Source organism: Triturus cristatus, chromosome 4_1, assembly GCF_964204655.1.
Source record: "Triturus cristatus chromosome 4_1, aTriCri1.1, whole genome shotgun sequence".
In the NCBI taxonomy this organism is placed as follows: Eukaryota; Metazoa; Chordata; class Amphibia; order Caudata; family Salamandridae; genus Triturus; species Triturus cristatus.
This window is the reverse complement of record NC_140585.1, coordinates 295050720-295332229: the sequence shown is the minus strand read 5'-3', so window position 1 is coordinate 295332229 and position 281510 is coordinate 295050720. Positions and strand designations below refer to the sequence as shown.

At 45.0% G+C, this 281510-nt stretch overlaps 71 non-coding genes across 71 annotated transcripts; all 71 read right to left on the bottom strand.

Moving 5' to 3' along the window:
• Positions 1-1581: 1581 nt before the first annotated feature.
• Positions 1582-1881, bottom strand: LOC146854728 (signal recognition particle RNA). Its single transcript, XR_014981627.1, has one exon.
• A 3408-nt stretch (positions 1882-5289) lies between these two features.
• Positions 5290-5589, bottom strand: LOC146854727 (signal recognition particle RNA). Its single transcript, XR_014981590.1, has one exon.
• Positions 5590-8998: 3409 nt separating this feature from the next.
• On the bottom strand, positions 8999-9298 carry LOC146854726 (signal recognition particle RNA). The gene has a single exon (XR_014981584.1).
• A 3408-nt stretch (positions 9299-12706) lies between these two features.
• On the bottom strand, positions 12707-13007 carry LOC146854725 (signal recognition particle RNA). Its single transcript, XR_014981696.1, has one exon.
• A 3407-nt stretch (positions 13008-16414) lies between these two features.
• On the bottom strand, positions 16415-16715 carry LOC146854724 (signal recognition particle RNA). Its single transcript, XR_014981751.1, has one exon.
• A 3408-nt stretch (positions 16716-20123) lies between these two features.
• LOC146854723 (signal recognition particle RNA) lies at positions 20124-20423 on the bottom strand. The gene has a single exon (XR_014981551.1).
• A 3402-nt stretch (positions 20424-23825) lies between these two features.
• Positions 23826-24124, bottom strand: LOC146854722 (signal recognition particle RNA). Its single transcript, XR_014981770.1, has one exon.
• Positions 24125-27531: 3407 nt separating this feature from the next.
• On the bottom strand, positions 27532-27831 carry LOC146854721 (signal recognition particle RNA). The gene has a single exon (XR_014959249.1).
• Positions 27832-31240: 3409 nt separating this feature from the next.
• On the bottom strand, positions 31241-31540 carry LOC146854720 (signal recognition particle RNA). The gene has a single exon (XR_014959287.1).
• A 3406-nt stretch (positions 31541-34946) lies between these two features.
• LOC146854719 (signal recognition particle RNA) lies at positions 34947-35246 on the bottom strand. Its single transcript, XR_014959315.1, has one exon.
• A 3407-nt stretch (positions 35247-38653) lies between these two features.
• Positions 38654-38953, bottom strand: LOC146854718 (signal recognition particle RNA). The gene has a single exon (XR_014959091.1).
• A 3407-nt stretch (positions 38954-42360) lies between these two features.
• On the bottom strand, positions 42361-42660 carry LOC146854717 (signal recognition particle RNA). Its single transcript, XR_014959063.1, has one exon.
• A 3407-nt stretch (positions 42661-46067) lies between these two features.
• LOC146854716 (signal recognition particle RNA) lies at positions 46068-46367 on the bottom strand. The gene has a single exon (XR_014959242.1).
• A 3407-nt stretch (positions 46368-49774) lies between these two features.
• On the bottom strand, positions 49775-50074 carry LOC146854715 (signal recognition particle RNA). Its single transcript, XR_014981587.1, has one exon.
• Positions 50075-53481: 3407 nt separating this feature from the next.
• Positions 53482-53781, bottom strand: LOC146854714 (signal recognition particle RNA). The gene has a single exon (XR_014959049.1).
• Positions 53782-57188: 3407 nt separating this feature from the next.
• On the bottom strand, positions 57189-57488 carry LOC146854713 (signal recognition particle RNA). Its single transcript, XR_014981577.1, has one exon.
• Positions 57489-60895: 3407 nt separating this feature from the next.
• Positions 60896-61195, bottom strand: LOC146854712 (signal recognition particle RNA). Its single transcript, XR_014981576.1, has one exon.
• A 3407-nt stretch (positions 61196-64602) lies between these two features.
• On the bottom strand, positions 64603-64902 carry LOC146854711 (signal recognition particle RNA). The gene has a single exon (XR_014959241.1).
• A 3407-nt stretch (positions 64903-68309) lies between these two features.
• On the bottom strand, positions 68310-68609 carry LOC146854710 (signal recognition particle RNA). Its single transcript, XR_014981575.1, has one exon.
• A 3407-nt stretch (positions 68610-72016) lies between these two features.
• LOC146854709 (signal recognition particle RNA) lies at positions 72017-72316 on the bottom strand. The gene has a single exon (XR_014959240.1).
• Positions 72317-75728: 3412 nt separating this feature from the next.
• Positions 75729-76028, bottom strand: LOC146854708 (signal recognition particle RNA). The gene has a single exon (XR_014959239.1).
• Positions 76029-79440: 3412 nt separating this feature from the next.
• LOC146854707 (signal recognition particle RNA) lies at positions 79441-79740 on the bottom strand. The gene has a single exon (XR_014981645.1).
• A 12696-nt stretch (positions 79741-92436) lies between these two features.
• On the bottom strand, positions 92437-92736 carry LOC146854706 (signal recognition particle RNA). Its single transcript, XR_014959110.1, has one exon.
• A 9384-nt stretch (positions 92737-102120) lies between these two features.
• Positions 102121-102420, bottom strand: LOC146854705 (signal recognition particle RNA). The gene has a single exon (XR_014958892.1).
• A 6519-nt stretch (positions 102421-108939) lies between these two features.
• LOC146854704 (signal recognition particle RNA) lies at positions 108940-109239 on the bottom strand. Its single transcript, XR_014958889.1, has one exon.
• Positions 109240-112645: 3406 nt separating this feature from the next.
• On the bottom strand, positions 112646-112945 carry LOC146854703 (signal recognition particle RNA). Its single transcript, XR_014981767.1, has one exon.
• A 3406-nt stretch (positions 112946-116351) lies between these two features.
• Positions 116352-116651, bottom strand: LOC146854702 (signal recognition particle RNA). The gene has a single exon (XR_014959127.1).
• A 3408-nt stretch (positions 116652-120059) lies between these two features.
• LOC146854701 (signal recognition particle RNA) lies at positions 120060-120359 on the bottom strand. Its single transcript, XR_014959114.1, has one exon.
• Positions 120360-123765: 3406 nt separating this feature from the next.
• Positions 123766-124065, bottom strand: LOC146854700 (signal recognition particle RNA). The gene has a single exon (XR_014981756.1).
• Positions 124066-127471: 3406 nt separating this feature from the next.
• LOC146854699 (signal recognition particle RNA) lies at positions 127472-127771 on the bottom strand. The gene has a single exon (XR_014959126.1).
• A 3408-nt stretch (positions 127772-131179) lies between these two features.
• Positions 131180-131479, bottom strand: LOC146854698 (signal recognition particle RNA). The gene has a single exon (XR_014959047.1).
• A 3407-nt stretch (positions 131480-134886) lies between these two features.
• LOC146854697 (signal recognition particle RNA) lies at positions 134887-135186 on the bottom strand. The gene has a single exon (XR_014981601.1).
• A 3408-nt stretch (positions 135187-138594) lies between these two features.
• LOC146854696 (signal recognition particle RNA) lies at positions 138595-138894 on the bottom strand. Its single transcript, XR_014959188.1, has one exon.
• A 3407-nt stretch (positions 138895-142301) lies between these two features.
• On the bottom strand, positions 142302-142601 carry LOC146854695 (signal recognition particle RNA). Its single transcript, XR_014959305.1, has one exon.
• A 3408-nt stretch (positions 142602-146009) lies between these two features.
• On the bottom strand, positions 146010-146309 carry LOC146854694 (signal recognition particle RNA). Its single transcript, XR_014959113.1, has one exon.
• A 3408-nt stretch (positions 146310-149717) lies between these two features.
• Positions 149718-150017, bottom strand: LOC146854693 (signal recognition particle RNA). Its single transcript, XR_014959112.1, has one exon.
• A 3408-nt stretch (positions 150018-153425) lies between these two features.
• LOC146854692 (signal recognition particle RNA) lies at positions 153426-153725 on the bottom strand. Its single transcript, XR_014981755.1, has one exon.
• A 3400-nt stretch (positions 153726-157125) lies between these two features.
• On the bottom strand, positions 157126-157426 carry LOC146854691 (signal recognition particle RNA). Its single transcript, XR_014981614.1, has one exon.
• A 3406-nt stretch (positions 157427-160832) lies between these two features.
• Positions 160833-161132, bottom strand: LOC146854690 (signal recognition particle RNA). The gene has a single exon (XR_014959342.1).
• A 3406-nt stretch (positions 161133-164538) lies between these two features.
• LOC146854689 (signal recognition particle RNA) lies at positions 164539-164838 on the bottom strand. The gene has a single exon (XR_014959341.1).
• A 3408-nt stretch (positions 164839-168246) lies between these two features.
• Positions 168247-168546, bottom strand: LOC146854688 (signal recognition particle RNA). Its single transcript, XR_014981619.1, has one exon.
• Positions 168547-171952: 3406 nt separating this feature from the next.
• On the bottom strand, positions 171953-172252 carry LOC146854687 (signal recognition particle RNA). The gene has a single exon (XR_014959340.1).
• A 3407-nt stretch (positions 172253-175659) lies between these two features.
• Positions 175660-175959, bottom strand: LOC146854686 (signal recognition particle RNA). Its single transcript, XR_014981630.1, has one exon.
• A 3406-nt stretch (positions 175960-179365) lies between these two features.
• Positions 179366-179665, bottom strand: LOC146854685 (signal recognition particle RNA). The gene has a single exon (XR_014959196.1).
• A 3407-nt stretch (positions 179666-183072) lies between these two features.
• On the bottom strand, positions 183073-183372 carry LOC146854684 (signal recognition particle RNA). The gene has a single exon (XR_014981597.1).
• Positions 183373-186779: 3407 nt separating this feature from the next.
• Positions 186780-187079, bottom strand: LOC146854683 (signal recognition particle RNA). Its single transcript, XR_014959251.1, has one exon.
• Positions 187080-190486: 3407 nt separating this feature from the next.
• On the bottom strand, positions 190487-190787 carry LOC146854682 (signal recognition particle RNA). Its single transcript, XR_014981739.1, has one exon.
• A 3407-nt stretch (positions 190788-194194) lies between these two features.
• LOC146854681 (signal recognition particle RNA) lies at positions 194195-194494 on the bottom strand. Its single transcript, XR_014959232.1, has one exon.
• Positions 194495-197901: 3407 nt separating this feature from the next.
• LOC146854680 (signal recognition particle RNA) lies at positions 197902-198201 on the bottom strand. Its single transcript, XR_014959046.1, has one exon.
• Positions 198202-201608: 3407 nt separating this feature from the next.
• LOC146854679 (signal recognition particle RNA) lies at positions 201609-201909 on the bottom strand. Its single transcript, XR_014981695.1, has one exon.
• Positions 201910-205317: 3408 nt separating this feature from the next.
• LOC146854678 (signal recognition particle RNA) lies at positions 205318-205617 on the bottom strand. Its single transcript, XR_014959267.1, has one exon.
• Positions 205618-209024: 3407 nt separating this feature from the next.
• LOC146854677 (signal recognition particle RNA) lies at positions 209025-209325 on the bottom strand. The gene has a single exon (XR_014981691.1).
• Positions 209326-212732: 3407 nt separating this feature from the next.
• On the bottom strand, positions 212733-213032 carry LOC146854676 (signal recognition particle RNA). The gene has a single exon (XR_014959231.1).
• A 3407-nt stretch (positions 213033-216439) lies between these two features.
• Positions 216440-216739, bottom strand: LOC146854675 (signal recognition particle RNA). The gene has a single exon (XR_014959059.1).
• A 3407-nt stretch (positions 216740-220146) lies between these two features.
• LOC146854674 (signal recognition particle RNA) lies at positions 220147-220447 on the bottom strand. The gene has a single exon (XR_014981694.1).
• Positions 220448-223854: 3407 nt separating this feature from the next.
• Positions 223855-224154, bottom strand: LOC146854673 (signal recognition particle RNA). The gene has a single exon (XR_014981656.1).
• Positions 224155-227561: 3407 nt separating this feature from the next.
• On the bottom strand, positions 227562-227861 carry LOC146854672 (signal recognition particle RNA). Its single transcript, XR_014959090.1, has one exon.
• A 3408-nt stretch (positions 227862-231269) lies between these two features.
• On the bottom strand, positions 231270-231569 carry LOC146854671 (signal recognition particle RNA). The gene has a single exon (XR_014959266.1).
• A 3407-nt stretch (positions 231570-234976) lies between these two features.
• Positions 234977-235276, bottom strand: LOC146854670 (signal recognition particle RNA). Its single transcript, XR_014959089.1, has one exon.
• A 3408-nt stretch (positions 235277-238684) lies between these two features.
• On the bottom strand, positions 238685-238984 carry LOC146854669 (signal recognition particle RNA). The gene has a single exon (XR_014959265.1).
• Positions 238985-242391: 3407 nt separating this feature from the next.
• Positions 242392-242692, bottom strand: LOC146854668 (signal recognition particle RNA). The gene has a single exon (XR_014981706.1).
• Positions 242693-246097: 3405 nt separating this feature from the next.
• On the bottom strand, positions 246098-246397 carry LOC146854667 (signal recognition particle RNA). The gene has a single exon (XR_014959230.1).
• A 3408-nt stretch (positions 246398-249805) lies between these two features.
• On the bottom strand, positions 249806-250106 carry LOC146854666 (signal recognition particle RNA). Its single transcript, XR_014981648.1, has one exon.
• Positions 250107-253514: 3408 nt separating this feature from the next.
• On the bottom strand, positions 253515-253814 carry LOC146854665 (signal recognition particle RNA). Its single transcript, XR_014959229.1, has one exon.
• Positions 253815-257221: 3407 nt separating this feature from the next.
• Positions 257222-257521, bottom strand: LOC146854664 (signal recognition particle RNA). Its single transcript, XR_014959204.1, has one exon.
• A 3407-nt stretch (positions 257522-260928) lies between these two features.
• On the bottom strand, positions 260929-261229 carry LOC146854663 (signal recognition particle RNA). The gene has a single exon (XR_014981692.1).
• Positions 261230-264637: 3408 nt separating this feature from the next.
• LOC146854662 (signal recognition particle RNA) lies at positions 264638-264937 on the bottom strand. Its single transcript, XR_014959228.1, has one exon.
• Positions 264938-268343: 3406 nt separating this feature from the next.
• On the bottom strand, positions 268344-268643 carry LOC146854661 (signal recognition particle RNA). The gene has a single exon (XR_014959212.1).
• Positions 268644-272051: 3408 nt separating this feature from the next.
• On the bottom strand, positions 272052-272351 carry LOC146854660 (signal recognition particle RNA). The gene has a single exon (XR_014959215.1).
• Positions 272352-275759: 3408 nt separating this feature from the next.
• On the bottom strand, positions 275760-276059 carry LOC146854659 (signal recognition particle RNA). Its single transcript, XR_014959336.1, has one exon.
• A 3408-nt stretch (positions 276060-279467) lies between these two features.
• LOC146854658 (signal recognition particle RNA) lies at positions 279468-279767 on the bottom strand. The gene has a single exon (XR_014959088.1).
• Between the last annotated feature and the right edge of the window lie 1743 nt (positions 279768-281510).

Below are 281510 nucleotides of genomic sequence, written 5' to 3'. Positions count from 1 at the left end.
GGTTACTGGTAAGTACAGTTGTAAGTATTTTTCAGAGTCAGTGCTGGGCACCAAGATCCAGCACTGGGAGCTCACCTAATAGCAGGTGAGTATTTTCGTTTTCGTTACTCGGCTGATTTTTGGTGAATATTTTAAGTTTTGAAAAGTCCACACTTGGAAGAAATTTCAGGAAAAACCAGTCAATGTTACCCTATGGAGAAGATTGAGTTATCGGTTTAAAGGTAAGTACTCGACTGGCAGAGTTAAGGTTCTGGGCATAGACTCAGGCGTCTCCCAGGGTCAGGTAGGTACAGTTGGTTCACCCTCAGCGGCACAAGGGCGGCCGGGTGCAGAGAGAGTTAAGCCCAATGTTATCCTATGAGAGGTAGGGGGGCCTTGGTTGGTGGCTGCTGACTAGCAGGCCACGTGGCTGTGGGAGCTGGGCTCCTGGTCACTTATCCAGGGCAAGTGGGGAAGTAGATAGATGTAGAGGTTGCACTGCCAGGGCCACTCGGACGGCTGGGTGCAGGGTGCTTTTGAGCATTCGGGCGCTCAATTGATTTGAATGGGAAATCTCTGGTTTAGAAAAAGACTGCAAGCTCGGGGACGAAGATTCTTCAGGTGCCACCACCACTTCGAGAGGTAAGTTGGGTAGTTGGAGGATAGGTAGGTACCCCGGGATTGGGCACAGGGGGCCGCGGAGCGCCGGGTGCAGGGGTACCTTTTGGTGTCGGGAAATCTTACCCTCTGTTGATCGCGGTTGGGGGGGCACCTGGTTCTGAGGCTGCAGGCTTCTTCAGGAGTGTCGAGGGAGGTCCTTGGGTGCCGGACTCGGGGTCACAGTCGCCGTGGGGTCGTCCTTGTGGTCTTTGTTCACTCTGGCACAGGCCAGGCTTGGTGGGTGCAGAGTGTGAAGGGTTCGCGGTTCCGGGCTGCTGCCAGGGATTAGAAGTAGATTTGAGTAGAGCCTCTACTCATGGGAGTCCCAGGGGTTTAGAGTCAAAAGGTAGCCAGGTCCTCCAGGGTTTGTGAGGTTGCTGGCCACAAGAGATGCCGGGTTGGAGCAGGAGCAGGTTCGAGGGTCGACAGGCCAGAGGCTCCAACGTTTGGGAGTTGCACAGCCTTCAGTCTTTTCATGTTTCGCTCAAAGAGTGAAGGGCCCTGTAATTTCTCCTTCTCATTCACATATGAAAAGAATGAAGGCTAATCAAAAAATGAATTAGAGCTGGACGTAGAAATGCAGCAGAAGGGCCAGCAAGCGCATTTCTAAGTTGCTCTATGAAGGATGCTTTTGTACTTGACAGATCAGTTTAATCCTACAGGTGCTCTAAAAGGAAGAATGCATTTGAGTCATCCTTGCTGAAAATCACACAGCCATTTATTCTATGTTGCACTGAGTTTTCAGTCCTCTCCGCCTGCTAGCTTGTTGTTGCAATATGTCTCAATTCTGGAGAATTGTCTGCTATGCTGAAATGCGTGGCCCAGTTCAAATGTTCATCATATTTCCTGGAAAAATATCAAAAGGAAAACAAAGATTTGGTTTTGGGAAAATAATTTATTACACCTTGTAAAAATCAAAACTTTCACATTTGAGTCAAAAAAGAGAGGCTAGGTCTCACTATTTTGCTCAGGCTGTTTTACACGTACTGCTCACAGGTGCTGTTTTGCTACCAATGGGCATGGAAGCTTTGGCCTGCTCTGTTTCCAGCCTGGGTCGGTGCACCTCTCGTTACACAACCTGAAATTCTAGAGCTCCCTCTAGAACACCATATTGATGCCCAATGCAGCATGGACACCTGATCAACACAGCTGAGTGCAGCCCAGAACCCCTGAGCTCAAGCAATCCACAAGCCTCTGCCTCCCAAGTAACTAGGACAACAGGCACACACCACCTTGCCCGGCAAACACTGCAGCTGTCCTAATGATGAAATGCATTCCATAAGTAAGGATAATGATAAAGTAAGGTGGAATGAATTGATGGTTTACCAACCATGTTTCAAGAAAATCAATTTCACTATCCTTCAAAGAAAGGAAAAAAATGTCTTATCAAGAAGCAGTGTGAATATGGGAAGGGCCTTTAAAAAAGATGTGGAGTTTCCTAAAGTAAAAAAGAGGGTTGAACTGATTGAAGGGAGAGAGGAAGTAGGGTCGGAAAGATTGTGACGGGGAAGTGAATACAACATAAATACTAGTATTTAGAGAGTGAGAGACAGGTAGAGGGACAGAAGGGAAAGGAGAGTGAGAGTGAGAGAGAAGAGCCAGGTTAGGGCTGAGTTTCTCTTTATCTGCCAGTGACTCCCTGTAGAAGCTTGCCGGCACAATTTAGGCTGTCCTGTAGGCATCCCTTGTTATGCCGAGCCAGCCAATATTGAGAAAAATAGCATGGGTCACAATGATGGAACTCGTCTGCAACATCGGAAGTTTTAAAGTAGTATGGAGTGGGAGGGCTAGAAGAGTTACCATAAAGAATGAATACACGTCATTCTGTTCTCTAGCCTCAACAGCTGCAAGAGAGGAACTCCTGCTGGCCAAGAAGACCAATGTCAGTTCAGCTTGAACAGGTGAAAGCATGCCTGATTCTGCAAAGGTATGAGATTACACTTTTGCGTCAGAGGTGGTCACGGGCTATTGCACATTAGGAAACCGTTTATTGAGGTCCAGTTGGATTACTCTATCTTCTACCACCTCAAAATCAGCTGCTCATGCAGTGTTCTATACCGATGAGCTATTTTGGTCCTCCCTGCCCCTTCCAGCTAGTGGGTCCCCTGACTAGGGAAAGTGATTCGAACAGATTTGCATATCTTTTCATAGGAGACTTCTTGACTTATTTTATACTGTGCCAAATCAAGGTAGATTGAGTAATGATCTTGACAGACCTATATTGGAGAACTGCAGTGTGAGAAAGTGGCTCTGTATATACTGTTCCCAAATAGGTACAGGGTGTACAGAGTCCACAGTCCCCAGAGGTTTGGCAGAGGCTAAAGTTAGATATAACCTTACTCTCTAAAGTGGTAGCTTGGTCGAGCAGTAAGGCAGTACCAGAGGACAGTGTAAAGCATTTGTTGCACACACTCAGTCAGCAAATGGTCTCACACACTCAATAACTGAACTCTAGGCCAATGGTTTATCTACAAAAAAATATATGCTTGTTTTATTTTAGAACCAACAATAGGTATTAAAATATACTTTCTCAGAATGAGATGCTTTATATAAATACTTTTGCAATATGCAATTGAGTTTTGTAGAAAGTTACAAGTGGTTGCAATAGGCAACAACATTTTAAACACAATAATGCATTGAGCTCAATGGAAGTTTCAAGTTATTTGCAACAGATTACTTTTAGGATTACTTTTGGATTTCCAGGACTGGATCCTAGATTCAGTCCTGGGTCAGTACTTGGAATCAAGTGATAAAAGTCGACTTAATTACTGTGATGATTTTTAGACAATATTTTGCTATTTTAAAAGCTGACAGAAAATATTTCATAGAAAACAGTCTAAGATTCCCTATGGCAGAAAATTCAAGTTGCAGGTATAGTATGTTCTCGTTACTTTTGTAATCCAGTACTGGGTGCCTAGACTCAGTACTGGGACCTTTATCCAAAACAGGTAAGTAATTACGTTTTCAGAAATTATACGATTTTTAAAGAATATTTAAAGTTTGCAGAAATTGACACTTAGAAGAAATTTTACAGAAAAACAGTCAATGATTACCTACGGGAGAAAATTGGGTTACTGGTAAGTACAGTTGTAAGTATTTTTCAGAGTCAGTGCTGGGCACCAAGATCCAGCACTGGGAGCTCACCTAATAGCAGGTGAGTATTTTCGTTTTCGTTACTCGGCTGATTTTTGGTGAATATTTTAAGTTTTGAAAAGTCCACACTTGGAAGAAATTTCAGGAAAAACCAGTCAATGTTACCCTATGGAAAAGATTGAGTTATCGGTTTAAAGGTAAGTACTCGACTGGCAGAGTTAAGGTTCTGGGCATAGACTCAGGCGTCTCCCAGGGTCAGGTAGGTACAGTTGGTTCACCCTCAGCGGCACAAGGGCGGCTGGGTGCAGAGAGAGTTAGGCCCAATGTTATCCTATGAGAGGTAGAGGGGCCTTGGTTGGTGGCTGCTGACTAGCAGGCCACGTGGCTGTGGGAGCTGGGCTCCTGGTCACTTATCCAGGGCAAGTGGGGAAGTAGATAGATGTAGAGGTTGCACTGCCAGGGCCACTCTGACGGCTGGGTGCAGGGTGCTTTTGAGCATTCGGGCGCTCAATTGATTTGAATGGGAAATCTCTGGTTTAGAAAAAGACTGCAAGCTCGGGGACGAAGATTCTTCAGGTGCCACCACCACTTCGAGAGGTAAGTTGGGTAGTTGGAAGATAGGTAGGTACCCCGGGATTGGGCACAGGGGGCCACGGAGCGCCGGGTGCAGGGGTACCTTTTGGTGTCGGGAAATCTTACCCTCTGTTGATCGCGGTTGGGGGGGCACCTGGTTCTGAGGCTGCAGGCTTCTTCAGGAGTGTCGAGGGAGGTCCTTGGGTGCCGGACTCGGGGTCACAGTCGCCGTGGGGTCATCCTTGTGGTCTTTGTTCACTCTGGCACAGGCCAGGCTTGGTGGGTGCAGAGTGTGAAGGGTTCGCGGTTCCGGGCTGCTGCCAGGGATTAGAAGTAGATTTGAGTAGAGCCTCTACTCATGGGAGTCCCAGGGGTTTAGAGTCAAAAGGTAGCCAGGTCCTCCAGGGTTTGTGAGGTTGCTGGCCACAAGAGATGCCGGGTTGGAGCAGGAGCAGGTTCGAGGGTCGACAGGCCAGAGGCTCCAACGTTTGGGAGTTGCACAGCCCTCAGTCTTTTCATGTTTCGCTCAAAGAGTGAAGGGCCCTGTAATTTCTCCTTCTCATTCACATATGAAAAGAATGAGGGCTAATCAAAAAATGAATTAGAGCTGGACGTAGAAATGCAGCAGAAGGGCCAGCAAGCGCATTTCTAAGTTGCTCTATGAAGGATGCTTTTGTACTTGACAGATCAGTTTAATCCTACAGGTGCTCTAAAAGGAAGAATGCATTTGAGTCATCCTTGCTGAAAATCACACAGCCATTTATTCTAGGTTGCACTGAGTTTTCAGTCCTCTCCGCCTGCTAGCTTGTTGTTGCAATATGTCTCAATTCTGGAGAATTGTCTGCTATGCTGAAATGCGTGGCCCAGTTCAAATGTTCATCATATTTCCTGGAAAAATATCAAAAGGAAAACAAAGATTTGGTTTTGGGAAAATAATTTATTACACCTTGTAAAAATCAAAACTTTCACATTTGAGTCAAAAAAGAGAGGCTAGGTCTCACTATTTTGCTCAGGCTGTTTAACACGTACTGCTCACAGGTGCTGTCCTGCTACCAATGGGCATGGAAGCTTTGGCCTGCTCTGTTTCCAGCCTGGGTCGGTGCACCTCTCGTTACACAACCTGAAATTCTAGAGCTCCCTCTAGAACACCATATTGATGCCCAATGCAGCATGGACACCTGATCAACACAGCTGAGTGCAGCCCAGAACCCCTGGGCACAAGCAATCCACAAGCTTCTGCCTCCCAAGTAACTAGGACAACAGGCACACGCCACCTTGCCCGGCAAACACTGCAGCTGTCCTAATGATGAAATGCATTCCATAAGTAAGGATAATGATAAAGTAAGGTGGAATGAATTGATGGTTTACCAACCATGTTTCAAGAAAATCAATTTCACTATCCTTCAAAGAAAGGAAAAAAATGTCTTATCAAGAAGCAGTGTGAATATGGGAAGGGCCTTTAAAAAAGATGTGGAGTTTCCTAAAGTAAAAAAGAGGGTTGAACTGATTGAAGGGAGAGAGAAAGTAGGGTCGGAAAGATTGTGACGGGCAAGTGAATACAACATAAATACTAGTATTTAGAGAGTGAGAGACAGGTAGAGGGACAGAAGGGAAAGGAGAGTGAGAGTGAGAGAGAAGAGCCAGGTTAGGGCTGAGTTTCTCTTTATCTGCCAGTGACTCCCTGTAGAAGCTTGCCGGCACAATTTAGGCTGTCCTGTAGGCATCCCTTGTTATGCCGAGCCAGCCAATATTGAGAAAAATAGCATGGGTCACAATGATGGAACTCGTCTGCAACATCGGAAGTTTTAAAGTAGTATGGAGTGGGAGGGCTAGAAGAGTTACCATAAAGAATGAATACACGTCATTCTGTTCTCTAGCCTCAACAGCTGCAAGAGAGGAACTCCTGCTGGCCAAGAAGACCAATGTCAGTTCAGCTTGAACAGGTGAAAGCATGCCTGATTCTGCAAAGGTATGAGATTACACTTTTGCGTCAGAGGTGGTCAGGGGCTATTGCACATTAGGAAACCGTTTATTGAGGTCCAGTTGGATTACTCTATCTTCTACCACCTCAAAATCAGCTGCTCATGCAGTGTTCTATACCGATGAGCTATTTTGGTCCTCCCTGCCCCTTCCAGCTAGTGGGTCCCCTGACTAGGGAAAGTGATTCGAACAGATTTGCATATCTTTTCATAGGAGACTTCTTGACTTATTTTATACTGTGCCAAATCAAGGTAGATTGAGTAATGATCTTGACAGACCTATATTGGAGAACTGCAGTGTGAGAAAGTGGCTCTGTATATACTGTTCCCAAATAGGTACAGGGTGTACAGAGTCCACAGTCCCCAGAGGTTTGGCAGAGGCTAAAGTTAGATATAACCTTACTCTCTAAAGTGGTAGCTTGGTCGAGCAGTAAGGCAGTATCAGAGGACAGTGTAAAGCATTTGTTGCACACACTCAGTCAGCAAATGGTCTCACACACTCAATAACTGAACTCTAGGCCAATGGTTTATCTCCAAAAAAATATATGCTTGTTTTATTTTAGAACCAACAATAGGTATTAAAATATACTTTCTCAGAATGAGATGCTTTATATAAATACTTTTGCAATATGCAATTGAGTTTTGTAGAAAGTTACAAGTGATTGCAATAGGCAACAACATTTTAAACACAATAATGCATTGAGCTCAATGGAAGTTTCAAGTTATTTGCAACAGATTACTTTTAGGATTACTTTTGGATTTCCAGGACTGGATCCTAGATTCAGTCCTGGGTCAGTACTTGGAATCAAGTGATAAAAGTCGACTTAATTACTGTGATGATTTTTAGACAATATTTTGCTATTTTAAAAGCTGACACAAAATATTTCATAGAAAACAGTCTAAGATTCCCTATGGCAGAAAATTCAAGTTGCAGGTATAGTATGTTCTCGTTACTTTTGTAATCCAGTACTGGGTGCCTAGACTCAGTATTGGGACCTTTACCCAAAACAGGTAAGTAATTACGTTTTCAGAAATTATACGATTTTTAAAGAATATTTAAAGTTTGCAGAAAATTGACACTTAGAAGAAATTTCACAGAAAAACAGTCAATGATTTCCTACGGGAGAAAATTGGGTTACTGGTAAGTACAGTTGTAAGTATTTTTCAGAGTCAGTGCTGGGCACCAAGATCCAGCACTGGGAGCTCACCTAATAGCAGGTGAGTATTTTCGTTTTCGTTACTCGGCTGATTTTTGGTGAATATTTTAAGTTTTGAAAAGTCCACACTTGGAAGAAATTTCAGGAAAAACCAGTCAATGTTACCCTATGGAGAAGATTGAGTTATCGGTTTAAAGGTAAGTACTCGACTGGCAGAGTTAAGGTTCTGGGCATAGACTCAGGCGTCTCCCAGGGTCAGGTAGGTACAGTTGGTTCACCCTCAGCGGCACAAGGGCGGCCGGGTGCAGAGAGAGTTAAGCCCAATGTTATCCTATGAGAGGTAGGGGGGCCTTGGTTGGTGGCTGCTGACTAGCAGGCCACGTGGCTGTGGGAGCTGGGCTCCTGGTCACTTATCCAGGGCAAGTGGGGAAGTAGATAGATGTAGAGGTTGCACTGCCAGGGCCACTCGGACGGCTGGGTGCAGGGTGCTTTTGAGCATACGGGCGCTCAATTGATTTGAATGGGAAATCTCTGGTTTAGAAAAAGACTGCAAGCTCGGGGACGAAGATTCTTCAGGTGCCACCACCACTTCGAGAGGTAAGTTGGGTAGTTGGAGGATAGGTAGGTACCCCGGGATTGGGCACAGGGGGCCGCGGAGCGCCGGGTGCAGGGGTACCTTTTGGTGTCGGGAAATCTTACCCTCTGTTGATCGCGGTTGGGGGGGCACCTGGTTCTGAGGCTGCAGGCTTCTTCAGGAGTGTCGAGGGAGGTCCTTGGGTGCCGGACTCGGGGTCACAGTCGCCGTGGGGTCATCCTTGTGGTCTTTGTTCACTCTGGCACAGGCCAGGCTTGGTGGGTGCAGAGTGTGAAGGGTTCGCGGTTCCGGGCTGCTGCCAGGGATTAGAAGTAGATTTGAGTAGAGCCTCTACTCATGGGAGTCCCAGGGGTTTAGAGTCAAAAGGTAGCCAGGTCCTCCAGGGTTTGTGAGGTTGCTGGCCACAAGAGATGCCGGGTTGGAGCAGGAGCAGGTTCGAGGGTCGACAGGCCAGAGGCTCCAACGTTTGGGAGTTGCACAGCCCTCAGTCTTTTCATGTTTCGCTCAAAGAGTGAAGGGCCCTGTAATTTCTCCTTCTCATTCACATATGAAAAGAATGAGGGCTAATCAAAAAATGAATTAGAGCTGGACGTAGAAATGCAGCAGAAGGGCCAGCAAGCGCATTTCTAAGTTGCTCTATGAAGGATGCTTTTGTACTTGACAAATCAGTTTAATCCTACAGGTGCTCTAAAAGGAAGAATGCATTTGAGTCATCCTTGCTGAAAATCACACAGCCATTTATTCTAGGTTGCACTGAGTTTTCAGTCCTCTCCGCCTGCTAGCTTGTTGTTGCAATATGTCTCAATTCTGGAGAATTGTCTGCTATGCTGAATTGCGTGGCCCAGTTAAAATGTTCATCATATTTCCTGGAAAAATATCAAAAGGAAAACAAAGATTTGGTTTTGGGAAAATAATTTATTACACCTTGTAAAAATCAAAACTTTCACATTTGAGTCAAAAAAGAGAGGCTAGGTCTCACTATTTTGCTCAGGCTGTTTAACACGTACTGCTCACAGGTGCTGTCCTGCTACCAATGGGCATGGAAGCTTTGGCCTGCTCTGTTTCCAGCCTGGGTCGGTGCACCTCTCGTTACACAACCTGAAATTCTAGAGCTCCCTCTAGAACACCATATTGATGCCCAATGCAGCATGGACACCTGATCAACACAGCTGAGTGCAGCCCAGAACCCCTGGGCTCAAGCAATCCACAAGCCTCTGCCTCCCAAGTAACTAGGACATCAGGCACACGCCACCTTGCCCGGCAAACACTGCAGCTGTCCTAATGATGAAATGCATTCCATAAGTAAGGATAATGATAAAGTAAGGTGGAATGAATTGATGGTTTACCAACCATGTTTCAAGAAAATCAATTTCACTATCCTTCAAAGAAAGGAAAAAAATGTCTTATCAAGAAGCAGTGTGAATATGGGAAGGGCCTTTAAAAAAGATGTGGAGTTTCCTAAAGTAAAAAAGAGGGTTGAACTGATTGAAGGGAGAGAGGAAGTAGGGTCGGAAAGATTGTGACGGGGAAGTGAATACAACATAAATACTAGTATTTAGAGAGTGAGAGACAGGTAGAGGGACAGAAGGGAAAGGAGAGTGAGAGTGAGAGAGAAGAGCCAGGTTAGGGCTGAGTTTCTCTTTATCTGCCAGTGACTCCCTGTAGAAGCTTGCTGGCACAATTTAGGCTGTCCTGTAGGCATCCCTTGTTATGCCGAGCCAGCCAATATTGAGAAAAATAGCATGGGTCACAATGATGGAACTCGTCTGCAACTTCGGAAGTTTTAAAGTGGTATGGAGTGGGAGGGCTAGAAGAGTTACCATAAAGAATGAATACACGTCATTCTGTTCTCTAGCCTCAACAGCTGCAAGCGAGGAACTCCTGCTGGCCAAGAAGACCAATGTCAGTTCAGCTTGAACAGGTGAAAGCATGCCTGATTCTGCAAAGGTATGAGATTACACTTTTGCGTCAGAGGTGGTCAGGGGCTATTGCACATTAGGAAACCGTTTATTGAGGTCCAGTTGGATTACTCTATCTTCTACCACCTCAAAATCAGCTGCTCATGCAGTGTTCTATACCGATGAGCTATTTTGGTCCTCCCTGCCCCTTCCAGCTAGTGGGTCCCCTGACTAGGGAAAGTGATTCGAACAGATTTGCATATCTTTTCATAGGAGACTTCTTGACTTATTTTATACTGTGCCAAATCAAGGTAGATTGAGTAATGATCTTGACAGACCTATATTGGAGAACTGCAGTGTGAGAAAGTGGCTCTGTATATACTGTTCCCAAATAGGTACAGGGTGTACAGAGTCCACAGTCCCCAGAGGTTTGGCAGAGGCTAAAGTTAGATATAACCTTACTCTCTAAAGTGGTAGCTTGGTCGAGCAGTAAGGCAGTATCAGAGGACAGTGTAAAGCATTTGTTGCACACACTCAGTCAGCAAATGGTCTCACACACTCAATAACTGAACTCTAGGCCAATGGTTTATCTACAAAAAATATATGCTTGTTTTATTTTAGAACCAACAATAGGTATTAAAATATACTTTCTCAGAATGAGATGCTTTATATAAATACTTTTGCAATATGCAATTGACTTTTGTAGAAAGTTACAAGTGGTTGCAATAGGCAACAACATTTTAAACACAATAATGCATTGAGCTCAATGGAAGTTTCAAGTTATTTGCAACAGATTACTTTTAGGATTACTTTTGGATTTCCAGGACTGGATCCTAGATTCAGTCCTGGGTCAGTACTTGGCATCAAGTGATAAAAGTCGACTTAATTACTGTGATGATTTTTAGAGAATATTTTGCTATTTTAAAAGCTGACAGAAAATATTTCATAGAAAACAGTCTAAGATTCCCTATGGCAGAAAATTCAAGTTGCAGGTATAGTATGTTCTCGTTACTTTTGTAATCCAGTACTGGGTGCCTAGACTCAGTACTGGGACCTTTATCCAAAACAGGTAAGTAATTACGTTTTCAGAAATTATACGATTTTTAAAGAATATTTAAAGTTTGCAGAAATTGACACTTAGAAGAAATTTTACAGAAAAACAGTCAATGATTTCCTACGGGAGAAAATTGGGTTACTGGTAAGTACAGTTGTAAGTATTTTTCAGAGTCAGTGCTGGGCACCAAGATCCAGCACTGGGAGCTCACCTAATAGCAGGTGAGTATTTTCGTTTTCGTTACTCGGCTGATTTTTGGTGAATATTTTAAGTTTTGAAAAGTCCACACTTGGAAGAAATTTCAGGAAAAACCAGTCAATGTTACCCTATGGAGAAGATTGAGTTATCGGTTTAAAGGTAAGTACTCGACTGGCAGAGTTAAGGTTCTGGGCATAGACTCAGGCGTCTCCCAGGGTCAGGTAGGTACAGTTGGTTCACCCTCAGCGGCACAAGGGCGGCCGGGTGCAGAGAGAGTTAGGCCCAATGTTATCCTATGAGAGGTAGGGGGGCCTTGGTTGGTGGCTGCTGACTAGCAGGCCACGTAGCTGTGGGAGCTGGGCTCCTGGTCACTTATCCAGGGCAAGTGGGGAAGTAGATAGATGTAGAGGTTGCACTGCCAGGGCCACTCGGACGGCTGGGTGCAGGGTGCTTTTGAGCATTCGGGCGCTCAATTGATTTGAATGGGAAATCTCTGGTTTAGAAAAAGACTGCAAGCTCGGGGACGAAGATTCTTCAGGTGCCACCACCACTTCGAGAGGTAAGTTGGGTAGTTGGAGGATAGGTAGGTACCCCGGGATTGGGCACAGGGGGCCGCGGAGCGCCGGGTGCAGGGGTACCTTTTGGTGTCGGGAAATCTTACCCTCTGTTGATCGCGGTTGGGGGGGCACCTGGTTCTGAGGCTGCAGGCTTCTTCAGGAGTGTCGAGGGAGGTCCTTGGGTGCCGGACTCGGGGTCACAGTCGCCGTGGGGTCATCCTTGTGGTCTTTGTTCACTCTGGCACAGGCCAGGCTTGGTGGGTGCAGAGTGTGAAGGGTTCGCGGTTCCGGGCTGCTGCCAGGGATTAGAAGTAGATTTGAGTAGAGCCTCTACTCATGGGAGTCCCAGGGGTTTAGAGTCAAAAGGTAGCCAGGTCCTCCAGGGTTTGTGAGGTTGCTGGCCACAAGAGATGCCGGGTTGGAGCAGGAGCAGGTTCGAGGGTCGACAGGCCAGAGGCTCCAACGTTTGGGAGTTGCACAGCCCTCAGTCTTTTCATGTTTCGCTCAAAGAGTGAAGGGCCCTGTAATTTCTCCTTCTCATTCACATATGAAAAGAATGAGGGCTAATCAAAAAATGAATTAGAGCTGGACGTAGAAATGCAGCAGAAGGGCCAGCAAGCGCATTTCTAAGTTGCTCTATGAAGGATGCTTTTGTACTTGACAGATCAGTTTAATCCTACAGGTGCTCTAAAAGGAAGAATGCATTTGAGTCATCCTTGCTGAAAATCACACAGCCATTTATTCTAGGTTGCACTGAGTTTTCAGTCCTCTCCGCCTGCTAGCTTGTTGTTGCAATATGTCTCAATTCTGGAGAATTGTCTGCTATGCTGAAATGCGTGGCCCAGTTCAAATGTTCATCATATTTCCTGGAAAAATATCAAAAGGAAAACAAAGATTTGGTTTTGGGAAAATAATTTATTACACCTTGTAAAAATCAAAACTTTCACATTTGAGTCAAAAAAAGAGAGGCTAGGTCTCACTATTTTGCTCAGGCTGTTTTACACGTACTGCTCACAGGTGCTGTCCTGCTACCAATGGGCATGGAAGCATTTGGCCTGCTCTGTTTCCAGCCTGGGTCGGTGCACCTCTCGTTACACAACCTGAAATTCTAGAGCTCCCTCTAGAACACCATATTGATGCCCAATGCAGCATGGACACCTGATTAACACAGCTGAGTGCAGCCCAGAACCCCTGAGCTCAAGCAATCCACAAGCCTCTGCCTCCCAAGTAACTAGGACAATAGGCACACGCCACCTTGCCCGGCAAACACTGCAGCTGTCCTAATGATGAAATGCATTCCATAAGTAAGGATAATGATAAAGTAAGGTGGAATGAATTGATGGTTTACCAACCATGTTTCAAGAAAATCAATTTCACTATCCTTCAAAGAAAGGAAAAAAATGTCTTATCAAGAAGCAGTGTGAATATGGGAAGGGCCTTTAAAAAAGATGTGGAGTTTCCTAAAGTAAAAAAGAGGGTTGAACTGATTGAAGGGAGAGAGGAAGTAGGGTCGGAAAGATTGTGACGGGGAAGTGAATACAACATAAATACTAGTATTTAGAGAGTGAGAGACAGGTAGAGGGACAGAAGGGAAAGGAGAGTGAGAGTGAGAGAGAAGAGCCAGGTTAGGGCTGAGTTTCTCTTTATCTGCCAGTGACTCCCTGTAGAAGCTTGCCGGCACAATTTAGGCTGTCCTGTAGGCATCCCTTGTTATGCCGAGCCAGCCAATATTGAGAAAAATAGCATGGGTCACAATGATGGAACTCGTCTGCAACATCGGAAGTTTTAAAGTAGTATGGAGTGGGAGGGCTAGAAGAGTTACCATAAAGAATGAATACACGTCATTCTGTTCTCTAGCCTCAACAGCTGCAAGCGAGGAACTCCTGCTGGCCAAGAAGACCAATGTCAGTTCAGCTTGAACAGGTGAAAGCATGCCTGATTCTGCAAAGGTATGAGATTACACTTTTGCGTCAGAGGTGGTCAGGGGCTATTGCACATTAGGAAACCGTTTATTGAGGTCCAGTTGGATTACTCTATCTTCTACCACCTCAAAATCAGCTGCTCATGCAGTGTTCTATACCGATGAGCTATTTTGGTCCTCCCTGCCCCTTCCAGCTAGTGGGTCCCCTGACTAGGGAAAGTGATTCGAACAGATTTGCATATCTTTTCATAGGAGACTTCTTGACTTATTTTATACTGTGCCAAATCAAGGTAGATTGAGTAATGATCTTGACAGACCTATATTGGAGAACTGCAGTGTGAGAAAGTGGCTCTGTATATACTGTTCCCAAATAGGTACAGGGTGTACAGAGTCCACAGTCCCCAGAGGTTTGGCAGAGGCTAAAGTTAGATATAACCTTACTCTCTAAAGTGGTAGCTTGGTCGAGCAGTAAGGCAGTATCAGAGGACAGTGTAAAGCATTTGTTGCACACACTCAGTCAGCAAATGGTCTCACACACTCAATAACTGAACTCTAGGCCAATGGTTTATCTACAAAAAATATATGCTTGTTTTATTTTAGAACCAACAATAGGTATTAAAATATACTTTCTCAGAATGAGATGCTTTATATAAATACTTTTGCAATATGCAATTGACTTTTGTAGAAAGTTACAAGTGGTTGCAATAGGCAACAACATTTTAAACACAATAATGCATTGAGCTCAATGGAAGTTTCAAGTTATTTGCAACAGATTACTTTTAGGATTACTTTTGGATTTCCAGGACTGGATCCTAGATTCAGTCCTGGGTCAGTACTTGGCATCAAGTGATAAAAGTCGACTTAATTACTGTGATGATTTTTAGAGAATATTTTGCTATTTTAAAAGCTGACAGAAAATATTTCATAGAAAACAGTCTAAGATTCCCTATGGCAGAAAATTCAAGTTGCAGGTATAGTATGTTCTCGTTACTTTTGTAATCCAGTACTGGGTGCCTAGACTCAGTACTGGGACCTTTATCCAAAACAGGTAAGTAATTACGTTTTCAGAAATTATACGATTTTTAAAGAATATTTAAAGTTTGCAGAAATTGACACTTAGAAGAAATTTTACAGAAAAACAGTCAATGATTTCCTACGGGAGAAAATTGGGTTACTGGTAAGTACAGTTGTAAGTATTTTTCAGAGTCAGTGCTGGGCACCAAGATCCAGCACTGGGAGCTCACCTAATAGCAGGTGAGTATTTTCGTTTTCGTTACTCGGCTGATTTTTGGTGAATATTTTAAGTTTTGAAAAGTCCACACTTGGAAGAAATTTCAGGAAAAACCAGTCAATGTTACCCTATGGAGAAGATTGAGTTATCGGTTTAAAGGTAAGTACTCGACTGGCAGAGTTAAGGTTCTGGGCATAGACTCAGGCGTCTCCCAGGGTCAGGTAGGTACAGTTGGTTCACCCTCAGCGGCACAAGGGCGGCCGGGTGCAGAGAGAGTTAGGCCCAATGTTATCCTATGAGAGGTAGGGGGGCCTTGGTTGGTGGCTGCTGACTAGCAGGCCACGTAGCTGTGGGAGCTGGGCTCCTGGTCACTTATCCAGGGCAAGTGGGGAAGTAGATAGATGTAGAGGTTGCACTGCCAGGGCCACTCGGACGGCTGGGTGCAGGGTGCTTTTGAGCATTCGGGCGCTCAATTGATTTGAATGGGAAATCTCTGGTTTAGAAAAAGACTGCAAGCTCGGGGACGAAGATTCTTCAGGTGCCACCACCACTTCGAGAGGTAAGTTGGGTAGTTGGAGGATAGGTAGGTACCCCGGGATTGGGCACAGGGGGCCGCGGAGCGCCGGGTGCAGGGGTACCTTTTGGTGTCGGGAAATCTTACCCTCTGTTGATCGCGGTTGGGGGGGCACCTGGTTCTGAGGCTGCAGGCTTCTTCAGGAGTGTCGAGGGAGGTCCTTGGGTGCCGGACTCGGGGTCACAGTCGCCGTGGGGTCATCCTTGTGGTCTTTGTTCACTCTGGCACAGGCCAGGCTTGGTGGGTGCAGAGTGTGAAGGGTTCGCGGTTCCGGGCTGCTGCCAGGGATTAGAAGTAGATTTGAGTAGAGCCTCTACTCATGGGAGTCCCAGGGGTTTAGAGTCAAAAGGTAGCCAGGTCCTCCAGGGTTTGTGAGGTTGCTGGCCACAAGAGATGCCGGGTTGGAGCAGGAGCAGGTTCGAGGGTCGACAGGCCAGAGGCTCCAACGTTTGGGAGTTGCACAGCCCTCAGTCTTTTCATGTTTCGCTCAAAGAGTGAAGGGCCCTGTAATTTCTCCTTCTCATTCACATATGAAAAGAATGAGGGCTAATCAAAAAATGAATTAGAGCTGGACGTAGAAATGCAGCAGAAGGGCCAGCAAGCGCATTTCTAAGTTGCTCTATGAAGGATGCTTTTGTACTTGACAGATCAGTTTAATCCTACAGGTGCTCTAAAAGGAAGAATGCATTTGAGTCATCCTTGCTGAAAATCACACAGCCATTTATTCTAGGTTGCACTGAGTTTTCAGTCCTCTCCGCCTGCTAGCTTGTTGTTGCAATATGTCTCAATTCTGGAGAATTGTCTGCTATGCTGAAATGCGTGGCCCAGTTCAAATGTTCATCATATTTCCTGGAAAAATATCAAAAGGAAAACAAAGATTTGGTTTTGGGAAAATAATTTATTACACCTTGTAAAAATCAAAACTTTCACATTTGAGTCAAAAAAGAGAGGCTAGGTCTCACTATTTTGCTCAGGCTGTTTTACACGTACTGCTCACAGGTGCTGTCCTGCTACCAATGGGCATGGAAGCATTTGGCCTGCTCTGTTTCCAGCCTGGGTTGGTGCACCTCTCGTTACACAACCTGAAATTCTAGAGCTCCCTCTAGAACACCATATTGATGCCCAATGCAGCATGGACACCTGATTAACACAGCTGAGTGCAGGCCAGAACCCCTGAGCTCAAGCAATCCACAAGCCTCTGCCTCCCAAGTAACTAGGACAATAGGCACACGCCACCTTGCCCGGCAAACACTGCAGCTGTCCTAATGATGAAATGCATTCCATAAGTAAGGATAATGATAAAGTAAGGTGGAATGAATTGATGGTTTACCAACCATGTTTCAAGAAAATCAATTTCACTATCCTTCAAAGAAAGGAAAAAAATGTCTTATCAAGAAGCAGTGTGAATATGGGAAGGGCCTTTAAAAAAGATGTGGAGTTTCCTAAAGTAAAAAAGAGGGTTGAACTGATTGAAGGGAGAGAGGAAGTAGGGTCGGAAAGATTGTGACGGGGAAGTGAATACAACATAAATACTAGTATTTAGAGAGTGAGAGACAGGTAGAGGGACAGAAGGGAAAGGAGAGTGAGAGTGAGAGAGAAGAGCCAGGTTAGGGCTGAGTTTCTCTTTATCTGCCAGTGACTCCCTGTAGAAGCTTGCCGGCACAATTTAGGCTGTCCTGTAGGCATCCCTTGTTATGCCGAGCCAGCCAATATTGAGAAAAATAGCATGGGTCACAATGATGGAACTCGTCTGCAACATCGGAAGTTTTATAGTAGTATGGAGTGGGAGGGCTAGAAGAGTTACCATAAAGAATGAATACACGTCATTCTGTTCTCTAGCCTCAACAGCTGCAAGAGAGGAACTCCTGCTGGCCAAGAAGACCAATGTCAGTTCAGCTTGAACAGGTGAAAGCATGCCTGATTCTGCAAAGGTATGAGATTACACTTTTGCGTCAGAGGTGGTCAGGGGCTATTGCACATTAGGAAACCGTTTATTGAGGTCCAGTTGGATTACTCTATCTTCTACCACCTCAAAATCAGCTGCTCATGCAGTGTTCTATACCGATGAGCTATTTTGGTCCTCCCTGCCCCTTCCAGCTAGTGGGTCCCCTGACTAGGGAAAGTGATTCGAACAGATTTGCATATCTTTTCATAGGAGACTTCTTGACTTATTTTATACTGTGCCAAATCAAGGTAGATTGAGTAATGATCTTGACAGACCTATATTGGAGAACTGCAGTGTGAGAAAGTGGCTCTGTATATACTGTTCCCAAATAGGTACAGGGTGTACAGAGTCCACAGTCCCCAGAGGTTTGGCAGAGGCTAAAGTTAGATATAACCTTACTCTCTAAAGTGGTAGCTTGGTCGAGCAGTAAGGCAGTATCAGAGGACAGTGTAAAGCATTTGTTGCACACACTCAGTCAGCAAATGGTCTCACACACTCAATAACTGAACTCTAGGCCAATGGTTTATCTACAAAAAAATATATGCTTGTTTTATTTTAGAACCAACAATAGGTATTAAAATATACTTTCTCAGAATGAGATGCTTTATATAAATACTTTTGCAATATGCAATTGAGTTTTGTAGAAAGTTACAAGTGGTTGCAATAGGCAACAACATTTTAAACACAATAATGCATTGAGCTCAATGGAAGTTTCAAGTTATTTGCAACAGATTACTTTTAGGATTACTTTTGGATTTCCAGGACTGGATCCTAGATTCAGCCCTGGGTCAGTACTTGGAATCAAGTGATAAAAGTCGACTTAATTACTGTGATGATTTTTAGACAATATTTTGCTATTTTAAAAGTTGACAGAAAATATTTCATAGAAAACAGTCTAAGATTCCCTATGGCAGAAAATTCAAGTTGCAGGTATAGTATGTTCTCGTTACTTTTGTAATCCAGTACTGGGTGCCTAGACTCAGTACTGGGACCTTTATCCAAAACAGGTAAGTAATTACGTTTTCAGAAATTATACGATTTTTAAAGAATATTTAAAGTTTGCAGAAATTGACACTTAGAAGAAATTTCACAGAAAAACAGTCAATGATTTCCTACGGGAGAAAATTGGGTTACTGGTAAGTACAGTTGTAAGTATTTTTCAGAGTCAGTGCTGGGCACCAAGATCCAGCACTGGGAGCTCACCTAATAGCAGGTGAGTATTTTCGTTTTCATTACTCGGCTGATTTTTGGTGAATATTTTAAGTTTTGAAAAGTCCACACTTGGAAGAAATTTCAGGAAAAACCAGTCAATGTTACCCTAAGGAGATGATTGAGTTATCGGTTTAAAGGTAAGTACTCGACTGGCAGAGTTAAGGTTCTGGGCATAGACTCAGGTGTCTCCCAGGGTCAGGTAGGTACAGTTGGTTCACCCTCAGCGGCACAAGGGCGGCCGGGTGCAGAGAGAGTTAGGCCCAATGTTATCCTATGAGAGGTAGGGGGGCCTTGGTTGGTGGCTGCTGACTAGCAGGCCACGTGGCTGTGGGAGCTGGGCTCCTGGTCACTTATCCAGGGCAAGTGGGGAAGTAGATAGATGTAGAGGTTGCACTGCCAGGGCCACTCGGACGGCTGGGTGCAGGGTGCTTTTGAGCATTCGGGCGCTCAATTGATTTGAATGGGAAATCTCTGGTTTAGAAAAAGACTGCAAGCTCGGGGACGAAGATTCTTCAGGTGCCACCACCACTTCGAGAGGTAAGTTGGGTAGTTGGAGGATAGGTAGGTACCCCGGGATTGGGCACAGGGGGCCGCGGAGCGCCGGGTGCAGGGGTACCTTTTGGTGTCGGGAAATCTTACCCTCTGTTGATCACGGTTGGGGGGGCACCTGGTTCTGAGGCTGAGGGCTTCTTCAGGAGTGTCGAGGGAGGTCCTTGGGTGCCGGACTCGGGGTCACAGTCGCCGTGGGGTCGTCCTTATGGTCTTTGTTCACTCTGGCACAGGCCAGGCTTGGTGGGTGCAGAGTGTGAAGGGTTCGCGGTTCCGGGCTGCTGCCAGGGATTAGAAGTAGATTTGAGTAGAGCCTCTACTCATGGGAGTCCCAGGGGTTTAGAGTCAAAAGGTAGCCAGGTCCTCCAGGGTTTGTGAGGTTGCTGGCCACAAGAGATGCCGGGTTGGAGCAGGAGCAGGTTCGAGGGTCGACAGGCCAGAGGCTCCAACGTTTGGGAGTTGCACAGCCCTCAGTCTTTTCATGTTTCGCTCAAAGAGTGAAGGGCCCTGTAATTTCTCCTTCTCATTCACATATGAAAAGAATGAGGGCTAATCAAAAAATGAATTAGAGCTGGACGTAGAAATGCAGCAGAAGGGCCAGAAAGCGCATTTCTAAGTTGCTCTATGAAGGATGCTTTTGTACTTGACAGATCAGTTTAATCCTACAGGTGCTCTAAAAGGAAGAATGCATTTGAGTCATCCTTGCTGAAAATCACACAGCCATTTATTCTAGGTTGCACTGAGTTTTCAGTCCTCTCCGCCTGCTAGCTTGTTGTTGCAATATGTCTCAATTCTGGAGAATTGTCTGCTATGCTGAAATGCGTGGCCCAGTTCAAATGTTCATCATATTTCCTGGAAAAATATCAAAAGGAAAACAAAGATTTGGTTTTGGGAAAATAATTTATTACAGCTTGTAAAAATCAAAACTTTCACATTTGAGTCAAAAAAGAGAGGCTAGGTCTCACTATTTTGCTCAGGCTGTTTTACACGTACTGCTCACAGGTGCTGTCCTGCTACCAATGGGCATGGAAGCTTTGGCCTGCTCTGTTTCCAGCCTGGGTCGGTGCACCTCTCGTTACACAACCTGAAATTCTAGAGCTCCCTCTAGAACACCATATTGATGCCCAATGCAGCATGGACACCTGATCAACACAGCTGAGTGCAGCCCAGAACCCCTGAGCTCAAGCAATCCACAAGCCTCTGCCTCCCAAGTAACTAGGACAACATGCACACGCCACCTTGCCCGGCAAACACTGCAGCTGTCCTAATGATGAAATGCATTCCATTAGTAAGGATAATGATAAAGTAAGGTGGAATGAATTGATGGTTTACCAACCATGTTTCAAGAAAATCAATTTCACTATCCTTCAAAGAAAGGAAAAAAATGTCTTATCAAGAAGCAGTGTGAATATGGGAAGGGCCTTTAAAAAAGATGTGGAGTTTCCTAAAGTAAAAAAGAGGGTTGAACTGATTGAAGGGAGAGAGGAAGTAGGGTCGGAAAGATTGTGACGGGGAAGTGAATACAACATAAATACTAGTATTTAGAGAGTGAGAGACAGGTAGAGGGACAGAAGGGAAAGGAGAGTGAGAGAGAAGAGCCAGGTTAGGGCTGAGTTTCTTTTTATCTGCCAGTGACTCCCTGTAGAAGCTTGCCGGCACAATTTAGGCTGTCCTGTAGGCTTCCCTTGTTATGCCGAGCCAGCCAATATTGAGAAAAATAGCATGGGTCACAATGATGGAACTCGTCTGCAACATCGGAAGTTTTAAAGTAGTATGGAGTGGGAGGGCTAGAAGAGTTACCATAAAGAATGAATACACGTCATTCTGTTCTCTAGCCTCAACAGCTGCAAGAGAGGAACTCCTGCTGGCCAAGAAGACCAATGTCAGTTCAGCTTGAACAGGTGAAAGCATGCCTGATTCTGCAAAGGTATGAGATTACACTTTTGCGTCAGAGGTGGTCAGGGGCTATTGCACATTAGGAAACCGTTTATTGAGGTCCAGTTGGATTACTCTATCTTCTACCACCTCAAAATCAGCTGCTCATGCAGTGTTCTATACCAATGAGCTATTTTGGTCCTCCCTGCCCCTTCCAGCTAGTGGGTCCCCTGACTAGGGAAAGTGATTCGAACAGATTTGCATATCTTTTCATAGGAGACTTCTTGACTTATTTTATACTGTGCCAAATCAAGGTAGATTGAGTAATGATCTTGACAGACCTATATTGGAGAACTGCAGTGTGAGAAAGTGGCTCTGTATATACTGTTCCCAAATAGGTACAGGGTGTACAGAGTCCACAGTCCCCAGAGGTTTGGCAGAGGCTAAAGTTAGATATAACCTTACTCTCTAAAGTGGTAGCTTGGTCGAGCAGTAAGGCAGTATCAGAGGACAGTGTAAAGCATTTGTTGCACACACTCAGTCAGCAAATGGTCTCACACACTCAATAACTGAACTCTAGGCAAATGGTTTATCTCCAAAAAAATATATGCTTGTTTTATTTTAGAACCAACAATAGGTATTAAAATATACTTTCTCAGAATGAGATGCTTTATATAAATACTTTTGCAATATGCAATTGAGTTTTGTAGAAAGTTACAAGTGGTTGCAATAGGCAACAACATTTTAAACACAATAATGCATTGAGCTCAATGGAAGTTTCAAGTTATTTGCAACAGATTACTTTTAGGATTACTTTTGGATTTCCAGGACTGGATCCTAGATTCAGTCCTGGGTCAGTACTTGGAATCAAGTGATAAAAGTCGACTTAATTACTGTGATGATTTTTAGACAATATTTTGCTATTTTAAAAGCTGACAGAAAATATTTCATAGAAAACAGTCTAAGATTCCCTATGGCAGAAAATTCAAGTTGCAGGTATAGTATGTTCTCGTTACTTTTGTAATCCAGTACTGGGTGCCTAGACTCAGTACTGGGACCTTTACCCAAAACAGGTAAGTAATTACGTTTTCAGAAATTATACGATTTTTAAAGAATATTTAAAGTTTGCAGAAAATTGACACTTAGAAGAAATTTCACAGAAAAACAGTCAATGATTTCCTACGGGAGAAAATTGGGTTACTGGTAAGTACAGTTGTAAGTATTTTTCAGAGTCAGTGCTGGGCACCAAGATCCAGCACTGGGAGCTCACCTAATAGCAGGTGAGTATTTTCGTTTTCGTTACTCGGCTGATTTTTGGTGAATATTTTAAGTTTTGGAAAGTCCACACTTGGAAGAAATTTCAGGAAAAACCAGTCAATGTTACCCTATGGAGAAGATTGAGTTATCGGTTTAAAGGTAAGTACTCGACTGGCAGAGTTAAGGTTCTGGGCATAGACTCAGGCGTCTCCCAGGGTCAGGTAGGTACAGTTGGTTCACCCTCAGCGGCACAAGGGCGGCCGGGTGCAGAGAGAGTTAGGCCCAATGTTATCCTATGAGAGGTAGGGGGGCCTTGGTTGGTGGCTGCTGACTAGCAGGCCACGTGGCTGTGGGAGCTGGGCTCCTGGTCACTTATCCAGGGCAAGTGGGGAAGTAGATAGATGTAGAGGTTGCACTGCCAGGGCCACTCGGACGGCTGGGTGCAGGGTGCTTTTGAGCATTCGGGCGCTCAATTGATTTGAATGGGAAATCTCTGGTTTAGAAAAAGACTGCAAGCTCGGGGACGAAGATTCTTCAGGTGCCACCACCACTTCCAGAGGTAATTTGGGTAGTTGGAGGATAGGTAGGTACCCCGGGATTGGGCACAGGGGGCCGCGGAGTGCCGGGTGCAGGGGTACCTTTTGGTGTCGGGAAATCTTACCCTCTGTTGATCGCGGTTGGGGGGGCACCTGGTTCTGAGGCTGCAGGCTTCTTCAGGAGTGTCGAGGGAGGTCCTTGGGTGCCGGACTCGGGGTCACAGTCGCCGTGGGGTCATCCTTGTGGTCTTTGTTCACTCTGGCACAGGCCAGGCTTGGTGGGTGCAGAGTGTGAAGGGTTCGCGGTTCCGGGCTGGTGCCAGGGATTAGAAGTAGATTTGAGTAGAGCCTCTACTCATGGGAGTCCCAGGGGTTTAGAGTCAAAAGGTAGCCAGGTCCTCCAGGGTTTGTGAGGTGCTGGCCACAAGAGATGCCGGGTTGGAGCAGGAGCAGGTTCGAGGGTCGACAGGCCAGAGGCTCCAACGTTTGGGAGTTGCACAGCCCTCAGTCTTTTCATGTTTCGCTCAAAGAGTGAAGGGCCCTGTAATTTCTCCTTCTCATTCACATATGAAAAGAATGAGGGCTAATCAAAAAATGAATTAGAGCTGGACGTAGAAATGCAGCAGAAGGGCCAGCAAGCGCATTTCTAAGTTGCTCTATGAAGGATGCTTTTGTACTTGACAGATCAGTTTAATCCTACAGGTGCTCTAAAAGGAAGAATGCATTTGAGTCATCCTTGCTGAAAATCACACAGCCATTTATTCTAGGTTGCACTGAGTTTTCAGTCCTCTCCGCCTGCTAGCTTGTTGTTGCAATATGTCTCAATTCTGGAGAATTGTCTGCTATGCTGAAATGCGTGGCCCAGTTCAAATGTTCATCATATTTCCTGGAAAAATATCAAAAGGAAAACAAAGATTTGGTTTTGGGAAAATAATTTATTACACCTTGTAAAAATCAAAACTTTCACATTTGAGTCAAAAAAGAGAGGCTAGGTCTCACTATTTTCTCAGGCTGTTTAACACGTACTGCTCACAGGTGCTGTCCTGCTACCAATGGGCATGGAAGCTTTGGCCTGCTCTGTTTCCAGCCTGGGTCGGTGCACCTCTCGTTACACAACCTGAAATTCTAGAGCTCCCTCTAGAACACCATATTGATGCCCAATGCAGCATGGACACCTGATCAACACAGCTGAGTGCAGCCCAGAACCCCTGGGCTCAAGAAATCCACAAGCCTATGCCTCCCAAGTAACTAGGACAACAGGCACACGCCACCTTGCCCGGCAAACACTGCAGCTGTCCTAATGATGAAATGCATTCCATAAGTAAGGATAATGATAAAGTAAGGTGGAATGAATTGATGGTTTACCAACCATGTTTCAAGAAAATCAATTTCACTATCCTTCAAAGAAAGGAAAAAAATGTCTTATCAAGAAGCAGTGTGAATATGGGAAGGGCCTTTAAAAAAGATGTGGAGTTTCCTTAAGTAAAAAAGAGGGTTGAACTGATTGAAGGGAGAGAGGAAGTAGGGTCGGAAAGATTGTGACGGGGAAGTGAATACAACATAAATACTAGTATTTAGAGAGTGAGAGACAGGTAGAGGGACAGAAGGGAAAGGAGAGTGAGAGTGAGAGAGAAGAGCCAGGTTAGGGCTGAGTTTCTCTTTATCTGCCAGTGACTCCCTGTAGAAGCTTGCTGGCACAATTTAGGCTGTCCTGTAGGCATCCCTTGTTATGCCGAGCCAGCCAATATTGAGAAAAATAGCATGGGTCACAATGATGGAACTCGTCTGCAACTTCGGAAGTTTTAAAGTGGTATGGAGTGGGAGGGCTAGAAGAGTTACCATAAAGAATGAATACACGTCATTCTGTTCTCTAGCCTCAACAGCTGCAAGAGAGGAACTCCTGCTGGCCAAGAAGACCAATGTCAGTTCAGCTTGAACAGGTGAAAGCATGCCTGATTCTGCAAAGGTATGAGATTACACTTTTGCGTCAGAGGTGGTCAGGGGCTATTGCACATTAGGAAACCGTTTATTGAGGTCCAGTTGGATTACTCTATCTTCTACCACCTCAAAATCAGCTGCTCATGCAGTGTTCTATACCGATGAGCTATTTTGGTCCTCCCTGCCCCTTCCAGCTAGTGGGTCCCCTGACTAGGGAAAGTGATTCGAACAGATTTGCATATCTTTTCATAGGAGACTTCTTGACTTATTTTATACTGTGCCAAATCAAGGTAGATTGAGTAATGATCTTGACAGACCTATATTGGAGAACTGCAGTGTGAGAAAGTGGCTCTGTATATACTGTTCCCAAATAGGTACAGGGTGTACAGAGTCCACAGTCCCCAGAGGTTTGGCAGAGGCTAAAGTTAGATATAACCTTACTCTCTAAAGTGGTAGCTTGGTCGAGCAGTAAGGCAGTATCAGAGGACAGTGTAAAGCATTTGTTGCACACACTCAGTCAGCAAATGGTCTCACACACTCAATAACTGAACTCTAGGCCAATGGTTTATCTAAAAAAAATATATGCTTGTTTTATTTTAGAACCAACAATAGGTATTAAAATATACTTTCTCAGAATGAGATGCTTTATATAAATACTTTTGCAATATGCAATTGACTTTTGTAGAAAGTTACAAGTGGTTGCAATAGGCAACAACATTTTAAACACAATAATGCATTGAGCTCAATGGAAGTTTCAATTTATTTGCAACAGATTACTTTTAGGATTACTTTTGGATTTCCAGGACTGGATCCTAGATTCAGTCCTGGGTCAGTACTTGGAATCAAGTGATAAAAGTCGACTTAATTACTGTGATGATTTTTAGACAATATTTTGCTATTTTAAAAGCTGACAGAAAATATTTCATAGAAAACAGTCTAAGATTCCCTATGGCAGAAAATTCAAGTTGCAGGTATAGTATGTTCTCGTTACTTTTGTAATCCAGTACTGGGTGCCTAGACTCAGTACTGGGACCTTTATCCAAAACAGGTAAGTAATTACGTTTTCAGAAATTATACGATTTTTAAAGAATATTTAAAGTTTGCAGAAATTGACACTTAGAAGAAATTTTACAGAAAAACAGTCAATGATTTCCTATGGGAGAAAATTGGGTTACTGGTAAGTACAGTTGTAAGTATTTTTCAGAGTCAGTGCTGGGCACCAAGATCCAGCACTGGGAGCTCACCTAATAGCAGGTGAGTATTTTCGTTTTCGTTACTCGGCTGATTTTTGGTGAATATTTTAAGTTTTGAAAAGTCCACACTTGGAAGAAATTTCAGGAAAAACCAGTCAATGTTACCCTATGGAGAAGATTGAGTTATCGGTTTAAAGGTAAGTACTCGACTGGCAGAGTTAAGGTTCTGGGCATAGACTCAGGCGTCTCCCAGGGTCAGGTAGGTACAGTTGGTTCACCCTCAGCGGCACAAGGGCGGCCGGGTGCAGAGAGAGTTAGGCCCAATGTTATCCTATGAGAGGTAGGGGGGCCTTGGTTGGTGGCTGCTGACTAGCAGGCCACGTGGCTGTGGGAGCTGGGCTCCTGGTCACTTATCCAGGGCAAGTGGGGAAGTAGATAGATGTAGAGGTTGCACTGCCAGGGCCACTCGGACGGCTGGGTGCAGGGTGCTTTTGAGCATTCGGGCGCTCAATTGATTTGAATGGGAAATCTCTGGTTTAGAAAAAGACTGCAAGCTCGGGGACGAAGATTCTTCAGGTGCCACCACCACTTCGAGAGGTAAGTTGGGTAGTTGGAGGATAGGTAGGTACCCCGGGATTGGGCACAGGGGGCCGCGGAGCGCCGGGTGCAGGGGTACCTTTTGGTGTCGGGAAATCTTACCCTCTGTTGATCGCGGTTGGGGGGGCACCTGGTTCTGAGGCTGCAGGCTTCTTCAGGAGTGTCGAGGGAGGTCCTTGGGTGCCGGACTCGGGGTCACAGTCGCCGTGGGGTCATCCTTGTGGTCTTTGTTCACTCTGGCACAGGCCAGGCTTGGTGGGTGCAGAGTGTGAAGGGTTCGCGGTTCCGGGCTGCTGCCAGGGATTAGAAGTAGATTTGAGTAGAGCCTCTACTCATGGGAGTCCCAGGGGTTTAGAGTCAAAAGGTAGCCAGGTCCTCCAGGGTTTGTGAGGTTGCTGGCCACAAGAGATGCCGGGTTGGAGCAGGAGCAGGTTCGAGGGTCGACAGGCCAGAGGCTCCAACGTTTGGGAGTTGCACAGCCCTCAGTCTTTTCATGTTTCGCTCAAAGAGTGAAGGGCCCTGTAATTTCTCCTTCTCATTCACATATGAAAAGAATGAGGGCTAATCAAAAAATGAATTAGAGCTGGACGTAGAAATGCAGCAGAAGGGCCAGCAAGCGCATTTCTAAGTTGCTCTATGAAGGATGCTTTTGTACTTGACAGATCAGTTTAATCCTACAGGTGCTCTAAAAGGAAGAATGCATTTGAGTCATCCTTGCTGAAAATCACACAGCCATTTATTCTAGGTTGCACTGAGTTTTCAGTCCTCTCCGCCTGCTAGCTTGTTGTTGCAATATGTCTCAATTCTGGAGAATTGTCTGCTATGCTGAAATGCGTGGCCCAGTTCAAATGTTCATCATATTTCCTGGAAAAATATCAAAAGGAAAACAAAGATTTGGTTTTGGGAAAATAATTTATTACACCTTGTAAAAATCAAAACTTTCACATTTGAGTCAAAAAAGAGAGGCTAGGTCTCACTATTTTGCTCAGGCTGTTTTACACGCACTGCTCACAGGTGCTGTCCTGCTACCAATAGGCATGGAAGCTTTGGCCTGCTCTGTTTCCAGCCTGGGTCAGTGCACCTCTCGTTACACAACCTGAAATTCTAGAGCTCCCTCTAGAACACCATATTGATGCCCAATGGAGCATGGACACCTGATCAACACAGCTGAGTGCAGCCCAGAACCCCTGGGCTCAAGCAATCCACAAGCCTCTGCCTCCCAAGTAACTAGGACAACAGGCACACGCCACCTTGCCCGGCAAACACTGCAGCTGTCCTAATGATGAAATGCATTCCATAAGTAAGGATAATGATAAAGTAAGGTGGAATGAATTGATGGTTTACCAACCATGTTTCAAGAAAATCAATTTCACTATCCTTCAAAGAAAGGAAAAAAATGTCTTATCAAGAAGCAGTGTGAATATGGGAAGGGCCTTTAAAAAAGATGTGGAGTTTCCTAAAGTAAAAAAGAGGGTTGAACTGATTGAAGGGAGAGAGGAAGTAGGGTCGGAAAGATTGTGACGGGGAAGTGAATACAACATAAATACTAGTATTTAGAGAGTGAGAGACAGGTAGAGGGACAGAAGGGAAAGGAGAGTGAGAGTGAGAGAGAAGAGCCAGGTTAGGGCTGAGTTTCTCTTTATCTGCCAGTGACTCCCTGTAGAAGCTTGCTGGCACAATTTAGGCTGTCCTGTAGGCATCCCTTGTTATGCCGAGCCAGCCAATATTGAGAAAAATAGCATGGGTCACAATGATGGAACTCGTCTGCAACTTCGGAAGTTTTAAAGTGGTATGGAGTGGGAGGGCTAGAAGAGTTACCATAAAGAATGAATACACGTCATTCTGTTCTCTAGCCTCAACAGCTGCAAGAGAGGAACTCCTGCTGGCCAAGAAGACCAATGTCAGTTCAGCTTGAACAGGTGAAAGCATGCCTGATTCTGCAAAGGTATGAGATTACACTTTTGCGTCAGAGGTGGTCAGGGGCTATTGCACATTAGGAAACCGTTTATTGTGGTCCAGTTGGATTACTCTATCTTCTACCACCTCAAAATCAGCTGCTCATGCAGTGTTCTATACCGATGAGCTATTTTGGTCCTCCCTGCCCCTTCCAGCTAGTGGGTCCCCTGACTAGGGAAAGTGATTCGAACAGATTTGCATATCTTTTCATAGGAGACTTCTTGACTTATTTTATACTGTGCCAAATCAAGGTAGATTGAGTAATGATCTTGACAGACCTATATTGGAGAACTGCAGTGTGAGAAAGTGGCTCTGTATATACTGTTCCCAAATAGGTACAGGGTGTACAGAGTCCACAGTCCCCAGAGGTTTGGCAGAGGCTAAAGTTAGATATAACCTTACTCTCTAAAGTGGTAGCTTGGTCGAGCAGTAAGGCAGTATCAGAGGACAGTGTAAAGCATTTGTTGCACACACTCAGTCAGCAAATGGTCTCACACACTCAATAACTGAACTCTAGGCCAATGGTTTATCTACAAAAAAATATATGCTTGTTTTATTTTAGAACCAACAATAGGTATTAAAATATACTTTCTCAGAATGAGATGCTTTATATAAATACTTTTGCAATATGCAATTGAGTTTTGTAGAAAGTTACAAGTGGTTGCAATAGGCAACAACATTTTAAACACAATAATGCATTGAGCTCAATGGAAGTTTCAAGTTATTTGCAACAGATTACTTTTAGGATTACTTTTGGATTTCCAGGACTGGATCCTAGATTCAGTCCTGGGTCAGTACTTGGAATCAAGTGATAAAAGTCGACTTAATTACTGTGATGATTTTTAGACAATATTTTGCTATTTTAAAAGCTGACAGAAAATATTTCATAGAAAACAGTCTAAGATTCCCTATGGCAGAAAATTCAAGTTGCAGGTATAGTATGTTCTCGTTACTTTTGTAATCCAGTACTGGGTGCCTAGACTCAGTACTGGGACCTTTACCCAAAACAGGTAAGTAATTACGTTTTCAGAAATTATACGATTTTTAAAGAATATTTAAAGTTTGCAGAAAATTGACACTTAGAAGAAATTTCACAGAAAAACAGTCAATGATTTCCTACGGGAGAAAATTGGGTTACTGGTAAGTACAGTTGTAAGTATTTTTCAGAGTCAGTGCTGGGCACCAAGATCCAGCACTGGGAGCTCACCTAATAGCAGGTGAATATTTTCGTTTTCGTTACTCGGCTGATTTTTGGTGAATATTTTAAGTTTTGAAAAGTCCACACTTGGAAGAAATTTCAGGAAAAACCAGTCAATGTTACCCTATGGAGAAGATTGAGTTATCGGTTTAAAGGTAAGTACTCGACTGGCAGAGTTAAGGTTCTGGGCATAGACTCAGGCGTCTCCCAGGGTCAGGTAGGTACAGTTGGTTCACCCTCAGCGGCACAAGGGCGGCCAGGTGCAGAGAGAGTTAGGCCCAATGTTATCCTATGAGAGGTAGGGGGGCCTTGGTTGGTGGCTGCTGACTAGCAGGCCACGTGGCTGTGGGAGCTGGGCTCCTGGTCACTTATCCAGGGCAAGTGGGGAAGTAGATAGATGTAGAGGTTGCACTGCCAGGGCCACTCGGACGGCTGGGTGCAGGGTGCTTTTGAGCATTCGGGCGCTCAATTGATTTGAATGGGAAATCTCTGGTTTAGAAAAAGACTGCAAGCTCGGGGACGAAGATTCTTCAGGTGCCACCACCACTTCGAGAGGTAAGTTGGGTAGTTGGAGGATAGGTAGGTACCCCGGGATTGGGCACAGGGGGCCGCGGAGCGCCGGGTGCAGGGGTACCTTTTGGTGTCGGGAAATCTTACCCTCTGTTGATCGCGGTTGGGGGGGCACCTGGTTCTGAGGCTGCAGGCTTCTTCAGGAGTGTCGAGGGAGGTCCTTGGGTGCCGGACTCGGGGTCACAGTCGCCGTGGGGTCATCCTTGTGGTCTTTGTTCACTCTGGCACAGGCCAGGCTTGGTGGGTGCAGAGTGTGAAGGGTTCGCGGTTCCGGGCTGCTGCCAGGGATTAGAAGTAGATTTGAGTAGAGCCTCTACTCATGGGAGTCCCAGGGGTTTAGAGTCAAAAGGTAGCCAGGTCCTCCAGGGTTTGTGAGGTTGCTGGCCACAAGAGATGCCGGGTTGGAGCAGGAGCAGGTTCGAGGGTCGACAGGCCAGAGGCTCCAACGTTTGGGAGTTGCACAGCCCTCAGTCTTTTCATGTTTCGCTCAAAGAGTGAAGGGCCCTGTAATTTCTCCTTCTCATTCACATATGAAAAGAATGAGGGCTAATCAAAAAATGAATTAGAGCTGGACGTAGAAATGCAGCAGAAGGGCCAGCAAGCGCATTTCTAAGTTGCTCTATGAAGGATGCTTTTGTACTTGACAGATCAGTTTAATCCTACAGGTGCTCTAAAAGGAAGAATGCATTTGAGTCATCCTTGCTGAAAATCACACAGCCATTTATTCTAGGTTGCACTGAGTTTTCAGTCCTCTCCGCCTGCTAGCTTGTTGTTGCAATATGTCTCAATTCTGGAGAATTGTCTGCTATGCTGAAATGCGTGGCCCAGTTCAAATGTTCATCATATTTCCTGGAAAAATATCAAAAGGAAAACAAAGATTTGGTTTTGGGAAAATAATTTATTACACCTTGTAAAAATCAAAACTTTCACATTTGAGTCAAAAAAGAGAGGCTAGGTCTCACTATTTTGCTCAGGCTGTTTAACACGTACTGCTCACAGGTGCTGTCCTGCTACCAATGGGCATGGAAGCTTTGGCCTGCTCTGTTTCCAGCCTGGGTCGGTGCACCTCTCGTTACACAACCTGAAATTCTAGAGCTCCCTCTAGAACACCATATTGATGCCCAATGCAGCATGGACACCTGATCAACACAGCTGAGTGCAGCCCAGAACCCCTGGGCTCAAGCAATCCACAAGCCTCTGCCTCCCAAGTAACTAGGACAACAGGCACACGCCACCTTGCCCGGCAAACACTGCAGCTGTCCTAATGATGAAATGCATTCCATAAGTAAGGATAATGATAAAGTAAGGTGGAATGAATTGATGGTTTACCAACCATGTTTCAAGAAAACAATTTCACTATCCTTCAAAGAAAGGAAAAAAATGTCTTATCAAGAAGCAGTGTGAATATGGGAAGGGCCTTTAAAAAAGATGTGGAGTTTCCTAAAGTAAAAAAGAGGGTTGAACTGATTGAAGGGAGAGAGGAAGTAGGGTCGGAAAGATTGTGACGGGGAAGTGAATACAACATAAATACTAGTATTTAGAGAGTGAGAGACAGGTAGAGGGACAGAAGGGAAAGGAGAGTGAGAGTGAGAGAGAAGAGCCAGGTTAGGGCTGAGTTTCTCTTTATCTGCCAGTGACTCCCTGTAGAAGCTTGCTGGCACAATTTAGGCTGTCCTGTAGGCATCCCTTGTTATGCCGAGCCAGCCAATATTGAGAAAAATAGCATGGGTCACAATGATGGAACTCGTCTGCAACTTCGGAAGTTTTAAAGTGGTATGGAGTGGGAGGGCTAGAAGAGTTACCATAAAGAATGAATACACGTCATTCTGTTCTCTAGCCTCAACAGCTGCAAGAGAGGAACTCCTGCTGGCCAAGAAGACCAATGTCAGTTCAGCTTGAACAGGTGAAAGCATGCCTGATTCTGCAAAGGTATGAGATTACACTTTTGCGTCAGAGGTGGTCAGGGGCTATTGCACATTAGGAAACCGTTTATTGAGGTCCAGTTGGATTACTCTATCTTCTACCACCTCAAAATCAGCTGCTCATGCAGTGTTCTATACCGATGAGCTATTTTGGTCCTCCCTGCCCCTTCCAGCTAGTGGGTCCCCTGACTAGGGAAAGTGATTCGAACAGATTTGCATATCTTTTCATAGGAGACTTCTTGACTTATTTTATACTGTGCCAAATCAAGGTAGATTGAGTAATGATCTTGACAGACCTATATTGGAGAACTGCAGTGTGAGAAAATGGCTCTGTATATACTGTTCCCAAATAGGTACAGGGTGTACAGAGTCCACAGTCCCCAGAGGTTTGGCAGAGGCTAAAGTTAGATATAACCTTACTCTCTAAAGTGGTAGCTTGGTCGAGCAGTAAGGCAGTATCAGAGGACAGTGTAAAGCATTTGTTGCACACACTCAGTCAGCAAATGGTCTCACACACTCAATAACTGAACTCTAGGCCAATGGTTTATCTACAAAAAATATATGCTTGTTTTATTTTAGAACCAACAATAGGTATTAAAATATACTTTCTCAGAATATGATGCTTTATATAAATACTTTTGCAATATGCAATTGACTTTTGTAGAAAGTTACAAGTGGTTGTAATAGGCAACAAAATTTTAAACACAATAATGCATTGAGCTCAATGGAAGTTTCAAGTTATTTGCAACAGATTACTTTTAGGATTACTTTTGGATTTCCAGGACTGGATCCTAGATTCAGTCCTGGGTCAGTACTTGGAATCAAGTGATAAAAGTCGACTTAATTACTGTGATGATTTTTAGACAATATTTTGCTATTTTAAAAGTTGATAGAAAATATTTCATAGAAATAAGTCAATGATTCCCAATGGCAGAAAATTCAAGTTGCAGGTATAGTATGTTCTCGTTACTTTTGTAATCCAGTACTGGGTGCCTAGACTCAGTACTGGGACCTTTATCCAAAACAGGTAAGTAATTACGTTTTCAGAAATTATACGATTTTTAAAGAATATTTAAAGTTTGCAGAAATTGACACTTAGAAGAAATTTCACAGAAAAACAGTCAATGATTTCCTATGGGAGAAAATTGGGTTACTGGTAAGTACAGTTGTAAGTATTTTTCAGAGTCAGTGCTGGGCACCAAGATCCAGCACTGGGAGCTCACCTAATAGCAGGTGAGTATTTTCGTTTTCGTTACTCGGCTGATTTTTGGTGAATATTTTAAGTTTTGAAAAGTCCACACTTGGAAGAAATTTCAGGAAAAACCAGTCAATGTTACCCTATGGAGAAGATTGAGTTATCGGTTTAAAGGTAAGTACTCGACTGGCAGAGTTAAGGTTCTGGGCATAGACTCAGGCGTCTCCCAGGGTCAGGTAGGTACAGTTGGTTCACCCTCAGCGGCACAAGAGCGGCCGGGTGCAGAGAGAGTTAGGCCCAATGTTATCCTATGAGAGGTAGGGGGGCCTTGGTTGGTGGCTGCTGACTAGCAGGCCACGTGGCTGTGGGAGCTGGGCTCCTGGTCACTTATCCAGGGCAAGTGGGGAAGTAGATAGATGTAGAGGTTGCACTGCCAGGGCCACTCGGACGGCTGGGTGCAGGGTGCTTTTGAGCATTCGGGCGCTCAATTGATTTGAATGGGAAATCTCTGGTTTAGAAAAAGACTGCAAGCTCGGGGACGAAGATTCTTCAGGTGCCACCACCACTTCGAGAGGTAAGTTGGGTAGTTGGAGGATAGGTAGGTACCCCGGGATTGGGCACAGGGGGCCGCGGAGCGCCGGGTGCAGGGGTACCTTTTGGTGTCGGGAAATCTTACTCTCTGTTGATCGCGGTTGGGGGGGCACCTGGTTCTGAGGCTGCAGGCTTCTTCAGGAGTGTCGAAGGAGGTCCTTGGGTGCCGGACTCGGGGTCACAGTCGCCGTGGGGTCGTCCTTGTGGTCTTTGTTCACTCTGGCACAGGCCAGGCTTGGTGGGTGCAGAGTGTGAAGGGTTCGCGGTTCCGGGCTGCTGCCAGGGATTAGAAGTAGATTTGAGTAGAGCCTCTACTCATGGGAGTCCCAGGGGTTTAGAGTCAAAAGGTAGCCAGGTCCTCCAGGGTTTGTGAGGTTGCTGGCCACAAGAGATGCCGGGTTGGAGCAGGAGCAGGTTCGAGGGTCGACAGGCCAGAGGCTCCAACGTTTGGGAGTTGCACAGCCCTCAGTCTTTTCATGTTTCGCTCAAAGAGTGAAGGGCCCTGTAATTTCTCATTCTCATTCACATATGAAAAGAATGAGGGCTAATCAAAAAATGAATTAGAGCTGGACGTAGAAATGCAGCAGAAGGGCCAGCAAGCGCATTTCTAAGTTGCTCTATGAAGGATGCTTTTGTACTTGACAGATCAGTTTAATCCTACAGGTGCTCTAAAAGGAAGAATGCATTTGAGTCATCCTTGCTGAAAATCACACAGCCATTTATTCTAGGTTGCACTGAGTTTTCAGTCCTCTCCGCCTGCTAGCTTGTTGTTGCAATATGTCTCAATTCTGGAGAATTGTCTGCTATGCTGAAATGCGTGGCCCAGTTCAAGTGTTCATCATATTTCCTGGAAAAATATCAAAAGAAAAACAAAGATTTGGTTTTGGGAAAATAATTTATTACACCGTGTAAAAATCAAAACTTTCACATTTGAGTCAAAAAAGAGAGGCTAGGTCTCACTATTTTGCTCAGGCTGTTTAACACGTACTGCTCACAGGTGCTGTCCTGCTACCAATGGGCATGGAAGATTTGGCCTGCTCTGTTTCCAGCCTGGGTCGGTGCACCTCTCGTTACACAACCTGAAATTCTAGAGCTCCCTCTAGAACACCATATTGATGCCCAATGCAGCATGGACACCTGATCAACACAGCTGAGTGCAGCCCAGAAACCCTGAGCTCAAGCAATCCACAAGCCTCTGCCTCCCAAGTAACTAGGACAACAGGCACACGCCACCTTGCCCGGCAAACACTGCAGCTGTCCTAATGATGAAATGCATTCCATAAGTAAGGATAATGATAAAGTAAGGTGGAATGAATTGATGGTTTACCAACCATGTTTCAAGAAAATCAATTTCACTATCCTTCAAAGAAAGGAAAAAAATGTCTTATCAAGAAGCAGTGTGAATATGGGAAGGGCCTTTAAAAAAGATGTGGAGTTTCCTAAAGTAAAAAAGAGGGTTGAACTGATTGAAGGGAGAGAGGAAGTAGGGTCGGAAAGATTGTGACGGGGAAGTGAATACAACATAAATACTAGTATTTAGAGAGTGAGAGACAGGTAGAGGGACAGAAGGGAAAGGAGAGTGAGAGTGAGAGAGAAGAGCCAGGTTAGGGCTGAGTTTCTCTTTATCTGCCAGTGACTCCCTGTAGAAGCTTGCTGGCACAATTTAGGCTGTCCTGTAGGCATCCCTTGTTATGCTGAGCCAGCCAATATTGAGAAAAATAGCATGGGTGACAATGATGGAACTCGTCTGCAACTTCGGAAGTTTTAAAGTGGTATGGAGTGGGAGGGCTAGAAGAGTTACCATAAAGAATGAATACACGTCATTCTGTTCTCTAGCCTCAACAGCTGCAAGAGAGGAACTCCTGCTGGCCAAGAAGACCAATGTCAGTTCAGCTTGAACAGGTGAAAGCATGCCTGATTCTGCAAAGGTATGAGATTACACTTTTGCGTCAGAGGTGGTCAGGGGCTATTGCACATTAGGGAACCGTTTATTGAGGTCCAGTTGGATTACTCTATCTTCTACCACCTCAAAATCAGCTGCTCATGCAGTGTTCTATACCGATGAGCTATTTTGGTCCTCCCTGCCCCTTCCAGCTAGTGGGTCCCCTGACTAGGGAAAGTGATTCGAACAGATTTGCATATCTTTTCATAGGAGACTTCTTGACTTATTTTATACTGTGCCAAATCAAGGTAGATTGAGTAATGATCTTGACAGACCTATATTGGAGAACTGCAGTGTGAGAAAGTGGCTCTGTATATACTGTTCCCAAATAGGTACAGGGTGTACAGAGTCCACAGTCCCCAGAGGTTTGGCAGAGGCTAAAGTTAGATATAACCTTACTCTCTAAAGTGGTAGCTTGGTCGAGCAGTAAGGCAGTATCAGAGGACAGTGTAAAGCATTTGTTGCACACACTCAGTCAGCAAATGGTCTCACACACTCAATAACTGAACTCTAGGCCAATGGTTTATCTACAAAAAATATATGCTTGTTTTATTTTAGAACCAACAATAGGTATTAAAATATACTTTCTCAGAATGAGATGCTTTATATAAATACTTTTGCAATATGCAATTGACTTTTGTAGAAAGTTACAAGTGGTTGCAATAGGCAACAAAATTTTAAACACAATAATGCATTGAGCTCAATGGAAGTTTCAAGTTATTTGCAACAGATTACTTTTAGGATTACTTTTGGATTTCCAGGACTGGATCCTAGATTCAGTCCTGGGTCAGTACTTGGAATCAAGTGATAAAAGTCGACTTAATTACTGTGATGATTTTTAGACAATATTTTGCTATTTTAAAAGTTGACAGAAAATTTTTCATAGAAAACAGTCTAAGATTCCCTATGGCAGAAAATTCAAGTTGCAGGTATAGTATGTTCTCGTTACTTTTGTAATCCAGTACTGGGTGCCTAGACTCAGTACTGGGACCTTTATCCAAAACAGGTAAGTAATTACGTTTTCAGAAATTATACGATTTTTAAAGAATATTTAAAGTTTGCAGAAATTGACACTTAGAAGAAATTTCACAGAAAAACAGTCAATGATTTCCTATGGGAGAAAATTGGGTTACTGGTAAGTACAGTTGTAAGTATTTTTCAGAGTCAGTGCTGGGCACCAAGATCCAGCACTGGGAGCTCACCTAATAGCAGGTGAGTATTTTCGTTTTCGTTACTCGGCTGATTTTTGGTGAATATTTTAAGTTTTGAAAAGTCCACACTTGGAAGAAATTTCAGGAAAAACCAGTCAATGTTACCCTATGGAGAAGATTGAGTTATCGGTTTAAAGGTAAGTACTCGACTGGCAGAGTTAAGGTTCTGGGCATAGACTCAGGCGTCTCCCAGGGTCAGGTAGGTACAGTTGGTTCACCCTCAGCGGCACAAGGGCGGCCGGGTGCAGAGAGAGTTAGGCCCAATGTTATCCTAAGAGAGGTAGGGGGGCCTTGGTTGGTGGCTGCTGACTAGCAGGCCACGTGGCTGTGGGAGCTGGGCTCCTGGTCACTTATCCAGGGCAAGTGGGGAAGTAGATAGATGTAGAGGTTGCCTTGCCAGGGCCACTCGGACGGCTGGGTGCAGGGTGCTTTTGAGCATTCGGGCGCTCAATTGATTTGAATGGGAAATCTCTGGTTTAGAAAAAGACTGCAAGCTCGGGGACGAAGATTCTTCAGGTGCCACCACCACTTCGAGAGGTAAGTTGGGTAGTTGGAGGATAGGTAGGTAGCCCGGGATTGGGCACAGGGGGCCGCGGAGCGCCGGGTGCAGGGGTACCTTTTGGTGTCGGGAAATCTTACCCTCTGTTGATCGCGGTTGGGGGGGCACCTGGTTCTGAGGCTGCAGGCTTCTTCAGGAGTGTCGAGGGAGGTCCTTGGGTGCCGGACTCGGGGTCACAGTCGCCGTGGGGTCGTCCTTGTGGTCTTTGTTCACTCTGGCACAGGCCAGGCTTGGTGGGTGCAGAGTGTGAAGGGTTCGCGGTTCCGGACTGCTGCCAGGGATTAGAAGTAGATTTGAGTAGAGCCTCTACTCATGGGAGTCCCAGGGGTTTAGAGTCAAAAGGTAGCCAGGTCCTCCAGGGTTTGTGAGGTTGCTGGCCACAAGAGATGCCGGGTTGGAGCAGGAGCAGGTTCGAGGGTCGACAGGCCAGAGGCTCCAACGTTTGGGAGTTGCACAGCCCTCAGTCTTTTCATGTTTCGCTCAAAGAGTGAAGGGCCCTGTAATTTCTCCTTCTCATTCACATATGAAAAGAATGAGGGCTAATCAAAAAATGAATTAAAGCTGGACGTAGAAATGCAGCAGAAGGGCCAGTAAGCGCATTTCTAAGTTGCTCTATGAAGGATGCTTTTGTACTTGACAGATCAGTTTAATCCTACAGGTGCTCTAAAAGGAAGAATGCATTTGAGTCATCCTTGCTGAAAATCACACAGCCATTTATTCTAGGTTGCACTGAGTTTTCAGTCCTCTCCGCCTGCTAGCTTGTTGTTGCAATATGTCTCAATTCTGGAGAATTGTCTGCTATGCTGAAATGCGTGGCCCAGTTCAAATGTTCATCATATTTCCTGGAAAAATATCAAAAGGAAAACAAAGATTTGGTTTTGGGAAAATAATTTATTACACCTTGTAAAAATCAAAACTTTCACATTTGAGTCAAAAAAGAGAGGCTAGGTCTCACTATTTTGCTCAGGCTGTTTTACACGTACTGCTCACAGGTGCTGTCCTGCTACCAATGGGCATGGAAGCTTTGGCCTGCTCTGTTTCCAGCCTGGGTCGGTGCACCTCTCGTTACACAACCTGAAATTCTAGAGCTCCCTCTAGAACACCATATTGATGCCCAATGCAGCATGGACACCTGATCAACACAGCTGAGTGCAGCCCAGAACCCCTGAGCTCAAGCAATCCACAAGCCTCTGCCTCCCAAGTAACTAGGACAACAGGCACACGCCACCTTGCCCGGCAAACACTGCAGCTGTCCTAATGATGAAATGCATTCCATAAGTAAGGATAATGATAAAGTAAGGTGGAATGAATTGATGGTTTACCAACCATGTTTCAAGAAAATCAATTTCACTATCCTTCAAAGAAAGGAAAAAAATGTCTTATCAAGAAGCAGTGTGAATATGGGAAGGGCCTTTAAAAAAGATGTGGAGTTTCCTAAAGTAAAAAAGAGGGTTGAACTGATTGAAGGGAGAGAGGAAGTAGGGTCGGAAAGATTGTGACGGGGAAGTGAATACAACATAAATACTAGTATTTAGAGAGTGAGAGACAGGTAGAGGGACAGAAGGGAAAGGAGCGTGAGAGTGAGAGAGAAGAGCCAGGTTAGGGCTGAGTTTCTCTTTATCTGCCAGTGACTCCCTGTAGAAGCTTGCCGGCACAATTTAGGCTGTCCTGTAGGCATCCCTTGTTATGCCGAGCCAGCCAATATTGAGAAAAATAGCATGGGTCACAATGATGGAACTCGTCTGCAACTTCGGAAGTTTTAAAGTGGTATGGAGTGGGAGGGCTAGAAGAGTTACCATAAAGAATGAATACACGTCATTCTGTTCTCTAGCCTCAACAGCTGCAAGAGAGGAACTCCTGCTGGCCAAGAAGACCAATGTCAGTTCAGCTTGAACAGGTGAAAGCATGCCTGATTCTGCAAAGGTATGAGATTACACTTTTGCGTCAGAGGTGGTCAGGGGCTATTGCACATTGGGGAACCGTTTATTGAGGTCCAGTTGGATTACTCTATCTTCTACCACCTCAAAATCAGCTGCTCATGCAGTGTTCTATACCAATGAGCTATTTTGGTCCTCCCTGCCCCTTCCAGCTAGTGGGTCCCCTGACTAGGGAAAGTGATTCGAACAGATTTGCATATCTTTTCATAGGAGACTTCTTGACTTATTTTATACTGTGCCAAATCAAGGTAGATTGAGTAATGATCTTGACAGACCTATATTGGAGAACTGCAGTGTGAGAAAGTGGCTCTGTATATACTGTTCCCAAATAGGTACAGGGTGTACAGAGTCCACAGTCCCCAGAGGTTTGGCAGAGGCTAAAGTTAGATATAACCTTACTCTCTAAAGTGGTAGCTTGGTCGAGCAGTAAGGCAGTATCAGAGGACAGTGTAAAGCATTTGTTGCACACACTCAGTCAGCAAATGGTCTCACACACTCAATAACTGAACTCTAGGCCAATGGTTTATCTACAAAAAATATATGCTTGTTTTATTTTAGAACCAACAATAGGTATTAAAATATAATTTCTCAGAATGAGATGCTTTATATAAATACTTTTGCAATATGCAATTGACTTTTGTAGAAAGTTACAAGTGGTTGCAATAGGCAACAAAATTTTAAACACAATAATGCATTGAGCTCAATGGAAGTTTCAAGTTATTTGCAACAGATTACTTTTAGGATTACTTTTGGATTTCCAGGACTGGATCCTAGATTCAGTCCTGGGTCAGTACTTGGAATCAAGTGATAAAAGTCGACTTAATTACTGTGATGATTTTTAGACAATATTTTGCTATTTTAAAAGTTGACAGAAAATTTTTCATAGAAAACAGTCTAAGATTCCCTATGGCAGAAAATTCAAGTTGCAGGTATAGTATGTTCTCGTTACTTTTGTAATCCAGTACTGGGTGCCTAGACTCAGTACTGGGACCTTTATCCAAAACAGGTAAGTAATTACGTTTTCAGAAATTATACGATTTTTAAAGAATATTTAAAGTTTGCAGAAATTGACACTTAGAAGAAATTTCACAGAAAAACAGTCAATGATTTCCTATGGGAGAAAATTGGGTTACTGGTAAGTACAGTTGTAAGTATTTTTCAGAGTCAGTGCTGGGCACCAAGATCCAGCACTGGGAGCTCACCTAATAGCCGGTGAGTATTTTCGTTTTCGTTACTCGGCTGATTTTTGGTGAATATTTTAAGTTTTGAAAAGTCCACACTTGGAAGAAATTTCAGGAAAAACCAGTCAATGTTACCCTATGGAGAAGATTGAGTTATCGGTTTAAAGGTAAGTACTCGACTGGCAGAGTTAAGGTTCTGGGCATAGACTCAGGCGTCTCCCAGGGTCAGGTAGGTACAGTTGGTTCACCCTCAGCGGCACAAGGGCGGCCGGGTGCAGAGAGAGTTAGGCCCAATGTTATCCTATGAGAGCTAGGGGGGCCTTGGTTGGTGGCTGCTGACTAGCAGGCCACGTGGCTGTGGGAGCTGGGCTCCTGGTCACTTATCCAGGGCAAGTGGGGAAGTAGATAGATGTAGAGGTTGCACTGCCAGGGCCACTCGGACGGCTGGGTGCAGGGTGCTTTTGAGCATTCGGGCGCTCAAATGATTTGAATGGGAAATCTCTGGTTTAGAAAAAGACTGCAAGCTCGGGGACGAAGATTCTTCAGGTGCCACCACCACTTCGAGAGGTAAGTTGGGTAGTTGGAGGATAGGTAGGTACCCCGGGATTGGGCACAGGGGGCCGCGGAGCGCCGGGTGCAGGGGTACCTTTTGGTGTCGGGAAATCTTACCCTCTGTTGATCGCGGTTGGGGGGGCACCTGGTTCTGAGGCTGCAGGCTTCTTCAGGAGTGTCGAGGGAGGTCCTTGGGTGCCGGACTCGGGGTCACAGTCGCCGTGGGGTCGTCCTTGTGGTCTTTGTTCACTCTGGCACAGGCCAGGCTTGGTGGGTGCAGAGTGTGAAGGGTTCGCGGTTCCGGGCTGCTGCCAGGGATTAGAAGTAGATTTGAGTAGAGCCTCTACTCATGGGAGTCCCAGGGGTTTAGAGTCAAAAGGTAGCCAGGTCCTCCAGGGTTTGTGAGGTTGCTGGCCACAAGAGATGCCGGGTTGGAGCAGGAGCAGGTTCGAGGGTCGACAGGCCAGAGGCTCCAACGTTTGGGAGTTGCACAGCCCTCAGTCTTTTCATGTTTCGCTCAAAGAGTGAAGGGCCCTGTAATTTCTCCTTCTCATTCACATATGAAAAGAATGAGGGCTAATCAAAAAATGAATTAAAGCTGGACGTAGAAATGCAGCAGAAGGGCCAGCAAGCGCATTTCTAAGTTGCTCTATGAAGGATGCTTTTGTACTTGACAGATCAGTTTAATCCTACAGGTGCTCTAAAAGGAAGAATGCATTTGAGTCATCCTTGCTGAAAATCACACAGCCATTTATTCTAGGTTGCACTGAGTTTTCAGTCCTCTCCGCCTGCTAGCTTGTTGTTGCAATATGTCTCAATTCTGGAGAATTGTCTGCTATGCTGAAATGCGTGGCCCAGTTCAAATGTTCATCATATTTCCTGGAAAAATATCAAAAGGAAAACAAAGATTTGGTTTTGGGAAAATAATTTATTACACCTTGTAAAAATCAAAACTTTCACATTTGAGTCAAAAAAGAGAGGCTAGGTCTCACTATTTTGCTCAGGCTGTTTTACACGTACTGCTCACAGGTGCTGTCCTGCTACCAATGGGCATGGAAGCTTTGGCCTGCTCTGTTTCCAGCCTGGGTCGGTGCACCTCTCGTTACACAACCTGAAATTCTAGAGCTCCCTCTAGAACACCATATTGATGCCCAATGCAGCATGGACACCTGATCAACACAGCTGAGTGCAGCCCAGAACCCCTGAGCTCAAGCAATCCACAAGCCTCTGCCTCCCAAGTAACTAGGACCACAGGCACACGCCACCTTGCCCGGCAAACACTGCAGCTGTCCTAATGATGAAATGCATTCCATAAGTAAGGATAATGATAAAGTAAGGTGGAATGAATTGATGGTTTACCAACCATGTTTCAAGAAAATCAATTTCACTATCCTTCAAAGAAAGGAAAAAAATGTCTTATCAAGAAGCAGTGTGAATATGGGAAGGGCCTTTAAAAAAGATGTGGAGTTTCCTAAAGTAAAAAAGAGGGTTGAACTGATTGAAGGGAGAGAGGAAGTAGGGTCGGAAAGATTGTGACGGGGAAGTGAATACAACATAAATACTAGTATTTAGAGAGTGAGAGACAGGTAGAGGGACAGAAGGGAAAGGAGAGTGAGAGTGAGAGAGAAGAGCCAGGTTAGGGCTGAGTTTCTCTTTATCTGCCAGTGACTCCCTGTAGAAGCTTGCCGGCACAATTTAGGCTGTCCTGTAGGCATCCCTTGTTATGCCGAGCCAGCCAATATTGAGAAAAATAGCATGGGTCACAATGATGGAACTCGTCTGCAACATCGGAAGTTTTAAAGTGGTATGGAGTGGGAGGGCTAGAAGAGTTACCATAAAGAATAAATACGCATCATTCTGTTCTCTAGCCTCAACAGCTGCAAGAGAGGAACTCCTGCTGGCCAAGAAGACCAATGTCAGTTCAGCTTGAACAGGTGAAAGCATGCCTGATTCTGCAAAGGTATGAGATTACACTTTTGCGTCAGAGGTGGTCACGGGCTATTGCACATTAGGGAACCGTTTATTGAGGTCCAGTTGGATTACTCTATCTTCTACCACCTCAAAATCAGCTGCTCATGCAGTGTTCTATACCGATGAGCTATTTTGGTCCTCCCTGCCCCTTCCAGCTAGTGGGTCCCCTGACTAGGGAAAGTGATTCGAACAGATTTGCATATCTTTTCATAGGAGACTTCTTGACTTATTTTATACTGTGCCAAATCAAGGTAGATTGAGTAATGATCTTGACAGACCTGTATTGGAGAACTGCAGTGTGAGAAAGTGGCTCTGTATATACTGTTCCCAAATAGGTACAGGGTGTACAGAGTCCACAGTCCCCAGAGGTTTGGCAGAGGCTAAAGTTAGATATAACCTTACTCTCTAAAGTGGTAGCTTGGTCGAGCAGTAAGGCAGTATCAGAGGACAGTGTAAAGCATTTGTTGCACACACTCAGTCAGCAAATGGTCTCACACACTCAATAACTGAACTCTAGGCCAATGGTTTATCTACAAAAAATATATGCTTGTTTTATTTTAGAACCAACAATAGGTATTAAAATATAATTTCTCAGAATGAGATGCTTTATATAAATACTTTTGCAATATGCAATTGACTTTTGTAGAAAGTTACAAGTGGTTGCAATAGGCAACAAAATTTTAAACGCAATAATGCATTGAGCTCAATGGAAGTTTCAAGTTATTTGCAACAGATTACTTTTAGGATTACTTTTGGATTTCCAGGACTGGATCCTAGATTCAGTCCTGGGTCAGTACTTGGAATCAAGGTATAAAAGTCGACTTAATTACTGTGATGATTTTTAGACAATATTTTGCTATTTTAAAAGTTGACAGAAAATATTTCATAGAAAACAGTCTAAGATTCCCTATGGCAGAAAATTCAAGTTGCAGGTATAGTATGTTCTCGTTACTTTTGTAATCCAGTACTGGGTGCCTAGACTCAGTACTGGGACCTTTATCCAAAACAGGTAAGTAATTACGTTTTCAGAAATTATACGATTTTTAAAGAATATTTAAAGTTTGCAGAAATTGACACTTAGAAGAAATTTCACAGAAAAACAGTCAATGATTTCCTATGGGAGAAAATTGGGTTACTGGTAAGTACAGTTGTAAGTATTTTTCAGAGTCAGTGCTGGGCACCAAGATCCAGCACTGGGAGCTCACCTAATAGCAGGTGAGTATTTTCGTTTTCGTTACTCGGCTGATTTTTGGTGAATATTTTAAGTTTTGAAAAGTCCACACTTGGAAGAAATTTCAGGAAAAACCAGTCAATGTTACCCTATGGAGAAGATTGAGTTATCGGTTTAAAGGTAAGTACTCGACTGGCAGAGTTAAGGTTCTGGGCATAGACTCAGGCGTCTCCCAGGGTCAGGTAGGTACAGTTGGTTCACCCTCAGCGGCACAAGAGCGGCCGGGTGCAGAGAGAGTTAGGCCCAATGTTATCCTATGAGAGGTAGGGGGGCCTTGGTTGGTGGCTGCTGACTAGCAGGCCACGTGGCTGTGGGAGCTGGGCTCCTGGTCACTTATCCAGGGCAAGTGGGGAAGTAGATAGATGTAGAGGTTGCACTGCCAGGGCCACTCGGACGGCTGGGTGCAGGGTGCTTTTGAGCATTCGGGCGCTCAATTGATTTGAATGGGAAATCTCTGGTTTAGAAAAAGACTGCAAGCTCGGGGACGAAGATTCTTCAGGTGCCACCACCACTTCGAGAGGTAAGTTGGGTAGTTGGAGGATAGGTAGGTACCCCGGGATTGGGCACAGGGGGCCGCGGAGCGCCGGGTGCAGGGGTACCTTTTGGTGTCGGGAAATCTTACTCTCTGTTGATCGCGGTTGGGGGGGCACCTGGTTCTGAGGCTGCAGGCTTCTTCAGGAGTGTCGAAGGAGGTCCTTGGGTGCCGGACTCGGGGTCACAGTCGCCGTGGGGTCGTCCTTGTGGTCTTTGTTCACTCTGGCACAGGCCAGGCTTGGTGGGTGCAGAGTGTGAAGGGTTCGCGGTTCCGGGCTGCTGCCAGGGATTAGAAGTAGATTTGAGTAGAGCCTCTACTCATGGGAGTCCCAGGGGTTTAGAGTCAAAAGGTAGCCAGGTCCTCCAGGGTTTGTGAGGTTGCTGGCCACAAGAGATGCCGGGTTGGAGCAGGAGCAGGTTCGAGGGTCGACAGGCCAGAGGCTCCAACGTTTGGGAGTTGCACAGCCCTCAGTCTTTTCATGTTTCGCTCAAAGAGTGAAGGGCCCTGTAATTTCTCCTTCTCATTCACATATGAAAAGAATGAGGGCTAATCAAAAAATGAATTAAAGCTGGACGTAGAAATGCAGCAGAAGGGCCAGTAAGCGCATTTCTAAGTTGCTCTATGAAGGATGCTTTTGTACTTGACAGATCAGTTTAATCCTACAGGTGCTCTAAAAGGAAGAATGCATTTGAGTCATCCTTGCTGAAAATCACACAGCCATTTATTCTAGGTTGCACTGAGTTTTCAGTCCTCTCCGCCTGCTAGCTTGTTGTTGCAATATGTCTCAATTCTGGAGAATTGTCTGCTATGCTGAAATGCGTGGCCCAGTTCAAATGTTCATCATATTTCCTGGAAAAATATCAAAAGGAAAACAAAGATTTGGTTTTGGGAAAATAATTTATTACACCTTGTAAAAATCAAAACTTTCACATTTGAGTCAAAAAAGAGAGGCTAGGTCTCACTATTTTGCTCAGGCTGTTTTACACGTACTGCTCACAGGTGCTGTCCTGCTACCAATGGGCATGGAAGCTTTGGCCTGCTCTGTTTCCAGCCTGGGTCGGTGCACCTCTCGTTACACAACCTGAAATTCTAGAGCTCCCTCTAGAACACCTTATTGATGCCCAATGCAGCATGGACACCTGATCAACACAGCTGAGTGCAGCCCAGAACCCCTGAGCTCAAGCAATCCACAAGCCTCTGCCTCCCAAGTAACTAGGACAACAGGCACACGCCACCTTGCCCGGCAAACACTGCAGCTGTCCTAATGATGAAATGCATTCCATAAGTAAGGATAATGATAAAGTAAGGTGGAATGAATTGATGGTTTACCAACCATGTTTCAAGAAAATCAATTTCACTATCCTTCAAAGAAAGGAAAAAAATGTCTTATCAAGAAGCAGTGTGAATATGGGAAGGGCCTTTAAAAAAGATGTGGAGTTTCCTAAAGTAAAAAAGAGGGTTGAACTGATTGAAGGGAGAGAGGAAGTAGGGTCGGAAAGATTGTGACGGGGAAGTGAATACAACATAAATACTAGTATTTAGAGAGTGAGAGACAGGTAGAGGGACAGAAGGGAAAGGAGAGTGAGAGTGAGAGAGAAGAGCCAGGTTAGGGATGAGTTTCTCTTTATCTGCCAGTGACTCCCTGTAGAAGCTTGCCGGCACAATTTAGGCTGTCCTGTAGGCATCCCTTGTTATGCCGAGCCAGCCAATATTGAGAAAAATAGCATGGGTCACAATGATGGAACTCGTCTGCAACTTCGGAAGTTTTAAAGTGGTATGGAGTGGGAGGGCTAGAAGAGTTACCATAAAGAATGAATACACGTCATTCTGTTCTCTAGCCTCAACAGCTGCAAGAGAGGAACTCCTGCTGGCCAAGAAGACCAATGTCAGTTCAGCTTGAACAGGTGAAAGCATGCCTGATTCTGCAAAGGTATGAGATTACACTTTTGCGTCAGAGGTGGTCAGGGGCTATTGCACATTAGGGAACCGTTTATTGAGGTCCAGTTGGATTACTCTATCTTCTACCACCTCAAAATCAGCTGCTCATGCAGTGTTCTATACCGATGAGCTATTTTGGTCCTCCCTGCCCCTTCCAGCTAGTGGGTCCCCTGACTAGGGAAAGTGATTCGAACAGATTTGCATATCTTTTCATAGGAGACTTCTTGACTTATTTTATACTGTGCCAAATCAAGGTAGATTGAGTAATGATCTTGACAGACCTATATTGGAGAACTGCAGTGTGAGAAAGTGGCTCTGTATATACTGTTCCCAAATAGGTACAGGGTGTACAGAGTCCACAGTCCCCAGAGGTTTGGCAGAGGCTAAAGTTAGATATAACCTTACTCTCTAAAGTGGTAGCTTGGTCGAGCAGTAAGGCAGTATCAGAGGACAGTGTAAAGCATTTGTTGCACACACTCAGTCAGCAAATGGTCTCACACACTCAATAACTGAACTCTAGGCCAATGGTTTATCTACAAAAAATATATGCTTGTTTTATTTTAGAACCAACAATAGGTATTAAAATATAATTTCTCAGAATGAGATGCTTTATATAAATACTTTTGCAATATGCAATTGACTTTTGTAGAAAGTTACAAGTGGTTGCAATAGGCAACAAAATTTTAAACACAATAATGCATTGAGCTCAATGGAAGGTTCAAGTTATTTGCAACAGATTACTTTTAGGATTACTTTTGGATTTCCAGGACTGGATCCTAGATTCAGTCCTGGGTCAGTACTTGGAATCAAGTGATAAAAGTCGACTTAATTACTGTGATGATTTTTAGACAATATTTTGCTATTTTAAAAGTTGACAGAAAATTTTTCATAGAAAACAGTCTAAAATTCCCTATGGCAGAAAATTCAAGTTGCAGGTATAGTATGTTCTCGTTACTTTTGTAATCCAGTACTGGGTGCCTAGACTCAGTACTGGGACCTTTATCCAAAACAGGTAAGTAATTACGTTTTCAGAAATTATACGATTTTTAAAGAATATTTAAAGTTTGCAGAAATTGACACTTAGAAGAAATTTCACAGAAAAACAGTCAATGATTTCCTATGGGAGAAAATTGGGTTACTGGTAAGTACAGTTGTAAGTATTTTTCAGAGTCAGTGCTGGGCACCAAGATCCAGCACTGGGAGCTCACCTAATAGCCGGTGAGTATTTTCGTTTTCGTTACTCGGCTGATTTTTGGTGAATATTTTAAGTTTTGAAAAGTCCACACTTGGAAGAAATTTCAGGAAAAACCAGTCAATGTTACCCTATGGAGAAGATTGAGTTATCGGTTTAAAGGTAAGTACTCGACTGGCAGAGTTAAGGTTCTGGGCATAGACTCAGGCGTCTCCCAGGGTCAGGTAGGTACAGTTGGTTCACCCTCAGCGGCACAAGGGCGGCCGGGTGCAGAGAGAGTTAGGCCCAATGTTATCCTATGAGAGCTAGGGGGGCCTTGGTTGGTGGCTGCTGACTAGCAGGCCACGTGGCTGTGGGAGCTGGGCTCCTGGTCACTTATCCAGGGCAAGTGGGGAAGTAGATAGATGTAGAGGTTGCACTGCCAGGGCCACTCGGACGGCTGGGTGCAGGGTGCTTTTGAGCATTCGGGCGCTCAAATGATTTGATTGGGAAATCTCTGGTTTAGAAAAAGACTGCAAGCTCGGGGACGAAGATTCTTCAGGTGCCACCACCACTTCGAGAGGTAAGTTGGGTAGTTGGAGGATAGGTAGGTACCCCGGGATTGGGCACAGGGGGCCGCGGAGCGCCGGGTGCAGGGGTACCTTTTGGTGTCGGGAAATCTTACCCTCTGTTGATCGCGGTTGGGGGGGCACCTGGTTCTGAGGCTGCAGGCTTCTTCAGGAGTGTCGAGGGAGGTCCTTGGGTGCCGGACTCGGGGTCACAGTCGCCGTGGGGTCGTCCTTGTGGTCTTTGTTCACTCTGGCACAGGCCAGGCTTGGTGGGTGCAGAGTGTGAAGGGTTCGCGGTTCCGGGCTGCTGCCAGGGATTAGAAGTAGATTTGAGTAGAGCCTCTACTCATGGGAGTCCCAGGGGTTTAGAGTCAAAAGGTAGCCAGGTCCTCCAGGGTTTGTGAGGTTGCTGGCCACAAGAGATGCCGGGTTGGAGCAGGAGCAGGTTCGAGGGTCGACAGGCCAGAGGCTCCAACGTTTGGGAGTTGCACAGCCCTCAGTCTTTTCATGTTTCGCTCAAAGAGTGAAGGGCCCTGTAATTTCTCCTTCTCATTCACATATGAAAAGAATGAGGGCTAATCAAAAAATGAATTAAAGCTGGACGTAGAAATGCAGCAAAAGGGCCAGCAAGCGCATTTCTAAGTTGCTCTATGAAGGATGCTTTTGTACTTGACAGATCAGTTTAATCCTACAGGTGCTCTAAAAGGAAGAATGCATTTGAGTCATCCTTGCTGAAAATCACACAGCCATTTATTCTAGGTTGCACTGAGTTTTCAGTCCTCTCCGCCTGCTAGCTTGTTGTTGCAATATGTCTCAATTCTGGAGAATTGTCTGCTATGCTGAAATGCGTGGCCCAGTTCAAATGTTCATCATATTTCCTGGAAAAATATCAAAAGGAAAACAAAGATTTGGTTTTGGGAAAATAATTTATTACACCTTGTAAAAATCAAAACTTTCACATTTGAGTCAAAAAAGAGATGCTAGGTCTCACTATTTTGCTCAGGCTGTTTTACACGTACTGCTCACAGGTGCTGTCCTGCTACCAATGGGCATGGAAGCTTTGGCCTGCTCTGTTTCCAGCCTGGGTCGGTGCACCTCTCGTTACACAACCTGAAATTCTAGAGCTCCCTCTAGAACACCATATTGATGCCCAATGCAGCATGGACACCTGATCAACACAGCTGAGTGCAGCCCAGAACCCCTGAGCTCAAGCAGTCCACAAGCCTCTGCCTCCCAAGTAACTAGGACCACAGGCACACGCCACCTTGCCCGGCAAACACTGCAGCTGTCCTAATGATGAAATGCATTCCATAAGTAAGGATAATGATAAAGTAAGGTGGAATGAATTGATGGTTTACCAACCATGTTTCAAGAAAATCAATTTCACTATCCTTCAAAGAAAGGAAAAAAATGTCTTATCAAGAAGCAGTGTGAATATGGGAAGGGCCTTTAAAAAAGATGTGGAGTTTCCTAAAGTAAAAAAGAGGGTTGAACTGATTGAAGGGAGAGAGGAAGTAGGGTCGGAAAGATTGTGACGGGGAAGTGAATACAACATAAATACTAGTATTTAGAGAGTGAGAGACAGGTAGAGGGACAGAAGGGAAAGGAGAGTGAGAGTGAGAGAGAAGAGCCAGGTTAGGGCTGAGTTTCTCTTTATCTGCCAGTGACTCCCTGTAGAAGCTTGCCGGCACAATTTAGGCTGTCCTGTAGGCATCCCTTGTTATGCCGAGCCAGCCAATATTGAGAAAAATAGCATGGGTCACAATGATGGAACTCGTCTGCAACATCGGAAGTTTTAAAGTGGTATGGAGTGGGAGGGCTAGAAGAGTTACCATAAAGAATAAATACGCATCATTCTGTTCTCTAGCCTCAACAGCTGCAAGAGAGGAACTCCTGCTGGCCAAGAAGACCAATGTCAGTTCAGCTTGAACAGGTGAAAGCATGCCTGATTCTGCAAAGGTATGAGATTACACTTTTGCGTCAGAGGTGGTCACGGGCTATTGCACATTAGGAAACCGTTTATTGAGGTCCAGTTGGATTACTCTATCTTCTCCCACCTAAAAATCAGCTGCTCATGCAGTGTTCTATACCGATGAGCTATTTTGGTCCTCCCTGCCCCTTCCAGCTAGTGGGTCCCCTGACTAGGGAAAGTGATTCGAACAGATTTGCATATCTTTTCATAGGAGACTTCTTGACTTATTTTATACTGTGCCAAATCAAGGTAGATTGAGTAATGATCTTGACAGACCTATATTGGAGAATTGCAGTGTGAGAAAGTGGCTCTGTATATACTGTTCCCAAATAGATACAGGGTGTACAGAGTCCACAGTCCCCAGAGGTTTGGGAGAGGCTAAAGTTAGATATAACCTTACTCTCTAAAGTGGTAGCTTGGTCGAGCAGTAAGGCAGTATCAGAGGACAGTGTAAAGCATTTGTTGCACACACTCAGTCAGCAAATGGTCTCACACACTCAATAACTGAACTCTAGGCCAATGGTTTATCTACAAAAAATATATGCTTGTTTTATTTTAGAACCAACAATAGGTATTAAAATATACTTTCTCAGAATATGATGCTTTATATAAATACTTTTGCAATATGCAATTGACTTTTGTAGAAAGTTACAAGTGGTTGTAATAGGCAACAACATTTTAAACACAATAATGCATTGAGCTCAATGGAAGTTTCAAGTTATTTGCAACAGATTACTTTTAGGATTACTTTTGGATTTCCAGGACTGGATCCTAGATTCAGTCCTGGGTCAGTACTTGGAATCAAGTGATAAAAGTCGACTTAATTACTGTGATGATTTTTAGACAATATTTTGCTATTTTAAAAGTTGATAGAAAATATTTCATAGAAATAAGTCAATGATTCCCTATGGCAGAAAATTCAAGTTGCAGGTATAGTATGTTCTCGTTACTTTTGTAATCCAGTACTGGGTGCCTAGACTCAGTACTGGGACCTTTATCCAAAACAGGTAAGTAATTACGTTTTCAGAAATTATACGATTTTTAAAGAATATTTAAAGTTTGCAGAAATTGACACTTAGAAGAAATTTCACAGAAAAACAGTCAATGATTTCCTATGGGAGAAAATTGGGTTACTGGTAAGTACAGTTGTAAGTATTTTTCAGAGTCAGTGCTGGGCACCAAGATCCAGCACTGGGAGCTCACCTAATAGCCGGTGAGTATTTTCGTTTTCGTTACTCGGCTGATTTTTGGTGAATATTTTAAGTTTTGAAAAGTCCACACTTGGAAGAAATTTCAGGAAAAACCAGTCAATGTTACCCTATGGAGAAGATTGAGTTATCGGTTTAAAGGTAAGTACTCGACTGGCAGAGTTAAGGTTCTGGGCATAGACTCAGGCGTCTCCCAGGGTCAGGTAGGTACAGATGGTTCACCCTCAGCGGCACAAGGGCGGCCGGGTGCAGAGAGAGTTAGGCCCAATGTTATCCTATGAGAGCTAGGGGGGCCTTGGTTGGTGGCTGCTGACTAGCAGGCCACGTGGCTGTGGGAGCTGGGCTCCTGGTCACTTATCCAGGGCAAGTGGGGAAGTAGATAGATGTAGAGGTTGCACTGCCAGGGCCACTCGGACGGCTGGGTGCAGGGTGCTTTTGAGCATTCGGGCGCTCAAATGATTTGAATGGGAAATCTCTGGTTTAGAAAAAGACTGCAAGCTCGGGGACGAAGATTCTTCAGGTGCCACCACCACTTCGAGAGGTAAGTTGGGTAGTTGGAGGATAGGTAGGTACCCCGGGATTGGGCACAGGGGGCCGCGGAGCGCCGGGTGCAGGGGTACCTTTTGGTGTCGGGAAATCTTACCCTCTGTTGATCGCGGTTGGGGGGGCACCTGGTTCTGAGGCTGCAGGCTTCTTCAGGAGTGTCGAGGGAGGTCCTTGGGTGCCGGACTCGGGGTCACAGTCGCCGTGGGGTCGTCCTTGTGGTCTTTGTTCACTCTGGCACAGGCCAGGCTTGGTGGGTGCAGAGTGTGAAGGGTTCGCGGTTCCGGGCTGCTGCCAGGGATTAGAAGTAGATTTGAGTAGAGCCTCTACTCATGGGAGTCCCAGGGGTTTAGAGTCAAAAGGTAGCCAGGTCCTCCAGGGTTTGTGAGGTTGCTGGCCACAAGAGATGCCGGGTTGGAGCAGGAGCAGGTTCGAGGGTCGACAGGCCAGAGGCTCCAACGTTTGGGAGTTGCACAGCCCTCAGTCTTTTCATGTTTCGCTCAAAGAGTGAAGGGCCCTGTAATTTCTCCTTCTCATTCACATATGAAAAGAATGAGGGCTAATCAAAAAATGAATTAAAGCTGGACGTAGAAATGCAGCAGAAGGGCCAGCAAGCGCATTTCTAAGTTGCTCTATGAAGGATGCTTTTGTACTTGACAGATCAGTTTAATCCTACAGGTGCTCTAAAAGGAAGAATGCATTTGAGTCATCCTTGCTGAAAATCACACAGCCATTTATTCTAGGTTGCACTGAGTTTTCAGTCCTCTCCGCCTGCTAGCTTGTTGTTGCAATATGTCTCAATTCTGGAGAATTGTCTGCTATGCTGAAATGCGTGGCCCAGTTCAAATGTTCATCATATTTCCTGGAAAAATATCAAAAGGAAAACAAAGATTTGGTTTTGGGAAAATAATTTATTACCCCTTGTAAAAATCAAAACTTTCACATTTGAGTCAAAAAAGAGAGGCTAGGTCTCACTATTTTGCTCAGGCTGTTTTACACGTACTGCTCACAGGTGCTGTCCTGCTACCAATGGGCATGGAAGCTTTGGCCTGCTCTGTTTCCAGCCTGGGTCGGTGCACCTCTTGTTACACAACCTGAAATTCTAGAGCTCCCTCTAGAACACCATATTGATGCCCAATGCAGCATGGACACCTGATCAACACAGCTGAGTGCAGCCCAGAACCCCTGAGCTCAAGCAATCCACAAGCCTCTGCCTCCCAAGTAACTAGGACCACAGGCACACGCCACCTTGCCCGGCAAACACTGCAGCTGTCCTAATGATGAAATGCATTCCATAAGTAAGGATAATGATAAAGTAAGGTGGAATGAATTGATGGTTTACCAACCATGTTTCAAGAAAATCAATTTCACTATCCTTCAAAGAAAGGAAATAAATGTCTTATCAAGAAGCAGTGTGAATATGGGAAGGGCCTTTAAAAAAGATGTGGAGTTTCCTAAAGTAAAAAAGAGGGTTGAACTGATTGAAGGGAGAGAGGAAGTAGGGTCGGAAAGATTGTGACGGGGAAGTGAATACAACATAAATACTAGTATTTAGAGAGTGAGAGACAGGTAGAGGGTCAGAAGGGAAAGGAGAGTGAGAGTGAGAGAGAAGAGCCAGGTTAGGGCTGAGTTTCTCTTTATCTGCCAGTGACTCCCTGTAGAAGCTTGCCGGCACAATTTAGGCTGTCCTGTAGGCATCCCTTGTTATGCCGAGCCAGCCAATATTGAGAAAAATAGCATGGGTCACAATGATGGAACTCGTCTGCAACATCGGAAGTTTTAAAGTGGTATGGAGTGGGAGGGCTAGAAGAGTTACCATAAAGAATAAATACGCATCATTCTGTTCTCTAGCCTCAACAGCTGCAAGAGAGGAACTCCTGCTGGCCAAGAAGACCAATGTCAGTTCAGCTTGAACAGGTGAAAGCATGCCTGATTCTGCAAAGGTATGAGATTACACTTTTGCGTCAGAGGTGGTCACGGGCTATTGCACATTAGGAAACCGTTTATTGAGGTCCAGTTGGATTACTCTATCTTCTACCACCTCAAAATCAGCTGCTCATGCAGTGTTCTATACCGATGAGCTATTTTGGTCCTCCCTGCCCCTTCCAGCTAGTGGGTCCCCTGACTAGGGAAAGTGATTCGAACAGATTTGCATATCTTTTCATAGGAGACTTCTTGACTTATTTTATACTGTGCCAAATCAAGGTAGATTGAGTAATGATCTTGACAGACCTATATTGGAGAATTGCAGTGTGAGAAAGTGGCTCTGTATATACTGTTCCCAAATAGATACAGGGTGTACAGAGTCCACAGTCCCCAGAGGTTTGGGAGAGGCTAAAGTTAGATATAACCTTACTCTCTAAAGTGGTAGCTTGGTCGAGCAGTAAGGCAGTATCAGAGGACAGTGTAAAGCATTTGTTGCACACACTCAGTCAGCAAATGGTCTCACACACTCAATAACTGAACTCTAGGCCAATGGTTTATCTACAAAAAATATATGCTTGTTTTATTTTAGAACCAACAATAGGTATTAAAATATACTTTCTCAGAATATGATGCTTTATATAAATACTTTTGCAATATGCAATTGACTTTTGTAGAAAGTTACAAGTGGTTGTAATAGGCAACAACATTTTAAACACAATAATGCATTGAGCTCAATGGAAGTTTCAAGTTATTTGCAACAGATTACTTTTAGGATTACTTTTGGATTTCCAGGACTGGATCCTAGATTCAGTCCTGGGTCAGTACTTGGAATCAAGTGATAAAAGTCGACTTAATTACTGTGATGATTTTTAGACAATATTTTGCTATTTTAAAAGTTGATAGAAAATATTTCATAGAAATAAGTCAATGATTCCCTATGGCAGAAAATTCAAGTTGCAGGTATAGTATGTTCTCGTTACTTTTGTAATCCAGTACTGGGTGCCTAGACTCAGTACTGGGACCTTTATCCAAAACAGGTAAGTAATTACGTTTTCAGAAATTATACGATTTTTAAAGAATATTTAAAGTTTGCAGAAATTGACACTTAGAAGAAATTTCACAGAAAAACAGTCAATGATTTCCTATGGGAGAAAATTGGGTTACTGGTAAGTACAGTTGTAAGTATTTTTCAGAGTCAGTGCTGGGCACCAAGATCCAGCACTGGGAGCTCACCTAATAGCAGGTGAGTATTTTCGTTTTCGTTACTCGGCTGATTTTTGGTGAATATTTTAAGTTTTGAAAAGTCCACACTTGGAAGAAATTTCAGGAAAAACCAGTCAATGTTACCCTATGGAGAAGATTGAGTTATCGGTTTAAAGGTAAGTACTCGACTGGCAGAGTTAAGGTTCTGGGCATAGACTCAGGCGTCTCCCAGGGTCAGGTAGGTACAGTTGGTTCACCCTCAGCGGCACAAGGGCGGCCGGGTGCAGAGAGAGTTAGGCCCAATGTTATCCTATGAGAGGTAGGGGGGCCTTGGTTGGTGGCTGCTGACTAGCAGGCCACGTGGCTGTGGGAGCTGGGCTCCTGGTCACTTATCCAGGGCAAGTGGGGAAGTAGATAGATGTAGAGGTTGCACTGCCAGGACCACTCGGACGGCTGGGTGCAGGGTGCTTTTGAGCATTCGGGCGCTCAATTGATTTGAATGGGAAATCTCTGGTTTAGAAAAAGACTGCAAGCTCGGGGACGAAGATTCTTCAGGTGCCACCACCACTTCGAGAGGTAAGTTGGGTAGTTGGAGGATAGGTAGGTACCCCGGGATTGGGCACAGGGGGCCGCGGAGCGCCGGGTGCAGGGGTACCTTTTGGTGTCGGGAAATCTTACTCTCTGTTGATCGCGGTTGGGGGGGCACCTGGTTCTGAGGCTGCAGGCTTCTTCAGGAGTGTCGAAGGAGGTCCTTGGGTGCCGGACTCGGGGTCACAGTCGCCGTGGGGTCGTCCTTGTGGTCTTTGTTCACTCTGGCACAGGCCAGGCTTGGTGGGTGCAGAGTGTGAAGGGTTCGCGGTTCCGGGCTGCTGCCAGGGATTAGAAGTAGATTTGAGTAGAGCCTCTACTCATGGGAGTCCCAGGGGTTTAGAGTCAAAAGGTAGCCAGGTCCTCCAGGGTTTGTGAGGTTGCTGGCCACAAGAGATGCCGGGTTGGAGCAGGAGCAGGTTCGAGGGTCGACAGGCCAGAGGCTCCAACGTTTGGGAGTTGCACAGCCCTCAGTCTTTTCATGTTTCGCTCAAAGAGTGAAGGGCCCTGTAATTTCTCCTTCTCATTCACATATGAAAAGAATGAGGGCTAATCAAAAAATGAATTAGAGCTGGACGTAGAAATGCAGCAGAAGGGCCAGCAAGCGCATTTCTAAGTTGCTCTATGAAGGATGCTTTTGTACTTGACAGATCAGTTTAATCCTACAGGTGCTCTAAAAGGAAGAATGCATTTGAGTCATCCTTGCTGAAAATCACACAGCCATTTATTCTAGGTTGCACTGAGTTTTCAGTCCTCTCCGCCTGCTAGCTTGTTGTTGCAATATGTCTCAATTCTGGAGAATTGTCTGCTATGCTGAAATGCGTGGCCCAGTTCAAATGTTCATCATATTTCCTGGAAAAATATCAAAAGGAAAACAAAGATTTGGTTTTGGGAAAATAATTTATTACACCTTGTAAAAATCAAAACTTTCACATTTGAGTCAAAAAAGAGAGGCTAGGTCTCACTATTTTGCTCAGGCTGTTTTACACGTACTGCTCACAGGTGCTGTCCTGCTTCCAATGGGCATGGAAGCTTTGGCCTGCTCTGTTTCCAGCCTGGGTCGGTGCACCTCTCGTTACACAACCTGAAATTCTAGAGCTCCCTCTAGAACACCATATTGATGCCCAATGCAGCATGGACACCTGATCAACACAGCTGAGTGCAGCCCAGAACCCCTGAGCTCAAGCAATCCACAAGCCTCTGCCTTCCAAGTAACTAGGACCACAGGCACACGCCACCTTGCCCGGCAAACACTGCAGCTGTCCTAATGATGAAATGCATTCCATAAGTAAGGATAATGATAAAGTAAGGTGGAATGAATTGATGGTTTACCAACCATGTTTCAAGAAAATCAATTTCACTATCCTTCAAAGAAAGGAAATAAATGTCTTATCAAGAAGCAGTGTGAATATGGGAAGGGCCTTTAAAAAAGATGTGGAGTTTCCTAAAGTAAAAAAGAGGGTTGAACTGATTGAAGGGAGAGAGGAAGTAGGGTCGGAAAGATTGTGACGGGGAAGTGAATACAACATAAATACTAGTATTTAGAGAGTGAGAGACAGGTAGAGGGTCAGAAGGGAAAGGAGAGTGAGAGTGAGAGAGAAGAGCCAGGTTAGGGCTGAGTTTCTCTTTATCTGCCAGTGACTCCCTGTAGAAGCTTGCCGGCACAATTTAGGCTGTCCTGTAGGCATCCCTTGTTATGCCGAGCCAGCCAATATTGAGAAAAATAGCATGGGTCACAATGATGGAACTCGTCTGCAACATCGGAAGTTTTAAAGTGGTATGGAGTGGGAGGGCTAGAAGAGTTACCATAAAGAATAAATACGCATCATTCTGTTCTCTAGCCTCAACAGCTGCAAGAGAGGAACTCCTGCTGGCCAAGAAGACCAATGTCAGTTCAGCTTGAACAGGTGAAAGCATGCCTGATTCTGCAAAGGTATGAGATTACACTTTTGCGTCAGAGGTGGTCACGGGCTATTGCACATTAGGAAACCGTTTATTGAGGTCCAGTTGGATTACTCTATCTTCTACCACCTCAAAATCAGCTGCTCATGCAGTGTTCTATACCGATGAGCTATTTTGGTCCTCCCTGCCCCTTCCAGCTAGTGGGTCCCCTGACTAGGGAAAGTGATTCGAACAGATTTGCATATCTTTTCATAGGAGACTTCTTGACTTATTTTATACTGTGCCAAATCAAGGTAGATTGAGTAATGATCTTGACAGACCTATATTGGAGAATTGCAGTGTGAGAAAGTGGCTCTGTATATACTGTTCCCAAATAGATACAGGGTGTACAGAGTCCACAGTCCCCAGAGGTTTGGGAGAGGCTAAAGTTAGATATAACCTTACTCTCTAAAGTGGTAGCTTGGTCGAGCAGTAAGGCAGTATCAGAGGACAGTGTAAAGCATTTGTTGCACACACTCAGTCAGCAAATGGTCTCACACACTCAATAACTGAACTCTAGGCCAATGGTTTATCTACAAAAAATATATGCTTGTTTTATTTTAGAACCAACAATAGGTATTAAAATATACTTTCTCAGAATATGATGCTTTATATAAATACTTTTGCAATATGCAATTGACTTTTGTAGAAAGTTACAAGTGGTTGTAATAGGCAACAACATTTTAAACACAATAATGCATTGAGCTCAATGGAAGTTTCAAGTTATTTGCAACAGATTACTTTTAGGATTACTTTTGGATTTCCAGGACTGGATCCTAGATTCAGTCCTGGGTCAGTACTTGGAATCAAGTGATAAAAGTCGACTTAATTACTGTGATGATTTTTAGACAATATTTTGCTATTTTAAAAGTTGATAGAAAATATTTCATAGAAATAAGTCAATGATTCCCTATGGCAGAAAATTCAAGTTGCAGGTATAGTATGTTCTCGTTACTTTTGTAATCCAGTACTGGGTGCCTAGACTCAGTACTGGGACCTTTATCCAAAACAGGTAAGTAATTACGTTTTCAGAAATTATACGATTTTTAAAGAATATTTAAAGTTTGCAGAAATTGACACTTAGAAGAAATTTCACAGAAAAACAGTCAATGATTTCCTATGGGAGAAAATTGGGTTACTGGTAAGTACAGTTGTAAGTATTTTTCAGAGTCAGTGCTGGGCACCAAGATCCAGCACTGGGAGCTCACCTAATAGCAGGTGAGTATTTTCGTTTTCGTTACTCGGCTGATTTTTGGTGAATATTTTAAGTTTTGAAAAGTCCACACTTGGAAGAAATTTCAGGAAAAACCAGTCAATGTTACCCTATGGAGAAGATTGAGTTATCGGTTTAAAGGTAAGTACTCGACTGGCAGAGTTAAGGTTCTGGGCATAGACTCAGGCGTCTCCCAGGGTCAGGTAGGTACAGTTGGTTCACCCTCAGCGGCACAAGGGCGGCCGGGTGCAGAGAGAGTTAGGCCCAATGTTATCCTATGAGAGGTAGGGGGGCCTTGGTTGGTGGCTGCTGACTAGCAGGCCACGTGGCTGTGGGAGCTGGGCTCCTGGTCACTTATCCAGGGCAAGTGGGGAAGTAGATAGATGTAGAGGTTGCACTGCCAGGACCACTCGGACGGCTGGGTGCAGGGTGCTTTTGAGCATTCGGGCGCTCAATTGATTTGAATGGGAAATCTCTGGTTTAGAAAAAGACTGCAAGCTCGGGGACGAAGATTCTTCAGGTGCCACCACCACTTCGAGAGGTAAGTTGGGTAGTTGGAGGATAGGTAGGTACCCCGGGATTGGGCACAGGGGGCCGCGGAGCGCCGGGTGCAGGGGTACCTTTTGGTGTCGGGAAATCTTACTCTCTGTTGATCGCGGTTGGGGGGGCACCTGGTTCTGAGGCTGCAGGCTTCTTCAGGAGTGTCGAAGGAGGTCCTTGGGTGCCGGACTCGGGGTCACAGTCGCCGTGGGGTCGTCCTTGTGGTCTTTGTTCACTCTGGCACAGGCCAGGCTTGGTGGGTGCAGAGTGTGAAGGGTTCGCGGTTCCGGGCTGCTGCCAGGGATTAGAAGTAGATTTGAGTAGAGCCTCTACTCATGGGAGTCCCAGGGGTTTAGAGTCAAAAGGTAGCCAGGTCCTCCAGGGTTTGTGAGGTTGCTGGCCACAAGAGATGCCGGGTTGGAGCAGGAGCAGGTTCGAGGGTCGACAGGCCAGAGGCTCCAACGTTTGGGAGTTGCACAGCCCTCAGTCTTTTCATGTTTCGCTCAAAGAGTGAAGGGCCCTGTAATTTCTCCTTCTCATTCACATATGAAAAGAATGAGGGCTAATCAAAAAATGAATTAGAGCTGGTCGTAGAAATGCAGCAGAAGGGCCAGCAAGCGCATTTCTAAGTTGCTCTATGAAGGATGCTTTTGTACTTGACAGATCAGTTTAATCCTACAGGTGCTCTAAAAGGAAGAATGCATTTGAGTCATCCTTGCTGAAAATCACACAGCCATTTATTCTAGGTTGCACTGAGTTTTCAGTCCTCTCCGCCTGCTAGCTTGTTGTTGCAATATGTCTCAATTCTGGAGAATTGTCTGCTATGCTGAAATGCGTGGCCCAGTTCAAATGTTCATCATATTTCCTGGAAAAATATCAAAAGGAAAACAAAGATTTGGTTTTGGGAAAATAATTTATTACACCTTGTAAAAATCAAAACTTTCACATTTGAGTCAAAAAAGAGAGGCTAGGTCTCACTATTTTGCTCAGGCTGTTTTACACGTACTGCTCACAGGTGCTGTCCTGCTTCCAATGGGCATGGAAGCTTTGGCCTGCTCTGTTTCCAGCCTGGGTCGGTGCACCTCTCGTTACACAACCTGAAATTCTAGAGCTCCCTCTAGAACACCATATTGATGCCCAATGCAGCATGGACACCTGATCAACACAGCTGAGTGCAGCCCAGAACCCCTGAGCTCAAGCAATCCACAAGCCTCTGCCTTCCAAGTAACTAGGACCACAGGCACACGCCACCTTGCCCGGCAAACACTGCAGCTGTCCTAATGATGAAATGCATTCCATAAGTAAGGATAATGATAAAGTAAGGTGGAATGAATTGATGGTTTACCAACCATGTTTCAAGAAAATCAATTTCACTATCCTTCAAAGAAAGGAAAAAAATGTCTTATCAAGAAGCAGTGTGAATATGGGAAGGGCCTTTAAAAAAGATGTGGAGTTTCCTAAAGTAAAAAAGAGGGTTGAACTGATTGAAGGGAGAGAGGAAGTAGGGTCGGAAAGATTGTGACGGGGAAGTGAATACAACATAAATACTAGTATTTAGAGAGTGAGAGACAGGTAGAGGGACAGAAGGGAAAGGAGAGTGAGAGTGAGAGAGAAGAGCCAGGTTAGGGCTGAGTTTCTCTTTATCTGCCAGTGACTCCCTGTAGAAGCTTGCCGGCACAATTTAGGCTGTCCTGTAGGCATCCCTTGTTATGCCGAGCCAGCCAATATTGAGAAAAATAGCATGGGTCACAATGATGGAACTCGTCTGCAACATCGGAAGTTTTAAAGTGGTATGGAGTGGGAGGGCTAGAAGAGTTACCATAAAGAATAAATACGCATCATTCTGTTCTCTAGCCTCAACAGCTGCAAGAGAGGAACTCCTGCTGGCCAAGAAGACCAATGTCAGTTCAGCTTGAACAGGTGAAAGCATGCCTGATTCTGCAAAGGTATGAGATTACACTTTTGCGTCAGAGGTGGTCACGTGCTATTGCACATTAGGAAACCGTTTATTGAGGTCCAGTTGGATTACTCTATCTTCTACCACCTCAAAATCAGCTGCTCATGCAGTGTTCTATACCGATGAGCTATTTTGGTCCTCCCTGCCCCTTCCAGCTAGTGGGTCCCCTGACTAGGGAAAGTGATTCGAACAGATTTGCATATCTTTTCATAGGAGACTTCTTGACTTATTTTATACTGTGCCAAATCAAGGTAGATTGAGTAATGATCTTGACAGACCTATATTGGAGAATTGCAGTGTGAGAAAGTGGCTCTGTATATACTGTTCCCAAATAGATACAGGGTGTACAGAGTCCACAGTCCCCAGAGGTTTGGGAGAGGCTAAAGTTAGATATAACCTTACTCTCTAAAGTGGTAGCTTGGTCGAGCAGTAAGGCAGTATCAGAGGACAGTGTAAAGCATTTGTTGCACACACTCAGTCAGCAAATGGTCTCACACACTCAATAACTGAACTCTAGGCCAATGGTTTATCTACAAAAAATATATGCTTGTTTTATTTTAGAACCAACAATAGGTATTAAAATATAATTTCTCAGAATGAGATGCTTTATATAAATACTTTTGCAATATGCAATTGACTTTTGTAGAAAGTTACAAGTGGTTGCAATAGGCAACAAAATTTTAAACGCAATAATGCATTGAGCTCAATGGAAGTTTCAAGTTATTTGCAACAGATTACTTTTAGGATTACTTTTGGATTTCCAGGACTGGATCCTAGATTCAGTCCTGGGTCAGTACTTGGAATCAAGGTATAAAAGTCGACTTAATTACTGTGATGATTTTTAGACAATATTTTGCTATTTTAAAAGTTGACAGAAAATATTTCATAGAAAACAGTCTAAGATTCCCTATGGCAGAAAATTCAAGTTGCAGGTATAGTATGTTCTCGTTACTTTTGTAATCCAGTACTGGGTGCCTAGACTCAGTACTGGGACCTTTATCCAAAACAGGTAAGTAATTACGTTTTCAGAAATTATACGATTTTTAAAGAATATTTAAAGTTTGCAGAAATTGACACTTAGAAGAAATTTCACAGAAAAACAGTCAATGATTTCCTATGGGAGAAAATTGGGTTACTGGTAAGTACAGTTGTAAGTATTTTTCAGAGTCAGTGCTGGGCACCAAGATCCAGCACTGGGAGCTCACCTAATAGCAGGTGAGTATTTTCGTTTTCGTTACTCGGCTGATTTTTGGTGAATATTTTAAGTTTTGAAAAGTCCACACTTGGAAGAAATTTCAGGAAAAACCAGTCAATGTTACCCTATGGAGAAGATTGAGTTATCGGTTTAAAGGTAAGTACTCGACTGGCAGAGTTAAGGTTCTGGGCATAGACTCAGGCGTCTCCCAGGGTCAGGTAGGTACAGTTGGTTCACCCTCAGCGGCACAAGAGCGGCCGGGTGCAGAGAGAGTTAGGCCCAATGTTATCCTATGAGAGGTAGGGGGGCCTTGGTTGGTGGCTGCTGACTAGCAGGCCACGTGGCTGTGGGAGCTGGGCTCCTGGTCACTTATCCAGGGCAAGTGGGGAAGTAGATAGATGTAGAGGTTGCACTGCCAGGGCCACTCGGACGGCTGGGTGCAGGGTGCTTTTGAGCATTCGGGCGCTCAATTGATTTGAATGGGAAATCTCTGGTTTAGAAAAAGACTGCAAGCTCGGGGACGAAGATTCTTCAGGTGCCACCACCACTTCGAGAGGTAAGTTGGGTAGTTGGAGGATAGGTAGGTACCCCGGGATTGGGCACAGGGGGCCGCGGAGCGCCGGGTGCAGGGGTACCTTTTGGTGTCGGGAAATCTTACTCTCTGTTGATCGCGGTTGGGGGGGCACCTGGTTCTGAGGCTGCAGGCTTCTTCAGGAGTGTCGAAGGAGGTCCTTGGGTGCCGGACTCGGGGTCACAGTCGCCGTGGGGTCGTCCTTGTGGTCTTTGTTCACTCTGGCACAGGCCAGGCTTGGTGGGTGCAGAGTGTGAAGGGTTCGCGGTTCCGGGCTGCTGCCAGGGATTAGAAGTAGATTTGAGTAGAGCCTCTACTCATGGGAGTCCCAGGGGTTTAGAGTCAAAAGGTAGCCAGGTCCTCCAGGGTTTGTGAGGTTGCTGGCCACAAGAGATGCCGGGTTGGAGCAGGAGCAGGTTCGAGGGTCGACAGGCCAGAGGCTCCAACGTTTGGGAGTTGCACAGCCCTCAGTCTTTTCATGTTTCGCTCAAAGAGTGAAGGGCCCTGTAATTTCTCCTTCTCATTCACATATGAAAAGAATGAGGGCTAATCAAAAAATGAATTAAAGCTGGACGTAGAAATGCAGCAGAAGGGCCAGTAAGCGCATTTCTAAGTTGCTCTATGAAGGATGCTTTTGTACTTGACAGATCAGTTTAATCCTACAGGTGCTCTAAAAGGAAGAATGCATTTGAGTCATCCTTGCTGAAAATCACACAGCCATTTATTCTAGGTTGCACTGAGTTTTCAGTCCTCTCCGCCTGCTAGCTTGTTGTTGCAATATGTCTCAATTCTGGAGAATTGTCTGCTATGCTGAAATGCGTGGCCCAGTTCAAATGTTCATCATATTTCCTGGAAAAATATCAAAAGGAAAACAAAGATTTGGTTTTGGGAAAATAATTTATTACACCTTGTAAAAATCAAAACTTTCACATTTGAGTCAAAAAAGAGAGGCTAGGTCTCACTATTTTGCTCAGGCTGTTTTACACGTACTGCTCACAGGTGCTGTCCTGCTACCAATGGGCATGGAAGCTTTGGCCTGCTCTGTTTCCAGCCTGGGTCGGTGCACCTCTCGTTACACAACCTGAAATTCTAGAGCTCCCTCTAGAACACCTTATTGATGCCCAATGCAGCATGGACACCTGATCAACACAGCTGAGTGCAGCCCAGAACCCCTGAGCTCAAGCAATCCACAAGCCTCTGCCTCCCAAGTAACTAGGACAACAGGCACACGCCACCTTGCCCGGCAAACACTGCAGCTGTCCTAATGATGAAATGCATTCCATAAGTAAGGGTAATGATAAAGTAAGGTGGAATGAATTGATGGTTTACCAACCATGTTTCAAGAAAATCAATTTCACTATCCTTCAAAGAAAGGAAAAAAATGTCTTATCAAGAAGCAGTGTGAATATGGGAAGGGCCTTTAAAAAAGATGTGGAGTTTCCTAAAGTAAAAAAGAGGGTTGAACTGATTGAAGGGAGAGAGGAAGTAGGGTCGGAAAGATTGTGACGGGGAAGTGAATACAACATAAATACTAGTATTTAGAGAGTGAGAGACAGGTAGAGGGACAGAAGGGAAAGGAGAGTGAGAGTGAGAGAGAAGAGCCAGGTTAGGGATGAGTTTCTCTTTATCTGCCAGTGACTCCCTGTAGAAGCTTGCCGGCACAATTTAGGCTGTCCTGTAGGCATCCCTTGTTATGCCGAGCCAGCCAATATTGAGAAAAATAGCATGGGTCACAATGATGGAACTCGTCTGCAACTTCGGAAGTTTTAAAGTGGTATGGAGTGGGAGGGCTAGAAGAGTTACCATAAAGAATGAATACACGTCATTCTGTTCTCTAGCCTCAACAGCTGCAAGAGAGGAACTCCTGCTGGCCAAGAAGACCAATGTCAGTTCAGCTTGAACAGGTGAAAGCATGCCTGATTCTGCAAAGGTATGAGATTACACTTTTGCGTCAGAGGTGGTCAGGGGCTATTGCACATTAGGGAACCGTTTATTGAGGTCCAGTTGGATTACTCTATCTTCTACCACCTCAAAATCAGCTGCTCATGCAGTGTTCTATACCGATGAGCTATTTTGGTCCTCCCTGCCCCTTCCAGCTAGTGGGTCCCCTGACTAGGGAAAGTGATTCGAACAGATTTGCATATCTTTTCATGGGAGACTTCTTGACTTATTTTATACTGTGCCAAATCAAGGTAGATTGAGTAATGATCTTGACAGACCTATATTGGAGAACTGCAGTGTGAGAAAGTGGCTCTGTATATACTGTTCCCAAATAGGTACAGGGTGTACAGAGTCCACAGTCCCCAGAGGTTTGGCAGAGGCTAAAGTTAGATATAACCTTACTCTCTAAAGTGGTAGCTTGGTCGAGCAGTAAGGCAGTATCAGAGGACAGTGTAAAGCATTTGTTGCACACACTCAGTCAGCAAATGGTCTCACACACTCAATAACTGAACTCTAGGCCAATGGTTTATCTACAAAAAATATATGCTTGTTTTATTTTAGAACCAACAATAGGTATTAAAATATACTTTCTCAGAATATGATGCTTTATATAAATACTTTTGCAATATGCAATTGACTTTTGTAGAAAGTTACAAGTGGTTGTAATAGGCAACAACATTTTAAACACAATAATGCATTGAGCTCAATGGAAGTTTCAAGTTATTTGCAACAGATTACTTTTAGGATTACTTTTGGATTTCCAGGACTGGATCCTAGATTCAGTCCTGGGTCAGTACTTGGAATCAAGTGATAAAAGTCGACTTAATTACTGTGATGATTTTTAGACAATATTTTGCTATTTTAAAAGTTGATAGAAAATATTTCATAGAAATAAGTCAATGATTCCCTATGGCAGAAAATTCAAGTTGCAGGTATAGTATGTTCTCGTTACTTTTGTAATCCAGTACTGGGTGCCTAGACTCAGTACTGGGACCTTTATCCAAAACAGGTAAGTAATTACGTTTTCAGAAATTATACGATTTTTAAAGAATATTTAAAGTTTGCAGAAATTGACACTTAGAAGAAATTTCACAGAAAAACAGTCAATGATTTCCTATGGGAGAAAATTGGGTTACTGGTAAGTACAGTTGTAAGTATTTTTCAGAGTCAGTGCTGGGCACCAAGATCCAGCACTGGGAGCTCACCTAATAGCAGGTGAGTATTTTCGTTTTCGTTACTCGGCTGATTTTTGGTGAATATTTTAAGTTTTGAAAAGTCCACACTTGGAAGAAATTTCAGGAAAAACCAGTCAATGTTACCCTATGGAGAAGATTGAGTTATCGGTTTAAAGGTAAGTACTCGACTGGCAGAGTTAAGGTTCTGGGCATAGACTCAGGCGTCTCCCAGGGTCAGGTAGGTACAGTTGGTTCACCCTCAGCGGCACAAGGGCGGCCGGGTGCAGAGAGAGTTAGGCCCAATGTTATCCTATGAGAGGTAGGGGGGCCTTGGTTGGTGGCTGCTGACTAGCAGGCCACGTGGCTGTGGGAGCTGGGCTCCTGGTCACTTATCCAGGGCAAGTGGGGAAGTAGATAGATGTAGAGGTTGCACTGCCAGGACCACTCGGACGGCTGGGTGCAGGGTGCTTTTGAGCATTCGGGCGCTCAATTGATTTGAATGGGAAATCTCTGGTTTAGAAAAAGACTGCAAGCTCGGGGACGAAGATTCTTCAGGTGCCACCACCACTTCGAGAGGTAAGTTGGGTAGTTGGAGGATAGGTAGGTACCCCGGGATTGGGCACAGGGGGCCGCGGAGCGCCGGGTGCAGGGGTACCTTTTGGTGTCGGGAAATCTTACTCTCTGTTGATCGCGGTTGGGGGGGCACCTGGTTCTGAGGCTGCAGGCTTCTTCAGGAGTGTCGAAGGAGGTCCTTGGGTGCCGGACTCGGGGTCACAGTCGCCGTGGGGTCGTCCTTGTGGTCTTTGTTCACTCTGGCACAGGCCAGGCTTGGTGGGTGCAGAGTGTGAAGGGTTCGCGGTTCCGGGCTGCTGCCAGGGATTAGAAGTAGATTTGAGTAGAGCCTCTACTCATGGGAGTCCCAGGGGTTTAGAGTCAAAAGGTAGCCAGGTCCTCCAGGGTTTGTGAGGTTGCTGGCCACAAGAGATGCCGGGTTGGAGCAGGAGCAGGTTCGAGGGTCGACAGGCCAGAGGCTCCAACGTTTGGGAGTTGCACAGCCCTCAGTCTTTTCATGTTTCGCTCAAAGAGTGAAGGGCCCTGTAATTTCTCCTTCTCATTCACATATGAAAAGAATGAGGGCTAATCAAAAAATGAATTAGAGCTGGACGTAGAAATGCAGCAGAAGGGCCAGCAAGCGCATTTCTAAGTTGCTCTATGAAGGATGCTTTTGTACTTGACAGATCAGTTTAATCCTACAGGTGCTCTAAAAGGAAGAATGCATTTGAGTCATCCTTGCTGAAAATCACACAGCCATTTATTCTAGGTTGCACTGAGTTTTCAGTCCTCTCCGCCTGCTAGCTTGTTGTTGCAATATGTCTCAATTCTGGAGAATTGTCTGCTATGCTGAAATGCGTGGCCCAGTTCAAATGTTCATCATATTTCCTGGAAAAATATCAAAAGGAAAACAAAGATTTGGTTTTGGGAAAATAATTTATTACACCTTGTAAAAATCAAAACTTTCACATTTGAGTCAAAAAAGAGAGGCTAGGTCTCACTATTTTGCTCAGGCTGTTTTACACGTACTGCTCACAGGTGCTGTCCTGCTTCCAATGGGCATGGAAGCTTTGGCCTGCTCTGTTTCCAGCCTGGGTCGGTGCACCTCTCGTTACACAACCTGAAATTCTAGAGCTCCCTCTAGAACACCATATTGATGCCCAATGCAGCATGGACACCTGATCAACACAGCTGAGTGCAGCCCAGAACCCCTGAGCTCAAGCAATCCACAAGCCTCTGCCTTCCAAGTAACTAGGACCACAGGCACACGCCACCTTGCCCGGCAAACACTGCAGCTGTCCTAATGATGAAATGCATTCCATAAGTAAGGATAATGATAAAGTAAGGTGGAATGAATTGATGGTTTACCAACCATGTTTCAAGAAAATCAATTTCACTATCCTTCAAAGAAAGGAAAAAAATGTCTTATCAAGAAGCAGTGTGAATATGGGAAGGGCCTTTAAAAAAGATGTGGAGTTTCCTAAAGTAAAAAAGAGGGTTGAACTGATTGAAGGGAGAGAGGAAGTAGGGTCGGAAAGATTGTGACGGGGAAGTGAATACAACATAAATACTAGTATTTAGAGAGTGAGAGACAGGTAGAGGGACAGAAGGGAAAGGAGAGTGAGAGTGAGAGAGAAGAGCCAGGTTAGGGCTGAGTTTCTCTTTATCTGCCAGTGACTCCCTGTAGAAGCTTGCCGGCACAATTTAGGCTGTCCTGTAGGCATCCCTTGTTATGCCGAGCCAGCCAATATTGAGAAAAATAGCATGGGTCACAATGATGGAACTCGTCTGCAACATCGGAAGTTTTAAAGTGGTATGGAGTGGGAGGGCTAGAAGAGTTACCATAAAGAATAAATACGCATCATTCTGTTCTCTAGCCTCAACAGCTGCAAGAGAGGAACTCCTGCTGGCCAAGAAGACCAATGTCAGTTCAGCTTGAACAGGTGAAAGCATGCCTGATTCTGCAAAGGTATGAGATTACACTTTTGCGTCAGAGGTGGTCACGTGCTATTGCACATTAGGAAACCGTTTATTGAGGTCCAGTTGGATTACTCTATCTTCTACCACCTCAAAATCAGCTGCTCATGCAGTGTTCTATACCGATGAGCTATTTTGGTCCTCCCTGCCCCTTCCAGCTAGTGGGTCCCCTGACTAGGGAAAGTGATTCGAACAGATTTGCATATCTTTTCATAGGAGACTTCTTGACTTATTTTATACTGTGCCAAATCAAGGTAGATTGAGTAATGATCTTGACAGACCTATATTGGAGAATTGCAGTGTGAGAAAGTGGCTCTGTATATACTGTTCCCAAATAGATACAGGGTGTACAGAGTCCACAGTCCCCAGAGGTTTGGGAGAGGCTAAAGTTAGATATAACCTTACTCTCTAAAGTGGTAGCTTGGTCGAGCAGTAAGGCAGTATCAGAGGACAGTGTAAAGCATTTGTTGCACACACTCAGTCAGCAAATGGTCTCACACACTCAATAACTGAACTCTAGGCCAATGGTTTATCTACAAAAAATATATGCTTGTTTTATTTTAGAACCAACAATAGGTATTAAAATATAATTTCTCAGAATGAGATGCTTTATATAAATACTTTTGCAATATGCAATTGACTTTTGTAGAAAGTTACAAGTGGTTGCAATAGGCAACAAAATTTTAAACACAATAATGCATTGAGCTCAATGGAAGTTTCAAGTTATTTGCAACAGATTACTTTTAGGATTACTTTTGGATTTCCAGGACTGGATCCTAGATTCAGTCCTGGGTCAGTACTTGGAATCAAGTGATAAAAGTCGACTTAATTACTGTGATGATTTTTAGACAATATTTTGCTATTTTAAAAGTTGACAGAAAATTTTTCATAGAAAACAGTCTAAGATTCCCTATGGCAGAAAATTCAAGTTGCAGGTATAGTATGTTCTCGTTACTTTTGTAATCCAGTACTGGGTGCCTAGACTCAGTACTGGGACCTTTATCCAAAACAGGTAAGTAATTACGTTTTCAGAAATTATACGATTTTTAAAGAATATTTAAAGTTTGCAGAAATTGACACTTAGAAGAAATTTCACAGAAAAACAGTCAATGATTTCCTATGGGAGAAAATTGGGTTACTGGTAAGTACAGTTGTAAGTATTTTTCAGAGTCAGTGCTGGGCACCAAGATCCAGCACTGGGAGCTCACCTAATAGCCGGTGAGTATTTTCGTTTTCGTTACTCGGCTGATTTTTGGTGAATATTTTAAGTTTTGAAAAGTCCACACTTGGAAGAAATTTCAGGAAAAACCAGTCAATGTTACCCTATGGAGAAGATTGAGTTATCGGTTTAAAGGTAAGTACTCGACTGGCAGAGTTAAGGTTCTGGGCATAGACTCAGGCGTCTCCCAGGGTCAGGTAGGTACAGTTGGTTCACCCCCAGCGGCACAAGGGCGGCCGGGTGCAGAGAGAGTTAGGCCCAATGTTATCCTATGAGAGGTAGGGGGGCCTTGGTTGGTGGCTGCTGACTAGCAGGCCACGTGGCTGTGGGAGCTGGGCTCCTGGTCACTTATCCAGGGCAAGTGGGGAAGTAGATAGATGTAGAGGTTGCACTGCCAGGGCCACTCGGACGGCTGGGTGCAGGGTGCTTTTGAGCATTCGGGCGCTCAATTGATTTGAATGGGAAATCTCTGGTTTAGAAAAAGACTGCAAGCTCGGGGACGAAGATTCTTCAGGTGCCACCACCACTTCGAGAGGTAAGTTGGGTAGTTGGAGGATAGGTAGGTACCCCGGGATTGGGCACAGGGGGCCGCGGAGCGCCGGGTGCAGGGGTACCTTTTGGTGTCGGGAAATCTTACCCTCTGTTGATCGCGGTTGGGGGGGCACCTGGTTCTGAGGCTGCAGGCTTCTTCAGGAGTGTCGAGGGAGGTCCTTGGGTGCCGGACTCGGGGTCACAGTCGCCGTGGGGTCGTCCTTGTGGTCTTTGTTCACTCTGGCACAGGCCAGGCTTGGTGGGTGCAGAGTGTGAAGGGTTCGCGGTTCCGGGCTGCTGCCAGGGATTAGAAGTAGATTTGAGTAGAGCCTCTACTCATGGGAGTCCCAGGGGTTTAGAGTCAAAAGGTAGCCAGGTCCTCCAGGGTTTGTGAGGTTGCTGGCCACAAGAGATGCCGGGTTGGAGCAGGAGCAGGTTCGAGGGTCGACAGGCCAGAGGCTCCAACGTTTGGGAGTTGCACAGCCCTCAGTCTTTTCATGTTTCGCTCAAAGAGTGAAGGGCCCTGTAATTTCTCCTTCTCATTCACATATGAAAAGAATGAGGGCTAATCAAAAAATGAATTAAAGCTGGACGTAGAAATGCAGCAGAAGGGCCAGCAAGCGCATTTCTAAGTTGCTCTATGAAGGATGCTTTTGTACTTGACAGATCAGTTTAATCCTACAGGTGCTCTAAAAGGAAGAATGCATTTGAGTCATCCTTGCTGAAAATCACACAACCATTTATTCTAGGTTGCACTGAGTTTTCAGTCCTCTCCGCCTGCTAGCTTGTTGTTGCAATATGTCTCAATTCTGGAGAATTGTCTGCTATGCTGAAATGCGTGGCCCAGTTCAAATGTTCATCATATTTCCTGGAAAAATATCAAAAGGAAAACAAAGATTTGGTTTTGGGAAAATAATTTATTACACCTTGTAAAAATCAAAACTTTCACATTTGAGTCAAAAAAGAGAGGCTAGGTCTCACTATTTTGCTCAGGCTGTTTTACACGTACTGCTCACAGGTGCTGTCCTGCTACCAATGGGCATGGAAGCTTTGGCCTGCTCTGTTTCCAGCCTGGGTCGGTGCACCTCTCGTTACACAACCTGAAATTCTAGAGCTCCCTCTAGAACACCATATTGATGCCCAATGCAGCATGGACACCTGATCAACACAGCTGAGTGCAGCCCAGAACCCCTGAGCTCAAGCAATCCACAAGCCTCTGCCTTCCAAGTAACTAGGACCACAGGCACACGCCACCTTGCCCGGCAAACACTGCAGCTGTCCTAATGATGAAATGCATTCCATAAGTAAGGATAATGATAAAGTAAGGTGGAATGAATTGATGGTTTACCAACCATGTTTCAAGAAAATCAATTTCACTATCCTTCAAAGAAAGGAAAAAAATGTCTTATCAAGAAGCAGTGTGAATATGGGAAGGGCCTTTAAAAAAGATGTGGAGTTTCCTAAAGTAAAAAAGAGGGTTGAACTGATTGAAGGGAGAGAGGAAGTAGGGTCGGAAAGATTGTGACGGGGAAGTGAATACAACATAAATACTAGTATTTAGAGAGTGAGAGACAGGTAGAGGGACAGAAGGGAAAGGAGAGTGAGAGTGAGAGAGAAGAGCCAGGTTAGGGCTGAGTTTCTCTTTATCTGCCAGTGACTCCCTGTAGAAGCTTGCCGGCACAATTTAGGCTGTCCTGTAGGCATCCCTTGTTATGCCGAGCCAGCCAATATTGAGAAAAATAGCATGGGTCACAATGATGGAACTCGTCTGCAACATCGGAAGTTTTAAAGTGGTATGGAGTGGGAGGGCTAGAAGAGTTACCATAAAGAATAAATACGCATCATTCTGTTCTCTAGCCTCAACAGCTGCAAGAGAGGAACTCCTGCTGGCCAAGAAGACCAATGTCAGTTCAGCTTGAACAGGTGAAAGCATGCCTGATTCTGCAAAGGTATGAGATTACACTTTTGCGTCAGAGGTGGTCACGTGCTATTGCACATTAGGAAACCGTTTATTGAGGTCCAGTTGGATTACTCTATCTTCTACCACCTCAAAATCAGCTGCTCATGCAGTGTTCTATACCGATGAGCTATTTTGGTCCTCCCTGCCCCTTCCAGCTAGTGGGTCCCCTGACTAGGGAAAGTGATTCGAACAGATTTGCATATCTTTTCATAGGAGACTTCTTGACTTATTTTATACTGTGCCAAATCAAGGTAGATTGAGTAATGATCTTGACAGACCTATATTGGAGAACTGCAGTGTGAGAAAGTGGCTCTGTATATACTGTTCCCAAATAGGTACAGGGTGTACAGAGTCCACAGTCCCCAGAGGTTTGGCAGAGGCTAAAGTTAGATATAACCTTACTCTCTAAAGTGGTAGCTTGGTCGAGCAGTAAGGCAGTATCAGAGGACAGTGTAAAGCATTTGTTGCACACACTCAGTCAGCAAATGGTCTCACACACTCAATAACTGAACTCTAGGCCAATGGTTTATCTACAAAAAATATATGCTTGTTTTATTTTAGAACCAACAATAGGTATTAAAATATACTTTCTCAGAATGAGATGCTTTATATAAATACTTTTGCAATATGCAATTGACTTTTGTAGAAAGTTACAAGTGGTTGCAATAGGCAACACAATTTTAAACACAATAATGCATTGAGCTCAATGGAAGTTTCAAGTTATTTGCAACAGATTACTTTTAGGATTACTTTTGGATTTCCAGGACTGGATCCTAGATTCAGTCCTGGGTCAGTACTTGGAATCAAGTGATAAAAGTCGACTTAATTACTGTGATGATTTTTAGACAATATTTTGCTATTTTAAAAGTTGACAGAAAATTTTTCATAGAAAACAGTCTAAGATTCCCTATGGCAGAAAATTCAAGTTGCAGGTATAGTATGTTCTCGTTACTTTTGTAATCCAGTACTGGGTGCCTAGACTCAGTACTGGGACCTTTATCCAAAACAGGTAAGTAATTACGTTTTCAGAAATTATACGATTTTTAAAGAATATTTAAAGTTTGCAGAAATTGACACTTTGAAGAAATTTCACAGAAAAACAGTCAATGATTTCCTACGGGAGAAAATTGGGTTACTGGTAAGTACAGTTGTAAGTATTTTTCCGAGTCAGTGCTGGGCACCAAGATCCAGCACTGGGAGCTCACCTAATAGCAGGTGAGTATTTTCGTTTTCGTTACTCGGCTGATTTTTGGTGAATATTTTAAGTTTTGAAAAGTCCACACTTGGAAGAAATTTCAGGAAAAACCAGTCAATGTTACCCTATGGAGAAGATTGAGTTATCGGTTTAAAGGTAAGTACTCGACTGGCAGAGTTAAGGTTCTGGGCATAGACTCAGGCGTCTCCCAGGGTCAGGTAGGTACAGTTGGTTCACCCTCAGCGGCACAAGGGCGGCCGCTGAGGCTGCAGAGAGAGTTAGGCCCAATGTTATCCTATGAGAGGTAGGGGGGCCTTGGTTGGTGGCTGCTGACTAGCAGGCCACGTGGCTGTGGGAGCTGGGCTCCTGGTCACTTATCCAGGGCAAGTGGGGAAGTAGATAGATGTAGAGGTTGCACTGCCAGGGCCACTCGGACGGCTGGGTGCAGGGTGCTTTTGAGCATTCGGGCGCTCAATTGATTTGAATGGGAAATCTCTGGTTTAGAAAAAGACTGCAAGCTCGGGGACGAAGATTCTTCAGGTGCCACCACCACTTCGAGAGGTAAGTTGGGTAGTTGGAGGATAGGTAGGTACCCCGGGATTGGGCACAGGGGGCCGCGGAGCGCCGGGTGCAGGGGTACCTTTTGGTGTCGGGAAATCTTACCCTCTGTTGATCGCGGTTGGGGGGGCACCTGGTTCTGAGGCTGCAGGCTTCTTCAGGAGTGTCGAGGGAGGTCCTTGGGTGCCGGACTCGGGGTCACAGTCGCCGTGGGGTCGTCCTTGTGGTCTTTGTTCACTCTGGCACAGGCCAGGCTTGGTGGGTGCAGAGTGTGAAGGGTTCGCGGTTCCGGGCTGCTGCCAGGGATTAGAAGTAGATTTGAGTAGAGCCTCTACTCATGGGAGTCCCAGGGGTTTAGAGTCAAAAGGTAGCCAGGTCCTCCAGGGTTTGTGAGGTTGCTGGCCACAAGAGATGCCGGGTTGGAGCAGGAGCAGGTTCGAGGGTCGACAGGCCAGAGGCTCCAACGTTTGGGAGTTGCACAGCCCTCAGTCTTTTCATGTTTCGCTCAAAGAGTGAAGGGCCCTGTAATTTCTCCTTCTCATTCACATATGAAAAGAATGAGGGCTAATCAAAAAATGAATTAGAGCTGGACGTAGAAATGCAGCAGAAGGGCCAGCAAGCGCATTTCTAAGTTGCTCTATGAAGGATGCTTTTGTACTTGACAGATCAGTTTAATCCTACAGGTGCTCTAAAAGGAAGAATGCATTTGAGTCATCCTTGCTGAAAATCACACAGCCATTTATTCTAGGTTGCACTGAGTTTTCAGTCCTCTCCGCCTGCTAGCTTGTTGTTGCAACATGTCTCAATTCTGGAGAATTGTCTGCTATGCTGAAATGCGTGGCCCAGTTCAAATGTTCATCATATTTCCTGGAAAAATATCAAAAGGAAAACAAAGATTTGGTTTTGGGAAAATAATTTATTACACCTTGTAAAAATCAAAACTTTCACATTTGAGTCAAAAAAGAGAGGCTAGGTCTCACTATTTTGCTCAGGCTGTTTTACACGTACTGCTCACAGGTGCTGTCCTGCTACCAATGGGCATGGAAGCTTTGGCCTGCTCTGTTTCCAGCCTGGGTCGGTGCACCTCTCGTTACACAACCTGAAATTCTAGAGCTCCCTCTAGAACACCATATTGATGCCCAATGGAGCATGGACACCTGATCAACACAGCTGAGTGCAGCCCAGAACCCCTGAGCTCAAGCAATCCACAAGCCTCTGCCTCCCAAGTAACTAGGACAACAGGCACACGCCACCTTGCCCGGCAAACACTGCAGCTGTCCTAATGATGAAATGCATTCCATAAGTAAGGATAATGATAAAGTAAGGTGGAATGAATTGATGGTTTACCAACCATGTTTCAAGAAAATCAATTTCACTATCCTTCAAAGAAAGGAAAAAAATGTCTTATCAAGAAGCAGTGTGAATATGGGAAGGGCCTTTAAAAAAGATGTGGAGTTTCCTAAAGTAAAAAAGAGGGTTGAACTGATTGAAGGGAGAGAGGAAGTAGGGTCGGAAAGATTGTGACGGGGAAGTGAATACAACATAAATACTAGTATTTAGAGAGTGAGAGACAGGTAGAGGGACAGAAGGGAAAGGAGAGTGAGAGTGAGAGAGAAGAGCCAGGTTAGGGCTGAGTTTCTCTTTATCTGCCAGTGACTCCCTGTAGAAGCTTGCTGGCACAATTTAGGCTGTCGTGTAGGCATCCCTTGTTATGCCGAGCCAGCCAATATTGAGAAAAATAGCATGGGTCACAATGATGGAACTCGTCTGCAACTTCGGAAGTTTTAAAGTGGTATGGAGTGGGAGGGCTAGAAGAGTTACCATAAAGAATGAATACACGTCATTCTGTTCTCTAGCCTCAACAGCTGCAAGAGAGGAACTCCTGCTGGCCAAGAAGACCAATGTCAGTTCAGCTTGAACAGGTGAAAGCATGCCTGATTCTGCAAAGGTATGAGATTACACTTTTGCGTCAGAGGTGGTCAGGGGCTATTGCACATTAGGGAACCGTTTATTGAGGTCCAGTTGGATTACTCTATCTTCTACCACCTCAAAATCAGCTGCTCATGCAGTGTTCTATACCGATGAGCTATTTTGGTCCTCCCTGCCCCTTCCAGCTAGTGGGTCCCCTGACTAGGGAAAGTGATTCGAACAGATTTGCATATCTTTTCATAGGAGACTTCTTGACTTATTTTATACTGTGCCAAATCAAGGTAGATTGAGTAATGATCTTGACAGACCTATATTGGAGAACTGCAGTGTGAGAAAGTGGCTCTGTATATACTGTTCCCAAATAGGTACAGGGTGTACAGAGTCCACAGTCCCCAGAGGTTTGGCAGAGGCTAAAGTTAGATATAACCTTACTCTCTAAAGTGGTAGCTTGGTCGAGCAGTAAGGCAGTATCAGAGGACAGTGTAAAGCATTTGTTGCACACACTCAGTCAGCAAATGGTCTCACACACTCAATAACTGAACTCTAGGCCAATGGTTTATCTACAAAAAATATATGCTTGTTTTATTTTAGAACCAACAATAGGTATTAAAATATACTTTCTCAGAATGAGATGCTTTATATAAATACTTTTGCAATATGCAATTGACTTTTGTAGAAAGTTACAAGTGGTTGCAATAGGCAACACAATTTTAAACACAATAATGCATTGAGCTCAATGGAAGTTTCAAGTTATTTGCAACAGATTACTTTTAGGATTACTTTTGGATTTCCAGGACTGGATCCTAGATTCAGTCCTGGGTCAGTACTTGGAATCAAGTGATAAAAGTCGACTTAATTACTGTGATGATTTTTAGACAATATTTTGCTATTTTAAAAGTTGACAGAAAATTTTTCATAGAAAACAGTCTAAGATTCCCTATGGCAGAAAATTCAAGTTGCAGGTATAGAATGTTCTCGTTACTTTTGTAATCCAGTACTGGGTGCCTAGACTCAGTACTGGGACCTTTATCCAAAACAGGTAAGTAATTACGTTTTCAGAAATTATACGATTTTTAAAGAATATTTAAAGTTTGCAGAAATTGACACTTTGAAGAAATTTCACAGAAAAACAGTCAATGATTTCCTACGGGAGAAAATTGGGTTACTGGTAAGTACAGTTGTAAGTATTTTTCCGAGTCAGTGCTGGGCACCAAGATCCAGCACTGGGAGCTCACCTAATAGCAGGTGAGTATTTTCGTTTTCGTTACTCGGCTGATTTTTGGTGAATATTTTAAGTTTTGAAAAGTCCACACTTGGAAGAAATTTCAGGAAAAACCAGTCAATGTTACCCTATGGAGAAGATTGAGTTATCGGTTTAAAGGTAAGTACTCGACTGGCAGAGTTAAGGTTCTGGGCATAGACTCAGGCGTCTCCCAGGGTCAGGTAGGTACAGTTGGTTCACCCTCAGCGGCACAAGGGCGGCCGCTGAGGCTGCAGAGAGAGTTAGGCCCAATGTTATCCTATGAGAGGTAGGGGGGCCTTGGTTGGTGGCTGCTGACTAGCAGGCCACGTGGCTGTGGGAGCTGGGCTCCTGGTCACTTATCCAGGGCAAGTGGGGAAGTAGATAGATGTAGAGGTTGCACTGCCAGGGCCACTCGGACGGCTGGGTGCAGGGTGCTTTTGAGCATTCGGGCGCTCAATTGATTTGAATGGGAAATCTCTGGTTTAGAAAAAGACTGCAAGCTCAGGGACGAAGATTCTTCAGGTGCCACCACCACTTCGAGAGGTAAGTTGGGTAGTTGGAGGATAGGTAGGTACCCCGGGATTGGGCACAGGGGGCCGCGGAGCGCCGGGTGCAGGGGTACCTTTTGGTGTCGGGAAATCTTACCCTCTGTTGATCGCGGTTGGGGGGGCACCTGGTTCTGAGGCTGCAGGCTTCTTCAGGAGTGTCGAGGGAGGCCCTTGGGTGCCGGACTCGGGGTCACAGTCGCCGTGGGGTCGTCCTTGTGGTCTTTGTTCACTCTGGCACAGGCCAGGCTTGGTGGGTGCAGAGTGTGAAGGGTTCGCGGTTCCGGGCTGCTGCCAGGGATTAGAAGTAGACTTGAGTAGAGCCTCTACTCATGGGAGTCCCAGGGGTTTAGAGTCAAAAGGTAGCCAGGTCCTCCAGGGTTTGTGAGGTTGCTGGCCACAAGAGATGCCGGGTTGGAGCAGGAGCAGGTTCGAGGGTCGACAGGCCAGAGGCTCCAACGTTTGGGAGTTGCACAGCCCTCAGTCTTTTCATGTTTCGCTCAAAGAGTGAAGGGCCCTGTAATTTCTCCTTCTTATTCACATATGAAAAGAATGAGGGTTAATCAAAAAATGAATTAGAGCTGGACGTAGAAATGCAGCAGAAGGGCCAGCAAGCGCATTTCTAAGTTGCTCTATGAAGGATGCTTTTGTACTTGACAGATCAGTTTAATCCTACAGGTGCTCTAAAAGGAAGAATGCATTTGAGTCATCCTTGCTGAAAATCACACAGCCATTTATTCTAGGTTGCACTGAGTTTTCAGTCCTCTCCGCCTGCTAGCTTGTTGTTGCAATATGTCTCAATTCTGGAGAATTGTCTGCTATGCTGAAATGCGTGGCCCAGTTCAAATGTTCATCATATTTCCTGGAAAAATATCAAAAGGAAAACAAAGATTTGGTTTTGGGAAAATAATTTATTACACCTTGTAAAAATCAAAACTTTCACATTTGAGTCAAAAAAGAGAGGCTAGGTCTCACTATTTTGCTCAGGCTGTTTTACATGTACTGCTCACAGGTGCTGTCCTGCTAATAATGGGCATGGAAGCTTTGGCCTGCTCTGTTTCCAGCCTGGGTCGGTGCACCTCTCGTTACACAACCTGAAATTCTAGAGCTCCCTCTAGAACACCATATTGATGCCCAATGCAGCATGGACACCTGATCAACACAGCTGAGTGCAGCCCAGAACCCCTGAGCTCAAGCAATCCACAAGCCTCTGCCTCCCAAGTAACTAGGACAACAGGCACACGCCACCTTGCCCGGCAAACACTGCAGCTGTCCTAATGATGAAATGCATTCCATAAGTAAGGATAATGATAAAGTAAGGTGGAATGAATTGATGGTTTACCAACCATGTTTCAAGAAAATCAATTTCACTATCCTTCAAAGAAAGGAAAAAAATGTCTTATCAAGAAGCAGTGTGAATATGGGAAGGGCCTTTAAAAAAGATGTGGAGTTTCCTAAAGTAAAAAAGAGGGTTGAACTGATTGAAGGGAGAGAGGAAGTAGGGTCGGAAAGATTGTGACGGGGAAGTGAATACAACATAAATACTAGTATTTAGAGAGTGAGAGACAGGTAGAGGGACAGAAGGGAAAGGAGAGTGAGAGTGAGAGAGAAGAGCCAGGTTAGGGCTGAGTTTCTCTTTATCTGCCAGTGACTCCCTGTAGAAGCTTGCTGGCACAATTTAGGCTGTCCTGTAGGCATCCCTTGTTATGCCGAGCCAGCCAATATTGAGAAAAATAGCATGGGTCACAATGATGGAACTCGTCTGCAACTTCGGAAGTTTTAAAGTGGTATGGAGTGGGAGGGCTAGAAGAGTTACCATAAAGAATGAATACACGTCATTCTGTTCTCTAGCCTCAACAGCTGCAAGAGAGGAACTCCTGCTGGCCAAGAAGACCAATGTCAGTTCAGCTTGAACAGGTGAAAGCATGCCTGATTCTGCAAAGGTATGAGATTACACTTTTGCGTCAGAGGTGGTCAGGGGCTATTGCACATTAGGGAACCGTTTATTGAGGTCCAGTTGGATTACTCTATCTTCTACCACCTCAAAATCAGCTGCTCATGCAGTGTTCTATACCGATGAGCTATTTTGGTCCTCCCTGCCCCTTCCAGCTAGTGGGTCCCCTGACTAGGGAAAGTGATTCGAACAGATTTGCATATCTTTTCATAGGAGACTTCTTGACTTATTTTATACTGTGCCAAATCAAGGTAGATTGAGTAATGATCTTGACAGACCTATATTGGAGAACTGCAGTGTGAGAAAGTGGCTCTGTATATACTGTTCCCAAATAGGTACAGGGTGTACAGAGTCCACAGTCCCCAGAGGTTTGGCAGAGGCTAAAGTTAGATATAACCTTACTCTCTAAAGTGGTAGCTTGGTCGAGCAGTAAGGCAGTATCAGAGGACAGTGTAAAGCATTTGTTGCACACACTCAGTCAGCAAATGGTCTCACACACTCAATAACTGAACTCTAGGCCAATGGTTTATCTACAAAAAATATATGCTTGTTTTATTTTAGAACCAACAATAGGTATTAAAATATACTTTCTCAGAATGAGATGCTTTATATAAATACTTTTGCAATATGCAATCGACTTTTGTAGAAAGTTACAAGTGGTTGCAATAGGCAACAAAATTTTAAACACAATAATGCATTGAGCTCAATGGAAGTTTCAAGTTATTTGCAACAGATTACTTTTAGGATTACTTTTGGATTTCCAGGACTGGATCCTAGATTCAGTCCTGGGTCAGTACTTGGAATCAAGTGATAAAAGTCGACTTAATTACTGTGATGATTTTTAGACAATATTTTGCTATTTTAAAAGTTGACAGAAAATTTTTCATAGAAAACAGTCTAAGATTCCCTATGGCAGAAAATTCAAGTTGCAGGTATAGTATGTTCTCGTTACTTTTGTAATCCAGTACTGGGTGCCTAGACTCAGTACTGGGACCTTTATCCAAAACAGGTAAGTAATTACGTTTTCAGAAATTATACGATTTTTAAAGAATATTTAAAGTTTGCAGAAATTGACACTTAGAAGTAATTTCACAGAAAAACAGTCAATGATTTCCTATGGGAGAAAATTGGGTTACTGGTAAGTACAGTTGTAAGTATTTTTCAGAGTCAGTGCTGGGCACCAAGATCCAGCACTGGGAGCTCACCTAATAGCCGGTGAGTATTTTCGTTTTCGTTACTCGGCTGATTTTTGGTGAATATTTTAAGTTTTGAAAAGTCCACACTTGGAAGAAATTTCAGGAAAAACCAGTCAATGTTACCCTATGGAGAAAATTGAGTTATCGGTTTAAAGGTAAGTACTCAACTGGCAGAGTTAAGGTTCTGGGCATAGACTCAGGCGTCTCCCAGGGTCAGGTAGGTACAGTTGGTTCACCCTCAGCGGCACAAGGGCGGCCGGGTGCAGAGAGAGTTAGGCCCAATGTTATCCTAGGAGAGGTAGGGGGGCCTTGGTTGGTGGCTGCTGACTAGCAGGCCACGTGGCTGTGGGAGCTGGGCTCCTGGTCACTTATCCAGGGCAAGTGGGGAAGTAGATAGATGTAGAGGTTGCACTGCCAGGGCCACTCGGACGGCTGGGTGCAGGGTGCTTTTGAGCATTCGGGCGCTTAATTGATTTGAATGGGAAATCTCTGGTTTAGAAAAAGACTGCAAGCTCGGGGACGAAGATTCTTCAGGTGCCACCACCACTTCAAGAGGTAAGTTGGGTAGTTGGAGGATAGGTAGGTACCCCGGGATTGGGCACAGGGGGCCGCGGGGCACCGGGTGCAGGGGTACCTTTTGGTGTCGGGAAATCTTACCCTCTGTTGATCGCGGTTGGGGGGGCACCTGGTTCTGAGGCTGCAGGCTTCTTCAGGAGTGTCGAGGGAGGTCCTTGGGTGCCGGACTCGGGGTCACAGTCGCCGTGGGGTCGTCCTTGTGGTCTTTGTTCACTCTGGCACAGGCCAGGCTTGGTGGGTGCAGAGTGTGAAGGGTTTGCGGTTCCGGGCTGCTGCCAGGGATTAGAAGTAGATTTGAGTAGAGCCTCTACCCATGGGAGTCCCAGGGGTTTAGAGTCAAAAGGTAGCCAGGTCCTCCAGGGTTTGTGAGGTTGCTGGCCACAAGAGATGCCGGGTTGGAGCAGGAGCAGGTTCGAGGGTCGACAGGCCGGTAGGGCTGGGGCCAAAGCAGTTGGTGTCTTCCTCTTCTTAGCAGCTGCAGGGCAGGTCTTCTTTCTTCTAGCTCTTCTTCGGATTTCGGAATCTGGAATCTGGGAAAGGAAGGTTCAGGGTGCCCCTAAATACTAGATTTAGGGGCGTTACAGGTAGGTGAAGGGCAGGGACCAATGGGTCCCTGTCCTGGGGTGGGTACATGCCGTCCACAGCATTGTCCCTGGCTGTCCCTGCTGAGCTTTACCTTGTGCCTGCCAGAGAGGCGTAGAGACTACTACACCTGGCGCCCCCTCTCTCCCGCCGCCGCGCTCCTTCTTGTGTGGCCGCTGTGTGGAGTAACGGGGGAAGAACTACATTACCCAGACTCCCCGGACCCCAACATCCCGGAAACTGCGCCAGGAGGCGCTTTAAAATCTGAACCATTCTCGGTGGAGCGGGTGTGCCGTCCACAGCATTGTCCCTGGCTGTCCCTGCTGAGCTTTACCTTGTGCCTGCCAGAGAGGCGTAGAGACTACTACACCTGGCGCCCCCTCTCTCCCGCCGCCGCGCTCCTTCTTGTGTGGCCGCTGTGTGGAGTAACGGGGGAAGAACTACATTACCCAGACTCCCCGGACCCCAACATCCCAGAAGCTGCGCCAGGAGGCGCTTTAAAATCTGAACCATTCTCGGTGGAGCGGGTGTGCCGTCCACAGCATTGTCCCTGGCTGTCCCTGCTCAGCTTTACCTTGTGCCTGCCAGAGAGGCGTAGAGACTACTACACCTGGCGCCCCCTCTCTCCCGCCGCCGCGCTCCTTGTTGTGTGGCCGCTGTGTGGAGTAACGGGGGAAGAACTACATTACCCAGACTCCCCGGACCCCAACATCCCGGAAGCTGCGCCAGGAGGCGCTTTAAAATCTGAACCATTCTCGGTGGAGCGGGTGTGCCGTCCACAGCATTGTCCCTGGCTGTCCCTGCTGAGCTTTACCTTGTGCCTGCCAGAGAGGCGTAGAGACTACTACACCTGGCGCCCCCTCTCTCCCGCCGCCGCGCTCCTTCTTGTGTGGCCGCTGTGTGGAGTAACGGGGGAAGAACTACATTACCCAGACTCCCCGGACCCCAACATCCCGGAAGCTGCGCCAGGAGGCGCTTTAAAATCTGAACCATTCTCGGTGGAGCGGGTGTGCCGTCCACAGCATTGTCCCTGGCTGTCCCTGCTGAGCTTTACCTTGTGCCTGCCAGAGAGGCGTAGAGACTACTACACCTGGCGCCCCCTCTCTCCCGCCGCCGCGCTCCTTCTTGTGTGGCCGCTGTGTGGAGTAACGGGGGAAGAACTACATTACCCAGACTCCCCGGACCCCAACATCCCGGAAGCTGCGCCAGGAGGCTCTTTAAAATCTGAATCATTCCCCGCGTCGCGGGCTCGCGCGCGGGCTAAGCCCGGGCAAAGGGCGGGCCGTCTACGGCCGTCCAAGGCCGAACAAGGCAGGGCTGGGCCATCCCTCTTTCGTTGGCTACCCAAACTTAACAACTCGTTTAAGAACCAGGTGACTGTCTTTTGTTCAATTCCATGCCTGGGCACAAGATACCTGCCCTTTGTAGCCGTTGACTGTTTTCCGTTTCTTCTGCAAGTTAACTCTGGGTCTAATTGTTCATTAGTGTTTTTACATTTGTGAAATAGAACATATAGTAACTCACTATGGCTACACAATCCACAAAAACAAGGTCTTCCCTGTTAGGTGGCTCAGTGAGGGGGACTCTAGACCATTTTATTACTAGGGCGGCATCCGTGTTAGAAAAAGAGATTGCCATCACGGAACACCGTCTCTCATTAGACCCTGTGTTCCAGAAGCGTTCTTCTTTGGGTCAAATTCAACAGGTTTCTTCTCCGCCAATCAGGATTTCGGATCCTGAACGACCTGCCGACTGTGGTCTTCCCGCGCAATTGTGTGATACACTGAATGTAATATCTATTTCGAATGAAACTGGGTTATTTTCTTCTAATTTGCGACCCTTAACGGGTACTTCTCCTGTGGACTCTTCCCCCACTCATATCGCCTCGACTTCTAAAGGGAATCCCGTTAAAAGAAGGCTCTCTAGTTCAAAGCCTGTGGCAAAAAAAACATATACTGCCCCAACAAAAAAAGGAGAAAAGTTCGCCACTTGGATGTGCCTAAAGCCATGCCCCAACCTATATTATCTCCCCCACGAACTAAGCAAGCAACTCCACCGCCACAGCTTCCCATGTTTCCTTTTTCTAATTCAATGTCAGATGTCGAGCGCATGGTGAGAGCTCTACTTTTACCTCTAGTAGAGAGAGTTAAGAACATTGAGACACAATTAACATCTTTGGAAGCATCTCATGCCTCCCTTATCTCACTAAATACTGATTTGAACTCCTACCTGCGTAAAAAATCTACTGAGGTTATTACACAGAGAGAATCAACCCACCGCCAAGAGGGATTTGAGAGAAGACCAAATTATTAACCCTGTAGCTCCCCCGGGTAACAATAGAAACAGGCAGCCCCCCCCAGATTATAAACTGGATAAAAGTTCCCATATTGACCTGCCCCCTGAAGCGGCTCCATATGTAGTGACCTTAATGGGGGTTCCTGTTCTCGCCCAGGGTAAAACTGAGAGCCACCAACAACTTAAAAACAAAGTAGTGTACTGGTTGACCCAAAATAGACCACTCCCTCCTGAAATTAACGGTGAAATATTACATGTTAGGAGACTGAATTGGTTGGGTCCTAGACCTAAGGACAAACAGGGCGATGTCATTATAGTCAATTTTCAAGATCGTAGGGTGTCACCATACATAGCGGACTGGTATACCCCGGGTAGGAGTCTGGGAATTACAACGGCCGATCTCAGCTACTTCTACCCCCGCTCCCTCTTGTCAAATCTTTCACTCTCATATCCACAACCGAGGGTTCCAACTGAGACATCTTATTCTACCATTCCAACATCAAATAGATATGCTATCCTATCAGGACTGGACGAACAGGATTGACTCCCCAACCATGAAATCATGACTGATAATTCCCCTATCATGACTGATACTTCTAACTTACATCCTGTAGAATTAAATTCTTTCGATACAGAAAACACAGGAGTTATACATATTGATCGACCAGATTACTCACCTGAATCTTCTTCTACTGATGTTTACCCTGGTTACGAGTCATATGATGCTTATAATGTGTCCTTAGTTTCCTGGAACGTAGCAGGATTGGCCGATAAAATAAGTGATCCTGCCTGGTTGGCATATGTTAAAAAATACACCATCATTTGCCTTCAAGAGACATGGATGGAAGACAACAGCGCATGTATTGAAGGATATCAAAGCTTTATCAGCCCAGCAGTTCCCTCAGTTAGAGGTAGGGCAAAGGGGGGGCTGGCTATTTTTGTTAATTTGGCTCTTTCCTGTGTTATACGTAACCAATATCACGCAAACAGAAATGTCCAAATACTTGATTTAAAGAGAGGCAAACGTGATTTGACCTTGATCAACTTTTATAATGCTACATCCAGTGAAGGGGATTGTAATATAATGTCTTTGAAAGATACGCTGGCAGAAGGCGCAGGTGTGATGTCACGCAATTTATTAATAGTTGGAGATTTTAATGTGCACCCCTGCGGTAACCCTCGAGATACCCCTATGGGGTCTCTAGGATGTAACAACGCGAACGGCTTTCATTTCAACCACACTAGATGTGGAACCCTCTTAAATGATTTGTTAAATGAAAATAATTTGTATGTAGCTATGTCTTTGGTACCGGAGGACAAGGTATATGACGTGCCAACTTTTAAAGGCTGTGCTCACGGGTCTTTTATAGACCATATGATATTGTCCGCTGACCTTACCACCCAGGCCTTTAGTTTCACTATTCAATCGAATATTTTTAGTGATCATAACCCCATAACTATTATATTGGGTGGTGGAATTTTTGAACTGCGTGGGCTCCGTGAAGATCGGGGAACCTTAAAATGTATTAATGGAAAACGTCGATTGAAGTGGAATTTAGATAACCATGATAACTTTTATAATGAAATTAATAAGTTATGTGGCCAGGAACTTGCGGCTTGTGTATCAACATCTATTTCTCATGAACAAACCTTAGCCTCATTTGAGGTCGTGGTGTCTATTGTAGGTTCCATGCTGCTAGTTCCAGTGAAGGGACAAACCAGAAATTACCCTAAATGGTTTGACCACACCTGCTCCAAGGCAAGCTAAGACCTAAGAAAAGCATTGAAAATCATACCTAGGGACCCAGGCCTAATTAAAAATCTACGTGCGACTTATAAAAAAGCACTTGCCGGTCGTAAAAAGGAAATCAAGGCCATTACCTGGGATTCTTTGCTTGACCCCTCAACTCTGGGCAACAGCAGTAAATTCTGGGAAATTATTAATAAACCCCTATTTTACAACCCCAGTGATTCAGATCTAGGAACTAATATCCCAGAGGAGGACTGGGTTAATCACTTTAGTGTAATCTTTAAGAGTAATAAGCAACAAGCAGAATATGATTTTTTAACTATAAGGGCGAATCCTCTGTGCTTTCTGGATAACGAGGTAGAAAAGGCCATTCAAGGGCTAACTGGAAATAAGGCACCTGGACCGGATGGTTTACCTCCGGATCTTTTTAAATCTTGTACTTCACTTTGGGCCCCCGTACTAACTAAAGTAATAAATGCTGCCACGGTTTCGGGTTGCCCGAAGACATGGGGGCACTCGACAATTGTCCCCGTGTTTAAAAAGGGTGATCGCAGCAACCCATCATGCTACAGACCAATCTCATTGATAAATTCAGTAGCAAAGGTAGTGGGGGGTGTAATCCTGACTAGATTAACAACATGGGCCCAAGAGAATAAAATTCTGTCTCCAATACAATATGGATTCAGACCTGGTCACTCAACTGTGACCCAATGCCTGAATCTATACTTGATTACAGGTAAATATACTTTGGCCCGGAAGGGAACTATTCATCTGGCTTTTATGGACCTATCGTCCGCTTTTGATTGCGTGGATAGGGGTAAACTATGGGATATCATGTTAAAGATGGGTGTCGAGCAAAACCTAATCCATCTATTGGCTGATTTGCATTCTGACACAAGAGCGAACGTTAGCTACACCCAAGATTTGAAAGTGACTGGGGACATAAGAATTAATCGGGGTGTTAGACAAGGGTGTATCTTGGCCCCATTCCTCTTTAACCTGTATATCAACGAGTTAGAGGACTACTTGTTGAGATCAGGTACGGATTATCCTCATGTAGGTCTAAGAGGAGTTCCGGTTCTGCTTTATGCAGATGACGCCGTCCTGATTTCAAGGACAGCGAACGGTCTCCAGACACTTTTAAATTCATTTTATCTTTTTATGGAGTCTCGAGGCCTCAGTATCAATAACTCTAAGTCGTTTGTCATGAAAATTGGCCATGGTTCGCGAAAACCAAATTCCTTTACTATAAATGGGGAAAAAATTCCAACATCTAAAACTTTCTCATATCTTGGAATTCTTCTCGATGACCAATTATCTTGGGGCCCAGCAGTCCATAAAAAAAAGGACAAAATGACTCGGGCCAACGCAGCCATATTAGGATTTGCGAGAAAAATGGGCAACAGCCCGGTGGCGGCCTTGCTTAAATTATACCAAGCAAAGAGCATTGCAGTTGCCTGTTATGGTAGTGAACTCTGGGGCTATAGCCAGACGCGAGACCTAGAGGTCACAGAAAATAATTTTTTAAAGAAGATCTTAAGGCTGCCTAGGGGCACCGGCAACTTCTCGGTTCACGAGGAGTTAGGTTTGCCCTTTCTAAGCGATAGACTAGCCGCAAATCCCATACTTTGTTGGATGAATTCTTGGTTGAATAATGACATACCCCTTACCAACGATATATTAAGAGAAGCCTTAACCTGGGATGGTAGATTCAAGGTCCCATGGCTGAAATATATAAAAGATTGTCTTACTGAACTTGGACGGCCAGCCCTGTTTTTAACCCCATCCACTATAACAAAAGCTGATGTCACATTTGTAAAAAAAGCATTTCTTACAACCAGGTACCTTGCCCGGGAGGAGGCCGAGTTTATGAAATGTAGTGTCAGGAAACACGCTCTACTTAAAACATGCTTACATTTGGAACCATATCTCTCATGGCCTATATCTGGCTACGATCGATTTTTGTTGACCAGGTTCCGATTTCACCTGTTCCACCTCCTACTGGCTGTACCAAGAGGGTCCCATCGTGGACAAGTGCTACCTGCTTGCGGCTGCGACGGAAAGTCTCCGCAAGATCTGGAGAACTTTTTATTCTTTTGTCCTTATTATTCAGTACCTCGATGGCTATATCTAAAGCCTTGTTTAAAGAAACTAAATTTCACACAGATTAAACCAGCACTTTATTTCCTTCAACTTTTGAACTGTGATTGTACTTTATATGTAAGCAGTTTTTTAAAACTAGCTATTACTTTCAGGAAAAGTATGGAGGGATAATTATGCTGTTTTTATTGTCCTATTCCCTAATGATTTTTAACTTTGAACAAATTATTTATATTCTTAACCTAATTAGCCTGCTAGATGCCTTTACTCATTTTGTTTACATAGTTCGCCCATCATACATAAGTATTGGACAGCTTTTTTAAACAATTTATCTGTGTAATGTTTATCCATGTATTGTGCTTTTATGATTGTTAAATCTTACAATCGAATAAAGTTATTTGAAAAAAAAAAAAAAAGGTAAGTAATTACCTTTTCAGAAATTATACGATTTTTAAAGAATATTTAAAGTTTGCAGAAATTGACACTTAGAAGTAATTTCACAGAAAAACAGTCAATGATGTCCTACGGGAGAAAATTGGGTTACTGGTAAGTACAGTTGTAAGTATTTTTCAGAGTCAGTGCTGGGCACCAAGATCCAGCACTGGGAGCTCACCTAATAGCCGGTGAGTATTTTCGTTTTCGTTACTCGGCTGATTTTTGGTGAATATTTTAAGTTTTGAAAAGTCCACACTTGGAAGAAATTTCAGGAAAAACCAGTCAATGTTACCCTATGGAGAAAATTGAGTTATCGGTTTAAAGGTAAGTACTCGACTGGCAGAGTTAAGGTTCTGGGCATAGACTCAGGCGTCTCCCAGGGTCAGGTAGGTACAGTTGGTTCACCCTCAGCGGCACAAGGGCGGCCGGGTGCAGAGAGAGTTAGGCCCAATGTTATCCTAGGAGAGGTAGGGGGGCCTTGGTTGGTGGCTGCTGACTAGCAGACCACGTGGCTGTGGGAGCTGGGCTCCTGGTCACTTATCCAGGGCAAGTGGGGAAGTAGATAGATGTAGAGGTTGCACTGCCAGGGCCACTCGGACGGCTGGGTGCAGGGTGCTTTTGAGTATTCGGGCGCTCAATTGATTTGAATGGGAAATCTCTGGTTTAGAAAAAGACTGCAAGGTCGGGGACGAAGATTCTTCAGCTGCCACCACCACTTCAAGAGGTAAGTTGGGTAGTTGGAGGATAGGTAGGTACCCCGGGATTGGGCACAGGGGGCCGCGGGGCGCCGGGTGCAGGGGTACCTTTTGGTGTCGGGAAATCTTACCCTCTGTTGATCGCAGTTGGGGGGGCACCTGGTTCTGAGGCTGCAGGCTTCTTCAGGAGTGTCGAGGGAGGTCCTTGGGTGCCGGACTCGGGGTCACAGTCGCCGTGGGGTCATCCTTGTGGTCTTTGTTCACTCTGGCACAGGCCAGGCTTGGTGGGTGCAGAGTGTGAAGGGTTCGCGGTTCCGGGCTGCTGCCAGGGATTAGAAGTAGATTTGACTAGAGACTCTACTCATGGGAGTCCCAGGGGTTTAGAGTCAAAAGGTAGCCAGGTCCTCCAGGGTTTGTGAGGTTGCTGGCCACAAGAGATGCCGGGTTGGAGCAGGAGCAGGTTCGAGGGTCGACAGGCCGGTAGGGCTGGGGCCAAAGCAGTTGGTGTCTTCCTCTTCTTAGCAGCTGCAGGGCAGGTCTTCTTTCTTCTAGCTCTTCTTCGGATTTCGAAATCTGGAATCTGGGGAAGGAAGGTTCAGGGTGCCCCTAAATACTAGATTTAGGGGCGTTACAGGTAGGTGAAGGGCAGGGACCAATGGGTCCCTGTCCTGGGGTGGGTACACCCCCTATCCTGCCTCTCTCCTGTGGGAGGAGGGCAGTAGCCTAGTCCTTATTGGGCAGGGCTTTCCATCTTCAAGATGGCGAGAGCCCGGAGATGTGCTTCACCTTGCCTCCCCCACCTGAGGGGTGGGGTTGGCAGGCTGGCACATCCCCTGTCCTTATTTGGGGTTTCCGGCCAAGCTTCCCGCCAGAGTGGGGGGTTGCAGTGGCCTGGGGAAGCTCACAGAGGCGGCATGCCTTTGAAGCTTCCCCCTGCCCATCCTGGGGGAGGAGATTTAGCACCTCGCCCAGGATGTGCATTGTTGCAGGCCCAGGAGAGCAGGGGCTCTCCTACCCAGGGGTCCAGCAACATGTCTGCAGTGTGGCAGCCTGGGCAGTCTCAGAACAGACATGGGTTGTAGGCTAGGTTTTAGGGGGCATATCTAAGATGCCCTCTGGGGTGCTTGGTACATTAAATCCCACACTGGCATCAGTGTGGGTTTAATATGCTGAGAAGTTTGATACCAAACTTCTCAGTCTTCAGTGTTGCCATTATGGTGCTGGGAAGTTCGTGTTTGACGAGCTCTCAGCACCATGTACTCTTAAATGGCAGCACTGCACTTACAGTGCCCAGGAATGTACCTGGGTACTGTAGGGGCACAGGGCTCCTGCTCCTGTGCCCACACCATTGGTATAGGGCACCCAGCTAGAGGGGTGGCTGATGTATGCCATGGCAGTGTAGGTGGTGGGCATGGCACACAGGGATGTGTGCCATGTCGACTCTTTGTTTTGTCTTGTATCCAGACACCCAGCCTGCAAGGGCAGTGTGTGTGTGTAAGGGTACAGGGCCTCTAAGGGTGGCACAATGAGTGCTGCAGCCCTTAGAGGCCTTCCCTAGTCAGAAGGCCCTGGGTACCCAGGGTACCATTTACCAGGGGCTGACATGTGGCCAGGGTTTGCCAATTTGTGTTTTGTGTTTTTAGGGAAGGAACATACGCCCTGGGCACCTGATTGGCAGGAGTCCAGGGCACACTCAGTCAAAGTACATTCAGCAATTCAGCAAAAAGTGGGGGCATACCATGCAAGAAAGATGGCACTTTCTCACATGCAGCGCCTGTCAACCTTCTCCTTATGCTGGGATTTTTAAACAACATCAACATTTAAAAGTATTAAACCGGTAAGAGTTAGCTGGAGTAAGGCCAGAGGCTCCAACGTTTGGGAGTTGCACAACCCTCAGTCTTTTCATGTTTCGCGCAAAGAGTGAAGGGCCCTGTCATTTCTCCTTCTCATTCACATATGAAAAGAATGAGGGCTAATCAAAACATGAATTAGAGCTGGACGCAGAAATGCAGCAGAAGGGCCAGCAAGCGCATTTCTAAGTTGCTCTATGAAGGATGCTTTTGTACTTGACAGATCAGTTTAATCCTACAGGTGCTCTAAAAGGAAGAATGCATTTGAGTCATCCTTGCTGAAAATCACACAGCCATTTATTCTAGGCTGCACTGAGTTTTCAGTCCTCTCCGCCTGCTAGCTTGTTGTTGCAATATGTCTCAATTCTGGAGAATTGTCTGCTATGCTGAAATGCGTGGCCCAGTTCAAATGTTCATCATATTTCCTGGAAAAATATCAAAAGGAAAACAAAGATTTGGTTTTGGGAAAATAATTTATTACACCTTGTAAAAATCAAAACTTTCACATTTGAGTCAAAAAAGAGAGGCTAGGTCTCACTATTTTGCTCAGGCTGTTTTACACGTACTGCTCACAGGTGCTGTCCTGCTACCAATGGGCATGGAAGCTTTGGCCTGCTCTGTTTCCAGCCTGGGTCGGTGCACCTCTCGTTACACAACCTGAAATTCTAGAGCTCCCTCTAGAACACCATATTGATGCCCAATGCAGCATGGACACCTGATCAACACAGCTGAGTGCAGCCCAGAAACCCTGAGCTCAAGCAATCCACAAGCCTCTGCCTCCCAAGTAACTAGGACAACAGGCACACGCCACCTTGCCCGGCAAACACTGCAGCTGTCCTAATGATGAAATGCATTCCATAAGTAAGGATAATGATAAAGTAAGGTGGAATGAATTGATGGTTTACAAACCATGTTTCAAGAAAATCAATTTCACTATCCTTCAAAGAAAGGAAAAAAATGTCTTATCAAGAAGCATTGTGAATATGGGAAGGGCCTTTAAAAAAGATGTGGAGTTTCCTAAAGTAAAAAAGAGGGTTGAACTGATTGAAGGGAGAGAGGAAGTAGGGTCGGAAAGATTGTGACGGGGAAGTGAATACAACATAAATACTAGTATTTAGAGAGTGAGAGACAGGTAGAGGGACAGAAGGGAAAGGAGAGTGAGAGTGAGAGAGAAGAGCCAGGTTAGGGCTGAGTTTCTCTTTATCTGCCAGTGACTCCCTGTAGAAGCTTGCCGGCACAATTTAGGCTGTCCTGTAGGCATCCCTTGTTATGCCGAGCCAGCCAATATTGAGAAAAATAGCATGGGTCACAATGATGGAACTCGTCTGCAACATCGGAAGTTTTAAAGTGGTATGGAGTGGGAGGGCTAGAAGACTTACCATAAAGAATGAATACACATCATTCTGTTCTCTAGCCTCAACAGCTGCAAGAGAGGAACTCCTGCTCGCCAAGAAGACCAATGTCAGTTCAGCTTGAACAGGTGAAAGCATGCCTGATTCTGGAAAGGTATGAGATTACACTTTTGCATCAGAGGTGGTCAGGGGCTATTGCACATTAGGAAACCGTTTATTGAGGTCCAGTTGGATTACTCTATCTTCTACCACCTCAAAATCAGCTGCTCATGCAGTGTTCTATACCGATGAGCTATTTTGGTCCTCCCTGCCCCTTCCAGCTAGTGGGTCCCCTGACTAGGGAAAGTGATTCGAACAGATTTGCATATCTTTTCATAGGAGACTTCTTGACTTATTTTATACTGTGCCAAATCAAGGTAGATTGAGTAATGATCTTGACAGACCTATATTGGAGAACTGCAGTGTGAGAAAGTGGCTCTGTATATACTGTTCCCAAATAGATACAGGGTGTACAGAGTCCACAGTCCCCAGAGGTTTGGCAGAGGCTAAAGTTAGATATAACCTTACTCTCTAAAGTGGTAGCTTGGTCGAGCAGTAAGGCAGTATCAGAGGACAGTGTAAAGCATGTGTTGCACACACTCAGTCAGCAAATGGTCTCACACACTCAATAACTGAACTCTAGGCCAATGGTTTATCTACAAAAAATATATGCTTGTTTTATTTTAGAACCAACAATAGGTATTAAAATATACTTTCTCAGAATGAGATGCTTTATATAAATACTTTTGCAATATGCAATTGACTTTTGTAGAAAGTTACAAGTGGTTGCAATAGGCAACAACATTTTAAACTCAATAATGCATTGAGCTCAATGGAAGTTTCAAGTTATTTGCAACAGATTACTTTTAGGATTACTTTTGGATTTCCAGGACTGGATCCTAGATTCAGTCCTGGGTCAGTACTTGGAATCAAGTGATAAAAGTCAACTTAATTACTGTGATGATTTTTAGACAATATTTTGCTATTTTAAAAGTTGACAGAAAATATTTCATAGAAAACAGTCAAAGATTCCCTATGGGAGGAGGAGCCTAGCGCGCAACCAAGATGGCCGCGTAGGTGCGAGGCTCCCGAGGACCTCCGCAACCTCCTACGTTTATCCTGTCTTCATCCTGCATCGGTTGAGGGGACTGTGTCGGTGAGCCTGAGCCGAGGTGGTGCCCGTTTCCCGTTTTCGAATTGGACCTCGGGTGCCGGAGTGAGCACCGATTGAAGTTTGCGGCCTACTTCTCTCCTGACCCCGGACTTGCGCTGGGGGGCGACCCAGTGGCAAAGTGAACAACAACGGCGGGCTGGGCCTGGCGGGTCGCGTACCCCGCACTTTCACTTTCACTTTCGCACCCCCTTGCCGTCTCTGCAAGTGAGATCACGGAACTCTTTGTGTCGGGGTGACCTCGCTGGGAGACCCTGCCTGTCTGCCTGCTGTGGCCTCCCGGAGCTTGTGGCCTTGATTGCTGGCTTTTTACGGCGTGGCTTTTGCGGGGGTGAGAACCGCGACGATGGCCACGAAACAAGATGGCGATCGGTCGAAGGCCAAGTCAGCCCGGCGTGGCGCCGTCCATCAGGCCAACATCATGGACCGCTACACCCTCCAGAAGGGATCTCCCGGCGGACCGCATAAGTCCTCCGAATGCCCCCCGGATGTCCCGGATTTGCCTACGGATCTAACTCTGCAAGACGTCATGGGCGCCATTGCTGAGATGAAGGCCTCTGTGGGCCAGCGGTTCGACACCTTGGCGCAGAAGATCGACGCGGTACTCGTTGATGGCAGCCTGGTGAGGGCTGATCTCTCCAAAACCAACGACCGGGTCGACTCTTTGGCCCACACCGCGTCGGGCCTCACGATTGAGGTAGCGGCCCTCCAAACGGAGGTGAACCGACTTCGTCAGGCGAGTGCGCTCACGGATCGGCACCTGGAGGACTCCGAGAGTCGGGCCCGGAGGAATAACATCCGCATCATTGGAGTGCCTGAGGGACGGGAGGAGGCGGCGGCGGATCTCTTTGTGGAGGACCTGATCACTACCCATCTCCAGCCTCGGGGACTGAGTAAATTCTTTGCCGTGGAGAGGGCTCATAGAGTTCCCGGGGGACGGCCGAAGGTCGGAGCCCCTCCGCGGCCTCTCATTGCCCGTATTTTCAATTTTCGGGACAGAGACGTGATCCTGCAAGCCTCTAGACTGCAAGGGCCAATCAAACTGGATAACATGGAGGTGAACTTTTATCCGGACTTCACCCAAGCGGTCCAGAAGCAGAGACTGAGTTTCCCTTGGCGTCAAGCGGCGGCTTCGTGACATGAACCTAAAATACGCCATGCTCTTCCCGGCCAAGCTGCGTATAGAGGTGGATGGTCGCACGCACTTTTTTGATCGTCCTGAAGCGGCCGGGGACTGGCTTGACACTCTGTCTGGGGGTCGTGATCGGGATGGCGGGGGGGGGCGGCGGGAGGAGACTGAGGTGTTGACACTGGGCCTCACTCTGGACAGATATGGTGCCACTTTCGGCCAAGCTTAGGGTCTTTCGTTCTGCTGTATTCAGTTTTTTTTCTTTTTTCTCTCTCCCTCCCTTGGAGGTAGCGCGGGGTCTAGAAGGGGTACTCTTTCCTCCTCCAGGGGGTTTAGTTAGTTTCACTATCATGGGGCGACAGGCACACTGCAAGTTGGGGGGGCTGTCTGGGCTCATGCAGGGGTGCAGGGAGGGAGGAGTTTTGTTAGGGCGGTTGGGATGGGGTGGGGTGTTGTTTGTTTACTTCACAAGGCAAAAACCATCGTTGTGCTATTTCTAAAGTGCTCTCTGGGGGACGAATGATTGCTTTTGTTTATGATGGGGGGTAGGGGACTGAGTCTTTTGTCCTGGAATGTTAATGGACTGGGGGACAGGATAAAACGAGGTGTGGTCCTGCAGTTCCTGAAACGAATTTCGCCCGACATAGTTTTCCTGCAGGAGACACACCTCATCGGCAACTCCTTTTGTGCGATGAATCGACGGGGCTACCGCCTTGTGGCCCACTCGGGCTTTACGTCTGGTTCAAGGGGTGTGGGCATCATGGTCAAGAACTCGCTCCCGTTGGAAATCGATGAGGTGCTCCACGATGACAGGGGACGTTATACGGTTTTGGTGGGTAGACTGGAGGGCAGAGTGGTTGTTTTTGTGTCTGTCTATGTCCCGCCAGGGTTGCAGACGACCACCTTTGCGGATCTGGGGCGCCTCCTCCTTGGCCTTCCGGAGGGGATTCTAGTGGTTGGGGGGGATTTTAACGCTGTGGTTTCCGGTACTGAGGATCGTCACCCCCCTAGGGATCTCCCCCGTGCCCAGGCGTGGTTGTCTGGCCTCTTGGACACTTTGGGGCTGGTGGATTGTTGGCGTTTGAAACATCCCATGCAGCAACAGTACACCTTTCATTCTGGGGCCCATGGTAGTCTCTCAAGGCTAGATTACGTTCTGGTGCCGGCGGCGCTTGCGGGGAGGATAGGGGAGGTGCGCCATTTGGCGCGGGGTATTTCAGACCACTCCCCGCTCTTGTTGCACTTTGATGTTCTCCCGAGGGGAGAGGGTAGGGTGGTCCCGATTAATTCCTGGTACCTGCGTGACCCCACCATTCGCTCAGAATTGGTTAAATCCCTTAAGCGATACTTTGACGATAATGTGGGGTCTGTGTCATCGGCGCTTTCTCTGTGGGAGGAGTTCAAGACAGTACTCTGGGGGGAGGCCCTGTCCCTTATTTCCCATTCCCGGAGGCGCGAGCGGGAGGAGGTGACCCGTGTTGAAACTGAGATAACCGAGTTGGAGGGTGATTTAGAATGTGGGGTGACGGATGATAAATTACATGTTCTCCAACTCAAGCAAGCGGCCTATAAGGCCCTCGTCACGGAGGCGGCCAGGGGCCTCAGTAGAGAGCAACAGGGGAGACTGTATGATGTGGGTGATAAGGCTGGTAAATTGATTGCGTGGCTGGACAAAAAGGAGAGAGCGAGTCGAGTTGTCCCAACGATTGAGAAACAGGATGGTGTGTGTGTCACTGAGCCGGAAGAAATTGTGGACTGCTTTGCAGAATATTTTCGTGGGGTGTATTCCCCGGTGTCTTCCCGCTCGGAAGAAGATTCCCATGCCCTGCTCAGGGACATCGCGCTGCCTTCCCTCTCGGAGGAGGACAGAGTGTCGTTGGATGCCGCCCCTACATCTGAGGAAATTGCCCTCGCCATACGTTCGGTCGCTTCCGGCAAGGCCATGGGTCCCAATGGTCTCCCCATTGAGTTGTACAAGCTGCGACCGGATATGCTGGCGCCGCATCTCCGTGCTATGTTTCTCGAGGCTCACTCGGCGGGTTCCCTCCCGCCTGACCAGCGTCTGGCCACTATCGTGGTTATTCCTAAGGAGGGGAGACCACGGGACAGGGTCACATCCTATCGGCCAATTTCGCTGTTGAATGCGAAGCCCAAAATCCTCGCCAAGGTGTTGGCTAATCGGCTGGTTGGCGTGGTGTGCGACTTGATTCACCAGGATCAGTCCGGCTTTATCCCTCATCGCAATACTGCGCTTAACCTGCGGCGTCTGCATGGGGTGCTTGCACGTGTCCCGTTCATACGGGAGCCGGCCATTTTGGCGTCCTTGGACGCCACTATGGCGTTTGATACACTTGAGTGGCCATATATTTGGGCGACACTCGCTAAGTTTGGGTTTGGCCCAGGATTCATCGGTTGGCTAAAATTGCTATATTCTGGGCCGCTGGCGCAGGTGGTTGTGAACGGTAGAGTGTCGGCTCCGTTCGAGCTGGGCAGGGGCACGCGGCAGGGCTGCCCGTTATCGCCGCTCCTTTTTGCGCTTGCTTTGGAGCCCCTGGCGGAGTGGCTGCGGTGGCATCCTTCTATCCGTGGTCTCCGCTGGACCCCTGAGTATGAGGACCGCGTATCTCTATACGCTGACGACATTCTTTTGTACCTGGCTTCCCCACGTAAATCACTGATAGTACTGGTTGGTGTATTGCACTCATTTGGCCTCAACTCCGGCCTTGTCATCAACTGGGCTAAATCGTGTGTATATGTTCTCTCTGGGGAGGATCCGATCCTTCCGCGGGGTTGTCCTATCCAGATCGCCCCGCGGGGCTTTAGGTACCTGGGTGTCTTCATTACTCTGGATGCGGAGGCCCGCTATAGTCAGAATTTGCTTCCCCCCCTCCATCGCCTGAAGGAGGACGTCGCGCGTTGGAGGCGTTTGCCGCTCTTGCCGCTCGGCCGGGCGGCATTGTTTAAGATGATGTCGCTGCCGCGTTTCCTGTATGCTTTACAGAACACAATGGACGTCGTCCCGGCGCGATACTTTCATGAGGTGGAGAGTCTGCAGCGCCGACTGTTTTGGGAGGGTAGACCGCGTATTGCCCTTGCGAAGCTGACGCTCCCCTGGTACGATGGGGGGGTTGCCCTCCCGGATATCAAGCGATATTATTGGGCCTCCCAGCTGGCTGCGATCAATCACGGCCTGTACGGGCCCGCTCTAAACCCTGCCTTCGAAATGGATAAAATGTTACTGCCGGGTGGTGATTATAATCGGGCGCTTTACTCCACCTCGCTCGACGCGCGTTTGACTGGCCCCACGCGGGTCATGGTATGAGTGTGGCATGCGGCTAACGCGGCAATGGGGTGGAAGGATCGCTTGACCCGGGCGACGCCACTATACGCAGCTGAGCGGCTGGGCTCCCTGTGGACCTCGAAGGGTTTTGAGAAGTGGGACATGATAGGCATTAGCCGTGTGGGCGATCTCTGGACGAGGGGGGGATTCAAGACGTTCGATGTGCTCCAGACAGAATTCCAGCTGCAGGATAGGGAGTATTTTCGATATCTGCAGATTCGTCACGCGTTGTGCTCCGTCTTTCCGGACGTCGCCTCCATCCCGGAGTACTCCCCTCTGGAAGATAGAGTGCTGGATGGGCACGTCCCGGATGGCACGATTTCGTTAATTTATAAAAAACTTATTAATGACCGTTCGGGACTGCTGACTGGCCTTCGGGAGGCATGGGTTGCTGATGGATTGGAGCTGGATGACGAGGACTGGGTGTCTGCGGTGGCCTCCCCGAAAGAGGTGGCCATACCGGCCCGCCTTCGCTTCGTCCAGCTCAAGATACTCCATAGGGTCTATGTTACGGGGCCGAGGCTGATGCGTATGGGCTATGCTGTGGATGGGTTGTGTAAGCGTGGGTGTTGTTCTTTGGGGACCTTTCTCCATATTTTGTGGGAATGCCCGGAGGTGGCGCGATTCTGGCGTGGTGTGCATGAGGTTTTGCGTGCGGTCACGCGTGTGCCGCTGCTGCCCGAGGGGAGGAGATGTCTTTTGAATGTGTGGGAGCCAACCGATTATTCGGTGCCGCAGACGTGGTGGGTGACTCTGGGATACATGGTGGCCAAACGTGACATTGCTCAACTGTGGGGTTCCCAGAGGTCGCCGACTGTCTCGGCGTGGAAGGATAACATGGATTGGTGCATGTTTCGGGAAAAGGTGGTGTATGTTGCGAGAGGTAAACCTGGTACGTGGGTGAAAGTGTGGGGCCCCTGGAACGCCTACCGTGGGGGAATCTGTATCCCGCCGGTGTTGCCCGACCCGTCACCGGCCCCGTCTCCCTAGCCAGTTTGTCCTCCCGGTTCTGGGCAATGAGTCTCATTAGTCCCCGTCCTGGTCTTTTCCCCCCCTCGATACTCCTATGGATTGGTGGGGTCCCCCTCTTAGGGGAGCACATGCTGCTGTCTTCGATTGTGGGTTGCCTTGTGGATTTGTTTTGTGTTGTTATTTATATTAAAAAGAAACCGTTCTGTGGGGTCCGGATGGTGTGGCTGCCAACGCTTCTTCCAACTCCTGTGAATTTCCCTCTGCCGCAGCATGCGTGCTATTGTTTGTATCACATGCTCCTCCTGTTTGCTAGCGGCCGGCCTGAAGGTTGTAGGCCCATCTTTGTATATTTTTTGGATTCTGTAATAAACGGTTTCAAAAAAAAAAAAAAAAGCTTCCCTATGGCTGAAAATTCAAGTTGCAGGTATAGTATGTTCTTGTTACTTTTGTAATCCAGTACTGGGTGCCTAGACTCAGTACTGGGATCTTTATCCAAAACAGGTAAGTAATTACGTTTTCAGAAATTATACGATTTTTAAAGAATATTTAAAGTTTGCAGAAATTGACACTTAGAAGAAATTTCACAGAAAAACAGTCAATGATTTCCTATGGGAGAAAATTGGGTTACTGGTAAGTACAGTTGTAAGTATTTTTCAGAGTCAGTGCTGGGCACCAAGATCCAGCACTGGGAGCTCACCTAATAGCCGGTGAGTATTTTCGTTTTCGTTACTCGGCTGATTTTTGGTGAATATTTTAAGTTTTGAAAAGTCCACACTTGGAAGAAATTTCAGGAAAAACCAGTCAATGTTACCCTATGGAGAAGATTGAGTTATCGGTTTAAAGGTAAGTACTCGACTGGCAGAGTTAAGGTTCTGGGCATAGACTCAGGCATCTCCCAGGGTCAGGTAGGTACAGTTGGTTCACCCTCAGCGGCACAAGGGCGGCCGGGTGCAGAGAGAGTTAGGCCCAATGTTATCCTATGAGAGGTAGGGGGGCCTTGGTTGGTGGCTGCTGACTAGCAGGCCACGTGGCTGTGGGAGCTGGGCTCCTGGTCACTTATCCAGGGCAAGTGGGAAGTAGATAGATGTAGAGGTTGCACTGCCAGGGCCACTCGGACGGCTGGGTGCAGGGTGCTTTTGAGCATTCGGGCGCTCAATTGATTTGAATGGGAAATCTCTGGTTTAGAAAAAGACTGCAAGCTCGGGGACGAAGATCCTTCAGGTGCCACCACCACTTCGAGAGGTAAGTTGGGTAGTTGGAGGATAGGTAGGTACCCCGGGATTGGGCACAGGGGGCCGCGGAGCGCCGGGTGCAGGGGTACCTTTTGGTGTCAGGAAATCTTACCCTCTGTTGATCGCGGTTGGGGGGGCACCTGGTTCTGAGGCTGCAGGCTTCTTCAGGAGTGTCGAGGGAGGTCCTTGGGTGCCGGACTCGGGGTCACAGTCGCCGTGGGGTCGTCCTTGTGGTCTTTGTTCACTCTGGCACAGGCCAGGCTTGGTGGGTGCAGAGTGTGAAGGGTTCGTGGTTCCGGGCTGCTGCCAGGGATTAGAAGTAGATTTGAGTAGAGCCTCTACTCATGGGAGTCCCAGGGGTTTAGAGTCAAAAGGTAGCCAGGTCCTCCAGGGTTTGTGAGGTTGCTGGCCACAAGAGATGCCGGGTTGGAGCAGGAGCAGGTTCGAGGGTCGACAGGCCAGAGGCTCCAACGTTTGGGAGTTGCACAGCCCTTAGTCTTTTCATGTTTCGCTCAAAGAGTGAAGGGCCCTGTAATTTCTCCTTCTCATTCACATATGAAAAGAATGAGGGCTAATAAAAAAATGAATTAGAGCTGGACGTAGAAATGCAGCAGAAGGGCCAGCAAGCGCATTTCTAAGTTGCTCTATGAAGGATGCTTTTGTACTTGACAGATCAGTTTAATCCTACAGGTGCTCTAAAAGGAAGAATGCATTTGAGTCATCCTTGCTGAAAATCACACAGCCATTTATTCTAGGTTGCACTGAGTTTTCAGTCCTCTCCGCCTGCTAGCTTGTTGTTGCAATATGTTTCAATTCTGGAGAATTGTCTGCTATGCTGAAATGCGTGGCCCAGTTCAAATGTTCATCATATTTCCTGGAAAAATATCAAAAGGAAAACAAAGATTTGGTTTTGGGAAAATAATTTATTACACCTTGTAAAAATCAAAACTTTCACATTTGAGTCAACAAAGAGAGGCTAGGTCTCACTATTTTGCTCAGGCTGTTTTACATGTACTGCTCACAGGTGCTGTCCTGCTACCAATGGGCATGGAAGCTTTGGCCTGCTCTGTTTCCAGCCTGGGTCGGTGCACCTCTCGTTACACAACCTGAAATTCTAGAGCTCCCTCTAGAACACCATATTGATGCCCAATGCAGCATGGACACCTGATCAACACAGCTGAGTACAGCCCAGAACCCCTGAGCTCAAGCAATCCACAAGCTTCTTCCTCCCAAGTAACTAGGGCAACAGGCACACGCCACCTTGTCCGGCAAACACTGCAGCTGTCCTAATAATGAAATGCATTCTATAAGTAAGGATAATGATAAAGTAAGGTGGAATGAATTGATGGTTTACAAACCATGTTTCAAGAAAATCAATTTCACTATCCTTCAAAGAAAGGAAAAAAATGTCTTATCAAGAAGCAGTGTGAATATGGGAAGGGCCTTTAAAAAAGATGTGGAGTTTCCTAAAGTAAAAAAGAGGGTTGAACTGATTGAAGGGAGAGAGGAAGTAGGGTCGGAAAGATTGTGACGGGGAAGTGAATACAACATAAATACTAGTATTTAGAGAGTGAGAGACAGGTAGAGGGACAGAAGGGAAAGGAGAGTGAGAGTGAGAGAGAAGAGCCAGGTTAGGGCTGAGTTTCTCTTTATCTGCCAGTGACTCCCTGTAGAAGCTTGCCGGCACAATTTAGGCTGTCCTGTAGGCATCCCTTGTTATGCCGAGCCAGCCAATATTGAGAAAAATAGCATGGGTCACAATGATGGAACTCGTCTGCAACATCGGAAGTTTTAAAGTAGTATGGAGTGGGAGGGCTAGAAGAGTTACCATAAAGAATGAATACACGTCATTCTGTTCTCTAGCCTCAACAGCTGCAAGAGAGGAACTCCTGCTGGCCAAGAAGACCAATGTCAGTTCAGCTTGAACAGGTGAAAGCATGCCTGATTCTGCAAAGGTATGAGATTACACTTTTGCGTCAGAGGTGGTCAGGGGCTATTGCACATTAGGAAACCGTTTATTGAGGTCCAGTTGGATTACTCTATCTTCTACCACCTCAAAATCAGCTGCTCATGCAGTGTTCTATACCGATGAGCTATTTTGGTCCTCCCTGCCCCTTCCAGCTAGTGGGTCCCCTGACTAGGGAAAGTGATTCGAACAGATTTGCATATCTTTTCATAGGAGACTTCTTGACCTATTTTATACTGTGCCAAATCAAGGTAGATTGAGTAATGATCTTGACAGACCTATATTGGAGAACTGCAGTGTGAGAAAGTGGCTCTGTATATACTGTTCCCAAATAGGTACAGGGTGTACAGAGTCCACAGTCCCCAGAGGTTTGGCAGAGGCTAAAGTTAGATATAACCTTACTCTCTAAAGTGGTAGCTTGGTCGAGCAGTAAGGCAGTATCAGAGGACAGTGTAAAGCATTTGTTGCACACACTCAGTCAGCAAATGGTCTCACACACTCAATAACTGAACTCTAGGCCAATGGTTTATCTACAAAAAATATATGCTTGTTTTATTTTAGAACCAACACTAGGTATTAAAATATACTTTCTCAGAATGAGATGCTTTATATAAATACTTTTGCAATATGCAATTGACTTTTGTAGAAAGTTACAAGTGGTTGCAATAGGCAACAACATTTTAAACACAATAATGCATTGAGCTCAATGGAAGTTTCAAGTTATTTGCAACAGATTACTTTTAGGATTACTTTTGGATTTCCAGGACTGGATCCTAGATTCAGTCCTGGGTCAGTACTTGGAATCAAGTGATAAAAGTCGACTTAATTACTGTGATGATTTTTAGACAATATTTTGCTATTTTAAAAGTTGACAGAAAATATTTCATAGAAAACAGTCTAAGATTCCCTATGGCAGAAAATTCAAGTTGCAGGTATAGTATGTTCTCGTTACTTTTGTAATCCAGTACTGGGAGCGTAGACTCAGTACTGGGACCTTTATCCAAAACAGGTAAGTAATTACGTTTTCAGAAATTATACGATTTTTAAAGAATATTTAAAGTTTGCAGAAATTGACACTTAGAAGAAATTTCACAGAAAAACAGTCAATGATTTCCAATGGGAGAAAATTGGGTTACTGGTAAGTACAGTGGTAAGTATTTTTCAGAGTCAGTGCTGGGCACCAAGATCCAGCACTGGGAGCTCACCTAATAGCAGGTGAGTATTTTCGTTTTCGTTACTCGGCTGATTTTTGGTGAATATTTTAAGTTTTGAAAAGTCCACACTTGGAAGAAATTTCAGGAAAAAACAGTCAATGTTACCCTATGGAGAAGATTGAGTTATCGGTTTAAAGGTAAGTACTCGACTGGCAGAGTTAAGGTTCTGGGCATAGACTCAGGCGTCTCCCAGGGTCAGGTAGGTACAGTTGGTTCACCCTCAGCGGCACAAGGGCGCCGGGTGCAGAGAGAGTTAGGCCCAATGTTATCCTATGAGAGGTAGGGGGGCCTTGGTTGGTGGCTGCTGACTATGAAATGAATGAATGAAATGAAAAAGAATTTCTAAAGCGCATGGCTGCCCTTGAGCGTCCCAGCGCTACGTGTACACACAGACAGACCTCCTCTGAGCCGCATCCAGAGATGTTAGTCATTCTGGGGGAAAAGGAACGTTTTAAGGGATTTTCGGAATCTGGTCAAGCTAGGTTCTTTCCTCATTGATGTTGGGAGGGAGTTCCATAGCTGACCCGCGTTTATTGAAAAGCGGCGTCCTCCGGTCCTTGTTCTTTTTGCTCTCGGGATAGCTACCAGGTTTTCCTCGCCAGAGCGGAGCGTTCGTACTGATTTGTAAGGGCGGATCAGATCTCTGAGGATCGGAGGGCCTGTGCCTTGGAGGACTCTGAACACTGTACAGAGCGCTTTGAATTTCACTCTCGCTCTTATGGGCAGCCAATGGAGCGCTTTCAAGGCCGGTTTTGCTGACGTTCTTCTAGGTGTGTTCGTCAGCAGTCTTGCAGCTGCATTCTGTGCCCTCTGGAGCACGTTCAAGGTGTATTCCGGTGCAGCCAGGAAAAGGGCGTTGTTATAATCCAGTCTTGACAGAATAAGGCCCTGTACCAGCAATTTCCTAGAGTCTAATGGGAGTAAGGGCATAACTTTCCGTATTGAGCGGAGCAGCCCATAGCAACACCCTGCAGTTATTTTCGCCTGAGTGTGCATCGACAGCTCCGGTTCAAGCCAGACGCCGAGACTTTTTATGGATCCCTTCGGGGTCGGAGGATCTCCTAAACAAGTCGGCCACATACATTTGGGGAGGGAGGTGCAGAGATTTCCCAGCAACATCACCTCGGTTTTGGAGGCATTAAGCTTGAGTCTTGAGTCGGCCATCCATGCCATGATGTTGGTAAGGCAGGCGGCAAACTTCTCACCATGGCTTTCTGCGAGCGAGAGCGAAACAATCAATTGGGTGTCATCCGCGTACGTTGCGAGTTTCACTCCAAAGGGTGCGACCTCCCCCTCCAGTGGGGCCATGTAGACGTTAAAAAGCGTAGGGCTCAGTGAAGAGCCCTGCGGGACACCACACTGAAGGGGGGTGGGCACTGATCTATAGTTGCCCTCGCACACTTGATATGTTCGATCACTCAAGAATGACATTAGCCAGGTGAGCGCCAGGCCTCTTACTCCCAGCTCCTCCAACCGGTGGATCAAGATCTTATGATCCACCGTATCAAATGCCGCGCTCAGATCCAGGAGGACCAGGGCTGCTGATCCTCCTGAATCTAAGATGCACCTGCCCTCTTCTACCATGGTGATCAGCGCCGAGTCAGTGCCTTGACCGGGCCGAAAGCCAGTCTGGGTGTGCCGTAACAACTCGTTAGATTCCAAAAAGGACGAGAGTTGCCGGTTAACCCATTTCTCAGCAATCTTTCCCATCCCTGGCAGTAAGGAGATTGGCCGAAAGTTGGACAAATCGGTGGGATCAAGCCCCGCTTTTTTTAGCAGGGCTTTTACTATAGCCTGCTTCCAACTGGGGGGGACCTTGGCGGCGGCAAAGGAAGCATTGAGTAGATCTACTGCCGGTCCCGCTATGACATCCATAAACTGCTTTAGGATGTACATAGGCATGGGATCCGTCGGAGAGCCACTTTTTTGCGCGGCCAACTCTTTACAGAAAGCTTCCCTGGTGATCGGGGCAAACTTGTCCAGCACGGCTCTATCAGTGGCCAGACGGCTCTCCCCCAAGGGCAGGCTCTGACGGGACACGGGGAGGCCGGCTATGATGTTTTGAATTTTCTGGTCAAAGTACTGGGCCAGAAGGTTACAGCGGTCCGTATTCCCCTCTGAGGGTTCTGGAGATACTGGAACTTTGAGCAGCTCTTTGAGAATTTTATAGGTTTCCCTTGAAGAATTGGTTGATGATTTTATCCTATTTTCAAGGTAGGCCGCTTTGGTGGCATTGCGCGCCACTTTATAAGTTCTCATGGCTGCCCTGTACTCTTCTTTGGAGTTTCCTGCCCAGTTTTTCCGCCAGTCACGTTCTTTCTTTTTACAAATTTTTCTCAGAAGACCCAGCTCTGGGGTGAACCATAAGGATTTGGGGCCCCCCGTCTTCCTGTTGGCTATTTTCAGGGGAAGTACCGCGTCTAAAGCTGTGCTGAGCCATTCGCAGAAAGCCTCATCTGCCTCTATAGGATCCCTATTAAGCACCGGGATGGTATGTGTCAGCTTGCGTGTAAGATCTCCGACCGGGAGTTTCGACCATGCCCTTACTGGTACTTGTGCTGTGGCTGCCGGGAGAGATGGGGGAGTTGTAACAAAACCCAGTTGAAAGGGGATCAGGAAGTGGTCCGTCCAAGGGAGAGGCAAGGACGGTGACATGGAAAGACGGGGAAGATTAGAAAACACCGTATCCAATAAATGGCCCTTGACGTGGGTGGGCTCCTGATTATGGAGGGTGATGTTCCCCAGCCCAAGTTCAGATCTAAGGTCGTTTGCAGCTTTATCCTCCGCTGAATCGAAATGTAGGTTTAAATCTCCAAGCAGGAGAAAGTTGGGTGCCGACGCTATTAGCAATGGGGCCTCTTCAAGCAGAGAGTTCGCGAACTGCTTGATGTTGCCCGGAGGCCGGTAAATCAGCAACCCCGACAGTGAGTCGTTGGGGGACAATTGAATCTTAAAGCTACAACTTTCCGCATCCAGGATAGACCCTTCAGCGGCCCTACATGTCAAAATATCTCTATATATAATGGCCAGCCCGCCCCCTCTGCCTCGCGGTCTGTGCAAGCAAAAGATACAAAATCCGGGGGGAAGAGCGTTCGCCATGTCAAAATCCGAACTGTCAGATGTCCACGTTTCCGACAAAAATAGCACATCAAGCTTGTGATCCAAAATCAGATGGTGGATGTGTAAGGAGTGCCTAGGTAAAGATCTACAGTTCAGGAGGGCTAGTCGAAGTGGTTCCCTAGTAGGGGGAGCATTCTGGGCCTCTTTACTTTCCGTAGTACATAGAGCACAGGCTTTGAAGAGCACATCCAACCTCAATCCCCTCGGACAGAGGCAGGAGGCTTTGGGGCAGAGAGACATAAGTTGTTCTTGCGAGTATGTGAGAGGCCCTCGCTTTGTTTTGTTTCCCACAGCCACGTGACTAGCAGGCCACGTGGCTGTGGGAGCTGGGCTCCTGGTCACTTATCCAGGGCAAGTGGGGAAGTAGATAGATGTAGAGGTTGCACTGCCAGGGCCACTCGGACGGCTGGGTGCAGGGTGCTTTTGAGCATTCGGGCGCTCAATTGATTTGAATGGGAAATCTCTGGTTTAGAAAAAGACTGCAAGCTCGGGGACGAAGATTCTTCAGGTGCCACCACCACTTCGAGAGGTAAGTTGGGTAGTTGGAGGATAGGTAGGTACCCCGGGATTGGGCACAGGGGGCCGCGGAGCGCCGGGTGCAGGGGTACCTTTTGGTGTCGGGAAATCTTACCCTCTGTTGATCGCGGTTGGGGGGGCACCTGGTTCTGAGGCTGCAGGCTTCTTCAGGAGTGTCGAGGGAGGTCCTTGGGTGCCGGACTCGGGGTCACAGTCGCCATGGGGTCGTCCTTGTGGTCTTTGTTCACTCTGGCACAGGCCAGGCTTGGTGGGTGCAGAGTGTGAAGGGTTCGCGGTTCCGGGCTGCTGCCAGGGATTAGAAGTAGATTTGAGTAGAGCCTCTACTCATGGGAGTCCCAGGGGTTTAGAGTCAAAAGGTAGCCAGGTCCTCCAGGGTTTGTGAGGTTGCTGGCCACAAGAGATGCCGGGTTGGAGCAGGAGCAGGTTCGAGGGTCGACAGGCCAGAGGCTCCAACGTTTGGGAGTTGCACAGCCCTTAGTCTTTTCATGTTTCGCTCAAAGAGTGAAGGGCCCTGTAATTTCTCCTTCTCATTCACATATGAAAAGAATGAGGGCTAATCAAAAAATGAATTAGAGCTGGACGTAGAAATGCAGCAGAAGGGCCAGCAAGCGCATTTCTAAGTTGCTCTATGAAGGATGCTTTTGTACTTGACAGATCAGTTTAATCCTACAGGTGCTCTAAAAGGAAGAATGCATTTGAGTCATCCTTGCTGAAAATCACACAGCCATTTATTCTAGGTTGCACTGAGTTTTCAGTCCTCTCCGCCTGCTAGCTTGTTGTTGCAATATGTTTCAATTCTGGAGAATTGTCTGCTATGCTGAAATGCGTGGTCCAGTTCAAATGTTCATCATATTTCCTGGAAAAATATCAAAAGGAAAACAAAGATTTGGTTTTGGGAAAATAATTTATTACACCTTGTAAAAATCAAAACTTTCACATTTGAGTCAAAAAAGAGAGGCTAGGTCTCACTATTTTGCTCAGGCTGTTTTACATGTACTGCTCACAGGTGCTGTCCTGCTACCAATGGGCATGGAAGCTTTGGCCTGCTCTGTTTCCAGCCTGGGTCGGTGCACCTCTCGTTACACAACCTGAAATTCTAGGGCTCCCTCTAGAACACCATATTGATGCCCAATGCAGCATGGACACCTGATCAACACAGCTGAGTACAGCCCAGAACCCCTGAGCTCAAGCAATCCACAAGCCTCTTCCTCCCAAGTAACTAGGGCAACAGGCACACGCCACCTTGTCCGGCAAACACTGCAGCTGTCCTAATAATGAAATGCATTCTATAAGTAAGGATAATGATAAAGTAAGGTGGAATGAATTGATGGTTTACAAACCATGTTTCAAGAAAATCAATTTCACTATCCTTCAAAGAAAGGAAAAAAATGTCTTATCAAGAAGCAGTGTGAATATGGGAAGGGCCTTTAAAAAAGATGTGGAGTTTCCTAAAGTAAAAAAGAGGGTTGAACTGATTGAAGGGAGAGAGGAAGTAGGGTCGGAAAGATTGTGACGGGGAAGTGAATACAACATAAATACTAGTATTTAGAGAGTGAGAGACAGGTAGAGGGACAGAAGGGAAAGGAGAGTGAGAGTGAGAGAGAAGAGCCAGGTTAGGGCTGAGTTTCTCTTTATCTGCCAGTGACTCCCTGTAGAAGCTTGCCGGCACAATTTAGGCTGTCCTGTAGGCATCCCTTGTTATGCCGAGCCAGCCAATATTGAGAAAAATAGCATGGGTCACAATGATGGAACTCGTCTGCAACATCGGAAGTTTTAAAGTAGTATGGAGTGGGAGGGCTAGAAGAGTTACCATAAAGAATGAATACACGTCATTCTGTTCTCTAGCCTCAACAGCTGCAAGAGAGGAACTCCTGCTGGCCAAGAAGACCAATGTCAGTTCAGCTTGAACAGGTGAAAGCATGCCTGATTCTGCAAAGGTATGAGATTACACTTTTGCGTCAGAGGTGGTCAGGGGCTATTGCACATTAGGAAACCGTTTATTGAGGTCCAGTTGGATTACTCTATCTTCTACCACCTCAAAATCAGCTGCTCATGCAGTGTTCTATACCGATGAGCTATTTTGGTCCTCCCTGCCCCTTCCAGCTAGTGGGTCCCCTGACTAGGGAAAGTGATTCGAACAGATTTGCATATCTTTTCATAGGAGACTTCTTGACCTATTTTATACTGTGCCAAATCAAGGTAGATTGAGTAATGATCTTGACAGACCTATATTGGAGAACTGCAGTGTGAGAAAGTGGCTCTGTATATACTGTTCCCAAATAGGTACAGGGTGTACAGAGTCCACAGTCCCCAGAGGTTTGGCAGAGGCTAAAGTTAGATATAACCTTACTCTCTAAAGTGGTAGCTTGGTCGAGCAGTAAGGCAGTATCAGAGGACAGTGTAAAGCATTTGTTGCACACACTCAGTCAGCAAATGGTCTCACACACTCAATAACTGAACTCTAGGCCAATGGTTTATCTACAAAAAATATATGCTTGTTTTATTTTAGAACCAACACTAGGTATTAAAATATACTTTCTCAGAATGAGATGCTTTATATAAATACTTTTGCAATATGCAATTGACTTTTGTAGAAAGTTACAAGTGGTTGCAATAGGCAACAACATTTTAAACACAATAATGCATTGAGCTCAATGGAAGTTTCAAGTTATTTGCAACAGATTACTTTTAGGATTACTTTTGGATTTCCAGGACTGGATCCTAGATTCAGTCCTGGGTCAGTACTTGGAATCAAGTGATAAAAGTCGACTTAATTACTGTGATGATTTTTAGACAATATTTTGCTATTTTAAAAGTTGACAGAAAATATTTCATAGAAAACAGTCTAAGATTCCCTATGGCAGAAAATTCAAGTTGCAGGTATAGTATGTTCTCGTTACTTTTGTAATCCAGTACTGGGTGCCTAGACTCAGTACTGGGACCTTTATCCAAAACAGGTAAGTAATTACGTTTTCAGAAATTATACGATTTTTAAAGAATATTTAAAGTTTGCAGAAATTGACACTTAGAAGAAATTTCACAGAAAAACAGTCAATGATTTCCTATGGGAGAAAATTGGGTTACTGGTAAGTACAGTGGTAAGTATTTTTCAGAGTCAGTGCTGGGCACCAAGATCCAGCACTGGGAGCTCACCTAATAGCAGGTGAGTATTTTCGTTTTCGTTACTCGGCTGATTTTTGGTGAATATTTTAAGTTTTGAAAAGTCCACACTTGGAAGAAATTTAAGGAAAAAACAGTCAATGTTACCCTATGGAGAAGATTGAGTTATCGGTTTAAAGGTAAGTACTCGACTGGCAGAGTTAAGGTTCTGGGCATAGACTCAGGCGTCTCCCAGGGTCAGGTAGGTACAGTTGGTTCACCCTCAGCGGCACAAGGGCGCCGGGTGCAGAGAGAGTTAGGCCCAATGTTATCCTATGAGAGGTAGGGGGGCCTTGGTTGGTGGCTGCTGACTAGCAGGCCACGTGGCTGTGGGAGCTGGGCTCCTGGTCACTTATCCAGGGCAAGTGGGGAAGTAGATAGATGTAGAGGTTGCACTGCCAGGGCCACTCGGACGGCTGGGTGCAGGGTGCTTTTGAGCATTCGGGCGCTCAATTGATTTGAATGGGAAATCTCTGGTTTAGAAAAAGACTGCAAGCTCGGGGACGAAGATTCTTCAGGTGCCACCACCACTTCGAGAGGTAAGTTGGGTAGTTGGAGGATAGGTAGGTACCCCGGGATTGGGCACAGGGGGCCGCGGAGCGCCGGGTGCAGGGGTACCTTTTGGTGTCGGGAAATCTTACCCTCTGTTGATCGCGGTTGGGGGGGCACCTGGTTCTGAGGCTGCAGGCTTCTTCAGGAGTGTCGAGGGAGGTCCTTGGGTGCCGGACTCGGGGTCACAGTCGCCATGGGGTCGTCCTTGTGGTCTTTGTTCACTCTGGCACAGGCCAGGCTTGGTGGGTGCAGAGTGTGAAGGGTTCGCGGTTCCGGGCTGCTGCCAGGGATTAGAAGTAGATTTGAGTAGAGCCTCTACTCATGGGAGTCCCAGGGGTTTAGAGTCAAAAGGTAGCCAGGTCCTCCAGGGTTTGTGAGGTTGCTGGCCACAAGAGATGCCGGGTTGGAGCAGGAGCAGGTTCGAGGGTCGACAGGCCAGAGGCTCCAACGTTTGAGAGTTGCACAGCCCTTAGTCTTTTCATGTTTCGCTCAAAGAGTGAAGGGCCCTGTAATTTCTCCTTCTCATTCACATATGAAAAGAATGAGGGCTAATCAAAAAATGAATTAGAGCTGGACGTAGAAATGCAGCAGAAGGGCCAGCAAGCGCATTTCTAAGTTGCTCTATGAAGGATGCTTTTGTACTTGACAGATCAGTTTAATCCTACAGGTGCTCTAAAAGGAAGAATGCATTTGAGTCATCCTTGCTGAAAATCACACAGCCATTTATTCTAGGTTGCACTGAGTTTTCAGTCCTCTCCGCCTGCTAGCTTGTTGTTGCAATATGTTTCAATTCTGGAGAATTGTCTGCTATGCTGAAATGCGTGGCCCAGTTCAAATGTTCATCATATTTCCTGGAAAAATATCAAAAGGAAAACAAAGATTTGGTTTTGGGAAAATAATTTATTACACCTTGTAAAAATCAAAACTTTCACATTTGAGTCAAAAAAGAGAGGCTAGGTCTCACTATTTTGCTCAGGCTGTTTTACATGTACTGCTCACAGGTGCTGTCCTGCTACCAATGGGCATGGAAGCTTTGGCCTGCTCTGTTTCCAGCCTGGGTCGGTGCACCTCTCGTTACACAACCTGAAATTCTAGAGCTCCCTCTAGAACACCATATTGATGCCCAATGCAGCATGGACACCTGATCAACACAGCTGAGTACAGCCCAGAACCCCTGAGCTCAAGCAATCCACAAGCCTCTTCCTCCCAAGTAACTAGGGCAACAGGCACACGCCACCTTGTCCGGCAAACACTGCAGCTGTCCTAATAATGAAATGCATTCTATAAGTAAGGATAATGATAAAGTAAGGTGGAATGAATTGATGGTTTACAAACCATGTTTCAAGAAAATCAATTTCACTATCCTTCAAAGAAAGGAAAAAAATGTCTTATCAAGAAGCAGTGTGAATATGGGAAGGGCCTTTAAAAAAGATGAGGAGTTTCCTAAAGTAAAAAAGAGGGTTGAACTGATTGAAGGGAGAGAGGAAGTAGGGTCGGAAAGATTGTGACGGGGAAGTGAATACAACATAAATACTAGTATTTAGAGAGTGAGAGACAGGTAGAGGGACAGAAGGGAAAGGAGAGTGAGAGTGAGAGAGAAGAGCCAGGTTAGGGCTGAGTTTCTCTTTATCTGCCAGTGACTCCCTGTAGAAGCTTGCCGGCACAATTTAGGCTGTCCTGTAGGCATCCCTTGTTATGCCGAGCCAGCCAATATTGAGAAAAATAGCATGGGTCACAATGATGGAACTCGTCTGCAACATCGGAAGTTTTAAAGTAGTATGGAGTGGGAGGGCTAGAAGAGTTACCATAAAGAATGAATACACGTCATTCTGTTCTCTAGCCTCAACAGCTGCAAGAGAGGAACTCCTGCTGGCCAAGAAGACCAATGTCAGTTCAGCTTGAACAGGTGAAAGCATGCCTGATTCTGCAAAGGTATGAGATTACACTTTTGCGTCAGAGGTGGTCAGGGGCTATTGCACATTAGGAAACCGTTTATTGAGGTCCAGTTGGATTACTCTATCTTCTACCACCTCAAAATCAGCTGCTCATGCAGTGTTCTATACCGATGAGCTATTTTGGTCCTCCCTGCCCCTTCCAGCTAGTGGGTCCCCTGACTAGGGAAAGTGATTCGAACAGATTTGCATATCTTTTCATAGGAGACTTCTTGACTTATTTTATACTGTGCCAAATCAAGGTAGATTGAGTAATGATCTTGACAGACCTATATTGGAGAACTGCAGTGTGAGAAAGTGGCTCTGTATATACTGTTCCCAAATAGGTACAGGGTGTACAGAGTCCACAGTCCCCAGAGGTTTGGCAGAGGCTAAAGTTAGATATAACCTTACTCTCTAAAGTGGTAGCTTGGTCGAGCAGTAAGGCAGTATCAGAGGACAGTGTAAAGCATTTGTTGCACACACTCAGTCAGCAAATGGTCTCACACACTCAATAACTGAACTCTAGGCCAAAGGTTTATCTACAAAAAATATATGCTTGTTTTATTTTAGAACCAACAATAGGTATTAAAATATACTTTCTCAGAATGAGATGCTTTATATAAATACTTTTGCAATATGCAATTGACTTTTGTAGAAAGTTACAAGTGGTTGCAATAGGCAACAACATTTTAAACACAATAATGCATTGAGCTCAATGGAAGTTTCAAGTTATTTGCAACAGATTACTTTTAGGATTACTTTTGGATTTCCAGGACTGGATCCTAGATTCAGTCCTGGGTCAGTACTTGGAATCAAGTGATAAAAGTCGACTTAATTACTGTGATGATTTTTAGACAATATTTTGCTATTTTAAAAGTTGACAGAAAATATTTCATAGAAAACAGTCTAAGATTCCCTATGGCAGAAAATTCAAGTTGCAGGTATAGTATGTTCTCGTTACTTTTGTAATCCAGTACTGGGTGCCTAGACTCAGTACTGGGACCTTTATCCAAAACAGGTAAGTAATTACGTTTTCAGAAATTATACGATTTTTAAAGAATATTTAAAGTTTGCAGAAATTGACACTTAGAAGAAATTTCACAGAAAAACAGTCAATGATTTCCTATGGGAGAAAATTGGGTTACTGGTAAGTACAGTGGTAAGTATTTTTCAGAGTCAGTGCTGGGCACCAAGATCCAGCACTGGGAGCTCACCTAATAGCAGGTGAGTATTTTCGTTTTCGTTACTCGGCTGATTTTTGGTGAATATTTTATGTTTTGAAAAGTCCACACTTGGAAGAAATTTCAGGAAAAAACAGTCAATGTTACCCTATGGAGAAGATTGAGTTATCGGTTTAAAGGTAAGTACTCGACTGGCAGAGTTAAGGTTCTGGGCATAGACTCAGGCGTCTCCCAGGGTCAGGTAGGTACAGTTGGTTCACCCTCAGCGGCACAAGGGCGCCGGGTGCAGAGAGAGTTAGGCCCAATGTTATCCTATGAGAGGTAGGGGGGCCTTGGTTGGTGGCTGCTGACTAGCAGGCCACGTGGCTGTGGGAGCTGGGCTCCTGGTCACTTATCCAGGGCAAGTGGGGAAGTAGATAGATGTAGAGGTTGCACTGCCAGGGCCACTCGGACGGCTGGGTGCAGGGTGCTTTTGAGCATTCGGGCGCTCAATTGATTTGAATGGGAAATCTCTGGTTTAGAAAAAGACTGCAAGCTCGGGGACGAAGATTCTTCAGGTGCCACCACCACTTCGAGAGGTAAGTTGGGTAGTTGGAGGATAGGTAGGTACCCCGGGATTGGGCACAGGGGGCCGCGGAGCGCCGGGTGCAGGGGTACCTTTTGGTGTCGGGAAATCTTACCCTCTGTTGATCGCGGTTGGGGGGGCACCTGGTTCTGAGGCTGCAGGCTTCTTCAGGAGTGTCGAGGGAGGTCCTTGGGTGCCGGACTCGGGGTCACAGTCGCCATGGGGTCGTCCTTGTGGTCTTTGTTCACTCTGGCACAGGCCAGGCTTGGTGGGTGCAGAGTGTGAAGGGTTCGCGGTTCCGGGCTGCTGCCAGGGATTAGAAGTAGATTTGAGTAGAGCCTCTACTCATGGGAGTCCCAGGGGTTTAGAGTCAAAAGGTAGCCAGGTCCTCCAGGGTTTGTGAGGTTGCTGGCCACAAGAGATGCCGGGTTGGAGCAGGAGCAGGTTCGAGGGTCGACAGGCCAGAGGCTCCAACGTTTGGGAGTTGCACAGCCCTCAGTCTTTTCATGTTTCGCTCAAAGAGTGAAGGGCCCTGTAATTTCTCCTTCTCATTCACATATGAAAAGAATGAGGGCTAATCAAAAAATGAATTAGAGCTGGACGTAGAAATGCAGCAGATGGGCCAGCAAGCGCATTTCTAAGTTGCACTATGAAGGATGCTTTTGTACTTGACAGATCAGTTTAATCCTACAGGTGCTCTAAAAGGAAGAATGCATTTGAGTCATCCTTGCTGAAAATCACACAGCCATTTATTCTAGGTTGCACTGAGTTTTCAGTCCTCTCCGCCTGCTAGCTTGTTGTTGCAATATGTCTCAATTCTGGAGAATTGTCTGCTATGCTGAAATGCGTGGCCCAGTTCAAATGTTCATCATATTTCCTGGAAAAATATCAAAAGGAAAACAAAGATTTGGTTTTGGGAAAATAATTTATTACACCTTGTAAAAATCAAAACTTTCACATTTGAGTCAAAAAAGAGAGGCTAGGTCTCACTATTTTGCTCAGGCTGTTTTACACGTACTGCTCACAGGTGCTGTCCTGCTACCAATGGGCATGGAAGCTTTGGCCTGCTCTGTTTCCAGCCTGGGTCGGTGCACCTCTCGTTACACAACCTGAAATTCTAGAGCTCCCTCTAGAACACCATATTGATGCCCAATGCAGCATGGACACCTGATCAACACAGCTGAGTGCAGCCCAGAAACCCTGAGCTCAAGCAATCCACAAGCCTCTGCCTCCTAAGTAACTAGGACAACAGGCACACGCCACCTTGCCCGGCAAACACTGCAGCTGTCCTAATGATGAAATGCATTCCATAAGTAAGGATAATGATAAAGTAAGGTGGAATGAATTGATGGTTTACCAACCATGTTTCAAGAAAATCAATTTCACTATCCTTCAAAGAAAGGAAAAAAATGTCTTATCAAGAAGCAGTGTGAATATGGGAAGGGCCTTTAAAAAAGATGTGGAGTTTCCTAAAGTAAAAAAGAGGGTTGAACTGATTGAAGGGAGAGAGGAAGTAGGGTCGGAAAGATTGTGACGGGGAAGTGAATACAACATAAATACTAGTATTTAGAGAGTGAGAGACAGGTAGAGGGACAGAAGGGAAAGGAGAATGAGAGTGAGAGAGAAGAGCCAGGTTAGGGCTGAGTTTCTCTTTATCTGGCAGTGACTCCCTGTAGAAGCTTGCCGGCACAATTTAGGCTGTCCTGTAGGCTTCCCTTGTTATGCCGAGCCAGCCAATATTGAGAAAAATAGCATGGGTCACAATGATGGAACTCGTCTGCAACATCGGAAGTTTTAAAGTAGTATGGAGTGGGAGGGCTAGAAGAGTTACCATAAAGAATGAATACACGTCATTCTGTTCTCTAGCCTCAACAGCTGCAAGAGAGGAACTCCTGCTGGCCAAGAAGACCAATGTCAGTTCAGCTTGAACAGGTGAAAGCATGCCTGATTCTGCAAAGGTATGAGATTACACTTTTGCGTCAGAGGTGGTCAGGGGCTATTGCACATTAGGAAACCGTTTATATAGGTCCAGTTGGATTACTCTATCTTCTACCACCTCAAAATCAGCTGCTCATGCAGTGTTCTATACCGATGAGCTATTTTGGTCCTCCCTGCCCCTTCCAGCTAGTGGGTCCCCTGACTAGGGAAAGTGATTCGAACAGATTTGCATATCTTTTCATAGGAGACTTCTTGACCTATTTTATACTGTGCCAAATCAAGGTAGATTGAGTAATGATCTTGACAGACCTATATTGGAGAACTGCAGTGTGAGAAAGTGGCTCTGTATATACTGTTCCCAAATAGCTACAGGGTGTACAGAGTCCACAGTCCCCAGAGGTTTGGCAGAGGCTAAAGTTAGATATAACCTTACTCTCTAAAGTGGTAGCTTGGTCGAGCAGTAAGGCAGTATCAGAGGACAGTGTAAAGCATTTGTTGCACACACTCAGTCAGCAAATGGTCTCACACACTCAATACCTGAACTCTAGGCCAATGGTTTATCTACAAAAAATATATGCTTGTTTTATTTTAGAACCAACAATAGGTATTAAAATATACTTTCTCAGAATGAGATGCTTTATATAAATACTTTTGCAATATGCAATTGACTTTTGTAGAAAGTTACAAGTGGTTGCAATAGGCAACAACATTTTAAACACAATAATGCATTGAGCTCAATGGAAGTTTCAAGTTATTTGCAACAGATTACTTTTAGGATTACTTTTGGATTTCCAGGACTGGATCCTAGATTCAGTCCTGGGTCAGTACTTGGAATCAAGTGATAAAAGTCGACTTAATTACTGTGATGATTTTTAGACAATATTTTGCTATTTTAAAAGTTGACAGAAAATATTTCATAGAAAACAGTCTAAGATTCCCTATGGCAGAAAATTCAAGTTGCAGGTATAGTATGTTCTCGTTACTTTTGTAATCCAGTACTGGGTGCCTAGACTCAGTACTGGGACCTTTATCCAAAACAGGTAAGTAATTACGTTTTCAGAAATTATACGAATTTTTAAAGAATATTTAAAGTTTGCAGAAATTGACACTTAGAAGAAATTTCACAGAAAAACAGTCAATGATTTCCAACGGGAGAAAATTGGGTTACTGGTAAGTACAGTTGTAAGTATTTTTCAGAGTCAGTGCTGGGCACCAAGATCCAGCACTGGGAGCTCACCTAATAGCAGGTGAGTATTTTCGTTTTCGTTACTCGGCTGATTTTTGGTGAATATTTTAAGTTTTGAAAAGTGCACACTTGGAAGAAATTTCAGGAAAACCCAGTCAATGTTACCCTATGGAGAAGATTGAGTTATCGGTTTAAAGGTAAGTACTCGACTGGCAGAGTTAAGTTTCTGGGCATAGACTCAGGCGTCTCCCAGGGTCAGGTAGGTACAGTTGGTTCACCCTCAGCGGCACAAGGGCGGCCGGGTGCAGAGAGAGTTAGGCCCAATGTTATCCTATGAGAGGTAGGGGGGCCGTGGTTGGTGGCTGCTGACTAGCAGGCCACGTGGCTGTGGGAGCTGGGCTCCTGGTCACTTATCCAGGGCAAGTGGGGAAGTAGATAGATGTAGAGGTTGCACTGCCAGGGCCACTCGGACGGCTGGGTGCAGGGTGCTTTTGAGCATTCGGGCGCTCAATTGATTTGAATGGGAAATCTCTGGTTTAGAAAAAGACTGCAAGCTCGGGGACGAAGATTCTTCAGGTGCCACCACCACTTCGAGAGGTAAGTTGGGTAGTTGGAGGATAGGTAGGTACCCCGGGATTGGGCACAGGGGGCCGCGGAGCGCCGGGTGCAGGGGTACCTTTTGGTGTCGGGAAATCTTACCCTCTGTTGATCGCGGTTGGGGGGGCACCTGGTTCTGAGGCTGCAGGCTTCTTCAGGAGTGTCGAGGGAGGTCCTTGGGTGCCGGACTCGGGGTCACAGTCGCCGTGGGGTCGTCCTTGTGGTCTTTGTTCACTCTGGCACAGGCCAGGCTTGGTGGGTGCAGAGTGTGAAGGGTTCGCGGTTCCGGGCTGCTGCCAGGGATTAGAAGTAGATTTGAGTAGAGCCTCTACTCATGGGAGTCCCAGGGGTTTAGAGTCAAAAGGTAGCCAGGTCCTCCAGGGTTTGTGAGGTTGCTGGCCACAAGAGATGCCGGGTTGGAGCAGGAGCAGGTTCGAGGGTCGACAGGCCAGAGGCTCCAACGTTTGGGAGTTGCACAGCCCTCAGTCTTTTCATGTTTCGCTCAAAGAGTGAAGGGCCCTGTAATTTCTCCTTCTCATTCACATATGAAAAGAATGAGGGCTAATCAAAAAATGAATTAGAGCTGGACGTAGAAATGCAGCAGATGGGCCAGCAAGCGCATTTCTAAGTTGCACTATGAAGGATGCTTTTGTACATGACAGATCAGTTTAATCCTACAGGTGCTCTAAAAGGAAGAATGCATTTGAGTCATCCTTGCTGAAAATCACACAGCCATTTATTCTAGGTTGCACTGAGTTTTCAGTCCTCTCCGCCTGCTAGCTTGTTGTTGCAATATGTCTCAATTCTGGAGAATTGTCTGCTATGCTGAAATGCGTGGCCCAGTTCAAATGTTCATCATATTTCCTGGAAAAATATCAAAAGGAAAACAAAGATTTGGTTTTCGGAAAATAATTTATTACACCTTGTAAAAATCAAAACTTTCACATTTGAGTCAAAAAAGAGAGGCTAGGTCTCACTATTTTGCTCAGGCTGTTTTACACGTACTGCTCACAGGTGCTGTCCTGCTACCAATGGGCATGGAAGCTTTGGCCTGCTCTGTTTCCAGCCTGGGTCGGTGCACCTCTCGTTACACAACCTGAAATTCTAGAGCTCCCTCTAGAACACCATATTGATGCCCAATGCAGCATGGACACCTGATCAACACAGCTGAGTGCAGCCCAGAACCCCTGAGCTCAAGCAATCCACAAGCCTCTGCCTCCCCAGTAACTAGGACAACAGGCACACGCCACCTTGCCCGGCAAACACTGCAGCTGTCCTAATGATGAAATGCATTCCATAAGTAAGGATAATGATAAAGTAAGGTGGAATGAATTGATGGTTTACCAACCATGTTTCAAGAAAATCAATTTCACTATCCTTCAAAGAAAGGAAAAAAATGTCTTATCAAGAAGCAGTGTGAATATGGGAAGGGCCTTTAAAAAAGATGTGGAGTTTCCTAAAGTAAAAAAGAGGGTTGAACTGATTGAAGGGAGAGAGGAAGTAGGGTCGGAAAGATTGTGACGGGGAAGTGAATACAACATAAATACTAGTATTTAGAGAGTGAGAGACAGGTAGAGGGACAGAAGGGAAAGGAGAGTGAGAGTGAGAGAGAAGAGCCAGGTTAGGGCTGAGTTTCTCTTTATCTGCCAGTGACTCCCTGTAGAAGCTTGCCGGCACAATTTAGGCTGTCCTGTAGGCATCCCTTGTTATGCCGAGCCAGCCAATATTGAGAAAAATAGCATGGGTCACAATGATGGAACTCGTCTGCAACATCGGAAGTTTTAAAGTAGTATGGAGTGGGAGGGCTAGAAGAGTTACCATAAAGAATGAATACACGTCATTCTGTTCTCTAGCCTCAACAGCTGCAAGAGAGGAACTCCTGCTGGCCAAGAAGACCAATGTCAGTTCAGCTTGAACAGGTGAAAGCATGCCTGATTCTGCAAAGGTATGAGATTACACTTTTGCGTCAGAGGTGGTCAGGGGCTATTGCACATTAGGAAACCGTTTATTGAGGTCCAGTTGGATTACTCTATCTTCTACCACCTCAAAATCAGCTGCTCATGCAGTGTTCTATACCGATGAGCTATTTTGGTCCTCCCTGCCCCTTCCAGCTAGTGGGTCCCCTGACTAGGGAAAGTGATTCGAACAGATTTGCATATCTTTTCATGGGAGACTTCTTCACTTATTTTATACTGTGCCAAATCAAGGTAGATTGAGTAATGATCTTGACAGACCTATATTGGAGAACTGCAGTGTGAGAAAGTGGCTCTGTATATACTGTTCCCAAATAGGTACAGGGTGTACAGAGTCCACAGTCCCCAGAGGTTTGGCAGAGGCTAAAGTTAGATATAACCTTACTCTCTAAAGTGGTAGCTTGGTCGAGCAGTAAGGCAGTATCAGAGGACAGTGTAAAGCATTTGTTGCACACACTCAGTCAGCAAATGGTCTCACACACTCAATAACTGAACTCTAGGCCTATGGTTTATCTACAAAAAATATATGCTTGTTTTATTTTAGAACCAACAATAGGTATTAAAATATACTTTCTCAGAATGAGATGCTTTATATAAATACTTTTGCAATATGCAATTGACTTTTGTAGAAAGTTACAAGTGGTTGCAATAGGCAACAACATTTTAAACACAATAATGCATTGAGCTCAATGGAAGTTTCAAGTTATTTGCAACAGGTTACTTTTAGGATTACTTTTGGATTTCCAGGACTGGATCCTAGATTCAGTCCTGGGTCAGTACTTGGAATCAAGTGATAAAAGTCGACTTAATTACTGTGATGATTTTTAGACAATATTTTGCTATTTTAAAAGTTGACAGAAAATATTTCATAGAAAACAGTCTAAGATTCCCTATGGCAGAAAATTCAAGTTGCAGGTATAGTATGTTCTCGTTACTTTTGTAATCCAGTACTGGGTGCCTAGACTCAGTACTGGGACCTTTATCCAAAACAGGTAAGTAATTACGTTTTCAGAAATTATACGATTTTTAAAGAATATTTAAAGTTTGCAGAAATTGACACTTAGAAGAAATTTCACAGAAAAACAGTCAATGATTTCCTATGGGAGAAAATTGGGTTACTGGTAAGTACAGTGGTAAGTATTTTTCAGAGTCAGTGCTGGGCACCAAGATCCAGCACTGGGAGCTCACCTAATAGCAGGTGAGTATTTTCGTTTTCGTTACTCGGCTGATTTTTGGTGAATATTTTAAGTTTTGAAAAGTCCACACTTGGAAGAAATTTAAGGAAAAAACAGTCAATGTTACCCTATGGAGAAGATTGAGTTATCGGTTTAAAGGTAAGTACTCGACTGGCAGAGTTAAGGTTCTGGGCATAGACTCAGGCGTCTCCCAGGGTCAGGTAGGTACAGTTGGTTCACCCTCAGCGGCACAAGGGCGCCGGGTGCAGAGAGAGTTAGGCCCAATGTTATCCTATGAGAGGTAGGGGGGCCTTGGTTGGTGGCTGCTGACTAGCAGGCCACGTGGCTGTGGGAGCTGGGCTCCTGGTCACTTATCCAGGGCAAGTGGGGAAGTAGATAGATGTAGAGGTTGCACTGCCAGGGCCACTCGGACGGCTGGGTGCAGGGTGCTTTTGAGCATTCGGGCGCTCAATTGATTTGAATGGGAAATCTCTGGTTTAGAAAAAGACTGCAAGCTCGGGGACGAAGATTCTTCAGGTGCCACCACCACTTCGAGAGGTAAGTTGGGTAGTTGGAGGATAGGTAGGTACCCCGGGATTGGGCACAGGGGGCCGCGGAGCGCCGGGTGCAGGGGTACCTTTTGGTGTCGGGAAATCTTACCCTCTGTTGATCGCGGTTGGGGGGGCACCTGGTTCTGAGGCTGCAGGCTTCTTCAGGAGTGTCGAGGGAGGTCCTTGGGTGCCGGACTCGGGGTCACAGTCGCCATGGGGTCGTCCTTGTGGTCTTTGTTCACTCTGGCACAGGCCAGGCTTGGTGGGTGCAGAGTGTGAAGGGTTCGCTGTTCCGGGCTGCTGCCAGGGATTAGAAGTAGATTTGAGTAGAGCCTCTACTCATGGGAGTCCCAGGGGTTTAGAGTCAAAAGGTAGCCAGGTCCTCCAGGGTTTGTGAGGTTGCTGGCCACAAGAGATGCCGGGTTGGAGCAGGAGCAGGTTCGAGGGTCGACAGGCCAGAGGCTCCAACGTTTGGGAGTTGCACAGCCCTTAGTCTTTTCATGTTTCGCTCAAAGAGTGAAGGGCCCTGTAATTTCTCCTTCTCATTCACATATGAAAAGAATGAGGGCTAATCAAAAAATGAATTAGAGCTGGACGTAGAAATGCAGCAGAAGGGCCAGCAAGCGCATTTCTAAGTTGCTCTATGAAGGATGCTTTTGTACTTGACAGATCAGTTTAATCCTACAGGTGCTCTAAAAGGAAGAATGCATTTGAGTCATCCTTGCTGAAAATCACACAGCCATTTATTCTAGGTTGCACTGAGTTTTCAGTCCTCTCCGCCTGCTAGCTTGTTGTTGCAATATGTTTCAATTCTGGAGAATTGTCTGCTATGCTGAAATGCGTGGCCCAGTTCAAATGTTCATCATATTTCCTGGAAAAATATCAAAAGGAAAACAAAGATTTGGTTTTGGGAAAATAATTTATTACACCTTGTAAAAATCAAAACTTTCACATTTGAGTCAAAAAAGAGAGGCTAGGTCTCACTATTTTGCTCAGGCTGTTTTACATGTGCTGCTCACAGGTGCTGTCCTGCTACCAATGGGCATGGAAGCTTTGGCCTGCTCTGTTTCCAGCCTGGGTCGGTGCACCTCTCGTTACACAACCTGAAATTCTAGAGCTCCCTCTAGAACACCATATTGATGCCCAATGCAGCATGGACACCTGATCAACACAGCTGAGTACAGCCCAGAACCCCTGAGCTCAAGCAATCCACAAGCCTCTTCCTCCCAAGTAACTAGGGCAACAGGCACACGCCACCTTGTCCGGCAAAAACTGCAGCTGTCCTAATAATGAAATGCATTCTATAAGTAAGGATAATGATAAAGTAAGGTGGAATGAATTGATGGTTTACAAACCATGTTTCAAGAAAATCAATTTCACTATCCTTCAAAGAAAGGAAAAAAATGTCTTATCAAGAAGCAGTGTGAATATGGGAAGGGCCTTTAAAAAAGATGTGGAGTTTCCTAAAGTAAAAAAGAGGGTTGAACTGATTGAAGGGAGAGAGGAAGTAGGGTCGGAAAGATTGTGACGGGGAAGTGAATACAACATAAATACTAGTATTTAGAGAGTGAGAGACAGGTAGAGGGACAGAAGGGAAAGGAGAGTGAGAGTGAGAGAGAAGAGCCAGGTTAGGGCTGAGTTTCTCTTTATCTGCCAGTGACTCCCTGTAGAAGCTTGCCGGCACAATTTAGGCTGTCCTGTAGGCATCCCTTGTTATGCCGAGCCAGCCAATATTGAGAAAAATAGCATGGGTCACAATGATGGAACTCGTCTGCAACATCGGAAGTTTTAAAGTAGTATGGAGTGGGAGGGCTAGAAGAGTTACCATAAAGAATGAATACACGTCATTCTGTTCTCTAGCCTCAACAGCTGCAAGAGAGGAACTCCTGCTGGCCAAGAAGACCAATGTCAGTTCAGCTTGAACAGGTGAAAGCATGCCTGATTCTGCAAAGGTATGAGATTACACTTTTGCGTCAGAGGTGGTCAGGGGCTATTGCACATTAGGAAACCGTTTATTGAGGTCCAGTTGGATTACTCTATCTTCTACCACCTCAAAATCAGCTGCTCATGCAGTGTTCTATACCGATGAGCTATTTTGGTCCTCCCTGCCCCTTCCAGCTAGTGGGTCCCCTGACTAGGGAAAGTGATTCGAACAGATTTGCATATCTTTTCATAGGAGACTTCTTGACCTATTTTATACTGTGCCAAATCAAGGTAGATTGAGTAATGATCTTGACAGACCTATATTGGAGAACTGCAGTGTGAGAAAGTGGCTCTGTATATACTGTTCCCAAATAGGTACAGGGTGTACAGAGTCCACAGTCCCCAGAGGTTTGGCAGAGGCTAAAGTTAGATATAACCTTACTCTCTAAAGTGGTAGCTTGGTCGAGCAGTAAGGCAGTATCAGAGGACAGTGTAAAGCATTTGTTGCACACACTCAGTCAGCAAATGGTCTCACACACTCAATAACTGAACTCTAGGCCAATGGTTTATCTACAAAAAATATATGCTTGTTTTATTTTAGAACCAACACTAGGTATTAAAATATACTTTCTCAGAATGAGATGCTTTATATAAATACTTTTGCAATATGCAATTGACTTTTGTAGAAAGTTACAAGTGGTTGCAATAGGCAACAACATTTTAAACACAATAATGCATTGAGCTCAATGGAAGTTTCAAGTTATTTGCAACAGATTACTTTTAGGATTACTTTTGGATTTCCAGGACTGGATCCTAGATTCAGTCCTGGGTCAGTACTTGGAATCAAGTGATAAAAGTCGACTTAATTACTGTGATGATTTTTAGACAATATTTTGCTATTTTAAAAGTTGACAGAAAATATTTCATAGAAAACAGTCTAAGATTCCCTATGGCAGAAAATTCAAGTTGCAGGTATAGTATGTTCTCGTTACTTTTGTAATCCAGTACTGGGTGCCTAGACTCAGTACTGGGACCTTTATCCAAAACAGGTAAGTAATTACGTTTTCAGAAATTATACGATTTTTAAAGAATATTTAAAGTTTGCAGAAATTGACACTTAGAAGAAATTTCACAGAAAAACAGTCAATGATTTCCTATGGGAGAAAATTGGGTTACTGGTAAGTACAGTGGTAAGTATTTTTCAGAGTCAGTGCTGGGCACCAAGATCCAGCACTGGGAGCTCACCTAATAGCAGGTGAGTATTTTCGTTTTCGTTACTCGGCTGATTTTTGGTGAATATTTTATGTTTTGAAAAGTCCACACTTGGAAGAAATTTAAGGAAAAAACAGTCAATGTTACCCTATGGAGAAGATTGAGTTATCGGTTTAAAGGTAAGTACTCGACTGGCAGAGTTAAGGTTCTGGGCATAGACTCAGGCGTCTCCCAGGGTCAGGTAGGTACAGTTGGTTCACCCTCAGCGGCACAAGGGCGCCGGGTGCAGAGAGAGTTAGGCCCAATGTTATCCTATGAGAGGTAGGGGGGCCTTGGTTGGTGGCTGCTGACTAGCAGGCCACGTGGCTGTGGGAGCTGGGCTCCTGGTCACTTATCCAGGGCAAGTGGGGAAGTAGATAGATGTAGAGGTTGCACTGCCAGGGCCACTCGGACGGCTGGGTGCAGGGTGCTTTTGAGCATTCGGGCGCTCAATTGATTTGAATGGGAAATCTCTGGTTTAGAAAAAGACTGCAAGCTCGGGGACGAAGATTCTTCAGGTGCCACCACCACTTCGAGAGGTAAGTTGGGTAGTTGGAGGATAGGTAGGTACCCCGGGATTGGGCACAGGGGGCCGCGGAGCGCCGGGTGCAGGGGTACCTTTTGGTGTCGGGAAATCTTACCCTCTGTTGATCGCGGTTGGGGGGGCACCTGGCTCTGAGGCTGCAGGCTTCTTCAGGAGTGTCGAGGGAGGTCCTTGGGTGCCGGACTCGGGGTCACAGTCGCCATGGGGTCGTCCTTGTGGTCTTTGTTCACTCTGGCACAGGCCAGGCTTGGTGGGTGCAGAGTGTGAAGGGTTCGCGGTTCCGGGCTGCTGCCAGGGATTAGAAGTAGATTTGAGTAGAGCCTCTACTCATGGGAGTCCCAGGGGTTTAGAGTCAAAAGGTAGCCAGGTCCTCCAGGGTTTGTGAGGTTGCTGGCCACAAGAGATGCCGGGTTGGAGCAGGAGCAGGTTCGAGGGTCGACAGGCCAGAGGCTCCAACGTTTGGGAGTTGCACAGCCCTCAGTCTTTTCATGTTTCGCTCAAAGAGTGAAGGGCCCTGTAATTTCTCCTTCTCATTCACATATGAAAAGAATGAGGGCTAATCAAAAAATGAATTAGAGCTGGACGTAGAAATGCAGCAGATGGGCCAGCAAGCGCATTTCTAAGTTGCACTATGAAGGATGCTTTTGTACTTGACAGATCAGTTTAATCCTACAGGTGCTCTAAAAGGAAGAATGCATTTGAGTCATCCTTGCTGAAAATCACACAGCCATTTATTCTAGGTTGCACTGAGTTTTCAGTCCTCTCCGCCTGCTAGCTTGTTGTTGCAATATGTCTCAATTCTGGAGAATTGTCTGCTATGCTGAAATGCGTGGCCCAGTTCAAATGTTCATCATATTTCCTGGAAAAATATCAAAAGGAAAACAAAGATTTGGTTTTGGGAAAATAATTTATTACACCTTGTAAAAATCAAAACTTTCACATTTGAGTCAAAAAAGAGAGGCTAGGTCTCACTATTTTGCTCAGGCTGTTTTACACGTACTGCTCACAGGTGCTGTCCTGCTACCAATGGGCATGGAAGCTTTGGCCTGCTCTGTTTCCAGCCTGGGTCGGTGCACCTCTCGTTACACAACCTGAAATTCTAGAGCTCCCTCTAGAACACCATATTGATGCCCAATGCAGCATGGACACCTGATCAACACAGCTGAGTGCAGCCCAGAAACCCTGAGCTCAAGCAATCCACAAGCCTCTGCCTCCTAAGTAACTAGGACAACAGGCACACGCCACCTTGCCCGGCAAACACTGCAGCTGTCCTAATGATGAAATGCATTCCATAAGTAAGGATAATGATAAAGTAAGGTGGAATGAATTGATGGTTTACCAACCATGTTTCAAGAAAATCAATTTCACTATCCTTCAAAGAAAGGAAAAAAATGTCTTATCAAGAAGCAGTGTGAATATGGGAAGGGCCTTTAAAAAAGATGTGGAGTTTCCTAAAGTAAAAAAGAGGGTTGAACTGATTGAAGGGAGAGAGGAAGTAGGGTCGGAAAGATTGTGACGGGGAAGTGAATACAACATAAATACTAGTATTTAGAGAGTGAGAGACAGGTAGAGGGACAGAAGGGAAAGGAGAATGAGAGTGAGAGAGAAGAGCCAGGTTAGGGCTGAGTTTCTCTTTATCTGGCAGTGACTCCCTGTAGAAGCTTGCCGGCACAATTTAGGCTGTCCTGTAGGCTTCCCTTGTTATGCCGAGCCAGCCAATATTGAGAAAAATAGCATGGGTCACAATGATGGAACTCGTCTGCAACATCGGAAGTTTTAAAGTAGTATGGAGTGGGAGGGCTAGAAGAGTTACCATAAAGAATGAATACACGTCATTCTGTTCTCTAGCCTCAACAGCTGCAAGAGAGGAACTCCTGCTGGCCAAGAAGACCAATGTCAGTTCAGCTTGAACAGGTGAAAGCATGCCTGATTCTGCAAAGGTATGAGATTACACTTTTGCGTCAGAGGTGGTCAGGGGCTATTGCACATTAGGAAACCGTTTATATAGGTCCAGTTGGATTACTCTATCTTCTACCACCTCAAAATCAGCTGCTCATGCAGTGTTCTATACCGATGAGCTATTTTGGTCCTCCCTGCCCCTTCCAGCTAGTGGGTCCCCTGACTAGGGAAAGTGATTCGAACAGATTTGCATATCTTTTCATAGGAGACTTCTTGACCTATTTTATACTGTGCCAAATCAAGGTAGATTGAGTAATGATCTTGACAGACCTATATTGGAGAACTGCAGTGTGAGAAAGTGGCTCTGTATATACTGTTCCCAAATAGCTACAGGGTGTACAGAGTCCACAGTCCCCAGAGGTTTGGCAGAGGCTAAAGTTAGATATAACCTTACTCTCTAAAGTGGTAGCTTGGTCGAGCAGTAAGGCAGTATCAGAGGACAGTGTAAAGCATTTGTTGCACACACTCAGTCAGCAAATGGTCTCACACACTCAATACCTGAACTCTAGGCCAATGGTTTATCTACAAAAAATATATGCTTGTTTTATTTTAGAACCAACAATAGGTATTAAAATATACTTTCTCAGAATGAGATGCTTTATATAAATACTTTTGCAATATGCAATTGACTTTTGTAGAAAGTTACAAGTGGTTGCAATAGGCAACAACATTTTAAACACAATAATGCATTGAGCTCAATGGAAGTTTCAAGTTATTTGCAACAGATTACTTTTAGGATTACTTTTGGATTTCCAGGACTGGATCCTAGATTCAGTCCTGGGTCAGTACTTGGAATCAAGTGATAAAAGTCGACTTAATTACTGTGATGATTTTTAGACAATATTTTGCTATTTTAAAAGTTGACAGAAAATATTTCATAGAAAACAGTCTAAGATTCCCTATGGCAGAAAATTCAAGTTGCAGGTATAGTATGTTCTCGTTACTTTTGTAATCCAGTACTGGGTGCCTAGACTCAGTACTGGGACCTTTATCCAAAACAGGTAAGTAATTACGTTTTCAGAAATTATACGAATTTTTAAAGAATATTTAAAGTTTGCAGAAATTGACACTTAGAAGAAATTTCACAGAAAAACAGTCAATGATTTCCTACGGGAGAAAATTGGGTTACTGGTAAGTACAGTTGTAAGTATTTTTCAGAGTCAGTGCTGGGCACCAAGATCCAGCACTGGGAGCTCACCTAATAGCAGGTGAGTATTTTCGTTTTCGTTACTCGGCTGATTTTTGGTGAATATTTTAAGTTTTGAAAAGTGCACACTTGGAAGAAATTTCAGGAAAACCCAGTCAATGTTACCCTATGGAGAAGATTGAGTTATCGGTTTAAAGGTAAGTACTCGACTGGCAGAGTTAAGGTTCTGGGCATAGACTCAGGCGTCTCCCAGGGTCAGGTAGGTACAGTTGGTTCACCCTCAGCGGCACAAGGGCGGCCGGGTGCAGAGAGAGTTAGGCCCAATGTTATCCTATGAGAGGTAGGGGGGCCGTGGTTGGTGGCTGCTGACTAGCAGGCCACGTGGCTGTGGGAGCTGGGCTCCTGGTCACTTATCCAGGGCAAGTGGGGAAGTAGATAGATGTAGAGGTTGCACTGCCAGGGCCACTCGGACGGCTGGGTGCAGGGTGCTTTTGAGCATTCGGGCGCTCAATTGATTTGAATGGGAAATCTCTGGTTTAGAAAAAGACTGCAAGCTCGGGGACGAAGATTCTTCAGGTGCCACCACCACTTCGAGAGGTAAGTTGGGTAGTTGGAGGATAGGTAGGTACCCCGGGATTGGGCACAGGGGGCCGCGGAGCGCCGGGTGCAGGGGTACCTTTTGGTGTCGGGAAATCTTACCCTCTGTTGATCGCGGTTGGGGGGGCACCTGGTTCTGAGGCTGCAGGCTTCTTCAGGAGTGTCGAGGGAGGTCCTTGGGTGCCGGACTCGGGGTCACAGTCGCCGTGGGGTCGTCCTTGTGGTCTTTGTTCACTCTGGCACAGGCCAGGCTTGGTGGGTGCAGAGTGTGAAGGGTTCGCGGTTCCGGGCTGCTGCCAGGGATTAGAAGTAGATTTGAGTAGAGCCTCTACTCATGGGAGTCCCAGGGGTTTAGAGTCAAAAGGTAGCCAGGTCCTCCAGGGTTTGTGAGGTTGCTGGCCACAAGAGATGCCGGGTTGGAGCAGGAGCAGGTTCGAGGGTCGACAGGCCAGAGGCTCCAACGTTTGGGAGTTGCACAGCCCTCAGCCTTTTCATGTTTCGCTCAAAGAGTGAAGGGCCCTGTAATTTCTCCTTCTCATTCACATATGAAAAGAATGAGGGCTAATCAAAAAATGAATTAGAGCTGGACGTAGAAATGCAGCAGATGGGCCAGCAAGCGCATTTCTAAGTTGCACTATGAAGGATGCTTTTGTACTTGACAGATCAGTTTAATCCTACAGGTGCTCTAAAAGGAAGAATGCATTTGAGTCATCCTTGCTGAAAATCACACAGCCATTTATTCTAGGTTGCACTGAGTTTTCAGTCCTCTCCGCCTGCTAGCTTGTTGTTGCAATATGTCTCAATTCTGGAGAATTGTCTGCTATGCTGAAATGCGTGGCCCAGTTCAAATGTTCATCATATTTCCTGGAAAAATATCAAAAGGAAAACAAAGATTTGGTTTTCGGAAAATAATTTATTACACCTTGTAAAAATCAAAACTTTCACATTTGAGTCAAAAAAGAGAGGCTAGGTCTCACTATTTTGCTCAGGCTGTTTTACACGTACTGCTCACAGGTGCTGTCCTGCTACCAATGGGCATGGAAGCTTTGGCCTGCTCTGTTTCCAGCCTGGGTCGGTGCACCTCTCGTTACACAACCTGATATTCTAGAGCTCCCTCTAGAACACCATATTGATGCCCAATGCAGCATGGACACCTGATCAACACAGCTGAGTGCAGCCCAGAACCCCTGAGCTCAAGCAATCCACAAGCCTCTGCCTCCCCAGTAACTAGGACAACAGGCACACGCCACCTTGCCCGGCAAACACTGCAGCTGTCCTAATGATGAAATGCATTCCATAAGTAAGGATAATGATAAAGTAAGGTGGAATGAATTGATGGTTTACCAACCATGTTTCAAGAAAATCAATTTCACTATCCTTCAAAGAAAGGAAAAAAATGTCTTATCAAGAAGCAGTGTGAATATGGGAAGGGCCTTTAAAAAAGATGTGGAGTTTCCTAAAGTAAAAAAGAGGGTTGAACTGATTGAAGGGAGAGAGGAAGTAGGGTCGGAAAGATTGTGACGGGGAAGTGAATACAACATAAATACTAGTATTTAGAGAGTGAGAGACAGGTAGAGGGACAGAAGGGAAAGGAGAGTGAGAGTGAGAGAGAAGAGCCAGGTTAGGGCTGAGTTTCTCTTTATCTGCCAGTGACTCCCTGTAGAAGCTTGCCGGCACAATTTAGGCTGTCCTGTAGGCATCCCTTGTTATGCCGAGCCAGCCAATATTGAGAAAAATAGCATGGGTCACAATGATGGAACTCGTCTGCAACATCGGAAGTTTTAAAGTAGTATGGAGTGGGAGGGCTAGAAGAGTTACCATAAAGAATGAATACACGTCATTCTGTTCTCTAGCCTCAACAGCTGCAAGAGAGGAACTCCTGCTGGCCAAGAAGACCAATGTCAGTTCAGCTTGAACAGGTGAAAGCATGCCTGATTCTGCAAAGGTATGAGATTACACTTTTGCGTCAGAGGTGGTCAGGGGCTATTGCACATTAGGAAACCGTTTATTGAGGTCCAGTTGGATTACTCTATCTTCTACCACCTCAAAATCAGCTGCTCATGCAGTGTTCTATACCGATGAGCTATTTTGGTCCTCCCTGCCCCTTCCAGCTAGTGGGTCCCCTGACTAGGGAAAGTGATTCGAACAGATTTGCATATCTTTTCATGGGAGACTTCTTCACTTATTTTATACTGTGCCAAATCAAGGTAGATTGAGTAATGATCTTGACAGACCTATATTGGAGAACTGCAGTGTGAGAAAGTGGCTCTGTATATACTGTTCCCAAATAGGTACAGGGTGTACAGAGTCCACAGTCCCCAGAGGTTTGGCAGAGGCTAAAGTTAGATATAACCTTACTCTCTAAAGTGGTAGCTTGGTCGAGCAGTAAGGCAGTATCAGAGGACAGTGTAAAGCATTTGTTGCACACACTCAGTCAGCAAATGGTCTCACACACTCAATAACTGAACTCTAGGCCTATGGTTTATCTACAAAAAATATATGCTTGTTTTATTTTAGAACCAACAATAGGTATTAAAATATACTTTCTCAGAATGAGATGCTTTATATAAATACTTTTGCAATATGCAATTGACTTTTGTAGAAAGTTACAAGTGGTTGCAATAGGCAACAACATTTTAAACACAATAATGCATTGAGCTCAATGGAAGTTTCAAGTTATTTGCAACAGATTACTTTTAGGATTACTTTTGGATTTCCAGGACTGGATCCTAGATTCAGTCCTGGGTCAGTACTTGGAATCAAGTGATAAAAGTCGACTTAATTACTGTGATGATTTTTAGACAATATTTTGCTATTTTAAAAGTTGACAGAAAATATTTAATAGAAAACAGTCTAAGATTCCCTATGGCAGAAAATTCAAGTTGCAGGTATAGTATGTTCTCGTTACTTTTGTAATCCAGTACTGGGTGCCTAGACTCAGTACTGGGACCTTTATCCAAAACAGGTAAGTAATTACGTTTTCAGAAATTATACGATTTTTAAAGAATATTTAAAGTTTGCAGAAATTGACACTTAGAAGAAATTTCACAGAAAAACAGTCAATGATTTCCTATGGGAGAAAATTGGGTTACTGGTAAGTACAGTTGTAAGTATTTTTCAGAGTCAGTGCTGGGCACCAAGATCCAGCACTGGGAGCTCACCTAATAGCAGGTGAGTATTTTCTTTTTCGTTACTCGGCTGATTTTTGGTGAATATTTTAAGTTTTGAAAAGTCCACACTTGGAAGAAATTTCAGGAAAAACCAGTCAATGTTACCCTATGGAGAAGATTGAGTTATCGGTTTAAAGGTAAGTACTCGACTGGCAGAGTTAAGGTTCTGGGCATAGACTCAGGCGTCTCCCAGGGTCAGGTAGGTACAGTTGGTTCACCCTCAGCGGCACAAGGGCGGCCGGGTGCAGAGAGAGTTAGGCCCAATGTTATCCTATGAGAGGTAGGGGGGCCTTGGTTGGTGGCTGCTGACTAGCAGGCCACGTGGTTGTGGGAGCTGGGCTCCTGGTCACTTATCCAGGGCAAGTGGGGAAGTAGATAGATGTAGAGGTTGCACTGCCAGGGCCACTCGGACGGCTGGGTGCAGGGTGCTTTTGAGCATTCGGGCGCTCAATTGATTTGAATGGGAAATCTCTGGTTTAGAAAAAGACTGCAAGCTCGGGGACGAAGATTCTTCAGGTGCCACCACCACTTCGAGAGGTAAGTTGGGTAGTTGGAGGATAGGTAGGTACCCCGGGATTGGGCACAGGGGGCCGCGGAGCGCCGGGTGCAGGGGTACCTTTTGGTGTCGGGAAATCTTACCCTCTGTTGATCGCGGTTGGGGGGGCACCTGGTTCTGAGGCTGCAGGCTTCTTCAGGAGTGTCGAGGGAGGTCCTTGGGTGCCGGACTCGGGGTCACAGTCGCCGTGGGGTCGTCCTTGTGGTCTTTGTTCACTCTGGCACAGGCCAGGCTTGGTGGGTGCAGAGTGTGAAGGGTTCGCGGTTCCGGGCTGCTGCCAGGGATTAGAAGTAGATTTGAGTAGAGCCTCTACTCATGGGAGTCCCAGGGGTTTAGAGTCAAAAGGTAGCCAGGTCCTCCAGGGTTTGTGAGGTTGCTAGCCACAAGAGATGCCGGGTTGGAGCAGGAGCAGGTTCGAGGGTCGACAGGCCAGAGGCTCCAACGTTTGGGAGTTGCACAGCCCTCAGTCTTTTCATGTTTCACTCAAAGAGTGAAGGGCCCTGTAATTTCTCCTTCTCATTCACATATGAAAAGAATGAGGGCTAATCAAAAAATGAATTAGAGCTGGACGTAGAAATGCAGCAGAAGGGCCAGCAAGCGCATTTCTAAGTTGCTCTATGAAGGATGCTTTTGTACTTGACAGATCAGTTTAATCCTACAGGTGCTCTAAAAGGAAGAATGCATTTGAGTCATCCTTGCTGAAAATCACACAGCCATTTATTCTAGGTTGCACTGAGTTTTCAGTCCTCTCCGCCTGCTAGCTTGTTGTTGCAATATGTCTCAATTCTGGAGAATTGTCTGCTATGCTGAAATGCGTGGCCCAGTTCAAATGTTCATCATATTTCCTGGAAAAATATCAAAAGGAAAACAAAGATTTGGTTTTGGGAAAATAATTTATTACACCTTGTAAAAATCAAAACTTTCACATTTGAGTCAAAAAAGAGAGGCTAGGTCTCACTATTTTGCTCAGGCTGTTTTACACGTACTGCTCACAGGTGCTGTCCTGCTACCAATGGGCATGGTAGCTTTGGCCTGCTCTGTTTCCAGCCTGGGTCGGTGCACCTCTCGTTACACAACCTGAAATTCTAGAGCTCCCTCTAGAACACCATATTGATGCCCAATGCAGCATGGACACCTGATCAACACAGCTGAGTGCAGCCCAGAACCCCTGAGCTCAAGCAATCCACAAGCCTCTGTCTCCCAAGTAACTAGGACAACAGGCACACGCCACCTTGCCCGGCAAACACTGCAGCTTTCCTAATGATGAAATGCATTCCATAAGTAAGGATAATGATAAAGTAAGGTGGAATGAATTGATGGTTTACCAACCATGTTTCAAGAAAGTCAATTTCACTATCCTTCAAAGAAAGGAAAAAAATGTCTTATCAAGAAGCAGTGTGAATATGGGAAGGGCCTTTAAAAAAGATGTGGAGTTTCCTAAAGTAAAAAAGAGGGTTGAACTGATTGAAGGGAGAGAGGAAGTAGGGTCGGAAAGATTGTGACGGGGAAGTGAATACAACATAAATACTAGTATTTAGAGAGTGAGAGACAGGTAGAGGGACAGAAGGGAAAGGAGAGTGAGAGTGAGAGAGAAGAGCCAGGTTAGGGCTGAGTTTCTCTTTATCTGCCAGTGACTCCCTGTAGAAGCTTGCTGGCACAATTTAGGCTGTCCTGTAGGCATCCCTTGTTATGCCGAGCCAGCCAATATTGAGAAAAATAGCATGGGTCACAATGATGGAACTCGTCTGCAACATCGGAAGTTTTAAAGTAGTATGGAGTGGGAGGGCTAGAAGAGTTACCATAAAGAATGAATACACGTCATTCTGTTCTCTAGCCTCAACAGCTGCAAGAGAGGAACTCCTGCTGGCCAAGAAGACCAATGTCAGTTCAGCTTGAACAGGTGAAAGCATGCCTGATTCTGCAAAGGTATGAGATTACACTTTTGCGTCAGAGGTGGTCAGGGGCTATTGCACATTAGGAAACCGTTTATATCGGTCCAGTTGGATTACTCTATCTTCTACCACCTCAAAATCAGCTGCTCATGCAGTGTTCTATACCGATGAGCTATTTTGGTCCTCCCTGCCCCTTCCAGCTAGTGGGTCCCCTGACTAGGGAAAGTGATTCGAACAGATTTGCATATCTTTTCATAGGAGACTTCTTGACCTATTTTATACTGTGCCAAATCAAGGTAGATTGAGTAATGATCTTGACAGACTTATATTGGAGAACTGCAGTGTGAGAAAGTGGCTCTGTATATACTGTTCCCAAATAGGTACAGGGTGTACAGAGTCCACAGTCCCCAGAGGTTTGGCAGAGGCTAAAGTTAGATATAACCTTACTCTCTAAAGTGGTAGCTTGGTCGAGCAGTAAGGCAGTATCAGAGGACAGTGTAAAGTATTTGTTGCACACACTCAGTCAGCAAATGGTCTCACACACTCAATACCTGAACTCTAGGCCAATGGTTTATCTACAAAAAATATATGCTTGTTTTATTTTAGAACCAACAATAGGTATTAAAATATACTTTCTCAGAATGAGATGCTTTATATAAATACTTTTGCAATATGCAATTGACTTTTGTAGAAAGTTACAAGTGGTTGCAATAGGCAACAACATTTTAAACACAATAATGCATTGAGCTCAATGGAAGTTTCAAGTTATTTGCAACAGATTACTTTTAGGATTACTTTTGGATTTCCAGGACTGGATCCTAGATTCAGTCCTGGGTCAGTACTTGGAATCAAGTGATAAAAGTCGACTTAATTACTGTGATGATTTTTAGACAATATTTTGCTATTTTAAAAGTTGACAGAAAATATTTCATAGAAAACAGTCTAAGATTCCCTATGGCAGAAAATTCAAGTTGCAGGTATAGTATGTTCTCGTTACTTTTGTAATCCAGTACTGGGTGCCTAGACTCAGTACTGGGACCTTTATCCAAAACAGGTAAGTAATTACGTTTTCAGAAATTATACGAATTTTTAAAGAATATTTAAAGTTTGCAGAAATTGACACTTAGAAGAAATTTCACAGAAAAACAGTCAATGATTTCCTACGGGAGAAAATTGGGTTACTGGTAAGTACAGTTGTAAGTATTTTTCAGAGTCAGTGCTGGGCACCAAGATCCAGCACTGGGAGCTCACCTAATAGCAGGTGAGTATTTTCGTTTTCGTTACTCGGCTGATTTTTGGTGAATATTTTAAGTTTTGAAAAGTGCACACTTGGAAGAAATTTCAGGAAAACCCAGTCAATGTTACCCTATGGAGAAGATTGAGTTATCGGTTTAAAGGTAAGTACTCGACTGGCAGAGTTAAGGTTCTGGGCATAGACTCAGGCGTCTCCCAGGGTCAGGTAGGTACAGTTGGTTCACCCTCAGCGGCACAAGGGCGGCCGGGTGCAGAGAGAGTTAGGCCCAATGTTATCCTATGAGAGGTAGGGGGGCCGTGGTTGGTGGCTGCTGACTAGCAGGCCACGTGGCTGTGGGAGCTGGGCTCCTGGTCACTTATCCAGGGCAAGTGGGGAAGTAGATAGATGTAGAGGTTGCACTGCCAGGGCCACTCGGACGGCTGGGTGCAGGGTGCTTTTGAGCATTCGGGCGCTCAATTGATTTGAATGGGAAATCTCTGGTTTAGAAAAAGACTGCAAGCTCGGGGACGAAGATTCTTCAGGTGCCACCACCACTTCGAGAGGTAAGTTGGGTAGTTGGAGGATAGGTAGGTACCCCGGGATTGGGCACAGGGGGCCGCGGAGCGCCGGGTGCAGGGGTACCTTTTGGTGTCGGGAAATCTTACCCTCTGTTGATCGCGGTTGGGGGGGCACCTGGTTCTGAGGCTGCAGGCTTCTTCAGGAGTGTCGAGGGAGGTCCTTGGGTGCCGGACTCGGGGTCACAGTCGCCGTGGGGTCGTCCTTGTGGTCTTTGTTCACTCTGGCACAGGCCAGGCTTGGTGGGTGCAGAGTGTGAAGGGTTCGCGGTTCCGGGCTGCTGCCAGGGATTAGAAGTAGATTTGAGTAGAGCCTCTACTCATGGGAGTCCCAGGGGTTTAGAGTCAAAAGGTAGCCAGGTCCTCCAGGGTTTGTGAGGTTGCTGGCCACAAGAGATGCCGGGTTGGAGCAGGAGCAGGTTCGAGGGTCGACAGGCCAGAGGCTCCAACGTTTGGGAGTTGCACAGCCCTCAGTCTTTTCATGTTTCGCTCAAAGAGTGAAGGGCCCTGTAATTTCTCCTTCTCATTCACATATGAAAAGAATGAGGGCTAATCAAAAAATGAATTAGAGCTGGACGTAGAAATGCAGCAGATGGGCCAGCAAGCGCATTTCTAAGTTGCACTATGAAGGATGCTTTTGTACTTGACAGATCAGTTTAATCCTACAGGTGCTCTAAAAGGAAGAATGCATTTGAGTCATCCTTGCTGAAAATCACACAGCCATTTATTCTAGGTTGCACTGAGTTTTCAGTCCTCTCCGCCTGCTAGCTTGTTGTTGCAATATGTCTCAATTCTGGAGAATTGTCTGCTATGCTGAAATGCGTGGCCCAGTTCAAATGTTCATCATATTTCCTGGAAAAATATCAAAAGGAAAACAAAGATTTGGTTTTCGGAAAATAATTTATTACACCTTGTAAAAATCAAAACTTTCACATTTGAGTCAAAAAAGAGAGGCTAGGTCTCACTATTTTGCTCAGGCTGTTTTACACGTACTGCTAACAGGTGCTGTCCTGCTACCAATGGGCATGGAAGCTTTGGCCTGCTCTGTTTCCAGCCTGGGTCGGTGCACCTCTCGTTACACAACCTGAAATTCTAGAGCTCCCTCTAGAACACCATATTGATGCCCAATGCAGCATGGACACCTGATCAACACAGCTGAGTGCAGCCCAGAACCCCTGAGCTCAAGCAATCCACAAGCCTCTGCCTCCCCAGTAACTAGGACAACAGGCACACGCCACCTTGCCCGGCAAACACTGCAGCTGTCCTAATGATGAAATGCATTCCATAAGTAAGGATAATGATAAAGTAAGGTGGAATGAATTGATGGTTTACCAACCATGTTTCAAGAAAATCAATTTCACTATCCTTCAAAGAAAGGAAAAAAATGTCTTATCAAGAAGCAGTGTGAATATGGGAAGGGCCTTTAAAAAAGATGTGGAGTTTCCTAAAGTAAAAAAGAGGGTTGAACTGATTGAAGGGAGAGAGGAAGTAGGGTCGGAAAGATTGTGACGGGGAAGTGAATACAACATAAATACTAGTATTTAGAGAGTGAGAGACAGGTAGAGGGACAGAAGGGAAAGGAGAGTGAGAGTGAGAGAGAAGAGCCAGGTTAGGGCTGAGTTTCTCTTTATCTGCCAGTGACTCCCTGTAGAAGCTTGCCGGCACAATTTAGGCTGTCCTGTAGGCATCCCTTGTTATGCCGAGCCAGCCAATATTGAGAAAAATAGCATGGGTCACAATGATGGAACTCGTCTGCAACATCGGAAGTTTTAAAGTAGTATGGAGTGGGAGGGCTAGAAGAGTTACCATAAAGAATGAATACACGTCATTCTGTTCTCTAGCCTCAACAGCTGCAAGAGAGGAACTCCTGCTGGCCAAGAAGACCAATGTCAGTTCAGCTTGAACAGGTGAAAGCATGCCTGATTCTGCAAAGGTATGAGATTACACTTTTGCGTCAGAGGTGGTCAGGGGCTATTGCACATTAGGAAACCGTTTATTGAGGTCCAGTTGGATTACTCTATCTTCTACCACCTCAAAATCAGCTGCTCATGCAGTGTTCTATACCGATGAGCTATTTTGGTCCTCCCTGCCCCTTCCAGCTAGTGGGTCCCCTGACTAGGGAAAGTGATTCGAACAGATTTGCATATCTTTTCATGGGAGACTTCTTCACTTATTTTATACTGTGCCAAATCAAGGTAGATTGAGTAATGATCTTGACAGACCTATATTGGAGAACTGCAGTGTGAGAAAGTGGCTCTGTATATACTGTTCCCAAATAGGTACAGGGTGTACAGAGTCCACAGTCCCCAGAGGTTTGGCAGAGGCTAAAGTTAGATATAACCTTACTCTCTAAAGTGGTAGCTTGGTCGAGCAGTAAGGCAGTATCAGAGGACAGTGTAAAGCATTTGTTGCACACACTCAGTCAGCAAATGGTCTCACACACTCAATAACTGAACTCTAGGCCTATGGTTTATCTACAAAAAATATATGCTTGTTTTATTTTAGAACCAACAATAGGTATTAAAATATACTTTCTCAGAATGAGATGCTTTATATAAATACTTTTGCAATATGCAATTGACTTTTGTAGAAAGTTACAAGTGGTTGCAATAGGCAACAACATTTTAAACACAATAATGCATTGAGCTCAATGGAAGTTTCAAGTTATTTGCAACAGATTACTTTTAGGATTACTTTTGGATTTCCAGGACTGGATCCTAGATTCAGTCCTGGGTCAGTACTTGGAATCAAGTGATAAAAGTCGACTTAATTACTGTGATGATTTTTAGACAATATTTTGCTATTTTAAAAGTTGACAGAAAATATTTAATAGAAAACAGTCTAAGATTCCCTATGGCAGAAAATTCAAGTTGCAGGTATAGTATGTTCTCGTTACTTTTGTAATCCAGTACTGGGTGCCTAGACTCAGTACTGGGACCTTTATCCAAAACAGGTAAGTAATTACGTTTTCAGAAATTATACGATTTTTAAAGAATATTTAAAGTTTGCAGAAATTGACACTTAGAAGAAATTTCACAGAAAAACAGTCAATGATTTCCTATGGGAGAAAATTGGGTTACTGGTAAGTACAGTTGTAAGTATTTTTCAGAGTCAGTGCTGGGCACCAAGATCCAGCACTGGGAGCTCACCTAATAGCAGGTGAGTATTTTCTTTTTCGTTACTCGGCTGATTTTTGGTGAATATTTTAAGTTTTGAAAAGTCCACACTTGGAAGAAATTTCAGGAAAAACCAGTCAATGTTACCCTATGGAGAAGATTGAGTTATCGGTTTAAAGGTAAGTACTCGACTGGCAGAGTTAAGGTTCTGGGCATAGACTCAGGCGTCTCCCAGGGTCAGGTAGGTACAGTTGGTTCACCCTCAGCGGCACAAGGGCGGCCGGGTGCAGAGAGAGTTAGGCCCAATGTTATCCTATGAGAGGTAGGGGGGCCTTGGTTGGTGGCTGCTGACTAGCAGGCCACGTGGTTGTGGGAGCTGGGCTCCTGGTCACTTATCCAGGGCAAGTGGGGAAGTAGATAGATGTAGAGGTTTCACTGCCAGGGCCACTCGGACGGCTGGGTGCAGGGTGCTTTTGAGCATTCGGGCGCTCAATTGATTTGAATGGGAAATCTCTGGTTTAGAAAAAGACTGCAAGCTCGGGGACGAAGATTCTTCAGGTGCCACCACCACTTCGAGAGGTAAGTTGGGTAGTTGGAGGATAGGTAGGTACCCCGGGATTGGGCACAGGGGGCCGCGGAGCGCCGGGTGCAGGGGTACCTTTTGGTGTCGGGAAATCTTACCCTCTGTTGATCGCGGTTGGGGGGGCACCTGGTTCTGAGGCTGCAGGCTTCTTCAGGAGTGTCGAGGGAGGTCCTTGGGTGCCGGACTCGGGGTCACAGTCGCCGTGGGGTCGTCCTTGTGGTCTTTGTTCACTCTGGCACAGGCCAGGCTTGGTGGGTGCAGAGTGTGAAGGGTTCGCGGTTCCGGGCTGCTGCCAGGGATTAGAAGTAGATTTGAGTAGAGCCTCTACTCATGGGAGTCCCAGGGGTTTAGAGTCAAAAGGTAGCCAGGTCCTCCAGGGTTTGTGAGGTTGCTAGCCACAAGAGATGCCGGGTTGGAGCAGGAGCAGGTTCGAGGGTCGACAGGCCAGAGGCTCCAACGTTTGGGAGTTGCACAGCCCTCAGTCTTTTCATGTTTCACTCAAAGAGTGAAGGGCCCTGTAATTTCTCCTTCTCATTCACATATGAAAAGAATGAGGGCTAATCAAAAAATGAATTAGAGCTGGACGTAGAAATGCAGCAGAAGGGCCAGCAAGCGCATTTCTAAGTTGCTCTATGAAGGATGCTTTTGTACTTGACAGATCAGTTTAATCCTACAGGTGCTCTAAAAGGAAGAATGCATTTGAGTCATCCTTGCTGAAAATCACACAGCCATTTATTCTAGGTTGCACTGAGTTTTCAGTCCTCTCCGCCTGCTAGCTTGTTGTTGCAATATGTCTCAATTCTGGAGAATTGTCTGCTATGCTGAAATGCGTGGCCCAGTTCAAATGTTCATCATATTTCCTGGAAAAATATCAAAAGGAAAACAAAGATTTGGTTTTGGGAAAATAATTTATTACACCTTGTAAAAATCAAAACTTTCACATTTGAGTCAAAAAAGAGAGGCTAGGTCTCACTATTTTGCTCAGGCTGTTTTACACGTACTGCTCACAGGTGCTGTCCTGCTACCAATGGGCATGGAAGCTTTGGCCTGCTCTGTTTCCAGCCTGGGTCGGTGCACCTCTCGTTACACAACCTGAAATTCTAGAGCTCCCTCTAGAACACCATATTGATGCCCAATGCAGCATGGACACCTGATCAACACAGCTGAGTGCAGCCCAGAACCCCTGAGCTCAAGCAATCCACAAGCCTCTGTCTCCCAAGTAACTAGGACAACAGGCACACGCCACCTTGCCCGGCAAACACTGCAGCTTTCCTAATGATGAAATGCATTCCATAAGTAAGGATAATGATAAAGTAAGGTGGAATGAATTGATGGTTTACCAACCATGTTTCAAGAAAGTCAATTTCACTATCCTTCAAAGAAAGGAAAAAAATGTCTTATCAAGAAGCAGTGTGAATATGGGAAGGGCCTTTAAAAAAGATGTGGAGTTTCCTAAAGTAAAAAAGAGGGTTGAACTGATTGAAGGGAGAGAGGAAGTAGGGTCGGAAAGATTGTGACGGGGAAGTGAATACAACATAAATACTAGTATTTAGAGAGTGAGAGACAGGTAGAGGGACAGAAGGGAAAGGAGAGTGAGAGTGAGAGAGAAGAGCCAGGTTAGGGCTGAGTTTCTCTTTATCTGCCAGTGACTCCCTGTAGAAGCTTGCTGGCACAATTTAGGCTGTCCTGTAGGCATCCCTTGTTATGCCGAGCCAGCCAATATTGAGAAAAATAGCATGGGTCACAATGATGGAACTCGTCTGCAACATCGGAAGTTTTAAAGTAGTATGGAGTGGGAGGGCTAGAAGAGTTACCATAAAGAATGAATACACGTCATTCTGTTCTCTAGCCTCAACAGCTGCAAGAGAGGAACTCCTGCTGGCCAAGAAGACCAATGTCAGTTCAGCTTGAACAGGTGAAAGCATGCCTGATTCTGCAAAGGTATGAGATTACACTTTTGCGTCAGAGGTGGTCAGGGGCTATTGCACATTAGGAAACCGTTTATATCGGTCCAGTTGGATTACTCTATCTTCTACCACCTCAAAATCAGCTGCTCATGCAGTGTTCTATACCGATGAGCTATTTTGGTCCTCCCTGCCCCTTCCAGCTAGTGGGTCCCCTGACTAGGGAAAGTGATTCGAACAGATTTGCATATCTTTTCATAGGAGACTTCTTGACCTATTTTATACTGTGCCAAATCAAGGTAGATTGAGTAATGATCTTGACAGACTTATATTGGAGAACTGCAGTGTGAGAAAGTGGCTCTGTATATACTGTTCCCAAATAGGTACAGGGTGTACAGAGTCCACAGTCCCCAGAGGTTTGGCAGAGGCTAAAGTTAGATATAACCTTACTCTCTAAAGTGGTAGCTTGGTCGAGCAGTAAGGCAGTATCAGAGGACAGTGTAAAGTATTTGTTGCACACACTCAGTCAGCAAATGGTCTCACACACTCAATACCTGAACTCTAGGCCAATGGTTTATCTACAAAAAATATATGCTTGTTTTATTTTAGAACCAACAATAGGTATTAAAATATACTTTCTCAGAATGAGATGCTTTATATAAATACTTTTGCAATATGCAATTGACTTTTGTAGAAAGTTACAAGTGGTTGCAATAGGCAACAACATTTTAAACACAATAATGCATTGAGCTCAATGGAAGTTTCAAGTTATTTGCAACAGATTACTTTTAGGATTACTTTTGGATTTCCAGGACTGGATCCTAGATTCAGTCCTGGGTCAGTACTTGGAATCAAGTGATAAAAGTCGACTTAATTACTGTGATGATTTTTAGACAATATTTTGCTATTTTAAAAGTTGACAGAAAATATTTCATAGAAAACAGTCTAAGATTCCCTATGGCAGAAAATTCAAGTTGCAGGTATAGTATGTTCTCGTTACTTTTGTAATCCAGTACTGGGTGCCTAGACTCAGTACTGGGACCTTTATCCAAAACAGGTAAGTAATTACGTTTTCAGAAATTATACGAATTTTTAAAGAATATTTAAAGTTTGCAGAAATTGACACTTAGAAGAAATTTCACAGAAAAACAGTCAATGATTTCCTACGGGAGAAAATTGGGTTACTGGTAAGTACAGTTGTAAGTATTTTTCAGAGTCAGTGCTGGGCACCAAGATCCAGCACTGGGAGCTCACCTAATAGCAGGTGAGTATTTTCGTTTTCGTTACTCGGCTGATTTTTGGTGAATATTTTAAGTTTTGAAAAGTGCACACTTGGAAGAAATTTCAGGAAAACCCAGTCAATGTTACCCTATGGAGAAGATTGAGTTATCGGTTTAAAGGTAAGTACTCGACTGGCAGAGTTAAGGTTCTGGGCATAGACTCAGGCGTCTCCCAGGGTCAGGTAGGTACAGTTGGTTCACCCTCAGCGGCACAAGGGCGGCCGGGTGCAGAGAGAGTTAGGCCCAATGTTATCCTATGAGAGGTAGGGGGGCCGTGGTTGGTGGCTGCTGACTAGCAGGCCACGTGGCTGTGGGAGCTGGGCTCCTGGTCACTTATCCAGGGCAAGTGGGGAAGTAGATAGATGTAGAGGTTGCACTGCCAGGGCCACTCGGACGGCTGGGTGCAGGGTGCTTTTGAGCATTCGGGCGCTCAATTGATTTGAATGGGAAATCTCTGGTTTAGAAAAAGACTGCAAGCTCGGGGACGAAGATTCTTCAGGTGCCACCACCACTTCGAGAGGTAAGTTGGGTAGTTGGAGGATAGGTAGGTACCCCGGGATTGGGCACAGGGGGCCGCGGAGCGCCGGGTGCAGGGGTACCTTTTGGTGTCGGGAAATCTTACCCTCTGTTGATCGCGGTTGGGGGGGCACCTGGTTCTGAGGCTGCAGGCTTCTTCAGGAGTGTCGAGGGAGGTCCTTGGGTGCCGGAGTCGGGGTCACAGTCGCCGTGGGGTCGTCCTTGTGGTCTTTGTTCACTCTGGCACAGGCCAGGCTTGGTGGGTGCAGAGTGTGAAGGGTTCGCGGTTCCGGGCTGCTGCCAGGGATTAGAAGTAGATTTGAGTAGAGCCTCTACTCATGGGAGTCCCAGGGGTTTAGAGTCAAAAGGTAGCCAGGTCCTCCAGGGTTTGTGAGGTTGCTGGCCACAAGAGATGCCGGGTTGGAGCAGGAGCAGGTTCGAGGGTCGACAGGCCAGAGGCTCCAACGTTTGGGAGTTGCACAGCCCTCAGTCTTTTCATGTTTCGCTCAAAGAGTGAAGGGCCCTGTAATTTCTCCTTCTCATTCACATATGAAAAGAATGAGGGCTAATCAAAAAATGAATTAGAGCTGGACGTAGAAATGCAGCAGATGGGCCAGCAAGCGCATTTCTAAGTTGCACTATGAAGGATGCTTTTGTACTTGACAGATCAGTTTAATCCTACAGGTGCTCTAAAAGGAAGAATGCATTTGAGTCATCCTTGCTGAAAATCACACAGCCATTTATTCTAGGTTGCACTGAGTTTTCAGTCCTCTCCGCCTGCTAGCTTGTTGTTGCAATATGTCTCAATTCTGGAGAATTGTCTGCTATGCTGAAATGCGTGGCCCAGTTCAAATGTTCATCATATTTCCTGGAAAAATATCAAAAGGAAAACAAAGATTTGGTTTTGGGAAAATAATTTATTACACCTTGTAAAAATCAAAACTTTCACATTTGAGTCAAAAAAGAGAGGCTAGGTCTCACTATTTTGCTCAGGCTGTTTTACACGTACTGCTCACAGGTGCTGTCCTGCTACCAATGGGCATGGAAGCTTTGGCCTGCTCTGTTTCCAGCCTGGGTCGGTGCACCTCTCGTTACACAACCTGAAATTCTAGAGCTCCCTCTAGAACACCATATTGATGCCCAATGCAGCATGGACACCTGATCAACACAGCTGAGTGCAGCCCAGAACCCCTGAGCTCAAGCAATCCACAAGCCTCTGCCTCCCCAGTAACTAGGACAACAGGCACACGCCACCTTGCCCGGCAAACACTGCAGCTGTCCTAATGATGAAATGCATTCCATAAGTAAGGATAATGATAAAGTAAGGTGGAATGAATTGATGGTTTACCAACCATGTTTCAAGAAAATCAATTTCACTATCCTTCAAAGAAAGGAAAAAAATGTCTTATCAAGAAGCAGTGTGAATATGGGAAGGGCTTTTAAAAAAGATGTGGAGTTTCCTAAAGTAAAAAAGAGGGTTGAACTAATTGAAGGGAGAGAGGAAGTAGGGTCGGAAAGATTGTGACGGGGAAGTGAATACAACATAAATACTAGTATTTAGAGAGTGAGAGACAGGTAGAGGGACAGAAGGGAAAGGAGAGTGAGAGTGAGAGAGAAGAGCCAGGTTAGGGCTGAGTTTCTCTTTATCTGCCAGTGACTCCCTGTAGAAGCTTGCCGGCACAATTTAGGCTGTCCTGTAGGCATCCCTTGTTATGCCGAGCCAGCCAATATTGAGAAAAATAGCATGGGTCACAATGATGGAACTCGTCTGCAACATCGGAAGTTTTAAAGTAGTATGGAGTGGGAGGGCTAGAAGAGTTACCATAAAGAATGAATACACGTCATTCTGTTCTCTAGCCTCAACAGCTGCAAGAGAGGAACTCCTGCTGGCCAAGAAGACCAATGTCAGTTCAGCTTGAACAGGTGAAAGCATGCCTGATTCTGCAAAGGTATGAGATTACACTTTTGCGTCAGAGGTGGTCAGGGGCTATTGCACATTAGGAAACCGTTTATATCGGTCCAGTTGGATTACTCTATCTTCTACCACCTCAAAATCAGCTGCTCATGCAGTGTTCTATACCGATGAGCTATTTTGGTCCTCCCTGCCCCTTCCAGCTAGTGGGTCCCCTGACTAGGGAAAGTGATTCGAACAGATTTGCATATCTTTTCATAGGAGACTTCTTGACCTATTTTATACTGTGCCAAATCAAGGTAGATTGAGTAATGATCTTGACAGACTTATATTGGAGAACTGCAGTGTGAGAAAGTGGCTCTGTATATACTGTTCCCAAATAGGTACAGGGTGTACAGAGTCCACAGTCCCCAGAGGTTTGGCAGAGGCTAAAGTTAGATATAACCTTACTCTCTAAAGTGGTAGCTTGGTCGAGCAGTAAGGCAGTATCAGAGGACAGTGTAAAGTATTTGTTGCACACACTCAGTCAGCAAATGGTCTCACACACTCAATACCTGAACTCTAGGCCAATGGTTTATCTACAAAAAATATATGCTTGTTTTATTTTAGAACCAACAATAGGTATTAAAATATACTTTCTCAGAATGAGATGCTTTATATAAATACTTTTGCAATATGCAATTGACTTTTGTAGAAAGTTACAAGTGGTTGCAATAGGCAACAACATTTTAAACACAATAATGCATTGAGCTCAATGGAAGTTTCAAGTTATTTGCAACAGATTACTTTTAGGATTACTTTTGGATTTCCAGGACTGGATCCTAGATTCAGTCCTGGGTCAGTACTTGGAATCAAGTGATAAAAGTCGACTTAATTACTGTGATGATTTTTAGACAATATTTTGCTATTTTAAAAGTTGACAGAAAATATTTCATAGAAAACAGTCTAAGATTCCCTATGGCAGAAAATTCAAGTTGCAGGTATAGTATGTTCTCGTTACTTTTGTAATCCAGTACTGGGTGCCTAGACTCAGTACTGGGACCTTTATCCAAAACAGGTAAGTAATTACGTTTTCAGAAATTATACGAATTTTTAAAGAATATTTAAAGTTTGCAGAAATTGACACTTAGAAGAAATTTCACAGAAAAACAGTCAATGATTTCCTACGGGAGAAAATTGGGTTACTGGTAAGTACAGTTGTAAGTATTTTTCAGAGTCAGTGCTGGGCACCAAGATCCAGCACTGGGAGCTCACCTAATAGCAGGTGAGTATTTTCGTTTTCGTTACTCGGCTGATTTTTGGTGAATATTTTAAGTTTTGAAAAGTGCACACTTGGAAGAAATTTCAGGAAAACCCAGTCAATGTTACCCTATGGAGAAGATTGAGTTATCGGTTTAAAGGTAAGTACTCGACTGGCAGAGTTAAGGTTCTGGGCATAGACTCAGGCGTCTCCCAGGGTCAGGTAGGTACAGTTGGTTCACCCTCAGCGGCACAAGGGCGGCCGGGTGCAGAGAGAGTTAGGCCCAATGTTATCCTATGAGAGGTAGGGGGGCCTTGGTTGGTGGCTGCTGACTAGCAGGCCACGTGGTTGTGGGAGCTGGGCTCCTGGTCACTTATCCAGGGCAAGTGGGGAAGTAGATAGATGTAGAGGTTGCACTGCCAGGGCCACTCGGACGGCTGGGTGCAGGGTGCTTTTGAGCATTCGGGCGCTCAATTGATTTGAATGGGAAATCTCTGGTTTAGAAAAAGACTGCAAGCTCCGGGACGAAGATTCTTCAGGTGCCACCACCACTTCGAGAGGTAAGTTGGGTAGTTGGAGGATAGGTAGGTACCCCGGGATTGGGCACAGGGGGCCGCGGAGCGCCGGGTGCAGGGGTACCTTTTGGTGTCGGGAAATCTTACCCTCTGTTGATCGCGGTTGGGGGGGCACCTGGTTCTGAGGCTGCAGGCTTCTTCAGGAGTGTCGAGGGAGGTCCTTGGGTGCCGGACTCGGGGTCACAGTCGCCGTGGGGTCGTCCTTGTGGTCTTTGTTCACTCTGGCACAGGCCAGGCTTGGTGGGTGCAGAGTGTGAAGGGTTCGCGGTTCCGGGCTGCTGCCAGGGATTAGAAGTAGATTTGAGTAGAGCCTCTACTCATGGGAGTCCCAGGGGTTTAGAGTCAAAAGGTAGCCAGGTCCTCCAGGGTTTGTGAGGTTGCTGGCCACAAGAGATGCCGGGTTGGAGCAGGAGCAGGTTCGAGGATCGACAGGCCAGAGGCTCCAACGTTTGGGAGTTGCACAGCCCTCAGTCTTTTCATGTTTCGCTCAAAGAGTGAAGGGCCCTGTAATTTCTCCTTCTCATTCACATATGAAAAGAATGAGGGCTAATCAAAAAATGAATTAGAGCTGGACGTAGAAATGCAGCAGAAGGGCCAGCAAGCGCATTTCTAAGTTGCTCTATGAAGGATGCTTTTGTACTTGACAGATCAGTTTAATCCTACAGGTGCTCTAAAAGGAAGAATGCATTTGAGTCATCCTTGCTGAAAATCACACAGCCATTTATTCTAGGTTGCACTGAGTTTTCAGTCCTCTCCGCCTGCTAGCTTGTTGTTGCAATATGTCTCAATTCTGGAGAATTGTCTGCTATGCTGAAATGCGTGGCCCAGTTCAAATGTTCATCATATTTCCTGGAAAAATATCAAAAGGAAAACAAAGATTTGGTTTTGGGAAAATAATTTATTACACCTTGTAAAAATCAAAACTTTCACATTTGAGTCAAAAAAGAGAGGCTAGGTCTCACTATTTTGCTCAGGCTGTTTTACACGTACTGCTCACAGGTGCTGTCCTGCTACCAATGGGCATGGAAGCTTTGGCCTGCTCTGTTTCCAGCCTGGGTCGGTGCACCTCTCGTTACACAACCTGAAATTCTAGAGCTCCCTCTAGAACACCATATTGATGCCCAATGCAGCATGGACACCTGATCAACACAGCTGAGTGCAGCCCAGAACCCCTGAGCTCAAGCAATCCACAAGCCTCTGCCTCCCCAGTAACTAGGACAACAGGCACACGCCACCTTGCCCGGCAAACACTGCAGCTGTCCTAATGATGAAATGCATTCCATAAGTAAGGATAATGATAAAGTAAGGTGGAATGAATTGATGGTTTACCAACCATGTTTCAAGAAAATCAATTTCACTATCCTTCAAAGAAAGGAAAAAAATGTCTTATCAAGAAGCAGTGTGAATATGGGAAGGGCTTTTAAAAAAGATGTGGAGTTTCCTAAAGTAAAAAAGAGGGTTGAACTAATTGAAGGGAGAGAGGAAGTAGGGTCGGAAAGATTGTGACGGGGAAGTGAATACAACATAAATACTAGTATTTAGAGAGTGAGAGACAGGTAGAGGGACAGAAGGGAAAGGAGAGTGAGAGTGAGAGAGAAGAGCCAGGTTAGGGCTGAGTTTCTCTTTATCTGCCAGTGACTCCCTGTAGAAGCTTGCCGGCACAATTTAGGCTGTCCTGTAGGCATCCCTTGTTATGCCGAGCCAGCCAATATTGAGAAAAATAGCATGGGTCACAATGATGGAACTCGTCTGCAACATCGGAAGTTTTAAAGTAGTATGGAGTGGGAGGGCTAGAAGAGTTACCATAAAGAATGAATACACGTCATTCTGTTCTCTAGCCTCAACAGCTGCAAGAGAGGAACTCCTGCTGGCCAAGAAGACCAATGTCAGTTCAGCTTGAACAGGTGAAAGCATGCCTGATTCTGCAAAGGTATGAGATTACACTTTTGCGTCAGAGGTGGTCAGGGGCTATTGCACATTAGGAAACCGTTTATATCGGTCCAGTTGGATTACTCTATCTTCTACCACCTCAAAATCAGCTGCTCATGCAGTGTTCTATACCGATGAGCTATTTTGGTCCTCCCTGCCCCTTCCAGCTAGTGGGTCCCCTGACTAGGGAAAGTGATTCGAACAGATTTGCATATCTTTTCATAGGAGACTTCTTGACCTATTTTATACTGTGCCAAATCAAGGTAGATTGAGTAATGATCTTGACAGACTTATATTGGAGAACTGCAGTGTGAGAAAGTGGCTCTGTATATACTGTTCCCAAATAGGTACAGGGTGTACAGAGTCCACAGTCCCCAGAGGTTTGGCAGAGGCTAAAGTTAGATATAACCTTACTCTCTAAAGTGGTAGCTTGGTCGAGCAGTAAGGCAGTATCAGAGGACAGTGTAAAGTATTTGTTGCACACACTCAGTCAGCAAATGGTCTCACACACTCAATACCTGAACTCTAGGCCAATGGTTTATCTACAAAAAATATATGCTTGTTTTATTTTAGAACCAACAATAGGTATTAAAATATACTTTCTCAGAATGAGATGCTTTATATAAATACTTTTGCAATATGCAATTGACTTTTGTAGAAAGTTACAAGTGGTTGCAATAGGCAACAACATTTTAAACACAATAATGCATTGAGCTCAATGGAAGTTTCAAGTTATTTGCAACAGATTACTTTTAGGATTACTTTTGGATTTCCAGGACTGGATCCTAGATTCAGTCCTGGGTCAGTACTTGGAATCAAGTGATAAAAGTCGACTTAATTACTGTGATGATTTTTAGACAATATTTTGCTATTTTAAAAGTTGACAGAAAATATTTCATAGAAAACAGTCTAAGATTCCCTATGGCAGAAAATTCAAGTTGCAGGTATAGTATGTTCTCGTTACTTTTGTAATCCAGTACTGGGTGCCTAGACTCAGTACTGGGACCTTTATCCAAAACAGGTAAGTAATTACGTTTTCAGAAATTATACGAATTTTTAAAGAATATTTAAAGTTTGCAGAAATTGACACTTAGAAGAAATTTCACAGAAAAACAGTCAATGATTTCCTACGGGAGAAAATTGGGTTACTGGTAAGTACAGTTGTAAGTATTTTTCAGAGTCAGTGCTGGGCACCAAGATCCAGCACTGGGAGCTCACCTAATAGCAGGTGAGTATTTTCGTTTTCGTTACTCGGCTGATTTTTGGTGAATATTTTAAGTTTTGAAAAGTGCACACTTGGAAGAAATTTCAGGAAAACCCAGTCAATGTTACCCTATGGAGAAGATTGAGTTATCGGTTTAAAGGTAAGTACTCGACTGGCAGAGTTAAGGTTCTGGGCATAGACTCAGGCGTCTCCCAGGGTCAGGTAGGTACAGTTGGTTCACCCTCAGCGGCACAAGGGCGGCCGGGTGCAGAGAGAGTTAGGCCCAATGTTATCCTATGAGAGGTAGGGGGGCCTTGGTTGGTGGCTGCTGACTAGCAGGCCACGTGGTTGTGGGAGCTGGGCTCCTGGTCACTTATCCAGGGCAAGTGGGGAAGTAGATAGATGTAGAGGTTGCACTGCCAGGGCCACTCGGACGGCTGGGTGCAGGGTGCTTTTGAGCATTCGGGCGCTCAATTGATTTGAATGGGAAATCTCTGGTTTAGAAAAAGACTGCAAGCTCCGGGACGAAGATTCTTCAGGTGCCACCACCACTTCGAGAGGTAAGTTGGGTAGTTGGAGGATAGGTAGGTACCCCGGGATTGGGCACAGGGGGCCGCGGAGCGCCGGGTGCAGGGGTACCTTTTGGTGTCGGGAAATCTTACCCTCTGTTGATCGCGGTTGGGGGGGCACCTGGTTCTGAGGCTGCAGGCTTCTTCAGGAGTGTCGAGGGAGGTCCTTGGGTGCCGGACTCGGGGTCACAGTCGCCGTGGGGTCGTCCTTGTGGTCTTTGTTCACTCTGGCACAGGCCAGGCTTGGTGGGTGCAGAGTGTGAAGGGTTCGCGGTTCCGGGCTGCTGCCAGGGATTAGAAGTAGATTTGAGTAGAGCCTCTACTCATGGGAGTCCCAGGGGTTTAGAGTCAAAAGGTAGCCAGGTCCTCCAGGGTTTGTGAGGTTGCTGGCCACAAGAGATGCCGGGTTGGAGCAGGAGCAGGTTCGAGGATCGACAGGCCAGAGGCTCCAACGTTTGGGAGTTGCACAGCCCTCAGTCTTTTCATGTTTCGCTCAAAGAGTGAAGGGCCCTGTAATTTCTCCTTCTCATTCACATATGAAAAGAATGAGGGCTAATCAAAAAATGAATTAGAGCTGGACGTAGAAATGCAGCAGAAGGGCCAGCAAGCGCATTTCTAAGTTGCTCTATGAAGGATGCTTTTGTACTTGACAGATCAGTTTAATCCTACAGGTGCTCTGAAAGGAAGAATGCATTTGAGTCATCCTTGCTGAAAATCACACAGCCATTTATTCTAGGTTGCACTGAGTTTTCAGTCCTCTCCGCCTGCTAGCTTGTTGTTGCAATATGTCTCAATTCTGGAGAATTGTCTGCTATGCTGAAATGCGTGGCCCAGTTCAAATGTTCATCATATTTCCTGGAAAAATATCAAAAGGAAAACAAAGATTTGGTTTTGGGAAAATAATTTATTACACCTTGTAAAAATCAAAACTTTCACATTTGAGTCAAAAAAGAGTGGCTAGGTCTCACTATTTTGCTCAGGCTGTTTTACACGTACTGCTCACAGGTGCTGTCCTGCTACCAATGGGCATGGAAGCTTTGGCCTGCTCTGTTTCTAGCCTGGGTCGGTGCACCTCTCGTTACACAACCTAAAATTCTAGAGCTCCCTCTAGAACACCATATTGATGCCCAATGCAGCATGGACACCTGATCAACACAGCTGAGTGCAGCCCAGAACCCCTGAGCTCAAGCAATCCACAAGCCTCTGTCTCCCATGTAACTAGGACAACAGGCACACGCCACCTTGCCCGGCAAACACTGCAGCTGTCCTAATGATGAAATGCATTCCATAAGTAAGGATAATGATAAAGTAAGGTGGAATGAATTGATGGTTTACCAACCATGTTTCAAGAAAGTCAATTTCACTATCCTTCAAAGAAAGGAAAAAAATGTCTTATCAAGAAGCAGTGTGAATATGGGAAGGGCCTTTAAAAAAGATGTGGAGTTTCCTAAAGTAAAAAAGAGGGTTGAACTGATTGAAGGGAGAGAGGAAGTAGGGTCGGAAAGATTGTGACGGGGAAGTGAATACAACATAAATACTAGTATTTAGAGAGTGAGAGACAGGTAGAGGGACAGAAGGGAAAGGAGAGTGAGAGTGAGAGAGAAGAGCCAGGTTAGGGCTGAGTTTCTCTTTATCTGCCAGTGACTCCCTGTAGAAGCTTGCTGGCACAATTTAGGCTGTCCTGTAGGCATCCCTTGTTATGCCGAGCCAGCCAATATTGAGAAAAATAGCATGGGTCACAGTGATGGAACTCGTCTGCAACTTCGGAAGTTTTAAAGTGGTATGGAGTGGGAGGGCTAGAAGAGTTACCATAAAGAATGAATACACGTCATTCTGTTCTCTAGCCTCAACAGCTGCAAGAGAGGAACTCCTGCTGGCCAAGAAGACCAATGTCAGTTCAGCTTGAACAGGTGAAAGCATGCCTGATTCTGCAAAGGTATGAGATTACACTTTTGCGTCAGAGGTGGTCAGGGGCTATTGCACATTAGGAAACCGTTTATTGAGGTCCAGCTGGATTACTCTATCTTCTACCACCTCAAAATCAGCTGCTCATGCAGTGTTCTATACCGATGAGCTATTTTGGTCCTCCCTGCCCCTTCCAGCTAGTGGGTCCCCTGACTAGGGAAAGTGATTCGAACAGATTTGCATATCTTTTCATAGGAGACTTCTTGACTTATTTTATACTGTGCCAAATCAAGGTAGATTGAGTAATGATCTTGACAGACCTATATTGGAGAACTGCAGTGTGAGAAAGTGGCTCTGTATATACTGTTCCCAAATAGGTACAGGGTGTACAGAGTCCACAGTCCCCAGAGGTTTGGCAGAGGCTAAAGTTAGATATAACCTTACTCTCTAAAGTGGTAGCTTGGTCGAGCAGTAAGGCAGTATCAGAGGACAGTGTAAAGCATTTGTTGCACACACTCAGTCAGCAAATGGTCTCACACACTCAATAACTGAACTCTAGGCCAATGGTTTATCTACAAAAAATATATGCTTGTTTTATTTTAGAACCAACAATAGGTATTAAAATATACTTTCTCAGAATGAGATGCTTTATATAAATACTTTTGCAATATGCAATTGACTTTTGTAGAAAGTTACAAGTGGTTGCAATAGGCAACAACATTTTAAACACAATAATGCATTGAGCTCAATGGAAGTTTCAAGTTATTTGCAACAGATTACTTTTAGGATTACTTTTGGATTTCCAGGACTGGATCCTAGATTCAGTCCTGGGTCAGTACTTGGAATCAAGTGATAAAAGTCGACTTAATTACTGTGATGATTTTTAGACAATATTTTGCTATTTTAAAAGTTGACAGAAAATATTTCATAGAAAACAGACTAAGATTCCCTATGGCAGAAAATTCAAGTTGCAGGTATAGTATGTTCTCGTTACTTTTGTAATCCAGTACTGGGTGCCTAGACTCAGTACTGGGACCTTTATCCAAAACAGGTAAGTAATTACGTTTTCAGAAATTATACGATTTTTAAAGAATATTTAAAGTTTGCAGAAAATTGACACTTAGAAGAAATTTCACAGAAAAACAGTCAATGATTTCCTATGGGAGAAAATTGGGTTACTGGTAAGTACAGTTGTAAGTATTTTTCAGAGTCAGTGCTGGGCACCAAGATCCAGCACTGGGAGCTCACCTAATAGCAGGTGAGTATTTTCGTTTTCGTTACTCGGCTGATTTTTGGTGAATATTTTAAGTTTTGAAAAGTCCACACTTGGAAGAAATTTCAGGAAAAACCAGTCAATGTTACCCTATGGAGAAGATTGAGTTATCGGTTTAAAGGTAAGTACTCGACTGGCAGAGTTAAGGTTCTGGGCATAGACTCAGGCGTCTCCCAGGGTCAGGTAGGTACACTTGGTTCACCCTCAGCGGCACAAGGGCGGCCGGGTGCAGAGAGAGTTAGGCCCAATGTTATCCTATGAGAGGTAGGGGGGCCTTGGTTGGTAGCTGCTGACTAGCAGGCCACGTGGCTGTGGGAGCTGGGCTCCTGGTCACTTATCCAGGGCAAGTAGATAGATGTAGAGGTTGCACTGCCAGGGCCACTCGGACGGCTGGGTGCAGGGTGCTTTTGAGCATTCGGGCGCTCAATTGATTTGAATGGGAAATCTCTGGTTTAGAAAAAGACTGCAAGCTCGGGGACGAAGATTCTTCAGGTGCCACCACCACTTCGAGAGGTAAGTTGGGTAGTTGGAGGATAGGTAGGTACCCCGGGATTGGGCACAGGGGGCCGCGGAGCGCCGGGTGCAGGGGTACCTTTTGGTGTCGGGAAATCTTACCCTCTGTTGATCGCGGTTGGGGGGGCACCTGGTTCTGAGGCTGCAGGCTTCTTCAGGAGTGTCGAGGGAGGTCCTTGGGTGCCGGACTCGGGGTCACAGTCGCCATGGGGTCGTCCTTGTGGTCTTTGTTCACTCTGGCACAGGCCAGGCTTGGTGGGTGCAGAGTGTGAAGGGTTCGCGGTTCCGGTCTGCTGCCAGGGATTAGAAGTAGATTTGAGTAGAGTCTCTACTCATGGGAGTCCCAGGGGTTTAGAGCAAAAAGGTAGCCAGGTCCTCCAGGGTTTGTGAGGTTGCTGGCCACAAGAGATGCCGGGTTGGAGCAGGAGCAGGTTCGAGGGTCGACAGGCCCGAGGCTCCAACGTTTGGGAGTTGCACAGCCCTCAGTATTTTCATGTTTCGCTCAAAGAGTGAAGGGCCCTGTAATTTCTCCTTCTCATTCACATATGAAAAGAATGAGGGCTAATCAAAAAATGAATTAGAGCTGGACGTAGAAATGCAGCAGAAGGGCCAGCAAGCGCATTTCTAAGTTGCTCTATGAAGGATGCTTTTGTACTTGACAGATCAGTTTAATCCTACAGGTGCTCTAAAAGGAAGAATGCATTTGAGTCATCCTTGCTGAAAATCACACAGCCATTTATTCTAGGTTGCACTGAGTTTTCAGTCCTCTCCGCCTGCTAGCTTGTTGTTGCAATATGTCTCAATTCTGGAGAATTGTCTGCTATGCTGAAATGCGTGGCCCAGTTCAAATGTTCATCATATTTCCTGGAAAAATATCAAAAGGAAAACAAAGATTTGGTTTTGGGAAAATAATTTATTACACCTTGTAAAAATCAAAACTTTCACATTTGAGTCAAAAAAGAGAGGCTAGGTCTCACTATTTTGCTCAGGCTGTTTCACACGTACTGCTCACAGGTGCTGTCCTGCTACCAATGGGCATGGAAGCATTTGGCCTGCTCTGTTTCCAGCCTGGGTCGGTGCACCTCTTGTTACACAACCTGAAATTCTAGAGCTCCCTCTAGAACACCATATTGATGCCCAATGCAGCATGGACACCTGATCAACACAGCTGAGTGCAGCCCAGAACCCCTGAGCTCAAGCAATCCACAAGCCTCTGCCTCCCAAGTAACTAGGACAACAGGCACACGCCACCTTGCCCAGCAAACACTGCAGCTGTCCTAATGATGAAATGCATTCCATAAGTAAGGATAATGATAAAGTAAGGTGGAATGAATTGATGGTTTACCAACCATGTTTCAAGAAAATCAATTTCACTATCCTTCAAAGAAAGGAAAAAAATGTCTTATCAAGAAGCAGTGTGAATATGGGAAGGGCCTTTAAAAAAGATGTGGAGTTTCCTAAAGTAAAAAAGAGGGTTGAACTGATTGAAGGGAGAGAGGAAGTAGGGTCGGAAAGATTGTGACGGGGAAGTGAATACAACATAAATACTAGTATTTAGAGAGTGAGAGACAGGTAGAGGGACAGAAGGGAAAGGAGAGTGAGAGTGAGAGAGAAGAGCCAGGTTAGGGCTGAGTTTCTCTTTATCTGCCAGTGACTCCCTGTAGAAGCTTGCCGGCACAATTTAGGGTGTCCTGTAGGCATCCCTTGTTATGCCGAGCCAGCCAATATTGAGAAAAATAGCATGGGTCACAATGATGGAACTCGTCTGCAACATCGGAAGTTTTAAAGTAGTATGGAGTGGGAGGGCTAGAAGAGTTACCATAAAGAATGAATACACGTCATTCTGTTCTCTAGCCTCAACAGCTGCAAGAGAGGAACTCCTGCTGGCCAAGAAGACCAATGTCAGTTCAGCTTGAACAGGTGAAAGCATGCCTGATTCTGCAAAGGTATGAGATTACACTTTTGCGTCAGAGGTGGTCAGGGGCTATTGCACATTAGGAAACCGTTTATTGAGCTCCAGTTGGATTACTCTATCTTCTACCACCTCAAAATCAGCTGCTCATGCAGTGTTCTATACCGATGAGCTATTTTGGTCCTCCCTGCCCCTTCCAGCTAGTGGGTCCCCTGACTAGGGAAAGTGATTCGAACAGATTTGCATATCTTTTCATAGGAGACTTCTTGACTTATTTTATACTGTGCCAAATCAAGGTAGATTGAGTAATGATCTTGACAGACCTATATTGGAGAACTGCAGTGTGAGAAAGTGGCTCTGTATATACTGTTCCCAAATAGGTACAGGGTGTACAGAGTCCACAGTCCCTAGAGGTTTGGCAGAGGCTAAAGTTAGATATACCTTACTCTCTAAAGTGGTAGCTTGGTCGAGCAGTAAGGCAGTATCAGAGGACAGTGTAAAGCATTTGTTGCACACACTCAGTCAGCAAATGGTCTCACACACTCAATAACTGAACTCTAGGCCTATGGTTTATCTACAAAAAATATATGCTTGTTTTATTTTAGAACCAACAATAGGTATTAAAATATACTTTCTCAGAATGAGATGCTTTATATAAATACTTTTGCAATATGCAATTGACTTTTGTAGAAAGTTACAAGTGGTTGCAATAGGCAACAACATTTTAAACACAATAATGCATTGAGCTCAATGGAAGTTTCAAGTTATTTGCAACAGATTACTTTTAGGATTACTTTTGGATTTCCAGGACTGGATCCTAGATTCAGTCCTGGGTCAGTACTTGGAATCAAGTGATAAAAGTCGACTTAATTACTGTGATGATTTTTAGACAATATTTTGCTATTTTAAAAGTTGACAGAAAATATTTAATAGAAAACAGTCTAAGATTCCCTATGGCAGAAAATTCAAGTTGCAGGTATAGTATGTTCTCGTTACTTTTGTAATCCAGTACTGGGTGCCTAGACTCAATACTGGGACCTTTATCCAAAACAGGTAAGTAATTACGTTTTCAGAAATTATACGATTTTTAAAGAATATTTAAAGTTTGCAGAAATTGACACTTAGAAGAAATTTCACAGAAAAACAGTCAATGATTTCCTATGGGAGAAAATTGGGTTACTGGTAAGTACAGTTGTAAGTATTTTTCAGAGTCAGTGCTGGGCACCAAGATCCAGCACTGGGAGCTCACCTAATAGCAGGTGAGTATTTTCGTTTTCGTTACTCGGCTGATTTTTGGTGAATATTTTAAGTTTTGAAAAGTCCACACTTGGAAGAAATTTCAGGAAAAACCAGTCAATGTTACCCTATGGAGAAGATTGAGTTATCGGTTTAAAGGTAAGTACTCGACTGGCAGAGTTAAGGTTCTGGGCATAGACTCAGGCGTCTCCCAGGGTCAGGTAGGTACAGTTGGTTCACCCTCAGCGGCACAAGGGCGGCCGGGTGCAGAGAGAGTTAGCCCCAATGTTATCCTATGCGAGGTAGGGGGGCCTTGGTTGGTGGCTGCTGACTAGCAGGCCACGTGGTTGTGGGAGCTGGGCTCCTGGTCACTTATCCAGGGCAAGTGGGGAAGTAGATAGATGTAGAGGTTGCACTGCCAGGGCCACTCGGACGGCTGGGTGCAGGGTGCTTTTGAGCATTCGGGCGCTCAATTGATTTGAATGGGAAATCTCTGGTTTAGAAAAAGACTGCAAGCTCGGGGACGAAGATACTTCAGGTGCCACCACCACTTCGAGAGGTAAGTTGGGTAGTTGGAGGATAGGTAGGTACCCCGGGATTGGGCACAGGGGGCCGCGGAGCGCCGGGTGCAGGGGTACCTTTTGGTGTCGGGAAATCTTACCCTCTGTTGATCGCGGTTGGGGGGGCACCTGGTTCTGAGGCTGCAGGCTTCTTCAGGAGTGTCGAGGGAGGTCCTTGGGTGCCAGACTCGGGGTCACAGTCGCCGTGGGGTCGTCCTTGTGGTCTTTGTTCACTCTGGCACAGGCCAGGCTTGGTGGGTGCAGAGTGTGAAGGGTTCGCGGTTCCGGGCTGCTGCCAGGGATTAGAAGTAGATTTGAGTAGAGCCTCTACTCATGGGAGTCCCAGGGGTTTAGAGTCAAAAGGTAGCCAGGTCCTCCAGGGTTTGTGAGGTTGCTGGCCACAAGAGATGCCGGGTTGGAGCAGGAGCAGGTTCGAGGGTCGACAGGCCAGAGGCTCCAACGTTTGGGAGTTGCACAGCCCTCAGTCTTTTCATGTTTCGCTCAAAGAGTGAAGGGCCCTGTAATTTCTCCTTCTCATTCACATATGAAAAGAATGAGGGCTAATCAAAAAATGAATTAGAGCTGGACGTAGAAATGCAGCAGAAGGGCCAGCAAGCGCATTTCTAAGTTGCTCTATGAAGGATGCTTTTGTACTTGACAGATCAGTTTAATCCTACAGGTGCTCTAAAAGGAAGAATGCATTTGAGTCATCCTTGCTGAAAATCACACAGCCATTTATTCTAGGTTGCACTGAGTTTTCAGTCCTCTCCGCCTGCTAGCTTGTTGTTGCAATATGTCTCAATTCTGGAGAATTGTCTGCTATGCTGAAATGCGTGGCCCAGTTCAAATGTTCATCATATTTCCTGGAAAAATATCAAAAGGAAAACAAAGATTTGGTTTTGGGAAAATAATTTATTACACCTTGTAAAAATCAAAACTTTCACATTTGAGTCAAAAAAGACAGGCTAGGTCTCACTATTTTGCTCAGGCTGTTTTACACGTTCTGCTCACAGGTGCTGTCCTGCTACCAATGGGCATGGAAGCTTTGGCCTGCTCTGTTTCCAGCCTGGGTCAGTGCACCTCTCGTTACACAACCTGAAATTCTAGAGCTCCCTCTAGAACACCATATTGATGCCCAATGCAGCATGGACACCTGATCAACACAGCTGAGTGCAGCCCAGAACCCCTGAGCTCAAGCAATCCACAAGCCTCTGCCTCCCAAGTAACTAGGACAACAGGCACACGCCACCTTGCCCGGCAAACACTGCAGCTGTCCTAATGATGAAATGCATTCCATAAGTAAGGATAATGATAAAGTAAGGTGGAATGAATTGATGGTTTACCAACCATGTTTCAAGAAAATCAATTTCACTATCCTTCAAAGAAAGGAAAAAAATGTCTTATCAAGAAGCAGTGTGAATATGGGAAGGGCCTTTAAAAAAGATGTGGAGTTTCCTAAAGTAAAAAAGAGGGTTGAACTGATTGAAGGGAGAGAGGAAGTAGGGTCGGAAAGATTGTGACGGGGAAGTGAATACAACATAAATACTAGTATTTAGAGAGTGAGAGACAGGTAGAGGGACAGAAGGGAAAGGAGAGTGAGAGTGAGAGAGAAGAGCCAGGTTAGGGCTGAGTTTCTCTTTATCTGCCAGTGACTCCCTGTAGAAGCTTGCCGGCACAATTTAGGGTGTCCTGTAGGCATCCCTTGTTATGCCGAGCCAGCCAATATTGAGAAAAATAGCATGGGTCACAATGATGGAACTCGTCTGCAACATCGGAAGTTTTAAAGTAGTATGGAGTGGGAGGGCTAGAAGAGTTACCATAAAGAATGAATACACGTCATTCTGTTCTCTAGCCTCAACAGCTGCAAGAGAGGAACTCCTGCTGGCCAAGAAGACCAATGTCAGTTCAGCTTGAACAGGTGAAAGCATGCCTGATTCTGCAAAGGTATGAGATTACACTTTTGCGTCAGAGGTGGTCAGGGGCTATTGCACATTAGGAAACCGTTTATTGAGCTCCAGTTGGATTACTCTATCTTCTACCACCTCAAAATCAGCTGCTCATGCAGTGTTCTATACCGATGAGCTATTTTGGTCCTCCCTGCCCCTTCCAGCTAGTGGGTCCCCTGACTAGGGAAAGTGATTCGAACAGATTTGCATATCTTTTCATAGGAGACTTCTTGACTTATTTTATACTGTGCCAAATCAAGGTAGATTGAGTAATGATCTTGACAGACCTATATTGGAGAACTGCAGTGTGAGAAAGTGGCTCTGTATATACTGTTCCCAAATAGGTACAGGGTGTACAGAGTCCACAGTCCCTAGAGGTTTGGCAGAGGCTAAAGTTAGATATACCTTACTCTCTAAAGTGGTAGCTTGGTCGAGCAGTAAGGCAGTATCAGAGGACAGTGTAAAGCATTTGTTGCACACACTCAGTCAGCAAATGGTCTCACACACTCAATAACTGAACTCTAGGCCTATGGTTTATCTACAAAAAATATATGCTTGTTTTATTTTAGAACCAACAATAGGTATTAAAATATACTTTCTCAGAATGAGATGCTTTATATAAATACTTTTGCAATATGCAATTGACTTTTGTAGAAAGTTACAAGTGGTTGCAATAGGCAACAACATTTTAAACACAATAATGCATTGAGCTCAATGGAAGTTTCAAGTTATTTGCAACAGATTACTTTTAGGATTACTTTTGGATTTCCAGGACTGGATCCTAGATTCAGTCCTGGGTCAGTACTTGGAATCAAGTGATAAAAGTCGACTTAATTACTGTGATGATTTTTAGACAATATTTTGCTATTTTAAAAGTTGACAGAAAATATTTAATAGAAAACAGTCTAAGATTCCCTATGGCAGAAAATTCAAGTTGCAGGTATAGTATGTTCTCGTTACTTTTGTAATCCAGTACTGGGTGCCTAGACTCAATACTGGGACCTTTATCCAAAACAGGTAAGTAATTACGTTTTCAGAAATTATACGATTTTTAAAGAATATTTAAAGTTTGCAGAAATTGACACTTAGAAGAAATTTCACAGAAAAACAGTCAATGATTTCCTATGGGAGAAAATTGGGTTACTGGTAAGTACAGTTGTAAGTATTTTTCAGAGTCAGTGCTGGGCACCAAGATCCAGCACTGGGAGCTCACCTAATAGCAGGTGAGTATTTTCGTTTTCGTTACTCGGCTGATTTTTGGTGAATATTTTAAGTTTTGAAAAGTCCACACTTGGAAGAAATTTCAGGAAAAACCAGTCAATGTTACCCTATGGAGAAGATTGAGTTATCGGTTTAAAGGTAAGTACTCGACTGGCAGAGTTAAGGTTCTGGGCATAGACTCAGGCGTCTCCCAGGGTCAGGTAGGTACAGTTGGTTCACCCTCAGCGGCACAAGGGCGGCCGGGTGCAGAGAGAGTTAGCCCCAATGTTATCCTATGCGAGGTAGGGGGGCCTTGGTTGGTGGCTGCTGACTAGCAGGCCACGTGGTTGTGGGAGCTGGGCTCCTGGTCACTTATCCAGGGCAAGTGGGGAAGTAGATAGATGTAGAGGTTGCACTGCCAGGGCCACTCGGACGGCTGGGTGCAGGGTGCTTTTGAGCATTCGGGCGCTCAATTGATTTGAATGGGAAATCTCTGGTTTAGAAAAAGACTGCAAGCTCGGGGACGAAGATACTTCAGGTGCCACCACCACTTCGAGAGGTAAGTTGGGTAGTTGGAGGATAGGTAGGTACCCCGGGATTGGGCACAGGGGGCCGCGGAGCGCCGGGTGCAGGGGTACCTTTTGGTGTCGGGAAATCTTACCCTCTGTTGATCGCGGTTGGGGGGGCACCTGGTTCTGAGGCTGCAGGCTTCTTCAGGAGTGTCGAGGGAGGTCCTTGGGTGCCAGACTCGGGGTCACAGTCGCCGTGGGGTCGTCCTTGTGGTCTTTGTTCACTCTGGCACAGGCCAGGCTTGGTGGGTGCAGAGTGTGAAGGGTTCGCGGTTCCGGGCTGCTGCCAGGGATTAGAAGTAGATTTGAGTAGAGCCTCTACTCATGGGAGTCCCAGGGGTTTAGAGTCAAAAGGTAGCCAGGTCCTCCAGGGTTTGTGAGGTTGCTGGCCACAAGAGATGCCGGGTTGGAGCAGGAGCAGGTTCGAGGGTCGACAGGCCAGAGGCTCCAACGTTTGGGAGTTGCACAGCCCTCAGTCTTTTCATGTTTCGCTCAAAGAGTGAAGGGCCCTGTAATTTCTCCTTCTCATTCACATATGAAAAGAATGAGGGCTAATCAAAAAATGAATTAGAGCTGGACGTAGAAATGCAGCAGAAGGGCCAGCAAGCGCATTTCTAAGTTGCTCTATGAAGGATGCTTTTGTACTTGACAGATCAGTTTAATCCTACAGGTGCTCTAAAAGGAAGAATGCATTTGAGTCATCCTTGCTGAAAATCACACAGCCATTTATTCTAGGTTGCACTGAGTTTTCAGTCCTCTCCGCCTGCTAGCTTGTTGTTGCAATATGTCTCAATTCTGGAGAATTGTCTGCTATGCTGAAATGCGTGGCCCAGTTCAAATGTTCATCATATTTCCTGGAAAAATATCAAAAGGAAAACAAAGATTTGGTTTTGGGAAAATAATTTATTACACCTTGTAAAAATCAAAACTTTCACATTTGAGTCAAAAAAGACAGGCTAGGTCTCACTATTTTGCTCAGGCTGTTTTACACGTTCTGCTCACAGGTGCTGTCCTGCTACCAATGGGCATGGAAGCTTTGGCCTGCTCTGTTTCCAGCCTGGGTCAGTGCACCTCTCGTTACACAACCTGAAATTCTAGAGCTCCCTCTAGAACACCATATTGATGCCCAATGCAGCATGGACACCTGATCAACACAGCTGAGTGCAGCCCAGAACCCCTGAGCTCAAGCAATCCACAAGCCTCTGCCTCCCAAGTAACTAGGACAACAGGCACACGCCACCTTGCCCGGCAAACACTGCAGCTGTCCTAATGATGAAATGCATTCCATAAGTAAGGATAATGATAAAGTAAGGTGGAATGAATTGATGGTTTACCAACCATGTTTCAAGAAAATCAATTTCACTATCCTTCAAAGAAAGGAAAAAAATGTCTTATCAAGAAGCAGTGTGAATATGGGAAGGGCCTTTAAAAAAGATGTGGAGTTTCCTAAAGTAAAAAAGAGGGTTGAACTGATTGAAGGGAGAGAGGAAGTAGGGTCGGAAAGATTGTGACGGGGAAGTGAATACAACATAAATACTAGTATTTAGAGAGTGAGAGACAGGTAGAGGGACAGAAGGGAAAGGAGAGTGAGAGTGAGAGAGAAGAGCCAGGTTAGGGCTGAGTTTCTCTTTATCTGCCAGTGACTCCCTGTAGAAGCTTGCCGGCACAATTTAGGCTGTCCTGTAGGCATCCCTTGTTATGCCGAGCCAGCCAATATTGAGAAAAATAGCATGGGTCACAATGATGGAACTCGTCTGCAACATCGGAAGTTTTAAAGTAGTATGGAGTGGGAGGGCTAGAAGAGTTACCATAAAGAATGAATACACGTCATTCTGTTCTCTAGCCTCAACAGCTGCAAGAGAGGAACTCCTGCTGGCCAAGAAGACCAATGTCAGTTCAGCTTGAACAGGTGAAAGCATGCCTGATTCTGCAAAGGTATGAGATTACACTTTTGCGTCAGAGGTGGTCAGGGGCTATTGCACATTAGGAAACCGTTTATTGAGGTCCAGTTGGATTACTCTATCTTCTACCACCTCAAAATCAGCTGCTCATGCAGTGTTCTATACCGATGAGCTATTTTGGTCCTCCCTGCCCCTTCCAGCTAGTGGGTCCCCTGACTAGGGAAAGTGATTCGAACAGATTTGCATATCTTTTCATAGGAGACTTCTTGACTTATTTTATACTGTGCCAAATCAAGGTAGATTGAGTAATGATCTTGACAGACCTATATTGGAGAACTGCAGTGTGAGAAAGTGGCTCTGTATATACTGTTCCCAAATAGGTACAGGGTGTACAGAGTCCACAGTCCCCAGAGGTTTGGCAGAGGCTAAAGTTAGATATAACCTTACTCTCTAAAGTGGTAGCTTGGTCGAGCAGTAAGGCAGTATCAGAGGACAGTGTAAAGCATTTGTTGCACACACTCAGTCAGCAAATGGTCTCACACACTCAATAACTGAACTCTAGGCCAATGGTTTATCTACAAAAAATATATGCTTGTTTTATTTTAGAACCAACAATAGGTATTAAAATATACTTTCTCAGAATGAGATGCTTTATATAAATACTTTTGCAATATGCAATTGACTTTTGTAGAAAGTTACAAGTGGTTGCAATAGGCAACAACATTTTAAACACAATAATGCATTGAGCTCAATGGAAGTTTCAAGTTATTTGCAACAGATTACTTTTAGGATTACTTTTGGATTTCCAGGACTGGATCCTAGATTCAGTCCTGGGTCAGTACTTGGAATCAAGTGATAAAAGTCGACTTAATTACTGTGATGATTTTTAGACAATATTTTGCTATTTTAAAAGTTGACAGAAAATATTTCATAGAAAACAGTCTAAGATTCCCTATGGCAGAAAATTCAAGTTGCAGGTATAGTATGTTCTCGTTACTTTTGTAATCCAGTACTGGGTGCCTAGACTCAGTACTGGGACCTTTATCCAAAACAGGTAAGTAATTACGTTTTCAGAAATTATACGATTTTTAAAGAATATTTAAAGTTTGCAGAAATTGACACTTAGAAGAAATTTCACAGAAAAACAGTCAATGATTTCCTATGGGAGAAAATTGGGTTACTGGTAAGTACAGTTGTAAGTATTTTTCAGAGTCAGTGCTGGGCACCAAGATCCAGCACTGGGAGCTCACCTAATAGCAGGTGAGTATTTTCGTTTTCGTTACTCGGCTGATTTTTGGTGAATATTTTAAGTTTTGAAAAGTCCACACTTGGAAGAAATTTCAGGAAAAACCAGTCAATGTTACCCTATGGAGAAGATTGAGTTATCGGTTTAAAGGTAAGTATTCGACTGGCAGAGTTAAGGTTCTGGGCATAGACTCAGGCGTCTCCCAGGGTCAGGTAGGTACAGTTGGTTCACCCTCAGCGGCACAAGGGCGGCCGGGTGCAGAGAGAGTTAGGCCCAATGTTATCCTATGAGAGGTAGGGGGGTCTTGGTTGGTGGCTGCTGACTAGCAGGCCACGTGGCTGTGGGAGCTGGGCTCCTGGTCACTTATCCAGGGCAAGTGGGGAAGTAGATAGATGTAGAGGTTGCACTGCCAGGGCCACTCGGACGGCTGGGTGCAGGGTGCTTTTGAGCATTCGGGCGCTCAATTGATTTGAATGTGAAATCTCTGGTTTAGAAAAAGACTGCAAGCTCGGGGACGAAGATTCTTCAGGTGCCACCACCACTTCGAGAGGTAAGTTGGGTAGTTGGAGGATAGGTAGGTACCCAGGGATTGGGCACAGGGGGCCGCGGAGCGCCGGGTGCAGGGGTACCTTTTGGTGTTGGGAAATCTTACCCTCTGTTGATCGCGGTTGGGGGGGGCACCTGGTTCTGAGGCTGCAGGCTTCTTCAGGAGTGTCGAGGGAGGTCTTTGGGTGCCGGACTCGGGGTCACAGTCGCCGTGGGGTCGTCCTTGTGGTCTTTGTTCACTCTGGCACAGGCCAGGCTTGGTGGGTGCAGAGTGTGAAGGGTTCACGGTTCCGGGCTGCTGCCAGGGATTAGAAGTAGATTTGAGTAGAGCCTCTACTCATGGGAGTCCCAGGGGTTTAGAGTCAAAAGGTAGCCAGGTCCTCCAGGGTTTGTGAGGTTGCTGGCCACAAGAGATGCCGGGTTGGAGCAGGAGCAGGTTCGAGGGTCGACAGGCCAGAGGCTCCAACGTTTGGGAGTTGCACAGCCCTCAGTCTTTTCATGTTTCGCTCAAAGAGTGAAGGGCCCTGTAATTTCTCCTTCTCATTCACATATGAAAAGAATGAGGGCTAATCAAAAAATGAATTAGAGCTGGACGTAGAAATGCAGCAGAAGGGCCAGCAAGCGCATTTCTAAGTTGCTCTATGAAGGATGCTTTTGTACTTGACAGATCAGTTTAATCCTACAGGTGCTCTAAAAGGAAGAATGCATTTGAGTCATCCTTGCTGAAAATCACACAGCCATTTATTCTAGGTTGCACTGAGTTTTCAGTCCTCTCCGCCTGCTAGCTTGTTGTTGCAATATGTCTCAATTCTGGAGAATTGTCTGCTATGCTGAAATGCGTGGCCCAGTTCAAATGTTCATCATATTTCCTGGAAAAATATCAAAAGGAAAACAAAGATTTGGTTTTGGGAAAATAATTTATTACACCTTGTAAAAATCAAAACTTTCACATTTGAGTCAAAATAGACAGGCTAGGTCTCACTATTTTGCTCAGGCTGTTTTACACGTACTGCTCACAGGTGCTGTCCTGCTACCAATGGGCATGGAAGCTTTGGCCTGCTCTGTTTCCAGCCTGGGTTGGTGCACCTCTCGTTACACAACCTGAAATTCTAGAGCTCCCTCTAGAACACCATATTGATGCCCAATGCAGCATGGACACCTGATCAACACAGCTGAGTGCAGCCCAGAACCCCTGAGCTCAAGCAATCCACAAGCCTCTGCCTCCCAAGTAACTAGGACAACAGGCACACGCCACCTTGCCCGGCAAACACTGCAGCTGTCCTAATGATGAAATGCATTCCATAAGTAAGGATAATGATAAAGTAAGGTGGAATGAATTGATGGTTTACCAACCATGTTTCAAGAAAATCAATTTCACTATCCTTCAAAGAAAGGAAAAAAATGTCTTATCAAGAAGCAGTGTGAATATGGGAAGGGCCTTTAAAAAAGATGTGGAGTTTCCTAAAGTAAAAAAGAGGGTTGAACTGATTGAAGGGAGAGAGGAAGTAGGGTCGGAAAGATTGTGACGGGGAAGTGAATACAACATAAATACTAGTATTTAGAGAGTGAGAGACAGGTAGAGGGACAGAAGGGAAAGGAGAGTGAGAGTGAGAGAGAAGAGCCAGGTTAGGGCTGAGTTTCTCTTTATCTGCCAGTGACTCCCTGTAGAAGCTTGCCGGCACAATTTAGGGTGTCCTGTAGGCATCCCTTGTTATGCCGAGCCAGCCAATATTGAGAAAAATAGCATGGGTCACAATGATGGAACTCGTCTGCAACATCGGAAGTTTTAAAGTAGTATGGAGTGGGAGGGCTAGAAGAGTTACCATAAAGAATGAATACACGTCATTCTGTTCTCTAGCCTCAACAGCTGCAAGAGAGGAACTCCTGCTGGCCAAGAAGACCAATGTCAGTTCAGCTTGAACAGGTGAAAGCATGCCTGATTCTGCAAAGGTATGAGATTACACTTTTGCGTCAGAGGTGGTCAGGGGCTATTGCACGTCAGGAAACCGTTTATTGAGGTCCAGTTGGATTACTCTATCTTCTACCACCTCAAAATCAGCTGCTCATGCAGTGTTCTATACCGATGAGCTATTTTGGTCCTCCCTGCCCCTTCCAGCTAGTGGGTCCCCTGACTAGGGAAAGTGATTCGAACAGATTTGCATATCTTTTCATAGGAGACTTCTTTACTTATTTTATACTGTGCCAAATCAAGGTAGATTGAGTAATGATCTTGACAGACCTATATTGGAGAACTGCAGTGTGAGAAAGTGGCTCTGTATATACTGTTCCCAAATAAGTACAGGGTGTACAGAGTCCACAGTCCCCAGAGGTTTGGCAGAGGCTAAAGTTAGATATAACCTTACTCTCTAAAGTGGTAGCTTGGTCGAGCAGTAAGGCAGTATCAGCGGACAGTGTAAAGCATTTGTTGCACACACTCAGTCAGCAAATGGTCTCACACACTCAATAACTGAACTCTAAGCCAATGGTTTATCTACAAAAAATATATGCTTGTTTTATTTTAGAACCAACAATAGGTATTAAAATATACTTTCTCAGAATGAGATGCTTTATATAAATAATTTTGCAATATGCAATTGACTTTTGTAGAAAGTTACAAGTGGTTGCAATAGGCAACAACATTTTAAACACAATAATGCATTGAGCTCAATGGAAGTTTCAAGTTATTTGCAACAGATTACTTTTAGGATTACTTTTGGATTTCCAGGACTGGATCCTAGATTCAGTCCTGGGTCAGTACTTGGAATCAAGTGATAAAAGTCGACTTAATTACTGTGATGATTTTTAGACAATATTTAGCTATTTTAAAAGTTGACAGAAAATATTTCATAGAAAACAGTCTAAGATTCCCTATGGCAGAAAATTCAAGTTGCAGGTATAGTATGTTCTCGTTACTTTTGTAATCCAGTACTGGGTGCCTAGACTCAGTACTGGGACCTTTATCCAAAACAGGTAAGTAATTACGTTTTCAGAAATTATACGATTTTTAAAGAATATTTAAAGTTTGCAGAAATTGACACTTAGAAGAAATTTCACAGAAAAACAGTCAATGATTTCCTATGGGAGAAAATTGGGTTACTGGTAAGTACAGTTGTAAGTATTTTTCAGAGTCAGTGCTGGGCACCAAGATCCAGCACTGGGAGCTCACCTAATAGCAGGTGAGTATTTTCGTTTTCGTTACTCGGCTGGTTTTTGGTGAATATTTTAAGTTTTGAAAAGTCCACACTTGGAAGAAATTTCAGGAAAACCAGTCAATGTTACCCTATGGAGAAGATTGAGTTATCGGTTTAAAGGTAAGTACTCGACTGGCAGAGTTAAGGTTCTGGGCATAGACTCAGGCGTCTCCCAGGGTCAGGTAGGTACAGTTGGTTCACCCTCAGCGGCACAAGGGCGGCCGGGTGCAGAGAGAGTTAGCCCCAATGTTATCCTATGCGAGGTAGGGGGGCCTTGGTTGGTGGCTGCTGACTAGCAGGCCACGTGGTTGTGGGAGCTGGGCTCCTGGTCACTTATCCAGGGCAAGTGGGGAAGTAGATAGATGTAGAGGTTGCACTGCCAGGGCCACTCGGACGGCTGGGTGCAGGGTGCTTTTGAGCATTCGGGCGCTCAATTGATTTGAATGGGAAATCTCTGGTTTAGAAAAAGACTGCAAGCTCGGGGACGAAGATACTTCAGGTGCCACCACCACTTCGAGAGGTAAGTTGGGTAGTTGGAGGATAGGTAGGTACCCCGGGATTGGGCACAGGGGGCCGCGGAGCGCCGGGTGCAGGGGTACCTTTTGGTGTCGGGAAATCTTACCCTCTGTTGATCGCGGTTGGGGGGGCACCTGGTTCTGAGGCTGCAGGCTTCTTCAGGAGTGTCGAGGGAGGTCCTTGGGTGCCAGACTCGGGGTCACAGTCGCCGTGGGGTCGTCCTTGTGGTCTTTGTTCACTCTGGCACAGGCCAGGCTTGGTGGGTGCAGAGTGTGAAGGGTTCGCGGTTCCGGGCTGCTGCCAGGGATTAGAAGTAGATTTGAGTAGAGCCTCTATTCATGGGAGTCCCAGGGGTTTAGAGTCAAAAGGTAGCCAGGTCCTCCAGGGTTTGTGAGGTTGCTGGCCACAAGAGATGCCGGGTTGGAGCAGGAGCAGGTTCGAGGGTCGACAGGCCAGAGGCTCCAACGTTTGGGAGTTGCACAGCCCTCAGTCTTTTCATGTTTCGCTCAAAGAGTGAAGGGCCCTGTAATTTCTCCTTCTCATTCACATATGAAAAGAATGAGGGCTAATCAAAAAATGAATTAGAGCTGGACGTAGAAATGCAGCAGAAGGGCCAGCAAGCGCATTTCTAAGTTGCTCTATGAAGGATGCTTTTGTACTTGACAGATCAGTTTAATCCTACAGGTGCTCTAAAAGGAAGAATGCATTTGAGTCATCCTTGCTGAAAATCACACAGCCATTTATTCTAGGTTGCACTGAGTTTTCAGTCCTCTCCGCCTGCTAGCTTGTTGTTGCAATATGTCTCAATTCTGGAGAATTGTCTGCTATGCTGAAATGCGTGGCCCAGTTCAAATGTTCATCATATTTCCTGGAAAAATATCAAAAGGAAAACAAAGATTTGGTTTTGGGAAAATAATTTATTACACCTTGTAAAAATCAAAACTTTCACATTTGAGTCAAAAAAGACAGGCTAGGTCTCACTATTTTGCTCAGGCTGTTTTACACGTTCTGCTCACAGGTGCTGTCCTGCTACCAATGGGCATGGAAGCTTTGGCCTGCTCTGTTTCCAGCCTGGGTCAGTGCACCTCTCGTTACACAACCTGAAATTCTAGAGCTCCCTCTAGAACACCATATTGATGCCCAATGCAGCATGGACACCTGATCAACACAGCTGAGTGCAGCCCAGAACCCCTGAGCTCAAGCAATCCACAAGCCTCTGCCTCCCAAGTAACTAGGACAACAGGCACACGCCACCTTGCCCGGCAAACACTGCAGCTGTCCTAATGATGAAATGCATTCCATAAGTAAGGATAATGATAAAGTAAGGTGGAATGAATTGATGGTTTACCAACCATGTTTCAAGAAAATCAATTTCACTATCCTTCAAAGAAAGGAAAAAAATGTCTTATCAAGAAGCAGTGTGAATATGGGAAGGGCCTTTAAAAAAGATGTGGAGTTTCCTAAAGTAAAAAAGAGGGTTGAACTGATTGAAGGGAGAGAGGAAGTAGGGTCGGAAAGATTGTGACGGGGAAGTGAATACAACATAAATACTAGTATTTAGAGAGTGAGAGACAGGTAGAGGGACAGAAGGGAAAGGAGAGTGAGAGTGAGAGAGAAGAGCCAGGTTAGGGCTGAGTTTCTCTTTATCTGCCAGTGACTCCCTGTAGAAGCTTGCCGGCACAATTTAGGCTGTCCTGTAGGCATCCCTTGTTATGCCGAGCCAGCCAATATTGAGAAAAATAGCATGGGTCACAATGATGGAACTCGTCTGCAACATCGGAAGTTTTAAAGTAGTATGGAGTGGGAGGGCTAGAAGAGTTACCATAAAGAATGAATACACGTCATTCTGTTCTCTAGCCTCAACAGCTGCAAGAGAGGAACTCCTGCTGGCCAAGAAGACCAATGTCAGTTCAGCTTGAACAGGTGAAAGCATGCCTGATTCTGCAAAGGTATGAGATTACACTTTTGCGTCAGAGGTGGTCAGGGGCTATTGCACATTAGGAAACCGTTTATTGAGGTCCAGTTGGATTACTCTATCTTCTACCACCTCAAAATCAGCTGCTCATGCAGTGTTCTATACCGATGAGCTATTTTGGTCCTCCCTGCCCCTTCCAGCTAGTGGGTCCCCTGACTAGGGAAAGTGATTCGAACAGATTTGCATATCTTTTCATAGGAGACTTCTTGACTTATTTTATACTGTGCCAAATCAAGGTAGATTGAGTAATGATCTTGACAGACCTATATTGGAGAACTGCAGTGTGAGAAAGTGGCTCTGTATATACTGTTCCCAAATAGGTACAGGGTGTACAGAGTCCACAGTCCCCAGAGGTTTGGCAGAGGCTAAAGTTAGATATAACCTTACTCTCTAAAGTGGTAGCTTGGTCGAGCAGTAAGGCAGTATCAGAGGACAGTGTAAAGCATTTGTTGCACACACTCAGTCAGCAAATGGTCTCACACACTCAATAACTGAACTCTAGGCCAAAGGTTTATCTACAAAAAATATATGCTTGTTTTATTTTAGAACCAACAATAGGTATTAAAATATACTTTCTCAGAATGAGATGCTTTATATAAATACTTTTGCAATATGCAATTGACTTTTGTAGAAAGTTACAAGTGGTTGCAATAGGCAACAACATTTTAAACACAATAATGCATTGAGCTCAATGGAAGTTTCAAGTTATTTGCAACAGATTACTTTTAGGATTACTTTTGGATTTCCAGGACTGGATCCTAGATTCAGTCCTGGGTCAGTACTTGGAATCAAGTGATAAAAGTCGACTTAATTACTGTGATGATTTTTAGACAATATTTTGCTATTTTAAAAGTTGACAGAAAATATTTCATAGAAAACAGTCTAAGATTCCCTATGGCAGAAAATTCAAGTTGCAGGTATAGTATGTTCTCGTTACTTTTGTAATCCAGTACTGGGTGCCTAGACTCAGTACTGGGACCTTTATCCAAAACAGGTAAGTAATTACGTTTTCAGAAATTATACGATTTTTAAAGAATATTTAAAGTTTGCAGAAATTGACACTTAGAAGAAATTTCACAGAAAAACAGTCAATGATTTCCTATGGGAGAAAATTGGGTTACTGGTAAGTACAGTTGTAAGTATTTTTCAGAGTCAGTGCTGGGCACCAAGATCCAGCACTGGGAGCTCACCTAATAGCAGGTGAGTATTTTCGTTTTCGTTACTCGGCTGATTTTTGGTGAATATTTTAAGTTTTGAAAAGTCCACACTTGGAAGAAATTTCAGGAAAAACCAGTCAATGTTACCCTATGGAGAAGATTGAGTTATCGGTTTAAAGGTAAGTATTCGACTGGCAGAGTTAAGGTTCTGGGCATAGACTCAGGCGTCTCCCAGGGTCAGGTAGGTACAGTTGGTTCACCCTCAGCGGCACAAGGGCGGCCGGGTGCAGAGAGAGTTAGGCCCAATGTTATCCTATGAGAGGTAGGGGGGTCTTGGTTGGTGGCTGCTGACTAGCAGGCCACGTGGCTGTGGGAGCTGGGCTCCTGGTCACTTATCCAGGGCAAGTGGGGAAGTAGATAGATGTAGAGGTTGCACTGCCAGGGCCACTCGGACGGCTGGGTGCAGGGTGCTTTTGAGCATTCGGGCGCTCAATTGATTTGAATGTGAAATCTCTGGTTTAGAAAAAGACTGCAAGCTCGGGGACGAAGATTCTTCAGGTGCCACCACCACTTCGAGAGGTAAGTTGGGTAGTTGGAGGATAGGTAGGTACCCAGGGATTGGGCACAGGGGGCCGCGGAGCGCCGGGTGCAGGGGTACCTTTTGGTGTTGGGAAATCTTACCCTCTGTTGATCGCGGTTGGGGGGGCACCTGGTTCTGAGGCTGCAGGCTTCTTCAGGAGTGTCGAGGGAGGTCCTTGGGTGCCAGACTCGGGGTCACAGTCGCCGTGGGGTCGTCCTTGTGGTCTTTGTTCACTCTGGCACAGGCCAGGCTTGGTGGGTGCAGAGTGTGAAGGGTTCACGGTTCCGGGCTGCTGCCAGGGATTAGAAGTAGATTTGAGTAGAGCCTCTACTCATGGGAGTCCCAGGGGTTTAGAGTCAAAAGGTAGCCAGGTCCTCCAGGGTTTGTGAGGTTGCTGGCCACAAGAGATGCCGGGTTGGAGCAGGAGCAGGTTCGAGGGTCGACAGGCCAGAGGCTCCAACGTTTGGGAGTTGCACAGCCCTCAGTCTTTTCATGTTTCGCTCAAAGAGTGAAGGGCCCTGTAATTTCTCCTTCTCATTCACATATGAAAAGAATGAGGGCTAATCAAAAAATGAATTAGAGCTGGACGTAGAAATGCAGCAGAAGGGCCAGCAAGCGCATTTCTAAGTTGCTCTATGAAGGATGCTTTTGTACTTGACAGATCAGTTTAATCCTACAGGTGCTCTAAAAGGAAGAATGCATTTGAGTCATCCTTGCTGAAAATCACACAGCCATTTATTCTAGGTTGCACTGAGTTTTCAGTCCTCTCCGCCTGCTAGCTTGTTGTTGCAATATGTCTCAATTCTGGAGAATTGTCTGCTATGCTGAAATGCGTGGCCCAGTTCAAATGTTCATCATATTTCCTGGAAAAATATCAAAAGGAAAACAAAGATTTGGTTTTGGGAAAATAATTTATTACACCTTGTAAAAATCAAAACTTTCACATTTGAGTCAAAATAGACAGGCTAGGTCTCACTATTTTGCTCAGGCTGTTTTACACGTACTGCTCACAGGTGCTGTCCTGCTACCAATGGGCATGGAAGCTTTGGCCTGCTCTGTTTCCAGCCTGGGTTGGTGCACCTCTCGTTACACAACCTGAAATTCTAGAGCTCCCTCTAGAACACCATATTGATGCCCAATGCAGCATGGACACCTGATCAACACAGCTGAGTGCAGCCCAGAACCCCTGAGCTCAAGCAATCCACAAGCCTCTGCCTCCCAAGTACCTAGGACAACAGGCACACGCCACCTTGCCCGGCAAACACTGCAGCTGTCCTAATGATGAAATGCATTCCATAAGTAAGGATAATGATAAAGTAAGGTGGAATGAATTGATGGTTTACCAACCATGTTTCAAGAAAATCAATTTCACTATCCTTCAAAGAAAGGAAAGAAATGTCTTATCAAGAAGCAGTGTGAATATGGGAAGGGCCTTTAAAAAAGATGTGGAGTTTCCTAAAGTAAAAAAGAGGGTTGAACTGATTGAAGGGAGAGAGGAAGTAGGGTCGGAAAGATTGTGACGGGGAAGTGAATACAACATAAATACTAGTATTTAGAGAGTGAGAGAGAGGTAGAGGGACAGAAGGGAAAGGAGAGTGAGAGTGAGAGAGAAGAGCCAGGTTAGGGCTGAGTTTCTCTTTATCTGCCAGTGACTCCCTGTAGAAGCTTGCCGGCACAATTTAGGCTGTCCTGTAGGCATCCCTTGTTATGCCGAGCCAGCCAATATTGAGAAAAATAGCATGGGTCACAATGATGGAACTCGTCTGCAACATCAGAAGTTTTAAAGTAGTATGGAGTGGGAGGGCTAGAAGAGTTACCATAAAGAATGAATACACGTCATTCTGTTCTCTAGCCTCAACAGCTGCAAGAGAGGAACTCCTGCTGGCCAAGAAGACCAATGTCAGTTCAGCTTGAACAAGTGAAAGCATGCCTGATTCTGCAAAGGTATGAGATTACACTTTTGCGTCAGAGGTGGTCAGGGGCTATTGCACATTAGGAAACCGTTTATTGAGGTCCAGTTGGATTACTCTATCTTCTTCCACCTCAAAATCAGCTGCTCATGCAGTGTTCTATACCGATGAGCTATTTTGGTCCTCCCTGCCCCTTCCAGCTAGTGGGTCCCCTGACTAGGGAAAGTGATTCGAACAGATTTGCATATCTTTTCATAGGAGACTTCTTTACTTATTTTATACTGTGCCAAATCAAGGTAGATTGAGTAATGATCTTGACAGACCTATATTGGAGAACTGCAGTGTGAGAAAGTGGCTCTGTATATACTGTTCCCAAATAAGTACAGGGTGTACAGAGTCCACAGTCCCCAGAGGTTTGGCAGAGGCTAAAGTTAGATATAACCTTACTCTCTAAAGTGGTAGCTTGGTCGAGCAGTAAGGCAGTATCAGAGGACAGTGTAAAGCATTTGTTGCACACACTCAGTCAGCAAATGGTCTCACACACTCAATAACTGAACTCTAAGCCAATGGTTTATCTACAAAAAATATATGCTTGTTTTATTTTAGAACCAACAATAGGTATTAAAATATACTTTCTCAGAATGAGATGCTTTATATAAATAATTTTGCAATATGCAATTGACTTTTGTAGAAAGTTACAAGTGGTTGCAATAGGCAACAACATTTTAAACACAATAATGCATTGAGCTCAATGGAAGTTTCAAGTTATTTGCAACAGATTACTTTTAGGATTACTTTTGGATTTCCAGGACTGGATCCTAGATTCAGTCCTGGGTCAGTACTTGGAATCAAGTGATAAAAGTCGACTTAATTACTGTGATGATTTTTAGACAATATTTAGCTATTTTAAAAGTTGACAGAAAATATTTCATAGAAAACAGTCTAAGATTCCCTATGGCAGAAAATTCAAGTTGCAGGTATAGTATGTTCTCGTTACTTTTGTAATCCAGTACTGGGTGCCTAGACTCAGTACTGGGACCTTTATCCAAAACAGGTAAGTAATTACGTTTTCAGAAATTATACGATTTTTAAAGAATATTTAAAGTTTGCAGAAATTGACACTTAGAAGAAATTTCACAGAAAAACAGTCAATGATTTCCTATGGGAGAAAATTGGGTTACTGGTAAGTACAGTTGTAAGTATTTTTCAGAGTCAGTGCTGGGCACCAAGATCCAGCACTGGGAGCTCACCTAATAGCAGGTGAGTATTTTCGTTTTCGTTACTCGGCTGGTTTTTGGTGAATATTTTAAGTTTTGAAAAGTCCACACTTGGAAGAAATTTCAGGAAAACCAGTCAATGTTACCCTATGGAGAAGATTGAGTTATCGGTTTAAAGGTAAGTACTCGACTGGCAGAGTTAAGGTTCTGGGCATAGACTCAGGCGTCTCCCAGGGTCACGTAGGTACAGTTGGTTCACCCTCAGCGGCACAAGGGCGGCCGGGTGCAGAGAGAGTTAGGCCCAATGTTATCCTATGAGAGGTAGGGGGGTCTTGGTTGGTGGCTGCTGACTAGCAGGCCACGTGGCTGTGGGAGCTGGGCTCCTGGTCACTTATCCAGGGCAAGTGGGGAAGTAGATAGATGTAGAGGTTGCACTGCCAGGGCCACTCGGACGGCTGGGTGCAGGGTGCTTTTGAGCATTCGGGCGCTCAATTGATTTGAATGTGAAATCTCTGGTTTAGAAAAAGACTGCAAGCTCGGGGACGAAGATTCTTCAGGTGCCACCACCACTTCGAGAGGTAAGTTGGGTAGTTGGAGGATAGGTAGGTACCCCGGGATTGGGCACAGGGGGCCGCGGAGCGCCGGGTGCAGGGGTACCTTTTGGTGTCGGGAAATCTTACCCTCTGTTGATCGCGGTTGGGGGGGCACCTGGTTCTGAGGCTGCAGGCTTCTTCAGGAGTGTCGAGGGAGGTCCTTGGGTGCCGGACTCGGGGTCACAGTCGCCGTGGGGTCGTCCTTGTGGTCTTTTTTCACTCTGGCACAGGCCAGGCTTGGTGGGTGCAGAGTGTGAAGGGTTCACGGTTCCGGGCTGCTGCCAGGGATTAGAAGTAGATTTGAGTAGAGCCTCTACTCATGGGAGTCCCAGGGGTTTAGAGTCAAAAGGTAGCCAGGTCCTCCAGGGTTTGTGAGGTTGCTGGCCACAAGAGATGCCGGGTTGGAGCAGGAGCAGGTTCGAGGGTCGACAGGCCAGAGGCTCCAACGTTTGGGAGTTGCACAGCCCTCAGTCTTTTCATATTTCGCTCAAAGAGTGAAGGGCCCTGTAATTTCTCCTTCTCATTCACATATGAAAAGAATGAGGGCTAATCAAAAAATGAATTAGAGCTGGACGTAGAAATGCAGCAGAAGGGCCAGCAAGCGCATTTCTAAGTTGCTCTATGAAGGATGCTTTTGTACTTGACAGATCAGTTTAATCCTACAGGTGCTCTAAAAGGAAGAATGCATTTGAGTCATCCTTGCTGAAAATCACACAGCCATTTATTCTAGGTTGCACTGAGTTTTCAGTCCTCTCCGCCTGCTAGCTTGTTGTTGCAATATGTCTCAATTCTGGAGAATTGTCTGCTATGCTGAAATGCGTGGCCCAGTTCAAATGTTCATCATATTTCCTGGAAAAATATCAAAAGGAAAACAAAGATTTGGTTTTGGGAAAATAATTTATTACACCTTGTAAAAATCAAAACTTTCACATTTGAGTCAAAAAAGAGAGGCTAGGTCTCACTATTTTGCTCAGGCTGTTTTATACGTACTGCTCACAGGTGCTGTCCTGCTACCAATGGGCATGGAAGCTTTGACCTGCTCTGTTTCCAGCCTGGGTCGGTGCACCTCTCGTTACACAACCTGAAATTCTAGAGCTCCCTCTAGAACACCATATTGATGCCCAATGCAGCATGGACACCTGATTAACACAGCTGAGTGCAGCCCAGAACCCCTGAGCTCAAGCAATCCACAAGCCTCTGCCTCCCAAGTACCTAGGACAACAGGCACACGCCACCTTGCCCGGCAAACACTGCAGCTGTCCTAATGATGAAATGCATTCCATAAGTAAGGATAATGATAAAGTAAGGTGGAATGAATTGATGGTTTACCAACCATGTTTCAAGAAAATCAATTTCACTATCCTTCAAAGAAAGGAAAGAAATGTCTTATCAAGAAGCAGTGTGAATATGGGAAGGGCCTTTAAAAAAGATGTGGAGTTTCCTAAAGTAAAAAAGAGGGTTGAACTGATTGAAGGGAGAGAGGAAGTAGGGTCGGAAAGATTGTGACGGGGAAGTGAATACAACATAAATACTAGTATTTAGAGAGTGAGAGAGAGGTAGAGGGACAGAAGGGAAAGGAGAGTGAGAGTGAGAGAGAAGAGCCAGGTTAGGGCTGAGTTTCTCTTTATCTGCCAGTGACTCCCTGTAGAAGCTTGCCGGCACAATTTAGGCTGTCCTGTAGGCATCCCTTGTTATGCCGAGCCAGCCAATATTGAGAAAAATAGCATGGGTCACAATGATGGAACTCGTCTGCAACATCAGAAGTTTTAAAGTAGTATGGAGTGGGAGGGCTAGAAGAGTTACCATAAAGAATGAATACACGTCATTCTGTTCTCTAGCCTCAACAGCTGCAAGAGAGGAACTCCTGCTGGCCAAGAAGACCAATGTCAGTTCAGCTTGAACAAGTGAAAGCATGCCTGATTCTGCAAAGGTATGAGATTACACTTTTGCGTCAGAGGTGGTCAGGGGCTATTGCACATTAGGAAACCGTTTATTGAGGTCCAGATGGATTACTCTATCTTCTACCACCTCAAAATCAGCTGCTCATGCAGTGTTCTATACCGATGAGCTATTTTGGTCCTCCCTGCCCCTTCCAGCTAGTGGGTCCCCTGACTAGGGAAAGTGATTCGAACAGATTTGCATATCTTTTCATAGGAGACTTCTTGACTTATTTTATACTGTGCCAAATCAAGGTAGATTGAGTAATGATCTTGACAGACCTATATTGGAGAACTGCAGTGTGAGAAAGTGGCTCTGTATATACTGTTCCCAAATAGGTACAGGGTGTACAGAGTCCACAGTCCCCAGAGGTTTGGCAGAGGCTAAAGTTAGATATAACCTTACTCTCTAAAGTGGTAGCTTGGTCGAGCAGTAAGGCAGTATCAGAGGACAGTGTAAAGCATTTGTTGCACACACTCAGTCGGCAAATGGTCTCACACACTCAATAACTGAACTCTAGGCCTATGGTTTATCTACAAAAAATATATGCTTGTTTTATTTTAGAACCAACAATAGGTATTAAAATATACTTTCTCAGAATGAGATGCTTTATATAAATACTTTTGCAATATGCAATTGACTTTTGTAGAAAGTTACAAGTGGTTGCAATAGGCAACAACATTTTAAACACAATAATGCATTGAGCTCAATGGAAGTTTCAAGTTATTTGCAACAGATTACTTTTAGGATTACTATTGGATTTCCAGGACTGGATCCTAGATTAAGTCCTGGGTCAGTACTTGGAATCAAGTGATAAAAGTCGACTTAATTACTGTGATGATTTTTAGACAATATTTTGCTATTTTAAAAGTTGACAGAAAATATTTAATAGAAAACAGTCTAAGATTCCCTATGGCAGAAAATTCAAGTTGCAGGTATAGTATGTTCTCGTTACTTTTGTAATCCAGTACTGGGTGCCTAGACTCAGTACTGGGACCTTTATCCAAAACAGGTAAGTAATTACGTTTTCAGAAATTATACGATTTTTAAAGAATATTTAAAGTTTGCAGAAATTGACACTTAGAAGAAATTTCACAGAAAAACAGTCAATGATTTCCTATGGGAGAAAATTGGGTTACTGGTAAGTACAGTTGTAAGTATTTTTCAGAGTCAGTGCTGGGCACCAAGATCCAGCACTGGGAGCTCACCTAATAGCAGGTGAGTATTTTCGTTTTCGTTACTCGGCTGATTTTTGGTGAATATTTTAAGTTTTGAAAAGTCCACACTTGGAAGAAATTTCAGGAAAAACCAGTCAATGTTACCCTATGGAGAAGATTGAGTTATCGGTTTAAAGGTAAGTACTCGACTGGCAGAGTTAAGGTTCTGGGCATAGACTCAGGCATCTCCCAGGGTCAGGTAGGTACAGTTGGTTCACCCTCAGCGGCACAAGGGCGGCCGGGTGCAGAGAGAGTTAGGCCCAATGTTATCCTATGAGAGGTAGGGGGGCCTTGGTTGGTGGCTGCTGACTAGCAGGCCACGTGGCTGTGGGAGCTGGGCTCCTGGTCACTTTTCCAGGGCAAGTGGGGAAGTAGATAGATGTAGAGGTTGCACTGCCAGGGCCACTCGGACGGCTGGGTGCAGGATGCTTTTGAGCATTCGGGCGCTCAATTGATTTGAATGGGAAATCTCTGGTTTAGAAAAAGACTGCAAGCTCGGGGACGAAGATTCTTCAGGTGCCACCACCACTTCGAGAGGTAAGTTGGGTAGTTGGAGGATAGGTAGGTACCCCGGGATTGGGCACAGGGGGCCGCGGAGCGCCGGGTGCAGGGGTACCTTTTGGTGTCGGGAAATCTTACCCTCTGTTGATCGCGGTTGAGGGGGCACCTGGTTCTGAGGCTGCAGGCTTCTTCAGGAGTGTCGAGGGAGGTCCTTGGGTGCCGGACTCGGGGTCACAGTCGCCGTGGGGTCGTCCTTGTGGTCTTTGTTCACTCTGGCACAGGCCAGGCTTGGTGGGTGCAGAGTGTGAAGGGTTCGCGGTTCCGGGCTGCTGCCAGGGATTAGAAGTAGATTTGAGTAGAGCCTCTACTCATGGGAGTCCCAGGGGTTTAGAGTCAAAAGGTAGCCAGGTCCTCCAGGGTTTGTGAGGTTGCTGGCCACAAGAGATGCCGGGTTGGAGCAGGAGCAGGTTCGAGGGTCGACAGGCCAGAGGCTCCAACGTTTGGGAGTTGCACAGCCCTCAGTCTTTTCATGTTTCGCTCAAAGAGTGAAGGGCCCTGTAATTTCTTCTTCTCATTCACATATGAAAAGAATGAGGGCTAATCAAAAAATGAATTAGAGCTGGACGTAGAAATGCAGCAGAAGGGCCAGCAAGCGCATTTCTAAGTTGCTCTATGAAGGATGCTTTTGTACTTGACAGATCAGTTTAATCCTACAGGTGCTCTAAAAGGAAGAATGCATTTGAGTCATCCTTGCTGAAAATCACACAGCCATTTATTCTAGGTTGCACTGAGTTTTCAGTCCTCTCCGCCTGCTAGCTTGTTGTTGCAATATGTCTCAATTCTGGAGAATTGTCTGCTATGCTGAAATGCGTGGCCCAGTTCAAATGTTCATCATATTTCCTGGAAAAATATCAAAAGGAAAACAAAGATTTGGTTTTGGGAAAATAATTTATTACACCTTGTAAAAATCAAAACTTTCACATTTGAGTCAAAAAAGAGAGGCTAGGTCTCACTATTTTGCTCAGGCTGTTTTACATGTACTGCTCACAGGTGCTGTCCTGCTACCAATGGGCATGGAAGCTTTGGCCTGCTCTGTTTCCAGCCTGGGTTGGTGCACCTCTCGTTACACAACCTGAAATTCTAGAGCTCCCTCTAGAACACCATATTGATGCCCAATGCAGCATGGACACCTGATCAACACAGCTGAGTGCAGCCCAGAACCCCTGAGCTCAAGCAATCCACAAGCCTCTGCCTCCCAAGTAACTAGGACAACAGGCACACGCCACCTTGCCCGGCAAACACTGCAGCTGTCCTAATGATGAAATGCATTCCATAAGTAAGGATAATGATAAAGTAAGGTGGAATGAATTGATGGTTTACCAACCATGTTTCAAGAAAATCAATTTCACTATCCTTCAAAGAAAGGAAAAAAATGTCTTATCAAGAAGCAGTGTGAATATGGGAAGGGCCTTTAAAAAAGATGTGGAGTTTCCTAAAGAAAAAAAGAGGGTTGAACTGATTGAAGGGAGAGAGGAAGTAGGGTCGGAAAGATTGTGACGGGTAAGTGAATACAACATAAATACTAGTATTTAGAGAGTGAGAGACAGGTAGAGGGACAGGAGGGAAAGGAGAGTGAGAGTGAGAGAGAAGAGCCAGGTTAGGGCTGAGTTTCTCTTTATCTGCCAGTGACTCCCTGTAGAAGCTTGCCGGCACAATTTAGGCTGTCCTGTAGGCATCCCTTGTTATGCCGAGCCAGCCAATATTGAGAAAAATAGCATGGGTCACAATGATGGAACTCGTCTGCAACATCGGAAGTTTTAAAGTAGTATGGAGTGGGAGGGCTAGAAGAGTTACCATAAAGAATGAATACACGTCATTCTGTTCTCTAGCCTCAACAGCTGCAAGAGAGGAACTCCTGCTGGCCAAGAAGACCAATATCAGTTCAGCTTGAACAGGTGAAAGCATGCCTGATTCTGTAAAGGTATGAGATTACACTTTTGCGTCAGAGGTGGTCAGGGGCTATTGCACATTAGGAAACCGTTTATTGAGGTCCAGTTGGATTACTCTATCTTCTACCACCTCAAAATCAGCTGCTCATGCAATGTTCTATACCGATGAGCTATTTTGGTCCTCCCTGCCCCTTCCAGCTAGTGGGTCCCCTGACTAGGGAAAGTGATTCGAACAGATGTGCATATCTTTTCATAGGAGACTTCTTGACTTATTTTATACTGTGCCAAATCAAGGTAGATTGAGTAATGATCTTGACAGACCTATATTGGAGAACTGCAGTGTGAGAAAGTGGCTCTGTATATACTGTTCCCAAATAGGTACAGGGTGTACAGAGTCCACAGTCCCCAGAGGTTTGGCAGAGGCTAAAGTTAGATATAACCTTACTCTCTAAAGTGGTAGCTTGGTCGAGCAGTAAGGCAGTATCAGAGGACAGTGTAAAGCATTTGTTGCACACACTCAGTCAGCAAATGGTCTCACACACTCAATAACTGAACTCTAGGCCAATGGTTTATCTACAAAAAAATATATGCTTGTTTTATTTTAGAACCAACAATAGGTATTAAAATATACTTTCTCAGAATGAGATGCTTTATATAAATACTTTTGCAACATGCAATTGAGTTTTGTAGAAAGTTACAAGTGGTTGCAATAGGCAACAACATTTTAAACACAATAATGCATTGAGCTCAATGGAAGTTTCAAGTTATTTGCAACAGATTACTTTTAGGATTACTTTTGGATTTCCAGGACTGGATCCTAGATTCAGTCCTGGGTCAGTACTTGGAATCAAGTGATAAAAGTCGACTTAATTACTGTGATGATTTTTAGACAATATTTTGCGATTTTAAAAGTTGACAGAAAATATTTAATAGAAAACAGTCTAAGATTCCCTATGGCAGAAAATTCAAGTTGCAGGTATAGTATGTTCTCGTTACTTTTGTAATCCAGTACTGGGTGCCTAGACTCAGTACTGGGACCTTTATCCAAAACAGGTAAGTAATTACGTTTTCAGAAATTATACGATTTTTAAAGAATATTTAAAGTTTGCAGAAATTGACACTTAGAAGAAATTTCACAGAAAAACAGTCAATGATTTCCTATGGGAGAAAATTGGGTTACTGGTAAGTACAGTTGTAAGTATTTTTCAGAGTCAGTGCTGGGCACCAAGATCCAGCACTGGGAGCTCACCTAATAGCAGGTGAGTATTTTCGTTTTCGTTACTCGGCTGGTTTTTGGTGAATATTTTAAGTTTTGAAAAGTCCACACTTGGAAGAAATTTCAGGAAAACCAGTCAATGTTACCCTATGGAGAAGATTGAGTTATCGGTTTAAAGGTAAGTACTCGACTGGCAGAGTTAAGGTTCTGGGCATAGACTCAGGCGTCTCCCAGGGTCACGTAGGTACAGTTGGTTCACCCTCAGCGGCACAAGGGCGGCCGGGTGCAGAGAGAGTTAGGCCCAATGTTATCCTATGAGAGGTAGGGGGGTCTTGGTTGGTGGCTGCTGACTAGCAGGCCACGTGGCTGTGGGAGCTGGGCTCCTGGTCACTTATCCAGGGCAAGTGGGGAAGTAGATAGATGTAGAGGTTGCACTGCCAGGGCCACTCGGACGGCTGGGTGCAGGGTGCTTTTGAGCATTCGGGCGCTCAATTGATTTGAATGTGAAATCTCTGGTTTAGAAAAAGACTGCAAGCTCGGGGACGAAGATTCTTCAGGTGCCACCACCACTTCGAGAGGTAAGTTGGGTAGTTGGAGGATAGGTAGGTACCCCGGGATTGGGCACAGGGGGCCGCGGAGCGCCGGGTGCAGGGGTACCTTTTGGTGTCGGGAAATCTTACCCTCTGTTGATCGCGGTTGGGGGGGCACCTGGTTCTGAGGCTGCAGGCTTCTTCAGGAGTGTCGAGGGAGGTCCTTGGGTGCCGGACTCGGGGTCACAGTCGCCGTGGGGTCGTCCTTGTGGTCTTTGTTCACTCTGGCACAGGCCAGGCTTGGTGGGTGCAGAGTGTGAAGGGTTCACGGTTCCGGGCTGCTGCCAGGGATTAGAAGTAGATTTGAGTAGAGCCTCTACTCATGGGAGTCCCAGGGGTTTAGAGTCAAAAGGTAGCCAGGTCCTCCAGGGTTTGTGAGGTTGCTGGCCACAAGAGATGCCGGGTTGGAGCAGGAGCAGGTTCGAGGGTCGACAGGCCAGAGGCTCCAACGTTTGGGAGTTGCACAGCCCTCAGTCTTTTCATATTTCGCTCAAAGAGTGAAGGGCCCTGTAATTTCTCCTTCTCATTCACATATGAAAAGAATGAGGGCTAATCAAAAAATGAATTAGAGCTGGACGTAGAAATGCAGCAGAAGGGCCAGCAAGCGCATTTCTAAGTTGCTCTATGAAGGATGCTTTTGTACTTGACAGATCAGTTTAATCCTACAGGTGCTCTAAAAGGAAGAATGCATTTGAGTCATCCTTGCTGAAAATCACACAGCCATTTATTCTAGGTTGCACTGAGTTTTCAGTCCTCTCCGCCTGCTAGCTTGTTGTTGCAATATGTCTCAATTCTGGAGAATTGTCTGCTATGCTGAAATGCGTGGCCCAGTTCAAATGTTCATCATATTTCCTGGAAAAATATCAAAAGGAAAACAAAGATTTGGTTTTGGGAAAATAATTTATTACACCTTGTAAAAATCAAAACTTTCACATTTGAGTCAAAAAAGAGAGGCTAGGTCTCACTATTTTGCTCAGGCTGTTTTATACGTACTGCTCACAGGTGCTGTCCTGCTACCAATGGGCATGGAAGCTTTGACCTGCTCTGTTTCCAGCCTGGGTCGGTGCACCTCTCGTTACACAACCTGAAATTCTAGAGCTCCCTCTAGAACACCATATTGATGCCCAATGCAGCATGGACACCTGATTAACACAGCTGAGTGCAGCCCAGAACCCCTGAGCTCAAGCAATCCACAAGCCTCTGCCTCCCAAGTAACTAGGACAACAGGCACACACCACCTTGCCCGGCAAACACTGCAGCTGTCCTAATGATGAAATGCATTCCATAAGTAAGGATAATGATAAAGTAAGGTGGAATGAATTGATGGTTTACCAACCATGTTTCAAGAAAATCAATTTCACTATCCTTCAAAGAAAGGAAAAAAATGTCTTATCAAGAAGCAGTGTGAATATGGGAAGGGCCTTTAAAAAAGATGTGGAGTTTCCTAAAGTAAAAAAGAGGGTTGAACTGATTGAAGGGAGAGAGGAAGTAGGGTCGGAAAGATTGTGACGGGGAAGTGAATACAACATAAATACTAGTATTTAGAGAGTGAGAGACAGGTAGAGGGACAGAAGGGAAAGGAGAGTGAGAGTGAGAGAGAAGAGCCAGGTTAGGGCTGAGTTTCTCTTTATCTGCCAGTGACTCCCTGTAGAAGCTTGCCGGCACAATTTAGGCTGTCCTGTAGGCATCCCTTGTTATGCCGAGCCAGCCAATATTGAGAAAAATAGCATGGGTCACAATGATGGAACTCGTCTGCAACATCGGAAGTTTTAAAGTAGTATGGAGTGGGAGGGCTAGAAGAGTTACCATAAAGAATGAATACACGTCATTCTGTTCTCTAGCCTCAACAGCTGCAAGAGAGGAACTCCTGCTGGCCAAGAAGACCAATGTCAGTTCAGCTTGAACAGGTGAAAGCATGCCTGATTCTGCAAAGGTATGAGATTACACTTTTGCGTCAGAGGTGGTCAGGGGCTATTGCACATTAGGAAACCGTTTATTGTGGTCCAGTTGGATTACTCTATCTTCTACCACCTCAAAATCAGCTGCTCATGCAGTGTTCTATACCGATGAGCTATTTTGGTCCTCCCTGCCCCTTCCAGCTAGTGGGTCCTCTGACTAGGGAAAGTGATTCGAACAGATTTGCATATCTTTTCATAGGAGACTTCTTTACTTATTTTATACTGTGCCAAATCAAGGTAGATTGAGTAATGATCTTGACAGACCTATATTGGAGAACTGCAGTGTGAGAAAGTGGCTCTGTATATACTGTTCCCAAATAGGTACAGGGTGTACAGAGTCCACAGTCCCCAGAGGTTTGGCAGAGGCTAAAGTTAGATATAACCTTACTCTCTAAAGTGGTAGCTTGGTCGAGCAGTAAGGCAGTATCAGAGGACAGTGTAAAGCATTTCTTGCACACACTCAGTCAGCAAATGGTCTCACACACTCAATAACTGAACTCTAGGCCAATGGTTTATCTACAAAAAATATATGCTTGTTTTATTTTAGAACCAACAATAGGTATTAAAATATACTTTCTCAGAATGAGATGCTTTATATAAATACTTTTGCAATATGCAATTGACTTTTGTAGAAAGTTACAAGTGGTTGCAATAGGCAACAACATTTTAAACACAATAATGCATTGAGCTCAATGGAAGTTTCAAGTTATTTGCAACAGATTACTTTTAGGATTACTTTTGGATTTCCAGGACTGGATCCTAGATTCAGTCCTGGGTCAGTACTTGGAATCAAGTGATAAAAGTCGACTTAATTACTGTGATGATTTTAAGACAATATTTTGCTATTTTAAAAATTGACAGAAAATATTTCATAGAAAACAGTCTAAGATTCCCTATGGCAGAAAATTCAAGTTGCAGGTATAGTATGTTCTCGTTACTTTTGTAATCCAGTACTGGGTGCCTAGACTCAGTACTGGGACCTTTATCCAAAACAGGTAAGTAATTACGTTTTCAGAAATTATACGATTTTTAAAGAATATTTAAAGTTTGCAGAAATTGACACTTAGAAGAAATTTCACAGAAAAACAGTCAATGATTTCCTATGGGAGAGAATTGGGTTACTGGTAAGTACAGTTGTAAGTATTTTTCAGAGTCAGTGCTGGGCACCAAGATCCAGCACTGGGAGCTCACCTAATAGCAGGTGAGTATTTTCGTTTTCGTTACTCGGCTGATTTTTGGTGAATATTTTAAGTTTTGAAAAGTCCACACTTGGAAGAAATTTCAGGAAAAACCAGTCAATGTTACCCTATGGAGAAGATTGAGTTATCGGTTTAAAGGTAAGTACTCGACTGGCAGAGTTAAGGTTCTGGGCATAGACTCAGGCGTCTCCCAGGGTCAGGTAGGTACAGTTGGTTCACCCTCAGCGGCACAAGGGCGGCCGGGTGCAGAGAGAGTTAGGCCCAATGTTATCCTATGAGAGGTAGGGGGGTCTTGGTTGGTGGCTGCTGACTAGCAGGCCACATGGCTGTGGGAGCTGGGCTCCTGGTCACTTATCCAGGGCAAGTGGGGAAGTAGATAGATGTAGAGGTTGCACTGCCAGGGCCACTCGGACGGCTGGGTGCAGGGTGCTTTTGAGCATTCGGGCGCTCAATTGATTTGAATGGGAAATCTCTGGTTTAGAAAAAGACTGCAAGCTCGGGGACGAAGATTCTTCAGGTGCCACCACCACTTCGAGAGGTAAGTTGGGTAGTTGGAGGATAGGTAGGTACCCCGGGATTGGGCACAGGGGGCCGCGGAGCGCCGGGTGCAGGGGTACCTTTTGGTGTCGGGAAATCTTACCCTCTGTTGATCGCGGTTGGGGGGGCACCTGGTTTTGAGGCTGCAGGCTTCTTCAGGAGTATCGAGGGAGGTCCTTGGGTGCCGGACTCGGGGTCACAGTCGCCGTGGGGTCGTCCTTGTGGTCTTTGTTCACTCTGGCACAGGCCAGGCTTGGTGGGTGCAGAGTGTGAAGGGTTCGCGGTTCCGGGCTGCTGCCAGGGATTAGAAGTAGATTTGAGCAGAGCCTCTACTCATGGGAGTCCCAGGGGTTTAGAGTCAAAAGGTAGCCAGGTCCTCCAGGGTTTGTGAGGTTGCTGGCCACAAGAGATGCCGGGTTTGAGCAGGAGCAGGTTCGAGGGTCGACAGGCCAGAGGCTCCAACGTTTGGGAGTTGCACAGCCCTCAGTCTTTTCATATTTCGCTCAAAGAGTGAAGGGCCCTGTAATTTCTCCTTCTCATTCACATATGAAAAGAATGAGGGCTAATCAAAAAATGAATTAGAGCTGGACGTAGAAATGCAGCAGAAGGGCCAGCAAGCGCATTTCTAAGTTGCTCTATGAAGGATGCTTTTGTACTTGACAGATCAGTTTAATCCTACAGGTGCTCTAAAAGGAAGAATGCATTTGAGTCATCCTTGCTGAAAATCACACAGCCATTTATTCTAGGTTGCACTGAGTTTTCAGTCCTCTCCGCCTGCTAGCTTGTTGTTGCAATATGTCTCAATTCTGGAGAATTGTCTGCTATGCTGAAATGCGTGGCCCAGTTCAAATGTTCATCATATTTCCTGGAAAAATATCAAAAGGAAAACAAAGATTTGGTTTTGGGAAAATAATTTATTACACCTTGTAAAAATCAAAACTTTCACATTTGAGTCAAAAAAGAGAGGCTAGGTCTCACTATTTTGCTCAGGCTGTTTTACACGTACTGCTCACAGGTGCTGTCCTGCTACCAATGGGCATGGAAGCATTTGGCCTGCTCTGTTTCCAGCCTGGGTCGGTGCACCTCTCGTTACACAACCTGAAATTCTAGAGCTCCCTCTAGAACACCATATTGATGCCCAATGCAGCATGGACACCTGATTAACACAGCTGAGGGCAGCCCAGAACCCCTGAGCTCAAGCAATCCACAAGCCTCTGCCTCCCAAGTAACTAGGACAATAGGCACACGCCACCTTGCCCGGCAAACACTGCAGCTGTCCTAATGATGAAATGCATTCCATAAGTAAGGATAATGATAAAGTAAGGTGGAATGAATTGATGGTTTACCAACCATGTTTCAAGAAAATCAATTTCACTATCCTTCAAAGAAAGGAAAAAAATGTCTTATCAAGAAGCAGTGTGAATATGGGAAGGGCCTTTAAAAAAGATGTGGAGTTTCCTAAAGTAAAAAAGAGGGTTGAACTGATTGAAGGGAGAGAGGAAGTAGGGTCGGAAAGATTGTGACGGGGAAGTGAATACAACATAAATACTAGTATTTAGAGAGTGAGAGGCAGGTAGAGGGACAGAAGGGAAAGGAGAGTGAGAGTGAGAGAGAAGAGCCAGGTTAGGGCTGAGTTTCTCTTTATCTGCCAGTGACTCCCTGTAGAAGCTTGCCGGCACAATTTAGGCTGTCCTGTAGGCATCCCTTGTTATGCCGAGCCAGCCAATATTGAGAAAAATAGCATGGGTCACAATGATGGAACTCGTCTGCAACATCGGAAGTTTTAAAGTAGTATGGAGTGGGAGGGCTAGAAGAGTTACCATAAAGAATGAATACACGTCATTCTGTTCTCTAGCCTCAACAGCTGCAAGAGAGGAACTCCTGCTGGCCAAGAAGACCAATGTCAGTTCAGCTTGAACAGGTGAAAGCATGCCTGATTCTGCAAAGGTATGAGATTACACTTTTGCGTCAGAGGTGGTCAGGGGCTATTGCACATTAGGAAACCGTTTATTGAGGTCCAGTTGGATTACTCTATCTTCTACCACCTCAAAATCAGCTGCTCATGCAGTGTTCTATACCGATGAGCTATTTTGGTCCTCCCTGCCCCTTCCAGCTAGTGGGTCCCCTGACTAGGGAAAGTGATTCGAACAGATTTGCATATCTTTTCATAGGAGACTTCTTGACTTATTTTATACTGTGCCAAATCAAGGTAGATTGAGTAATGATCTTGACAGACCTATATTGGAGAACTGCAGTGTGAGAAAGTGGCTCTGTATATACTGTTCCCAAATAGGTACAGGGTGTACAGAGTCCACAGTCCCCAGAGGTTTGGCAGAGGCTAAAGTTAGATATAACCTTACTCTCTAAAGTGGTAGCTTGGTCGAGCAGTAAGGCAGTATCAGAGGACAGTGTAAAGCATTTGTTGCACACACTCAGTCAGCAAATGGTCTCACACACTCAATAACTGAACTCTAGGCCTATGGTTTATCTACAAAAAATATATGCTTGTTTTATTTTAGAACCAACAATAGGTATTAAAATATACTTTCTCAGAATGAGATGCTTTATATAAATACTTTTGCAATATGCAATTGACTTTTGTAGAAAGTTACAAGTGGTTGCAATAGGCAACAACATTTTAAACACAATAATGCATTGAGCTCAATGGAAGTTTCAAGTTATTTGCAACAGATTACTTTTAGGATTACTATTGGATTTCCAGGACTGGATCCTAGATTCAGTCCTGGGTCAGTACTTGGAATCAAGTGATAAAAGTCGACTTAATTACTGTGATGATTTTTAGACAATATTTTGCTATTTTAAAAGTTGACAGAAAATATTTAATAGAAAACAGTCTAAGATTCCCTATGGCAGAAAATTCAAGTTGCAGGTATAGTATGTTCTCGTTACTTTTGTAATCCAGTACTGGGTGCCTAGACTCAGTACTGGAACCTTTATCCAAAACAGGTAAGTAATTACGTTTTCAGAAATTATACGATTTTTAAAGAATATTTAAAGTTTGCAGAAATTGACACTTAGAAGAAATTTCACAGAAAAACAGTCAATGATTTCCTATGGGAGAAAATTGGGTTACTGGTAAGTACAGTTGTAAGTATTTTTCAGAGTCAGTGCTGGGCACCAAGATCCAGCACTGGGAGCTCACCTAATAGCAGGTGAGTATTTTCGTTTTCGTTACTCGGCTGATTTTTGGTGAATATTTTAAGTTTTGAAAAGTCCACACTTGGAAGAAATTTCAGGAAAAACCAGTCAATGTTACCCTATGGAGAAGATTGAGTTATCGGTTTAAAGGTAAGTACTCGACTGGCAGAGTTAAGGTTCGGGGCATAGACTCAGGCGTCTCCCAGGGTCAGGTAGGTACAATTGGTTCACCCTCAGCGGCACAAGGGCGGCCGGGTGCAGAGAGAGTTAGGCCCAATGTTATCCTATGAGAGGTAGGGGGGCCTTGGTTGGTGGCTGCTGACTAGCAGGCCACGTGGCTGTGGGAGCTGGGCTCCTGGTCACTTTTCCAGGGCAAGTGGGGAAGTAGATAGATGTAGAGGTTGCACTGCCAGGGCCACTCGGACGGCTGGGTGCAGGGTGCTTTTGAGCATTCGGGCGCTCAATTGATTTGAATGGGAAATCTCTGGTTTAGAAAAAGACTGCAAGCTCGGGGACGAAGATTCTTCAGGTGCCACCACCACTGCGAGAGGTAAGTTGGGTAGTTGGAGGATAGGTAGGTACCCCGGGATTGGGCACAGGGGGCCGCGGAGCGCCGGGTGCAGGGGTACCTTTTGGTGTCGGGAAATCTTACCCTCTGTTGATCGCGGTTGGGGGGGCACCTGGTTCTGAGGCTGCAGGCTTCTTCAAGAGTGTCGAGGGAGGTCCTTGGGTGCCGGACTCGGGGTCACAGTCGCCGTGGGGTCGTCCTTGTGGTCTTTGTTCACTCTGGCACAGGCCAGGCTTGGTGGGTGCAGAGTGTGAAGGGTTCGCGGTTCCGGGCTGCTGCCAGGGATTAGAAGTAGATTTGAGTAGAGCCTCTACTCATGGGAGTCCCAGGGGTTTAGAGTCAAAAGGTATTCAGGTCCTCCAGGGTTTGTGAGGTTGCTGGCCACAAGAGATGCCGGGTTGGAGCAGGAGCAGGTTCGAGGGTCGACAGGCCAGAGGCTCCAACGTTTGGGAGTTGCACAGCCCTCAGTCTTTTCATGTTTCGCTCAAAGAGTGAAGGGCCCTGTAATTTCTCCTTCTCATTCACATATGAAAAGAATGAGGGCTAATCAAAAAATGAATTAGAGCTGGACGTAGAAATGCAGCAGAAGGGCCAGCAAGCGCATTTCTAAGTTGCTCTATGAAGGATGCTTTTGTACTTGACAGATCAGTTTAATCCTACAGGTGCTCTAAAAGGAAGAATGCATTTGAGTCATCCTTGCTGAAAATCACACAGCCATTTATTCTAGGTTGCACTGAGTTTTCAGTCCTCTCCGCCTGCTAGCTTGTTGTTGCAATATGTCTCAATTCTGGAGAATTGTCTGCTATGCTGAAATGCGTGGCCCAGTTCAAATGTTCATCATATTTCCTGGAAAAATATCAAAAGGAAAACAAAGATTTGGTTTTGGGAAAATAATTTATTACACCTTGTAAAAATCAAACCTTTCACATTTGAGTCAAAAAAGAGAGGCTAGGTCTCACTATTTTGCTCAGGCTGTTTTACATGTACTGCTCACAGGTGCTGTCCTGCTACCAATGGGCATGGAAGCTTTGGCCTGCTCTGTTTCCAGCCTGGGTCGGTGCACCTCTCGTTACACAACCTGAAATTCTAGAGCTCCCTCTAGAACACCATATTGATGCCCAATGCAGCATGGACACCTGATCAACACAGCTGAGTGCAGCCCAGAACCCCTGAGCTCAAGCAATCCACAAGCCTCTGCCTCCCAAGTAACTAGGACAACAGGCACACGCCACCTTGCCCGGCAAACACTGCAGCTGTCCTAATGATGAAATGCATTCCATAAGTAAGGATAATGATAAAGTAAGGTGGAATGAATTGATGGTTTACCAACCATGTTTCAAGAAAATCAATTTCACTATCCTTCAAAGAAAGGAAAAAAATGTCTTATCAAGAAGCAGTGTGAATATGGGAAGGGCCTTTAAAAAAGATGTGGAGTTTCCTAAAGTAAAAAAGAGGGTTGAACTGATTGAAGGGAGAGAGGAAGTAGGGTCGGAAAGATTGTGACGGGGAAGTGAATACAACATAAATACTAGTATTTAGAGAGTGAGAGACAGGTAGAGGGACAGAAGGGAAAGGAGAGTGAGAGTGAGAGAGAAGAGCCAGGTTAGGGCTGAGTTTCTCTTTATCTGCCAGTGACTCCCTGTAGAAGCTTGCCGGCACAATTTAGGCTGTCCTGTAGGCATCCCTTGTTATGCCGAGCCAGCCAATATTGAGAAAAATAGCATGGGTCACAATGATAGAACTCGTCTGCAACATCGGAAGTTTTAAAGTAGTATGGAGTGGGAGGGCTAGAAGAGTTACCATAAAGAATGAATACACGTCATTCTGTTCTCTAGCCTCAACAGCTGCAAGAGAGGAACTCCTGCTGGCCAAGAAGACCAATGTCAGTTCAGCTTGAACAGGTGAAAGCATGCCTGATTCTGCAAAGGTATGAGATTACACTTTTGCGTCAGAGGTGGTCAGGGGCTATTGCACATTAGGAAACCGTTTATTGAGGTCCAGTTGGATTACTCTATCTTCTACCACCTCAAAATCAGCTGCTCATGCAGTGTTCTATACCGATGAGCTATTTTGGTCCTCCCTGCCCCTTCCAGCTAGTGGGTCCCCTGACTAGGGAAAGTGATTCGAACAGATTTGCATATCTTTTCATAGGAGACTTCTTGACTTATTTTATACTGTGCCAAATCAAGGTAGATTGAGTAATGATCTTGACAGACCTATATTGGAGAACTGCAGTGTGAGAAAGTGGCTCTGTATATACTGTTCCCAAATAGGTACAGGGTGTACAGAGTCCACAGTCCCCAGAGGTTTGCCAGAGGCTAAAGTTAGATATAACCTTACTCTCTAAAGTGGTAGCTTGGTCGAGCAGTAAGGCAGTATCAGAGGACAGTGTAAAGCATTTGTTGCACACACTCAGTCAGCAAATGGTCTCACACACTCAATAACTGAACTCTAGGCCTATGGTTTATCTACAAAAAATATATGCTTGTTTTATTTTAGAACCAACAATAGGTATTAAAATATACTTTCTCAGAATGAGATGCTTTATATAAATACTTTTGCAATATGCAATTGACTTTTGTAGAAAGTTACAAGTGGTTGCAATAGGCAACAACATTTTAAACACAATAATGCATTGAGCTCAATGGAAGTTTCAAGTTATTTGCAACAGATTACTTTTAGGATTACTTTTGGATTTCCAGGACTGGATCCTAGATTCAGTCCTGGGTCAGTACTTGGAATCAAGTGATAAAAGTCGACTTAATTACTGTGATGATTTTTAGACAATATTTTGCTATTTTAAAAGTTGACAGAAAATATTTAATAGAAAACAGTCTAAGATTCCCTATGGCAGAAAATTCAAGTTGCAGGTATAGTATGTTCTCGTTACTTTTGTAATCCAGTACTGGGTGCCTAGACTCAGTACTGGGACCTTTATCCAAAACAGGTAAGTAATTACGTTTTCAGAAATTATACGATTTTTAAAGAATATTTAAAGTTTGCAGAAATTGACACTTAGAAGAAATTTCACAGAAAAACAGTCAATGATTTCCTATGGGAGAAAATTGGGTTACTGGTAAGTACAGTTGTAAGTATTTTTCAGAGTCAGTGTTGGGCACCAAGATCCAGCACTGGGAGCTCACCTAATAGCAGGTGAGTATTTTCGTTTTCGTTACTCGGCTGATTTTTGGTGAATATTTTAAGTTTTGAAAAGTCCACACTTGGAAGAAATTTCAGGAAAAACCAGTCAATGTTACCCTATGGAGAAGATTGAGTTATCGGTTTAAAGGTAAGTACTCGAATGGCAGAGTTAAGGTTCTGGGCATAGACTCAGGCGTCTCCCAGGGTCAGGTAGGTACAGTTGGTTCACCCTCAGCGGCACAAGGGCAGCCGGGTGCAGAGAGAGTTAGGCCCAATGTTATCCTATGAGAGGTAGGGGGGCCTTGGTTGGTGGCTGCTGACTAGCAGGCCACGTGGCTGTGGGAGCTGGGCTCCTGGTCACTTATCCAGGGCAAGTGGGGAAGTAGATAGATGTAGAGGTTGCACTGCCAGGGCCACTCGGACGGCTGGGTGCAGGGTGCTTTTGAGCATTCGGGCGCTCAATTGATTTGAATGGGAAATCTCTGGTTTAGAAAAAGACTGCAAGCTCGGGGACGAAGATTCTTCAGGTGCCACCACCACTTCGAGAGGTAAGTTGGGTAGTTGGAGGATAGGTAGGTACCCCGGGATTGGGCACAGGGGGCCGCGGAGCGCCGGGTGCAGGGGTACCTTTTGGTGTCGGGAAATCTTACCCTCTGTTGATCGCGGTTGGGGGGGCACCTGGTTCTGAGGCTGCAGGCTTCTTCAGGAGTGTCGAGGGAGGTCCTTGGGTGCCGGACTCGGGGTCACAGTCGCCGTGGGGTCGTCCTTGTGGTCTTTGTTCACTCTGGCACAGGCCAGGCTTGGTGGGTGCAGAGTGTGAAGGGTTCGCGGTTCCGGGCTGCTGCCAGGGATTAGAAGTAGATTTGAGTAGAGCCTCTACTCATGGGAGTCCCAGGGGTTTAGAGTCAAAAGGTAGCCAGGTCCTCCAGGGTTTGTGAGGTTGCTGGCCACAAGAGATGCCGGGTTGGAGCAGGAGCAGGTTCGAGGGTCTACAGGCCAGAGGCTCCAACGTTTGGGAGTTGCACAGCCCTCAGTCTTTTCATATTTCGCTCAAAGAGTGAAGGGCCCTGTAATTTCTCCTTCTCATTCACATATGAAAAGAATGAGGGCTAATCAAAAAATGAATTAGAGCTGGACGTAGAAATGCAGCAGAAGGGCCAGCAAGCGCATTTCTAAGTTGCTCTATGAAGGATGCTTTTGTACTTGACAGATCAGTTTAATCCTACAGGTGCTCTAAAAGGAAGAATGCATTTGAGTCATCCTTGCTGAAAATCACACAGCCATTTATTCTAGGTTGCACTGAGTTTTCAGTCCTCTCCGCCTGCTAGCTTGTTGTTGCAATATGTCTCAATTCTGGAGAATTGTCTGCTATGCTGAAATGCGTGGCCCAGTTCAAATGTTCATCATATTTCCTGGAAAAATATCAAAAGGAAAACAAAGATTTGGTTTTGGGAAAATAATTTATTACACCTTGTAAAAATCAAAACTTTCACATTTGAGTCAAAAAAGAGAGGCTAGGTCTCACTATTTTGCTCAGGCTGTTTTACACGTACTGCTCACAGGTGCTGTCCTGCTACCAATGGGCATGGAAGCTTTGGCCTGCTCTGTTTCCAGCCTGGGTCAGTGCACCTCTTGTTACACAACCTGAAATTCTAGAGCTCCCTCTAGAACACCATATTGATGCCCAATGCAGCATGGACACCTGATCAACACAGCTGAGTGCAGACCAGAACCCCTGAGCTCAAGCAATCCACAAGCCTCTGCCTCCCAAGTAACTAGGACAACAGGCACACGCCACCTTGCCCGGCAAACACTGCAGCTGTCCTAATGATGAAATGCATTCCATAAGTAAGGATAATGATAAAGTAAGGTGGAATGAATTGATGGTTTACCAACCATGTTTCAAGAAAATCAATTTCACTATCCTTCAAAGAAAGGAAAAAAATGTCTTATCAAGAAGCAGTGTGAATATGGGAAGGGCCTTTAAAAAAGATGTGGAGTTTCCTAAAGTAAAAAAGAGGGTTGAACTGATTGAAGGGAGAGAGGAAGTAGGGTCGGAAAGATTGTGACGGGGAAGTGAATACAACATAAATACTAGTATTTAGAGAGTGAGAGACAGGTAGAGGGACAGAAGGGAAAGGAGAGTGAGAGTGAGAGAGAAGAGCCAGGTTAGGGCTGAGTTTCTCTTTATCTGCCAGTGACTCCCTGTAGAAGCTTGCCGGCACAATTTAGGCTGTCCTGTAGGCATCCCTTGTTATGCCGAGCCAGCCAATATTGAGAAAAATAGCATGGGTCACAATGATGGAACTCGTCTGCAACATCGGAAGTTTTAAAGTAGTATGGAGTGGGAGGGCTAGAAGAGTTACCATAAAGAATGAATACACGTCATTCTGTTCTCTAGCCTCAACAGCTGCAAGAGAGGAACTCCTGCTGGCCAAGAAGACCAATGTCAGTTCAGCTTGAACAGGTGAAAGCATGCCTGATTCTGCAAAGGTATGAGATTACACTTTTGCGTCAGAGGTGGTCAGGGGCTATTGCACATTAGGAAACCGTTTATTGTGGTCCAGTTGGATTACTCTATCTTCTACCACCTCAAAATCAGCTGCTCATGCAGTGTTCTATACCGATGAGCTATTTTGGTCCTCCCTGCCCCTTCCAGCTAGTGGGTCCTCTGACTAGGGAAAGTGATTCGAACAGATTTGCATATCTTTTCATAGGAGACTTCTTTACTTATTTTATACTGTGCCAAATCAAGGTAGATTGAGTAATGATCTTGACAGACCTATATTGGAGAACTGCAGTGTGAGAAAGTGGCTCTGTATATACTGTTCCCAAATAGGTACAGGGTGTACAGAGTCCACAGTCCCCAGAGGTTTGGCAGAGGCTAAAGTTAGATATAACCTTACTCTCTAAAGTGGTAGCTTGGTCGAGCAGTAAGGCAGTATCAGAGGACAGTGTAAAGCATTTGTTGCACACACTCAGTCAGCAAATGGTCTCACATACTCAATAACTGAACTCTAGGCCAATGGTTTATCTACAAAAAATATATGCTTGTTTTATTTTAGAACCAACAATAGGTATTAAAATATACTTTCTCAGAATGAGATGCTTTATATAAATACTTTTGCAATATGCAATTGACTTTTGTAGAAAGTTACAAGTGGTTGCAATAGGCAACAACATTTTAAACACAATAATGCATTGAGCTCAATGGAAGTTTCAAGTTATTTGCAACAGATTACTTTTAGGATTACTTTTGGATTTCCAGGACTGGATCCTAGATTCAGTCCTGGGTCAGTACTTGGAATCAAGTGATAAAAGTCGACTTAATTACTGTGATGATTTTTAGACAATATTTTGCTATTTTAAAAGTTGACAGAAAATATTTCATAGAAAACAGTCTAAGATTCCCTATGGCAGAAAATTCAAGTTGCAGGTATAGTATGTTCTCGTTACTTTTGTAATCCAGTACTGGGTGCCTAGACTCAGTACTGGGACCTTTATCCAAAACAGGTAAGTAATTACGTTTTCAGAAATTATACGATTTTTAAAGAATATTTAAAGTTTGCAGAAATTGACACTTAGAAGAAATTTCACAGAAAAACAGTCAATGATTTCCTATGGGAGAGAATTGGGTTACTGGTAAGTACAGTTGTAAGTATTTTTCAGAGTCAGTGCTGGGCACCAAGATCCAGCACTGGGAGCTCACCTAATAGCAGGTGAGTATTTTCGTTTTCGTTACTCGGCTGATTTTTGGTGAATATTTTAAGTTTTGAAAAGTCCACACTTGGAAGAAATTTCAGGAAAAACCAGTCAATGTTACCCTATGGAGAAGATTGAGTTATCGGTTTAAAGGTAAGTACTCGACTGGCAGAGTTAAGGTTCTGGGCATAGACTCAGGCGTCTCCCAGGGTCAGGTAGGTACAGTTGGTTCACCCTCAGCGGCACAAGGGCGGCCGGGTGCAGAGAGAGTTAGGCCCAATGTTATCCTATGAGAGGTAGGGGGGTCTTGGTTGGTGGCTGCTGACTAGCAGGCCACGTGGCTGTGGGAGCTGGGCTCCTGGTCACTTATCCAGGGCAAGTGGGGAAGTAGATAGATGTAGAGGTTGCACTGCCAGGGCCACTCGGACGGCTGGGTGCAGGGTGCTTTTGAGCATTCGGGCGCTCAATTGATTTGAATGGGAAATCTCTGGTTTAGAAAAAGACTGCAAGCTCGGGGACGAAGATTCTTCAGGTGCCACCACCACTTCGAGAGGTAAGTTGGGTAGTTGGAGGATAGGTAGGTACCCCGGGATTGGGCACAGGGGGCCGCGGAGCGCCGGGTGCAGGGGTACCTTTTGGTGTCGGGAAATCTTACCCTCTGTTGATCGCGGTTGGGGGGGCACCTGGTTCTGAGGCTACAGGCTTCTTCAGGAGTGTCGAGGGAGGTCCTTGGGTGCCGGACTCGGGGTCACAGTCGCCGTGGGGTCGTCCTTGTGGTCTTTGTTCACTCTGGCACAGGCCAGGCTTGGTGGGTGCAGAGTGTGAAGGGTTCGCGGTTCCGGGCTGCTGCCAGGGATTAGAAGTAGATTTGAGTAGAGCCTCTACTCATGGGAGTCCCAGGGGTTTAGAGTCAAAAGGTAGCCAGGTCCTCCAGGGTTTGTGAGGTTGCTGGCCACAAGAGATGCCGGGTTTGAGCAGGAGCAGGTTCGAGGGTCGACAGGCCAGAGGCTCCAACGTTTGGGAGTTGCACAGCCCTCAGTCTTTTCATATTTCGCTCAAAGAGTGAAGGGCCCTGTAATTTCTCCTTCTCATTCACATATGAAAAGAATGAGGGCTAATCAAAAAATGAATTAGAGCTGGACGTAGAAATGCAGCAGAAGGGCCAGCAAGCACATTTCTAAGTTGCTTTATGAAGGATGCTTTTGTACTTGACAGATCAGTTTAATCCTACAGGTGCTCTAAAAGGAAGAATGCATTTGAGTCATCCTTGCTGAAAATCACACAGCCATTTATTCTAGGTTGCACTGAGTTTTCAGTCCTCTCCGCCTGCTAGCTTGTTGTTGCAATATGTCTCAATTCTGGAGAATTGTCTGCTATGCTGAAATGCGTGGCCCAGTTCAAATGTTCATCATATTTCCTGGAAAAATATCAAAAGGAAAACAAAGATTTGGTTTTGGGAAAATAATTTATTACACCTTGTAAAAATCAAAACTTTCACATTTGAGTCAAAAAAGAGAGGCTAGGTCTCACTATTTTGCTCAGGCTGTTTTACACGTACTGCTCACAGGTGCTGTCCTGCTACCAATGGGCATGGAAGCATTTGGCCTGCTCTGTTTCCAGCCTGGGTCGGTGCACCTCTCGTTACACAACCTGAAATTCTAGAGCTCCCTCTAGAACACCATATTGATGCCCAATGCAGCATGGACACCTGATTAACACAGCTGAGTGCAGCCCAGAACCCCTGAGCTCAAGCAATCCACAAGCCTCTGCCTCCCAAGTAACTAGGACAATAGGCACACGCCACCTTGCCCGGCAAACACTGCAGCTGTCCTAATGATGAAATGCATTCCATAAGTAAGGATAATGATAAAGTAAGGTGGAATGAATTGATGGTTTACCAACCATGTTTCAAGAAAATCAATTTCACTATCCTTCAAAGAAAGGAAAAAAATGTCTTATCAAGAAGCAGTGTGAATATGGGAAGGGCCTTTAAAAAAGATGTGGAGTTTCCTAAAGTAAAAAAGAGGGTTGAACTGATTGAAGGGAGAGAGGAAGTAGGGTCGGAAAGATTGTGACGGGGAAGTGAATACAACATAAATACTAGTATTTAGAGAGTGAGAGACAGGTAGAGGGACAGAAGGGAAAGGAGAGTGAGAGTGAGAGAGAAGAGCCAGGTTAGGGCTGAGTTTCTCTTTATCTGCCAGTGACTCCCTGTAGAAGCTTGCCGGCACAATTTAGGCTGTCCTGTAGGCATCCCTTGTTATGCCGAGCCAGCCAATATTGAGAAAAATAGCATGGGTCACAATGATGGAACTCGTCTGCAACATCGGAAGTTTTAAAGTAGTATGGAGTGGGAGGGCTAGAAGAGTTACCATAAAGAATGAATACACGTCATTCTGTTCTCTAGCCTCAACAGCTGCAAGAGAGGAACTCCTGCTGGCCAAGAAGACCAATGTCAGTTCAGCTTGAACAGGTGAAAGCATGCCTGATTTTGCAAAGGTATGAGATTACACTTTTGCGTCAGAGGTGGTCAGGGGCTATTGCACATTAGGAAACCGTTTATTGAGGTCCAGTTGGATTACTCTATCTTCTACCACCTCAAAATCAGCTGCTCATGCAGTGTTCTATACCGATGAGCTATTTTGGTCCTCCCTGCCCCTTCCAGCTAGTGGGTCCCCTGACTAGGGAAAGTGATTCGAACAGATTTGCATATCTTTTCATAGGAGACTTCTTGACTTATTTTATACTGTGCCAAATCAAGGTAGATTGAGTAATGATCTTGACAGACCTATATTGGAGAACTGCAGTGTGAGAAAGTGGCTCTGTATATACTGTTCCCAAATAGGTACAGGGTGTACAGAGTCCACAGTCCCCAGAGGTTTGGCAGAGGCTAAAGTTAGATATAACCTTACTCTCTAAAGTGGTAGCTTGGTCGAGCAGTAAGGCAGTATCAGAGGACAGTGTAAAGCATTTGTTGCACACACTCAGTCAGCAAATGGTCTCACACACTCAATAACTGAACTCTAGGCCAATGGTTTATCTACAAAAAAATATATGCTTGTTTTATTTTAGAACCAACAATAGGTATTAAAATATACTTTCTCAGAATGAGATGCTTTATATAAATACTTTTGCAACATGCAATTGAGTTTTGTAGAAAGTTACAAGTGGTTGCAATAGGCAACAACATTTTAAACACAATAATGCATTGAGCTCAATGGAAGTTTCAAGTTATTTGCAACAGATTACTTTTAGGATTACTTTTGGATTTCCAGGTCTGGATCCTAGATTCAGTCCTGGGTCAGTACTTGGAATCAAGTGATAAAAGTCGACTTAATTACTGTGATGATTTTTAGACAATATTTTGCTATTTTAAAAGTTGACAGAAAATATTTCATAGAAAACAGTCTAAGATTCCCTATGGCAGAAAATTCAAGTTGCAGGTATAGTATGTTCTCGTTACTTTTGTAATCCAGTACTGGGTGCCTAGACTCAGTACTGGGACCTTTATCCAAAACAGGTAAGTAATTACGTTTTCAGAAATTATACGATTTTTAAAGAATATTTAAAGTTTGCAGAAATTGACACTTAGAAGAAATTTCACAGAAAAACAGTCAATGATTTCCTATGGGAGAGAATTGGGTTACTGGTAAGTACAGTTGTAAGTATTTTTCAGAGTCAGTGCTGGGCACCAAGATCCAGCACTGGGAGCTCACCTAATAGCAGGTTAGTATTTTCGTTTTTGTTACTCGGCTGATTTTTGGTGAATATTTTAAGTTTTGAAAAGTCCACACTTGGAAGAAATTTCAGGAAAAACCAGTCAATGTTACCCTATGGAGAAGATTGAGTTATCGGTTTAAAGGTAAGTACTCGACTGGCAGAGTTAAGGTTCTGGGCATAGACTCAGGCGTCTCCCAGGGTCAGGTAGGTACAGTTGGTTCACCCTCAGCGGCACAAGGGCGGCCGGGTGCAGAGAGAGTTAGGCCCAATGTTATCCTATGAGAGGTAGGGGGGTCTTGGTTGGTGGCTGCTGACTAGCAGGCCACGTGGCTGTGGGAGCTGGGCTCCTGGTCACTTATCCAGGGCAAGTGGGGAAGTAGATAGATGTAGAGGTTGCACTGCCAGGGCCACTCGGACGGCTGGGTGCAGGGTGCTTTTGAGCATTCGGGCGCTCAATTGATTTGAATGGGAAATCTCTGGTTTAGAAAAAGACTGCAAGCTCGGGGACGAAGATTCTTCAGGTGCCACCACCACTTCGAGAGGTAAGTTGGGTAGTTGGAGGATAGGTAGGTACCCCGGGATTGGGCACAGGGGGCCGCGGAGCGCCGGGTGCAGGGGTACCTTTTGGTGTCGGGAAATCTTACCCTCTGTTGATCGCGGTTGGGGGGGCACCTGGTTCTGAGGCTGCAGGCTTCTTCAGGAGTGTCGAGGGAGGTCCTTGGGTGCCGGACTCGGGGTCACAGTCGCCGTGGGGTCGTCCTTGTGGTCTTTGTTCACTCTGGCACAGGCCAGGCTTGGTGGGTGCAGAGTGTGAAGGGTTCGCGGTTCCGGGCTGCTGCCAGGGATTAGAAGTAGATTTGAGTAGAGCCTCTACTCATGGGAGTCCCAGGGGTTTAGAGTCAAAAGGTAGCCAGGTCCTCCAGGGTTTGTGAGGTTGCTGGCCACAAGAGATGCCGGGTTGGAGCAGGAGCAGGTTCGAGGGTCTACAGGCCAGAGGCTCCAACGTTTGGGAGTTGCACAGCCCTCAGTCTTTTCATATTTCGCTCAAAGAGTGAAGGGCCCTGTAATTTCTCCTTCTCATTCACATATAAAAAGAATGAGGGCTAATCAAAAAATGAATTAGAGCTGGACGTAGAAATGCAGCAGAAGGGCCAGCAAGCGCATTTCTAAGTTGCTCTATGAAGGATGCTTTTGTACTTGACAGATCAGTTTAATCCTACAGGTGCTCTAAAAGGAAGAATGCATTTGAGTCATCCTTGCTGAAAATCACACAGCCATTTATTCTAGGTTGCACTGAGTTTTCAGTCCTCTCCGCCTGCTAGCTTGTTGTTGCAATATGTCTCAATTCTGGAGAATTGTCTGCTATGCTGAAATGCGTGGCCCAGTTCAAATGTTCATCATATTTCCTGGAAAAATATCAAAAGGAAAACAAAGATTTGGTTTTGGGAAAATAATTTATTACACCTTGTAAAAATCAAAACTTTCACATTTGAGTCAAAAAAGAGAGGCTAGGTCTCACTATTTTGCTCAGGCTGTTTTACACGTACTGCTCACAGGTGCTGTCCTGCTACCAATGGGCATGGAAGCTTTGGCCTGCTCTGTTTCCAGCCTGGGTCAGTGCACCTCTCGTTACACAACCTGAAATTATAGAGCTCCCTCTAGAACACCATATTGATGCCCAATGCAGCATGGACACCTGATCAACACAGCTGAGTGCAGCCCAGAACCCCTGAGCTCAAGCAATCCACAAGCCTCTGCCTCCCAAGTAACTAGGACAACAGGCACACGCCACCTTGCCCGGCAAACACTGCAGCTGTCCTAATGATGAAATGCATTCCATAAGAAAGGATAATGATAAAGTAAGGTGGAATGAATTGATGGTTTACCAACCATGTTTCAAGAAAATCAATTTCACTATCCTTCAAAGAAAGGAAAAAAATGTCTTATCAAGAAGCAGTGTGAATATGGGAAGGGCCTTTAAAAAAGATGTGGAGTTTCCTAAAGTAAAAAAGAGGGTTGAACTGATTGAAGGGAGAGAGGAAGTAGGGTCGGAAAGATTGTGACGGGGAAGTGAATACAACATAAATACTAGTATTTAGAGAGTGAGAGACAGGTAGAGGGACAGAAGGGAAAGGAGAGTGAGAGTGAGAGAGAAGAGCCAGGTTAGGGCTGAGTTTCTCTTTATCTGCCAGTGACTCCCTGTAGAAGCTTGCCGGCACAATTTAGGCTGTCCTGTAGGCATCCCTTGTTATGCCGAGCCAGCCAATATTGAGAAAAATAGCATGGGTCACAATGATGGAACTCGTCTGCAACATCGGAAGTTTTAAAGTAGTATGGAGTGGGAGGGCTAGAAGAGTTACCATAAAGAATGAATACACGTCATTCTGTTCTCTAGCCTCAACAGCTGCAAGAGAGGAACTCCTGCTGGCCAAGAAGACCAATGTCAGTTCAGCTTGAACAGGTGAAAGCATGCCTGATTCTGTAAAGGTATGAGATTACACTTTTGCGTCAGAGGTGGTCAGGGGCTATTGCACATTAGGAAACCGTTTATTGCGGTCCAGTTGGATTACTCTATCTTCTACCACCTCAAAATCAGCTGCTCATGCAATGTTCTATACCGATGAGCTATTTTGGTCCTCCCTGCCCCTTCCAGCTAGTGGGTCCCCTGACTAGGGAAAGTGATTCGAACAGATTTGCATATCTTTTCATAGGAGACTTCTTGACTTATTTTATACTGTGCCAAATCAAGGTAGATTGAGTAATGATCTTGACAGACCTATATTGGAGAACTGCAGTGTGAGAAAGTGGCTCTGTATATACTGTTCCCAAATAGGTACAGGGTGTACAGAGTCCACAGTCCCCAGAGGTTTGGCAGAGGCTAAAGTTAGATATAACCTTACTCTCTAAAGTGGTAGCTTGGTCGAGCAGTAAGGCAGTATCAGAGGACAGTGTAAAGCATTTCTTGCACACACTCAGTCAGCAAATGGTCTCACACACTCAATAACTGAACTCTAGGCCAATGGTTTATCTACAAAAAATATATGCTTGTTTTATTTTAGAACCAACAATAGGTATTAAAATATACTTTCTCAGAATGAGATGCTTTATATAAATACTTTTGCAATATGCAATTGACTTTTGTAGAAAGTTACAAGTGGTTGCAATAGGCAACAACATTTTAAACACAATAATGCATTGAGCTCAATGGAAGTTTCAAGTTATTTGCAACAGATTACTTTTAGGATTACTTTTGGATTTCCAGGACTGGATCCTAGATTCAGTCCTGGGTCAGTACTTGGAATCAAGTGATAAAAGTCGACTTAATTACTGTGATGATTTTTAGACAATATTTTGCTATTTTAAAAATTGACAGAAAATATTTCATAGAAAACAGTCTAAGATTCCCTATGGCAGAAAATTCAAGTTGCAGGTATAGTATGTTCTCGTTACTTTTGTAATCCAGTACTGGGTGCCTAGACTCAGTACTGGGACCTTTATCCAAAACAGGTAAGTAATTACGTTTTCAGAAATTATACGATTTTTAAAGAATATTTAAAGTTTGCAGAAATTGACACTTAGAAGAAATTTCACAGAAAAACAGTCAATGATTTCCTATGGGAGAGAATTGGGTTACTGGTAAGTACAGTTGTAAGTATTTTTCAGAGTCAGTGCTGGGCACCAAGATCCAGCACTGGGAGCTCACCTAATAGCAGGTGAGTATTTTCGTTTTCGTTACTCGGCTGATTTTTGGTGAATATTTTAAGTTTTGAAAAGTCCACACTTGGAAGAAATTTCAGGAAAAACCAGTCAATGTTACCCTATGGAGAAGATTGAGTTATCGGTTTAAAGGTAAGTACTCGACTGGCAGAGTTAAGGTTCTGGGCATAGACTCAGGCGTCTCCCAGGGTCAGGTAGGTACAGTTGGTTCACCCTCAGCGGCACAAGGGCGGCCGGGTGCAGAGAGAGTTAGGCCCAATGTTATCCTATGAGAGGTAGGGGGGTCTTGGTTGGTGGCTGCTGACTAGCAGGCCACATGGCTGTGGGAGCTGGGCTCCTGGTCACTTATCCAGGGCAAGTGGGGAAGTAGATAGATGTAGAGGTTGCACTGCCAGGGCCACTCGGACGGCTGGGTGCAGGGTGCTTTTGAGCATTCGGGCGCTCAATTGATTTGAATGGGAAATCTCTGGTTTAGAAAAAGACTGCAAGCTCGGGGACGAAGATTCTTCAGGTGCCACCACCACTTCGAGAGGTAAGTTGGGTAGTTGGAGGATAGGTAGGTACCCCGGGATTGGGCACAGGGGGCCGCGGAGCGCCGGGTGCAGGGGTACCTTTTGGTGTCGGGAAATCTTACCCTCTGTTGATCGCGGTTGGGGGGGCACCTGGTTTTGAGGCTGCAGGCTTCTTCAGGAGTGTCGAGGGAGGTCCTTGGGTGCCGGACTCGGGGTCACAGTCGCCGTGGGGTCGTCCTTGTGGTCTTTGTTCACTCTGGCACAGGCCAGGCTTGGTGGGTGCAGAGTGTGAAGGGTTCGCGGTTCCGGGCTGCTGCCAGGGATTAGAAGTAGATTTGAGCAGAGCCTCTACTCATGGGAGTCCCAGGGGTTTAGAGTCAAAAGGTAGCCAGGTCCTCCAGGGTTTGTGAGGTTGCTGGCCACAAGAGATGCCGGGTTTGAGCAGGAGCAGGTTCGAGGGTCGACAGGCCAGAGGCTCCAACGTTTGGGAGTTGCACAGCCCTCAGTCTTTTCATATTTCGCTCAAAGAGTGAAGGGCCCTGTAATTTCTCCTTCTCATTCACATATGAAAAGAATGAGGGCTAATCAAAAAATGAATTAGAGCTGGACGTAGAAATGCAGCAGAAGGGCCAGCAAGCGCATTTCTAAGTTGCTCTATGAAGGATGCTTTTGTACTTGACAGATCAGTTTAATCCTACAGGTGCTCTAAAAGGAAGAATGCATTTGAGTCATCCTTGCTGAAAATCACACAGCCATTTATTCTAGGTTGCACTGAGTTTTCAGTCCTCTCCGCCTGCTAGCTTGTTGTTGCAATATGTCTCAATTCTGGAGAATTGTCTGCTATGCTGAAATGCGTGGCCCAGTTCAAATGTTCATCATATTTCCTGGAAAAATATCAAAAGGAAAACAAAGATTTGGTTTTGGGAAAATAATTTATTACACCTTGTAAAAATCAAAACTTTCACATTTGAGTCAAAAAAGAGAGGCTAGGTCTCACTATTTTGCTCAGGCTGTTTTACACGTACTGCTCACAGGTGCTGTCCTGCTACCAATGGGCATGGAAGCATTTGGCCTGCTCTGTTTCCAACCTGGGTCGGTGCACCTCTTGTTACACAACCTGAAATTCTAGAGCTCCCTCTAGAACACCATATTGATGCCCAATGCAGCATGGACACCTGATTAACACAGCTGAGTGCAGCCCAGAACCCCTGAGCTCAAGCAATCCACAAGCCTCTGCCTCCCAAGTAACTAGGACAATAGGCACACGCCACCTTGCCCGGCAAACACTGCAGCTGTCCTAATGATGAAATGCATTCCATAAGTAAGGATAATGATAAAGTAAGGTGGAATGAATTGATGGTTTACCAACCATGTTTCAAGAAAATCAATTTCACTATCCTTCAAAGAAAGGAAAAAAATGTCTTATCAAGAAGCAGTGTGAATATGGGAAGGGCCTTTAAAAAAGATGTGGAGTTTCCTAAAGTAAAAAAGAGGGTTGAACTGATTGAAGGGAGAGAGGAAGTAGGGTCGGAAAGATTGTGACGGGGAAGTGAATACAACATAAATACTAGTATTTAGAGAGTGAGAGACAGGTAGAGGGACAGAAGGGAAAGGAGAGTGAGAGTGAGAGAGAAGAGCCAGGTTAGGGCTGAGTTTCTCTTTATCTGCCAGTGACTCCCTGTAGAAGCTTGCCGGCACAATTTAGGCTGTCCTGTAGGCATCCCTTGTTATGCCGAGCCAGCCAATATTGAGAAAAATAGCATGGGTCACAATGATGGAACTCGTCTGCAACATCGGAAGTTTTAAAGTAGTATGGAGTGGGAGGGCTAGAAGAGTTACCATAAAGAATGAATACACGTCATTCTGTTCTCTAGCCTCAACAGCTGCAAGAGAGGAACTCCTGCTGGCCAAGAAGACCAATGTCAGTTCAGCTTGAACAGGTGAAAGCATGCCTGATTCTGCAAAGGTATGAGATTACACTTTTGCGTCAGAGGTGGTCAGGGGCTATTGCACATTAGGAAACCGTTTATTGAGGTCCAGTTGGATTACTCTATCTTCTACCACCTCAAAATCAGCTGCTCATGCAGTGTTCTATACCGATGAGCTATTTTGGTCCTCCCTGCCCCTTCCAGCTAGTGGGTCCCCTGACTAGGGAAAGTGATTCGAACAGATTTGCATATCTTTTCATAGGAGACTTCTTGACTTATTTTATACTGTGCCAAATCAAGGTAGATTGAGTAATGATCTTGACAGACCTATATTGGAGAACTGCAGTGTGAGAAAGTGGCTCTGTATATACTGTTCCCAAATAGGTACAGGGTGTACAGAGTCCACAGTCCCCAGAGGTTTGGCAGAGGCTAAAGTTAGATATAACCTTACTCTCTAAAGTGGTAGCTTGGTCGAGCAGTAAGGCAGTATCAGAGGACAGTGTAAAGCATTTGTTGCACACACTCAGTCAGCAAATGGTCTCACACACTCAATAACTGAACTCTAGGCCTATGGTTTATCTACAAAAAATATATGCTTGTTTTATTTTAGAACCAACAATAGGTATTAAAATATACTTTCTCAGAATGAGATGCTTTATATAAATACTTTTGCAATATGCAATTGACTTTTGTAGAAAGTTACAAGTGGTTGCAATAGGCAACAACATTTTAAACACAATAATGCATTGAGCTCAATGGAAGTTTCAAGTTATTTGCAACAGATTACTTTTAGGATTACTATTGGATTTCCAGGACTGGATCCTAGATTCAGTCCTGGGTCAGTACTTGGAATCAAGTGATAAAAGTCGACTTAATTACTGTGATGATTTTTAGACAATATTTTGCTATTTTAAAAGTTGACAGAAAATATTTAATAGAAAACAGTCTAAGATTCCCTATGGCAGAAAATTCAAGTTGCAGGTATAGTATGTTCTCGTTACTTTTGTAATCCAGTACTGGGTGCCTAGACTCAGTACTGGAACCTTTATCCAAAACAGGTAAGTAATTACGTTTTCAGAAATTATACGATTTTTAAAGAATATTTAAAGTTTGCAGAAATTGACACTTAGAAGAAATTTCACAGAAAAACAGTCAATGATTTCCTATGGGAGAAAATTGGGTTACTGGTAAGTACAGTTGTAAGTATTTTTCAGAGTCAGTGCTGGGCACCAAGATCCAGCACTGGGAGCTCACCTAATAGCAGGTGAGTATTTTCGTTTTCGTTACTCGGCTGATTTTTGGTGAATATTTTAAGTTTTGAAAAGTCCACACTTGGAAGAAATTTCAGGAAAAACCAGTCAATGTTACCCTATGGAGAAGATTGAGTTATCGGTTTAAAGGTAAGTACTCGACTGGCAGAGTTAAGGTTCGGGGCATAGACTCAGGCGTCTCCCAGGGTCAGGTAGGTACAATTGGTTCACCCTCAGCGGCACAAGGGCGGCCGGGTGCAGAGAGAGTTAGGCCCAATGTTATCCTATGAGAGGTAGGGGGGCCTTGGTTGGTGGCTGCTGACTAGCAGGCCACGTGGCTGTGGGAGCTGGGCTCCTGGTCACTTTTCCAGGGCAAGTGGGGAAGTAGATAGATGTAGAGGTTGCACTGCCAGGGCCACTCGGACGGCTGGGTGCAGGGTGCTTTTGAGCATTCGGGCGCTCAATTGATTTGAATGGGAAATCTCTGGTTTAGAAAAAGACTGCAAGCTCGGGGACGAAGATTCTTCAGGTGCCACCACCACTGCGAGAGGTAAGTTGGGTAGTTGGAGGATAGGTAGGTACCCCGGGATTGGGCACAGGGGGCCGCGGAGCGCCGGGTGCAGGGGTACCTTTTGGTGTCGGGAAATCTTACCCTCTGTTGATCGCGGTTGGGGGGGCACCTGGTTCTGAGGCTGCAGGCTTCTTCAAGAGTGTCGAGGGAGGTCCTTGGGTGCCGGACTCGGGGTCACAGTCGCCGTGGGGTCGTCCTTGTGGTCTTTGTTCACTCTGGCACAGGCCAGGCTTGGTGGGTGCAGAGTGTGAAGGGTTCGCGGTTCCGGGCTGCTGCCAGGGATTAGAAGTAGATTTGAGTAGAGCCTCTACTCATGGGAGTCCCAGGGGTTTAGAGTCAAAAGGTATTCAGGTCCTCCAGGGTTTGTGAGGTTGCTGGCCACAAGAGATGCCGGGTTGGAGCAGGAGCAGGTTCGAGGGTCGACAGGCCAGAGGCTCCAACGTTTGGGAGTTGCACAGCCCTCAGTCTTTTCATGTTTCGCTCAAAGAGTGAAGGGCCCTGTAATTTCTCCTTCTCATTCACATATGAAAAGAATGAGGGCTAATCAAAAAATGAATTAGAGCTGGACGTAGAAATGCAGCAGAAGGGCCAGCAAGCGCATTTCTAAGTTGCTCTATGAAGGATGCTTTTGTACTTGACAGATCAGTTTAATCCTACAGGTGCTCTAAAAGGAAGAATGCATTTGAGTCATCCTTGCTGAAAATCACACAGCCATTTATTCTAGGTTGCACTGAGTTTTCAGTCCTCTCCGCCTGCTAGCTTGTTGTTGCAATATGTCTCAATTCTGGAGAATTGTCTGCTATGCTGAAATGCGTGGCCCAGTTCAAATGTTCATCATATTTCCTGGAAAAATATCAAAAGGAAAACAAAGATTTGGTTTTGGGAAAATAATTTATTACACCTTGTAAAAATCAAAACTTTCACATTTGAGTCAAAAAAGAGAGGCTAGGTCTCACTATTTTGCTCAGGCTGTTTTACATGTACTGCTCACAGGTGCTGTCCTGCTACCAATGGGCATGGAAGCTTTGGCCTGCTCTGTTTCCAGCCTGGGTCGGTGCACCTCTCGTTACACAACCTGAAATTCTAGAGCTCCCTCTAGAACACCATATTGATGCCCAATGCAGCATGGACACCTGATCAACACAGCTGAGTGCAGCCCAGAACCCCTGAGCTCAAGCAATCCACAAGCCTCTGCCTCCCAAGTAACTAGGACAACAGGCACACGCCACCTTGCCCGGCAAACACTGCAGCTGTCCTAATGATGAAATGCATTCCATAAGTAAGGATAATGATAAAGTAAGGTGGAATGAATTGATGGTTTACCAACCATGTTTCAAGAAAATCAATTTCACTATCCTTCAAAGAAAGGAAAAAAATGTCTTATCAAGAAGCAGTGTGAATATGGGAAGGGCCTTTAAAAAAGATGTGGAGTTTCCTAAAGTAAAAAAGAGGGTTGAACTGATTGAAGGGAGAGAGGAAGTAGGGTCGGAAAGATTGTGACGGGGAAGTGAATACAACATAAATACTAGTATTTAGAGAGTGAGAGACAGGTAGAGGGACAGAAGGGAAAGGAGAGTGAGAGTGAGAGAGAAGAGCCAGGTTAGGGCTGAGTTTCTCTTTATCTGCCAGTGACTCCCTGTAGAAGCTTGCCGGCACAATTTAGGCTGTCCTGTAGGCATCCCTTGTTATGCCGAGCCAGCCAATATTGAGAAAAATAGCATGGGTCACAATGATAGAACTCGTCTGCAACATCGGAAGTTTTAAAGTAGTATGGAGTGGGAGGGCTAGAAGAGTTACCATAAAGAATGAATACACGTCATTCTGTTCTCTAGCCTCAACAGCTGCAAGAGAGGAACTCCTGCTGGCCAAGAAGACCAATGTCAGTTCAGCTTGAACAGGTGAAAGCATGCCTGATTCTGCAAAGGTATGAGATTACACTTTTGCGTCAGAGGTGGTCAGGGGCTATTGCACATTAGGAAACCGTTTATTGAGGTCCAGTTGGATTACTCTATCTTCTACCACCTCAAAATCAGCTGCTCATGCAGTGTTCTATACCGATGAGCTATTTTGGTCCTCCCTGCCCCTTCCAGCTAGTGGGTCCCCTGACTAGGGAAAGTGATTCGAACAGATTTGCATATCTTTTCATAGGAGACTTCTTGACTTATTTTATACTGTGCCAAATCAAGGTAGATTGAGTAATGATCTTGACAGACCTATATTGGAGAACTGCAGTGTGAGAAAGTGGCTCTGTATATACTGTTCCCAAATAGGTACAGGGTGTACAGAGTCCACAGTCCCCAGAGGTTTGGCAGAGGCTAAAGTTAGATATAACCTTACGCTCTAAAGTGGTAGCTTGGTCGAGCAGTAAGGCAGTATCAGAGGACAGTGTAAAGCATTTGTTGCACACACTCAGTCAGCAAATGGTCTCACACACTCAATAACTGAACTCTAGGCCTATGGTTTATCTACAAAAAATATATGCTTGTTTTATTTTAGAACCAACAATAGGTATTAAAATATACTTTCTCAGAATGAGATGCTTTATATAAATACTTTTGCAATATGCAATTGACTTTTGTAGAAAGTTACAAGTGGTTGCAATAGGCAACAACATTTTAAACACAATAATGCATTGAGCTCAATGGAAGTTTCAAGTTATTTGCAACAGATTACTTTTAGGATTACTTTTGGATTTCCAGGACTGGATCCTAGATTCAGTCCTGGGTCAGTACTTGGAATCAAGTGATAAAAGTCGACTTAATTACTGTGATGATTTTTAGACAATATTTTGCTATTTTAAAAGTTGACAGAAAATATTTAATAGAAAACAGTCTAAGATTCCCTATGGCAGAAAATTCAAGTTGCAGGTATAGTATGTTCTCGTTACTTTTGTAATCCAGTACTGGGTGCCTAGACTCAGTACTGGGACCTTTATCCAAAACAGGTAAGTAATTACGTTTTCAGAAATTATACGATTTTTAAAGAATATTTAAAGTTTGCAGAAATTGACACTTAGAAGAAATTTCACAGAAAAACAGTCAATGATTTCCTATGGGAGAAAATTGGGTTACTGGTAAGTACAGTTGTAAGTATTTTTCAGAGTCAGTGTTGGGCACCAAGATCCAGCACTGGGAGCTCACCTAATAGCAGGTGAGTATTTTCGTTTTCGTTACTCGGCTGATTTTTGGTGAATATTTTAAGTTTTGAAAAGTCCACACTTGGAAGAAATTTCAGGAAAAACCAGTCAATGTTACCCTATGGAGAAGATTGAGTTATCGGTTTAAAGGTAAGTACTCGAATGGCAGAGTTAAGGTTCTGGGCATAGACTCAGGCGTCTCCCAGGGTCAGGTAGGTACAGTTGGTTCACCCTCAGCGGCACAAGGGCAGCCGGGTGCAGAGAGAGTTAGGCCCAATGTTATCCTATGAGAGGTAGGGGGGCCTTGGTTGGTGGCTGCTGACTAGCAGGCCACGTGGCTGTGGGAGCTGGGCTCCTGGTCACTTATCCAGGGCAAGTGGGGAAGTAGATAGATGTAGAGGTTGCACTGCCAGGGCCACTCGGACGGCTGGGTGCAGGGTGCTTTTGAGCATTCGGGCGCTCAATTGATTTGAATGGGAAATCTCTGGTTTAGAAAAAGACTGCAAGCTCGGGGACGAAGATTCTTCAGGTGCCACCACCACTTCGAGAGGTAAGTTGGGTAGTTGGAGGATAGGTAGGTACCCCGGGATTGGGCACAGGGGGCCGCGGAGCGCCGGGTGCAGGGGTACCTTTTGGTGTCGGGAAATCTTACCCTCTGTTGATCGCGGTTGGGGGGGCACCTGGTTCTGAGGCTGCAGGCTTCTTCAGGAGTGTCGAGGGAGGTCCTTGGGTGCCGGACTCGGGGTCACAGTCGCCGTGGGGTCGTCCTTGTGGTCTTTGTTCACTCTGGCACAGGCCAGGCTTGGTGGGTGCAGAGTGTGAAGGGTTCGCGGTTCCGGGCTGCTGCCAGGGATTAGAAGTAGATTTGAGTAGAGCCTCTACTCATGGGAGTCCCAGGGGTTTAGAGTCAAAAGGTAGCCAGGTCCTCCAGGGTTTGTGAGGTTGCTGGCCACAAGAGATGCCGGGTTGGAGCAGGAGCAGGTTCGAGGGTCTACAGGCCAGAGGCTCCAACGTTTGGGAGTTGCACAGCCCTCAGTCTTTTCATATTTCGCTCAAAGAGTGAAGGGCCCTGTAATTTCTCCTTCTCATTCACATATGAAAAGAATGAGGGCTAATCAAAAAATGAATTAGAGCTGGACGTAGAAATGCAGCAGAAGGGCCAGCAAGCGCATTTCTAAGTTGCTCTATGAAGGATGCTTTTGTACTTGACAGATCAGTTTAATCCTACAGGTGCTCTAAAAGGAAGAATGCATTTGAGTCATCCTTGCTGAAAATCACACAGCCATTTATTCTAGGTTGCACTGAGTTTTCAGTCCTCTCCGCCTGCTAGCTTGTTGTTGCAATATGTCTCAATTCTGGAGAATTGTCTGCTATGCTGAAATGCGTGGCCCAGTTCAAATGTTCATCATATTTCCTGGAAAAATATCAAAAGGAAAACAAAGATTTGGTTTTGGGAAAATAATTTATTACACCTTGTAAAAATCAAAACTTTCACATTTGAGTCAAAAAAGAGAGGCTAGGTCTCACTATTTTGCTCAGGCTGTTTTACACGTACTGCTCACAGGTGCTGTCCTGCTACCAATGGGCATGGAAGCTTTGGCCTGCTCTGTTTCCAGCCTGGGTCAGTGCACCTCTTGTTACACAACCTGAAATTCTAGAGCTCCCTCTAGAACACCATATTGATGCCCAATGCAGCATGGACACCTGATCAACACAGCTGAGTGCAGCCCAGAACCCCTGAGCTCAAGCAATCCACAAGCCTCTGCCTCCCAAGTAACTAGGACAACAGGCACACGCCACCTTGCCCGGCAAACACTGCAGCTGTCCTAATGATGAAATGCATTCCATAAGTAAGGATAATGATAAAGTAAGGTGGAATGAATTGATGGTTTACCAACCATGTTTCAAGAAAATCAATTTCACTATCCTTCAAAGAAAGGAAAAAAATGTCTTATCAAGAAGCAGTGTGAATATGGGAAGGGCCTTTAAAAAAGATGTGGAGTTTCCTAAAGTAAAAAAGAGGGTTGAACTGATTGAAGGGAGAGAGGAAGTAGGGTCGGAAAGATTGTGACGGGGAAGTGAATACAACATAAATACTAGTATTTAGAGAGTGAGAGACAGGTAGAGGGACAGAAGGGAAAGGAGAGTGAGAGTGAGAGAGAAGAGCCAGGTTAGGGCTGAGTTTCTCTTTATCTGCCAGTGACTCCCTGTAGAAGCTTGCCGGCACAATTTAGGCTGTCCTGTAGGCATCCCTTGTTATGCCGAGCCAGCCAATATTGAGAAAAATAGCATGGGTCACAATGATGGAACTCGTCTGCAACATCGGAAGTTTTAAAGTAGTATGGAGTGGGAGGGCTAGAAGAGTTACCATAAAGAATGAATACACGTCATTCTGTTCTCTAGCCTCAACAGCTGCAAGAGAGGAACTCCTGCTGGCCAAGAAGACCAATGTCAGTTCAGCTTGAACAGGTGAAAGCATGCCTGATTCTGCAAAGGTATGAGATTACACTTTTGCGTCAGAGGTGGTCAGGGGCTATTGCACATTAGGAAACCGTTTATTGTGGTCCAGTTGGATTACTCTATCTTCTACCACCTCAAAATCAGCTGCTCATGCAGTGTTCTATACCGATGAGCTATTTTGGTCCTCCCTGCCCCTTCCAGCTAGTGGGTCCTCTGACTAGGGAAAGTGATTCGAACAGATTTGCATATCTTTTCATAGGAGACTTCTTTACTTATTTTATACTGTGCCAAATCAAGGTAGATTGAGTAATGATCTTGACAGACCTATATTGGAGAACTGCAGTGTGAGAAAGTGGCTCTGTATATACTGTTCCCAAATAGGTACAGGGTGTACAGAGTCCACAGTCCCCAGAGGTTTGGCAGAGGCTAAAGTTAGATATAACCTTACTCTCTAAAGTGGTAGCTTGGTCGAGCAGTAAGGCAGTATCAGAGGACAGTGTAAAGCATTTGTTGCACACACTCAGTCAGCAAATGGTCTCACATACTCAATAACTGAACTCTAGGCCAATGGTTTATCTACAAAAAATATATGCTTGTTTTATTTTAGAACCAACAATAGGTATTAAAATATACTTTCTCAGAATGAGATGCTTTATATAAATACTTTTGCAATATGCAATTGACTTTTGTAGAAAGTTACAAGTGGTTGCAATAGGCAACAACATTTTAAACACAATAATGCATTGAGCTCAATGGAAGTTTCAAGTTATTTGCAACAGATTACTTTTAGGATTACTTTTGGATTTCCAGGACTGGATCCTAGATTCAGTCCTGGGTCAGTACTTGGAATCAAGTGATAAAAGTCGACTTAATTACTGTGATGATTTTTAGACAATATTTTGCTATTTTAAAAGTTGACAGAAAATATTTCATAGAAAACAGTCTAAGATTCCCTATGGCAGAAAATTCAAGTTGCAGGTATAGTATGTTCTCGTTACTTTTGTAATCCAGTACTGGGTGCCTAGACTCAGTACTGGGACCTTTATCCAAAACAGGTAAGTAATTACGTTTTCAGAAATTATACGATTTTTAAAGAATATTTAAAGTTTGCAGAAATTGACACTTAGAAGAAATTTCACAGAAAAACAGTCAATGATTTCCTATGGGAGAGAATTGGGTTACTGGTAAGTACAGTTGTAAGTATTTTTCAGAGTCAGTGCTGGGCACCAAGATCCAGCACTGGGAGCTCACCTAATAGCAGGTGAGTATTTTCGTTTTCGTTACTCGGCTGATTTTTGGTGAATATTTTAAGTTTTGAAAAGTCCACACTTGGAAGAAATTTCAGGAAAAACCAGTCAATGTTACCCTATGGAGAAGATTGAGTTATCGGTTTAAAGGTAAGTACTCGACTGGCAGAGTTAAGGTTCTGGGCATAGACTCAGGCGTCTCCCAGGGTCAGGTAGGTACAGTTGGTTCACCCTCAGCGGCACAAGGGCGGCCGGGTGCAGAGAGAGTTAGGCCCAATGTTATCCTATGAGAGGTAGGGGGGTCTTGGTTGGTGGCTGCTGACTAGCAGGCCACGTGGCTGTGGGAGCTGGGCTCCTGGTCACTTATCCAGGGCAAGTGGGGAAGTAGATAGATGTAGAGGTTGCACTGCCAGGGCCACTCGGACGGCTGGGTGCAGGGTGCTTTTGAGCATTCGGGCGCTCAATTGATTTGAATGGGAAATCTCTGGTTTAGAAAAAGACTGCAAGCTCGGGGACGAAGATTCTTCAGGTGCCACCACCACTTCGAGAGGTAAGTTGGGTAGTTGGAGGATAGGTAGGTACCCCGGGATTGGGCACAGGGGGCCGCGGAGCGCCGGGTGCAGGGGTACCTTTTGGTGTCGGGAAATCTTACCCTCTGTTGATCGCGGTTGGGGGGGCACCTGGTTCTGAGGCTACAGGCTTCTTCAGGAGTGTCGAGGGAGGTCCTTGGGTGCCGGACTCGGGGTCACAGTCGCCGTGGGGTCGTCCTTGTGGTCTTTGTTCACTCTGGCACAGGCCAGGCTTGGTGGGTGCAGAGTGTGAAGGGTTCGCGGTTCCGGGCTGCTGCCAGGGATTAGAAGTAGATTTGAGTAGAGCCTCTACTCATGGGAGTCCCAGGGGTTTAGAGTCAAAAGGTAGCCAGGTCCTCCAGGGTTTGTGAGGTTGCTGGCCACAAGAGATGCCGGGTTTGAGCAGGAGCAGGTTCGAGGGTCGACAGGCCAGAGGCTCCAACGTTTGGGAGTTGCACAGCCCTCAGTCTTTTCATATTTCGCTCAAAGAGTGAAGGGCCCTGTAATTTCTCCTTCTCATTCACATATGAAAAGAATGAGGGCTAATCAAAAAATGAATTAGAGCTGGACGTAGAAATGCAGCAGAAGGGCCAGCAAGCACATTTCTAAGTTGCTTTATGAAGGATGCTTTTGTACTTGACAGATCAGTTTAATCCTACAGGTGCTCTAAAAGGAAGAATGCATTTGAGTCATCCTTGCTGAAAATCACACAGCCATTTATTCTAGGTTGCACTGAGTTTTCAGTCCTCTCCGCCTGCTAGCTTGTTGTTGCAATATGTCTCAATTCTGGAGAATTGTCTGCTATGCTGAAATGCGTGGCCCAGTTCAAATGTTCATCATATTTCCTGGAAAAATATCAAAAGGAAAACAAAGATTTGGTTTTGGGAAAATAATTTATTACACCTTGTAAAAATCAAAACTTTCACATTTGAGTCAAAAAAGAGAGGCTAGGTCTCACTATTTTGCTCAGGCTGTTTTACACGTACTGCTCACAGGTGCTGTCCTGCTACCAATGGGCATGGAAGCATTTGGCCTGCTCTGTTTCCAGCCTGGGTCGGTGCACCTCTCGTTACACAACCTGAAATTCTAGAGCTCCCTCTAGAACACCATATTGATGCCCAATGCAGCATGGACACCTGATTAACACAGCTGAGTGCAGCCCAGAACCCCTGAGCTCAAGCAATCCACAAGCCTCTGCCTCCCAAGTAACTAGGACAATAGGCACACGCCACCTTGCCCGGCAAACACTGCAGCTGTCCTAATGATGAAATGCATTCCATAAGTAAGGATAATGATAAAGTAAGGTGGAATGAATTGATGGTTTACCAACCATGTTTCAAGAAAATCAATTTCACTATCCTTCAAAGAAAGGAAAAAAATGTCTTATCAAGAAGCAGTGTGAATATGGGAAGGGCCTTTAAAAAAGATGTGGAGTTTCCTAAAGTAAAAAAGAGGGTTGAACTGATTGAAGGGAGAGAGGAAGTAGGGTCGGAAAGATTGTGACGGGGAAGTGAATACAACATAAATACTAGTATTTAGAGAGTGAGAGACAGGTAGAGGGACAGAAGGGAAAGGAGAGTGAGAGTGAGAGAGAAGAGCCAGGTTAGGGCTGAGTTTCTCTTTATCTGCCAGTGACTCCCTGTAGAAGCTTGCCGGCACAATTTAGGCTGTCCTGTAGGCATCCCTTGTTATGCCGAGCCAGCCAATATTGAGAAAAATAGCATGGGTCACAATGATGGAACTCGTCTGCAACATCGGAAGTTTTAAAGTAGTATGGAGTGGGAGGGCTAGAAGAGTTACCATAAAGAATGAATACACGTCATTCTGTTCTCTAGCCTCAACAGCTGCAAGAGAGGAACTCCTGCTGGCCAAGAAGACCAATGTCAGTTCAGCTTGAACAGGTGAAAGCATGCCTGATTTTGCAAAGGTATGAGATTACACTTTTGCGTCAGAGGTGGTCAGGGGCTATTGCACATTAGGAAACCGTTTATTGAGGTCCAGTTGGATTACTCTATCTTCTACCACCTCAAAATCAGCTGCTCATGCAGTGTTCTATACCGATGAGCTATTTTGGTCCTCCCTGCCCCTTCCAGCTAGTGGGTCCCCTGACTAGGGAAAGTGATTCGAACAGATTTGCATATCTTTTCATAGGAGACTTCTTGACTTATTTTATACTGTGCCAAATCAAGGTAGATTGAGTAATGATCTTGACAGACCTATATTGGAGAACTGCAGTGTGAGAAAGTGGCTCTGTATATACTGTTCCCAAATAGGTACAGGGTGTACAGAGTCCACAGTCCCCAGAGGTTTGGCAGAGGCTAAAGTTAGATATAACCTTACTCTCTAAAGTGGTAGCTTGGTCGAGCAGTAAGGCAGTATCAGAGGACAGTGTAAAGCATTTGTTGCACACACTCAGTCAGCAAATGGTCTCACACACTCAATACCTGAACTCTAGGCCAATGGTTTATCTACAAAAAATATATGCTTGTTTTATTTTAGAACCAACAATAGGTATTAAAATATACTTTCTCAGAATGAGATGCTTTATATAAATACTTTTGCAATATGCAATTGACTTTTGTAGAAAGTTACAAGTGGTTGCAATAGGCAACAACATTTTAAACACAATAATGCATTGAGCTCAATGGAAGTTTCAAGTTATTTGCAACAGATTACTTTTAGGATTACTTTTGGATTTCCAGGACTGGATCCTAGATTCAGTCCTGGGTCAGTACTTGGAATCAAGTGATAAAAGTCGACTTAATTACTGTGATGATTTTTAGACAATATTTTGCTATTTTAAAAGTTGACAGAAAATATTTCATAGAAAACAGTCTAAGATTCCCTATGGCAGAAAATTCAAGTTGCAGGTATAGTATGTTCTCGTTACTTTTGTAATCCAGTACTGGGTGCCTAGACTCAGTACTGGGACCTTTATCCAAAACAGGTAAGTAATTACGTTTTCAGAAATTATACGATTTTTAAAGAATATTTAAAGTTTGCAGAAATTGACACTTAGAAGAAATTTCACAGAAAAACAGTCAATGATTTCCTATGGGAGAGAATTGGGTTACTGGTAAGTACAGTTGTAAGTATTTTTCAGAGTCAGTGCTGGGCACCAAGATCCAGCACTGGGAGCTCACCTAATAGCAGGTGAGTATTTTCGTTTTCGTTACTCGGCTGATTTTTGGTGAATATTTTAAGTTTTAAAAAGTCCACACTTGGAAGAAATTTCAGGAAAAACCAGTCAATGTTACCCTATGGAGAAGATTGAGTTATCGGTTTAAAGGTAAGTACTCGACTGGCAGAGTTAAGGTTCTGGGCATAGACTCAGGCGTCTCCCAGGGTCAGGTAGGTACAGTTGGTTCACCCTCAGCGGCACAAGGGCGGCCGGGTGCAGAGAGAGTTAGGCCCAATGTTATCCTATGAGAGGTAGGGGGGCCTTGGTTGGTGGCTGCTGACTAGCAGGCCACGTGGCTGTGGGAGCTGGGCTCCTGGTCACTTTTCCAGGGCAAGTGGGGAAGTAGATAGATGTAGAGGTTGCACTGCCAGGGCCACTCGGACGGCTGGGTGCAGGGTGCTTTTGAGCATTCGGGCGCTCAATTGATTTGAATGGGAAATCTCTGGTTTAGAAAAAGACTGCAAGCTCGGGGACGAAGATTCTTCAGGTGCCACCACCACTTCGAGAGGTAAGTTGGGTAGTTGGAGGATAGGTAGGTACCCCGGGATTGGGCACAGGGGGCTGCGGAGCGCCGGGTGCAGGGGTACCTTTTGGTGTCGGGAAATCTTACCCTCTGTTGATCGCGGTTGGGGGGGCACCTGGTTCTGAGGCTGCAGGCTTCTTCAAGAGTGTCGAGGGAGGTCCTTGGGTGCCGGACTCGGGGTCACAGTCGCCGTGGGGTCGTCCTTGTGGTCTTTGTTCACTCTGGCACAGGCCAGGCTTGGTGGGTGCAGAGTGTGAAGGGTTCGCGGTTCCGGGCTGCTGCCAGGGATTAGAAGTAGATTTGAGTAGAGCCTCTACTCATGGGAGTCCCAGGGGTTTAGAGTCAAAAGGTAGCCAGGTCCTCCAGGGTTTGTGAGGTTGCTGGCCACAAGAGATGCCGGGTTGGAGCAGGAGCAGGTTCGAGGGTCGACAGGCCAGAGGCTCCAACGTTTGGGAGTTGCACAGCCCTCAGTCTTTTCATGTTTCGCTCAAAGAGTGAAGGGCCCTGTAATTTCTCCTTCTCATTCACATATGAAAAGAATGAGGGCTAATCAAAAAATGAATTAGAGCTGGACGTAGAAATGCAGCAGAAGGGCCAGCAAGCGCATTTCTAAGTTGCTCTATGAAGGATGCTTTTGTACTTGACAGATCAGTTTAATCCTACAGGTGCTCTAAAAGGAAGAATGCATTTGAGTCATCCTTGCTGAAAATCACACAGCCATTTATTCTAGGTTGCACTGAGTTTTCAGTCCTCTCCGCCTGCCAGCTTGTTGTTGCAATATGTCTCAATTCTGGAGAATTGTCAGCTATGCTGAAATGCGTGGCCCAGTTCAAATGTTCATCATATTTCCTGGAAAAATATCAAAAGGAAAACAAAGATTTGGTTTTGGGAAAATAATTTATTACACCTTGTAAAAATCAAAACTTTCACATTTGAGTCAAAAAAGAGAGGCTAGGTCTCACTATTTTGCTCAGGCTGTTTTACATGTACTGCTCACAGGTGCTGTCCTGCTACCAATGGGCATGGAAGCTTTGGCCTGCTCTGTTTCCAGCCTGGGTCGGTGCACCTCTCGTTACACAACCTGAAATTCTAGAGCTCCCTCTAGAACACCATATTGATGCCCAATGCAGCATGGACACCTGATCAACACAGCTGAGTGCAGCCCAGAACCCCTAAGCTCAAGCAATCCACAAGCCTCCGCTTCCCAAGTAACTAGGACAACAGGCACACGCCACCTTGCCCGGCAAACACTGCAGCTGTCCTAATGATGAAATGCATTCCATAAGAAAGGATAATGATAAAGTAAGGTGGAATGAATTGATGGTTTACCAACCATGTTTCAAGAAAATCAATTTCACTATCCTTCAAAGAAAGGAAAAAAATGTCTTATCAAGAAGCAGTGTGAATATGGGAAGGGCCTTTAAAAAAGATGTGGAGTTTCCTAAAGTAAAAAAGAGGGTTGAACTGATTGAAGGGAGAGAAGAAGTAGGGTCGGAAAGATTGTGACGGGGAAGTGAATACAACATAAATACTAGTATTTAGAGAGTGAGAGACAGGTAGAGGGACAGAAGGGAAAGGAGAGTGAGAGTGAGAGAGAAGAGCCAGGTTAGGGCTGAGTTTCTCTTTATCTGCCAGTGACTCCCTGTAGAAGCTTGCCGGCACAATTTAGGCTGTCCTGTAGGCATCCCTTGTTATGCCGAGCCAGCCAATATTGAGAAAAATAGCATGGGTCACAATGATGGAACTCGTCTGCAACATCGGAAGTTTTAAAGTAGTATGGAGTGGGAGGGCTAGAAGAGTTACCATAAAGAATGAATACACGTCATTCTGTTCTCTAGCCTCAACAGCTGCAAGAGAGGAACTCCTGCTGGCCAAGAAGACCAATGTCAGTTCAGCTTGAACAGGTGAAAGCATGCCTGATTTTGCAAAGGTATGAGATTACACTTTTGCGTCAGAGGTGGTCAGGGGCTATTGCACATTAGGAAACCGTTTATTGAGGTCCAGTTGGATTACTCTATCTTCTACCACCTCAAAATCAGCTGCTCATGCAGTGTTCTATACCGATGAGCTATTTTGGTCCTCCCTGCCCCTTCCAGCTAGTGGGTCCCCTGACTAGGGAAAGTGATTCGAACAGATTTGCATATCTTTTCATAGGAGACTTCTTGACTTATTTTATACTGTGCCAAATCAAGGTAGATTGAGTAATGATCTTGACAGACCTATATTGGAGAACTGCAGTGTGAGAAAGTGGCTCTGTATATACTGTTCCCAAATAGGTACAGGGTGTACAGAGTCCACAGTCCCCAGAGGTTTGGCAGAGGCTAAAGTTAGATATAACCTTACTCTCTAAAGTGGTAGCTTGGTCGAGCAGTAAGGCAGTATCAGAGGACAGTGTAAAGCATTTGTTGCACACACTCAGTCAGCAAATGGTCTCACACACTCAATAACTGAACTCTAGGCCTATGGTTTATCTACAAAAAATATATGCTTGTTTTATTTTAGAACCAACAATAGGTATTAAAATATACTTTCTCAGAATGAGATGCTTTATATAAATACTTTTGCAATATGCAATTGACTTTTGTAGAAAGTTACAAGTGGTTGCAATAGGCAACAACATTTTAAACACAATAATGCATTGAGCTCAATGGAAGTTTCAAGTTATTTGCAACAGATTACTTTTAGGATTACTTTTGGATTTCCAGGACTGGATCCTAGATTCAGTCCTGGGTCAGTACTTGGAATCAAGTGATAAAAGTCGACTTAATTACTGTGATGATTTTTAGACAATATTTTGCTATTTTAAAAGTTGACAGAAAATATTTAATAGAAAACAGTCTAAGATTCCCTATGGCAGAAAATTCAAGTTGCAGGTATAGTATGTTCTCGTTACTTTTGTAATCCAGTACTGGGTGCCTAGACTCAGTACTGGGACCTTTATCCAAAACAGGTAAGTAGTTACGTTTTCAGAAATTATACGATTTATAAAGAATATTTAAAGTTTGCAGAAATTGACACTTAGAAGAAATTTCACAGAAAAACAGTCAATGATTTCCTATGGGAGAAAATTGGGTTACTGGTAAGTACAGTTGTAAGTATTTTTCAGAGTCAGTGTTGGGCACCAAGATCCAGCACTGGGAGCTCACCTAATAGCAGGTGAGTATTTTCGTTTTCGTTACTCGGTTGATTTTTGGTGAATATTTTAAGTTTTGAAAAGTCCACACTTGGAAGAAATTTCAGGAAAAACCAGTCAATGTTACCCTATGGAGAAGATTGAGTTATCGGTTTAAAGGTAAGTACTCGACTGGCAGAGTTAAGGTTCTGGGCATAGACTCAGGCGTCTCCCAGGGTCAGGTAGGTACAGTTGGTTCACCCTCAGCGGCACAAGGGCGGCCAGGTGCAGAGAGAGTTAGGCCCAATGTTATCCTATGAGAGGTAGGGGGGCCTTGGTTGGTGGCTGCTGACTAGCAGGCCACGTGGCTGTGGGAGCTGGGCTCCTGGTCACTTATCCAGGGCAAGTGGGGAAGTAGATAGATGTAGAGGTTGCACTGCCAGGGCCACTCGGACGGCTGGGTGCAGGGTGCTTTTGAGCATTCGGGCGCTCAATTGATTTGAATGGGAAATCTCTGGTTTAGAAAAAGACTGCAAGCTCGGGGACGAAGATTCTTCAGGTGCCACCACCACTTCGAGAGGTAAGTTGGGTAGTTGGAGGATAGGTAGGTACCCCGGGATTGGGCACAGGGGGCCGCGGAGCGCCGGGTGCAGGGGTACATTTTGGTGTCGGGAAATCTTACCCTCTGTTGATCGCGGTTGGGGGGGCACCTGGTTCTGAGGCTGCAGGCTTCTTCAGGAGTGTCGAGGGAGGTCCTTGGGTGCCGGACTCGGGGTCACAGTCGCCGTGGGGTCGTCCTTGTGGTCTTTGTTCACTCTGGCACAGGCCAGGCTTGGTGGGTGCAGAGTGTGAAGGGTTCGCGGTTCCGGGCTGCTGCCAGGGATTAGAAGTAGATTTGAGTAGAGCCTCTACTCATGGGAGTCCCAGGGGTTTAGAGTCAAAAGGTAGCCAGGTCCTCCAGGGTTTGTGAGGTTGCTGGCCACAAGAGATGCCGGGTTGGAGCAGGAGCAGGTTCGAGGGTCGACAGGCCAGAGGCTCCAACGTTTGGGAGTTGCACAGCCCTCAGTCTTTTCATGTTTCGCTCAAAGAGTGAAGGGCCCTGTAATTTCTCCTTCTCATTCACATATGAAAAGAATGAGGGCTAATCAAAAAATGAATTGGAGCTGGACGTAGAAATGCAGCAGAAGGGCCAGCAAGCGCATTTCTAAGTTGCTCTATGAAGGATGCTTTTGTACTTGACAGATCAGTTTAATCCTACAGGTGCTCTAAAAGGAAGAATGCATTTGAGTCATCCTTGCTGAAAATCACACAGCCATTTATTCTAGGTTGCACTGAGTTTTCAGTCCTCTCCGCCTGCTAGCTTGTTGTTGCAATATGTCTCAATTCTGGAGAATTGTCTGCTATGCTGAAATGCGTGGCCCAGTTCAAATGTTCATCATATTTCCTGGAAAAATATCAAAAGGAAAACAAAGATTTGGTTTTGGGAAAATAATTTATTACACCTTGTAAAAATCAAAACTTTCACATTTGAGTCAAAAAAGAGAGGCTAGGTCTCACTATTTTGCTCAGGCTGTTTTACACGTACTGCTCACAGGTGCTGTCCTGCTACCAATGGGCATGGAAGCTTTGGCCTGCTCTGTTTCCAGCCTGGGTCGGTGCACCTCTCGTTACACAACCTGAAATTCTAGAGCTCCCTCTAGAACACCATATTGATGCCCAATGCAGCATGGACACCTGATCAACACAGCTGAGTGCAGCCCAGAACCCCTGAGCTCAAGCAATCCACAAGCCTCTGCCTCCCAAGTAACTAGGACAACAGGCACACGCCACCTTGCCCGGCAAACACTGCAGCTGTCCTAATGATGAAATGCATTCCATAAGTAAGGATAATGATAAAGTAAGGTGGAATGAATTGATGGTTTACCAACCATGTTTCAAGAAAATCAATTTCACTATCCTTCAAAGAAAGGAAAAAAATGTCTTATCAAGAAGCAGTGTGAATATGGGAAGGGCCTTTAAAAAAGATGTGGAGTTTCCTAAAGTAAAAAAGAGGGTTGAACTGATTGAAGGGAGAGAGGAAGTAGGGTCGGAAAGATTGTGACGGGGAAGTGAATACAACATAAATACTAGTATTTAGAGAGTGAGAGACAGGTAGAGGGACAGAAGGGAAAGGAGAGTGAGAGTGAGAGAGAAGAGCCAGGTTAGGGCTGAGTTTCTCTTTATCTGCCAGTGACTCCCTGTAGAAGCTTGCCGGCACAATTTAGGCTGTCCTGTAGGCATCCCTTGTTATGCCGAGCCAGCCAATATTGAGAAAAATAGCATGGGTCACAATGATGGAACTCGTCTGCAACATCGGAAGTTTTAAAGTAGTATGGAGTGGGAGGGCTAGAAGAGTTACCATAAAGAATGAATACACGTCATTCTGTTCTCTAGCCTCAACAGCTGCAAGAGAGGAACTCCTGCTGGCCAAGAAGACCAATGTCAGTTCAGCTTGAACAGGTGAAAGCATGCCTGATTCTGTAAAGGTATGAGATTACACTTTTGCGTCAGAGGTGGTCAGGGGCTATTGCACATTAGGAAACCGTTTATTGCGGTCCAGTTGGATTACTCTATCTTCTACCACCTCAAAATCAGCTGCTCATGCAATGTTCTATACCGATGAGCTATTTTGGTCCTCCCTGCCCCTTCCAGCTAGTGGGTCCCCTGACTAGGGAAAGTGATTCGAACAGATTTGCATATCTTTTCATAGGAGACTTCTTGACTTATTTTATACTGTGCCAAATCAAGGTAGATTGAGTAATGATCTTGACAGACCTATATTGGAGAACTGCAGTGTGAGAAAGTGGCTCTGTATATACTGTTCCCAAATAGGTACAGGGTGTACAGAGTCCACAGTCCCCAGAGGTTTGGCAGAGGCTAAAGTTAGATATAACCTTACTCTCTAAAGTGGTAGCTTGGTCGAGCAGTAAGGCAGTATCAGAGGACAGTGTAAAGCATTTGTTGCACACACTCAGTCAGCAAATGGTCTCACACACTCAATAACTGAACTCTAGGCCAATGGTTTATCTACAAAAAAATATATGCTTGTTTTATTTTAGAACCAACAATAGGTATTAAAATATACTTTCTCAGAATGAGATGCTTTATATAAATACTTTTGCAACATGCAATTGAGTTTTGTAGAAAGTTACAAGTGGTTGCAATAGGCAACAACATTTTAAACACAATAATGCATTGAGCTCAATGGAAGTTTCAAGTTATTTGCAACAGATTACTTTTAGGATTACTTTTGGATTTCCAGGTCTGGATCCTAGATTCAGTCCTGGGTCAGTACTTGGAATCAAGTGATAAAAGTCGACTTAATTACTGTGATGATTTTTAGACAATATTTTGCTATTTTAAAAGTTGACAGAAAATATTTCATAGAAAACAGTCTAAGATTCCCTATGGCAGAAAATTCAAGTTGCAGGTATAGTATGTTCTCGTTACTTTTGTAATCCAGTACTGGGTGCCTAGACTCAGTACTGGGACCTTTATCCAAAACAGGTAAGTAATTACGTTTTCAGAAATTATACGATTTTTAAAGAATATTTAAAGTTTGTAGAAATTGACACTTAGAAGAAATTTCACAGAAAAACAGTCAATGATTTCCTATGGGAGAGAATTGGGTTACTGGTAAGTACAGTTGTAAGTATTTTTCAGAGTCAGTGCTGGGCACCAAGATCCAGCACTGGGAGCTCACCTAATAGCAGGTTAGTATTTTCGTTTTCGTTACTCGGCTGATTTTTGGTGAATATTTTAAGTTTTGAAAAGTCCACACTTGGAAGAAATTTCAGGAAAAACCAGTCAATGTTACCCTATGGAGAAGATTGAGTTATCGGTTTAAAGGTAAGTACTCGACTGGCAGAGTTAAGGTTCTGGGCATAGACTCAGGCGTCTCCCAGGGTCAGGTAGGTACAGTTGGTTCACCCTCAGCGGCACAAGGGCGGCCGGGTGCAGAGAGAGTTAGGCCCAATGTTATCCTATGAGAGGTAGGGGGGTCTTGGTTGGTGGCTGCTGACTAGCAGGCCACGTGGCTGTGGGAGCTGGGCTCCTGGTCACTTATCCAGGGCAAGTGGGGAAGTAGATAGATGTAGAGGTTGCACTGCCAGGGCCACTCGGACGGCTGGGTGCAGGGTGCTTTTGAGCATTCGGGCGCTCAATTGATTTGAATGGGAAATCTCTGGTTTAGAAAAAGACTGCAAGCTCGGGGACGAAGATTCTTCAGGTGCCACCACCACTTCGAGAGGTAAGTTGGGTAGTTGGAGGATAGGTAGGTACCCCGGGATTGGGCACAGGGGGCCGCGGAGCGCCGGGTGCAGGGGTACCTTTTGGTGTCGGGAAATCTTACCCTCTGTTGATCGCGGTTGGGGGGGCACCTGGTTCTGAGGCTGCAGGCTTCTTCAGGAGTGTCGAGGGAGGTCCTTGGGTGCCGGACTCGGGGTCACAGTCGCCGTGGGGTCGTCCTTGTGGTCTTTGTTCACTCTGGCACAGGCCAGGCTTGGTGGGTGCAGAGTGTGAAGGGTTCGCGGTTCCGGGCTGCTGCCAGGGATTAGAAGTAGATTTGAGTAGAGCCTCTACTCATGGGAGTCCCAGGGGTTTAGAGTCAAAAGGTAGCCAGGTCCTCCAGGGTTTGTGAGGTTGCTGGCCACAAGAGATGCCGGGTTGGAGCAGGAGCAGGTTCGAGGGTCTACAGGCCAGAGGCTCCAACGTTTGGGAGTTGCACAGCCCTCAGTCTTTTCATATTTCGCTCAAAGAGTGAAGGGCCCTGTAATTTCTCCTTCTCATTCACATATGAAAAGAATGAGGGCTAATCAAAAAATGAATTAGAGCTGGACGTAGAAATGCAGCAGAAGGGCCAGCAAGCGCATTTCTAAGTTGCTCTATGAAGGATGCTTTTGTACTTGACAGATCAGTTTAATCCTACAGGTGCTCTAAAAGGAAGAATGCATTTGAGTCATCCTTGCTGAAAATCACACAGCCATTTATTCTAGGTTGCACTGAGTTTTCAGTCCTCTCCGCCTGCTAGCTTGTTGTTGCAATATGTCTCAATTCTGGAGAATTGTCTGCTATGCTGAAATGCGTGGCCCAGTTCAAATGTTCATCATATTTCCTGGAAAAATATCAAAAGGAAAACAAAGATTTGGTTTTGGGAAAATAATTTATTACACCTTGTAAAAATCAAAACTTTCACATTTGAGTCAAAAAAGAGAGGCTAGGTCTCACTATTTTGCTCAGGCTGTTTTACACGTACTGCTCACAGGTGCTGTCCTGCTACCAATGGGCATGGAAGCTTTGGCCTGCTCTGTTTCCAGCCTGGGTCAGTGCACCTCTCGTTACACAACCTGAAATTATAGAGCTCCCTCTAGAACACCATATTGATGCCCAATGCAGCATGGACACCTGATCAACACAGCTGAGTGCAGCCCAGAACCCCTGAGCTCAAGCAATCCACAAGCCTCTGCCTCCCAAGTAACTAGGACAACAGGCACACGCCACCTTGCCCGGCAAACACTGCAGCTGTCCTAATGATGAAATGCATTCCATAAGAAAGGATAATGATAAAGTAAGGTGGAATGAATTGATGGTTTACCAACCATGTTTCAAGAAAATCAATTTCACTATCCTTCAAAGAAAGAAAAAAAATGTCTTATCAAGAAGCAGTGTGAATATGGGAAGGGCCTTTAAAAAAGATGTGGAGTTTCCTAAAGTAAAAAAGAGGGTTGAACTGATTGAAGGGAGAGAGGAAGTAGGGTCGGAAAGATTGTGACGGGGAAGTGAATACAACATAAATACTAGTATTTAGAGAGTGAGAGACGGGTAGAGGGACAGAAGGGAAAGGAGAGTGAGAGTGAGAGAGAAGAGCCAGGTTAGGGCTGAGTTTCTCTTTATCTGCCAGTGACTCCCTGTAGAAGCTTGCCGGCACAATTTAGGCTGTCCTGTAGGCATCCCTTGTTATGCCGAGCCAGCCAATATTGAGAAAAATAGCATGGGTCACAATGATGGAACTCGTCTGCAACATCGGAAGTTTTAAAGTAGTATGGAGTGGGAGGGCTAGAAGAGTTACCATAAAGAATGAATACACGTCATTCTGTTCTCTAGCCTCAACAGCTGCAAGAGAGGAACTCCTGCTGGCCAAGAAGACCAATGTCAGTTCAGCTTGAACAGGTGAAAGCATGCCTGATTCTGTAAAGGTATGAGATTACACTTTTGCGTCAGAGGTGGTCAGGGGCTATTGCACATTAGGAAACCGTTTATTGCGGTCCAGTTGGATTACTCTATCTTCTACCACCTCAAAATCAGCTGCTCATGCAATGTTCTATACCGATGAGCTATTTTGGTCCTCCCTGCCCCTTCCAGCTAGTGGGTCCCCTGACTAGGGAAAGTGATTCGAACAGATTTGCATATCTTTTCATAGGAGACTTCTTGACTTATTTTATACTGTGCCAAATCAAGGTAGATTGAGTAATGATCTTGACAGACCTATATTGGAGAACTGCAGTGTGAGAAAGTGGCTCTGTATATACTGTTCCCAAATAGGTACAGGGTGTACAGAGTCCACAGTCCCCAGAGGTTTGGCAGAGGCTAAAGTTAGATATAACCTTACTCTCTAAAGTGGTAGCTTGGTCGAGCAGTAAGGCAGTATCAGAGGACAGTGTAAAGCATTTGTTGCACACACTCAGTCAGCAAATGGTCTCACACACTCAATAACTGAACTCTAGGCCAATGGTTTATCTACAAAAAAATATATGCTTGTTTTATTTTAGAACCAACAATAGGTATTAAAATATACTTTCTCAGAATGAGATGCTTTATATAAATACTTTTGCAACATGCAATTGAGTTTTGTAGAAAGTTACAAGTGGTTGCAATAGGCAACAACATTTTAAACACAATAATGCATTGAGCTCAATGGAAGTTTCAAGTTATTTGCAACAGATTACTTTTAGGATTACTTTTGGATTTCCAGGACTGGATCCTAGATTCAGTCCTGGGTCAGTACTTGGAATCAAGTGATAAAAGTCGACTTAATTACTGTGATGATTTTTAGACAATATTTTGCTATTTTAAAAGTTGACAGAAAATATTTCATAGAAAACAGTCTAAGATTCCCTATGGCAGAAAATTCAAGTTGCAGGTATAGTATGTTCTCGTTACTTTTGTAATCCAGTACTGGGTGCCTAGACTCAGTACTGGGACCTTTATCCAAAACAGGTAAGTAATTACGTTTTCAGAAATTATACGATTTTTAAAGAATATTTAAAGTTTGCAGAAATTGACACTTAGAAGAAATTTCACAGAAAAACAGTCAATGATTTCCTATGGGAGAGAATTGGGTTACTGGTAAGTACAGTTGTAAGTATTTTTCAGAGTCAGTGCTGGGCACCAAGATCCAGCACTGGGAGCTCACCTAATAGCAGGTGAGTATTTTCGTTTTCGTTACTCGGCTGATTTTTGGTGAATATTTAAATTTTGAAAAGTCCACACTTGGAAGAAATTTCAGGAAAAACCAGTCAATGTTACCCTATGGAGAAGATTGAGTTATCGGTTTAAAGGTAAGTACTCGACTGGCAGAGTTAAGGTTCTGGGCATAGACTCAGGCGTCTCCCAGGGTCAGGTAGGTACAGTTGGTTCACCCTCAGCGGCACAAGGGCGGCCGGGTGCAGAGAGAGTTAGGCCCAATGTTATCCTATGAGAGGTAGGGGGGTCTTGGTTGGTGGCTGCTGACTAGCAGGCCACGTGGCTGTGGGAGCTGGGCTCCTGGTCACTTATCCAGGGCAAGTGGGGAAGTAGATAGATGTAGAGGTTGCACTGCCAGGGCCACTCGGACGGCTGGGTGCAGGGTGCTTTTGAGCATTCGGGCGCTCAATTGATTTGAATGGGAAATCTCTGGTTTAGAAAAAGACTGCAAGCTCGGGGACGAAGATTCTTCAGGTGCCACCACCACTTCGAGAGGTAAGTTGGGTAGTTGGAGGATAGGTAGGTACCCCGGGATTGGGCACAGGGGGCCGCGGAGCGCCGGGTGCAGGGGTACCTTTTGGTGTCGGGAAATCTTACCCTCTGTTGATCGCGGTTGGGGGGGCACCTGGTTCTGAGGCTGCAGGCTTCTTCAGGAGTGTCGAGGGAGGTCCTTGGGTGCCGGACTCGGGGTCACAGTCGCCGTGGGGTCGTCCTTGTGGTCTTTGTTCACTCTGGCACAGGCCAGGCTTGGTGGGTGCAGAGTGTGAAGGGTTCGCGGTTCCGGGCTGCTGCCAGGGATTAGAAGTAGATTTGAGTAGAGCCTCTACTCATGGGAGTCCCAGGGGTTTAGAGTCAAAAGGTAGCCAGGTCCTCCAGGGTTTGTGAGGTTGCTGGCCACAAGAGATGCCGGGTTGGAGCAGGAGCAGGTTCGAGGGTCGACAGGCCAGAGGCTCCAACGTTTGGGAGTTGCACAGCCCTCAGTCTTTTCATGTTTCGCTCAAAGAGTGAAGGGCCCTGTAATTTCTCCTTCTCATTCACATATGAAAAGAATGAGGGCTAATCAAAAAATGAATTGGAGCTGGACGTAGAAATGCAGCAGAAGGGCCAGCAAGCGCATTTCTAAGTTGCTCTATGAAGGATGCTTTTGTACTTGACAGATCAGTTTAATCCTACAGGTGCTCTAAAAGGAAGAATGCATTTGAGTCATCCTTGCTGAAAATCACACAGCCATTTATTCTAGGTTGCACTGAGTTTTCAGTCCTCTCCGCCTGCTAGCTTGTTGTTGCAATATGTCTCAATTCTGGAGAATTGTCTGCTATGCTGAAATGCGTGGCCCAGTTCAAATGTTCATCATATTTCCTGGAAAAATATCAAAAGGAAAACAAAGATTTGGTTTTGGGAAAATAATTTATTACACCTTGTAAAAATCAAAACTTTCACATTTGAGTCAAAAAAGAGAGGCTAGGTCTCACTATTTTGCTCAGGCTGTTTTACACGTACTGCTCACAGGTGCTGTCCTGCTACCAATGGGCATGGAAGCTTTGGCCTGCTCTGTTTCCAGCCTGGGTCGGTGCACCTCTCGTTACACAACCTGAAATTCTAGAGCTCCCTCTAGAACACCATATTGATGCCCAATGCAGCATGGACACCTGATCAACACAGCTGAGTGCAGCCCAGAACCCCTGAGCTCAAGCAATCCACAAGCCTCTGCCTCCCAAGTAACTAGGACAACAGGCACACGCCACCTTGCCCGGCAAACACTGCAGCTGTCCTAATGATGAAATGCATTCCATAAGTAAGGATAATGATAAAGTAAGGTGGAATGAATTGATGGTTTACCAACCATGTTTCAAGAAAATCAATTTCACTATCCTTCAAAGAAAGGAAAAAAATGTCTTATCAAGAAGCAGTGTGAATATGGGAAGGGCCTTTAAAAAAGATGTGGAGTTTCCTAAAGTAAAAAAGAGGGTTGAACTGATTGAAGGGAGAGAGGAAGTAGGGTCGGAAAGATTGTGACGGGGAAGTGAATACAACATAAATACTAGTATTTAGAGAGTGAGAGACAGGTAGAGGGACAGAAGGGAAAGGAGAGTGAGAGTGAGAGAGAAGAGCCAGGTTAGGGCTGAGTTTCTCTTTATCTGCCAGTGACTCCCTGTAGAAGCTTGCCGGCACAATTTAGGCTGTCCTGTAGGCATCCCTTGTTATGCCGAGCCAGCCAATATTGAGAAAAATAGCATGGGTCACAATGATGGAACTCGTCTGCAACATCGGAAGTTTTAAAGTAGTATGGAGTGGGAGGGCTAGAAGAGTTACCATAAAGAATGAATACACGTCATTCTGTTCTCTAGCCTCAACAGCTGCAAGAGAGGAACTCCTGCTGGCCAAGAAGACCAATGTCAGTTCAGCTTGAACAGGTGAAAGCATGCCTGATTCTGTAAAGGTATGAGATTACACTTTTGCGTCAGAGGTGGTCAGGGGCTATTGCACATTAGGAAACCGTTTATTGCGGTCCAGTTGGATTACTCTATCTTCTACCACCTCAAAATCAGCTGCTCATGCAATGTTCTATACCGATGAGCTATTTTGGTCCTCCCTGCCCCTTCCAGCTAGTGGGTCCCCTGACTAGGGAAAGTGATTCGAACAGATTTGCATATCTTTTCATAGGAGACTTCTTGACTTATTTTATACTGTGCCAAATCAAGGTAGATTGAGTAATGATCTTGACAGACCTATATTGGAGAACTGCAGTGTGAGAAAGTGGCTCTGTATATACTGTTCCCAAATAGGTACAGGGTGTACAGAGTCCACAGTCCCCAGAGGTTTGGCAGAGGCTAAAGTTAGATATAACCTTACTCTCTAAAGTGGTAGCTTGGTCGAGCAGTAAGGCAGTATCAGAGGACAGTGTAAAGCATTTGTTGCACACACTCAGTCAGCAAATGGTCTCACACACTCAATAACTGAACTCTAGGCCAATGGTTTATCTACAAAAAAATATATGCTTGTTTTATTTTAGAACCAACAATAGGTATTAAAATATACTTTCTCAGAATGAGATGCTTTATATAAATACTTTTGCAACATGCAATTGAGTTTTGTAGAAAGTTACAAGTGGTTGCAATAGGCAACAACATTTTAAACACAATAATGCATTGAGCTCAATGGAAGTTTCAAGTTATTTGCAACAGATTACTTTTAGGATTACTTTTGGATTTCCAGGTCTGGATCCTAGATTCAGTCCTGGGTCAGTACTTGGAATCAAGTGATAAAAGTCGACTTAATTACTGTGATGATTTTTAGACAATATTTTGCTATTTTAAAAGTTGACAGAAAATATTTCATAGAAAACAGTCTAAGATTCCCTATGGCAGAAAATTCAAGTTGCAGGTATAGTATGTTCTCGTTACTTTTGTAATCCAGTACTGGGTGCCTAGACTCAGTACTGGGACCTTTATCCAAAACAGGTAAGTAATTACGTTTTCAGAAATTATACGATTTTTAAAGAATATTTAAAGTTTGTAGAAATTGACACTTAGAAGAAATTTCACAGAAAAACAGTCAATGATTTCCTATGGGAGAGAATTGGGTTACTGGTAAGTACAGTTGTAAGTATTTTTCAGAGTCAGTGCTGGGCACCAAGATCCAGCACTGGGAGCTCACCTAATAGCAGGTTAGTATTTTCGTTTTCGTTACTCGGCTGATTTTTGGTGAATATTTTAAGTTTTGAAAAGTCCACACTTGGAAGAAATTTCAGGAAAAACCAGTCAATGTTACCCTATGGAGAAGATTGAGTTATCGGTTTAAAGGTAAGTACTCGACTGGCAGAGTTAAGGTTCTGGGCATAGACTCAGGCGTCTCCCAGGGTCAGGTAGGTACAGTTGGTTCACCCTCAGCGGCACAAGGGCGGCCGGGTGCAGAGAGAGTTAGGCCCAATGTTATCCTATGAGAGGTAGGGGGGTCTTGGTTGGTGGCTGCTGACTAGCAGGCCACGTGGCTGTGGGAGCTGGGCTCCTGGTCACTTATCCAGGGCAAGTGGGGAAGTAGATAGATGTAGAGGTTGCACTGCCAGGGCCACTCGGACGGCTGGGTGCAGGGTGCTTTTGAGCATTCGGGCGCTCAATTGATTTGAATGGGAAATCTCTGGTTTAGAAAAAGACTGCAAGCTCGGGGACGAAGATTCTTCAGGTGCCACCACCACTTCGAGAGGTAAGTTGGGTAGTTGGAGGATAGGTAGGTACCCCGGGATTGGGCACAGGGGGCCGCGGAGCGCCGGGTGCAGGGGTACCTTTTGGTGTCGGGAAATCTTACCCTCTGTTGATCGCGGTTGGGGGGGCACCTGGTTCTGAGGCTGCAGGCTTCTTCAGGAGTGTCGAGGGAGGTCCTTGGGTGCCGGACTCGGGGTCACAGTCGCCGTGGGGTCGTCCTTGTGGTCTTTGTTCACTCTGGCACAGGCCAGGCTTGGTGGGTGCAGAGTGTGAAGGGTTCGCGGTTCCGGGCTGCTGCCAGGGATTAGAAGTAGATTTGAGTAGAGCCTCTACTCATGGGAGTCCCAGGGGTTTAGAGTCAAAAGGTAGCCAGGTCCTCCAGGGTTTGTGAGGTTGCTGGCCACAAGAGATGCCGGGTTGGAGCAGGAGCAGGTTCGAGGGTCTACAGGCCAGAGGCTCCAACGTTTGGGAGTTGCACAGCCCTCAGTCTTTTCATATTTCGCTCAAAGAGTGAAGGGCCCTGTAATTTCTCCTTCTCATTCACATATGAAAAGAATGAGGGCTAATCAAAAAATGAATTAGAGCTGGACGTAGAAATGCAGCAGAAGGGCCAGCAAGCGCATTTCTAAGTTGCTCTATGAAGGATGCTTTTGTACTTGACAGATCAGTTTAATCCTACAGGTGCTCTAAAAGGAAGAATGCATTTGAGTCATCCTTGCTGAAAATCACACAGCCATTTATTCTAGGTTGCACTGAGTTTTCAGTCCTCTCCGCCTGCTAGCTTGTTGTTGCAATATGTCTCAATTCTGGAGAATTGTCTGCTATGCTGAAATGCGTGGCCCAGTTCAAATGTTCATCATATTTCCTGGAAAAATATCAAAAGGAAAACAAAGATTTGGTTTTGGGAAAATAATTTATTACACCTTGTAAAAATCAAAACTTTCACATTTGAGTCAAAAAAGAGAGGCTAGGTCTCACTATTTTGCTCAGGCTGTTTTACACGTACTGCTCACAGGTGCTGTCCTGCTACCAATGGGCATGGAAGCTTTGGCCTGCTCTGTTTCCAGCCTGGGTCAGTGCACCTCTCGTTACACAACCTGAAATTATAGAGCTCCCTCTAGAACACCATATTGATGCCCAATGCAGCATGGACACCTGATCAACACAGCTGAGTGCAGCCCAGAACCCCTGAGCTCAAGCAATCCACAAGCCTCTGCCTCCCAAGTAACTAGGACAACAGGCACACGCCACCTTGCCCGGCAAACACTGCAGCTGTCCTAATGATGAAATGCATTCCATAAGAAAGGATAATGATAAAGTAAGGTGGAATGAATTGATGGTTTACCAACCATGTTTCAAGAAAATCAATTTCACTATCCTTCAAAGAAAGAAAAAAAATGTCTTATCAAGAAGCAGTGTGAATATGGGAAGGGCCTTTAAAAAAGATGTGGAGTTTCCTAAAGTAAAAAAGAGGGTTGAACTGATTGAAGGGAGAGAGGAAGTAGGGTCGGAAAGATTGTGACGGGGAAGTGAATACAACATAAATACTAGTATTTAGAGAGTGAGAGACGGGTAGAGGGACAGAAGGGAAAGGAGAGTGAGAGTGAGAGAGAAGAGCCAGGTTAGGGCTGAGTTTCTCTTTATCTGCCAGTGACTCCCTGTAGAAGCTTGCCGGCACAATTTAGGCTGTCCTGTAGGCATCCCTTGTTATGCCGAGCCAGCCAATATTGAGAAAAATAGCATGGGTCACAATGATGGAACTCGTCTGCAACATCGGAAGTTTTAAAGTAGTATGGAGTGGGAGGGCTAGAAGAGTTACCATAAAGAATGAATACACGTCATTCTGTTCTCTAGCCTCAACAGCTGCAAGAGAGGAACTCCTGCTGGCCAAGAAGACCAATGTCAGTTCAGCTTGAACAGGTGAAAGCATGCCTGATTCTGTAAAGGTATGAGATTACACTTTTGCGTCAGAGGTGGTCAGGGGCTATTGCACATTAGGAAACCGTTTATTGCGGTCCAGTTGGATTACTCTATCTTCTACCACCTCAAAATCAGCTGCTCATGCAATGTTCTATACCGATGAGCTATTTTGGTCCTCCCTGCCCCTTCCAGCTAGTGGGTCCCCTGACTAGGGAAAGTGATTCGAACAGATTTGCATATCTTTTCATAGGAGACTTCTTGACTTATTTTATACTGTGCCAAATCAAGGTAGATTGAGTAATGATCTTGACAGACCTATATTGGAGAACTGCAGTGTGAGAAAGTGGCTCTGTATATACTGTTCCCAAATAGGTACAGGGTGTACAGAGTCCACAGTCCCCAGAGGTTTGGCAGAGGCTAAAGTTAGATATAACCTTACTCTCTAAAGTGGTAGCTTGGTCGAGCAGTAAGGCAGTATCAGAGGACAGTGTAAAGCATTTGTTGCACACACTCAGTCAGCAAATGGTCTCACACACTCAATAACTGAACTCTAGGCCAATGGTTTATCTACAAAAAAATATATGCTTGTTTTATTTTAGAACCAACAATAGGTATTAAAATATACTTTCTCAGAATGAGATGCTTTATATAAATACTTTTGCAACATGCAATTGAGTTTTGTAGAAAGTTACAAGTGGTTGCAATAGGCAACAACATTTTAAACACAATAATGCATTGAGCTCAATGGAAGTTTCAAGTTATTTGCAACAGATTACTTTTAGGATTACTTTTGGATTTCCAGGACTGGATCCTAGATTCAGTCCTGGGTCAGTACTTGGAATCAAGTGATAAAAGTCGACTTAATTACTGTGATGATTTTTAGACAATATTTTGCTATTTTAAAAGTTGACAGAAAATATTTCATAGAAAACAGTCTAAGATTCCCTATGGCAGAAAATTCAAGTTGCAGGTATAGTATGTTCTCGTTACTTTTGTAATCCAGTACTGGGTGCCTAGACTCAGTACTGGGACCTTTATCCAAAACAGGTAAGTAATTACGTTTTCAGAAATTATACGATTTTTAAAGAATATTTAAAGTTTGCAGAAATTGACACTTAGAAGAAATTTCACAGAAAAACAGTCAATGATTTCCTATGGGAGAGAATTGGGTTACTGGTAAGTACAGTTGTAAGTATTTTTCAGAGTCAGTGCTGGGCACCAAGATCCAGCACTGGGAGCTCACCTAATAGCAGGTGAGTATTTTCGTTTTCGTTACTCGGCTGATTTTTGGTGAATATTTAAATTTTGAAAAGTCCACACTTGGAAGAAATTTCAGGAAAAACCAGTCAATGTTACCCTATGGAGAAGATTGAGTTATCGGTTTAAAGGTAAGTACTCGACTGGCAGAGTTAAGGTTCTGGGCATAGACTCAGGCGTCTCCCAGGGTCAGGTAGGTACAGTTGGTTCACCCTCAGCGGCACAAGGGCGGCCGGGTGCAGAGAGAGTTAGGCCCAATGTTATCCTATGAGAGGTAGGGGGGTCTTGGTTGGTGGCTGCTGACTAGCAGGCCACGTGGCTGTGGGAGCTGGGCTCCTGGTCACTTATCCAGGGCAAGTGGGGAAGTAGATAGATGTAGAGGTTGCACTGCCAGGGCCACTCGGACGGCTGGGTGCAGGGTGCTTTTGAGCATTCGGGCGCTCAATTGATTTGAATGGGAAATCTCTGGTTTAGAAAAAGACTGCAAGCTCGGGGACGAAGATTCTTCAGGTGCCACCACCACTTCGAGAGGTAAGTTGGGTAGTTGGAGGATAGGTAGGTACCCCGGGATTGGGCACAGGGGGCCGCGGAGCGCCGGGTGCAGGGGTACCTTTTGGTGTCGGGAAATCTTACCCTCTGTTGATCGCGGTTGGGGGGGCACCTGGTTCTGAGGCTGCAGGCTTCTTCAGGAGTGTCGAGGGAGGTCCTTGGGTGCCGGACTCGGGGTCACAGTCGCCGTGGGGTCGTCCTTGTGGTCTTTGTTCACTCTGGCACAGGCCAGGCTTGGTGGGTGCAGAGTGTGAAGGGTTCGCGGTTCCGGGCTGCTGCCAGGGATTAGAAGTAGATTTGAGTAGAGCCTCTACTCATGGGAGTCCCAGGGGTTTAGAGTCAAAAGGTAGCCAGGTCCTCCAGGGTTTGTGAGGTTGCTGGCCACAAGAGATGCCGGGTTTGAGCAGGAGCAGGTTCGAGGGTCGACAGGCCAGAGGCTCCAACGTTTGGGAGTTGCACAGCCCTCAGTCTTTTCATATTTCGCTCAAAGAGTGAAGGGCCCTGTAATTTCTCCTTCTCATTCACATATGAAAAGAATGAGGGCTAATCAAAAAATGAATTAGAGCTGGACGTAGAAATGCAGCAGAAGGGCCAGCAAGCGCATTTCTAAGTTGCTCTATGAAGGATGCTTTTGTACTTGACAGATCAGTTTAATCCTACAGGTGCTCTAAAAGGAAGAATGCATTTGAGTCATCCTTGCTGAAAATCACACAGCCATTTATTCTAGGTTGCACTGAGTTTTCAGTCCTCTCCGCCTGCTAGCTTGTTGTTGCAATATGTCTCAATTCTGGAGAATTGTCTGCTATGCTGAAATGCGTGGCCCAGTTCAAATGTTCATCATATTTCCTGGAAAAATATCAAAAGGAAAACAAAGATTTGGTTTTGGGAAAATAATTTATTACACCTTGTAAAAATCAAAACTTTCACATTTGAGTCAAAAAAGAGAGGCTAGGTCTCACTATTTTGCTCAGGCTGTTTTACACGTACTGCTCACAGGTGCTGTCCTGCTACCAATGGGCATGGAAGCATTTGGCCTGCTCTGTTTCCAGCCTGGGTCGGTGCACCTCTCGTTACACAACCTGAAATTCTAGAGCTCCCTCTAGAACACCATATTGATGCCCAATGCAGCATGGACACCTGATTAACACAGCTGAGTGCAGCCCAGAACCCCTGAGCTCAAGCAATCCACAAGCCTCTGCCTCCCAAGTAACTAGGACAATAGGCACACGCCACATTGCCCGGCAAACACTGCAGCTGTCCTAATGATGAAATGCATTCCATAAGTAAGGATAATGATAAAGTAAGGTGGAATGAATTGATGGTTTACCAACCATGTTTCAAGAAAATCAATTTCACTATCCTTCAAAGAAAGGAAAAAAATGTCTTATCAAGAAGCAGTGTGAATATGGGAAGGGCCTTTAAAAAAGATGTGGAGTTTCCTAAAGTAAAAAAGAGGGTTGAACTGATTGAAGGGAGAGAGGAAGTAGGGTCGGAAAGATTGTGACGGGGAAGTGAATACAACATAAATACTAGTATTTAGAGAGTGAGAGACAGGTAGAGGGACAGAAGGGAAAGGAGAGTGAGAGTGAGAGAGAAGAGCCAGGTTAGGGCTGAGTTTCTCTTTATCTGCCAGTGACTCCCTGTAGAAGCTTGCCGGCACAATTTAGGCTGTCCTGTAGGCATCCCTTGTTATGCCGAGCCAGCCAATATTGAGAAAAATAGCATGGGTCACAATGATGGAACTCGTCTGCAACATCGGAAGTTTTAAAGTAGTATGGAGTGGGAGGGCTAGAAGAGTTACCATAAAGAATGAATACACGTCATTCTGTTCTCTAGCCTCAACAGCTGCAAGAGAGGAACTCCTGCTGGCCAAGAAGACCAATGTCAGTTCAGCTTGAACAGGTGAAAGCATGCCTGATTTTGCAAAGGTATGAGATTACACTTTTGCGTCAGAGGTGGTCAGGGGCTATTGCACATTAGGAAACCGTTTATTGAGGTCCAGTTGGATTACTCTATCTTCTACCACCTCAAAATCAGCTGCTCATGCAGTGTTCTATACCGATGAGCTATTTTGGTCCTCCCTGCCCCTTCCAGCTAGTGGGTCCCCTGACTAGGGAAAGTGATTCGAACAGATTTGCATATCTTTTCATAGGAGACTTCTTGACTTATTTTATACTGTGCCAAATCAAGGTAGATTGAGTAATGATCTTGACAGACCTATATTGGAGAACTGCAGTGTGAGAAAGTGGCTCTGTATATACTGTTCCCAAATAGGTACAGGGTGTACAGAGTCCACAGTCCCCAGAGGTTTGGCAGAGGCTAAAGTTAGATATAACCTTACTCTCTAAAGTGGTAGCTTGGTCGAGCAGTAAGGCAGTATCAGAGGACAGTGTAAAGCATTTGTTGCACACACTCAGTCAGCAAATGGTCTCACACACTCAATAACTGAACTCTAGGCCTATGGTTTATCTACAAAAAATATATGCTTGTTTTATTTTAGAACCAACAATAGGTATTAAAATATACTTTCTCAGAATGAGATGCTTTATATAAATACTTTTGCAATATGCAATTGACTTTTGTAGAAAGTTACAAGTGGTTGCAATAGGCAACAACATTTTAAACACAATAATGCATTGAGCTCAATGGAAGTTTCAAGTTATTTGCAACAGATTACTTTTAGGATTACTATTGGATTTCCAGGACTGGATCCTAGATTCAGTCCTGGGTCAGTACTTGGAATCAAGTGATAAAAGTCGACTTAATTACTGTGATGATTTTTAGACAATATTTTGCTATTTTAAAAGTTGACAGAAAATATTTAATAGAAAACAGTCTAAGATTCCCTATGGCAGAAAATTCAAGTTGCAGGTATAGTATGTTCTCGTTACTTTTGTAATCCAGTACTGGGTGCCTAGACTCAGTACTGGGACCTTTATCCAAAACAGGTAAGTAATTACGTTTTCAGAAATTATACGATTTTTAAAGAATATTTAAAGTTTGCAGAAATTGACACTTAGAAGAAATTTCACAGAAAAACAGTCAATGATTTCCTATGGGAGAAAATTGGGTTACTGGTAAGTACAGTTGTAAGTATTTTTCAGAGTCAGTGCTGGGCACCAAGATCCAGCACTGGGAGCTCACCTAATAGCAGGTGAGTATTTTCGTTTTCGTTACTCGGCTGATTTTTGGTGAATATTTTAAGTTTTGAAAAGTCCACACGGAAGAAATTTCAGGAAAAACCAGTCAATGTTACCCTATGGAGAAGATTGAGTTATCGGTTTAAAGGTAAGTACTCGACTGGCAGAGTTAAGGTTCTGGGCATAGACTCAGGCGTCTCCCAGGGTCAGGTAGGTACAGTTGGTTCACCCTCAGCGGCACAAGGGCGGCCGGGTGCAGAGAGAGTTAGGCCCAATGTTATCCTATGAGAGGTAGGGGGGCCTTGGTTGGTGGCTGCTGACTAGCAGGCCACGTGGCTGTGGGAGCTGGGCTCCTGGTCACTTTTCCAGGGCAAGTGGGGAAGTAGATAGATGTAGAGGTTGCACTGCCAGGGCCACTCGGACGGCTGGGTGCAGGGTGCTTTTGAGCATTCGGGCGCTCAATTGATTTGAATGGGAAATCTCTGGTTTAGAAAAAGACTGCAAGCTCGGGGACGAAGATTCTTCAGGTGCCACCACCACTTCGAGAGGTAAGTTGGGTAGTTGGAGGATAGGTAGGTACCCCGGGATTGGGCACAGGGGGCTGCGGAGCGCCGGGTGCAGGGGTACCTTTTGGTGTCGGGAAATCTTACCCTCTGTTGATCGCGGTTGGGGGGGCACCTGGTTCTGAGGCTGCAGGCTTCTTCAAGAGTGTCGAGGGAGGTCCTTGGGTGCCGGACTCGGGGTCACAGTCGCCGTGGGGTCGTCCTTGTGGTCTTTGTTCACTCTGGCACAGGCCAGGCTTGGTGGGTGCAGAGTGTGAAGGGTTCGCGGTTTCGGGCTGCTGCCAGGGATTAGAAGTAGATTTGAGTAGAGCCTCTACTCATGGGAGTCCCAGGGGTTTAGAGTCAAAAGGTAGCCAGGTCCTCCAGGGTTTGTGAGGTTGCTGGCCACAAGAGATGCCGGGTTGGAGCAGGAGCAGGTTCGAGGGTCGACAGGCCAGAGGCTCCAACGTTTGGGAGTTGCACAGCCCTCAGTCTTTTCATGTTTCGCTCAAAGAGTGAAGGGCCCTGTAATTTCTCCTTCTCATTCACATATGAAAAGAATGAGGGCTAATCAAAAAATGAATTAGAGCTGGACGTAGAAATGCAGCAGAAGGGCCAGCAAGCGCATTTCTAAGTTGCTCTATGAAGGATGCTTTTGTACTTGACAGATCAGTTTAATCCTACAGGTGCTCTAAAAGGAAGAATGCATTTGAGTCATCCTTGCTGAAAATCACACAGCCATTTATTCTAGGTTGCACTGAGTTTTCAGTCCTCTCCGCCTGCTAGCTTGTTGTTGCAATATGTCTCAATTCTGGAGAATTGTCTGCTATGCTGAAATGCGTGGCCCAGTTCAAATGTTCATCATATTTCCTGGAAAAATATCAAAAGGAAAACAAAGATTTGGTTTTGGGAAAATAATTTATTACACCTTGTAAAAATCAAAACTTTCACATTTGAGTCAAAAAAGAGAGGCTAGGTCTCACTATTTTGCTCAGGCTGTTTTACATGTACTGCTCACAGGTGCTGTCCTGCTACCAATGGGCATGGAAGCTTTGGCCTGCTCTGTTTCCAGCCTGGGTCGGTGCACCTCTCGTTACACAACCTGAAATTCTAGAGCTCCCTCTAGAACACCATATTGATGCCCAATGCAGCATGGACACCTGATCAACACAGCTGAGTGCAGCCCAGAACCCCTGAGCTCAAGCAATCCACAAGCCTCTGCCTCCCAAGTAACTAGGACAACAGGCACACGCCACCTTGCCCGGCAAACACTGCAGCTGTCCTAATGATGAAATGCATTCCATAAGTAAGGATAATGATAAAGTAAGGTGGAATGAATTGATGGTTTACCAACCATGTTTCAAGAAAATCAATTTCACTATCCTTCAAAGAAAGGAAAAAAATGTCTTATCAAGAAGTAGTGTGAATATGGGAAGGGCCTTTAAAAAAGATGTGGAGTTTCCTAAAGTAAAAAAGAGGGTTGAACTGATTGAAGGGAGAGAGGAAGTAGGGTCGGAAAGATTGTGACGGGGAAGTGAATACAACATAAATACTAGTATTTAGAGAGTGAGAGACAGGTAGAGGGACAGAAGGGAAAGGAGAGTGAGAGTGAGAGAGAAGAGCCAGGTTAGGGCTGAGTTTCTCTTTATCTGCCAGTGACTCCCTGTAGAAGCTTGCCGGCACAATTTAGGCTGTCCTGTAGGCATCCCTTGTTATGCCGAGCCAGCCAATATTGAGAAAAATAGCATGGGTCACAATGATGGAACTCGTCTGCAACATCGGAAGTTTTAAAGTAGTATGGAGTGGGAGGGCTAGAAGAGTTACCATAAAGAATGAATACACGTCATTCTGTTCTCTAGCCTCAACAGCTGCAAGAGAGGAACTCCTGCTGGCCAAGAAGACCAATGTCAGTTCAGCTTGAACAGGTGAAAGCATGCCTGATTCTGTAAAGGTATGAGATTACACTTTTGCGTCAGAGGTGGTCAGGGGCTATTGCACATTAGGAAACCGTTTATTGCGGTCCAGTTGGATTACTCTATCTTCTACCACCTCAAAATCAGCTGCTCATGCAATGTTCTATACCGATGAGCTATTTTGGTCCTCCCTGCCCCTTCCAGCTAGTGGGTCCCCTGACTAGGGAAAGTGATTCGAACAGATTTGCATATCTTTTCATAGGAGACTTCTTGACTTATTTTATACTGTGCCAAATCAAGGTAGATTGAGTAATGATCTTGACAGACCTATATTGGAGAACTGCAGTGTGAGAAAGTGGCTCTGTATATACTGTTCCCAAATAGGTACAGGGTGTACAGAGTCCACAGTCCCCAGAGGTTTGGCAGAGGCTAAAGTTAGATATAACCTTACTCTCTAAAGTGGTAGCTTGGTCGAGCAGTAAGGCAGTATCAGAGGACAGTGTAAAGCATTTGTTGCACACACTCAGTCAGCAAATGGTCTCACACACTCAATAACTGAACTCTAGGCCAATGGTTTATCTACAAAAAAATATATGCTTGTTTTATTTTAGAACCAACAATAGGTATTAAAATATACTTTCTCAGAATGAGATGCTTTATATAAATACTTTTGCAACATGCAATTGAGTTTTGTAGAAAGTTACAAGTGGTTGCAATAGGCAACAACATTTTAAACACAATAATGCATTGAGCTCAATGGAAGTTTCAAGTTATTTGCAACAGATTACTTTTAGGATTACTTTTGGATTTCCAGGTCTGGATCCTAGATTCAGTCCTGGGTCAGTACTTGGAATCAAGTGATAAAAGTCGACTTAATTACTGTGATGATTTTTAGACAATATTTTGCTATTTTAAAAGTTGACAGAAAATATTTCATAGAAAACAGTCTAAGATTCCCTATGGCAGAAAATTCAAGTTGCAGGTATAGTATGTTCTCGTTACTTTTGTAATCCAGTACTGGGTGCCTAGACTCAGTACTGGGACCTTTATCCAAAACAGGTAAGTAATTACGTTTTCAGAAATTATACGATTTTTAAAGAATATTTAAAGTTTGCAGAAATTGACACTTAGAAGAAATTTCACAGAAAAACAGTCAATGATTTCCTATGGGAGAGAATTGGGTTACTGGTAAGTACAGTTGTAAGTATTTTTCAGAGTCAGTGCTGGGCACCAAGATCCAGCACTGGGAGCTCACCTAATAGCAGGTTAGTATTTTCGTTTTCGTTACTCGGCTGATTTTTGGTGAATATTTTAAGTTTTGAAAAGTCCACACTTGGAAGAAATTTCAGGAAAAACCAGTCAATGTTACCCTATGGAGAAGATTGAGTTATCGGTTTAAAGGTAAGTACTCGACTGGCAGAGTTAAGGTTCTGGGCATAGACTCAGGCGTCTCCCAGGGTCAGGTAGGTACAGTTGGTTCACCCTCAGCGGCACAAGGGCGGCCGGGTGCAGAGAGAGTTAGGCCCAATGTTATCCTATGAGAGGTAGGGGGGTCTTGGTTGGTGGCTGCTGACTAGCAGGCCACGTGGCTGTGGGAGCTGGGCTCCTGGTCACTTATCCAGGGCAAGTGGGGAAGTAGATAGATGTAGAGGTTGCACTGCCAGGGCCACTCGGACGGCTGGGTGCAGGGTGCTTTTGAGCATTCGGGCGCTCAATTGATTTGAATGGGAAATCTCTGGTTTAGAAAAAGACTGCAAGCTCGGGGACGAAGATTCTTCAGGTGCCACCACCACTTCGAGAGGTAAGTTGGGTAGTTGGAGGATAGGTAGGTACCCCGGGATTGGGCACAGGGGGCCGCGGAGCGCCGGGTGCAGGGGTACCTTTTGGTGTCGGGAAATCTTACCCTCTGTTGATCGCGGTTGGGGGGGCACCTGGTTCTGAGGCTGCAGGCTTCTTCAGGAGTGTCGAGGGAGGTCCTTGGGTGCCGGACTCGGGGTCACAGTCGCCGTGGGGTCGTCCTTGTGGTCTTTGTTCACTCTGGCACAGGCCAGGCTTGGTGGGTGCAGAGTGTGAAGGGTTCGCGGTTCCGGGCTGCTGCCAGGGATTAGAAGTAGATTTGAGTAGAGCCTCTACTCATGGGAGTCCCAGGGGTTTAGAGTCAAAAGGTAGCCAGGTCCTCCAGGGTTTGTGAGGTTGCTGGCCACAAGAGATGCCGGGTTTGAGCAGGAGCAGGTTCGAGGGTCGACAGGCCAGAGGCTCCAACGTTTGGGAGTTGCACAGCCCTCAGTCTTTTCATATTTCGCTCAAAGAGTGAAGGGCCCTGTAATTTCTCCTTCTCATTCACATATGAAAAGAATGAGGGCTAATCAAAAAATGAATTAGAGCTGGACGTAGAAATGCAGCAGAAGGGCCAGCAAGCGCATTTCTAAGTTGCTCTATGAAGGATGCTTTTGTACTTGACAGATCAGTTTAATCCTACAGGTGCTCTAAAAGGAAGAATGCATTTGAGTCATCCTTGCTGAAAATCACACAGCCATTTATTCTAGGTTGCACTGAGTTTTCAGTCCTCTCCGCCTGCTAGCTTGTTGTTGCAATATGTCTCAATTCTGGAGAATTGTCTGCTATGCTGAAATGCGTGGCCCAGTTCAAATGTTCATCATATTTCCTGGAAAAATATCAAAAGGAAAACAAAGATTTGGTTTTGGGAAAATAATTTATTACACCTTGTAAAAATCAAAACTTTCACATTTGAGTCAAAAAAGAGAGGCTAGGTCTCACTATTTTGCTCAGGCTGTTTTACACGTACTGCTCACAGGTGCTGTCCTGCTACCAATGGGCATGGAAGCATTTGGCCTGCTCTGTTTCCAGCCTGGGTCGGTGCACCTCTCGTTACACAACCTGAAATTCTAGAGCTCCCTCTAGAACACCATATTGATGCCCAATGCAGCATGGACACCTGATTAACACAGCTGAGTGCAGCACAGAACCCCTGAGCTCAAGCAATCCACAAGCCTCTGCCTCCCAAGTAACTAGGACAATAGGCACACGCCACCTTGCCCGGCAAACACTGCAGCTGTCCTAATGATGAAATGCATTCCATAAGTAAGGATAATGATAAAGTAAGGTGGAATGAATTGATGGTTTACCAACCATGTTTCAAGAAAATCAATTTCACTATCCTTCAAAGAAAGGAAAAAAATTTCTTATCAAGAAGCAGTGTGAATATGGGAAGGGCCTTTAAAAAAGATGTGGAGTTTCCTAAAGTAAAAAAGAGGGTTGAACTGATTGAAGGGAGAGAGGAAGTAGGGTCGGAAAGATTGTGACGGGGAAGTGAATACAACATAAATACTAGTATTTAGAGAGTGAGAGACAGGTAGAGGGACAGAAGGGAAAGGAGAGTGAGAGTGAGAGAGAAGAGCCAGGTTAGGGCTGAGTTTCTCTTTATCTGCCAGTGACTCCCTGTAGAAGCTTGCCGGCACAATTTAGGCTGTCCTGTAGGCATCCCTTGTTATGCCGAGCCAGCCAATATTGAGAAAAATAGCATGGGTCACAATGATGGAACTCGTCTGCAACATCGGAAGTTTTAAAGTAGTATGGAGTAGGAGGGCTAGAAGAGTTACCATAAAGAATGAATACACGTCATTCTGTTCTCTAGCCTCAACAGCTGCAAGAGAGGAACTCCTGCTGGCCAAGAAGACCAATGTCAGTTCAGCTTGAACAGGTGAAAGCATGCCTGATTTTGCAAAGGTATGAGATTACACTTTTGCGTCAGAGGTGGTCAGGGGCTATTGCACATTAGGAAACCGTTTATTGAGGTCCAGTTGGATTACTCTATCTTCTACCACCTCAAAATCAGCTGCTCATGCAGTGTTCTATACCGATGAGCTATTTTGGTCCTCCCTGCCCCTTCCAGCTAGTGGGTCTCCTGACTAGGGAAAGTGATTCGAACAGATTTGCATATCTTTTCATAGGAGACTTCTTGACTTATTTTATACTGTGCCAAATCAAGGTAGATTGAGTAATGATCTTGACAGACCTATATTGGAGAACTGCAGTGTGAGAAAGTGGCTCTGTATATACTGTTCCCAAATAGGTACAGGGTGTACAGAGTCCACAGTCCCCAGAGGTTTGGCAGAGGCTAAAGTTAGATATAACCTTACTCTCTAAAGTGGTAGCTTGGTCGAGCAGTAAGGCAGTATCAGAGGACAGTGTAAAGCATTTGTTGCACACACTCAGTCAGCAAATGGTCTCACACACTCAATAACTGAACTCTAGGCCTATGGTTTATCTACAAAAAATATATGCTTGTTTTATTTTAGTACCAACAATAGGTATTAAAATATACTTTCTCAGAATGAGATGCTTTATATAAATACTTTTGCAATATGCAATTGACTTTTGTAGAAAGTTACAAGTGGTTGCAATAGGCAACAACATTTTAAACACAATAATGCATTGAGCTCAATGGAAGTTTCAAGTTATTTGCAACAGATTACTTTTAGGATTACTATTGGATTTCCAGGACTGGATCCTAGATTCAGTCCTGGGTCAGTACTTGGAATCAAGTGATAAAAGTCGACTTAATTACTGTGATGATTTTTAGACAATATTTTGCTATTTTAAAAGTTGACAGAAAATATTTAATAGAAAACAGTCTAAGATTCCCTATGGCAGAAAATTCAAGTTGCAGGTATAGTATGTTCTCGTTACTTTTGTAATCCAGTACTGGGTGCCTAGACTCAGTACTGGGACCTTTATCCAAAACAGGTAAGTAATTACGTTTTCAGAAATTATACGATTTTTAAAGAATATTTAAAGTTTGCAGAAATTGACACTTAGAAGAAATTTCACAGAAAAACAGTCAATGATTTCCTATGGGAGAAAATTGGGTTACTGGTAAGTACAGTTGTAAGTATTTTTCAGAGTCAGTGCTGGGCACCAAGATCCAGCACTGCGAGCTCACCTAATAGCAGGTGAGTATTTTCGTTTTCGTTACTCGGCTGATTTTTGGTGAATATTTTAAGTTTTGAAAAGTCCACACTTGGAAGAAATTTCAGGAAAAACCAGTCAATGTTACCCTATGGAGAAGATTGAGTTATCGGTTTAAAGGTAAGTACTCGACTGGCAGAGTTAAGGTTCTGGGCATAGACTCAGGCGTCTCCCAGGGTCAGGTAGGTACAGTTGGTTCACCCTCAGCGGCACAAGGGCGGCCGGGTGCAGAGAGAGTTAGGCCCAATGTTATCCTATGAGAGGTAGGGGGGCCTTGGTTGGTGGCTGCTGACTAGCAGGCCACGTGGCTGTGGGAGCTGGGCTCCTGGTCACTTTTCCAGGGCAAGTGGGGAAGTAGATAGATGTAGAGGTTGCACTGCCAGGGCCACTCGGACGGCTGGGTGCAGGGTGCTTTTGAGCATTCGGGCGCTCAATTGATTTGAATGGGAAATCTCTGGTTTAGAAAAAGACTGCAAGCTCGGGGACGAAGATTCTTCAGGTGCCACCACCACTTCGAGAGGTAAGTTGGGTAGTTGGAGGATAGGTAGGTACCCCGGGATTGGGTACAGGGGGCTGCGGAGCGCCGGGTGCAGGGGTACCTTTTGGTGTCGGGAAATCTTACCCTCTGTTGATCGCGGTTGGGGGGGCACCTGGTTCTGAGGCTGCAGGCTTCTTCAAGAGTGTCGAGGGAGGTCCTTGGGTGCCGGACTCGGGGTCACAGTCGCCGTGGGGTCGTCCTTGTGGTCTTTGTTCACTCTGGCACAGGCCAGGCTTGGTGGGTGCAGAGTGTGAAGGGTTCGCGGTTCCGGGCTGCTGCCAGGGATTAGAAGTAGATTTGAGTAGAGCCTCTACTCATGGGAGTCCCAGGGGTTTAGAGTCAAAAGGTAGCCAGGTCCTCCAGGGTTTGTGAGGTTGCTGGCCACAAGAGATGCCGGGTTGGAGCAGGAGCAGGTTCGAGGGTCGACAGGCCAGAGGCTCCAACGTTTGGGAGTTGCACAGCCCTCAGTCTTTTCATGTTTCGCTCAAAGAGTGAAGGGCCCTGTAATTTCTCCTTCTCATTCACATATGAAAAGAATGAGGGCTAATCAAAAAATGAATTAGAGCTGGACGTAGAAATGCAGCAGAAGGGCCAGCAAGCGCATTTCTAAGTTGCTCTATGAAGGATGCTTTTGTACTTGACAGATCAGTTTAATCCTACAGGTGCTCTAAAAGGAAGAATGCATTTGAGTCATCCTTGCTGAAAATCACACAGCCATTTATTCTAGGTTGCACTGAGTTTTCAGTCCTCTCCGCCTGCTAGCTTGTTGTTGCAATATGTCTCAATTCTGGAGAATTGTCTGCTATGCTGAAATGCGTGGCCCAGTTCAAATGTTCATCATATTTCCTGGAAAAATATCAAAAGGAAAACAAAGATTTGGTTTTGGGAAAATAATTTATTACACCTTGTAAAAATCAAAACTTTCACATTTGAGTCAAAAAAAGAGAGGCTAGGTCTCACTATTTTGCTCAGGCTGTTTTACATGTACTGCTCACAGGTGCTGTCCTGCTACCAATGGGCATGGAAGCTTTGGCCTGCTCTGTTTCCAGCCTGGGTCGGTGCACCTCTCGTTACACAACCTGAAATTCTAGAGCTCCCTCTAGAACACCATATTGATGCCCAATGCAGCATGGACACCTGATCAACACAGCTGAGTGCAGCCCAGAACCCCTGAGCTCAAGCAATCCACAAGCCTCTGCCTCCCAAGTAACTAGGACAACAGGCACACGCCACCTTGCCCGGCAAACACTGCAGCTGTCCTAATGATGAAATGCATTCCATAAGTAAGGATAATGATAAAGTAAGGTGGAATGAATTGATGGTTTACCAACCATGTTTCAAGAAAATCAATTTCACTATCCTTCAAAGAAAGGAAAAAAATGTCTTATCAAGAAGCAGTGTGAATATGGGAAGGGCCTTTAAAAAAGATGTGGAGTTTCCTAAAGTAAAAAAGAGGGTTGAACTGATTGAAGGGAGAGAGGAAGTAGGGTCGGAAAGATTGTGACGGGGAAGTGAATACAACATAAATACTAGTATTTAGAGAGTGAGAGACAGGTAGAGGGACAGAAGGGAAAGGAGAGTGAGAGTGAGAGAGAAGAGCCAGGTTAGGGCTGAGTTTCTCTTTATCTGCCAGTGACTCCCTGTAGAAGCTTGCCGGCACAATTTAGGCTGTCCTGTAGGCATCCCTTGTTATGCCGAGCCAGCCAATATTGAGAAAAATAGCATGGGTCACAATGATGGAACTCGTCTGCAACATCGGAAGTTTTAAAGTAGTATGGAGTGGGAGGGCTAGAAGAGTTACCATAAAGAATGAATACACGTCATTCTGTTCTCTAGCCTCAACAGCTGCAAGAGAGGAACTCCTGCTGGCCAAGAAGACCAATGTCAGTTCAGCTTGAACAGGTGAAAGCATGCCTGATTTTGCAAAGGTATGAGATTACACTTTTGCGTCAGAGGTGGTCAGGGGCTATTGCACATTAGGAAACCGTTTATTGAGGTCCAGTTGGATTACTCTATCTTCTACCACCTCAAAATCAGCTGCTCATGCAGTGTTCTATACCGATGAGCTATTTTGGTCCTCCCTGCCCCTTCCAGCTAGTGGGTCCCCTGACTAGGGAAAGTGATTCGAACAGATTTGCATATCTTTTCATAGGAGACTTCTTGACTTATTTTATACTGTGCCAAATCAAGGTAGATTGAGTAATGATCTTGACAGACCTATATTGGAGAACTGCAGTGTGAGAAAGTGGCTCTGTATATACTGTTCCCAAATAGGTACAGGGTGTACAGAGTCCACAGTCCCCAGAGGTTTGGCAGAGGCTAAAGTTAGATATAACCTTACTCTCTAAAGTGGTAGCTTGGTCGAGCAGTAAGGCAGTATCAGAGGACAGTGTAAAGCATTTGTTGCACACACTCAGTCAGCAAATGGTCTCACACACTCAATAACTGAACTCTAGGCCTATGGTTTATCTACAAAAAATATATGCTTGTTTTATTTTAGAACCAACAATAGGTATCAAAATATACTTTCTCAGAATGAGATGCTTTATATAAATACTTTTGCAATATGCAATTGACTTTTGTAGAAAGTTACAAGTGGTTGCAATAGGCAACAACATTTTAAACACAATAATGCATTGAGCTCAATGGAAGTTTCAAGTTATTTGCAACAGATTACTTTTAGGATTACTATTGGATTTCCAGGACTGGATCCTAGATTCAGTCCTGGGTCAGTACTTGGAATCAAGTGATAAAAGTCGACTTAATTACTGTGATGATTTTTAGACAATATTTTGCTATTTTAAAAGTTGACAGAAAATATTTAATAGAAAACAGTCTAAGATTCCCTATGGCAGAAAATTCAAGTTGCAGGTATAGTATGTTCTCGTTACTTTTGTAATCCAGTACTGGGTGCCTAGACTCAGTACTGGGACCTTTATCCAAAACAGGTAAGTAATTACGTTTTCAGAAATTATACGATTTTTAAAGAATATTTAAAGTTTGCAGAAATTGACACTTAGAAGAAATTTCACAGAAAAACAGTCAATGATTTCCTATGGGAGAAAATTGGGTTACTGGTAAGTACAGTTGTAAGTATTTTTCAGAGTCAGTGCTGGGCACCAAGATCCAGCACTGGGAGCTCACCTAATAGCAGGTGAGTATTTTCGTTTTCGTTACTCGGCTGATTTTTGGTGAATATTTTAAGTTTTGAAAAGTCCACACTTGGAAGAAATTTCAGGAAAAACCAGTCAATGTTACCCTATGGAGAAGATTGAGTTATCGGTTTAAAGGTAAGTACTCGACTGGCAGAGTTAAGGTTCTGGGCATAGACTCAGGCGTCTCCCAGGGTCAGGTAGGTACAGTTGGTTCACCCTCAGCGGCACAAGGGCGGCCGGGTGCAGAGAGAGTTAGGCCCAATGTTATCCTATGAGAGGTAGGGGGGCCTTGGTTGGTGGCTGCTGACTAGCAGGCCACGTGGCTGTGGGAGCTGGGCTCCTGGTCACTTTTCCAGGGCAAGTGGGGAAGTAGATAGATGTAGAGGTTGCACTGCCAGGGCCACTCGGACGGCTGGGTGCAGGGTGCTTTTGAGCATTCGGGCGCTCAATTGATTTGAATGGGAAATCTCTGGTTTAGAAAAAGACTGCAAGCTCGGGGACGAAGATTCTTCAGGTGCCACCACCACTTCGAGAGGTAAGTTGGGTAGTTGGAGGATAGGTAGGTACCCCGGGATTGGGCACAGGGGGCTGCGGAGCGCCGGGTGCAGGGGTACCTTTTGGTGTCGGGAAATCTTACCCTCTGTTGATCGCGGTTGGGGGGGCACCTGGTTCTGAGGCTGCAGGCTTCTTCAAGAGTGTCGAGGGAGGTCCTTGGGTGCCGGACTCGGGGTCACAGTCGCCGTGGGGTCGTCCTTGTGGTCTTTGTTCACTCTGGCACAGGCCAGGCTTGGTGGGTGCAGAGTGTGAAGGGTTCGCGGTTTCGGGCTGCTGCCAGGGATTAGAAGTAGATTTGAGTAGAGCCTCTACTCATGGGAGTCCCAGGGGTTTAGAGTCAAAAGGTAGCCAGGTCCTCCAGGGTTTGTGAGGTTGCTGGCCACAAGAGATGCCGGGTTGGAGCAGGAGCAGGTTCGAGGGTCGACAGGCCAGAGGCTCCAACGTTTGGGAGTTGCACAGCCCTCAGTCTTTTCATGTTTCGCTCAAAGAGTGAAGGGCCCTGTAATTTCTCCTTCTCATTCACATATGAAAAGAATGAGGGCTAATCAAAAAATGAATTAGAGCTGGACGTAGAAATGCAGCAGAAGGGCCAGCAAGCGCATTTCTAAGTTGCTCTATGAAGGATGCTTTTGTACTTGACAGATCAGTTTAATCCTACAGGTGCTCTAAAAGGAAGAATGCATTTGAGTCATCCTTGCTGAAAATCACACAGCCATTTATTCTAGGTTGCACTGAGTTTTCAGTCCTCTCCGCCTGCTAGCTTGTTGTTGCAATATGTCTCAATTCTGGAGAATTGTCTGCTATGCTGAAATGCGTGGCCCAGTTCAAATGTTCATCATATTTCCTGGAAAAATATCAAAAGGAAAACAAAGATTTGGTTTTGGGAAAATAATTTATTACACCTTGTAAAAATCAAAACTTTCACATTTGAGTCAAAAAAGAGAGGCTAGGTCTCACTATTTTGCTCAGGCTGTTTTACATGTACTGCTCACAGGTGCTGTCCTGCTACCAATGGGCATGGAAGCTTTGGCCTGCTCTGTTTCCAGCCTGGGTCGGTGCACCTCTCGTTACACAACCTGAAATTCTAGAGCTCCCTCTAGAACATCATATTGATGCCCAATGCAGCATGGACACCTGATCAACACAGCTGAGTGCAGCCCAGAACCCCTGAGCTCAAGCAATCCACAAGCCTCTGCCTCCCAAGTAACTAGGACAACAGGCACACGCCACCTTGCCCGGCAAACACTGCAGCTGTCCTAATGATGAAATGCATTCCATAAGTAAGGATAATGATAAAGTAAGGTGGAATGAATTGATGGTTTACCAACCATGTTTCAAGAAAATCAATTTCACTATCCTTCAAAGAAAGGAAAAAAATGTCTTATCAAGAAGTAGTGTGAATATGGGAAGGGCCTTTAAAAAAGATGTGGAGTTTCCTAAAGTAAAAAAGAGGGTTGAACTGATTGAAGGGAGAGAGGAAGTAGGGTCGGAAAGATTGTGACGGGGAAGTGAATACAACATAAATACTAGTATTTAGAGAGTGAGAGACAGGTAGAGGGACAGAAGGGAAAGGAGAGTGAGAGTGAGAGAGAAGAGCCAGGTTAGGGCTGAGTTTCTCTTTATCTGCCAGTGACTCCCTGTAGAAGCTTGCCGGCACAATTTAGGCTGTCCTGTAGGCATCCCTTGTTATGCCGAGCCAGCCAATATTGAGAAAAATAGCATGGGTCACAATGATGGAACTCGTCTGCAACATCGGAAGTTTTAAAGTAGTATGGAGTGGGAGGGCTAGAAGAGTTACCATAAAGAATGAATACACGTCATTCTGTTCTCTAGCCTCAACAGCTGCAAGAGAGGAACTCCTGCTGGCCAAGAAGACCAATGTCAGTTCAGCTTGAACAGGTGAAAGCATGCCTGATTCTGTAAAGGTATGAGATTACACTTTTGCGTCAGAGGTGGTCAGGGGCTATTGCACATTAGGAAACCGTTTATTGCGGTCCAGTTGGATTACTCTATCTTCTACCACCTCAAAATCAGCTGCTCATGCAATGTTCTATACCGATGAGCTATTTTGGTCCTCCCTGCCCCTTCCAGCTAGTGGGTCCCCTGACTAGGGAAAGTGATTCGAACAGATTTGCATATCTTTTCATAGGAGACTTCTTGACTTATTTTATACTGTGCCAAATCAAGGTAGATTGAGTAATGATCTTGACAGACCTATATTGGAGAACTGCAGTGTGAGAAAGTGGCTCTGTATATACTGTTCCCAAATAGGTACAGGGTGTACAGAGTCCACAGTCCCCAGAGGTTTGGCAGAGGCTAAAGTTAGATATAACCTTACTCTCTAAAGTGGTAGCTTGGTCGAGCAGTAAGGCAGTATCAGAGGACAGTGTAAAGCATTTGTTGCACACACTCAGTCAGCAAATGGTCTCACACACTCAATAACTGAACTCTAGGCCAATGGTTTATCTACAAAAAAATATATGCTTGTTTTATTTTAGAACCAACAATAGGTATTAAAATATACTTTCTCAGAATGAGATGCTTTATATAAATACTTTTGCAACATGCAATTGAGTTTTGTAGAAAGTTACAAGTGGTTGCAATAGGCAACAACATTTTAAACACAATAATGCATTGAGCTCAATGGAAGTTTCAAGTTATTTGCAACAGATTACTTTTAGGATTACTTTTGGATTTCCAGGTCTGGATCCTAGATTCAGTCCTGGGTCAGTACTTGGAATCAAGTGATAAAAGTCGACTTAATTACTGTGATGATTTTTAGACAATATTTTGCTATTTTAAAAGTTGACAGAAAATATTTCATAGAAAACAGTCTAAGATTCCCTATGGCAGAAAATTCAAGTTGCAGGTATAGTATGTTCTCGTTACTTTTGTAATCCAGTACTGGGTGCCTAGACTCAGTACTGGGACCTTTATCCAAAACAGGTAAGTAATTACGTTTTCAGAAATTATACGATTTTTAAAGAATATTTAAAGTTTGCAGAAATTGACACTTAGAAGAAATTTCACAGAAAAACAGTCAATGATTTCCTATGGGAGAGAATTGGGTTACTGGTAAGTACAGTTGTAAGTATTTTTCAGAGTCAGTGCTGGGCACCAAGATCCAGCACTGGGAGCTCACCTAATAGCAGGTTAGTATTTTCGTTTTCGTTACTCGGCTGATTTTTGGTGAATATTTTAAGTTTTGAAAAGTCCACACTTGGAAGAAATTTCAGGAAAAACCAGTCAATGTTACCCTATGGAGAAGATTGAGTTATCGGTTTAATGTAAGTACTCGACTGGCAGAGTTAAGGTTCTGGGCATAGACTCAGGCGTCTCCCAGGGTCAGGTAGGTACAGTTGGTTCACCCTCAGCGGCACAAGGGCGGCCGGGTGCAGAGAGAGTTAGGCCCAATGTTATCCTATGAGAGGTAGGGGGGTCTTGGTTGGTGGCTGCTGACTAGCAGGCCACGTGGCTGTGGGAGCTGGGCTCCTGGTCACTTATCCAGGGCAAGTGGGGAAGTAGATAGATGTAGAGGTTGCACTGCCAGGGCCACTCGGACGGCTGGGTGCAGGGTGCTTTTGAGCATTCGGGCGCTCAATTGATTTGAATGGGAAATCTCTGGTTTAGAAAAAGACTGCAAGCTCGGGGACGAAGATTCTTCAGGTGCCACCACCACTTCGAGAGGTAAGTTGGGTAGTTGGAGGATAGGTAGGTACCCCGGGATTGGGCACAGGGGGCCGCGGAGCGCCGGGTGCAGGGGTACCTTTTGGTGTCGGGAAATCTTACCCTCTGTTGATCGCGGTTGGGGGGGCACCTGGTTCTGAGGCTGCAGGCTTCTTCAGGAGTGTCGAGGGAGGTCCTTGGGTGCCGGACTCGGGGTCACAGTCGCCGTGGGGTCGTCCTTGTGGTCTTTGTTCACTCTGGCACAGGCCAGGCTTGGTGGGTGCAGAGTGTGAAGGGTTCGCGGTTCCGGGCTGCTGCCAGGGATTAGAAGTAGATTTGAGTAGAGCCTCTACTCATGGGAGTCCCAGGGGTTTAGAGTCAAAAGGTAGCCAGGTCCTCCAGGGTTTGTGAGGTTGCTGGCCACAAGAGATGCCGGGTTTGAGCAGGAGCAGGTTCGAGGGTCGACAGGCCAGAGGCTCCAACGTTTGGGAGTTGCACAGCCCTCAGTCTTTTCATATTTCGCTCAAAGAGTGAAGGGCCCTGTAATTTCTCCTTCTCATTCACATATGAAAAGAATGAGGGCTAATCAAAAAATGAATTAGAGCTGGACGTAGAAATGCAGCAGAAGGGCCAGCAAGCGCATTTCTAAGTTGCTCTATGAAGGATGCTTTTGTACTTGACAGATCAGTTTAATCCTACAGGTGCTCTAAAAGGAAGAATGCATTTGAGTCATCCTTGCTGAAAATCACACAGCCATTTATTCTAGGTTGCACTGAGTTTTCAGTCCTCTCCGCCTGCTAGCTTGTTGTTGCAATATGTCTCAATTCTGGAGAATTGTCTGCTATGCTGAAATGCGTGGCCCAGTTCAAATGTTCATCATATTTCCTGGAAAAATATCAAAAGGAAAACAAAGATTTGGTTTTGGGAAAATAATTTATTACACCTTGTAAAAATCAAAACTTTCACATTTGAGTCAAAAAAGAGAGGCTAGGTCTCACTATTTTGCTCAGGCTGTTTTACACGTACTGCTCACAGGTGCTGTCCTGCTACCAATGGGCATGGAAGCATTTGGCCTGCTCTGTTTCCAGCCTGGGTCGGTGCACCTCTCGTTACACAACCTGAAATTCTAGAGCTCCCTCTAGAACACCATATTGATGCCCAATGCAGCATGGACACCTGATTAACACAGCTGAGTGCAGCCCAGAACCCCTGAGCTCAAGCAATCCACAAGCCTCTGCCTCCCAAGTAACTAGGACAATAGGCACACGCCACCTTGCCCGGCAAACACTGCAGCTGTCCTAATGATGAAATGCATTCCATAAGTAAGGATAATGATAAAGTAAGGTGGAATGAATTGATGGTTTACCAACCATGTTTCAAGAAAATCAATTTCACTATCCTTCAAAGAAAGGAAAAAAATTTCTTATCAAGAAGCAGTGTGAATATGGGAAGGGCCTTTAAAAAAGATGTGGAGTTTCCTAAAGTAAAAAAGAGGGTTGAACTGATTGAAGGGAGAGAGGAAGTAGGGTCGGAAAGATTGTGACGGGGAAGTGAATACAACATAAATACTAGTATTTAGAGAGTGAGAGACAGGTAGAGGGACAGAAGGGAAAGGAGAGTGAGAGTGAGAGAGAAGAGCCAGGTTAGGGCTGAGTTTCTCTTTATCTGCCAGTGACTCCCTGTAGAAGCTTGCCGGCACAATTTAGGCTGTCCTGTAGGCATCCCTTGTTATGCCGAGCCAGCCAATATTGAGAAAAATAGCATGGGTCACAATGATGGAACTCGTCTGCAACATCGGAAGTTTTAAAGTAGTATGGAGTAGGAGGGCTAGAAGAGTTACCATAAAGAATGAATACACGTCATTCTGTTCTCTAGCCTCAACAGCTGCAAGAGAGGAACTCCTGCTGGCCAAGAAGACCAATGTCAGTTCAGCTTGAACAGGTGAAAGCATGCCTGATTTTGCAAAGGTATGAGATTACACTTATGCGTCAGAGGTGGTCAGGGGCTATTGCACATTAGGAAACCGTTTATTGAGGTCCAGTTGGATTACTCTATCTTCTACCACCTCAAAATCAGCTGCTCATGCAGTGTTCTATACCGATGAGCTATTTTGGTCCTCCCTGCCCCTTCCAGCTAGTGGGTCTCCTGACTAGGGAAAGTGATTCGAACAGATTTGCATATCTTTTCATAGGAGACTTCTTGACTTATTTTATACAGTGGCAAATCAAGGTAGATTGAGTAATGATCTTGACAGACCTATATTGGATAACTGCAGTGTGAGAAAGTGGCTCTGTATATACTGTTCCCAAATAGGTACAGGGTGTACAGAGTCCACAGTCCCCAGAGGTTTGGCAGAGGCTAAAGTTAGATATAACCTTACTCTCTAAAGTGGTAGCTTGGTCGAGCAGTAAGGCAGTATCAGAGGACAGTGTAAAGCATTTGTTGCACACACTCAGTCAGCAAATGGTCTCACACACTCAATAACTGAACTCTAGGCCTATGGTTTATCTACAAAAAATATATGCTTGTTTTATTTTAGAACCAACAATAGGTATTAAAATATACTTTCTCAGAATGAGATGCTTTATATAAATACTTTTGCAATATGCAATTGACTTTTGTAGAAAGTTACAAGTGGTTGCAATAGGCAACAACATTTTAAACACAATAATGCATTGAGCTCAATGGAAGTTTCAAGTTATTTGCAACAGATTACTTTTAGGATTACTATTGGATTTCCAGGACTGGATCCTAGATTCAGTCCTGGGTCAGTACTTGGAATCAAGTGATAAAAGTCGACTTAATTACTGTGATGATTTTTAGACAATATTTTGCTATTTTAAAAGTTGACAGAAAATATTTAATAGAAAACAGTCTAAGATTCCCTATGGCAGAAAATTCAAGTTGCAGGTATAGTATGTTCTCGTTACTTTTGTAATCCAGTACTGGGTGCCTAGACTCAGTACTGGGACCTTTATCCAAAACAGGTAAGTAATTACGTTTTCAGAAATTATACGATTTTTAAAGAATATTTAAAGTTTGCAGAAATTGACACTTAGAAGAAATTTCACAGAAAAACAGTCAATGATTTCCTATGGGAGAAAATTGGGTTACTGGTAAGTACAGTTGTAAGTATTTTTCAGAGTCAGTGCTGGGCACCAAGATCCAGCACTGCGAGCTCACCTAATAGCAGGTGAGTATTTTCGTTTTCGTTACTCGGCTGATTTTTGGTGAATATTTTAAGTTTTGAAAAGTCCACACTTGGAAGAAATTTCAGGAAAAACCAGTCAATGTTACCCTATGGAGAAGATTGAGTTATCGGTTTAAAGGTAAGTACTCGACTGGCAGAGTTAAGGTTCTGGGCATAGACTCAGGCGTCTCCCAGGGTCAGGTAGGTACAGTTGGTTCACCCTCAGCGGCACAAGGGCGGCCGGGTGCAGAGAGAGTTAGGCCCAATGTTATCCTATGAGAGGTAGGGGGGCCTTGGTTGGTGGCTGCTGACTAGCAGGCCACGTGGCTGTGGGAGCTGGGCTCCTGGTCACTTTTCCAGGGCAAGTGGGGAAGTAGATAGATGTAGAGGTTGCACTGCCAGGGCCACTCGGACGGCTGGGTGCAGGGTGCTTTTGAGCATTCGGGCGCTCAATTGATTTGAATGGGAAATCTCTGGTTTAGAAAAAGACTGCAAGCTCGGGGACGAAGATTCTTCAGGTGCCACCACCACTTCGAGAGGTAAGTTGGGTAGTTGGAGGATAGGTAGGTACCCCGGGATTGGGCACAGGGGGCTGCGGAGCGCCGGGTGCAGGGGTACCTTTTGGTGTCGGGAAATCTTACCCTCTGTTGATCGCGGTTGGGGGGGCACCTGGTTCTGAGGCTGCAGGCTTCTTCAAGAGTGTCGAGGGAGGTCCTTGGGTGCCGGACTCGGGGTCACAGTCGCCGTGGGGTCGTCCTTGTGGTCTTTGTTCACTCTGGCACAGGCCAGGCTTGGTGGGTGCAGAGTGTGAAGGGTTCGCGGTTCCGGGCTGCTGCCAGGGATTAGAAGTAGATTTGAGTAGAGCCTCTACTCATGGGAGTCCCAGGGAATTAGAGTCAAAAGGTAGCCAGGTCCTCCAGGGTTTGTGAGGTTGCTGGCCACAAGAGATGCCGGGTTGGAGCAGGAGCAGGTTCGAGGGTCGACAGGCCAGAGGCTCCAACGTTTGGGAGTTGCACAGCCCTCAGTCTTTTCATGTTTCGCTCAAAGAGTGAAGGGCCCTGTAATTTCTCCTTCTCATTCACATATGAAAAGAATGAGGGCTAATCAAAAAATGAATTAGAGCTGGACGTAGAAATGCAGCAGAAGGGCCAGCAAGCGCATTTCTAAGTTGCTCTATGAAGGATGCTTTTGTACTTGACAGATCAGTTTAATCCTACAGGTGCTCTAAAAGGAAGAATGCATTTGAGTCATCCTTGCTGAAAATCACACAGCCATTTATTCTAGGTTGCACTGAGTTTTCAGTCCTCTCCGCCTGCTAGCTTGTTGTTGCAATATGTCTCAATTCTGGAGAATTGTCTGCTATGCTGAAATGCGTGGCCCAGTTCAAATGTTCATCATATTTCCTGGAAAAATATCAAAAGGAAAACAAAGATTTGGTTTTGGGAAAATAATTTATTACACCTTGTAAAAATCAAAACTTTCACATTTGAGTCAAAAAAAGAGAGGCTAGGTCTCACTATTTTGCTCAGGCTGTTTTACATGTACTGCTCACAGGTGCTGTCCTGCTACCAATGGGCATGGAAGCTTTGGCCTGCTCTGTTTCCAGCCTGGGTCGGTGCACCTCTCGTTACACAACCTGAAATTCTAGAGCTCCCTCTAGAACACCATATTGATGCCCAATGCAGCATGGACACCTGATCAACACAGCTGAGTGCAGCCCAGAACCCCTGAGCTCAAGCAATCCACAAGCCTCTGCCTCCCAAGTAACTAGGACAACAGGCACACGCCACCTTGCCCGGCAAACACTGCAGCTGTCCTAATGATGAAATGCATTCCATAAGTAAGGATAATGATAAAGTAAGGTGGAATGAATTGATGGTTTACCAACCATGTTTCAAGAAAATCAATTTCACTATCCTTCAAAGAAAGGAAAAAAATGTCTTATCAAGAAGCAGTGTGAATATGGGAAGGGCCTTTAAAAAAGATGTGGAGTTTCCTAAAGTAAAAAAGAGGGTTGAACTGATTGAAGGGAGAGAGGAAGTAGGGTCGGAAAGATTGTGACGGGGAAGTGAATACAACATAAATACTAGTATTTAGAGAGTGAGAGACAGGTAGAGGGACAGAAGGGAAAGGAGAGTGAGAGTGAGAGAGAAGAGCCAGGTTAGGGCTGAGTTTCTCTTTATCTGCCAGTGACTCCCTGTAGAAGCTTGCCGGCACAATTTAGGCTGTCCTGTAGGCATCCCTTGTTATGCCGAGCCAGCCAATATTGAGAAAAATAGCATGGGTCACAATGATAGAACTCGTCTGCAACATCGGAAGTTTTAAAGTAGTATGGAGTGGGAGGGCTAGAAGAGTTACCATAAAGAATGAATACACGTCATTCTGTTCTCTAGCCTCAACAGCTGCAAGAGAGGAACTCCTGCTGGCCAAGAAGACCAATGTCAGTTCAGCTTGAACAGGTGAAAGCATGCCTGATTCTGCAAAGGTATGAGATTACACTTTTGCGTCAGAGGTGGTCAGGGGCTATTGCACATTAGGAAACCGTTTATTGAGGTCCAGTTGGATTACTCTATCTTCTACCACCTCAAAATCAGCTGCTCATGCAGTGTTCTATACCGATGAGCTATTTTGGTCCTCCCTGCCCCTTCCAGCTAGTGGGTCCCCTGACTAGGGAAAGTGATTCGAACAGATTTGCATATCTTTTCATAGGAGACTTCTTGACTTATTTTATACTGTGCCAAATCAAGGTAGATTGAGTAATGATCTTGACAGACCTATATTGGAGAACTGCAGTGTGAGAAAGTGGCTCTGTATATGCTGTTCCCAAATAGGTACAGGGTGTACAGAGTCCACAGTCCCCAGAGGTTTGGCAGAGGCTAAAGTTAGATATAACCTTACTCTCTAAAGTGGTAGCTTGGTCGAGCAGTAAGGCAGTATCAGAGGACAGTGTAAAGCATTTGTTGCACACACTCAGTCAGCAAATGGTCTCACACACTCAATAACTGAACTCTAGGCCTATGGTTTATCTACAAAAAATATATGCTTGTTTTATTTTAGAACCAACAATAGGTATTAAAATATACTTTCTCAGAATGAGATGCTTTATATAAATACTTTAGCAATATGCAATTGACTTTTGTAGAAAGTTACAAGTGGTTGCAATAGGCAACAACATTTTAAACACAATAATGCATTGAGCTCAATGGAAGTTTCAAGTTATTTGCAACAGATTACTTTTAGGATTACTTTTGGATTTCCAGGACTGGATCCTAGATTCAGTCCTGGGTCAGTACTTGGAATCAAGTGATAAAAGTCGACTTAATTACTGTGATGATTTTTAGACAATATTTTGCTATTTTAAAAGTTGACAGAAAATATTTAATAGAAAACAGTCTAAGATTCCCTATGGCAGAAAATTCAAGTTGCAGGTATAGTATGTTCTCGTTACTTTTGTAATCCAGTACTGGGTGCCTAGACTCAGTACTGGGACCTTTATCCAAAACAGGTAAGTAATTACGTTTTCAGAAATTATACGATTTTTAAAGAATATTTAAAGTTTGCAGAAATTGACACTTAGAAGAAATTTCACAGAAAAACAGTCAATGATTTCCTATGGGAGAAAATTGGTTACTGGTAAGTACAGTTGTAAGTATTTTTCAGAGTCAGTGTTGGGCACCAAGATCCAGCACTGGGAGCTCACCTAATAGCAGGTGAGTATTTTCGTTTTCGTTACTCGGTTGATTTTTGGTGAATATTTTAAGTTTTGAAAAGTCCACACTTGGAAGAAATTTCAGGAAAAACCAGTCAATGTTACCCTATGGAGAAGATTGAGTTATCGGTTTAAAGGTAAGTACTCGACTGGCAGAGTTAAGGTTCTGGGCATAGACTCAGGCGTCTCCCAGGGTCAGGTAGGTACAGTTGGTTCACCCTCAGCGGCACAAGGGCGGCCGGGTGCAGAGAGAGTTAGGCCCAATGTTATCCTATGAGAGGTAGGGGGGCCTTGGTTGGTGGCTGCTGACTAGCAGGCCACGTGGCTGTGGGAGCTGGGCTCCTGGTCACTTATCCAGGGCAAGTGGGGAAGTAGATAGATGTAGAGGTTGCACTGCCAGGGCCACTCGGACGGCTGGGTGCAGGGTGCTTTTGAGCATTCGGGCGCTCAATTGATTTGAATGGGAAATCTCTGGTTTAGAAAAAGACTGCAAGCTCGGGGACGAAGATTCTTCAGGTGCCACCACCACTTCGAGAGGTAAGTTGGGTAGTTGGAGGATAGGTAGGTACCCCGGGATTGGGCACAGGGGGCCGCGGAGCGCCGGGTGCAGGGGTACATTTTGGTGTCGGGAAATCTTACCCTCTGTTGATCGCGGTTGGGGGGGCACCTGGTTCTGAGGCTGCAGGCTTCTTCAGGAGTGTCGAGGGAGGTCCTTGGGTGCCGGACTCGGGGTCACAGTCGCCGTGGGGTCGTCCTTGTGGTCTTTGTTCACTCTGGCACAGGCCAGGCTTGGTGGGTGCAGAGTGTGAAGGGTTCGCGGTTCCGGGCTGCTGCCAGGGATTAGAAGTAGATTTGAGTAGAGCCTCTACTCATGGGAGTCCCAGGGGTTTAGAGTCAAAAGGTAGCCAGGTCCTCCAGGGTTTGTGAGGTTGCTGGCCACAAGAGATGCCGGGTTGGAGCAGGAGCAGGTTCGAGGGTCGACAGGCCAGAGGCTCCAACGTTTGGGAGTTGCACAGCCCTCAGTCTTTTCATGTTTCGCTCAAAGAGTGAAGGGCCCTGTAATTTCTCCTTCTCATTCACATATGAAAAGAATGAGGGCTAATCAAAAAATGAATTGGAGCTGGACGTAGAAATGCAGCAGAAGGGCCAGCAAGCGCATTTCTAAGTTGCTCTATGAAGGATGCTTTTGTACTTGACAGATCAGTTTAATCCTACAGGTGCTCTAAAAGGAAGAATGCATTTGAGTCATCCTTGCTGAAAATCACACAGCCATTTATTCTAGGTTGCACTGAGTTTTCAGTCCTCTCTGCCTGCTAGCTTGTTGTTGCAATATGTCTCAATTCTGGAGAATTGTCTGCTATGCTGAAATGCGTGGCCCAGTTCAAATGTTCATCATATTTCCTGGAAAAATATCAAAAGGAAAACAAAGATTTGGTTTTGGGAAAATAATTTATTACACCTTGTAAAAATCAAAACTTTCACATTTGAGTCAAAAAAGAGAGGCTAGGTCTCACTATTTTGCTCAGGCTGTTTTACACGTACTGCTCACAGGTGCTGTCCTGCTACCAATGGGCATGGAAGCTTTGGCCTGCTCTGTTTCCAGCCTGGGTCGGTGCACCTCTCGTTACACAACCTGAAATTCTAGAGCTCTCTCTAGAACACCATATTGATGCCCAATGCAGCATGGACACCTGATCAACACAGCTGAGTGCAGCCCAGAACCCCTGAGCTCAAGCAATCCACAAGCCTCTGCCTCCCAAGTAACTAGGACAACAGGCACACGCCACCTTGCCCGGCAAACACTGCAGCTGTCCTAATGATGAAATGCATTCCATAAGTAAGGATAATGATAAAGTAAGGTGGAATGAATTGATGGTTTACCAACCATGTTTCAAGAAAATCAATTTCACTATCCTTCAAAGAAAGGAAAAAAATGTCTTATCAAGAAGCAGTGTGAATATGGGAAGGGCCTTTAAAAAAGATGTGGAGTTTCCTAAAGTAAAAAAGAGGGTTGAACTGATTGAAGGGAGAGAGGAAGTAGGGTCGGAAAGATTGTGACGGGGAAGTGAATACAACATAAATACTAGTATTTAGAGAGTGAGAGACAGGTAGAGGGACAGAAGGGAAAGGAGAGTGAGAGTGAGAGAGAAGAGCCAGGTTAGGGCTGAGTTTCTCTTTATCTGCCAGTGACTCCCTGTAGAAGCTTGCCGGCACAATTTAGGCTGTCCTGTAGGCATCCCTTGTTATGCCGAGCCAGCCAATATTGAGAAAAATAGCATGGGTCACAATGATGGAACTCGTCTGCAACATCGGAAGTTTTAAAGTAGTATGGAGTGGGAGGGCTAGAAGAGTTACCATAAAGAATGAATACACGTCATTCTGTTCTCTAGCCTCAACAGCTGCAAGAGAGGAACTCCTGCTGGCCAAGAAGACCAATGTCAGTTCAGCTTGAACAGGTGAAAGCATGCCTGATTCTGTAAAGGTATGAGATTACACTTTTGCGTCAGAGGTGGTCAGGGGCTATTGCACATTAGGAAACCGTTTATTGCGGTCCAGTTGGATTACTCTATCTTCTACCACCTCAAAATCAGCTGCTCATGCAATGTTCTATACCGATGAGCTATTTTGGTCCTCCCTGCCCCTTCCAGCTAGTGGGTCCCCTGACTAGGGAAAGTGATTCGAACAGATTTGCATATCTTTTCATAGGAGACTTCTTGACTTATTTTATACTGTGCCAAATCAAGGTAGATTGAGTAATGATCTTGACAGACCTATATTGGAGAACTGCAGTGTGAGAAAGTGGCTCTGTATATACTGTTCCCAAATAGGTACAGGGTGTACAGAGTCCACAGTCCCCAGAGGTTTGGCAGAGGCTAAAGTTAGATATAACCTTACTCTCTAAAGTGGTAGCTTGGTCGAGCAGTAAGGCAGTATCAGAGGACAGTGTAAAGCATTTGTTGCACACACTCAGTCAGCAAATGGTCTCACACACTCAATAACTGAACTCTAGGCCAATGGTTTATCTACAAAAAAATATATGCTTGTTTTATTTTAGAACCAACAATAGGTATTAAAATATACTTTCTCAGAATGAGATGCTTTATATAAATACTTTTGCAACATGCAATTGAGTTTTGTAGAAAGTTACAAGTGGTTGCAATAGGCAACAACATTTTAAACACAATAATGCATTGAGCTCAATGGAAGTTTCAAGTTATTTGCAACAGATTACTTTTAGGATTACTTTTGGATTTCCAGGACTGGATCCTAGATTCAGTACTGGGTCAGTACTTGGAATCAAGTGATAAAAGTCGACTTAATTACTGTGATGATTTTTAGACAATATTTTGCTATTTTAAAAGTTGACAGAAAATATTTCATAGAAAACAGTCTAAGATTCCCTATGGCAGAAAATTCAAGTTGCAGGTATAGTATGTTCTCGTTACTTTTGTAATCCAGTACTGGGTGCCTAGACTCAGTACTGGGACCTTTATCCAAAACAGGTAAGTAATTACGTTTTCAGAAATTATACGATTTTTAAAGAATATTTAAAGTTTGCAGAAATTGACACTTAGAAGAAATTTCACAGAAAAACAGTCAATGATTTCCTATGGGAGAAAATTGGGTTACTGGTAAGTACAGTTGTAAGTATTTTTCAGAGTCAGTGCTGGACACCAAGATCCAGCACTGGGAGCTCACCTAATAGCAGGTGAGTATTTTCGTTTTTGTTACTCGGCTGATTTTTGGTGAATATTTTAAGTTTTGAAAAGTCCACACTTGGAAGAAATTTCAGGAAAAACCAGTCAATGTTACCCTATGGAGAAGATTGAGTTATCGGTTTAAAGGTAAGTACTCGACTGGCAGAGTTAAGGTTCTGGGCATAGACTCAGGCGTCTCCCAGGGTCAGGTAGGTACAGTTGGTTCACCCTCAGCGGCACAAGGGCGGCCGGGTGCAGAGAGAGTTAGGCCCAATGTTATCCTATGAGAGGTAGGGGGGCCTTGGTTGGTGGCTGCTGACTAGCAGGCCACGTGGCTGTGGGAGCTGGGCTCCTGGTCACTTATCCAGGGCAAGTGGGGAAGTAGATAGATGTAGAGGTTGCACTGCCAGGGCCACTCGGACGGCTGGGTGCAGGGTGCTTTTGAGCATTCGGGCGCTCAATTGATTTGAATGGGAAATCTCTGGTTTCCAAAAAGACTTCAAGCTCGGGGACGAAGATTCTTCAGGTGCCACCACCACTTCGAGAGGTAAGTTGGGTAGTTGGAGGATAGGTAGGTACCCCGGGATTGGGCACAGGGGGCCGCGGAGCGCCGGGTGCAGGGGTACCTTTTGGTGTCGGGAAATCTTACCCTCTGTTGATCGCGGTTGGGGGGGCACCTGGTTCTGAGGCTGCAGGCTTCTTCAGGAGTGTCGAGGGAGGTCCTTGGGTGCCGGACTCGGGGTCACAGTCGCCGTGGGGTCGTCCTTGTGGTCTTTGTTCACTCTGGCACAGGCCAGGCTTGGTGGGTGCAGAGTGTGAAGGGTTTGCGGTTCCGGGCTGCTGCCAGGGATTAGAAGTAGATTTGAGTAGAGCCTCTACTCATGGGAGTCCCAGGGGTTTAGAGTCAAAAGGTAGCCAGGTCCTCCAGGGTTTGTGAGGTTGCTGGCCACAAGAGATGCCGGGTTGGAGCAGGAGCAGGTTCGAGGGTCGACAGGCCAGAGGCTCCAACGTTTGGGAGTTGCACAGCCCTCAGTCTTTTCATGTTTCGCTCAAAGAGTGAAGGGCCCTGTAATTTCTCCTTCTCATTCACATATGAAAAGAATGAGGGCTAATCAAAAAATGAATTAGAGCTGGACGTAGAAATGCAGCAGAAGGGCCAGCAAGCGCATTTCTAAGTTGCTCTATGAAGGATGCTTTTGTACTTGACAGATCAGTTTAATCCTACAGGTGCTCTAAAAGGAAGAATGCATTTGAGTCATCCTTGCTGAAAATCACACAGCCATTTATTCTAGGTTGCACTGAGTTTTCAGTCCTCTCCGCCTGCTAGCTTGTTGTTGCAATATGTCTCAATTCTGGAGAATTGTCTGCTATGCTGAAATGCGTGGCCCAGTTCAAATGTTCATCATATTTCCTGGAAAAATATCAAAAGGAAAACAAAGATTTGGTTTTGGGAAAATAATTTATTACACCTTGTAAAAATCAAAACTTTCACATTTGAGTCAAAAAAGAGAGGCTAGGTCTCACTATTTTGCTCAGGCTGTTTTACACGTACTGCTCACAGGTGCTGTCCTGCTACCAATGGGCATGAAAGCTTTGGCCTGCTCTGTTTCCAGCCTGGGTCGGTGCACCTCTCGTTACACAACCTGAAATTCTAGAGCTCCCTCTAGAACACCATATTGATGCCCAATGCAGCATGGACACCTGATCAACACAGCTGAGTGCAGCCCAGAACCCCTGAGCTCAAGCAATCCACAAGCCTCTGCCTCCCAAGTAACTAGGACAACAGGCACACGCCACCTTGCCCGGCAAACACTGCAGCTGTCCTAATGATGAAATGCATTCCATAAGTAAGGATAATGATAAAGTAAGGTGGAATTAATTGATGGTTTACCAACCATGTTTCAAGAAAATCTATTTCACTATCCTTCAAAGAAAGGAAAAAAATGTCTTATCAAGAAGCAGTGTGAATATGGGAAGGGCCTTTAAAAAAGATGTGGAGTTTCCTAAAGTAAAAAAGAGGGTTGAACTGATTGAAGGGAGAGAGGAAGTAGGGTCGGAAAGATTGTGACGGGGAAGTGAATACAACATAAATACTAGTATTTAGAGAGTGAGAGACAGGTAGAGGGACAGAAGGGAAAGGAGAGTGAGAGTGAGAGAGAAGAGCCAGGTTAGGGCTGAGTTTCTCTTTATCTGCCAGTGACTCCCTGTAGAAGCTTGCCGGCACAATTTAGGCTGTCCTGTAGGCATCCCTTGTTATGCCGAGCCAGCCAATATTGAGAAAAATAGCATGGGTCACAATGATGGAACTCGTCTGCAACATCGGAAGTTTTAAAGTAGTATGGAGTGGGAGGGCTAGAAGAGTTACCATAAAGAATGAATACACGTCATTCTGTTCTCTAGCCTCAACAGCTGCAAGAGAGGAACTCCTGCTGGCCAAGAAGACCAATGTCAGTTCAGCTTGAACAGGTGAAAGCATGCCTGATTCTGTAAAGGTATGAGATTACACTTTTGCGTCAGAGGTGGTCAGGGGCTATTGCACATTAGGAAACCGTTTATTGAGGTCCAGTTGGATTACTCTATCTTCTACCACCTCAAAATCAGCTGCTCATGCAGTGTTCTATACCGATGAGCTATTTTGGTCCTCCCTGCCCCTTCCAGCTAGTGGGTCCCCTGACTAGGGAAAGTGATTCGAACAGATTTGCATATCTTTTCATAGGAGACTTCTTGACTTATTTTATACTGTGCCAAATCAAGGTAGATTGAGTAATGATCTTGACAGACCTATATTGGAGAACTGCAGTGTGAGAAAGTGGCTCTGTATATACTGTTCCCAAATAGGTACAGGGTGTACAGAGTCCACAGTCCCCAGAGGTTTGGCAGAGGCTAAAGTTAGATATAACCTTACTCTCTAAAGTGGTAGCTTGGTCGAGCAGTAAGGCAGTATCAGAGGACAGTGTAAAGCATTTGTTGCACACACTCAGTCAGCAAATGGTCTCACACACTCAATAACTGAACTCTAGGCCAATGGTTTATCTACAAAAAAATATATGCTTGTTTTATTTTAGAACCAACAATAGGTATTAAAATATACTTTCTCAGAATGAGATGCTTTATATAAATACTTTTGCAACATGCAATTGAGTTTTGTAGAAAGTTACAAGTGGTTGCAATAGGCAACAACATTTTAAACACAATAATGCATTGAGCTCAATGGAAGTTTAAAGTTATTTGCAACAGATTACTTTTAGGATTACTTTTGGATTTCCAGGACTGGATCCTAGATTCAGTCCTGGGTCAGTACTTGGAATCAAGTGATAAAAGTCGACTTAATTACTGTGATGATTTTTAGACAATATTTTGCTATTTTAAAAGTTGACAGAAAATATTTCATAGAAAACAGTCTAAGATTCCCTATGGCAGAAAATTCAAGTTGCAGGTATAGTATGTTCTCGTTACTTTTGTAATCCAGTACTGGGTGCCTAGACTCAGTACTGGGACCTTTATCCAAAACAGGTAAGTAATTACGTTTTCAGAAATTATACGATTTTTAAAGAATATTTAAAGTTTGCAGAAATTGACACTTAGAAGAAATTTCACAGAAAAACAGTCAATGATTTCCTATGGGAGAAAATTGGGTTACTGGTAAGTACAGTTGTAAGTATTTTTCAGAGTCAGTGCTGGGCACCAAGATCCAGCACTGGGAGCTCACCTAATAGCAGGTGAGTATTTTCGTTTTCGTTACTCGGCTGATTTTTGGTGAATATTTTAAGTTTTGAAAAGTCCACACTTGGAAGAAATTTCAGGAAAAACCAGTCAATGTTACCCTATGGAGAAGATTGAGTTATCGGTTTAAAGGTAAGTACTCGACTGGCAGAGTTAAGGTTCTGGGCATAGACTCAGGCGTCTCCCAGGGTCAGGTAGGTACAGTTGGTTCACCCTCAGCGGCACAAGGGCGGCCGGGTGCAGAGAGAGTTAGGCCCAATGTTATCCTATGAGAGGTAGGGGGGCCTTGGTTGGTGGCTGCTGACTAGCAGGCCACGTGGCTGTGGGAGCTGGGCTCCTGGTCACTTATCCAGGGCAAGTGGGGAAGTAGATAGATGTAGAGGTTGCACTGCCAGGGCCACTCGGACGGCTGGGTGCAGGGTGCTTTTGAGCATTCGGGCGCTCAATTGATTTGAATGGGAAATCTCTGGTTTAGAAAAAGACTGCAAGCTCGGGGACGAAGATTCTTCAGGTGCCACCACCACTTCGAGAGGTAAGTTGGGTAGTTGGAGGATAGGTAGGTACCCCGGGATTGGGCACAGGGGGCCGCGGAGCGCCGGGTGCTGGGGTACCTTTTGGTGTCGGGAAATCTTACCCTCTGTTGATCGCGGTTGGGGGGGCACCTGGTTCTGAGGCTGCAGGCTTCTTCAGGAGTGTCGAGGGAGGTCCTTGGGTGCCGGACTCGGGGTCACAGTCGCCGTGGGGTCGTCCTTGTGGTCTTTGTTCACTCTGGCACAGGCCAGGCTTGGTGGGTGCAGAGTGTGAAGGGTTCGCGGTTCCGGGCTGCTGCCAGGGATTAGAAGTAGATTTGAGTAGAGCCTCTACTCATGGGAGTCCCAGGGAATTAGAGTCAAAAGGTAGCCAGGTCCTCCAGGGTTTGTGAGGTTGCTGGCCACAAGAGATGCCGGGTTGGAGCAGGAGCAGGTTCGAGGGTCGACAGGCCAGAGGCTCCAACGTTTGGGAGTTGCACAGCCCTCAGTCTTTTCATGTTTCGCTCAAAGAGTGAAGGGCCCTGTAATTTCTCCTTCTCATTCACATATGAAAAGAATGAGGGCTAATCAAAAAATGAATTAGAGCTGGACGTAGAAATGCAGCAGAAGGGCCAGCAAGCGCATTTCTAAGTTGCTCTATGAAGGATGCTTTTGTACTTGACAGATCAGTTTAATCCTACAGGTGCTCTAAAAGGAAGAATGCATTTGAGTCATCCTTGCTGAAAATCACACAGCCATTTATTCTAGGTTGCACTGAGTTTTCAGTCCTCTCCGCCTGCTAGCTTGTTGTTGCAATATGTCTCAATTCTGGAGAATTGTCTGCTATGCTGAAATGCGTGGCCCAGTTCAAATGTTCATCATATTTCCTGGAAAAATATCAAAAGGAAAACAAAGATTTGGTTTTGGGAAAATAATTTATTACACCTTGTAAAAATCAAAACTTTCACATTTGAGTCAAAAAAGAGAGGCTAGGTCTCACTATTTTGCTCAGGCTGTTTTACACGTACTGCTCACAGGTGCTGTCCTGCTACCAATGGGCATGGAAGCTTTGGCCTGCTCTGTTTCCAGCCTGGGTCGGTGCACCTCTCGTTACACAACCTGAAATTCTAGAGCTCCCTCTAGAACACCATATTGATGCCCAATGCAGCATGGACACCTGATCAACACAGCTGAGTGCAGCCCAGAACCCCTGAGCTCAAGCAATCCACAAGCCTCTGCCTCCCAAGTAACTAGGACAACAGGCACACGCCACCTTGACCGGCAAACACTGCAGCTGTCCTAATGATGAAATGCATTCCATAAGTAAGGATAATGATAAAGTAAGGTGGAATTAATTGATGGTTTACCAACCATGTTTCAAGAAAATCTATTTCACTATCCTTCAAAGAAAGGAAAAAAATGTCTTATCAAGAAGCAGTGTGAATATGGGAAGGGCCTTTAAAAAAGATGTGGAGTTTCCTAAAGTAAAAAAGAGGGTTGAACTGATTGAAGGGAGAGAGGAAGTAGGGTCGGAAAGATTGTGACGGGGAAGTGAATACAACATAAATACTAGTATTTAGAGAGTGAGAGACAGGTAGAGGGACAGAAGGGAAAGGAGAGTGAGAGTGAGAGAGAAGAGCCAGGTTAGGGCTGAGTTTCTCTTTATCTGCCAGTGACTCCCTGTAGAAGCTTGCCGGCACAATTTAGGCTGTCCTGTAGGCATCCCTTGTTATGCCGAGCCAGCCAATATTGAGAAAAATAGCATGGGTCACAATGATGGAACTCGTCTGCAACATCGGAAGTTTTAAAGTAGTATGGAGTGGGAGGGCTAGAAGAGTTACCATAAAGAATGAATACACGTCATTCTGTTCTCTAGCCTCAACAGCTGCAAGAGAGGAACTCCTGCTGGCCAAGAAGACCAATGTCAGTTCAGCTTGAACAGGTGAAAGCATGCCTGATTCTGTAAAGGTATGAGATTACACTTTTGCGTCAGAGGTGGTCAGGGGCTATTGCACATTAGGAAACCGTTTATTGAGGTCCAGTTGGATTACTCTATCTTCTACCACCTCAAAATCAGCTGCTCATGCAGTGTTCTATACCGATGAGCTATTTTGGTCCTCCCTGCCCCTTCCAGCTAGTGGGTCCCCTGACTAGGGAAAGTGATTCGAACAGATTTGCATATCTTTTCATAGGAGACTTCTTGACTTATTTTATACTGTGCCAAATCAAGGTAGATTGAGTAATGATCTTGACAGACCTATATTGGAGAACTGCAGTGTGAGAAAGTGGCTCTGTATATACTGTTCCCAAATAGGTACAGGGTGTACAGAGTCCACAGTCCCCAGAGGTTTGGCAGAGGCTAAAGTTAGATATAACCTTACTCTCTAAAGTGGTAGCTTGGTCGAGCAGTAAGGCAGTATCAGAGGACAGTGTAAAGCATTTGTTGCACACACTCAGTCAGCAAATGGTCTCACACACTCAATAACTGAACTCTAGGCCAATGGTTTATCTACAAAAAAATATATGCTTGTTTTATTTTAGAACCAACAATAGGTATTAAAATATACTTTCTCAGAATGAGATGCTTTATATAAATACTTTTGCAACATGCAATTGAGTTTTGTAGAAAGTTACAAGTGGTTGCAATAGGCAACAACATTTTAAACACAATAATGCATTGAGCTCAATGGAAGTTTCAAGTTATTTGCAACAGATTACTTTTAGGATTACTTTTGGATTTCCAGGACTGGATCCTAGATTCAGTCCTGGGTCAGTACTTGGAATCAAGTGATAAAAGTCGACTTAATTACTGTGATGATTTTTAGACAATATTTTGCTATTTTAAAAGTTGACAGAAAATATTTCATAGAAAACAGTCTAAGATTCCCTATGGCAGAAAATTCAAGTTGCAGGTATAGTATGTTCTCGTTACTTTTGTAATCCAGTACTGGGTGCCTAGACTCAGTACTGGGACCTTTATCCAAAACAGGTAAGTAATTACGTTTTCAGAAATTATACGATTTTTAAAGAATATTTAAAGTTTGCAGAAATTGACACTTAGAAGAAATTTCACAGAAAAACAGTCAATGATTTCCTATGGGAGAAAATTGGGTTACTGGTAAGTACAGTTGTAAGTATTTTTCAGAGTCAGTGCTGGGCACCAAGATCCAGCACTGGGAGCTCACCTAATAGCAGGTGAGTATTTTCGTTTTCGTTACTCGGCTGATTTTTGGTGAATATTTTAAGTTTTGAAAAGTCCACACTTGGAAGAAATTTCAGGAAAAACCAGTCAATGTTACCCTATGGAGAAGATTGAGTTATCGGTTTAAAGGTAAGTACTCGACTGGCAGAGTTAAGGTTCTGGGCATAGACTCAGGCGTCTCCCAGGGTCAGGTAGGTACAGTTGGTTCACCCTCAGCGGCACAAGGGCGGCCGGGTGCAGAGAGAGTTAGGCCCAATGTTATCCTATGAGAGGTAGGGGGGCCTTGGTTGGTGGCTGCTGACTAGCAGGCCACGTGGCTGTGGGAGCTGGGCTCCTGGTCACTTATCCAGGGCAAGTGGGGAAGTAGATAGATGTAGAGGTTGCACTGCCAGGGCCACTCGGACGGCTGGGTGCAGGGTGCTTTTGAGCATTCGGGCGCTCAATTGATTTGAATGGGAAATCTCTGGTTTAGAAAAAGACTGCAAGCTCGGGGACGAAGATTCTTCAGGTGCCACCACCACTTCGAGAGGTAAGTTGGGTAGTTGGAGGATAGGTAGGTACCCCGGGATTGGGCACAGGGGGCCGCGGAGCGCCGGGTGCTGGGGTACCTTTTGGTGTCGGGAAATCTTACCCTCTGTTGATCGCGGTTGGGGGGGCACCTGGTTCTGAGGCTGCAGGCTTCTTCAGGAGTGTCGAGGGAGGTCCTTGGGTGCCGGACTCGGGGTCACAGTCGCCGTGGGGTCGTCCTTGTGGTCTTTGTTCACTCTGGCACAGGCCAGGCTTGGTGGGTGCAGAGTGTGAAGGGTTCGCGGTTCCGGGCTGCTGCCAGGGATTAGAAGTAGATTTGAGTAGAGCCTCTACTCATGGGAGTCCCAGGGAATTAGAGTCAAAAGGTAGCCAGGTCCTCCAGGGTTTGTGAGGTTGCTGGCCACAAGAGATGCCGGGTTGGAGCAGGAGCAGGTTCGAGGGTCGACAGGCCAGAGGCTCCAACGTTTGGGAGTTGCACAGCCCTCAGTCTTTTCATGTTTCGCTCAAAGAGTGAAGGGCCCTGTAATTTCTCCTTCTCATTCACATATGAAAAGAATGAGGGCTAATCAAAAAATGAATTAGAGCTGGACGTAGAAATGCAGCAGAAGGGCCAGCAAGCGCATTTCTAAGTTGCTCTATGAAGGATGCTTTTGTACTTGACAGATCAGTTTAATCCTACAGGTGCTCTAAAAGGAAGAATGCATTTGAGTCATCCTTGCTGAAAATCACACAGCCATTTATTCTAGGTTGCACTGAGTTTTCAGTCCTCTCCGCCTGCTAGCTTGTTGTTGCAATATGTCTCAATTCTGGAGAATTGTCTGCTATGCTGAAATGCGTGGCCCAGTTCAAATGTTCATCATATTTCCTGGAAAAATATCAAAAGGAAAACAAAGATTTGGTTTTGGGAAAATAATTTATTACACCTTGTAAAAATCAAAACTTTCACATTTGAGTCAAAAAAGAGAGGCTAGGTCTCACTATTTTGCTCAGGCTGTTTTACACGTACTGCTCACAGGTGCTGTCCTGCTACCAATGGGCATGGAAGCTTTGGCCTGCTCTGTTTCCAGCCTGGGTCGGTGCACCTCTCGTTACACAACCTGAAATTCTAGAGCTCCCTCTAGAACACCATATTGATGCCCAATGCAGCATGGACACCTGATCAACACAGCTGAGTGCAGCCCAGAACCCCTGAGCTCAAGCAATCCACAAGCCTCTGCCTCCCAAGTAACTAGGACAACAGGCACACGCCACCTTGCCCGGCAAACACTGCAGCTGTCCTAATGATGAAATGCATTCCATAAGTAAGGATAATGATAAAGTAAGGTGGAATTAATTGATGGTTTACCAACCATGTTTCAAGAAAATCTATTTCACTATCCTTCAAAGAAAGGAAAAAAATGTCTTATCAAGAAGCAGTGTGAATATGGGAAGGGCCTTTAAAAAAGATGTGGAGTTTCCTAAAGTAAAAAAGAGGGTTGAACTGATTGAAGGGAGAGAGGAAGTAGGGTCGGAAAGATTGTGACGGGGAAGTGAATACAACATAAATACTAGTATTTAGAGAGTGAGAGACAGGTAGAGGGACAGAAGGGAAAGGAGAGTGAGAGTGAGAGAGAAGAGCCAGGTTAGGGCTGAGTTTCTCTTTATCTGCCAGTGACTCCCTGTAGAAGCTTGCCGGCACAATTTAGGCTGTCCTGTAGGCATCCCTTGTTATGCCGAGCCAGCCAATATTGAGAAAAATAGCATGGGTCACAATGATGGAACTCGTCTGCAACATCGGAAGTTTTAAAGTAGTATGGAGTGGGAGGGCTAGAAGAGTTACCATAAAGAATGAATACACGTCATTCTGTTCTCTAGCCTCAACAGCTGCAAGAGAGGAACTCCTGCTGGCCAAGAAGACCAATGTCAGTTCAGCTTGAACAGGTGAAAGCATGCCTGATTCTGTAAAGGTATGAGATTACACTTTTGCGTCAGAGGTGGTCAGGGGCTATTGCACATTAGGAAACCGTTTATTGAGGTCCAGTTGGATTACTCTATCTTCTACCACCTCAAAATCAGCTGCTCATGCAGTGTTCTATACCGATGAGCTATTTTGGTCCTCCCTGCCCCTTCCAGCTAGTGGGTCCCCTGACTAGGGAAAGTGATTCGAACAGATTTGCATATCTTTTCATAGGAGACTTCTTGACTTATTTTATACTGTGCCAAATCAAGGTAGATTGAGTAATGATCTTGACAGACCTATATTGGAGAACTGCAGTGTGAGAAAGTGGCTCTGTATATACTGTTCCCAAATAGGTACAGGGTGTACAGAGTCCACAGTCCCCAGAGGTTTGGCAGAGGCTAAAGTTAGATATAACCTTACTCTCTAAAGTGGTAGCTTGGTCGAGCAGTAAGGCAGTATCAGAGGACAGTGTAAAGCATTTGTTGCACACACTCAGTCAGCAAATGGTCTCACACACTCAATAACTGAACTCTAGGCCAATGGTTTATCTACAAAAAAATATATGCTTGTTTTATTTTAGAACCAACAATAGGTATTAAAATATACTTTCTCAGAATGAGATGCTTTATATAAATACTTTTGCAACATGCAATTGAGTTTTGTAGAAAGTTACAAGTGGTTGCAATAGGCAACAACATTTTAAACACAATAATGCATTGAGCTCAATGGAAGTTTCAAGTTATTTGCAACAGATTACTTTTAGGATTACTTTTGGATTTCCAGGACTGGATCCTAGATTCAGTCCTGGGTCAGTACTTGGAATCAAGTGATAAAAGTCGACTTAATTACTGTGATGATTTTTAGACAATATTTTGCTATTTTAAAAGTTGACAGAAAATATTTCATAGAAAACAGTCTAAGATTCCCTATGGCAGAAAATTCAAGTTGCAGGTATAGTATGTTCTCGTTACTTTTGTAATCCAGTACTGGGTGCCTAGACTCAGTACTGGGACCTTTATCCAAAACAGGTAAGTAATTACGTTTTCAGAAATTATACGATTTTTA